The 241,601-nt window shown below is 32.4% G+C and overlaps 17 protein-coding genes, 1 long non-coding RNA gene and 3 pseudogenes across 31 annotated transcripts in view; 8 read left to right on the forward strand and 13 right to left on the reverse strand.

Annotated features, from left to right (window-relative positions):
• LOC100803182 (probable folate-biopterin transporter 7) overlaps nucleotides 1-2,188 on the forward strand; it is a 3,231-nt gene extending 1,043 nt beyond the window's left edge. Inside the window, exon 2 of the mRNA XM_003547295.5 lies at nucleotides 864-2,188. Within this exon, the coding sequence (XP_003547343.1) occupies nucleotides 864-1,915 (1,052 nt within the window). The 3' untranslated portion in view covers nucleotides 1,916-2,188. The remainder of the gene's footprint in view (nucleotides 1-863) is intronic.
• A 7,718-nt stretch (nucleotides 2,189-9,906) lies between these two features.
• Nucleotides 9,907-15,290, forward strand: LOC100780698 (telomere repeat-binding factor 1). Of its 3 annotated transcripts, none has more exons than XM_003546242.5 (7): nucleotides 9,907-10,081; nucleotides 10,754-10,929; nucleotides 11,081-11,298; nucleotides 11,597-11,681; nucleotides 13,203-13,286; nucleotides 14,344-14,694; nucleotides 14,953-15,290. In XM_003546242.5, the coding sequence occupies exons 2-7, from the start codon at nucleotides 10,780-10,782 to the stop codon at nucleotides 14,962-14,964; spliced, it is 900 nt and encodes a 299-aa protein (XP_003546290.1). In that variant the 5' UTR covers nucleotides 9,907-10,081; nucleotides 10,754-10,779; the 3' UTR covers nucleotides 14,965-15,290. The 3 variants fall into 3 exon arrangements, with proteins under 3 accessions (XP_003546290.1, XP_006597674.1, XP_006597673.3); XM_006597611.3 differs by having other exon boundaries at nucleotides 9,974-10,194; nucleotides 11,070-11,298; XM_006597610.4 differs by having other exon boundaries at nucleotides 9,974-10,194.
• Nucleotides 15,291-18,825: 3,535 nt separating this feature from the next.
• LOC100781238 (ent-kaurenoic acid oxidase 2) lies at nucleotides 18,826-25,688 on the reverse strand. The gene is made up of 8 exons (XM_003546243.5): nucleotides 25,288-25,688; nucleotides 21,864-22,341; nucleotides 20,671-20,934; nucleotides 20,410-20,499; nucleotides 20,245-20,323; nucleotides 19,820-19,926; nucleotides 19,593-19,711; nucleotides 18,826-19,228 (listed from the first exon to the last, which is right to left on the reverse strand). The coding sequence occupies exons 1-8, from the start codon at nucleotides 25,527-25,529 to the stop codon at nucleotides 19,123-19,125; spliced, it is 1,485 nt and encodes a 494-aa protein (XP_003546291.1). The 5' UTR covers nucleotides 25,530-25,688; the 3' UTR covers nucleotides 18,826-19,122.
• Nucleotides 25,689-51,098: 25,410 nt separating this feature from the next.
• On the forward strand, nucleotides 51,099-52,324 carry LOC100804247 (protein WHAT'S THIS FACTOR 9, mitochondrial-like; annotated as a pseudogene).
• A 3,477-nt stretch (nucleotides 52,325-55,801) lies between these two features.
• Nucleotides 55,802-58,951, reverse strand: LOC100781784 (annexin D8). The gene is made up of 6 exons (XM_003546244.3): nucleotides 58,879-58,951; nucleotides 57,874-58,019; nucleotides 56,983-57,201; nucleotides 56,271-56,483; nucleotides 56,095-56,184; nucleotides 55,802-56,002 (listed from the first exon to the last, which is right to left on the reverse strand). The coding sequence occupies exons 1-6, from the start codon at nucleotides 58,949-58,951 to the stop codon at nucleotides 55,802-55,804; spliced, it is 942 nt and encodes a 313-aa protein (XP_003546292.1).
• A 4,622-nt stretch (nucleotides 58,952-63,573) lies between these two features.
• On the reverse strand, nucleotides 63,574-69,350 carry LOC100782322 (C-factor). Its single transcript, XM_003546245.4, has 6 exons — nucleotides 69,102-69,350; nucleotides 68,326-68,478; nucleotides 67,719-67,812; nucleotides 67,260-67,342; nucleotides 64,818-64,971; nucleotides 63,574-64,247 (listed from the first exon to the last, which is right to left on the reverse strand). The coding sequence occupies exons 1-6, from the start codon at nucleotides 69,255-69,257 to the stop codon at nucleotides 64,012-64,014; spliced, it is 876 nt and encodes a 291-aa protein (XP_003546293.1). The 5' UTR covers nucleotides 69,258-69,350; the 3' UTR covers nucleotides 63,574-64,011.
• A 15,894-nt stretch (nucleotides 69,351-85,244) lies between these two features.
• On the reverse strand, nucleotides 85,245-89,679 carry LOC100804773 (probable WRKY transcription factor 35). Of its 4 annotated transcripts, none has more exons than XR_003264708.2 (4): nucleotides 88,491-89,675; nucleotides 87,587-87,727; nucleotides 86,178-86,933; nucleotides 85,245-86,023 (listed from the first exon to the last, which is right to left on the reverse strand). XR_003264708.2 is itself a non-coding variant. In XM_041010014.1 (4 exons), exons 1-4 carry the CDS (start codon nucleotides 89,270-89,272, stop codon nucleotides 85,904-85,906), a joined length of 1,614 nt encoding a protein of 537 aa, XP_040865948.1. In that variant the 5' UTR covers nucleotides 89,273-89,679; the 3' UTR covers nucleotides 85,245-85,903. The 4 variants fall into 4 exon arrangements, 2 of the variants coding, with proteins under 2 accessions (XP_040865948.1, XP_006597676.1); XM_041010014.1 differs by having other exon boundaries at nucleotides 85,245-86,018; nucleotides 86,358-86,933; nucleotides 88,491-89,679; XM_006597613.4 differs by having other exon boundaries at nucleotides 86,358-86,933; nucleotides 88,491-89,679.
• A 20,414-nt stretch (nucleotides 89,680-110,093) lies between these two features.
• Nucleotides 110,094-112,840, reverse strand: LOC100805308 (acetate/butyrate--CoA ligase AAE7, peroxisomal-like; annotated as a pseudogene).
• An 886-nt stretch (nucleotides 112,841-113,726) lies between these two features.
• On the reverse strand, nucleotides 113,727-123,504 carry LOC100782865 (p34cdc2 protein kinase). The gene is made up of 8 exons (NM_001353847.1): nucleotides 123,423-123,504; nucleotides 123,134-123,318; nucleotides 122,297-122,417; nucleotides 117,358-117,531; nucleotides 116,180-116,343; nucleotides 115,122-115,209; nucleotides 114,983-115,036; nucleotides 113,727-114,054 (listed from the first exon to the last, which is right to left on the reverse strand). Exons 1-8 carry the CDS (start codon nucleotides 123,429-123,431, stop codon nucleotides 113,965-113,967), a joined length of 885 nt encoding a protein of 294 aa, NP_001340776.1. The 5' UTR covers nucleotides 123,432-123,504; the 3' UTR covers nucleotides 113,727-113,964.
• Nucleotides 123,505-127,130: 3,626 nt separating this feature from the next.
• On the reverse strand, nucleotides 127,131-133,851 carry LOC100805847 (uncharacterized). Of its 6 annotated transcripts, XR_005888816.1 has the most exons (6): nucleotides 133,703-133,851; nucleotides 129,840-130,480; nucleotides 129,536-129,679; nucleotides 128,994-129,186; nucleotides 127,740-127,858; nucleotides 127,131-127,378 (listed from the first exon to the last, which is right to left on the reverse strand). XR_005888816.1 is itself a non-coding variant. In XM_026125880.2 (4 exons), the coding sequence occupies exons 2-4, from the start codon at nucleotides 130,308-130,310 to the stop codon at nucleotides 129,127-129,129; spliced, it is 675 nt and encodes a 224-aa protein (XP_025981665.1). In that variant the 5' UTR covers nucleotides 130,311-130,480; nucleotides 133,703-133,851; the 3' UTR covers nucleotides 127,131-129,126. The 6 variants fall into 6 exon arrangements, 1 of the variants encoding a protein (XP_025981665.1); XR_003264821.2 differs by lacking the exon at nucleotides 127,740-127,858; XR_005888815.1 differs by having other exon boundaries at nucleotides 127,131-127,837.
• An 8,574-nt stretch (nucleotides 133,852-142,425) lies between these two features.
• On the forward strand, nucleotides 142,426-158,570 carry LOC100783397 (UDP-arabinose 4-epimerase 1). The gene is made up of 11 exons (XM_014768065.2): nucleotides 142,426-142,771; nucleotides 143,691-143,830; nucleotides 144,130-144,254; nucleotides 145,224-145,337; nucleotides 145,425-145,532; nucleotides 145,650-145,741; nucleotides 156,527-156,668; nucleotides 156,794-156,888; nucleotides 157,305-157,434; nucleotides 157,909-158,053; nucleotides 158,144-158,570. Exons 2-11 carry the CDS (start codon nucleotides 143,770-143,772, stop codon nucleotides 158,377-158,379), a joined length of 1,248 nt encoding a protein of 415 aa, XP_014623551.1. The 5' UTR covers nucleotides 142,426-142,771; nucleotides 143,691-143,769; the 3' UTR covers nucleotides 158,380-158,570.
• A 3,738-nt stretch (nucleotides 158,571-162,308) lies between these two features.
• COPE1 (epsilon1-COP) lies at nucleotides 162,309-165,674 on the reverse strand. Of its 2 annotated transcripts, none has more exons than NM_001249986.1 (6): nucleotides 165,265-165,574; nucleotides 164,865-165,016; nucleotides 164,582-164,717; nucleotides 164,321-164,476; nucleotides 163,708-163,787; nucleotides 162,309-162,734 (listed from the first exon to the last, which is right to left on the reverse strand). In NM_001249986.1, exons 1-6 carry the CDS (start codon nucleotides 165,514-165,516, stop codon nucleotides 162,638-162,640), a joined length of 873 nt encoding a protein of 290 aa, NP_001236915.1. In that variant the 5' UTR covers nucleotides 165,517-165,574; the 3' UTR covers nucleotides 162,309-162,637. The 2 variants fall into 2 exon arrangements, with proteins under 2 accessions (NP_001236915.1, XP_006597069.1); XM_006597006.4 differs by having other exon boundaries at nucleotides 162,422-162,734; nucleotides 164,585-164,717; nucleotides 165,265-165,674.
• Nucleotides 165,675-169,247: 3,573 nt separating this feature from the next.
• Nucleotides 169,248-174,211, reverse strand: LOC100783936 (probable ribose-5-phosphate isomerase 4, chloroplastic). Its single transcript, XM_003546248.5, has 9 exons — nucleotides 173,896-174,211; nucleotides 173,250-173,377; nucleotides 172,961-173,030; nucleotides 172,529-172,633; nucleotides 172,349-172,444; nucleotides 172,214-172,270; nucleotides 170,347-170,464; nucleotides 170,186-170,252; nucleotides 169,248-169,516 (listed from the first exon to the last, which is right to left on the reverse strand). Exons 1-9 carry the CDS (start codon nucleotides 174,055-174,057, stop codon nucleotides 169,444-169,446), a joined length of 876 nt encoding a protein of 291 aa, XP_003546296.1. The 5' UTR covers nucleotides 174,058-174,211; the 3' UTR covers nucleotides 169,248-169,443.
• Nucleotides 174,212-177,175: 2,964 nt separating this feature from the next.
• Nucleotides 177,176-185,044, forward strand: LOC100806371 (DEAD-box ATP-dependent RNA helicase 40). The gene is made up of 8 exons (XM_006597616.4): nucleotides 177,176-177,373; nucleotides 177,616-178,939; nucleotides 180,100-180,321; nucleotides 180,704-180,772; nucleotides 181,308-181,577; nucleotides 181,678-182,028; nucleotides 183,034-183,311; nucleotides 183,507-185,044. Exons 2-8 carry the CDS (start codon nucleotides 177,641-177,643, stop codon nucleotides 184,621-184,623), a joined length of 3,606 nt encoding a protein of 1,201 aa, XP_006597679.1. The 5' UTR covers nucleotides 177,176-177,373; nucleotides 177,616-177,640; the 3' UTR covers nucleotides 184,624-185,044.
• Nucleotides 185,045-189,560: 4,516 nt separating this feature from the next.
• On the forward strand, nucleotides 189,561-194,160 carry LOC100784464 (YTH domain-containing protein ECT4). Its single transcript, XM_006597620.4, has 8 exons — nucleotides 189,561-189,801; nucleotides 190,525-190,588; nucleotides 190,732-190,876; nucleotides 190,955-191,028; nucleotides 191,102-191,566; nucleotides 191,991-192,401; nucleotides 192,542-192,754; nucleotides 193,388-194,160. The coding sequence occupies exons 2-8, from the start codon at nucleotides 190,541-190,543 to the stop codon at nucleotides 194,000-194,002; spliced, it is 1,971 nt and encodes a 656-aa protein (XP_006597683.1). The 5' UTR covers nucleotides 189,561-189,801; nucleotides 190,525-190,540; the 3' UTR covers nucleotides 194,003-194,160.
• Nucleotides 194,108-196,686, reverse strand: LOC102661607 (uncharacterized). Its single transcript, XR_418341.4, has 2 exons — nucleotides 195,312-196,686; nucleotides 194,108-195,131 (listed from the first exon to the last, which is right to left on the reverse strand). It is a non-coding gene; the product is annotated as an uncharacterized lncRNA (long non-coding RNA).
• A 6,590-nt stretch (nucleotides 196,687-203,276) lies between these two features.
• On the reverse strand, nucleotides 203,277-204,345 carry LOC102661700 (uncharacterized). The gene is made up of 2 exons (XM_041010015.1): nucleotides 203,833-204,345; nucleotides 203,277-203,744 (listed from the first exon to the last, which is right to left on the reverse strand). Exons 1-2 carry the CDS (start codon nucleotides 204,085-204,087, stop codon nucleotides 203,550-203,552), a joined length of 450 nt encoding a protein of 149 aa, XP_040865949.1. The 5' UTR covers nucleotides 204,088-204,345; the 3' UTR covers nucleotides 203,277-203,549.
• A 2,316-nt stretch (nucleotides 204,346-206,661) lies between these two features.
• Nucleotides 206,662-212,564, forward strand: LOC100784992 (boron transporter 1-like; annotated as a pseudogene). Its single transcript, XR_418342.3, has 12 exons — nucleotides 206,662-207,695; nucleotides 207,906-207,988; nucleotides 208,137-208,329; nucleotides 208,473-208,611; nucleotides 208,769-208,934; nucleotides 209,720-209,886; nucleotides 210,013-210,186; nucleotides 210,375-210,470; nucleotides 210,665-210,802; nucleotides 211,069-211,390; nucleotides 211,505-211,769; nucleotides 212,039-212,564. The product of XR_418342.3 is annotated as a boron transporter 1-like (transcript).
• A 1,442-nt stretch (nucleotides 212,565-214,006) lies between these two features.
• Nucleotides 214,007-215,881, reverse strand: LOC100786927 (uncharacterized). The gene is made up of 5 exons (XM_003546251.4): nucleotides 215,728-215,881; nucleotides 215,555-215,630; nucleotides 215,374-215,418; nucleotides 214,635-214,732; nucleotides 214,007-214,459 (listed from the first exon to the last, which is right to left on the reverse strand). Exons 2-5 carry the CDS (start codon nucleotides 215,606-215,608, stop codon nucleotides 214,357-214,359), a joined length of 300 nt encoding a protein of 99 aa, XP_003546299.1. The 5' UTR covers nucleotides 215,609-215,630; nucleotides 215,728-215,881; the 3' UTR covers nucleotides 214,007-214,356.
• A 1,859-nt stretch (nucleotides 215,882-217,740) lies between these two features.
• Nucleotides 217,741-223,096, reverse strand: LOC100785528 (polygalacturonase At1g48100). 2 transcript variants are annotated; one of them, XM_014768222.3, is made up of 7 exons: nucleotides 222,981-223,096; nucleotides 220,257-220,769; nucleotides 219,826-219,993; nucleotides 219,661-219,705; nucleotides 219,372-219,579; nucleotides 219,185-219,266; nucleotides 217,798-218,597 (listed from the first exon to the last, which is right to left on the reverse strand). In XM_014768222.3, exons 2-7 carry the CDS (start codon nucleotides 220,683-220,685, stop codon nucleotides 218,090-218,092), a joined length of 1,440 nt encoding a protein of 479 aa, XP_014623708.1. In that variant the 5' UTR covers nucleotides 220,686-220,769; nucleotides 222,981-223,096; the 3' UTR covers nucleotides 217,798-218,089. The 2 variants fall into 2 exon arrangements, with proteins under 2 accessions (XP_040865950.1, XP_014623708.1); XM_041010016.1 differs by lacking the exon at nucleotides 222,981-223,096 and having other exon boundaries at nucleotides 217,741-218,597; nucleotides 220,257-221,068.
• An 8,471-nt stretch (nucleotides 223,097-231,567) lies between these two features.
• On the forward strand, nucleotides 231,568-236,112 carry LOC100806905 (30S ribosomal protein S1). The gene is made up of 7 exons (NM_001361096.1): nucleotides 231,568-231,944; nucleotides 232,656-232,931; nucleotides 233,174-233,254; nucleotides 234,463-234,744; nucleotides 234,829-234,939; nucleotides 235,214-235,300; nucleotides 235,748-236,112. Exons 1-7 carry the CDS (start codon nucleotides 231,675-231,677, stop codon nucleotides 235,850-235,852), a joined length of 1,212 nt encoding a protein of 403 aa, NP_001348025.1. The 5' UTR covers nucleotides 231,568-231,674; the 3' UTR covers nucleotides 235,853-236,112.
• The last annotated feature ends 5,489 nt before the right edge of the window (nucleotides 236,113-241,601 follow it).

The following is a 241,601-nucleotide window of genomic DNA, read 5'->3' on the forward strand; positions in this document are numbered from 1 at the left end:
TCTTCATTCTGAATTTGTTTATTTGAAGGGTTGCTTGCTTTACTGCGACAACTGCTAACTGGAGTCCCATTGTCAGTTTATTCTGATTCATCTGTTGTACCTAAAAATATGTGGATTAGGATTGTGAACTTATCATTGTCATCTGAGACTTGAATCTACTGTTTGATTTTATTTCATTCAATTATTGCCTATACATAATTATATATCCTTATGAGTTATGATGCACTCCAGTTGGTACCTGTACATCATCCGTTTCATTTAACATAAAAGATTGAAGTAACTAAACCTACTCCTTCCATGTCTATTGGACTTTGGAACATAGTCATTTCTTCTTCTTTTTTTTTATCATCGGCATTTTTTTTTGGCAAGCAGACTCATTCTTGGAACTTGATAGTTTTTAATTATATTGAGCAGAAGTCATCAACTAAAACTTTAAAGAGAATCACATCTTTTATGAAATTTAAAACCATTCTAGTTGTTAGAGATATAATATAAAACCATTCAGCAGTTTTCATTTAATAACTTAAGCTTTTGGATAGTTGTTTTATGACATGGTATCAAAGCCTCTGTGACCAAGTGGTCAGAGTTCAATCCTTGTCTCTCCCCATTCTCTTCTGATAAAAATTTGAATTATAGCACAAGGTAGGTGAGCTTGTGCACAATACGGGCTTCAAGCCATAGGGCTCTTGTGTGAAGGGACATATTAGAGATATAATATAAAAACACTCATTGGCCTTCACCTATTAGGTTAAGCCTTTGGGATAATTGGTTTGTGATACCAATGTTCATAGTTTTATTGCATTTCTAATTTCGACGTTGATATAACTAATTCCTAAAATATTTCCTTGAATCTGTCTTTGCAGCTTTCTTGCAGGCACTGTCATGGCTGGTCATAGCAATCTCTCCATCAAACATGTCTATTTTCACTATCTCCATATACCTCCTTCTTAGTAACCTAGGTGCTTCTATAGCTGAGGTTGCAAATGATGCCATTGTTGCAGAGATGGCTAAACAGACTCCTTCCTCAACCAAGCACCCCCATCCATCCTCCTCAGGCAACCTCCAATCATTTGTTTGGATAGCTTCCTCTGCAGGAGGAGTCCTTGGAAACCTTCTTGGTGGCATTTTTATTGGCCGGTTCTCCCCACAATCCATGTTTTTATATTTTGGCCTTCTCCTTGCCCTCCAATTTTTTATAACCATCTCAGTTCGTGAGAGTTCTCTTGGGCTCCCAAAGAGTCCATCTGGTGGAATAAGGAAACAGCTTTCACAGCTATTGGTTGCTCTAAGAAAGCCTGAAATCTCATATTCAATATCATGGTTTACAGCATCTTACGCCATTATTCCTGCACTTACTGGGACCATGTTCTTTTACCAGACACAGTATTTGAAAATAGACTCATCAGTATTGGGTATCTCCAAGGTGTTTGGCCAGGCAACAATGCTCTTATGGGGCATCATATATAATCAATACTTCAAATCTGTCCCACCAAGGAAACTGATATCAGCCATTCAAGCAATGATGGCATTCTTAATGATTTCAGATTTCTTGTTCGTGCGAGGTTTTTATCGACAAATGGGTGTGCCGGACTCGCTCTATGTTGTGATTTTCTCAGGATTCTTGGAGGTTCTATTTTTCTTTAAGATTCTGCCATTCAGTGTCCTAATAGCACAGATGTGTCCACCAGGATGTGAAGGTTCTATAATGGCATTTCTTATGTCTTGTGTAGCCCTGGCATTAATTGTGAGTGGATACCTTGGTGTTGCACTTGCATCATGTATTAAGGTAACAGCAAGTGACTTTTCAGGACTTCCACTTGGACTTCTGATACAAGCTACATGCACTCTCTTGCCAACTTTTTGGTCATCATGCATACCTGATAAGGTAGAAACAAAAGCCAAGAGGAAAGACTAATTTATTAGCTTTTAGAGATATAATAAAATAATGTGATTCAAGGAAATAGAGGTATGATGCTCAAGTGATTGATTCTGTTAATTTCATTGCCTTCATGCATCAGCTGGCAGATACAAGCTATATCAGTTGGTTTTGTAGATTTTTTATACCAAATATTAATAAGTGATAGGGTGTAAAGGTATAGTGTGACCATGTGATGATCATGTTCGTTCAAGTAGTGCTTTTGTCTTAGATTGAATATCAATGTTATGTGGATAAGCTCTTCCCTTTTCATTTGTTATATTTTGGATGGATTTTGTATTTTGAATGTTTTTATTAGTTGATATAGAAGCAGCGAGCGTCATTCATAGATCATGCCAAACGGAATGAGCCATGTAAGCAGAGCCTTTTTCAAATATCTAATCCGATTTTGGTGAAATTCTAATCATGTTAAATGTGTAGTATTAGACTTTAAGGACACCACTTTCTTTGTGCTTGGCTACTTCTGCATCAAAATTAAAAGAACAAAAAATGTGCAATTGGGAAATATCATTATATACTCATTTTTGGTATACGAGGAATCGGTAATTAAAAGGACAAAAAATCTGTAATTCAGACCTCTACCTCAATCTCGCCTTCCCTCTAATCATTTGAAAAGTATTCTTTACTATGTACTAGGATTTTGTATACTTTACACTATTTTCCTCTATTCAGAATTTTGAATATTACTTGAGCTGACAGAATTCGAATTCATGGTGGAGTAATGCCAAAATCAGCCGTACACACTCTAATTTCTAGTTAATATTTCTCTCACATGTTATCTATGTTGATAATGAGCAGATACTTGTGTATATCACTATGCAAATTATTGCCTTTAGAATTTTCTTTCATATCATAGAACCACTTGCTGTGTACTAAGGGAGGATCTAGCTCATTAGGGTGCGTTACTACATGGACATACTAGTTGGTTGTACTAATAATGCCATCTCGTTGCTACTTATTACCAGCGCATTCCAGTATTAAAAAAAAGATAAAATTGTACTTTTGATCTCCCATTTTTGTTTCAATTTCGCATTTAGTCTCATGATAATTTAATTCACAAATTTGATCCTTCATTTTTATAAATTCCTACAATGTTGGTCAACGACGTCTCAATTGGACGTTGATCGTTATCCTCAAACACTATCACATGTCAACGTCTAATAGACACGTGAAATAATTTGCGATTTTTAACCTTAGTAGTAATTTTTTTTTTACTCTCGGAACTCCAGCTCTCTCTCTTTCTCGCTCTGGAACTTCCTCTCCTCCGCCAAAGCGTCGTCGTTTCCTCCCTCATTCTCTGCTTCTTCTTCCAACCATTGCTCTGTCTCGGAATCCGCTCTTTCCTGACTACCACAGACGACAGCGCATTCTTCCACTACATCGAGGCGTCGGAGTACCGAAACGGGGCAGGTTGCCCGTTTCGTCAACCTCCGCGGCTCCATCGTTGCAGTGCACTTCGTCCTCTGCCACTCCTCGTGCCCGGAAAACGTGTTCTTCCACTTCATCGTCGCCGAGTTCGACCCGGCAAGCCCACGGATCTTAACTCGACTCGTTTGCGACAACACATCCTCAGCTGCCAGATGAAGCAACAAGCAACCAACATGCACAAGATCTATTTTTTTTTTTGTTCAGATCTAAATATTTTTTTTTTCAAATTTGAGTTTCTCTGTTTCAAATCCGAGCTTTTCTCCCATGCACATTCTCATTTGAACTTCAATTGTTCATGGTTTTTGCAACCTTTGTGGCTATGTTTTGTGTTCATTGTTGTTCTTGTGTTCATAGCTGTTGGTGGGTATAAGGGTTAGGGGTCGCAAGCGGAATTGGTGAAGGTGGTTGTGATGCGTGCCGACGACGGTGGGTATGGGGTTAGAATGACTGTCCTGTTTTAGGGTTTCTTTGAGAGTAAAATCCTCAGCGTAACTGATGTTTTAGGGTTTTCATTTAGGGTTAGGTTAAATCCTCGACATAAACAAATTTTTGCCACATCACAGCAGGGTAAAAAAAATCAAGCCTTTCGAGGGAACCTATTAGACGTTGATACGTGACAGTCAACGTCTGAAGCTAACAGTCAACGTCTAATTGAGACGTCCCGGACCAACATTGCAGAGATTTATAAAAATAGGAATCAAATTTGTGAATTAAATTATAAGGGGGCCAAATGGGAAACTCGAACAAAAGGGTGCAATTTTGTCTAAAAAAATGGATTTGGTCGTGATAATAAATTGGTTTTTTTTAGTGGGAAATAAATACTAGTATTGATTATAGACAAACGCTAACAAGTATCATTAGGGCACGATTTAAATAAGTAAAAGGGAAAAAAATTTATGATACAAAAGAATATGCTCTCTTCTAATTTTTAAATGCACTCTCACATCATTTACAATAAAAACTTTTCTCTTTTAAATCCTTATACTTGTTATCAAGATCCCTATGCGTTTAAAGCAAGAGCTGAAACATTGCAAGCTATATCTGTCAAGGTCTAATTCATGGTCCAAATGACACATTTAGCAACATAATGTTAATTTAAGTAATCGTTTCAAATTTTCTTCTTTAAATCCTTTGAAATATGCGTTGGGTATATTCCAAAAGTTCAACTTCTCAAATGGAACAAAGTTCCACGTTACCTACGAGAAGATCCCTTTAAAATATGATTCAAATTTAGTGTTGATTAGGTTAATGCTAAATCTGATATAAACTACAATAATTATTATACATTTATTATATTTAAAACTATTGTCAACTAAGTTGAGTCTATATTGACTATAGATAAGATGGCCGAAAGATTATAAAGCATAAGTTTAGAGTTAAAAAGTTAGAAATTAATTGAAAATATTTGATAAAATTAACTGTTAAATTCTCAAATAATATAAAAGAGTATATTTAATATTTTTTACATTTAAATTTATTTTTAAAAACTTTTAATTTTAAAAAATAGGATAATAATTTTTAAATTTTTTATTATAAAAAAATGATAAAGATTTGGTGACTTTACTCATATTTTTTAAACTCAACTTTTTTTTTTATATAAAAAACGTAAAATTAAATGAAATAAAATTTATTATAATTATGTTGTTTAAAGTTATTTTTGACATTTAAATACTTAATTAATAATATTAGTTTAAAAAAAGTGTTTTTCTTTATAATTTTCTTAAACATTTATTTTTTAATTTATACAAAAATAACTTGGATATACAAGTCTCTCACTTGCATGACTATAAAATATGATACAAATTAGATTATTTATTTAAAACTAATCATATATATTTGAAATTCTATTTAAATTAGGTCATACAATTAAAAAAACAAAATAATTCAACAAATAATTATAAAATTGATAAGAGGAGTTTTTCAAACAATAAAAAAAAGATAAAAAGGTTTTTAAATTAAATAAAAGGATAAAACAAAATTTCAAATAAACTAATGTATAAAATTGAGAACAAAAAAAATTATTAGCTAGTAAGCCAACTTATTCTTCATATATCAAAATAAGTTACTTGAGGTAATTTATGAAAAATAAATTATTAAATTAAGCTATTAATATTATTTTAAGAAGAATTAAATTCATTTAACATTAAAAATAGAAAGATTTAATCAGTTGAAAAAATTAAGGAATCAAAACCACACATAATTCAAATTTTAAGAAGTTAAAAAATAATTAATCTTAATATTATTATAACTATTCATTCGATTCAATTTTAAATCACCATCCCTTTAAAATCTCCTAAAACTACCTCCTGCTTTAGTTTAAAAAAGAAACTACCAATAAATTTAAAAATATCTTGATAGATATCCAGATTTTAACTGTTCTGGATTTGTTTTGAGGGTGACATCGAATCAAAATAAAATTGAAAACAAAGAAACATTATATATACTCCAAAAATAGTGAATGAACCTTCACGGAAACATTAAAATGACATTTAAATGATTCATCAACAATCATGAAATTGGAATTATCAAAACAAGAACATCTTTCATATAAAAACAGGAAATATGAATCCTAAACTAAACTCTAATAGTATAAACAGACTAACACTATGGTTAGGTATCAAGAATCTTTTCTTTTAATAAAAGAAAGTCCATTCCAACAATAAGCAACAAAGAGTAAGTTAAATCTGATTCTTAAACCCTATTAGTAAAAGCAGAGACTAAAACCATATATTAATATTAGTAATCTATTCTTTCAATAAAAGAAGTTCCTTCCCGTGTTTCTTTAATGGTAAGAGTTCCTCCATGGATGCTTAACTTATGCCACAGACATTTTAATTGAGCTTTGTCACCTTCCAAAAGGCACTTAATTTGCTCAGGAGGGTTCAAACTCATCTTGTGTGCACGCTCCCAACGTTGTAATCTTGTCAATCCAAGGCAAGGTCCATACTTCATATTCATGTCAAACATCCGCAAAACATGTTCTTCTGAACTATAATCTTCTGTGGAGAAAAAATTGAAAAATAAACACTAATATAAAGTCAACAAATAATAATAATAATAATAGTAATCTTGTATTTGATTTTTCAAGGTTTCATTCCATGAGAGGATAATAAGATCAAATGAATGATTACAAATTAGAGCTATAGAGACCATTAATTACCGGGACATTTCTCAACAACTTTAGATTTCTTTCTTGATTTAGAAGACGACTTGTTAGTAGTACTTTTTCTCTGCCTGTAGAATCTCTTCATGTTTTCTCCCTCTTTCCCTCTTGAAAATTTTGAATTTTGGGAACCTTCTATCTATTTGTCTCTGGGATTAGGAAGGTAATACGATATATTTATGTGAATGCAGGAGCAACAACCCTTGGAAAAACAGTTATAAATATTTATTTGAAAATGGTTATAAATATTTGTATATATTTAAATTTTGAATTATTCTAAGATATAAATCATCTATTGTTTTCGAAATACTACTCGAAGCAATCTATTAGCTTCTAACTTTTTTTATATATATTTTATTCGTTTTTTATCCTTAAAATAATTATTAAATTTCCTTATTATCATTTTAAATATAAAAAAAATTATTTGTTATTTTTTCTCACTCATTCCTCCTACACATTTTTTATATTACACTATCTATTTTAATCATTATACTATTTATAATATTTAATTTATTATTTTAACATTATACTTCATAAAAATGACAATGATAAATATTAAATTTATTTTCTATTATTTTTTAATAATTTTATATTAAATGATTTAACTGTCAAAAAAAAATTAGATGATTTATTTTAATTATTACGTTAATTAATGTAATATAAGTATAATGTCTACTTTTTTTGAAGTATAATGGTTACTTAAGTGTATATTTTTTCACTATATTTTAAACTGGATTAAAATATTTTAAAATATAATATACGATTACTAATAGAATACATAATATGAAAAAATTGTAACAATTGAAGCTAAAAATGCAATGAAAATAATTTTTCTATAAATAATATTTTCAAGAGTTTAAAATTAATTAAAAATTAAAATTATATCACCTCCAAATATATTTTTATCCATAAAATAAAACTAAAATTTATATAAAATATCATATAAATATGATTATTTTTTGTTATTTTATATTTTTCAATTATTTTTTTAGATAGTTATTATTACTACTCCCTTTCTTTATATATATATATATATATATATATATATATATATATATATATATATATATATTATTTGTTTAAGGTTTTTTCACTCCAACCAAGGTAATCAATAATTTTTTATTTGTGATGAAATTGTAAAACTTTTTCATATAGTATCTTGTCAATTTTCTCCCCCCACTTTATCAATTTCTATCTTTGAAGTAAAGTATCAATTCTTTAATATTCGATTTTATACTTGTATGATGCATGAGTTTGATTAAATTATAAATTTTTTAAGTTCTAGTTAGTATTATTTGTATTTAGTATCATTTAAAATATGTATGTGAATAAATAAATTTATTATTTTTAAAAAATATTTAGTATCATATTAAATAAAATTATATTAAAATTAAGAAAAAATAAATTGTATTTTTAATTAAACATAATTTACGACGAATTGAACAACAACATGAAGTTGCTTCAAAATGAACAATCAATTGTTGTCCACAATGATTGTTGAGCAACAAAACTTATAAGATGCAATCATGGTTAGCGCATATTCAAATACTAGAGGATTATTTTTTCTTTATGGTTATGGAGGGATAGGTAAAACTTTTCTTTAGAGAGCTATTTTTGCAGCACTTATGTCTAAAGGGGAAATTGTTTTAACGGTTGCATCTAGCAAAATAACAACTTTGTTGATTCCAGGTAGAAGAACAACTAATTTTATATTTGATATTCCAATCAATGTTAATAAAGATTATGCTTGTGTCACAAAGCAAGTTAGTCCTTTGGTTGAGTTAATATCAATGACCAAACTCATAATTTGAGATGAAACTCCTAGGACTCATAATTGTTTTGAAGTTGTTGATAGAACTTTCAAGGATATATTAAGATTTTCTAATAGGAAAAAATCATATATTCCATTTAGAGTAAAAGTTGTAGTTTTGGGAGGAAATTGTAGACAAATACTTCCTATCATACTAAAGGGAACAAAACAATATGTTGTTCATGCAAGTATTAATTTTTTGTATCTTTGGTCTTTATGTAAAGGTCTGACCTTACTAAAAAATATGAGACTTCAATCTAGAATTTCAAGTGAAGATGTTACTCAGCTAAAACAATTTTCAAATTGGGTATTGAGTATTGAAAATGATACAATTGATGAAATTAATGATGAAAATACTACCATTAACATACCATTTGAGATATTTTCAACAACACATACCCATTAACACTATTTATGAGTTGAATGAATACATTATGTTATTGATTCCAGGTGAAGTCAAAACTTACTTAAGTTTGAATGCCCTATGTTCAATCAATGAAAATGTGAATAGACTCATGTTATACATTCTCTTGAGTTTTTTAATATAATTGTTGCATTTGGACTTTCCAACCATAAATTAAAGCTTAAAATTGATCTTCCCATGATGCTATTAAGAAATATAGACCAATCTTTTGATTTTTATAATGACACTAGCCTCATTGTCACGTAAACGGTAAATCATGTTTTGGAAGCAAAAGTCATTTCAACCTTGGAGAAGAGATTTTTATTCCAAGATTAATATTGATTTCACATGATCTTATAATTCCATTTCAGTTTTAGTATAAACAATTTTCTGTAATTGTTTCCTTAAATGACAATCAACAAAAGTCAAGGACAATGACTAAAAAAAGTTAAAATTTATCTTCCAATACCAATTTTTTCACATGGATAATTGTATGAAAATATATAAGATTACAACATGTGAAAGATAAAATATTCTTATATATAATAAATATGAAGATAATTCAAATACTACTTCAATATATATTACAATTTTATATTTATTTCTTATTTTGTGTAACTTTTAACATTAATTTATGGGTTTAAATTCACAGGAAAATATAATATGACATTAAAGCTTAAACATATTTCCTATCAAAAACATACTATAACGAGTTTTTCATTTTTGTTAAAATTTAAAATATACTTTATTTAATATTCTTGTATATAAAATAATATGTTATTGAATTATTATTATTATGTTTATTTTCTTTCATAAAGTGTTTCGAACATGTAAAGAATAATAAAATAATTACATATCTATTTCAACAATTCAAATACATTTATAACACTTTGTAACTACAATTATTACTTAGTTAACATTAATACATGTTATATTATTTTTCATGGTTTTACTTATTAGTTGGAATTATTTTTCCATTGTTTTACTTATTATATGTTAAAACAAACAATTGAATAAAAAAACTTGATTTTTTTAACGTCAAGAAACTATATTAATTAATACAAAATCATCTTACAATTACACAAATAAACTGTTTATTCTATGCATCGGGTCAAAAATTAGTTTTAATTAAGGCTCATAATTTATTTCTTAGTCTTAGTTAAGGCGATAATTTTATTTATTTATTTATTTATTTCTGTTCCTTTTCATGTATCTGTTGAATGCACATGCTGTTGGGTCTCTGGTCCGGTTAGGGCATTTGGCGCGGGATGCAAACAAATCTGGGACCTTAAATCACCAATCCAATCCCAATCAATTCATTTTCCTCCAATTCCAATTAAGGTTTCTTCCTCTTTTTCGTTCTCTCTCTCTCTTTTCTCACTATTTCCTCGCCGATATCTCACAAATTCCGCTCTTAGGGTTTCGTAGAACAAACCAAAATTCAATTGTTTTAGGTCCGATTTTGGTATCGGTATTTTCTATTTTATTTTGGATGAACAATTTTGATTAGGTTTTCTGTTGATGTTGAATTCCATAGTTTTGTTATTTGATTGGACAGTGGTTTGCATGTTTCTGTAGCTTCTGTTCCCTTAGTTCAAGTTAAGAATGGATTTGTGGGTTTTCTTTGCACGCTCCCGATCAGCTTCCTCCGTTGAATCTCTAGTTTTTGTGCTATGTGTGACCTTATAAACACATCCTTGAACTATCTGGTGTCTGGAATCAATGGATTAACAATGGAAGTAGTGAATTGAACAATTTTTAATAACATGAGTGGCGTGATTTGTACAGTTATTGGATTGTATGCTGTCATTAAAAATCAACTCAAGCCCAAAGTTGAAATTTTCTTAGATATTTTGATTATGAATCTTGAGTCAAGAATTTGTAAAATTCAATATTTAAAGGGATATAATTTAAAGTAATTGGAAGAGCTTCTAATGTGTTATGACTGCAAAATTTGTGATTGTGTATTTAGAGCTAAACTCAATGCTTATTTAATTTACTATTGCTCGCCAGCTGAGAGTGTTTTTGATCTACACGCGATGGGTGCTCCGAAGCAGAAATGGACTGCAGAAGAGGAACAAGCACTTAAAGCTGGAGTTGTCAAGCACGGTGTTGGTAAATGGCGCACCATACTGAAGGATCCAGAGTTTAGTGGTGTCTTATACCTGCGGTCAAATGTGGATCTCAAGGTCTGGTTATCTTGGTAGTTGCGTTTGTTGATGTTTTGTTTTGTGCAGGTTCATTATTTCATTTTCCTTACATTGTAATGAATTAGTGTTGGTCCATCTATATTACTATGCATAACTTGTTTGTGTGGTTCTGATATGAGGTGTTGGATAGGATAAATGGAGAAATCTGAGCGTGATGGCAAATGGATGGAGCTCTAGGGAAAAATCTAGGTTATCAGTCAGAAGGGTGCATCAGGTCCCGAGACAGGATGAGAACTCCATGGCTATCACTCCTGTTGTTCCAAGTGACGAAGAGATTGTTGATGTTAAGCCTCTTCAAGTTTCTAGAGATATTGTGCATATTCCTGGTCCAAAGAGGTCTAATTTAAGGTTGGACTCTTTGTTTTGTTTGATATGGTATTATATCAGCTACCTGGTTTGCTGAAAAAGTGATTCTTCAGTGGTGCTATTTGCAATTGTTTCCCAGCAAGGAATTCTTACTGGTTACCAAGTGTTAAGATCATTGATCTAATTGCTGGCATGTTTGCCGGATTTCTTTTTTTTTTCTTGCATGCATCCTAAAAAGCTTTCATTTCCTTGAAATTCTGTCTGTCTTTGTTGTTTTTTTGGTGTAATTGATTTATGTATATCTTGACAGTATATGTTTTTCCCTGTTTACTTTATACAGTTTGGATAAGCTTATAATGGAAGCAATCACTAGCTTGAAGGAGAATGGTGGTTCTAATAAGACAGCTATTGCAGCTTTTATAGAGGTATGAGGTGCTAAGCCTAAATTTTGTTTGTTCTGCTTTCCCCAGATAAATTGATAAAATAATAAAATAAAATTGTCCAATCTACATAAAATTTGCTTATGGAACCATAGAAGGCCTTTTAGTTTAGATTTGTAGGGATAAAATGTATGACTTTCTAAAAAGAAAAGCCCCTCAAGGTTAAAGTCAAAGAAAAGCATATAAGTGTTGAGAGATACATTAGTTGCCCTCCTATTGGTTTAAAAGTTCCAAGGTGGGGCGACCCACTGTTGTCAAGATCACGATGAAGATTGTAGGATTGCACAATCATATGATTTTCTCCCTTAATAGCATACTGAATTGGACATATGATCGGGAAAAAGTGAGATAGCAGCGAGATTGTGATCTTCCTTGTGTAATTGAGGGATTGCTGTGCCATTCTGATCTTGGAGATTGTTTCTCTGGGTCGGGTTTCACAACCCAGTTCATCTAGAGCTTAGAGACTTCAACCTGTTTAGAAACCCTAAAATCGTTTTTTCCATATCCCTCTGTCTTCTTCTGCCTCTCATTTGCACAACTCTCTTCTCCGGTTCAAATCCTATCTCTCAATCTCAGGCTCTAAGCTATATCATTGTTGCGCTTTGTCTACCTCATCTTCTTCATCTCCTCTTTTCTAGTTGGGCTGCTGGGATTCTGTTTTTCCTTCTGTGATGGTTGTAGTTCTTCCTTGGACATTTGTTGTGCTGGCTGTGCTGGGACATTTTTCTTCTTCCGCCTCTGTTCTTTCTCAGTTCATCTCTAGTTTTCTGAACAAAATATGTCCATGCACCTGATTGGAGATGCTTGTATGATTTGCTTTAGGGATTTAGGCTAGCTGATTATGATTGACTTATGAAAAGCTTATGTTTTGTCTTTTATGTGACTGATTATGAGTTATTTTGGACCTATCAATTGAGTTATAATTATAAATCTATGAATTTGAATTTTCAGTTTAAGTTTATCTTGTTATGATTTACAAGATATTTTCCTTATCTTTGTTTTTATTTTTAATCATGTGTATCTTTATGTATAACTTTGCGTCTTTTGGTAGGATTTTACAGTCTGTGTTACAATCTTTTGATTTATGATCTTTCACCCCCTCCTGATTCCTAGTCATATCTTGATTTATCCAACAATGAGGTGACCTATTTAAGCCCAATCAATAGAGGTGCAACTTCACTGCTTTCATGTAATGTCAAGATCACTATCTTGAATCTTGAGTGTACATTTGGTCTATTCTATGATCTTTCCTTGGCCGAATGATCTTGTCCCCCACCTCTAAACATGAATATACTTCATATGACAGTAATGATGCTTAAAAATGTGATGATGTTCTAACTTTCAAATAACCAAAACTTTTATGGTCAAGGAATGACATTGCATCTGCTTATTACTGGTGAAATTTCCATTTGGTAAAGTACTGCTCTGCTTCAGATTTCATATGTTATAAGTTATATTGTTTCTGCATTCAACATCAGTTGAATTTCATTGCTTTGAAATCTGTAGGACCAATATTGGGCACTGCCAGGCTTAAAAAGTATGTTGTCTGCAAAATTAAAGTTTTTGACAGCAAGTGGAAAACTGATCAAGGTATATTTCTACATGTTTAATTATGTCGCGTCTCATTGTGAGAAATGAAACTCCTAGGCAAACTCTACAGTTACTCATTATAAGACTATGACGAAGTGTGTGGGGTGCAAGTTGGGTTTTATGCCAGGACAAGAGGGTTAGGGGAGATGGCTGAAAGGAATAAGTAGAGATGTAGGTGAAACAATTGTAAGTAGTGATTTTTGACAACTAAAATGGTAAGAAACAACTCTCTAATCAACATTTTATTCAGGTTGTTCATTGTTGTTGTTGTTGCTGGTATTACTCAGGGTTTTAAATAACAGCCTATAGCAGGCTAAATGGCGGCCATAGCAGCGCTATTTGGTGATTCCAAAAAACCCCTTTGAATGTGACATTAGGGGTTTGGGGTGAGGTATTTTAGGGATTTCAATTTTAAAAAATGATATCTATGACTGTAACAGTAGTGAAAATGATAAAGAAGACTTGGATTTAGAAGGTAGTGATTGATAATTGATGATTCCTATCTATGGAACTTTGCATTTGACTTTTGTTGATATTTACTTGTTTAAGACATCTATGACTTTTTATTGTTAACTATGAATGTCATTATTTTTTTTATCATTTTTGAGATTTTTTTATGTAATTACTCTTGTAAATTATACAAAAAATTTCAAAATAGCGACTATCCACTATCTTACTATTGCCTTTTTGAGGGTGTCTGTTATGCTTTGGTATCTGGGATTTAAAACATTGTTATTACTCATGCTTTATGTTATTCACTGTTGCTTACGTAGAGATGTTGGTTACGGGTAACTAATTGGTAAGGATTATACAGCTAGGCATTGTTTAACTGCAAACTCATGCATAGACTTGCACAAAGTTTGTGTGTTTTGGTATGAACTATAAACAATTTTTTATGATATAATTTCTAGGAATCCATTGTCTTGATTTAATGTTTTTATACATTTGGTTTAATTTGAGCTTGACAAGTATTCTGGATGTTGTTCTCATTTTGTGGCAGTTATATTAAGTTGTTTCTATTAGAGATTTTGCTTTAGGGTTGACTTCAATATTTCAGGTAAATCGCAAGTATAGAATTGCACCTATAGCAGCATATTCTGACAGAAGAAGAAACTCATCCATGCTATATTTGAAAGGGAGGCAGAAAGCCTCTATGAAAATTGACAGGGATGAGACCAACATCCTTACTAGATCTCAGATAGATTTAGAGTTAGAAAAGATAAGGTCTATGACTCCACAAGAGGCAGCTGCATTTGCTGCCCGAGCAGTTGCTGAAGCAGAAGCCGCCATTGCAGAAGCAGAGGAGGCAGCAAAGGAGGCTGAGGCAGCAGAAGCTGATGCGGAGGCTGCACAAGCTTTTGCAGATGCTACAACGAAATCAGCGAAAGGGAGAAAATCCCCAAAGAGGGTAAAAATCTTCTTTTCCCCTCTTTTTCCATTCATGATACTATAATACATCCGTAGAAGACAATTTTTTTATTTTTTTATGCAACTTAGAAGTAAAATGACAAAACCAGAGGTTTATCTTTAAATATGCTAAGGAAATGTGAATTTTAAATGTGCTAAGTAAAATTTTGGAGACATTCCATTTGGCTGCTTATTGATTCCCTGTTATCTCTATCAAATAATGTAGTAATCTAACTTTTTGGCATTTTTAAATGTGTAGATCCATACTTAATGGAAGTTTGAAGAATTAGACATGAGGAGAGATGAACCATGGCATTGAGTAGGACAGCCAGCCAGCTAAATATCATTTGCTGGCATTGTCTATATATTTTGCATATAATATTGGAGGCTCTTGTGACTATGCTGGTTTCACCTTTATTAGGAGATTAATTCTATATTTTTGGATCTTGGAATATCCTTCTTGTAGATAGAACCATTGTTTGAATCTTTATTGTAATTTCTTTAGTGCTGTCGTTACCTTAGCACTCTGTCCATGTACTTTGTTTATAGAAAGTAGATGTTTAGATGAATGGGAATTCGTTCAAATTCCTTCTGAAACTTGCAGCTTTATCAGTGCATTTTCACGTGTTAGAGAGCGTTTTTAAGTGTTGGAAGTGTTACGTCGTGCGTTGGAACCCGGTGCTTTTTGATTTCTAGACTTATGTTGTATTTGTGCAGACTTCGTATGCATTTTTAGAAAGGTAAAATAAACTAAGTTTTTCCTATAGTTAAAATTAACTTGTGTATACAATTTTTTAGAGAAATTAAATGAGAGTATTTTTTACAAAAGTTGAAGTGTACAAGTAAATTTTAATTTTTGAGAGAAGTTTTATTTATTTATTTTTATTTTCTTTTCGTTAAATTGTATATGGAGACAAGTTTATCTATAAAGACTTTAAGCGGAAGAAAAACTTAAGGGTGTCTTTGATTGTGTTTTTGTTTTTAGTTTTTAAGAACTATTTTATAAAATAATTTCAAAAACGTTAGGAGGGACAAAATAGATGGATTGGATCAATAATAATTTGGATATTAATAGATTGGATTAAAATAATTCATTGATTCATTTTGATCCATTAAAAATTCATTTTAAATTTTTTATCCATTTGATAAAAATCTAATCCGATAGATCAATTAACATTTTTTTCATGGATAGATACATTCAAAAAAAGAACATTATAAAATTTAAATGTTTTTTGTAATACTTTTAAAATAATAAAAATTGTAATTGCCGTTAGACATGACTATCTTTGGTGAACCTCGGTCAAGATTAATTTTTGATTGACATCCATCTAGGTTATTTTTTATCTAATGTTAGTCAAAATATAGTTTCGATCAACATCCATCGATAGAAAAAAAATACTCATTGACTTCAATTGAACAAGCAATAAGAAAACAACAATTAGAAAAAAAAATAAACCAACGGTGAAAAGAAAGAGCACGTGGCTCACTTATTCAATTTTTTATCCCATATATAAATGTATAAGTTTATCTATGCTTTCATTTCATTGCTCTTAATATATATCTAATATATCTTCCTGTGCTTTTAATATCAACTAAACTAGTATAAAATAATATTAACTAAACTGTTTAAATGACTATAATTAAATATCAAAACTAATTTCATATATATATATATATATATATATATATATATATATATAAATATAAGAATGCTAATATTCGTCAACTATCCTAGTTGATGTGCATTAACATTCAATATTAAAAAATTTAGACTAAAAAATCATTGACTCTTTTTTTTGAATTAAATAATAAAATACAAAAACATCCTTAAATTAAATTTTAGAAAACAATTTTTTTTTTTTTGGATTTTTAGTCCAAATGCTAATGCGTGCATACACTCACAAAAAACATCCATCTCTTCACTTGCAATAAGGATACATTATTAATTTAATATCAATGTTTTAAAAACCATAAAAAGGATCATAAAAGTGCTCACGACTCACTTCTCTCTTCTCTTTTTCTTTCTTCTCTCATGTTGGTAATAATCATCGTTCATAATTCAAACTCTGAAAATTCAAGTCTTTTACAGGCTAACCCACTTTATCCATATGAAAATCCGAAGCAACTCAAAGTGAATAGCAACTACAGGTTGTCTTCGAACCAAACTATACCCCTTGTTTCTGCTTATTGTCGGTACAGTATTATCACCTTGTGTGTGTAGTGAAAGGTTTGTTCATGGCATAGTTGAACTTAAAAAGGAACAAATTAAGGAGTGCTCTTTTAGAAGGACATTGCAACTTAAGTAGGAAAGACATTCAATGGCTAAAATAACAAAAATAATTAATGCTAATTCCATATACATATAACTATGTATTAGTTAGTTTCATTGCATCATGATTGATGAATTCTATTGGTTTATCTGTTAGAATACCAAGCTCCATTACAATTGTTGCCTTGGCTATTATTATTCTTGTTCAAATGAAGAAACAAATATATATTCAGGCCTCCAAAACCAACCAAAAAATGCTTATTAATTAATCTAGTTCCTTTAGAAATACAACAATTTGACAAAGTGGCAACCAACAATTTTGCTTTAAACTCGAACCAGCACACCCGCAACCAATGAACGACCATCGACAAAACCACAATGCCCTCTGTGAACCACAAGCCACTGTTGTCTCCATGACAACACCGCACCATCTATCACCATCTTCCTTGAACACCACCAGAACCCATAGTACCATCTTCATGCACTTTTCCCCCATGATGTGGTGGTGGGTTAAAGAAGATAAAAGTAAGCTCGTAATTGTTTCTTGGAATCTGAAAAGGTGACAGAAATATGAGAGCATTTCTTCGTTTTTTTTATTGTTTAAAAAAATTGTATTAAATTACTAATATGTTCTTACAATAAATTAATTACTAGTGAAGAGATGATGGATTTTTTTTATTACAAAATTTATTGCATTGGTTGCTAATGCACTATTACTAATATTTATACACCAAGATGAGAAATAAAATTACACCGTGTAATTTTTATAATTTTTATAACTTAATATAAAATATGATTTTTATTAATCTAACTATTGAAATTATATCCATATATCATTAAAATTCATTGAGTTTAATATAACTATTGGAATTATATCTATATATTATTAAAATTCATTAAAATTCATTGAGTTTAATAATACTTCCTTTCTCTTCTCCATAGATTTACAACATCTTTGTTTTTTTGATGAAGGTAGCAAAGAAATATACTCACGTGTCCCTGCTTAATTTAAATGACACTTTTGTAGTTGCAAATCTCGACTTAGGTATGGCCATTTCAGTTCACCCTTTCTAGGCTTCAATCAAATCACTGCCTTAGGTTTTAATTCATTGAGTTTTGTTATGTATTCGGTTTTCAGTTTAGTGTATGTAAGGCTCTTGAGAAAATTAGCAATTATTATAGGTGTCTCCAATTAATCACAATGAGAAGTCTAGGAGAGGGAGATCAATTGCTTGATCAACACTTAAAAAGGCCCACTGACCTTTTAAATTTTGTTGTGAAGGTTTTAGGTTTATAGAGTGGAAATTTAGCATGCTTTTTTTTATTTTTTATGAGCAAATATTACTTTTCAGTTTGTTAGTAGAGAAGATTAAATATGTGATTTTTCTTCTTTTTTTTTTCTTCTCACTTAACCATCAAACTTATCTTATATCTTGGGCATGTTTGTTAGTCTTCTATGCACACGCATTACTCCTAAGGGTGCTCACTTTTAATTAGACATCATGTGATTTTAATTAGGAAATGGAATTTATTTTCATCCGAACTAACCAATTGCATTTAGCACTCACCAATTGACATTACAATTTGGAAGACAAAAATTATCACTATGATGTGGATGAAGGCCATCTAGTGGCATGACTTGTACTGATAATATGATATATTGATCACTTTCATTTACTTGGTTATTCTGAATTGGAACATCATTATTTCAAAATGTAATATTGATGTAGGTTCCGTCCAATCATACAATTATTTAATTTTAATTGGTTTAATACACAAAAACTGTGTGCGGTATATACAGCAATTATACTTAGCCCGATCTGTAGACGCACACATTAGTAAATTCTCCTGAAGCACAAGAAATAGAAACTAGATTCTTTCCTTTAAACAAATACCTAATGAAACAAAGTTATTTTTGTCCATTTTTCAGAACATATGGACCAGATGGAAGACTTACTAGCTAGTGCTTAAAGAGGGTGGTAGATGGAGCTTTCGAAATTATACTTATTTGTATGTGCTGTGAAAAACTTTTTTTTTTCCTTTTTTTGTCCATTTTGTTGAAGCTATGCCAACGTAGCTCAAAGTGGACCTGGAAGCATTTAGCTGAGGGAAAACATGGAGATGGATTTTCAAATTAAAAATAGCCATAGACATGTGCTCTTAGGTTGTTGTAGATGAACATTTCCTGACCCTTCCCAAGCAATTGTCCATGGGCCTTGTATGTGGTAAGTATCTCACAGGGCAATTAGGATTATGCTGTTCAAATCTGTGCAATCAAGAAATAGCATTGTTAATAAAATGCTTGTTAGAATCAATAAATTGCTACATATCTTTCTTTTTTCCTTTTGATACATGCATGATCAGCTACCTAATGTAACAGTTCGATTTAGCAAACTGTTACTGTTAGAACGTGCATGAAATGCAAAAAAAAAAAAAATAAGACATGCAAAAGATCATAAATGATATTACTAATCCTAGTAGGTACGTATTCCCTCTCTGTCCATTGGATTTTATACATCTCAAAACGAATTCAATATATTGAGATGTAGACTTAGGTCCAATCATAGAACTTATAAACTATGGATAAGTATAATTTATTCTGGAAAAGAAATTTAAGCAATGCTGCTCACCGGTAATTCAGAAGGAAATGGTGAAGAAAAACTGCTATTTCCATCTTGGCAAGATCGTTCCCCGGACACAATCTACTTCCTCCTCCAAAGGGAAGGAATTCTCCGGCCTTGTGTTCTTTCTATGAATCAACATCACCAAATTGAAAATTAAATGATAAAGAATATATGCAAGTGCAGAATACATGGACCCGATTCAAATTAGTTAAAAATGAATCTTGGCAACTTACATTCCATCTATAAGGGTTAAATTCCTTTGGATTAGGATATATTTCAGGATCAAGGTGAACTGATCTGAACCACACAAGCGCTTTCCAACCTTTTGGAATTGTGTATCCTGTATCACCCCATATGCAGTTAGTACTTTTGTAACATGAATGAAACATTACAGTTCATGCCACATCATGATATTCTCGTAACATTTATGTAGTGAACAAAAACCATACTAGTAAGTAGCCATCATTTGTACACTATCCAAAACTAAGTTCAAAAGAAAGAAGAGGATAGCTTTGTTTATTTCTTTTATCATATCTACCAAGCAAGGTCAAACTGATAGAATATTATGATATTTGCGATGCAATAATGTCTTAAAAAATCCTGGTATATAGAATATTCTGATATTGACTAGAAATAAATAGGCAGAACATGGACTAACCATTGATATTGACATCAGATTTTGCCTCCCGAAAGACCACTAGTGAGAATGTAATCACACGCAATGTTTCATCAATCACCTAAGGAATGTGGAAAATGGAAAAAAAGTATAAGCATAGTCGATCCAATATCAGTTGATATTAACTTCAGATCAACAGATGCATACCTTGTAAAGAAAATCCATCTCCCGGACTTCCTTAAGTGTTAACCCTTTCTGTGTTGGAGGCCTTCTCCTTATTATTTCTTCTTGTTCTGCCTATTCAAGGAGTAAACCATATTAGGAAGTACAAGTTAAATTTTGGTGTTACATTGTTACACAGGGTAGGACACGAAGACACTTTCCAAGATGAAGTGATTAAAATGCATGTTTATTGTCCCTTAGTAATTGCAAATTTAGATGGACTATGATAATTAAATAACTTGATACCTTAGCCTTTTGGAGATATTCTGGGTGCTTCTGCAGGAAAAAGGTTGCCCACATGGTAATATGTCCTGAAGACTCATGGCCCGCATTCAAGTACATCAACATAATGTCAATGATGTCCTCATCACTCAACTTTCTTCCATCATCATCTTCAACATCTATCAGAGCATCCATCATATCTTTGGCTTTTCCTGGCAGATATCCCTTCCTTAAGTTTCTTCTCTCATCCACAATAGATTGAAATATGGCCACTAGATTTTTCCTTGCCTGAAATGAAAGCATAAAGTGATAAGATGTTGTACCTAAATAACTACAAAATTTGCATAGGCTATATCCTGTTCCTTCATGTTGTAATCTTGAGTCTGACTGAAAGGGACTACTGATTCATTAGAAGAACATACACAATAATGTGACAATGTCATTAATGATATAGTTATCCTTGAATATGCTTGATTGAGGACCAAAATTAAAGAAAGAGAAAATTTGTTGTACTTCTAAGACTGAGCAAAAGACCTTGTCCGAAGACATGAAGTTCCATTTTCTTTATATATTTAAGCAAATTATCTTGACTCAGCTAGAGAATTTAGGCTTTACTCAGTTTCAAATTAGCTTTGTTAACATATGCTCTAATTTCAAATGGATTGTGAAGATATTGAAATATCTGCAGCACTTCAGCACCATGGCAAATAACCGTCCTATAACACCTAAGATCTCAGGTGAACTTGTACACCAACACATGCCTTTAGTAGATAGATAGAGATTGATTGCATTTACCTAAAATGGTTTCAACCTTGCATAAACTACAAAGCATGTGATCACAATCAAACAAGTAAAGGATAAGAATGTCAAAGCTTTTCCTCAAGTAATGACAGGTAACTTTAGTTTTTACCATTAACCACCTCATACTTTGAGGGTAATGCTGCAAGAAAAACACTACTCTTTCATTCAAATTAAAAGCAAATAAATGCTAATAAACATTTTACGGTTTTTTTCATACAAGTCCTTGTCATCAAGTTTTCAACTCAAACAACCACATATGGATGTTTTTACCAACATTACGTAGCTCCCCAAAAGAATATAATGCTGACCTAAAAAAAGGTATTTGCATGTCATTATTTGATTTGAAAACTTGATGATAAGGATATAAGGAACTTTATCTAAGTTTTGTCCTTCCACACACTTTACGCTAAAGTTACCTTGAATGCTTTGTGGTATGCAAATCCGGGAATATTAATACACATGGCTCTAACTCCATGATTAAGTGCTGTGTATTCCCTCTCCAAAGCCTCCATAACAGGTTCACTTTCTGAGCTAAGGAAAATATGCATGATGATTTTGAAAGTAAGCTTCCTGATCTCAGTTAAGAACTCAATTTGTCCCATGTTGGCCCATTTCTCCAATGAATTTTTCACATTTTCTTCAATATATGTCAAGTAGAGGGACAGTGATTCCATGCCATTGATTGAAGAGGATGTCAAACGCCTAAGGCGTTTATGTTCTTCATAAGACATTGAAATAAATGACCTCTTTCCAATGAGCTCTATAGTAGATTGAGGCCAACCAGTTGTGAATTTATCATCGTCTGTAAGCACCCTTTTGCATGTTTCAGGTGTTGTCACAATTACACTTGGATTTCCAAACATCAAGGTCTTGTACATTCCAGTTCTTCCATATCTTCATGATTTGTTGATTGAATCAAAAACGTTAGTATCATCAACTATATGATGCACAAATATGATATACGTATCAAATATTTCACATGTTTAGGATACATAAACATGATAGATATGTATATAAAGTTTATAAAATAATAAATATATGAAGTAATGCATGTACTGATATTTTTATGATAATTTTGTTCACTATAATAATAATTACTTTAAAATTTAAAATTGATGTTAACGATAATTTCTGATTAATTGAAAATGTATAAATTTTTAAAACTTTCAATATATGCATGTTAAACTCTAGAAATATAATTATAAGTCTACAAATCTAAACTAATGTACTTCTGGCATTACTAAGAGTAACATAGAAATTATAAACCATTGCGGACATAAATCATTATCGATGGCCTAAAAACAGAAATAGTATCAATTTTATTCTATTCCCTCCTAAAGGGGACAACTTTCATGTTTGATTCGTTAAAAGAATATGATTGTCTCACACCTATTGACAACAAAATATCATAAAAAAGTGATCCACACTTTATAATTAATCTTTATGTAGTTGGTGGTGTCTAACACTGAATACTACACGTCTACACCGCAGATACATTTGGAAGTATCCAAGAGCAAGTATGAAACACGTATCCAATATTAGTAAGCGAAGCAAATGCATATGTGTCTGTATTTCATAAATGACAAAAGTATCTGCATGAAACATGGCACGATCAATGGTGAAACTTTAACTTTTCGTTAAACTATATGCTAAACTGACAAAAATAGACACAAAATTAAATAATTTAAAATTTTATAACGACATTTGATGTGTTTGCCTAGCACCTATAATATATAATCATTCATGAAATACACAGCGTAATACAACCTATCTATGCTACGAATTAAATATTTTGTTAAACTTGCTAAATGACATCAAGTGTCTCCATCATCGTTTGTCCCTCCCTCGTATTCAGCAGCGTTTTAATTTGCTTTTTTTTTTAAAAAAAAAAACCATAAGGAACCAATGAAACTTCTTTGATCAATTTTCGTTCTTAACAAAATAAAAAAGAAAAAAAAAATCACAATTTGTGTTTGGATGACGCACTAGATTAAATTTTATCCTACACAATCATGGTCATACTAAAAACAAGATAGATGTAATTACTTGTTATTTTACCTTTACATAAAAAAGTAATTACTTATTTCTCACCATAAAATTAATCCAACACACAAATAAAAAACGAGAAGTATATTAGTAATATATTTAATTTGACAAAACACGCATGACCAAGACTAAAAGTCACGCTTGGATTTGAGAGAATGAGAATCAAATTTGAAACAGTTGGAATTAATATTAATGCCAATAGTTACTGTGATAACTATTTCTCTCCTCGGAACTTTCACTGATAACACTTCCACTTTATTCCTAGAAGATAAGCCAATAATACTAGGCGACAATACTTTGCCATATAATATAAGCAGCATTATCAATTTAGATATTCGATTTTATCTTAAATTCATGTTTAAGAAATTCCAAAAATGTACTATATAATACGTTATAGACCAGCTTAATTACGGAGGGCCCTCGCTGACAAGGACTGAACATCATGACGTACGTGTCCGGACATCAAAACTTATATATTGCACGTATTGTATGATAATTTTTTAACGTAAATTTCATTCTTACGTGATCAAATGTTCAAATTGTTTTTTATTTTGAAAAAGTTCTCATTTTTACATTGTAAATATTAACTTTATTTTGTTTGTTTTAAGGTTGACAAGTCACCCAAAGCATTCTTTTTTCTTTTTGCAAACTATCATGTCATTAGTAGTAATTTTGAAAATTTTATAAAAAATTCAAATAAAACTCTCAAACACTCATAGGTGTTTAAAATTTTATTTCTCAAAATTTTAAATTATGCGAATAAAAGCACTTAACATTAGCTGCTAGTTACATTAAGTCCCGCCCACACACACACAAAAAAAAAACTCAAAATTGCTTATCAGTATTATTACCAAAACTATTTTCTTTGACCTTAAAATAAAGTTTGAGCATATTTTTATCTTTTAAATAAAAATATATATTTTTAATTTAACAAACAATATAAACAGGGATGTAAAATTCTAACAATTAAATTAAACGGAAAAAAATCAAAGAACTATTTTTTTTCATATTAAAAATTCAAGCTAAAGTTTTTGAAAATGTAATTCTTTTTCTATAAAAAAAATAGTCAAATAATTGATTAACTAATTAATTAAATAACGGGTAGAAAGCGTAAACAACGAAAGTTGGAGTAGCACACTGTCCACAACAAATTGTGGCTTCTGCGCCACTGCCACATAGACTGTGTTGTGTTGTGTGAGAGAGAAACTGAAAGGGTGGTTAAGTAAGTACAGTGAAAATGACAAACAGGTGCAGCTCTTTCTCTGATTCTCTCTGAATTGTTTTGTTTTGTTACCATTTGGAAAAGGATCCATCATGCTTCAATTCCAAAAGCTAGAAAGGTAGCATTATAGTAATTTCACTTTGACAAAGGCTAACCAACTTTTTCTAACAAACTAGATATAAAGTAGAAAAAGCACATTATCTTGGACCACTAACAGTAGCAGCTTTGATCAAAGAGTGGAAAAAAATAGAAATTAATAGAAAAATAATGTGAGACCTATATTTTTATATTTTATTTTAATTTTAAATTTTCATCTGAATTCATTTCTTTTTATTTCTTTTAACTCCACCAAACTGACCCTGAGAGGTGGTGTCAATGGCCTGAGGTGAGGAGGATCATGGGAACTATTAGGCTAGATAGAAACTTTGGCCTTTGAGACTCTTCACAAGTTACAATTTAGAATAACAACAAGTTTATTGGGTTATGAAAAAGCTATATATGTTATTATAAAGAGGGTGTGATAACTGATGTATGATGATGATGACAATAATTAGTAGTAGTAATTAAATTACCTGGAGACAAAGGAGGAGATGAAGGAATCAGGGTCCTTGGACTTGAAAGCTCTGAGGAAGGACCACATGTTGCCAATGAAGGGCCATCCCATGTCACCTGGGGGCAAAGAGTACTGTTTCACACCCAATTTGGATTCATAGAGCCACCAATTTACATTCTTGAGCATAGATCTTAGGACTAAAAGAGCACCAGCAATGGCCACAAGGACCACCCACATACACATGGAATCCATCTCCATCATCACTTACTACTCAACTGGGGCAACTTCCTCACTCTCTTTCTGTGTATTTATAAGTGATCTTGGGGTTTGGTATGTGGAGAGAGAGAGATAGGAAAATAAACAAATAAAGGGAATTTTATGGCAGCAGTGAGTGGCTGAAATGAACTTGTGTAAAGTTATAGAACATAGACATAGAGGTGGCCGGCTTTCTTTTCCCATATTTTGTTCTGTTCTGTACCTAATGACAACAAATCAGTGTATACTGTGTATGTGGAATCATTCCACTAGCTAGCTCTGTTTTTAACAAAGTGATATTGATAAACATTTTTTTATTAATTTTTATTTATTGTGGACTTTAGTAATTAATAAATCTTTAACGTATCATGCAAGATATTAATATTTCTAAAAAATATTTACTAAATAAGTTCTGCTCTAAAAACCAAATGCTGATAAATAATTATATCTTCACCCGTTGTCTAACTTATCTCAAATAAATAAAGATGAATTAAACAACTTCGTAGAAAATTATTGGTGTAATTAATATATTGTACCAACTCTTAATTAAACCAATTATTTTCTATAAAATTGTTTAATCTTATTTTTACTTATCCTAAGTTAGATACTCCTTAGTTTTAAAATAAGTATTACATTTGAGAAAAAAATTATCCAAAAAAATTGTTTAATGGTATTTATCTTTTTAATGTAATATTAATTACTCTTTTTCACCAATATTCTTAATAAATATCACTTTAGTTTTTAAATATAATAATAATAATCTCTTTTATCTATTTATTAAGGTTGATTTTGTAAAACTACTATTTTATTTTATCTATTTATAAGTTTTTTTGGTCTATACAAAATAACGTAGGAAATGGAGGGAATAGTTTTTTTGTTGGAAGATACATAAAAAAAACCTAGAAAAATTACCATTTTTCTTAATTCTTTTTGTTGTGATTATTTGTGTGTCTCTTAGTGGTCCTCTAGCAAATGATGATTTGCTAACACCTTAATCTTGTAATACGCACTAAATATCTTTTATCCTTTTCTTGTCATATTAAGATTAATTTCATTAATCACTTTTTTTCTCTCTTTCTATTTTGAGTGTCTACACTACTTGGGGTGTCAATAAATTGCGAAAGATGCATTTGCATATTCATATATCTCAGTACCGTGGGAGTCTTCTGTGGCTATTTTGTACTCATTCACAATTTTTAATTGAATAAGTGTCTAGAATCCTATCAAGTTAACTTCCATGATTTGAAAGTTTAAAAGTTTAGCATTTAGAGGAAGAAAGGAAATATTTTCTGATCCTTCTCAGCGATCATGTGTTATTAGCTTTACGACTATAAGGAAACAGGAGCAAGAGTGGACATCATAAAAATCCTCAAAAATCCCCTTATTATTTTTATGCTCCTTTTGAGAAAAAAAACAGTGTATAAAGCTCAAAATGTTTGTGGAGTTGCACCATATAGTCCAATTAACTTTTCTATATATGCTGCTTATTATCTATATTCATCTTTGACGTGAGTTTAATTTGAAAATTTTGAATCAGTGTTGCTCGTGAAGATGATTCACTGTTTCATCTTCCTTCCCACATGGTTGGAACTAGGAAGAAATTTGTATGATGGTCCAAAAGACTCCGCACTATCAATTCACTAAAGTATAGTTTGAGGCTGTAAAGTTGCATTTTGATTGAGGCCTTTCCCAATTTCCTATTTTTGTTAGGATTTCGCTATAAAGTGGGCACTGGCCACTGGTTAATGCAATTTCATGAGGATATCTTCGTAGTCCTGTGTATTCAGAGGTATGTTACGCACATATTTTCTTATGAATATATTATTAGGACATATATATTTATTCAAGATGGATTATGATTTTTCATATTTCTATTAGTTGGGTCCCTCCTGCCAGAAAATAGGTCTTGGTCCAGACCTATGTTTGGGTTGGATTAGGCTATTGGCCCAAAATAAATTTGGAAGCAAAAATATATAATTGAAAGATTAATTTGATATCATGTGTCTTTTTTGGTGGCTATTCATCACAATAATAGAATATTTATATTTATATTGTCATCCAATCACTTATCTACAATAATAATAAGTTTGTTAACTTTGGTGATAACTAATTTAAAAGTCATATTAAACATGATTTGGTTAACCATATAAAAACGTTATACCCATTAAACTCATGTAAAAAATTACGAGATGCTATTTGTGCTACAAATTATATAACTAAGAGATAAAGACTCCCGTGGAGGGTAGATGAGTGTCATTTAGCTTCTGGAGATGATGTTTGGAGATATTGGTCAAATGTCACATGGTTTGGGTGAAATATCAAATTATGTCAGGTGCCCAAAGAGAACAATGTGTTAGTTGCATCACAAGGCTTTTGGGGGGTTCATTTCTAAATGTGTAACTATTGGGATTTAACGTATCTTTTGAAATTTGGTTCAGACTTGCTTTGTGCATACCTTGTAATTATTGGAGATGAAGACTTCACTCTTTTTCTTTCTTTTTTTCGCATTCCGCATTTTAGAATGAATTTTTCAAAATATAATAAAAAATACAAAAAACAATAGTGAAAATGTAAAAAATAACAGTCGGCTTTGTGACTTGTTTAAAGGCATATTTTATATTAAGATTTTGAAATAGACTGACCCATCTCTAGATAGGATACTAAGCTAATAAGCCAATCTGATAAAACTATATGTTAAACAAATTGCTAACTAATAAAATAATTGTCACTTATATATATATATATATATATATATATATATATATATATATATATATAAACCATGTGAAAATGGGTAGGTTGTACACATGTTGTCCTTGCGGGTGAGACTTTTGATCTTTTTCAAGCTATTCAATGGGGTGAAACTTTTGGTCTTTTCCAAGCTATTCAATGGGCTGTTGACTGGGACATGATTCATGTCATTTTGAGGTGGACTCTGTGTTTGGATGGAGCAATTTAATATGAGAATTTTTTTTTTAAGGAATTTAAAATGGTTCATGATAAAATAACTTGTTTGGATAGAGTATTTGAAAGGAGATTTAATTTTTGGTATTTTTATGAATCATTTTAATTGATTAAAAAAATAGATGGATTTCAAATTTTCTCAAAAAATATAGAATTTGAAATTCTTTTTTCGGAGATACCCACTCTAACTCATGTTCTTGCTCGCGATTCTTTCTCGCTCAACCCTTACAACTACGGGTGACCAAAGTTTTTACGGCTGATATCGACATAAGTTATTTTTCACTGATGTTGGCCGAGGTTTTTTCGGTCAGAATTTTTTTGTATGATGTCAACCAAAGCTATTTTTTTGTCGATATCGGCTAAGATTTTTTTTAGATGATGTTGATTAGGGTTATTTTCTGACTGACGTCAGTCATGGGAAATTTTTGCTAACGTCGGCCAATGATTTTTTTGGTCGTTGTCATCCAGTTTTTTTCAGTTGATGTTGACCAATGATTTTTTTGGCCAACATTGGCTAGATTTTTTCTATTGACATTAGTAATGACTAACTTTTGAGTAGACACCTGTTAGGATTTTTTAGTCGATGTCAGTTAGGTTTATTTAGCCAACATTAGCCAAAGCTATTTTTTAGCCAATATCGGCTAGAGTTATTTTTTAGCTGATGTTAGTTAAGGTGTTTTGGTTGATGTCAACTAGATTTTCTTAGCCGACATCGGTTAGGATTTTTTTGCTAACATTAACTAGGGTTTTCTGACTGACATTAGCCAGAGCTATTTCTTAATCACATTAACTAGATTTTTTTGTTGATGTTGGCTAGGGTTTTTTCTGCTAACACTAGCTAGATATTTTTGACCAACATCGGACATGACTATTTTTAGTCGACATCGACTAGGTTCTTATAGTCGACATCCACTAGAATTTTTTCAGTCGACATCGGTCAGAGCTATTTTTGAGCCAACATCAGCCAAAGCTATTTTATAGCCGATGATGGGTAGAGTTTTTTGTCCAACATTGATCAAGGCTATTTTTCAGCCGACATCAGGTAGGTTCTATTGGTCGACATTGACCAAACTATTTTTTAACCGATATTGGGTAGATTTTTTTTTCAACGCCTGCTAGGATTTTTTAGGATGACATTGACTAAAAATAGTCTTGGTCAATGTCGTTCGAAAAGACCCTAGCCGGTGTCGGCCAAACAAACCCTAACCGACGTTGGTAAAAAAATCTAGTCAACATCAGCTTAAAAATAGACTCAACCAACGTTAGTAAAAAAATAGCCCCAACTGACGTCAGCTGACAAATATTTCCGACATACTTTGACAAAAAATAAAAACCTATTTGAGGTCGACCGAAAAATAACCTTGGTTGATGTCGGTTCAAAAACATCACTGGTTGTTGTCAGACAAAACAATCATAGTTAAAATTATCAATATTTTGTATTTATAAATTATTAAAAATTGAAAATATTTTATAATTAATATTTCAAAATTAGATTGTGTTTATTTTCTATAAAGTTTAATATTAAAATTTCATCTATTTAAAATATAAAATTGAAATTTTGCATATGGAAGAAATTGAATTGCCTCATCCAAATAAAGAATTTAAAATGGAAGAAATTTAAATTGATTTATCCAAACATATCATTTGAAAAATGAAGGAAATTAAAATAAAAACAATTCAAATTCTAGGCATTTCAAATTTCTTGAAATTTTGAAATTACTGATCCAAACATAAGGTAAAAATCTTGTGAATAGGATTTTTGAGTTCTCTACTGATGTTTCAGAGGTAGGAACCATGACCATAGTTTCTTATTGTAAGAACCTTCTCTTATCTTTTTCAAACGTTTCTTGTAATTTGTCACAAGAGAGACTAATATGGTTGCTCACTCTTTTCCTAGAGTTGTCATATCTTTCGTCGGTCTTCATACACACCAGAATATACCACACTGTATTTTCTCTTATATTATGAATGAATGGAGTTAACTTTGTTGCTCTAAAATAAAATAAAAAAGTATAATTTGTTTATATGATATGAGCTTTTTTTTAAGATCTAATCCAAATGTCAGTGTAACTAATTTAAATGTCAATTTTACAGTAAGACTCTTACACGAGAAATCAATTTATTCTTCAACAAATTTATTTGTATGACTTTGTATATAGGTCAAACTGTTTAATATTTAATAAATATATGATTTTAATAAACATTATAAAAAATTCATATAATAATAATATATACTAATAAAAATTTATTATTTAATTTATTTAAATAGAGTGACTTATTAGGTCTAAAAGACTTTTTAAATAACCCAAATATGACATTTTAATCAAATAAGATTTTGTAAATAAGTAATATTTTGATTCGAAGTTGAATTTGAGAGATCTAATCCTACATGTCAATATCAAGTCCTTATCACTTGTCAACTAGAACTTGACATATTAACCCACTAACATTGACGTGGAGGATTGGATTTTCTGAATCCAACTTCAAGCATAACTTTTTATTTTACGAGGACAAAAAACATATTTAAAAGTAATGAATTTTAAACATTTCAATATTTATAATAACAAAAAACATATTTTATCTTTTTTTTATTCGAGCGTTAGGCACAATTTACAATTATACATCTCAATAACAAAAAATGTACAATTGTACATAACATTCCCTCTTATATATTCTATCCTTAAAAAACAATTTTGATCGATATTTTCACTTTATTTTTTAATTCCAAATATTTGTATAAGCAATAAAAATAACAAAAAAGGTAAAAAAAATCAAATCTTATTTAATATTTAAAAATAGAACACATAAAATAATATTTTATAGTAATTAGTGTAAATAAGAAATAGAATGTTTATATACTAAGGGTATGTTTAGCCCATTTTGTTTACTTATAAGTACTTTAAAATTTAAGCTAAAAATAAGAAATTAAAATAAAATGTATAATCTGTTTGTCTTTTTTTTTTCATTTTTATTAGCTTAAAAACTCATTTAAAATGAAAAGTTGTTTGATAAAAAATTAAATTTTTTAGTTTTATTTAAAACTACTTATCTCTTTCAATAAAAAATACACTTATAAAAATTAATTTAATTTTATAAAAAATAATTTGTTAAATTAAATTATACATTAAGAGGAATGCATTTTAAAAAATGTGACATATTACTTGGAAATATGTAGGGCTCTTTTGCTTTAAAAAAATTAAGGAATGGAGCTTTTTTTCAAGCTCCTTATTTTTTCTTTTCTTTGTTAAAAATAAGCTCTTTAACTTTTTTAAGAGCTTTTATGAAAAAGTGTTTGGGGTAGTTTCCCCCACTTAAAAGTAGCTTATAAACAAGAAAAAATCTAGGCTAAAAACACCACCTAAATATATAACTTAGCATAAATCCCATCTTTACTTTCCTTTCATTTTTTATATCTTTCTTCTATTTTGGTCATCGAAAATTAAAATTTAGTGCCCCCTTCCACTTTAATAATGGATGAGTTAAGTGAGTTGCAATTGGTGTGCAACTAATATAACTTATAAAATTATCTAAAATCATAAAAAGAATAAAAATAACTTATATGATTTTTTTCTATTTTATTTTTTTGAAAAGCACAATTGAATGGTATTATAACTTGAGTGTACCACTAGCACTTGTGGAAATAATCAAATAACGATACAATTGTCCACCTTATACAGTAAGCCTCATCTAGGATTCCCACACTACACTACACATGACTTTTCCCCTTCCCCTGAAATAATTATTTCCAGCAAGATTCAATCTATATATCTCATCCTATTTTATCAGAACCATCAAATCAAATCGCATTATTCGCATACTAATTTATGGTGCCATACATTTTATACCGCTCGAAATTCAATTTCTTTTGGTATTTTTCTATTATTTACCTTGACTCAATAATTCTTTTAGTATTTATAAAATGTTTTCTATGATTAAAGTATTTCTAACAGATATTTAATAAATACTTATTTTTTTTAATTTTTTTAATAGTTATAATTAGAAGCTTTAATTCTTTTATGGGATGCTTGATATCTTATAAGTTTCGATCATTTCAACTAGTTATGAGAATAATTTTCATTCTAAAACTCAGTTAGACTTAAAATTTATTAACTTTCTCCAACAATGTATTGAGTGGGAATTGAATTCAGGTTCTTTTCTACAAATTCAGGCTTGTCAATGGATATACTTGTTTCTCTCATTTGTTACACACTACCAAGGTTTTAAAATATGGTATGCAAACTTGTGATTTTAACTCCATCAAGATAATTTGAATGGTGGTCATAGCACTAAAAAGAATTATGATAAATCAATTATATTTGTCTATAATTTCTCACAATTAATATAAAAAATAGAATAAATTGCGATAATCATTTATCACAATTTAAAATCTTTGGAGCTACCAATCGAGTTAGCATGCTGATCTTCCAGACAAGTGTGTCCACCCTTAGCATTTCTTTATTATATATGGTTGTTACCTACACATATCTTACAGCTTCATTTCATGAAAGAAAACAAGTGTATAGAAGTATGGTGTAGACAAATTAAGAGCACGCAGCTATATATATATATATATATATATATATATATATATATATATATATATATATATATATATATATATCACCCGAAAATCTATTTTTATGTGTGGACAAGAAAAGGTAGGTGCTAAGTGCTAACACTTGGTCTCAGTAACTTGAGCCAATATTTTTTAGAGAATCGAAGGCATTATAGATATGAAGGCAGCGTCTGTATCTTCTGGCGTTGTGTTATTCCATCACACTGTTCTGGTGCATTGATGCTCGCAACATCATTGGGAGAAAAGGGACCCAGGAGGAGAGTGATCACATTATCTTGTTGTGTTCCCTAAAGTGGAAACAATGAAACAAGTTCCCAATAGTTCAAATCCAATTGCAAAATCTCATTCATTGTCAAGCGTCAATTTTGACGAAACAGAACGACCACATACAGATTACGATCTAATGGACCATATGTAGTGCCAAGAAACAAAAATTGGAACAATTAATCAAGCCATAAACATAAGGACATAAAACCTCTGTGTGGCTAGCTTTTAAGTCTCGTTATGTCTCTCTTCTTTGTATGCGAGTTAGAAACCGTAGTTGTGAGTTTGTTATAACAGGTTGTGAATTCAAACCTCTTCAAAAAAGGTTGTGAATTAAAATCGTAGTCGCATAGAAAGATTGTTTGTTATTAAAGCTTATATTGAGAGAGAGAGAGAGAGAGAGAGAGAGAGAGAGAGAGAGAGAGAGAGAGAGAGAGAGAGAGAGAGAGAGAGAGAGAGAGAGAGAGAGAGAGAGAGAGAGAGAGAGAGAGAGAGAGAGAGAGAGAGAGATTTATTTTGTTTAGTATTTGATTTAAAGAATGCAAAGGATTCATTACATGAAATACAAAAAAAAAAAAGCTTTTCCAATCCTTATCTATCTAGATCTGGATTTTTACCATTATTAACCAATGTATTGATCAATTTAAGGTATTTCTGGATAGAGAATCAAGAATTACTCTATCAAGGTTAACCTTGATATTATTTAAGAAGTTTACTTCTTTTGATTATGATTTTTCATACACAAAAATGAAAATGAAATCTTTAACTTCATATTTAACGGATAAGATTATCAATCAATTAGGATGACAATAGAAAAAGTTAAGAACATGTTTGATTCTTCATTTTCTCATCCTTCTAAAAGATGTGGAAATTTAAGTTTGAATTTAAAATATGCAACTTTAAAATTTTAATACTTATCAAATTTTATTGAATTCTAAAAAACCTACGAGAAATCTGTCATACCTTTTTTCATAATTTTAATTTACTAATATATTTTTATAGATATTATATATATTAATCTATTAATTATATTTTAATAAATAGTCTGGTTTAATTTGGACAAACCATTTTTCAAATCCGTCGAATTAAACGAAATCATTTTTCAGTTCAGTCCAATTAAACAAACTATTTTCAATTCAATTTGATGCAATCTTTTGTGCTCAATTGAAACATCAACATTCCTACCTAAAATATTATTATTACAAATGTCAAATAAATTAACATGAACCAAAAATAAGGATGAGTAACAATAGTTATTGTCTTTAAGACATTGTGTTTTTTGTCCGAATTGGGCAATATACAATCTTGTTGTCCCTAAGATAAAATATTTCTCCAAAATCTGAGTCCAAGCATTTTTTGTTTTGCACATAAAAAACCCAACAAATATGCTTAAAATTACTTACGATAAAAAAAAAAGGGAAAAACACTTTTTTAAACAAGAGAAAACACATTATTTTACGATTGTCAGCAGGTAATGAACAATTACTGTCAGTAATCGACTTGACAGTTCAAAATTTGGAGCTATTATTTCTCTTGTCATAATTTACTTCAAGAGTTACCGAATCTTAGGGTTTGCTTTGTATGGGTAGCAGATTCTCATTATGATCACCAATATTACAATAATCCACCTGATTGTATATCTCATCAGAATGATTTGGAAATAATGAGTATGTTGTTATATGTATAAAAAAAACTACTATTTCGTTGTTTTAGATTTTTTTCTTTTACATATTAGAATTCAAGAACCACTTTTTTATGTCATGAAAATCGTAATTTTTCACTTGAATGGGGTCCAAAACCATTAAACTAGATTAATTGGCTTAATGATTTACTTAAATGTGTTAAAAAAATAGTCGTATTAATTGGCTTCGATAAAAAAAAAAAGTTGTAGTCCTATTGACTCCTTGTTCTGTTTTTTATTTCTCAATGATAATTTTTTTTTTGCTTCGATCGAAATGGCCGGCTAAAAAAAGACAACATTCATTTTCTTAATTATTTTTCTAAAGTACATAAACTGTACTAAATTGTTCTTAGTAAATCATTCAACATGTTCCATTACACAGTATTCATGGTTCGTGAAGCTATAGGAACAAATTACTCATTTCTTCAAGCAACAATTTGTAAGAATTGGATCCATAACAGGATTAGAATGGAATAAAAAATAATGAAGCTTAGATAGAGAATTCTAAGAACTGGAAAGTGAGTCCATTAAAAAGGCATGACTGGTGCAAATAAAAGGACTTTCGTGCATGCTTCCAGTTACAATGATCATGGATTTAATTATATGAAATCATACTTTATAAGCACCTCATCAGAGTCCATGAAGTTTGAAGACAAATCATCAAAGAGGATGTTCGTGGAGTGTTACGCGAGATTGGGGAGGGGAGGGAAGAGAGTTTTTTGTTTTGTTTTAAATCAATTAATTACTATAATACTCTTAATTAATGAAACTGCTTAAAATAAAAGAAATAATTGGATTTTTTTTGTCTAATAATTTTTGGTGTTGGTTGTTATTATACTCATACTAAAAAAAGTATGAGTACATCATATAATATATATGTTCATATATATTTTATTATAATTTTAACACTTTTTAAATTAACAATATTTTATTCTTTAGAATGTACTATGTTACTATAGATAGAATAATTTTTCATTAAATATGACCTTTAAAAAAATCACAAAATTGATGTGAAATTATATAAATTAACTTTTTTATCAATAAAAATTAAAAATTATATTAAAAAATTTATAATATTTAAACATCTTACTCAATTAACTCAGTGAGTCGTTTTGTAATTAACTTTATTTCAAACTATATTTATAACTTTGTCGACCAAAATCTAAAACACACTAATGGGCGTTGGACTCTGCACGACCAACACATTTCTTTCAGAAATCTTAGGGTGAAACATTTTGACAGGACATTATTAGTCGGTGCTCGTTTTGTTTTTCAAATACCAAAATCAAATCTACACTTATAAAATAAAATATCTGCTGTTTTGGTTGTTTGTTCAAGTTCAACTCCGTATTCTATATCATATTTTCAGGATCAATGCACCTCATCGTTCCATCTGTCATTGTAATGATCGATTTTGTATATTAAAAAAGAATAAAAGATGGTATTACAAACTAATTGACAACAATATGGAAAAATCTCAAAAGCTAATATAATTCAATATTGATTGATTGGCTCATCAATTTGAGAAAATAATATATACGATTTTGAATGAGATGATGATTATGTCAAAGTTGTTCAATTTTAATGATCCTTGATCATTGATTATTCATACAATTGCAAAAAGTTGGCATACTTTATAATGTTGGTGGCCCTCGCAAGTCTCTTCAGTCACTTAAAATGTTTGACATTTGGAAAAGCAACACAGGATAGCCAATAAAAACTCTCACCATAAAGAATAATAGGAATTAGACAATAGTGTCGGCTCTTATTTTAAACAATCAAAATAGATATTTTCTGTTACACTGAGTGAAATTAATGGGGTCAAAATTGACTTAAGAGGCATCAATCTTCTCCACATGCGTGACTTGGAAAGTGACGTAAAAGAAATTGTAGAGGATTTGGTTGTTGTCTTGTTGAAGTATCTCAATAATATCATCTTGAGGCATATTTATAATTATATTATAAGTAGTGAATTAATTTGCCGACAATTATGCAATTAATTTGACAAGCTAATATGAAACACCCTCCCTCAAACTCGGGTGGAGGAATCTTTTTTCCTATGACGCGTTAGTGTCTAAGTACATCAACCGATTACATTCTAGCCTTGTCCTATGGAGTGTATGCAGTCAAAAGCTAGCTGCACTCCACTCACATATTGGACTCCGTACAGTGATTGAAACTTTGATGTTCACTTAACTTGACTACCTAAGTCCAACATCTTAATTCACCTGCCACACAAGTCAACCTCTCATATTCAGCTTCTATCATTCATCTCAAGACCATTTGTTTCTTCACAGTATCCAGATACATCTCCTATTCATTGGATCCGACCCCCAATTGGACATAATTTCAGAAGGCCAAATAGTTCATGAAGCTAATGTGCCACGCTGAGGCACCTCAAAATGTGCCTAATCTTCAATTCGAGTGACTATATGAATACCCATGGGGTGTTGCAGAAATTCACTGTTGATTGACTCATCTTATATTTAAACAATTTGGTGTTGCAAGTGGATTATGTCCTTAATTAAGTGCAAAACCTGAGTTAATGTTTATTTTATTAGATTAAAAACTACACTTAAAAACACGTCATCATTATAGACGAGAGAGAATGTGATAAGTGGAGGGGTAATTGTGGTGAATAAAGATGAGAATCTCCTTAGGCTATTTTTTTTTTTTTGGATAATCCCTTTTAGGGAGATCCTCTGAAAAATTTATGACACACACACAACACACACACATAATACCATGGACTACAAACAAAAGCCTAAAGGATAAGTTTGTGAACAACAATGATTTTGTTTTTTCAAACGAAGAAGACCTTGGACTTATTTAAGTCTATGTAATGTTTACCAGCCCATGACAAAAACTAAAAAATCCTTATGGACACTCACTCTTTCCCACCACCCTTTCTTCCTTCCTTCCTTTGTTTCTTCTTTCCCTTTTTTCATTCTTCCATTCCTTTCCTCTTTCCCTGTCATTTCCCTCACCTCACAAAGCTCTTTCTTGTGCACGGTATTTTTTTTTGTCAATACAACGAAATCACAATTCCATTTTATAATTTGTACAATGAAATTGTGATTTTATTTTTGAGTTTTTGGACAACTTGGCAGAACCACGATTCCATTGTGTTATAGAATTCGTCTCACAATGAAATCATGACTTTATTGTGTTATAAATTTGCGATTTTGTTGTTATGTTGTGTTGCAATTTCATTGCATAGTGTGCAATAAAATTATGTTTTTGTTGAACATTTTTTTTACCTCATTTGCACAACAAAATCATGATTATGGTGTGCAATAAACAACCTCAGATGCATAACACAAACACACTTTCTATTGCACTAGTGGGGTGCAAAAAAGATACACAACGAAAGTGTGATTCCATTATACATTGTACAACAAAAGTAATGAAAGTGTGATTCTATCATGCATTATACAATATAATCACACTTCCATTGCATAATATTTTTTGCGCTCTCACTAGTGCAGCAGAAGTGTGTTTCCGCTATACCAAATGAGGAAGGATATATTTAGAATTTTTGAATGTTGATGGGAGTCAATAGCAACGTTGGCATGACCAATAGAAACTCGTTTACTTTTATCTATGAAGGATTAAGGTTGATGCGTATGGACCAACGTTGCTACATGCACTTAGTAAAATTGTTGTTACACCCAACAATTGTGCAATTTTCCCATTTTATCCTTCAGTAAAAGGGATATAGATTAGCTAATCCGAATAAGACTTACAGATTAGTTAATCCGTATCCATTTTACAAAAGGACAAAACAGGAAAGTTATGTAATTGTTAGGTGTACCAATAATTTTACTGAGTACACGTAGCAACACCCGTATGGACCGCTCTACATGAAACAAATGCATTATTAAAACGTCCACCAAATTGGACAAGGACAACTTTAACTCCGGAGGGCTTTGCAATAGAACTGGAGGTCTTGCAAAGTCTCTAGCAAGAGCAATTGGGAGAAAAACCTTTCGGGTTCAAATTTGGTTTTGCAACTGCTGCACAGTACCATTTTTAAGTGCCTTCAAGGACATGCTGGAAAAATGGTTTTTGAAAAATTGAGTATAAATCATTTCTCTTTTGAAATAAGGTAATAAATATTGAGTACTGACATATGTTGCTGAAAAAAACACATTAATTGAGTTTGATTATGAAAAAAGAAATACAAAAAAATATATTGATCAAAACATATAATGAGTTGAGAAGAAAAAAAAACACAGTCTGTAGTCTATACTTGTTATAATTCTTAGAAAGGCTATTAATTTCTTTCAACTAAATTTCTAATCCCTTTCCTTTTTGTCTTGTATTTTTTTTACAAATTTTAGTATTAAGATACTTTATCAATGCGCCATGCAGATAATTCTCTTCAAGTCATAAAAACAGTAAATAAATCACATGCAAGAGCAAGGACCCTTGATATTATCGACTGCTTACAAATACAGGATTCATTCAATTTGCAAAAGGCAAAAATCGGATATATAACACAAAAATTATTATTGTTCGTTTAATTTTAAAAATAGTCAGAAAAAAGGTACAATTCAAAGAGAGATAAAGCATAAGACAAAAAAAAATTGTCTCAATAAATTAAGGATAATGCTTTTGTCTAATAAGCAACATTATTATAAGCTACAAAAAAAATTATTATAAAGGTGAAAATACTTCTCATTACTAGTCCCTCTCAAGTTAAAACTACAAACAACATAGGATTGTAAACCTCCATGTGTTAGTCAATTCTCGAGTTCAGATCAAACAAAAATCCTCCATCACTCCCATGTGTTCTTCTCTCGTTCACACCAAAAAGTTCCTCCATCACTCCATGTGTTCATCTCTAAGTTCGCATCATCTACGTTTTCGGTTAGACAAAAAAAATCCTCTTCATCTTTGTTACAATAACTTCAAATGATTTCTTCTTATTTTTTACACTTAATATCTTAACTTCTTTTTTTCTCTCACCTGCCCCCTCATTTTTCTTGTCTCTACTCTTCTTAAAAGGTTATCAACTTATCATGCTAGCTGCCATTCAAGTGATAATGATGTGCTTCTGGAAACTCTTGGATACTGCATTAAAATACAAAATAATAAATGATTTTCCTTACGTACTCATGCTATGAGAGAAATTCCAGCACGATTGTTAGTTTATTCTTATTCATAGTCGTCATTCTTGATTCTTACAAAGGTCGATTTTAACGTACAAAATCTCTTGTATAACTTTATCAACAATTGTTCAATTGAATTTACAAGTAGAAGATGAGCTAGCTACGCAATCCTGAATTCACCATCTTTCCTTTGGTTGGCTCAAAGATGAGTGAATGAATATTGTACCCCATCTGGCATGAATATCCCGGGATATCAACCTTACACTCAAGTATTTACGTCTAGTGGCAGATTTAGGACTTTGTGTCAGTGGAAGCAAACTATTTACAAAAATAAATTTAATAATAGTCATCAAATATATAAAGATAAAAAGACAAATAAAGATATAAGAAGATAAAAAAAAGGATAATAAGTTCAAACAAATAAAAATAAGAGATTTAAAATTAAAATTTTGAGATATATATTTATGATTTTATTAAAATATGAGGGGTGTATTTGCTTAGCTTTACATGAAAATGGATCACAGAATTCAAACATTAGGGAGTGTAGAATATAAAATTTTAAGACAAATATTTGTGATTTTATTAAAATGAGGAGGTGCATTTATCCATCCTCACAAAGACATAGGTCCACCACTATTTATGTCATTAGACTCAATGCTTGAGGGATTGTATATCGTCCAGGATAAATATTCTGGAACACCGATGTGAGAACATAAGACGACTTACATTGAAGCATTTATGCCATTAGGTTCTTCAAGGGTGGTTTTGTTCTTGCTCTGTCTCATGCTTATTTATTAAATTAAGCATAATAGGTCAATGAAATATCTGGGTAAAACATTCTAGGGTTGTTAGTATTGTTAACACTTTTTGAGCTTTGATCAATAAGTTCTGATCATACATTCAACTTGCCTGTTTTCTATCATACATTCAACTTGCTTTTACTTTGAAAATTGGGTGTATATACTTTACACACAACATTATTTATACATTGAAAATTGGGTGTTTTCTGATATAGTAGTTAAGAGTGTTAACGGCTTCAATTGTTTCAAGAAAACGTATAAGAGATGAAGAGGAGAAGAAAGAGATTTGACTTTTTTGTTGTCCCTTTTCCAGCTGTACCTGTGTTGTCCCTTCGAAAACTGTATTCATGAATTTTAAAATTAAATCACAACCCTCCAACTTGAGTTAATCTCATTCGTTGAATCTGTAACTTGCTTACTTATGGATTCTTTCACTTGCAGCACGCAAAATTATTTTTTGCAGCCAAGTTAGGATTTACTTATTAAAATAAGTAGAATTTTTTTTAAAACAAAAATATTTTTAGAAGCCAATTATGGACAGCACGTAGAAATATTTGTGCAAAAATAGTTTTTTAGTGTATTTGTGCAGCATCCAGCCTCGCAGCCCGACTTGGCTTCGCAGCCATGGACAAAAAAAGCTCCAATTTGACTTAATCTCAGCCGTTGAATCTATAACTTGCTTACTTATGGTTTCTTTCACTTGCAGCACGTAGAAATATTTTTGCAGCCAAGTTAGGATTTACTTATTAAAATAAGTAGATTTTTTTTAAATTGAAACATTTTTAGAAGCCAATTATGAACAACACACATAAATATTTGTGCAATGTATTTGTGCAGCACCCAGCCTCGCAGCCCGACTTGGCTTCACAACCATAGACAAAAAAAGGACCTGTACATCTCCAATATACTAACTTGCTTACTTATAACACACAAAAAAATGTTTTTCACCATGTACATCTCCAAAATACTTACTTGCATACTTCTAACATACAAAATGAGAAATGCATTGACTAAGGTAATATATGGTAAAGCTTCATTGACCATGACAAATTCGGATCTGGCTTCGACAAATTCTATCATTAGAGATTATTTGACTAAAGTCCAATGCTTCAAGTGATGGAATGGGACCTGGCTTCTCTGTTGTAGGACAACAGAGAAACCAATTTGGTGATGGAATGTTGTCTTCATCTTGAGCCTAAATTGAATAGAATAAAAGTGAGTAAAATTTAGAATTGATATTTAACTGTAGTAATCTAAAATTGATATACATACCACAAGCATTCTAGTAAAACTCATTTGACTTGGTTGAGGTGGAAAAGACACTAAATGAGTATATGCTTTCGGAAGAATAGAAGTTGGTTCTTGTAATGATAGTTGATTTAAATGAGCAAATCCTATCAACGAGTTTGAATTTGATGCTTCCAACAAGACTTGACTTTCTTGATATATCATAGTTTTTGAATTAACATACCACACTACAAACATACTATTAAATTTGATCAACAAAAGAAATAAAGAATAAAGAAATGCTTAAAATAAACATTAACAATTGATGGTTGCATGGATTTCACTTTTCTTCTTTTTCGCCTTAGATTATCAGTCCAACTTCTCAGAGGGTTATTTTTTTTATCCTTTTACCATCTCTCTTCTTAAATCCAATTCCTTTGGATGCCAAAGGCTCAATAGCATACCTTGTGGCTTCACATGTGGAATCATGAGGACCATGTGGTGATTGGTTTAATCGAATTTCAGCCACTTTCTTGCTAAGCTCTAACACCCCTTGATAAACTAAAGAACATGCTTCCGGATAGTCAGATGCCTCATCGGCCAATCTCATAAGCATTGCACATAATTGCTTATATCGATTTGAACTCTCCAACCTAGGATCAACATCAATTTACCTCCCACTATTATCATTGTATGTATCACATCTTGCTTGTCGTGTATACCACTTCAATATATATTTGTTTGGAAGAAGCTTGACATCCTTGCGGAATAATATTCTCAATAAGTGACAACACAATATTCCCCATTTTTCAAACTTCCTACAACTACAAGTGATTGTCAATTCTCCATTCTCAATTTGGGATTCATAACTAACTCTCCACTCTCCATTTTCATCCACCATTGTTATCACATATTCACCATTAGCTTCCATTTTTTTTTTGTAGATATTTGTGGCAGCTATTAGATCCCACTCCCTTTGAAACAAATTGAACATGGGAGGAGTGTACTCTTGAGAAAGTTTTCTAATCATAGGTGAACTTTGTATGATCATTCTTGGCAACTTCTGACGCATCTCATAATCTTGCTTTAACTCACTATACCGTTTTTCTTTGACAATCCTTTCAAATTGCTTGATGTTCAAATTAGGCCTTGTGCAACTCTTTATATCTGAATTAATGCTTTCACTTAGTTGTGTACTACGCATACCAAGCGTAAAAGCATACTTCATATAACACGCTGCCCATTTCTCTTTGATTTGGTAGGTGGAGTTCAACCACGTGTTTTCTTCTACATTGTATTTCAATAATAAGGTTCTCCATGAGGCTTCAACATTAGTTTCTTCCTCATTATCATACATACACTTCTTGAAATTAGATAAGAAATTTGGTCCATCTTTCATTAAATTGCCAAGATGTTTAATTCCATTTTTCATTATATGCCACGTGCACAAACCATGCTCTGTCTCTGATATAACCTCCCACAATGCTCTTGCCATGGCTTGGTCTTGATCAATGAAAATAGTTTGTGGTCTTTTTTTTATATGTGCCTGCAAAAATGTTTCAAGAAGCCATTTAAAGGAGTCAATTGTCTCATCATACAATAATGCAACCCCAAATATCACCCTTCCTCTGTAATGGTTAAAGCCCGAGAAAATTGCAAGGGGTCGATGATCTCCATTTGTATAATAAGTGGTATCCAAAGAAATCACATCACCAAAGCATTGATAGTCAAATAACATTCTTGCATCGGCTCAAAAGATATTTATTATTTGCTCTTCTGAATCAATTTGGTATGCATGGAAAAATGAGGGATTATCTATGAGTTGTTGTTGGAAATATTGTAGCAAACACCCAGCTTCACCATAAGTCATATGTCACTGCCTCTTAGAATTCAAATAATTCTTTGCATCTTGCCTGGTATACCCTAGATTCTCTCTACCTCCTACATATTTACTCATCAAATCAAATGAGGCTTTTTGTTGAATCCCTGCATCTTTTGCCACTTCAAGTTCATATGCTTGATTTTCAGTTATTCTTCGTTGACAAGCTAACATATGCACAATTTCTGGTGGATGGAGTGGGTGATTATGATCATCAAAAAATTCAATCACTTTATATTTCTCATTGAATTTTTTAACTTTCATACTTGCCATACACCCTGTTCTTGTCTCAGCTTTTGGATTGGTCGTTTTAGGATCTCTTTTATTAGATTGACGTACACCCTCCTTACAACAAACATATTTATAATGAGTAATGGAACCATCTTTCTTACTCTTGCTTGAATTCTTTTTTCTAACTCCAAAGCCTTTCATGTCTCCATAATCCGTCCAAAATAGTTATGCCTCTTCCAAACTATTGAATTCAAGACCAAGTTTGATAGTCAATTCCTTTGGATCCATCAATTAACTCCAATAAAAAAATAATTAAGTATCATATAATTAGGAAACATATATATAATCTATGGGAACCACTGTGATTGTGCTCTAGGAACTCCAAAGTCCTAACCCTGTTTAGATAAATTTTGAGTAAGCTTTATTACAAAAATTTACAAGCTGAAGAGATAACAAAAGAAATGACAAAAATTAATGTAAAACAATAATAAGCAAAAGAAAAATCCCAAATCAAAGACTAACAATTAACGTTATCCAATGTAAAACAATAATCCCAAAATCTACATTTCTAGAATTAGAATGACAGTGAAAAAACAAGGTTTTGGAAAGAACCTACAAAACCATTGTTTCAGAGAATTACCTTGTGTGGACAAAGATAAAAAGTTTTAGTAAGTTTTCCTTTGATTTCAATTGAATCCACTCTTGCATACACACTTCATTTAGCTTGTGGAAGAAGACGCTTGCTTTGATGCTTTGATTTAGGCGGAAAGCCAGATCCAGGCGGGAATAACTCATTTATCTGTGAAGAGAGAAGTCGAGCTGCGAGGCTGCGTGCAAGTTATAGATTCATCGACTAAAATGTAAAGAAAACATTAAGTCAAGTTGGAGGGTTGTGATTGAATTTTAAAATTCATGAACACAATTTTCGAAGGGACAACACAAGGGCAACTGAAAAAGAGACAGCAGAGAAATCAAATCCAGAAAAAAGAGGGGAAATAAACCTTTATTGGGAATTGGTAACTGTGACTGCTTAGAGACGGTCTAGGCGTCCCATTTAGGCTGGTGTCAACGTCTTGGTTTAATATTGAAGAAGTGTAGTGTTACCTACAATTGTGTTATTGTGTAGGTATGTAGGACATCTATATATAACGGTGTGTCAGTTAAAAACTTTAGTTTAGCTTTCAAAATTGTCTCTTATTTTGATTATATAATTGATATTCAAACTAGTTTTTGATTGTTTATCATGAAATTATAGTTACATGAAAGTTTATGAATAATGAATATTAGAAATGAGTTGGATTTCATGTTCACATATTTGAGCATTTTTCATTTTTTATTTTTAAAATGAAACTAATGATGGAAAAATATATTTTTTCTTTCTTGATGGAAAATATACCTTTTTTATGTAGTTCTAAGTTTTTATTTTTAATATATAATTGGAGAAGAATACATGCTAAAATTTGTAAGTGAAAAAAAATATTATTTTAGTATGGGTAAAAGATTTTATAAATGAAAATTTTAATTGTTTTATTCGAATAAAATTTTTAGAATTTCTTTTTATCATTTTATCAAAAAAGAAATTTTAGAAATTTAATTGTTTAATCCTAACACAAGATTTTGAAAATGAAAGAATTTAATTTTCTTACTCAAATAATAAAATTTAGAAATGAAAAAATTTAAATTAAAACAATTGAAATTCTTAAAATTCTAAAATCCCTCGTCCAAAAGCAATCAAAAAAATTTAGAAACACATTTGTCCATCCAAAAGCAATCCAAAAAAAAATTAAGTAACACATTTGTCCTTCTGTTAGTTTTAATCCAAATGGTGCTAAACCCACTTAACCAGCTAGTCAATTACGGCTCTTTTGCCATGGAACGATATATTGGTAATAGTGTCCCACCGCCCACGTTGGTGGAGATCACCCTGAATGATGCCGATGAACCGAATTTATTCGATGTGAACCTCGTCGACATTTATAACCTCTCCATGATTATGGAATCATAACCTCAAATTGCATCGCCATGGGAGGCGGAGGAGCCGCAATGGCGAGTGACGCAAGTTTAACGCTGTTCCAGTTAAAACTAACAAAAAGATGAAATTATTACTAAAAAATTCTTTAGATAATCATTTTTAAACTTTTAAAACAGAATAATTTAGTCCTCAACATATATTTTAGCCTTATTAGAAGAAGAAAAAAATTCTCCTAATGAACTAGAAATGAACTTTCCTCATCAATGGGAGTGAACTCAGATTCTCTACATCACTACAGCCTTTTGGGCAACATTCTCTACCGCATCGTCGCCGGGGAGTCCAATCACCGCATCCAGCGCTCCCAAAACAAAAAAACCTATCCCCCTCTCACGCTCCCCAACGCATCCGATTAAATTCATCTCCGGCGGCCTTCGGTCCGGCGGATGGTGGTGGAGCAGCGGCGTTGAACGGTCGAGGTTTCACGAATGTGAGTATCGAACTCAGAATCACGGTGGTTGTGCGCGACGGCTTCCATAGTGTTTTTTTTTTCGCTTTACAGAGAAGTTGGTTATAATTGTATTTCTGCTTACTCACATATTTTATTCGAATTTTGAATATTATAGTACCTTCTTTCTTTCCTATTAAAAAACAATCATTTTTTTTTGTTTATGGATATAAATGTTGTTTTTGTTTGGATCTTCATAAACCCAAAAACCATGCCCACCCCTCACTGTTGTCTATTTATTCTGGGAATGTTCTTTTCTTTCTTGTCTGTTTCATTTCTTATTTCCTCTGTTAAAGCAAAGCAAACCAATGTTGAAGAATAGGGAGTAGCGTGTGTGTGTCAATAGTTTCGTTTGCTAGCTCTGTTTTGAACTATGCCATCATGTCTGTCAATCTAGCTGCCTGTTGTTAAAACTTTATTTGATTATTGATTTAGAGGTTTGTTCTTTATTCACTCTGTGACTGAATCATTCCCTTAATCTTCTTCAGGTCAAACTCTCTTCCTAGTTAATGCTTGTTGGAAAAAACTAGAAGTCATAAGTACAAAACAGAAACATATAACACAGATTGGAGGTTTGTTGTGCCGTGAAAAATCACTGCCTTGAAAGTAAAATTCGACTAGACCTTGATGCAATCTAGTTTGCCGACTGCTCCCCAAGGTTAACACGAGCCTATGAACACGTGCACTCGTGGCCTTAGGCTATGGAAATCACAAAACAATTGCCCAGAATTTTAGAAGTAGATAATAAGAAAAGAATTGAAAATTATTTTCTGCCTGTGCCAGCCCCTGCAAGACTATGACAGACCTCTTTTTTAATAGCAAAACCACAAAAACGTCTTTTTCTTTTTCTGTCCATAAATCATAATTATTAGCTACACATTTAACAAATTGACCGTTAGAGAATTGCTAATAAAGTGGAGGTTATGCTATTTGATTTATAGCTAATCAAGAGCATTAAAAAAAGAAATATTTGTTAAAAGAATAACAATCAAAACTGTTTAAAATCAGTTAGGAAAATTGGGAATAAATTGTGGCTTCAGTTTGCCATTGTCCAACAATCCCCCACCAATGGTAAAGCTGGAGTTAAAAAAAAGAGCAATTTCTGGGCAAAAGAGAGAGTAACGTTTAAGTATCAATATCATAATGATTGAATTGATACATAGTGAAGTAAGGCAACAATTGTGTCTAGGTAGTGAATTACTCTTGAACTACCAAGTTTTCAAATGAGACCCTTACAACACATGTATTTCTCTAATATTTGTGATTTCCGCGATATTACAAACCAGTGCTTTTAATGGCCATGCGCACACCTTGGATACTAATGAGAGCTCTAGAAAGAAAGCCTAATTCTTTCATAGAAGGCGGCCCACCTTCACTCTCACGAAGTTGAATCCATCAAGTGCGTCTCAAAAGCACCACCAAAGAGGCTATGGATTCATTAAGAGCAAAAAATTCTCATCTTTCAAAATAACAAGCGGTGAGTCCATCAAGTCCAATTCATATGGACCACCTAATAATTAAGGCTATGCACTCATTAAGAACTAAAAGTTTAACCTATCCACAATGTATTACCACATGTCATGGAGATGAGAAATGTAATACAATAGAGTAATCATATGGTTTCGTTTGACCATTGATGGTATCCACCATACTTTCCTCAACACAAAGGTTTAAGCCCCATCCCCCTCGACGATTCAAGTATAACTTTCTTTGTTAGACCTTTAGTGAACGGATCTGCCAAGTTGTTCTCTGATCTAACAAACTGTAATGAGATCACACCATTTTTTAACAATTCTCTGACTGAACTGTGTCTAATGCGTATGTGTCTCCTTTTTCCATTATAAACACTGTTCTTAGCAATTCCAATAGCTGCTTCAGAGTCACAATGAAGAGAAACTGGTATAGACCGTTTCCCCCACAATGGCACATCTGCCAACAAGTTTCTCAACCATTCAGCTTCTTGACCTGCTAAATCAAGAGCAATAAATTCTGATACCATAGTTGAACGTGCTATACAAGTTTGCTTGGAAGACTTCCATGATATGGCACCTCCACCTAAAGTAAAAACATATCCACTAGTGGAACTTACTTCATCATTATCAGTAACCCAATTTGCATCACAAAATCCTTCTAACACAGCAGGAAATTTATAAAAATGCAAACACCAATCCATAGTACCTTTAAGATACCTGAGTAAGCGACGAAGTGCAGTCCAATGTTCATTACCTGGATTGTGAGTATATCTGCTTAGTCTACTCACAGCATATGCTATGTCGGGTCTAGTACAATTCATGAGAAACATAACACTCCCTATGATTTTAGCATATTCAGTTTGTGAAACACTAGAACCATTGTTTTTCTTAAGATGTATGCTAGGATCATAGGGAGTTCTCACAGGTAATTCATCATAACAATTAAATTTTTTTAAGTATCTTTTCAATATAATGTGACTGGCACAAGGAAAAACCATTATCACTTTTTCTCATTTTAACTCCAAGAATCACATCAGCTTCTCCTAGATCTTTCATATCAAAATGAGAAGATAAGAATAATTTGGTCTTTTCCACTACAGTCACATTAGTACCGAAAATTAACATGTCATCAACATATAAACATATTATCACACATTCTTGTCCAAACAATTTAGAGTAAACACAAGTGTCAGATGAATTCACAATATAACCATCACTTACCAAAGTTTGGTCAAATTTTTCATACCATTGTTTGGGAGCCTGTTTAAGGCCATATAATGATTTTCTCAACTTACACACTTTGTTCTCTTGACCTTGAATCACATAGCCCTCAGGTTGTTCCACATAAATTTCCTCTCTCAAGTCACCATTAAGAAAAGTTGTCTTTACATCCATTTGATGCACTATAAGTCCATGAATAGCAGCTAAAGCAACAAGAGAGCGAATTGTGGAAATTTTAATAACAGGAGAATATGTATCAAAATAGTCAATTTCTTTCTTTTGTGTGTAACCAACAACTACTAATCTAGCCTTAAATTTATCAATGGTTCCATCAGTTCTTAGTTTCTTTCTAAAAATCCATTTGCATCTAATTGGTTTACTTCCCTTAGGTAAGTCAACTAAATCCCAAGTATGATTAGACATGATAGAATCTAATTCACTATTAATTGCCTCTTTCCAAAAATTGGCATCAATGGAAGTTACAGTCTCATTATAAGTTTTAGGATCTTCCTCAATGAGAAAAGTAGATACAAAAACATCATTTATTTTATCGACATCATTGTTTTCAACCACGAAGGCAGTAACAAAATCTGGTCCAAAACTACTTTCTATTCTCTTCCTTTTACTTCTTCTAGGTTCATTAACTTGTTCATTTGTTACAGAGGAAGAAGTATGCAAATGTAAAGGCACTGAAGTAGTATTACAAGAAGAAATCAATTCATTAACATGTTTTGTTAAAGGAAATTCTTGTTCAAAAAATTTTGCATTTCTAGATTCACAAATAGAATTATCATTCAAACGCAAGAATCTATAAGCAGCACTATTTTGAGCATATCCAATAAACACACAATCAAAAGTTTTGGTACCTACATTAGTCCTCTTGAAATCTGGTAGAGCTACCTTAGCAAGACATCCCCATACTATTAAAAAATTTAAATAAGTCATAAGTACAAAACAGAAACATATAACACAGATTGGAGGTTTGTTGTGCCGTGAAAAATCACTGCCTTGAAAGCAAAATTCGGCTAGACCTTGATGCAATCTAGTTTGCCGACTGCTCCCCAAGGTTAACACAACGAGCCTATGAACACGTGCACTCGTGGCCTTAGGCTATGGAAATCACAAAACAATTGCCCAGAATTTTAGAAGTAGATAATAAGAAAAGAATTGAAAATTATTTTCTGCCTGTGCCAGCCCCTGCAAGACTATGACAGACCTCTTTTTTAATAGCAAAACCACAAAAACGTCTTTTTCTTTTCCTGTCCACAAATCATAATTATTAGCTACACATTTAACAAATTGACCGTTAGAGAATTGCTAATAAAGTGGAGGTTATGCTATTTGATTTATAACTAATCAAGAGCATTAAAAAAAAAAAGAAATATTTGTTAAAAGAATAACAATCAAAACTGTTTAAAATCAGTTAGGAAATTTGGGAATAAATTGTGGCTTCAGTTTGCCATTGTCCAACAATGCTAAGCTTTCTCAGGAACTAGTTGCCAATCACAAACCAAGTATTTTTATTAGCTTCACTGTTCATTTCACTGAAAACTGCTTCAATGTTCTTCAACTTTGAGGAATCTGCAGTCAAAACAATCAAACTCTCCTTTAAATACAAGGTCCAGCAGGATCTTCCTTTTTTGCAAATTCAGAGGTACAGTTATGTGAATGTGTATATGAAATGGAAAAAAGATTCATACTATGACTCAGTTGAGCACATCCACGACTCCGTTCAGCTCAAGCCTATCATTGCCCTCAAAAACTGCATTGCCTGGGATCCCAATGGGTCCATTCCTATCTTTGCAGTGTCAAAGAGGGGATAGAGATAGATGTGCACATGAAGGTTGCAATATTTATGAAGCAATATCCATTTTTGAGGAGTTTACGGGTCCCAAATACAATCTTCCTTGGTTTAGGTTGACACCGGAAGCTGCTGAGATTGACAGGGATGAGAAGAGAGTATATGAAGAATGCAGGGAGGACTTAAGGTCCAGGTTGAGGAAGATGATATTGATGACCAGAGAGCATGTTCTACCTTTAAAGATAATTCAGGGGATGCAGTGGTATTTGGGGTTGCTTAGTGATTTTCTGCAGCACCCAGAACAAAATCTTGATGAATCTTTCAGGTTTGTAGACATGGAAGATGGATTGAAGGGGTTGGCTCTTGACAGTGGAGAAAAGATTTATTCTTTAATGGAAAAAAATGCCACAAAAAGAGGTTTGTATTCTGGGGGTCCAATGGGAGCCGTTGAATTTCCATTTTTTCCATCAAAGGGTTTAAAGTTGAGGAGGAAGTTAAGAACTGGCTAAATGAATTTCAGAAGCTTCCATATATTTCACCTTATGATGATTTTCAAACTTGGATCCAAATGGTGACATAGCAGATAAAAGACTTGTGGGAGTTCTCCATGAGCTACTTTCCCTTTTTGTTGAGCATTCAGCCGAGAGGAAGAAGTTGTTTTGCCTCAAGAAGTATTTTGGGTTGCCACAGAAAGTGCATAGAGCATTTGAGCGGCATCCCCATATGTTTTATATATCTTTCAGGAACAAAACTCGTACAGTCATTCTAAAGGAAGCTTACAGCAATAAATCAGCTATAGAGAAGCATCCTCTGTTGAGGGTCAGGAAGAAGTACATCAAGTTGATGAAGAAATCGGAAGTGATTTTAAGGAACAGGAGGGTGAATAATCGATTTTCTAATTGTAATGCAAAATTGGATATAGATTCAAATGATCTAGGTGAAAAGGGACATGAGATGTCAAGTTGCTCTTTGGAACAGGTTGCGTGAAAATTTATAAAAGAAGACTTAAGGTAAACATGGTTTTTTTACTAACAGAGAAAGAGACAAGTAGCTGATAATAAGCATAAGTTGAAAATGGGCACATCTAGTGATATTAAAGCCTTGATGTATTTTTTTTCAATTTCATCTCTACACACGATTGTGATTAGCTTCAATAAAAATCTTGATTAACTCTTGAACTCTTTAGCCTTTCTTATTTTTAGGTGTTTTAAATGTTTTACATATGTGGTGTAGGCGTGTGGCTATGTATGCTGCTATACTCTATTTTGTGCTTGTACTTGTCAGCATAAGTCGATGACATCATATTTATTTTTTGGCAAGTCATAACATGTTTTCAAGCCTTTTCTAACTTGATTACTTTTGTCCTGCTATCATGTTGTAGATATGGTCTCTTTATTGCCCTTGGAATTATGTGATTCTGATATGCCTCATAGTTGAAGGTGATTGATTTTGTTGTGTGATATTCTTTATTTTAATCAATATGTCTTCTGTAGTTAATGTGTTAAACTTGTGTTTGATGATCTATCTTTGGTGAAGGTGAAGCTGTGATCAGTCATGGATAGTTGGCATACAGCTATTTAGGTTATTTTTTTCTCTTGTCATTGCTGGCTTTGTATGATTGATGAACATCTTACTGAGAGCTTGGACAGTGGGATAGTGGAATTGTTTGGAAAATATTATCAAAAAATGGCCAAAGTTTACTTCTTGGAATGGTGTATTCCTTGTATTTCAAGAAATGTGCAAATAGTATTTGTTGTTTTGATGATTACCCTTGTAGCAGACAAGGAGTACCTGTTGCATGTACAGTAGATTCTGGATATTGGGCATTAATGAATACTAAGAGCACACTACAGATGTATAGGGATGGCTCAAATATTGGTAAAAAAATAACAATTTTGATCGTTCTCTCTTGCAGCAAACTCAATCTTTTTCTTTTACTTTTTTTGCATTCCCTTAGAGCATCTTTAATACTGGATCTTGGTAATAGATCTTAAGTTGAAGATCTGATCTTTTCCATATCCAACAATAAAGCATCCCTCAAGATCTCCATGTTGGAGATACAGTTCTTGGGGAAGAACTCTAAAGATCCACACACTTAAAAAAAATTATTGCTCATTTGGTAACAGTAAAACGTGAGGAGGAAAATGAGAGAAAAAAATTTGGTAGCATAGACGGAGGAGATGAAGAACAACCAAAAAAAAAACAAACCAACAAAAGATCCATGAAAAAAAAACATCAGACTTCTATGCAATAGAGAGAACAATGAAACAAAAATTTTAAAACAAAATAATACATCACAAAGAAGGGGAAGGGGGGAAGGAGATGAAGAGGGTAGAGGAGGGGAAAGGGGGAAGAAGAAGAGAAGAAGAAAAAGTGGGAAAGATGAGGGGATGAGTGGGTTTTGAGGAGAGAAGAAGAATGGGGAAGATTTGGGTATGAGTTGGAGCTTAGGAAAGAAGAAGAAGATGGGGAAGATGAGGGGGTGGGTGTTGAGGAGAGAAGAAGATAAGTGGGAAAAATGAGGGGTGAGTGAGATGGGACGAGGATGATATGGCAAAAGAGAGAAGAAGAGACTCGACGAGGATAAAAAAAAAACATCATTTGTCAAATCATAGGTTTGCACTGTAAATGTTGACTACAAAATTTTACCATTAAGGAGTAAAATTTGTAGATTTGTTCAATTGTTACACAAGATGTTAGCTAACAACATTCTATAAATTGTTTTAGTACACACAAAATTTATATACACAATTTTCATTCTCATTCTTCATTTGTCAATTTCAATTCTCCAATCTGAATCTTAATTAAATTTTGTTTTTGTGAAATGGATCCAAATTATTTTAATTGACAAACTTATATAATTTTTTTGTAAAATTACCACATGCCTCCTTCAACTCAAAATTTACAAAATTGTTCTTTTTTTTCCTTCCTTTTTTACCACCACCACCTCCAAATTATTTTATGTCAAACACTCAAACACCTTTCACCATAAATTCTCAAGCATTTTCTTGAATCCCACCAAACAATCCTACCATGTTTTCAAATGATGAAGTTGGATCGTAATTTTCATAATTTTTTACCCAAATTGGATTAGAAGATATTGTCGTTGAGGAAATAGGAGGGTCTTCTACAAAAAAGAAGCCTCGACTCATCTTTATAATTGAAGAAGATATACATCTCATTAGTTCATGGCTTAACATCTCAACAAATCCAATTGTTAATGATGGCCAAGCAAAAGAAACGTTTTGGTTGAGAGTCTCAGAAAATTACAACAAACTTTGAGGTGAACTACACAAAAGAGCAGTGGATCAATTAAAATCCCAATGACAAAAAATTATTTTGAGCGTACAAAAGTTCAAAGGTCATTACAAGCAAGCAGTATCATTGAAGAAAAATGATTACATGGAAAACGATACCATGCTTCATGCATATGGCATTTGGGAGGAAAACAAAGGAAGCGATTTTATTTGGAATATGCTTGACGACTTTTTGGAAGATCAACTAAAGTGGTTAAACTAGTTTATTGAAAATTGTTCTAAAAGGACGAAGATTTCCACATCTGAGGCATATTCATCTTCATCTAATCCAAAAACATCGGTAAAAGATTATGAAGCTGACACACCGTCTCAAATTGTCTGTCCAATGGGGGAAAAGGAAGCCAAAATTAAGGAAGAACAATGGGAAATGAGTAGGACGCTTACCAGTCTTGTGGACTTGACTGGTGTGGAGGAAGCAATGAGGGAAAAAAATGTCATTGCATAAGTAAAACTAGTCATTGCATAAATAATCGTTATAAAACTAGTCATTGCATAAGTAATCATTATGAAACTAGTCATTGCATAAGTAGCCACTATAAAATTATTTGTTGCAAAATTTGCTATTTAATTGTTCAATTTTCATTCTTTCTTGTATGTTTTCTTTAAACAACGAGATTTTCCACTAAAAGAAAAAATGAGAAATTTTAAAATATCTTTAATTCTACGTGACACTGTAGGATCCACCAAAAATCGATCTAAAATTCCAATTTGAAATCTCCCACACTAAAGATACTTAGGTAATATAGTGTAGAAATAACTCCTTTATCTTTCCTTGATATCTTGCTTAGCTATCAAGAATAATATATATCCAAAAGACACATAAATTCTGTTGGTTTCTTACTTTTTTTTTTTTAAAATATTCTTAGGATTTTATACCTTAGGTTCTTTCAAGTTATTAGCATTGTTGCATTCTTATTTATTAATATTCCCATCTTTTGAGAAATAGAGGAATGTGACCTCAACATAGTGATGTTGACTGTCACCTTCACACAAGTATTGGAAGAAAATTTATTATAATGAGAGGCAGGAATAATAATAATAATAAATGAAAGAGGGACACACGCACACACATGTAAGTAATTTTGATGAAATGCCACAACCATGCTATATGTAGTAAGCTACGTTATTGTGGTATCAAAAGCCAGTTAAGTTTATTGGTTTTGATGATTGTATTTATTTCTCAAATATGTAGAGATAGTAAACCGAAACACATTTGTTTTTTTTTTTGCTTTACGAAACACAGATAAGTTAAACTCAATTGTTTCCTAACAACGCAAGAAGAAAATTCTTGTAATTTCCTGATGTCTTCTTAGCCACGGAACTATCAAGTGTGACACCATTTCTCTTGAAGTAAAGGTCATTGATTTCATTTAAATCCCTCTCTGCACGAGTGATGATTACACGGCTCAATTCATGTTCTTCAGCTATCAATTCATTCAAGGCGTAGCATAACACCTAATTCAATGTATACATGTTTAATAAAAGTTATTGAACATAAACTATAAAATAAAGAATGGTAGCCAACATAATTTGATGACTCAAGTTACCTTAGCCAAGTATCTACGAGGGTTCTTAATGCAACGAATGACAGTACGCAGTGCTGTCATGTATTCATCATTTGGATTTGTTGATAATCCCTACAATTAGCAAAGAACACCAATGTATCATTACTTCTATCTATTTACAAAGAAAAACAATTTAAATCTCAATTGAATATATCTACCTTGGTAATTGTCGTGCCATACACATTTCTAAAGGTACTGAAAGTTGCACATAGCTGCTTCTTACTTCTTGTGCATAAAATTCTTATGATTTCATCGTCGTTAAAGGCCTTGTTTTCGATCACTTGATGAAGAATGTTTGCTTCTAAATGAGCCAGATTCTCATCAAACTCGTCTCCATCATACCTATAGGTACTTATAACTGCAACCAACAACTGCATGAAAAATGATAAGTCTCTTGTTGAGTTATAAAATAGAAAGAGGTGAAATGTTATAGATGCATTCTTCTTTATTTTCGAGCAAGTTGTTCTGGTTTGTGCTTGTAGAAATTTTTACTTCTGTGCACCAATAGAACTAATGCATGCAAATGAAAGATTAGCAAATGCATACGTTTGTGCTAGTTTTCATCTTCAACATTAGAATCAACCAGAAAACAATTTACTCTCCCTAATTTTAATTAGTTTCACAAGTGGGTTCATGATTTTATCCAAGTAAACAACAAAGTTCACGTGATTGTCACTATGTTTCTATTTGTTTATTATTCTTTTTCCTTCCTAAACTGAAATATGTTTTTTCAGAAAATAAAGCATATGGTAGTTGAAGGAAGAATGGAGGAGGGAGACAAGGTCGTGGATTTGAATTTCTTCCACTAACAAAAACTAACCATTAACAATTTTTGATTAAAAAAAAAAAATAGCTTAGTAACCCACTTACTCTGCGAATATCACCGATTGTTTTGGATGCCACATCTTCTTCAAGGCAATGCTTGTATTGAAACTGGTATGAACGCTTTGCAGCAAGAAACTCTTCTGATGTTCTAGTGCAAACAATCTCAACAATTACTTTGTAATCTGGTGTTTCCTTCTTTAATGCTTCATTAATAAATGCAGCGTCTCTTTCAGCTGGATCCATCGTCCAATTGCAAATAGCTCTCTAATTTGAATAGTAGTTATTATATTTTTCAATAAGATAAATTAAGTTAATCATCAAATAGATATATCCAAAATATTTTAATGTTATATGATTTCAAATCTATTTCAATTAAATTGAACATTAACAAAATTATCACATGTCGTGGGTTAGTTTGGATGGAATATGATTGCCATAAAAAATAGCCCAATATTTATATTTACAGGAAAAAAAGTCCCTCGATTTGAATTCTATATAAAATTGAATATGTTTTAGTAATCAATTAAAAAATCATTAAAATTATATATAGTATTTTTTATTTATTATATTGATGAATATAGTCCATAAAATATCATCATTTAAATTTTAGGATGATCACACTAGTTTGTTCTGAATTTTTCTTCAGTGTCATCCATTAGCTAGCTAATATGAAGTTTGGAAATGGATTCTCTGCGGTTACTGTTGTGACTGCATGAGATCTCAGTCTTCCAAAATAAATTATATATTTTAAATAATTAACTAAAAAAAAAATTATATCCTTGGATTATGACTGCAGGGTCCTGTATTTGCTTTATGATTGTAGTGGAATCAAGGTCCGTGAAGTTTATTTCGATGAATATATTCATTCCGATCCAAGTGTGAGGAGAGAAAGAAAGTGCGGAAGTAATTTCATCTTGCACATATATACATATATACCTCAAAGCTTCCTGAAAGTTCAGATTTGAATTGTTGGATAAGATCTTCCTGATAAAGTTCTTCATAAGCCATCCTCACAAGTTTCCTTTGAGCTACATTTCGATGTGCTAGTATAGATATAAGAGCTGTCTCATCTGTCCCCAATCCTATATAAATCACATGCATATAAGTTTTTTCATTAAAAAGAACATGGTTAAAAATATAGTAAAATTAGTCTGTATATCCATGAGCATGATATGCAAGATCTTGATTTTATAAAGGAAATTTAGTCAATTTTATAAAAAAAGTAAGATACAATGGAAAAATTCTTATAATAGTAAACAAAAAAATATTTAAACAAGTCAAACTAAAATTACATATACTAAAATGACATGAAAATTTATTAATAGTTAGAAATATCAATATTATAAAACAAAATGTGGCATAAGAGTGATTTAATTTGTTTATCCTTTTCCACTTGTATGAATTTTGCAAAGGTGTCATGATTACTTAAAAAAAAACATTTAAAAATTATAGCACAATATTAAAATCTATTTTAAACATAAAATAACATTATACTAATATGACATATGGATGCATTAAAATTTATAGCCATACATAAATGACAAGATTAAAAGTTATCTAAAATCATATTATTACTTAAAAAATATATGATTTTAAAAAAAATCATGTGATGTGAGTTATAATAAAATTTAGGATTTATTATATTTTTAGTTCCTAATCTTTTTAGGATATTTAGTTTTAGTCACTGATTTTAATCCTTAGTTTAAGGGACTAAAAGCAAGTTAAGGAACATTTCTTAGTAAAAGAAAATTAAAGACTAAAAATAGAAATTTTTAAAAAATAGAGATAAAAAATAGTAAACCTAAAATTTAATATTTAATATTGATTTCTCTCATTCTTACACGCATATTTTATTTTATGGTGATGTATCAAGTGATATTTATATATATTGTGCAACATAAAAGATACTTAGCTAGAAACAATAAAATTGGAGCAAAATACCTTTGCACGCTTTCTTGATATTTTCAGCATCTTCAATCGAAGAAGAATGTTTTGCAGCAATTAGCGTAGCCATCTGGTCTTGTGTGCCAAGATTTGTTCAAAGGAGTTTATTCCAAAATTTTATTTTATAGAAGATAAATGTAAAGTAACGATTTCGTAAATTAATATAGCACTCATAACAATTAACGTATATGTTATTCTAAAGAGTCCTTGTCAATTAATAAAAGTAACTGAAACACTGTTATTGTAAAGAGGTTTTAAGACAATAAATAAAATAATAGACTTACATTAAATAGATCAATCAAAGGTAACATAAAAAAATTTTATAACTTCAAATTAAATTACAACAAACTTGATGATGAATTGTCCTCAAGTGGAAGGCAAATTTACTTTAGGGGTTAGTTTTACAAACTATTTATCAATGGGGTCTGTTTTCAAACTTTTAACAAGGGGTCTGTTCCTGCATGGATGTCGCCAGAAGAACTCGCAACATAACTGTTCCACCATTGTAGATGGCGAGAACGATGCTGGGCTGGAGGGTGCACGTTGGTGCCGTCACTGGAGATGGCGAGATGCATAATCCGTCAATGTAGTTGGTGGGAAGCGCTGAACGTTAAAAAAAGTAACAAGTCTCGCACTCGCAATTTAGATATTTGGGAAGATGAAGTTTGACCCCAATTTCCCACAGTTCTTCCTACTCCACCACTAAATTATAACGTATTTCCTTTTTTTATTTACATCATTATTATTGTTATTTTAGTGTATGGATGGTACAAAATAAATATTTTTTTATATAATTAAATATAAAAAATAAAATCAACATTGTGTATGAAATAAATGGACTGAAATAAAAACATTTATCTTATATATTTTCATGATTTTCGATAAACATTAATTACTGTTTTTATAAAATTACTTTATACTAATATCATATTAAAAAAATACCATGCACTAATAATATAAGCGAAACAACTATGTTCTCGCCATTCTGATTGCCGCAATTCTAGTGATTCAGTGTAAACATCATGCACTAAAAAAATATAAGCGAAAATATAATGCACTAAAATAATATCATGCACTAAAAAAATATAAGCGAAACAGCTATGTTCTCGCCATTCAGAATTGCGGCATTCAGAGATGCATGATCCGCCAACTGCATTGGCGAGAAGCGCTGAGCTGGTATCTTTCCACTATTGCAGGGATTTCTTTGTCCCTTTGTCCATTTTTTTTACCCATCGCCATGTTAGCTGTTTCGCATTAGTTGATCAGTGGAAAATAATTACTAGTGTGGTTGAATTAAAACAAAAAATGTAGATAACAAGTTAAGCAAAACATAAGAATCTAAATTAATTATCAACATTTCAAATTGTGGTCGTGGTTTCAGTTTGATATTGCAAGAAATTGTGGCAGCACCTGTCTCGTCAATGAGATAGGCTTGACCCTCCAGCTCAGCGCTTCTCGCCAACTGCATTGACGCATTAAATAAGTTATAGCATATGCAAATTGTAGTAAAGAAAAAGGATATGCAAATTCTTTAAATATATGATATTGAATTAATTTTTATATAAATACTTTTTAAAGGTATTTTGATATAAATACTTAATTAATTTATCATTCTGATTCTATAGTTATATTAGTCTTCAATTCGTTTTCTAATTTATTCAGTTGTGCTGATCAATTTATCAAATATATTCAATTTAGTTCTTATATTATGATTTTATTTAGATATTTTATTCAAAGTTAATTTGTCAAATAATTCTTCACGTGATGGGAAAAAAAATACTTAATTTGTTCCTTAAAATAGCTGTTTAATCCAATTTAATCCTTTGAAAAAAGAAAATTACAATATAGTCACTCGAAATTGGTTTTTATAACCGATCAAGTCAATCCAATGCAAATTACTTTTTATATTATTAGTGCATGATATTTTTTTTAATATGATATTAGTATAAATTAATTTTATAAAAACAGTAATTAATGTTTATCGAAAATCATGAAAATATATAAGATAAATGTTTTTATTTCAGTCCATTTATTTTATACATAATGTTGATTTTATTTTTTATATTTAGTTATATAAAAAAATATTTATTCTGTACCATCCATACACTAAAATAACAATAATAATAATGTAAAAAAAAAGGAAATACGTTATAATTTAGTGGTGGAGTAGGAGGAACTGTGGGATATTGGGGTCAAACTTCATCTTCCCAAATATCTAAATTGCGAGTGCGAGACTTGTTACTTTTCGTCAACTGTATTGGTGGATCATGCATCTCGCCATCTCCAGTGGCGACACCAACGTGGCGGCACCAACATTTGCAATGGCGGAACAACTATGTCGCCAGTTCTTCTGGCGGCATCCATGCAGGAACAGACCCCCCGTTAAAAGTTTGAAAAGAGACCCCATTGATAAATAATTTTTAAAACTAACCCCCTACAATAAATTTGTCTCACGTGCAACTTGAGTAACCAACAATCTAGGATGTTGCTTGATGGTTAGTTATATTGGTTTGCAGTTGTTGTTGGGCTTGGTAAGTTAATATGTGGTTGAATGGATTGTTGGTGGAATTTTGGTGCTTCAGGTTTAATTTGAAGAACTAGAAGATCACTACCATAGTTTTTGATGGCTGACTGGGTTGTCATAAAAACAAAGAAAGAGAATCCGCCAAGTGACTTTAATCACTGGAATGTACTGTTACTTTTGTGTCTATTTATAAGATAATCAATAAATATTTTTATATTTTATTATAAGACTTTATTTTATTTTTCTTATGCATTGATTATTTTTTATTAAAATTCTGAGTTATCTCTTTCTTTCTCTTATGAAAATTGGAGAAAATGAATATATTTTCAATAAAGTTAAAGATAAATTTCAAAAGATATTATAAAATTAATGTTAATAATTAAGTTAATTAACTTTTTTTAATAAATATAAATTAGTCAACTATATCTTATAATTAAAGACAAAAATAGTATGCTATTTATCATGTTCAAATCCATCTGCAGCATCGGCCTCTAGCTATAACCCGCAGCTCATACATGTAAAGAACCTATATTTACCTCTAAAACTAAATAACTTTTGTAAATTGTAATGAAAATTAGATTGATGTTACCTTCATAACTAAGATAATCAACTGCCTTGTATTTGTAAAACTAAAAACAACATGATAGCTCTTTAGCTCACAATTTTACATCATTAATTAGCCCCCATTTCACACCCTTCTTTATATGAGCAAGTTATTTTCTTCCCATTTTTTTACATAAATCTGCTAAAAATTTGTCTTCTTTTATCTTTCTATCTTTTACAAGAATAAAAACTTATACAGCTACCAGAAATTGTAGGATCTTGAAACTTATGACACGGTAGTGGATATTACAAGTCCATTATCCAAGAATGAAACATTTTTTCCTGGATGCTGTACTTCAGGTATTGAAAGAATGCCAGGCGCATAAATAAGAATGTGAATTATTTAAGAAACTAACAAGTTTGGAATTATTTGAATCCAACAGTGAACTGACGTAATCTTAAAAAGGAATATACACTAATCCTTAAGAAGGAATATACATGTATAAATGAGAAGTTGAGCAGTATATATAATCGAGAATATATAAACCTAAAATTTAAGATTTTAGGTTAAGGTATGTTATCAAATTTACTTATGTGATTATTTATGATCCATTAATTTAAATCTTTTCTGTGTTAACTCCCTCGTTTCACGGCAAGATGTAACAGGCTTAAATTAACATACCTTAGCTTTAGACGGCTATCTTAGTTTTCATGTAAACAACCTTAATCATATTTAAATACTAGTTTGAAATGATTAATTTTCTGTAAAATTTCCACTATGACATTAAGTGTTAATATCTATTATTAATCCATATATTAAATTATTATGTATGCTGATAACTCCTTAAGTGATATAACATAATAGCAAACAAATTAATTTCTTTTTGGCATTTGATATACTTGAAATGTAGAGTTAGTGGAGTTGGTCAGCCATCTTTTGTATATTATTTCTGCTCATTTTGAAACTCAAATGACAGAGCTTACATGCACGTACAGTACTTATATTATGCACTCTTGGTTCATGAACACATCAAACTCCACCAAACTCGTGGTTACTTGAATGTCCGTTGTTGATGAGGCTGAACAGACCAAGGTGTTGTCCAGAACCTGTGTCGTGAATGCCCATAAAAGGTGTGAAGATGAAAAACTAAATCATACGCCGAAAGAGTGTCTTCAAATGGTGCCATGGAAAAAAATGAAAGTGGAGAAAGGGTACAAGAGTTTGGTTTCAAAGATATAAGGTTGACCCAGAAAGGTTGGAGAAGAGTGAAGGGAGAAGGGACAGAAAACAGGTCGCAAGTTCGAATTCTCAACTGACATTTTTAACATAACAAAACTAACAAACTAATATTTGTCAATAAAAAAAAGAGTTTGGTTTCTTTTCTCTGTTGGCGATTTTTTTACTGTACAAGGCACATGACCCGACAAGAGAATCTTTGCTGGTGGGTGAGTGTTAGAATTCGAGAATGGATGGTGACATTGCCAAAGAGCAACACCTCAGAGGATAATTGGTTAAAACCATTTGAAGCCGTTGAAGACAAAATCAAATGAAAGACCAGCACAAGCATAAGCAATATTACTTTATGCCAACGATATCAAATGAATTTACTATGAAAAATCACAACTTGGTGAATGAACTAATTAATAATTAAAAGTATCAATAGTTATACATTGTAATTCTAATCCTAACTAGCCCAACCTAAGATATTTCCCAATGAAATAGCGTTAAGACAACAACACTACATGAGCCACAAAACAAACAAAACATGCTTCAAGGGGAACGCCCTATGGACAAGTAGAACGCATAATAGGCCACTAAATGATTGAGAGAAAAAGTGAAGAATTTTCTTTACTTTAGTGGTTGCAAATATAATACAAACTCTTTTCTTAAGTACCTGAGTACGAATTCCTATCCACGTCAGTACAGCAAACATTTTTTAGTATCTGTTTCTCCAATATTCCATAAACATCAATGAATCAAAGAATTTTATGAAAAACAATTTTTGTCTTGAGAGCAGCTGTGAAACTTATTATTGATATATTTCTTACCTGTTATGACAGGGTTACCAAGGAATTTCTTTTCCATCCCAGGCAAAGAACTTGCCATTGTCATGGATCTTGACATTGTTAATGATGCTTAGTAGCTTCTGAACTGAGAACTCTTTGGTGAAGAGCTTGTCTGGGGGAACATTTCTTTGAAATGGCTTAGAGAGATCTGTGTCAACTGTACCAGGATGCAGTAAAATGCATACAATTGGATCCTTCTTTCTTGCAAATTCCAGGGAGACAGTCTTTGATACTGTTAGAATTAAGGGGGGAAAACATCGGAACAAAAATTACCATTTCAGACAGTTTGTTGTACAACTTCAAAATCATTTGATTTATACTTCACCAATGCATAACATGCAAATATAAAATAAACCAAACTTGTAGGGTATCGAAAATCAATAGTAGATAAGTATGGTTTCATGCAAGCACCGTCAACTGACGAAATGCCTTAGTCATCTGGATTCTAAAGAGATTAATGTAGTTGGAAACGGTTTCCATTCCTAAGGAATTAATATCTGGATAGTAGAATAGACAAATTCATGTATAGTGATTTACTATTTTCCTAAGGAGTTACATTTCTTTTTTCATTGCTCTTAAGTGTAATTCATTATGAGATGTTTATAAATATTTATGTTGCTGAGTGCTTTTTTGCTCAAACATTCCACCAAAATCCAGTCTTTAACATGGTAATGTCGTGTGTAGTATCTAGTACACTAATACATGACTCATATTACATGTTCAGTAATACCATAATTAGACACTTATAGTTATCATATTGAATATCTTGTGACAAAGATAATAATAATAAAAAAAATCATACATTGATTAAGAGCAGCCTTTGAAGATCGATATGAGTGCCAGCCCCCAAGACGATTGTCCCCAATAGATGCAACCCTTGCACTCAAACTAGCCACCACTGCAGCACTTCTTCCAGTCCCGTGGCCGCCTCCTACTTTTAGAAGAGGCCACATGTGCTGATTTTAAAATTCACAGAATTAGATATAAAATAATGGCTCAAATTATTGGAAACATATTAATACATTAATTGAAGATAAAGGAACACTTACGAAACTAGACAGAAACAATGATGTCATAGTTGTAATTATTGCATAAAACTATTAAATTAAAGAAATAAGGTAAAATTTAAAGGAAAATTATTTCTTTGGGGGCATGGAAGGACCAATATCCCTTAAACAACTTCTCCTACTACGATAAAATATTGTGGGCAGTGGAATGGCAAAACTAATCACTTTTGCATGAAGTAAAAAACTGAGTGAATTACTCAAAATCAAATGGAGCTGATAAGGTGTCAGTAAGGAGTTTAATAGGATACTTTTCATGAATAGTTATAGAACCATTTTATGAAAGTAAGCAGGACAGAATGGAAATTTAAGAGGATTTGTGAAGTAGTTTCTTCTCATGTGTCAAACCTTCATGCTCCATATCTATTTATAGCAGTTAACTGAAAAGCTTGGTTGAATTTTTCAGCAACAATTCATCATGTGCATCTCTTGGAACAGGTGCCCTAGGGCATGCCATATGCATAGACACACAAATGGTATGCTATATAACTTGATATATAAGCTGATAACCATATGGTATATGATATGTTTTGTATCTGAGGAGGGCTGAAAATAAGGAAAACAAGCAGAGAAATAGAGAAAATGCAGAAAGATATGAGAGCAAATGCTCCCCCAAGTCAGAGAAGATTCTCTAGACTCCTATTTTCATTTCCAAATTCATCCATATCCCCCACAATCATTACCCCCTATCCTTATAACAGAATTCCCTCTCAGCAACTCTCTCTCTCCTCTAACTAACTAACTTATCCCTTCACAAAGAGTCTACTCCTAATTAGACCCATTTCCCCTCTTGGGCCTACAGACATAAACCTGAAAAGGTTTCTTCTCCTTGGGCGTTCCCATCAGTATAGGTCCATTTTATAAAATAATTCATTATAATAGTTTTTGACTGGTACAACAGCAGTTCTTTTTTTTAAAAAAAAATATATCATTCCAAATCCAACTAACCTATGACAATTTGAATTTTGTCAGAAGTAAAAAACTAACAATGCATTCAATGTCATGTTTCATCATACTCTATATTATGCCCTCACATCACATAGAACTGTGTACAAGATAATCCTCTTGGTATTCTCAGTCGGTCATTGAGATATTTAATACTGGTTTACGCGTTAATCAATGTAGTCGCACTCTCATGATCTTGGGATGTGAGTCCATAAGATGAAGGACTACAGCAGTTGAGATACAATTGATGGCAGACAAATGGCAAGGCACCTTTTGTTAGAGAGATTGGGATACAATTGAACCTGTGAATCATGTCTCTGAAATTATTGATGTGGAGAAAGTGGTAGTTATCCTGTCTTTGGATAATGACAAGGAGGGGTACTGCAAAAGGTAGGTGTTTTTATGGAATTGACAAGGTTTGGAGGATTATCCAGCTTTAGTAGAGCTGAAACAAATAGTATTCAGAAGTTGTCTTGTGTACCCATAGTCAATCTTGTTTATTAGATGCAAAGAGAAATCAAGGACAGATTACAGAGGAAATAAACAAATCGCACTGCTCTCATCATAGGAAATTGTAGAGTAATTTTAGAGAAGCATGTAGTGAGAGAATGGAAGGCAATCTTTAAAGCTCAAATGCATAATACTTAATATGCAAAAGGTAAGGAGTATATAGACAGGACTAAGAGCCAGAGCAATTTCATTCTTACCAACTGAAATCATTTACATCTATTTGCTATCCTTAACCAGCTCAATGTGCCAGATAAGTAGGAATAGCAGGACAGCCATTGTCTTTTCTCATTGACAACTGCATCAAATAACCATTCCTATTCTGTTGAAATGTATAATAGGTGGCATCGTCCATTATTATAAATTGACAAAAATAGGATGATGACTCATCAAATATCTAAATGAATATCTCAATTCAGAGTTCATGCAAACAAGCATGAGTTTTAGCTATCCTGAACTTATGTAAATAGGAACAATTTCTAAGCAAAGATATTCTTGTGGAGCCACTATAGGAAGCTAATGATTTGTTTTTAGAATTTACTAACAACAGCCACCAATTCACTAGAATGAACATATTAGCTATTTATTGTGTTCATTTCTGTCTCTTCCTGCAGCATCCTAAGGCCTCTATAACCCACTCATACATATAAAGAACCTATATTTACTTCTAAAACTATCATAAATAGATAAATAAAAAAGTGTTGAAATTAAAATTAGATTTATGTTACCTTGATAACTAAGATAGGACCCACTGCATTAACCTCATATGCAAGCATTAAAGATGATTTCTCCACTTTGTTCAATGTTGTTTCTGTATTGTATAGATAACTATATAATCAACTGCCTTGTATTTGTAAGAAACATAAGCTCAAAACAAGATAATCGCACTTTATTTCACAATTTTACATGAATAACCCCCATTTCATACTTCCTTCTTTACAGGAGCAAGTTCTTTTCTCCCATTTTTTCTTACATAAATATGCTAAAAACATGTGCTCTTTCATCTTGTATCCTTTAGTTTGTTTTTTTCTTTTTGAGGTGTGTGTGATCTGGGGTGGGGGTGGGGGGACACATGAATAAAAACTTATACTGCTATCAGAGATTGTAGGATCTTAAAACTTCCAGAAAGCTACAATAGGCAGTGGATATTATAAGTCCATTATTGAAGAATGAAACAAAACTTTTACCTGGATGTATTACTTCAGGTATTGAAAGAATCCCAGACGCATTAATGAGAAGGTTTAGACGGCCATATGTCTCTCTTATTGACAATGCAGATGCCTGAAATATTTTGAAATGCACAAATCTTAACAAACAAACAAGTTTGGAATTATTTAAATCTAACAGTGTACTGTCCTGATCCTTAAGAGGGAATATGGATTTCATAATTATGTTTTCAGATGTAAATAGGCTTAAAAGAAAATTGCACCAACCCATTCCCCCCTAAACTACAAATTGTCGTACAAGCCATCTAACATACCCTCCTTTTAACAATAGCTAACGGCTGATAAACAATTGAATTGCTTAACATCAGTAGCTCCTATATTGCAGCTGACAACAGGATTAAGGTGGATATGTGGAAAATATCATTTAGGTTTAAATAATGTTTGATAATATCTATCCTTACCCATATTGGCCTGCATAGAACCTACCATCTAACCTTGTAAAGAAGTTTACAGATACTAGGGAGAAATGAAGAACAAGAAGAGCTATGAAGCCTCCTCTTGGTGCCTAAATGGATGCTTCGATTGGAGCAAATGAAAAGGAAAACAATTATGGGAAAAGAAGAATAACCTCGATTGAATTCTCAACAGTCAAATCCAACGGCAAAATTCTAAGGCGGTCTGCAAATTTATCTTTCAGATGGATAAGCCCAGTTGATGCACTAGGATTACGGCATGTAGCAATAACATGCTCTTTATCATCGTTCTCTAAAAGCTGTTTTACCTGTAGATGGAAGAAACTGAAAGCAGTGTTAAAACTGTGTCAGCAAAATTATTAGATTAATATCACAACCAAGATTCTTGAGAATTAAAGGATAACCCATCAGATTGCTTTAAGAGATTAAAATGAAAAAGGGTGTCCATGCATCATATATTTGTCAAAAGAACAAATTGCATAGTTTTATTAATAAACAACGATAGAACTAGAACAGCCTGCACAGCACTACTGAAGAATATGGAAAAGGCTTGTTATCATTCTTGAATCATCAACTTGTAATGGATTCATTGATTTTTAGCCCCTAAGAAAATTTGTCAATTAGAAATTAATTTTTGTTCTGCTTTAGAAATATTTTATAAACTGACTGCAATTATTTGTAATGCTACAGTACCTCCGCACAGACAATATGAAAAAGTAAACACAACATACTAAAAATAAGAGTGAATTAGTGTTACGGTGTTACTCCCATTGCACAATTATAGTAATTAACAGTTTAATACTTTTGAATCTAAAATTTTTAAGACGAAAACACATAAAAAAGGCATCTTCAGACACTAACATGAAATTTTGACAATGTGGGCAGTGCCCAGATAAGCAATGATGGTGTGCAAGTAAGAAAAGAATCTCACAAATTCGAGGCCAATTCCTCTGGAAGCTCCTTGAACCATAGAAACCCCTTCTCCTTGAAAGGAACAAGAAGAAAAGGCCCTTCGGGTGAGTGATAAAATCCGCGGTGAATGAGATGCCATCATCAAAGAGTGTTGTTGGGTTGGCGGCAATAGCATTGTAACATCAAAAAATAGAGTCAAGCTCTTATCTTGCGTACTAGTCAGTAGTGTTGATGGGCACAACACCTTGAAGCGTGGCTTCCTAACAACCAAGTAAAGAACCCAACCAACGTTGTTATTTTTTAATAAACCAACGTTGTTATTAGTAAAATTTTGTAGATGACAAGTTATGATACAACGTATTAAAGATTAATCGGAAAAAAAAGTTATGATACAATATTAAGTAAAAAACAGTGTTGTGAAAATATTTAAAGTTTCTTTTTTTAACAGCGTGAAAATCTTTTTTTATGTACATATCATAATAGCATTTGAATTTATTTTTAATTGCACTTTAAATCACAATTTTAAAAATTGACTAAGACTTCTTTATAAAAAAAAATAAAAATTGACTCAGACTAATAACCAATGAATGAAACTCAACATCTTATATAACACTAAGAATGATAAAATAAAAGGATTGATCTGAAATAGATCTTTGATTCAAGTGTGAAAAATATTGAGTTAAATCAATTCATATTTTATATAAGTATTTTTTTTAAGTCTAGCTAGGTCTATTGGATGGGTTCACATATTGGGCCATTTTATTTTTTTGTCTAAATTTATACAAATTCAAAATAAAAAATATTGGGCCAATCAAAATAGATTTGATTGATTTTAGAACTATATTTTTTTTAGTCTAATCTAATTCAATGAATTCATTAGGTCAGTCAAAATAAACTCAATTCTATTTAGATTAATATTTTTTCAACCCAGTTCAGATGTATACATTTACCAACTTTACACAACACAAACAAGATTCAATGTTATATATACACATAAAAAATGAAGATACATTGATAAAGTATTGGTAGTGAAAAATTATAAAAGAAGAAAAAATAGTATTTAAAATAGGGTGATTATGTTATAATGAAGACTAGTATTTATATCTATGCAAAGTATAGGATATTTATGAATTTTTTACAATTTACTTTTTTAAGTAATTGAATAATAAAATGAGTAAAAAAAAATAAAAATAACAATAAGTTACCTCAAAATGATAAAGTTTTCATTATTAAATTTTGTATGGAAAAGATAAAAATAAACATAAGTATATTATTATTTGATTTTTTTTCTATATAATTAAATCTAAATTAGTTAATTTAAATTATAAAAAGTAGAGTTTGATTTTTTAAGTATAATAGTGAAAAAGTTAATAGATAAGTCACCCTTATTGTCACTACATGAGTTTTTTCACTTCATAACCAAACCTAAAGAAAAACAAGAAGAAAAGATGTAGTTATTTGTTACCATGTCGGTACAGTGTATCCATCAATTCTGTCGATGATTAATCTTCGTCGGAGAACCTGATTAATCATTTTAGTATGATTTTTCCCTCCCAACTACATTTTTTTCATGCACAAGGTTCGAATCTAAGATCTTCCTTAAGGGGATCGAGTTCGATACCATCTAAACCAACGATTTGCTGGAAAAGACTCAGTTATTTTGGTCTCCAATGATATGGATGCCATGTGGACAATGGTCCCACCAAATCGGGATTACCTTAAGCAACATTAGTAGGGCCAAGGGTTGTAGTGAAAAATATTTGAGCAATTGGGGTGTGATTTTATGCACCCTTCGTTGAGTGGAACAAGAAGCAAAAAATAAAAGATAACATGGTAAAAAGCAGTTTTGGTAAGTGGATGATTGTCTAACGCCCTTTTAGGAGAAACAAGGTAAATATTGTGAAAAATAAGAAAGAAGATTTCGATGAGGGTTCTAATAAATGAAATACAGTAAAGCACTCTATTGCTAGTAACAAATATGAGATCTTATATGTTGATAAGGAATAAAATATTGCACCAAATTCTTATAAGGAGATATTGGAAACGAATAAGATTGGTGGGAGTTATGCTAGTGGGGATGCCTTAAATAAGGGAGATCATAGCAAAAATATTGTTGCTAAAAAGAGTGTTGATGGCATGCATGCTAATAATGTGAAGGCCATTAACAAATTTGTGGCCAATAACAAATATGTGCCTTACCAAAAATACGTGGGACCATCTCAAATCCCGTTAGAATTTATGAAGGAAAATACACAAAAGATATTGCAAGTGAAGGTTCATAACTCGTAGGGGGGTAAGAACCCAAAGGGTGTGAAGATAAGGGACTATGGAGTTAAAGGAAAGTCTAATTTCAAGAAGACTGTCAACTCTAAGATTAAATACAAAGAACAAGTAGGAGCACAAATTCTCCAGCAGGTGATGAAGAAAGATACTGATGAAGCCAAGAAGGATGGCAGAACTTATGATGAGAGTTTATGACTTATAAAGATGGCCTCTTATGCTTCAATGAGTGAAGTTCGTGAGCTTCCCATTATTAATGTGCATCATGATGAGAAGGCGATATAGCCTTTGTTCTAAGCAAAAGGTTAGAAACAGGAGACTCATTGGTGACTGATGGAGATATGGACTATACGAATGAGACAATTATAGGGACTGCAATGGTCCTGGTGGAAAATGGTGGTGTTTCGCCAATTAATCATATAGTTTCCTCATGAATGTTACAAGTTGGAATTATCGTGGAATGACTAGTAAAGGGTTTAACACGCTTATGAAGGATACAATGAAGCAAAATAATTCTTCCTTTTTGATTCTCTTGGAAACTCAAACTAGTGGTGAGAAAGGAAGAAGCATAATTAGAAGAATTGGTCTTAAAGGTTGTTGTGTGGAGGAAGCTAGTGGACATTGGGGTGGAATCTGGTGCTTATGGGACACAAATAATTGGAGTGTGACTGTTAAAAGGAGCTAACCTCAATTCATTCATATGGAAGTGAGATGGCACAATCGGAGATCATGGTTCCTTAAGGCAATATATGGTGCTAGGCAATAAACCTTGTGGGATGATCTCACTAAGATTGGTACCACTGTAGTTGGAGAATGGGCCATTGTTGGTGACTTCAACAACACTTTGTCTACCAGGGAGAGTGCGGAAGGTGCTTCAAAAGGGGGGCATAGAGATATGGAAGTTTTTTTAGACTTTGTCCATGAATGTAGTCTTATTGATATAGGATTTTAAGGAGATTCTCTTACTTGGCGAAATAGAAGAAATGGGGTGAGACTTGACCATTGCTTAATTAATATGGAGTGGAGGTTGAGGTTCAAAGAGGCTACTTTGATCCACCAAATTTAGCTTAAATCTAACCATAGGCCATTTTGCTTGCGTCATGAGACTTCATCTAAAAGGAATCAACACAGACAACTGTTAGGTTCAAAACGGCTTAGGTTATGCATGCTAAATTTGTTAACTTTGTGAGAGGCCACTGGATGAAAGAAAATGGGGCAGATTCGTAAAGTGATGCTATCACTGAACTAAGGATGTCAAACATTGGGACCAAGAGGTGTTTGGTTGCATATGGAGGAGAAAAACTAGTTTGAAACGTGAACTGGCAAGGGTGGATTCCACAAGTAGTGGCATGTTTGATTTGTAGGCAGCTTCAGAATATAAGAAGACTTGGATAGAATATGAACAAGTCTTGGCTGAAGAAGAACTTCATTGGTTTCAAAAGTCTAAAGCTAAATGGTTGTATATGGGGGACCACAATACCAAGTATTTTCATGGTATCACAACGATCAGACGGAAGCGGAATAAACATGATATGTTGAAAGATGAGAATGGTAATTGGATCTTCGATACTCGAGCCGTTGAAAGTCTTGTCACCAATTTTTATAAGGACTTGTACTTGGACAATGGTATTGTTATTCCATATGTTCTTAATAATGCCTTCCCTCCTTTAGAAGAGAATTGGATCAATAAGCTTAGTAGAATGCCTACAAATGAGGAAATCCATCAAACTATCAAGTTTATGGGGAGCCTCAAAGCACCAAAACTGGATGGGTTTCATGTTTTGTTCTTCGAACATCATTGGAGTGTAGTGGGGAGAGATGTCTACAATTTCACTAGAGCTTTTTTTTAGGATCCAACAAAAATTGCTGAAGTGAACCAAACTTTTTTAACTCTGATTCTGAAGAAATGTGAGGTCAATTTTATTAAAGATTTCAGACCTCTTAGCTTTTGTAATGTTATTTATGAAGCTATGACTCGTCTTATCTCTCAACGCTTGAGACCAATGATGGGGAAATTAGTGGGTCATTTCCAATCTAGCCTTACCCCAATTGTCAAAGTGGGGATAATATTGTGCTTGCTTAAGAGGTTTTTCATATTCCATGAGGAAAAAAGAAGGGAAAACTGGGTAGATGACGATTAAAATAGATTTAGAGAAGGCATATGATATATTAAAATGGGAATTTACCAGGGATACTTTGGTAGATATTGGTCTACCTAATCATATGATGAATTTTATTTGGAGCTACTTTTCTACTACTTCAATGAATGTTTTTGGAATGGAGAAGAAGTTTTGGAGGAATTTTCCCTATGGAGAGGCATCCGATAAGGCGATCCCCTAACTTCTACCTCTTTGATTTGTGTATTTCTATAGCTACAGATCAAGGTATTTGGCGCCCTATTCGATTGAGCAGAAATGGTCCCCCTATTACTCATTTAGCCTTTGTGGATGATGTAATTCTTTCTGTGAAGGCTTCGCTTGACCAAGTTCGTTTAGTCAAGAATATTTTAAATTTATTTTGCAGGAGCACGGGACAAAAAATTAGTTTGGATAAGTCTCGGATGTTATTTTCAAATAATGTTGGAAGGCAAATGAAACAACATCTGAATGAGGAGATAAAGATACCGTGGAGTGAGAACTTAGGCAAGTATCTTGGAGTTCAAATATTTCATAATAGACCCTCCCGTAATACTTTTTAATTTATAATTGATAGAGTGCATCAGAGATTGAATGCTTTGAAGGCGAAGTCATTATCTTTTGCATGAAGAGTTACTCTCACTAAGTCGGTCCTACAAGCCTTACTAACTTATGTGATACAAATCAATCTTCTTCCTAAATCCATTTTGATGATGTTGATAAAGCATGCAGGAATTTTATTTGGGGACATAGCTCCACGGACAAAAAGATGCATTCAGTTTCTTGGGATAAGATTTGTAATCCTAAAAAGCATGGAGGACTAGGACTGAGGAAAATGAGAGATGTTAATCAAGCCTTTATGATGAGAGTAAACTGGAGATTTTGTGCTCAAGATCTTCCAGTTTAGGCTCTTTTCATTCGTAGCAAGTATCGTTGTGGCTCTAATCCTCTTTCTGTGATTAATAAGTTAAGACAATGCAGTAATTTTTGGTGGGGTCTATATTCTTTTTGGGATACTTACTGTCAAAACATTATTTAGAGGGTGGGGGATGGAAAGTCAATAAAATTCTGGAATGATTAGTGGTTACCAGGCTGTGGAAGATTGGCAAATTTATCTGCTAGTATTACCCTTAAGTTTGAATTGCAAAAATCTGTAGTGGATTATATTAGTAGAGATGAGAGGAGGCAGATTGATTTAAATAAAGATTATCTTCCACTTACTATGCTACAAATGGTTACTATGCTACAAATGGTTACTAACATGACCATAAGGCTAGATATGAATCAAGATGAAATTATAGCTTGGAGGAAGTCGAGCGATGGAGTTTTCAATATGAAATTTGTTTATGAGGAGAATGGAGCTATGCATACTCCGAATTCTGATTTGTTTTAGAGGATTAGCAAATGGAAGGTTCGTGAGAGACTGAAGGGTTTTTTTATGGAAGCTTAGCCGTGAATATATCCTTTAACATCTCTTTTTTTTAAAAAATAAATTAAAAAGTATTTTTATTTAAAAATAAATAGAATTTAAAAAAATGACGAGATTTTTATAATTAAATAAATAAGGAGAAATAACTTTATTAATTAAAATAATTATTTAAAAAAATAAAAAATATTTTATTTATTTATTTGATAGGAAATAAAATAGAATTATTGTTTATAAAATAATAAAAATAAAAAAAAATAGAGTAAATAATAGGCTAAGAATATCATAATTATAAATAGAGACATATTAAGTCAGCTTTCAGACTTTCTACGTTCTCTCTTTCTCTCAAATTCGTTTTCTTTTTTCCTCCTAAAATTCTTTCTTTTTTCAGCATACATTTAAATTTGTCTCAGTAAAACGATGATCCCGAATTTGTTAACCGTTGGATCACCGTGAAATTTGGAAACTAGGTTCGAAATTCATTTCTGCAGATCTCCACCGTTGGGATTTGTAAATTAACATCTGAGGTGAAAAAATTTCCCTCGCACTGAGCTTTCTCTTTTTTCCGTATACACCCAAACCAGTAAAAAAATGATCCCGGACTCCTTAACCATTGAATTGTCATGAAATTTGATAAGAAGATTTGAAACTCATTTTCTAACATACTCACCGTTGGAATTTGGGAAACAATGTCTGTGGTGAGAGAAATGTCCTTCACATTGTAGCTTTCTTTTTCCCGCATGCACTCAGACTTGTTCCAATAAAACTAAGATAATGGACTCTTTAACTATTGGATCGTCGTCAAATTTAAACACCAAGTTCACAATTCACGTTCTCACACTTTCACCGTTGGGATTTGCAAAGGAATATCAATAGAGAGGGAAATGTCCCTCGCATGGAGATAGTAAAATGAAGGCTTCAATCCCTTCTCTTTCGCTCTAACGCTTGGAAACCCTAATAGAGCAACCAGAGGAAGAGCTTGAAGAATCTTAAACAACTGCTAGAGATGTCTCTATCACTACCAGAATACACACGTGAGCCCGCTTAGAGATAAGGGATGAGTTTATCACAATTGGGGTTAGAATATGTGTAGGGGTCCTTAAAGGAACAAATTGGGATTTATTTTGAGATGTTTATTATATTGCAATTCTTCCTATATGATTATTTGAAATTGTTTGATGGGTTTTACTCCCCATGTTGTGAGAAACATTTTTGTATAATTTGTTTATCTTTTGGATAAGATTAGCGTGATAAATAGTTATATTAGGATCATGAAATTATGATTAAAATTATGTATAAGTGATAAATTGAATATGTGATGAATTGTAGGATAACATGTTGCTTTTAGATTATAATATTATTATTGAGATTGAGTATAAATGCAAAGTTGAACATGTGTTAATTTGTGAGATACACGTAAACATGTGATGGTGGATTATGACATTATGAGATGTTAAATTATGGACATGAGATTTGGTTGTGAATAAGTGTGTAGTTAACACTTGATGTGTCAATACTTGTGTTGTGAGGTCTGAATTATACAATAACCCGACTAATGTTTACCTTGAGAAAAATGATTATGAGCAGTGTTAAAGGGAAAGTGTAGGATTCCTAGTTAGGAACCTAAAGTTTTAAATTATAACGCAATGTGTTAAACATGTTTGAAACACGAGCGTGAGGTCGTGAGTATTGTATAATTCATGAACAGTGTCTGCATGCAAAAATTATTTTAGGGGTAGGACCTGAATCAGGAAGATGAGACCTTAATGGATTCTTCAAAATCTAGGCATTGGGGATAAAGCCACCCGGTTTGAGTGCTCCTTTAAGCCTATGTTAATTCCATATGATTGGAATATTCCCGCAAAACAGAGTGACCCTTACTAGTCACCTTATGATTATACTTAGTGAGAGTGACCTGACGTACCCATTGTGTAGTGTGTCTTGTTATGTACTCTTAAGCGCCCCAATGTGGTTTTTTACTGACATGGTACCACATTGCATATAAGCTTGAGTCTTAGTATAATTGTTGCATAACGCTTGTTAATTGTTTATTATGAAATTGATGAGTGTTATTACGTCTTGACCCGAATGTGTGATTCATGTATAATGTGATTGGTGATTGAAAAATGAATTTTAAATGATAAAGTGGTGAAGTGACGTGGATTGTATTAAGTTGAGTTATGTTATGAATACTTTCATAATTTATTTTGATTACATCTTTGTTTATTTGTATTTTTTTTAGAAATGTGATAACTCACTCCCTGTATGTTATTTGTGTTTAGATCATGTGATGATCTTGAACCTTGTGTTCGTGGGAGCATATAACTAGGTGGATGACTTTAAAGAACCTCATGTTAGAGGGTGCTAGAACACAATACTCTGATAGGATGTGGCATTGAGGCATATGTTTCTATATTAATTACATGAAGTCTTGGATGACCTTGTTTTGAGTCAAAATGATTTTATTATTTATTTGGACACATTCTATTATAATGTTAGAAAAGTGAACATGCGCCTTTTACCCTTTTGAAATGTTTTTATTTAAATGTGTTTTAAAAAAAATTTAATTGATTCCGTATTCTTATTCCTTTTATTATTAGTACATATATGTGTAGGGTAGAGGGTGTCACAACAAATTTTAGAAGAATGCAATTTGAAATGAGTCATTCGAATTTGTGTCCTAGCTGTGTTGAGTTGGAGGAAACTTTATTTCGTTTATTTAGAGATTGCTCGGATTCTAAACTGGTTTGGCAATTTTTCATTAGAATTGATGCAAGGGGGAATTCTATTCAACTACAGATTGGCTTTCGTGGTTGAGTAATAATCTTCTTATTGATAGGGATACATATGGAGTTAGCTAGAATCTTTTATTTGGAATCATGCTTAATACTCTTTGGTGGAAGATGAATACGTTTATATTCCAAGGGGAGAAGTGGACTACAAAAGTGGTGATTAAGAAGGCTTGTAAGTGGCTCATTCTTATAAAGACGGCTTGTTGAGGTTTGAATCATTTGCCAAATCTGGACATATGAGTTCAAATAGGTTGAATATCATATGGGAGTTTCCTGCTGTTGATGAAGTGGTGCTTAACTGTGATGGTTAAGTTATTGATAATGGTAGAATGTTGGCTTATGGAGGAGCTATTCGTGACCACACAAGTTTTTTCATTTGTAAATTCATTTCGAATTTGAAAGGAAGCTCAATTTTAGTAGCAAAGTTGAAGGCTATATTGTTAAGGCTGCAATTGACTAGGTCAAGACGGTTCAGGAAAATAAGAGTGGATTCTAATTCTCAACTTGCAATGCAGTTGCTTTCAAGAGGAGTTTGCATGACACACTTGTGCTATAATATTGTTCAATGATATTCATGCTCACGATGGCAATAGTACTTGGGAGCATGTTCTCCGTGAAGCAAATCAAGTTGCAGGTAAGTCAGCTAAACATGCTTTGACAATGACCAATAAATTTCATGTTTATAATTTTGTTCCTGATTTTGTACGGTAAACTTAGAGCTGATTTAGCTCAGGTTTCTTTCCCTATAGGCTTTTAGTCTCAATAAGATGTCACAAGGACACACACTTAGGGTAGTAAATATTTATTAGGGATATCTATGAGAGTTTAATTTATATTTTTAAGTTATAATCTAGAGGTTAATATTCAAATTAAAATATTTTATTTTTATTACTGTAATAAATATGCACTTAAAATGAAAAAAATACTATAGGATAATAAATACTTAGTATTTATTATGGATATATATATATATATATATATATATATGAGGATTGGATATCCTTTTTAAATGATAATTCAGAGGTTATATTTTCAAATTGCAATCTTTTAAAATATGTTATATAAATTCTTCATAGAAATGTTAAAAAAAATTGACTCCTAAAAATAAATTCTTTTTTTTTTCACCGTGCGCATATAAATAAACTCAACAAGGGAAACAAATTATATATTTGCTCAAATCTATATCTATCAAGATATATATTACGATTATTACATACAATTTGAAATAAATTAAAAAAAAATAATTATTAAGGATAGTCAACATTTATTATAGGTATGTATAACGGTTGAATTTCTGTTTTTAGTATTAATTCAAAAATTAAGTATTTTACTTTTGGTAGAGTGAGATAAATAAACAAAAACGAACTTAAAAAAACAAAATAAAGGACTCAAAAATGCAATTCTCATGGCATCAGCCAAAACCCAAAATCAAGTCCTTCGACTCTGTTGGAGGCTGCTCCAACTCAGCACATGTTATGTTACTACAAATTAAATTTGGTCTCATCTTTGCTAAGAAATCTCAGTGCAAAAAGTTCCTTCTCGAAAGAATGCTTCAGCTCAACCTTCCAGTTCCAGGCTTAAAATGTTTAGTTTATTTCATTTATATTACTGAGAATAATTATATACGAAAAAACCATTTTTTTTTAATTAAGAGTATACAAAGACATTACATGATGATACTTAGCAAAATTTTTACCCAAACTGGGTGGTAAATAATGTGAACATAAAATATATAGATATATTGATATATATGGTGATTCAAAAGGTCAATAAAAAGCATGATTACTATGATTATAGTATATTAATTAAAAGTTGTTAAACATTTTAAATTAGCTAAATCTTACACGTGATTTGCCCTCGTCAATACAACGTCAAATCCGCCCAATAAACAGGAGTACTCAAAACAAATAAAGTGGATTTGACATTAACATCGAAAGAACTTTGAATCATCGTATGAATGTCATTACTGCTCGAGCAAACGGCTTACATGACACCGATCATAGTTTTTATCATGATGTGATTGATGTTATTTAGATTAATCGTTGTCCTCACCTCTTTTTCATTTATATATAAGGCATCCTTTATAGTAAAAATAAACAACTAATTAATTCCGCAACTGTGACCTGCTTGTCTCAATTTCATAAGCATCTCATTTTGAGATGGATAAAGGAGGAAAGAGAAAGATATAAAGAAAAAATTTATAATAAAATGAGAAAATAATATATATATATATATATATATATATATATATATATGATAAGTGATATAATAAAAAGGTCAAATAAAAATAAAATAAAAAAGTAAATATATATTTATAACAATCCATGCCAATAATTACTTGTAACTAATCTTTTCATAATAAGTTTGAAACTGAGTTAGTGTTTTTGTTTTAATATTTAAAATTAAAGTCTATATATACTACTTTGAATCATGTTAGTGAACTTCAAACTTAAGATTCCTCATACCAATAAATTAATTGAATATACTGATTTAATTTATAGCAAACTACTGATAAACTAATATATATATATATATATATATATATATATATATATATATATATATATATATATATATATAATGTTTTTATTAATTCATTGAATATATATGATTAAAATAACTTGCATATAATTAAGCAGAATTTTTTCTGCAGAATAATATATATATCATTTTTGAACTCTTCTTTTTTAAATATTTATCAAGGAAAATGTCAGGTTGAGAAAGATTTCACCTTAAGCCAATGATGCAAATCAACACAATTATGATTCATATTCGAGGATACTATTTTTCTGTTTCTCATGAATATATTTGACCAATATATTCAAACTATGTGATGTTTCATGCGCAAATCATACTAGGGTTGATATCTATAGACGAAAGAAGTTAACTCATTCATCAAAAGACTAAAGGGTATTATTACCAAACATTTCAAAAAAAAAAAAGAGCACAGAATCATTAAGCTTTATGTGGGTTATCGATTGATGACTCCCGTTTCCTTCTTCAAAATCATGAACTACAGTTACTCCCACAAGCTAAGTTGCATCCTTATTCCTTCAAATCCATAATGAATGACTCTTACCCGTCAATCAACTAGAAGAGGAAAAGCCCGTGTGTGCAATTAAAAGCATTAAATAGACTGTTGTTTTTCTCTACCTATTGAAGTGACTTCATTTGTAAGGGGGGGTAAGAATGGATTTCACTAAAGTTTATGGATTTGACAAGACTAAAGCCAATAACTTAGCTTGAGCAAAATAAAAGTTGTCTCCATTATGAAGAAGATATGTGGCTTGAAGGTGTTGAGGCCAAAATGTCACATTTTAGAGAAGAGAAACCTCCACTATATAGGTCGACACATATCTTTTGCTAATTATAACATGCATGACATTAACATGCACATGACCTGTTTATTCAAGTATTTGTACGTATATATATTGCATGAACAGTCTTTTTTTAAATATCAAATCATGTAAAAGTTTCAATTTCAATGAATAAGCTCACGTTTGGTATAAAAATGTATTTTGTGTGAATACAATCAAATGGACGAATGGTAGATAAAATGCTTTTAACCTGCACAATGAACTTAATTTGATGTTGGCTTGGTAATTAGTTACAGCTTGCAGGATAAACATCATATATGTTATATAACTTGTATGTAATTTCAGGTCAGTACTAAGTAATTTGAAGGTTTGAGTTCGTTGGAATAGCTATTGGATACACGTGTTTTATTTTTTAAGAATAAATTATATTATAGTCTGCTAGGTGAGAGAGAATATGTGAGCTTAAAATTGTTTACCGATAACATATTGTTGTAATATAACTTAGGTACCATTGGTTCCAAGTAATGATTATATAAAAATCTCTTTTTGGTTGTTAAAAAAAATGAACTTAATTTGAAAAACTCTCATCTAAAATTCATTATTGTAAATGATTTTGGAAATCCGTTTGTGTTCCTTTTGTATATAATACATATCTCTTTGCTTATTTTAAAAAAACGATGATCAATCAACGGCCGATACTGCTATTCTTTTGAACAGAAATATCACAATGAATACCATAAAATTTCTCCCGTATATATCGTTAAAGCTAAGCGCGCACACACAATATATGAACAAGAAAATTATATATAAGAAATTGAACAGGAAAATGTCAAACTACATTGTGTCAATACGCTCCTCGCTATCATATTTAATTTATTACCCTTAAAACTGAAGTTCGTTGCAATAATTGAAAGGAATATCTGATCACTAATATTAATGTCCGAGAGAGGGATTTAAATTAGACCCCACCTCCTAAAACCCGTGGTATATCATGAGGCCCATGGACTTATCAATGACCTCATCAATTACAGAAATTTTTCTTCAACTACAAAATGAATATCCCCATCGGACTCTCCCATAAATAAAAAAGAAAGGATATATAAACTTATGAAAATAAAAATCTAACAATATCCATTTAAATCCCTAAACAATAAAAAAAAGAGTGATTAGATGGACCAAAATCATATTAGTTATATCCCCATATCTATAAAGATCATGGCTTAACTAACTTTATTGTCTTGAAATCTATACCAAGATAAAATCATGATTTTACCTTGTTATACATAAAAATCATTTTATTTTCTAACTTTACTTATCTCAATAAAGGATACAACTTTTCATATTTAGCCAAGATAGTACTTTTCCTATTTTAATATGACATATCAATGTATATAAAGGGACACACACGTTAAAGGGACACACGCCATGGATTTCTATTGCAATAAAATGCCTTTGTGGGAATTTCTATTGCAACAAAGCTTCGAGCATTTAGGCTCCCATGGATTTCCCAAATGAGTAAGCTTGCTAAGGATCTTGAGATTTAAATGGTGACCACAACATGCCCAGTTACAAAGCTAGTGTGGTACAAGGGAGCAACTCCCAAAAATATGTAGATATATGTTTGTTTGGGTCTTTGACTATTGGTGTCCAACTAGTTGGGTCAACGCTAACTTGATGAAGTCCAATGTATACTTTCATTATCTCAAAGAATGTATGCAAGCATGAGTTACAAGATTTATTCTTAGAGATGATAGATGGATACATTTTAATTTGAAATGGAAGTCTTTATGTGAAATTCAAAGATGAATCACAATTTCCATCATGGATCATTGTTCATGTATAATTCAAAGATAGACTATGATTCATTATTCTCTTCACATGATCACATACTCGATAAAACCATAACCAAAACACACTTGTGGTTATAAAAGATAATCATTCTTCAAAATAGTGTAATAATATGTTGGGTTATTGTAATTACTAAACTTTTTAGAAATTTAATTTTTAGTTTAAACATAAGTTTGATTGATCAAGATTTTTTAACTTTTTTATATTAAGGTTTTTTGGTAACTAAACTTTTATTTGATCAATTAAGGTTTCTAAATTTTTTAAAATTTTAGTTTTTAATCCGTAAATAAAAGTTAGAATCTATTATTTTTATTTATTTGATAAGATTTTAGAAACTAAAAATTGATTTTTTTTTAAGTTTAGGAACTAAAAATCAAATTTAAAAAATAAGAAATAAATTAAAAACTTAGTTAATCCTGTTATGTTAACAGTAATATTATCAAACACCTTATTAACATGTGTTATTTCTCTATTTCTGTTATATTATATCATTTATTATATTTATATTTTTCTCTATTTCTCTTTCTAAGTTTCAATTAAGACTTTGGTTTAAATTCCCCTCAAAATATTATCTAACATCCCACCTTATGTATACTTTGGATAAAGAATCATACCATATTTTGATATCTGAAAAGATTACGACTTAAACCCCTTACTTTTATTATCCTAAAATCCTTGAAAGATATGAATCATGATTTAACCCTCATAAGAATAAAATCTTCCTACTTTAGTCACTTTTTTTTTATATGATCGGCAACTTTCTCTATTTATATGAGATATTATTTCCCTATTTTATCATGGCATATTACTATATAAAGGACACAATATATCCTTATACACTTGCGTGTGAAATCCCTTTGCTAATTTAAGCATTGGCGTGTTTTTGTAGGTATTGTTCACCATTCACAACCACTGAGAAACAACGACAAGATAGGAACAAGAGCATAAAATAGTCTGAGATCTAACACAACACAATTCCAACAAGATCATAAATGGATCACTTGTTGAGGAGCCACTTTCCTCTATAAACAGATTTTCAGCCACTTGTATATATGCATTTCTACGAACTATACATATTACACTTCCTAAAGCAAATATTAAGTATCAAAGTGCCCTTGGACAGGACCTTACTCTCACTCCACCACAACACTTAGAGTCCCCACTAACACCAATTGTCGCGAAATGATTGCGTAGAAAAATATGTAAAGCACTGAAAGAATATTATCCATTCGTCATTCTTAATTAATTAACACTACAAAGCTCCATGTCCTGCACAATACATACTAAATTTCAACACTTCTACGTTATTTATATACTCTTTTAAAATATATGCCTTGCTTAATCATGCTCGTAGAAAAGAGTTTATCGTGAGTAATAAAATTTACTTTGATAATCTCCAGATTTTGACAGAATTTAATTTTTGATTGTTGGTTAGGAAATGATTAATTCTTGATTTTATTTAATAGCCAAATAAATTTTTAATGTACTAAAAATGAATTTATGCCTAACTATGGACCAATAAAATTTGACTAATAAGGTTTATCATATAATTAAAGAACTAATAATTAATGCATACATATATATACACTAATATGTTTGCAATACTAAAAAAATATTCTTTTACCACACACAGTTTCCAAAAACTATCTTAATAAATAACGCAGCGACAATTTTATAAATAATAAAATATATACGACGATGGTTTTATAAAAATCATCTTAAAAAATAATTGTTCAAAGACAATTTTATTAAAATTGTATTTAAAATTAGTGTTATTATCGCATTAGCTTTAAAGATAATTCAAAATTGTCGTTGAATTTATTTTTTTTAGTAGTGTTGATTTTTTATTATTATTTTCAGGTAAATTAAACTATCCACTACTATGCTATTATGAATACTCATTTGCTAAAAGTTCTTAATTAGAAAGCACTGCACAAACTTCAGCTGAAGAAACTAGCATTGCAATTATTTAGCTCAAAAGGGTAAACACACACAAAAAGGCTCAAAGAACAGGTACAATTTACCCATATTAATTTGTAAAGTGTAGGACTTTTAGATAAGTTTTGGATTTTGGTGTAGATACTTAGATAGTGTATGGTCAAGGAAAATTGAACTCTTCCACTTTGAATATATTCACAAAATATACATGCACACAAAATCATAAAATTACGGAAGATATATGTATCATTGTAGGCTTTTTACCTAGTTTACGAATATATTATTTATATACTACGTACCTAATCTCTAACATCATATATCCTCGGTCAAGTTGTCAATGAGCCAAGGCTTTTTAGGTCTATATATATATATATATATATATATATATATATATATATATATTTATTGCGTTTTCCAAACTTATTCTTATATTTAAACGGATCGAGGATTCTACATTTAATTATGAATATACAAGCACAATAGGCAAGCATGCACATGGGAAATGATTAAATGCCAACCTCGTTTTGCTGGATTTTATTATCTAAACAGAAAACTTCCGATGCTAACAGATAAGACCCAGAATATATAAATGACCATTTTTTTAATGATAATAAAACAATAGAATCAAAATGTAATTAATAACTAGTGTAAGAAACATATAATAAAGTAATCTCATCTCATTCAAAACAATGAACATGAGTTGGTGGATAATAAAAAACAGAAAGCCGAGGAACCAAAGCATGCATTTTCCCCTCTCACGTCACACATCCTAGAAATGACTGATATGAAAAGTCAAGCTCTATATTATAGTATGATAATAATATAATATATAACTTAACTATAACCCTATATATATTCTTTTGTCTTCTTTCATATATTTCACCTCAGCAAGAAAATCTCTGATCTCTCTCTTTTATTTTTTCACTTTGTGTAGAAAACCCCACATGAGCTTTTAAATAATTTTTCCCACTTGAAAAGATGAAAGGGCTAGTCCCATCCCATTATCATCATTAATCTACTCACTGAGCTTTCGAGTCATGTCTATAGTGAATGTACTTGTTTTAACTGTTGTAACCTTCTGTTCCTCAGCTTTCTGTCCCATCCACCAATATTCCAAAAGGAATGTGGGACTCGTTGAGTTTGCTTCCAATCAACCAGCACTCTTTTTTTTTTTTCACTCTACTAATTTTATCTCCTTGACTGTTCTGGTAAATAACAAGAAAAAAAAAAAAAAAAAGGTAAGGCAGCAGTTGTAGTAGTAAGCAGAAAAAGTGGAAATCTCAATCTCTCTCTCCCACACCCTCCCCCACATGACAGATTTTTCAAACCAAATAATAAGAAAAAAGAGCATAACATGACCTTGAATGATATTTGCACCACCAAATAAAACTTAAAAGCATGATCATCGTAATATTAAGGTCTTTTGTGAGGGAGGTGCTGCATGCCTTTTTTTTTTCTAGGTCTTGTTATAACCTTCTCTTATTATTAGGTTCTTCAAATGAACTACTTGTGTTGGTGTTGGTGTTGTTGTCTCCTGACCAGTCAAAGAGATGAAATGGATCTAAGGACTTGGATTCCCTTTGATCATCAGCACCACCAAAACCCTGTGTGAACAAAAGGTCAAGTGGGTCAGCTTCTATTTCTCCCAACTCAGCAAAGAAGTCCTCAGATTGTTGGTTATTAGTACTCTGATCCATCAAACTAGGCTTATAAGGGAGTCCATCACTAAACTCTCCCTCATCCATCTCAATCTGATGCCTCTCTATGTCTTCCATATTCTCTTCCTTCACACTGTTTGATGAGTTCCCAGCCATAACTGGGGACACATTTCCCTCACTATTGTTATTATTGTTGCTCTCTTCTTCATCCTTTGTTCTTGTAGCTGTGCCCTTTTGGGGGTTTGAGCCTTCTGAATTCTTTGAATTGGAAGCAGCATTGTTGTTGTTCTTGGATGGCTGTGATCTTGTTGAACCAGCCAGAGCATTTCTTTGAGTTGGCCATGGATGGTTGTGCTCTGATGTGTATGTGATAACCAACATGTTTGGATCATTCCTGCTCCTCTCAACTTGCTTCCTCGCAGAGCAACCCTTAGAGCTGCTGCATCTGTAGTAACCCCTGATAGAAGCCACGACAAATAAGAAACACTATAACAACACCCAAATGGAAATAAGAAAGAAATATTCCAACCCTTATAACAACATAGGGTTAATACAAAAACTAATTTCTTAACCATATCTCTTATTCGTTTGTGACAACTCATTCAACTATTGACCTAAAAGATAACTGCATGAAAATCCTTAGATTTTTCAGAGTACCATAACTACTCTCTTGATAAATTCGGTTCAACTTATTTAAGAGAAACATTTGCTTCTTTTTTTTTGCCAGTTTTTTCAGAGAACTTAAAGAAAACGACGAATCTCTAACCAGACATTTGCTTGTTAGTACAGTGATTCTTTTCTAATAAAAAAAGATGGGTAAAGAGTGTTTTCTGAATAGGAAAGTTTTTAGCCTAGTTGGTTTTAAACCTCAAAGTGTGACCGGTCCATATTCAATGGTCAAGAGATTCAAGAAGTTAACAATATATATATATAGTAAGCTACAAGAAATTGAGTTTAGAGCCAGAAGAGAAGTTGTGATATATATATTTGGTGTAGCTATTATGCCCACAGTTATAGTATTATATATTCCTAAAATATATCTTATCTTAAAACGAATAATATATCAATCATATATACCTAAGGCTAAGGCTAAACTAACAAGAGGCTAACCTGGGATAAGGTGAACCTTTAATGGGTTTCTGACCATATTTTCTCCAAGCCCACAAATCAGACGGAACTACCTCTCCAGTCTGTCTGCTGTTTGTAGCTGCTGGTGCAGGAATACAAACAACCTTTTTAGCCTGGTTCTTCCTGCAGCAATTACACACACAAAAAAAAAAACTATATATTATATCAATTACTTAATTACTTATTCACTCTTAAACTCTGACCAAACAACGTGCGATATAAGGAAAGATATTAATAAGAATATTACAAAGAGAGAGATATAGAATATTCGAGAATAAGTATGAGATCAAGCAATTTAATTTGGTTTTTTGCAGTGAGTGAAGGAATACGGTTCTGTGATGATGAGATGATAATGAATGAGGATAGAAGGAATAGGAATTTTCAGGTGGTTTAAGATAAGTTGGGTGAAAGCTCAGTGTGTGACTGTTATTGTGTGTGTGACACGCCGAGCTAACTCTAAGTACTCTACTTTTTTCAGGTGGATTAAAGCCTACGAAAAGCCTCATTGAATAAACCATGTTTAGTCCTCATAACAATATGAAACTACTATTTCTCAATTCTCATATTCAGCAGCTACCTAGCTTAACTGGGCCAGTCAACGGAAACCGATTTGGAAAAGCACAAGAAAAGGAACACAAGTACCTAACTCATGCCAAACCCTACTTTCTCTCTACAGTGTCAACTTCACCATAGTCACCACCACTTTCATAAAATTTCACCCCCTCCACCCCCTTCAGAAAAAAAAAATGAAAAGTATATATGTGATTAATAATTTATGATTCTCTCGTGAAATTAATGTACCCACAAGCATGAATTAAATTTGATTCTCTGTGCACTTGTGCAGATATTAATTAAGTAAAGTATATAATATGTTATCATTTCTGACCTTCTTTTAAGACCCGGATTCCGTGGAGATGAGATCTGCATTCCTGTGGTGTCCACAAGGCACTCCTTGGAGGTGTTTGCATTCAGCATAATGTTGGGTGAAACCACAGCAGGAGGCTTAATTGGCCTTGGAGAAGGTGCCATGGCTGTGGTGGTGGAATCATAGGGTGAGACTGGTAACTTTGCATTGGGAGAGATCTGAATCATGTTTGAGAATATGTTTTTACAAGGCCTTCTCATGCTATTGTTGTCATGTTCCACAAGCATCTTGTGTGCAGCAGCAAAAACAGTAGTGGTAGTAGTATTAGTATTAGTAGTAGAACTAGTAGCAGTATTAGAATTAGTATTGACTGCAGCACCAAAAGTTGCAGCTGCTTCTAATTCCAAGCCACCAGTGAAGTAGGCAGAAGCTGAAGAAGGCATGTCAAGCACCTGAAGGAAGGGATCTCTCATGATTGAGAAAGGATCACCAAAGTTTGTGGCTCCTCTCATAGGGTCTTGAATTAGCACCGAAGAAGAAGAAGAAGAAGAAGAAGAGAAAGTGATGGGATCAGAAGAAGAAGAAGAAGAGAAGTGTTGGTGGTGCCAGTGATCATTATGAGAGAGGGTGGTGTGAGAGGAATGATGATGAAGATGATGAGATGTAGTAGGTAATTGATCAGATGATGAAGTGCCTGTGCCTGTGCCTGTGCTACCATATGCTCCACCACTGGCTCGGAGTATGTCAGTTAAGTCACCTTGGTAATTGTCCATGATTATTGGCCCAAAGATGCTGCTGCACATGCTTTTTCTTTTCCTAGTTATTAGTGGAAGAACAAGAACAAGAACAAGAGCTTGAGCTTGTTGATGTTATGCAAGGAAGAAGGGCGTGTGTGTGTGACATGTTTTGAAACTAGCATAGATGATGGATGTTGGAGCTTGAGACAACAATATAATTAGAGAAAGATATGATGAGAGACATGCAAATGTTGCGGGAATTTTATTTGTTTGGTGCTAGCTAGAGATAATTAAGAAGGGGGTGTGAGAAGAAAGGCTTTCTCCTGGATTTGGCTGTTAAGAAGCAAGAAAAAGCAAATTAAGGAACAGGTTTTTGGGGGGTTGAAACTGATTGTTCCTCTTCAATAACAAACAAAACAAAAGAGAATGGGTTTATAGAGAGAGACGGAGACGCTGACTTTTCACACAAAACAGCTCCATTCTGTACACGCAACATTAGGAGAGAGAAGGAATTTTAAATCACACAAAATAGTTGGACTAATAAAATAACACAACTGTAGAGCTGGGAGATTTATCAAATACCATCTAAGGGTCAATTTGATGCCACTGTTTTCTTAATTATTTATTATTATTCTCCCTTTTATAATAGTTATAATAATGTTCTCATTTCTATAAATTAACGCATAAAATTATTTTAGTTTCAAATTTCAAGTAATTTAGATTTTAAGTATAAAATAAATTATATTAAAAGAATAATATTTATTTATAATGTGGATTTTATGATCTCAAATAAAGATTAGTTATTATTTTTTACTATAAATATTTCATATTAATATTATGATTAAAAAACATCAAATATAAATATCTAATATCTAATTACTTTTAAATACTCATTGACAACATATTTTGTACTTATATTATCTTGCTTTACCATCTACATTTCCTATAAAAGATATTTGTAGTGTGACTAAACTTTTTTTTCTTTTTGTCAAATACATCATTTTGCAACTTATCTCTAAAATTAGCTAGAGTAAAAATAAAGTATAATTTTATATAAAAAATAAGAAATTTTAGTTTTATATACATCACTCTAAAGAGAATTTTGCATGATTATTAGAATTAGTCTCACAATTTTATCTATGAAAAGTCAGAAGAAGAGAAACAAATATAGATAAAAGATGGTAATAATAAAAGTATGAACACTTGTTTGTATTCTCCATTCCCTCGCTTGGTAGTATTGTTATCTTCTTAGCATCAAAATGAAATATATAAATAAATAAATCAAAGATACAAATATAAAGATACAATGGTGTTTTAATTTCAAAGAAAACAAAACAATTAACAAGAAACAAAAGAGGCGGCAAGTAGCCGCATTTCGCGGAGAAACGTTTCGAGCCATTCAATCTTACTCTCTCCCGTTTCTTTCCGTAAGGAAAGAATGTTTTAACGTGGCACCTATCTATATGTCTGCTATGCTGTGCCTACGGTGTTCCTTCACAACAATGAGACACCATTACATTACCCCATGTTGCTTCTTTGGTGTCTCTTTTCAAGTAATTTTTGTATTGTCCCTTCAAAATTATGTCGCATAACAATTGTGTTAATATTTAACCATGAATATACTCCATACAAATCATGAAAACGATATCATTTCGAAAGAGCAACACAAGAACAGTTTGAAAAGGAACAGCAAAAAAGTCAAGTCGTACATTACCCACACCACATTTCATGCCCTTCAAAAAAAACTTCCTTACTTTCAAAACTCATCTTCAATAGCATCATATCACATCAATTAACAATTTCTAACTCATTTGATTGACTAAAAATGTATAAATTATTATAAATCTCTTGTTATTATTTTTTATTCCTATAAATAAATAAAAATATTACAATAATTAATTTTTTTATCATTTTAGATTATGTCTAATTTCATCTTACAAAATTAGTTAACATAAAGTTTTTGGTTCACTTACATACTAAATAATTAGGATCTCCAACACATTGTCTCACACTAAGAAGTAAACATCTCCAAGATGAATTTTATAAGATTAAACATCTACATGTGATCCGATAATGACTCAATAGTAAGTGATCCAATAAATCTGACAATAATCATTGGGATAGATTTTGATATATACTATCTCATAATTTTGAGATGTGTATAACTTAATCCTACAAAATTAATTAATTTGTTTTTTTTCAAAAGCACCAGTTAATTTGTTTTTAGGTCTATGCATTGCATTTCAGAGAATGCTTGTTCCATAATTCTTCAATGAACAATACAAAACAAATATAATTAATATGATTGAATGGCTGGAATTGGATGTTTAAATTTGTGAATAAATTATTACTACTAAAATTTATTGATTTAACATCGTAGGGTTAACATCGGTTTTCGATAAAATTGATGTTAACAAATATACGGTGGCATTGTCGTAAATAACACGACTTTATTAACATCGGTTTTTATAAAACCGATGTTAGCAATCTCATGTTAACATCGATTTTACCAAAAATCGATGTTAACATTAGTTGATTAGCATCGGTTTCTAAAAATCCAATGTTAAGTGGAGGTAAAAATCGATGTTAACATGAGATTGTTAACACTGGTTTTTTTATTAAAAAAAACCAATGTTGTATTTTTACTTAAATTAAAAACCCTAAATCCTGTTTTTCTCCATGCGCTCATCGAAAACCCTTTTCTCTCCTCATGACTTTCTCTCCCCCGTGCTCGTTACCTCACAACCACCATTGATTGTCACCGTCATGTTCGCCATTGTCGTCATTGTTCGTGGCACAACGCAACCCTAAGAAATTTACATCTAAGGCAATGATAAGAGATGATAATGGTTAGATAGAATTTTCAATATTGTATCTTCACTGCTATTAATATTTCTAGTGGGTTTGTGAGTTCGTTGTTTCATAGGTTTTAGAGGCACTCTTGGCTCCTGGTTCGTGGGTTCCTGAACATAAAACTTGTTCGTAGGGAGGGTAATGTTGTGATTAGGCGGCACCTGGAGGGTCTTCCATTGGACACTTTTGATTCTGTAAGTTTTCAATCTTTTTCTCTTCAAATTATAACCATTTTTGTTCATTGGTTATTTTTTTTAATTCTTTGTATTGGGCAAAGCTTCCCACGTAGATTGCAATAATAAGAAATAGCAATGCTAATAAGATGAATGCCACAGGGATTGCTAGTAATAGGAATATAAATATACTGACTACAAAAAAGGGTGAAAGCTAAAGCACAACGAGATGCCTTCAGAATCCAAAATGGAAAAATTAAGAAGTTCAATAATTCTAGAAAGTGTCTCTTGTAAAAGATGACAGGTTTTGCATCCAAGTTGACTCATTTCCTTTTGAGTACTGTATATCATATTCCTTCAATAGTCTTTCACTCAATCTGAACTCCCCCAAGCCCAAGGTGTCCACTCCATGAGTCAAGTAATTTATTGATCTTTCCCAGAGATACCTATAACAATTCAAACAATGCAAGATTGTAACTCCCAGAGATACCTATAGTAATTAAAAGAAGAGCAGGAACTAGTGGCCTACTAATTTCCTAACTTTCCCAAAGATAGCAACACCTAGTTGTAATTTTAAACTATTATCACCAAATGAGCCTTTTTATTCAACCTTCATTTAATCTACTCGTCTTCATCTACCTAAGTGTTAGGCAGTGACTCCAGTAACAAGGGAAATAGTTTTTTCGAGTAATTATGAGTGCTTTGAATGAACTCTGACATTTGTCTTTGGATTCTATACATTAGTTGTCCTCGAACGGACAAATTACAAGAAGATCCACCTCAACATTTTCCAATTTCACGAGCTACATTTCACATGTTTTGCTGTTATACACAGCCTGATTCTTGAGACCCAATTCACCTTTATCCCATGATTTCCCTCTATATGTCTAGCTATGTCATCTGTGAATTACATTCTTAATTATCATTGAAGCCTCAAAAATGCCATTTTCAAGCCAAACAAAACATTGGTGACAAATATAGACACGATAATGAATGATGGTATGGTAAAATTAATGCTGAGAAGGCAACTGTGTGACATAATTATACTTGGGGTTATTACAAGACAAACTGGAAATAGATGATTCGAGGAAAATAATGAAATAAAATAGAGTAAATATACAATTGTGATTACATGAACCACCTGTGTAAAACATATGAAGAGATATACAATTAAGATTTCACTACATGTGTATACAATTAAGAGTTTGGGTATTACGTCATGCACTGGATGTCAACTATAATCTTAAGAAGTTTCAAGAATAATTGGATAATTGTTTAATTCAAACGTATTTCATTTTGTTATAATTGGTATTATATATTATTAACTTAAGTTTTATTATATCATGTAGTATTTCAATGATGCTAGACCATTGGAACCAGAGAGATTGATGGCGCTTCGCATCCAGTGGGCAAGCTACTATTTGAAAGTTAAAAATGAAACAATTAGTGTTTAAGTAATTTTGGAATTGTAGTTTAGTTAATTTACATTTTTACAATTCATGTTATATGCACATTAAATATTCTTTTAATTCATAGTAAATATTCAATTTTTATGGAATTTCTGCTTAAAAATGTTTGAAAATATACTGAAAATTATCTGTTGTGATTCTGCTTTTAAATTTACAGGTTAATTTAGGGTAATTAAAAAATAGACTGCACATTAAAAAAATCCAAAAAACAAAATTGATTTTTAGTAAAAACAAATGTTGATGTTGTATGTATATATTAAAATTGGTTTTTGTAAAAACCGATATTGTATGTATAAGTTAACATCAATTTTAGTAAAGATCAACATTGATTTGAAAATATTTGACTTTTTTTATATAATTCTTATGATATAATATCGGTCTAAAAAAAATTGATATTGTCTTTTTTATGTTAACATCGATTTTGAAAAATCGACGTTAATGATATTATTTTTAACATTAATTAATAATCTATGTTAAAAGTTTTTATTAACCGATCTTAAAATCTTATTTTTTAGTAGTGTATTATATATGGAATTTTCCTGAACAGGATCGAACCTATTAATTTTGTAACTTATCCCCTATTTTGTATCTCGGTACACAATTCTCGGAAACACAATCATCAGTGCTTGAGCGAAGCAATTGATCTAAATCATTCAAGAACGAACCAGTATGTTTTTATTAGAAGGTTTTATGAACCCATATGCTCCTGTTTAATTCGGTATACCAAATTTAGTTAAAGAGGATCACATACCGTTGGACTATAGTTTGAATATTTGTCACCACAAAAAAAAAAATCTCCGGCAATAATTAATTAATAGTATGTATGTGCTATATATATCTAATAAAAGAAGATATTAAACGAATATATTTGGACAAAAAAATGTTATACTTTCGTTTATGAAGATGTGTGGCCCTATATCAGAAAGGATTGGATGTTTCAAAATACGTGTCTTACGTTAGGTATAAAGTCTATGAACTTTGAAAGGACGTGTGAAAAATGTCATTTTTTATAATAAAAAATTATCATAATATTAATTGTATTATGCATCCATTATTATGCATGACAACTGTAGCACATAAAATCTACTTAGTTGTCCAATCATATTCCATTAAAAATATTTTAATTATAGCTATAGTGACATTCTCTAATCTCTTTTATATATTACTTTCACATTTTTATATCATGGTCAATAATTTACTATTCATTATGCTCATTTTGTAATAATGAGTAGTAAATTATTTTTATTTAACCAATTGAATTAGATATTTGATAAAATATTTTATTTAATTATAAATATAATTATTTTAAAAATCACATTTAAGATAATTTTTAATTAGTTGATAATATAAAAAAACATTCAGAATGATAATATATAAAAATTAACTCATTTTAATTTTCTTTTCTTATGATTCAACTATTATTGATTAAATATGGAAAGTAATGTTGAAATATTTGAATCCAAATAGACAAACCATTTCTTTGTCTTCTTGCAATTAAATATTTGAATCCTATAAACATTTCAATTTTAGCACTATATATATCAAATGTCTATTCCTGATTCTCCCCCTTCACAAATTAGATTGGTAAAATATACATATGTGTCACTTTCAAAAACATGCATATCATAGCTGCATTATTCAAATACAGATTCATCGAAGACAGCATTATCATTGATAATACATAATCCAAGTGCTACGAAACTTAGATACATACGCAAGGTGAGGGATGCTAATGTTCAATTACTATCAAATCCATGTTTAGTAAAGTCTGCTTTCTGGCTTTTGAACATTTTTGCAATTGCAGTCACTATCGTTTTCTTTCTCTCTGGTGTGTCTCTCTCTATCAATTTCATAGAATAGAATTTAATTTTTAAGGGTAGGAAATTCATTTTTAACCGAACCTCATTATTGAATAATGTAATTTTAAGTTTTAACCATGGTAATTGTTTAGGTATATGTGAATGCATCACCTCACACAACACTGTCTCTTTTTATTTAATTAAAAAAACAAAAATATTTTACTGGAGAAGTTTTATTTGAGTTAAGAACATCCATTATAAAACATATCAACAAAAAATTTCTTAGTACTTCAAACATGAAACGTTTTGTTTAAAAACAATGGAGTATATACCACCTTAGCCATATGCTTATGTTAACACAGTACTGTCCCTTGAGAACTCACTCCTACAAATGAAAAATCTTTTGAAATTCAATAAAAATAAAATGATAAAATAACTTTAACATTATAGGGATACTTAAATATAATAATTCATCCCAGTACTTATGAAATCTGCTACGATGGAAAACACCGGTATAATGAATAGAAACTTTGAATTTTAATACTATTTTTTAAAAGAATTTTTTTAAGTAAAAAAATAAATTATAAATAATTTCTTCAGAGAATAATGATATAAGCAAAAAACCAATTATAAAAATTATAAAGTGTTTAGAAACTATCTTTACCTGTTTTGTTAAGTAATCACTTGCAATAAAGAAGAGAAAAATTAAAATGCAACTGTTTACTGGTTTTAATGTAATTGTTTAATATATATATATATATATGAAGTATGCTTCATGAATAAAAAAATCAAGTAAACTAAAATATATTTTTGATGCCTGATAAAATAAAATAAAATAAAAATATAAGCAAATTAATTTATGTTTTTAATTACTGAATTTTTTATTTTTATTTATCGTCTCTTAATTTCTTTTTCGTCGTTACTTTTAGTCTTTTAAGAGACTAAATAAAGTAAGGATAAAAAAATTAAAAACTAAAAGTAAAAAAAAATTAAAAGACTAAAAATAATATAAAATTTAAGAACTAAAAATTAAAATTCTAAACAATTTAAAGACTAAAAAAATAATAAATCCAAATTTTATTTTTACTCCTTGTTATATTAGTCTCATATAACACTTGTTCATACATAAAAATGGACTTGCATAATCATTTATTAAGATTAAAAGATCATTATTTGTAAGATTAAAACTTCTAATTTCTATTTGAGAACATGAATTCTTACATGGTGCAATATTGACTTCCATCAAGTCAAAAAGTTATCACAACTCTTCCCCGTGCCAATTGGTTTTTTGGCCAAATAAAAAACCTTTTTTTCCAAGAACTTGAGATTTCACATTTAAGAATTTTGGGATATATTGTATATGTTCCAATTGCTCCAACACAACACACTAAAATGTGAACTCAAATAATATTGAAAATAAATGTTGGACACGAATCTTCACCTATAATAATATATCTTGAACCATTAATAGAAAATTTATTTATCGCTTACTTTGTCGATTTTTTTTTTATGAATAAATTTTCAAACATTAAAAGGAGAGACTAAACAACAGGCCCATTAAAAAAAAAAAACAGGAAAAGAATATTGTTTTGGGATGAATTATTATTATCTCATCTTAATACTCGTGTTACACAATGTGACTTACATATTTCAAAAATATTTCTTCATAGATTTTAGGAAGTTAATTACAAATGTGTTGATTGACCAAAAAAAAAATTAAATCATTAACTTAATTGTATATTTTATCACTTAGTTATTATTTCATGAAGTTTACTACTCAATTTTTTTCCATGCACTTTATCATTATATTTTAATGTTTTGTACATTTTACCACTCAAGATTTTTTCTCATTTTATTATCATATTTTTTTAATTTTTCACGCATTTTACAATTATGTTGATGACAAAACCATGTCGTTTAACAAAAATTAGCAACTAAACGACATCATTTTTTAGGAACAAGTTAGAACTTTGCTACACATTTAAGGAATCAGTAAACTACACTAAAATTCAAAAGTGTGATGATAAAATATAAAAAAAAAAAAAAAAACTTAGGTAGTAAATTTTATAAAATAATGATAGTTGAATCGTATAATGTACAATTAAATCCAAATTATATGTATTAGTTTTTAATACTCTAGAAAAAATTGACATCCTTGTTGTTGCACAATCTAATATTGCAATAAAGACTTAAACATGAAGTGTGCCAAAACTCATTGGTTCCAAAGATTAAAAAAAAAAATCCTCAAACAAGAAAATAAGCTAAAATTTCTTAAACACATTTTGTATACGCTCCTTAATTTGTATTATTTAAAATTTCTTAAAAACTACAAAATAGAAATATGCAATCTATATATTTTTCATAAAACTAAAAATCATAATTAATTATACATGACTCATAAGATTTATTTAAAACATAATAATATTTTCTCACTAGAGTGAAATAGAAATATGAAATTCTAAAAATTAGGAAATATATAATATGTGTGCGAGATTTTTTTTTTATATCAATGAGTTTTATAAATACTCCTTCACATGCAAATTGTTAAATTCCTTACCACTAGCCAATCTTAGTTTTGCTTTTCTAACAATTTTTCTATTTTTCTTGAAAGGCAAAATCATGTATCCTATATATTATAATATTTTCTTTTGTCATATAAAATTTTACTTTATCATCGGCTAAGCAACAACCTCGTGCTCAATGCTAATCAGGTCAACTAATTGGGTTGCATCAACCAAATGTTAAAATTGAACCAAAAAAAAGTGTCATTATCAGTGATGTTCTCCCTTTTCTCCCAAATCACCACACCAAACCACAATCCAAATCTACCAAACCCCAAAACGCCATCGCACCCCAAATCTGAAATCGCACAAAGCCACCACACAACAAAACACCTTGAGTTGCCAACACATAGAGCTACCACCACTGCAAAAAGAAACCATCAAGAGACAGGAAAGAAGAAGATAGAATTAGGTAGAAGAGGGAGAAAAGAAAACCATCAACAAGTGAAAGAAAAGAAAAGAAAGGAGGTTCAATTCGCAGAGTGACTAGGAAAGGAAACAACTGATTGTTGATAAATCAAGGAAACTATTTTAAGTTTTAAACAATCGTCGGAAACAATAAAAATAAGGGAGGTGGGCATGCTTAGATAAAAAAAAAATTATAAACTATCAATTAGTGTATGTTAGGCCAATGCTAATAATTCTTATTTTTCTAAATATTTGCAGCGTTAGCCATGGCCTATACAATTAAAAAAGAATATATATATTAAAAAAATTAATAAATAGCATTTTAGTTTAAAAGAATATGTTAGGCCAATGCTTTTATTTTCAGGTTTCGGGCCGAATATTACTAACTCAATCAATCAACAAGAGATAACATTGAAGAACAATTTTTACCAAGGTCAAATTAAAATTAAGAGTATTCACAGAGATAATATATACTTCATGCTTACAAATGCAAAACGTATATAAATTATGTAGCCATGTAGATGCGGAGTCATGCTGATCCCAGTGAGTGATCATTGCCATTCAATTAAGAATACTTTTACATGTCATCAATAAATTATATCAAAGAATATTGAAGTATATTATCTACAAGCAAAGTTTGTTGCCCATAAAGACAATGAAATGAGGGGGGGTGCATGGGTGGAAATCAAGACCATCAATCAGTAAATTCTTTTGAGCTTGAGAACATTCAGGTCCACTTACTTCATTCAAAGTCAAAATGAGCTGACTTTTCCATGCCACATAGTATATTGATTTGAATTTTCTCTTGGTCGAGAGTAGTTCAATCTTTGGAAATAAACTATTTAAGAAGCTAATGGGAATCAGGGTCTCTTTTCATTATCTTCTGAGGTCACAACATGAAAGCTTGTATAAGAAATATTAGAATTAATAGCCAATTCTAGAGGGTGCTTAAGGATGGCTTTTTGTGGATAATCAAACTTCTAAAAGTGATTATGATGAGATTGTAGGATGCAATTAACTAGGAACTAATATAGTATGTCGGAATGATAAAGGACAAAGATTATAAAATTGAGAAAAGCCAGCATAATCTAAGTTTTATAAATATAAACTAGGCTTAATATTATCCTTAAAGAGTCATATTAACGTCGACCCTGCCGTTTGTTTGGTTCCAAAAGTTAAGTCCTAGTTGTGTGTAGTCTTGTGAATACGTTCAAAGATGATGCTCAAAGAATCATTTTGTTGATAAAATGATACAAGCATGATAAGACACTTTTGAAGGCTCTGATTTTTTTTTACTTTTAGACAAAGTGGTTTCGAAACGTTTCATCCCCTTGTCACGTTTTGATTTATTTTTTTTCTCCCTTGTGTGTAAGCTTTTTTATATCTAGCCATGATGTGGGCATGTTGTGGGGACAAAGAGGTGGCCTTAATTTTGTTTATAATTTGAAGGATTCAAGTTTTCAATGGACCAATGATCGTGGAGAGAATCACCGACCCCTTATGTTTGATGAGACATTTTAAGAATCTACTACATATATATAGGTAAGACAACTATTACCCCTATATTTCTCTCTCTTCTCAAGTTGTCACTCTGAATTTTGATTTTCATATCATATGCTCCAAAAGAGCCACTATTACGCCAACTACATCTCATACTGTTCATTACCCATACTCTTTTTCTTAACAAGTTGATTAGGCTTCAAATCAAGGTGTAATCGAGGTCCGCGTAATAATCATGAGTGGAGACAACATTTGTAAAAGTTGTACTATAAACACTATATTTGAGGTTTTGATATGAGATTATTAAAATACTCAAAGTCGATCTTACCCTTAAAATTTATCATTCTCGCCCGAGCACAAGTCATTTGAGAAATAACACAAGTATTATTGTGCCAATGTCTATAATTTGGCAATTGACAAAATTTTCCCATCACAATATACATATAATTACTCGTGAATTTAATTGGAAAAAAGTTTTGTACATAAGATAATTAACTATGCTGAGAATTGAGATAACTTATCACTTATTGTGCATTTTGAACAATTCCACTCGCCTGATTTTGTTTTATATCTTTATTCTAATATTAAGATGCATCATATAATTATGAATTGGCTTTTTTCAAACGGCCATATTGCAAAGGCCAAAAGAAATTGGCAAGTTGCAACAATGTGGCCAAAAGGTGTAGGATTGTGATTTTTTCTACACACTATCTATGTTATTTCCATTTTCTTATCTATCTGAGTTAGGGCAAACTTTATTACCACCTCTTCTCCAGCATTGTTGTTTGAACTAGTTTTGGGACTGTTATGGAAGTAAATGTTCTTATTGCAGGACGCTAGGCAGAGTCTCGGAGGTAACCCAAACTTGAAATAGTTTATAAACATAATACAATATATACTCACTACTACATCCATATGTGATATTTAGTAATATTTTTTTGTTCCTAACACTTAATAAAAATATTGTTAAAAGTATTTGACAACATTTAAAAATATATCATCAAATTATAAATAAATATTATTAATATGTTTTTGTGATATTTTATAGTGTATAGCTCATGTTGCTAAAACCTAAAAGTGTCACAAAAAGGCTTTAACAACATAGATTATACACAATATCTAATAAAATATTGTAAAACATATTAATAATATTTATTCATAATTTAACGATATTTTTTTATATTACCAAAGATTTTTAGTAAAAAAATTTTAAGTATTTGGAAAAAAGATATTATTAAAGGTCATAGTAGTGACTCAAGATATATCTTCTCTGGTATAAATTTCTTTATAGTTTTCTTTGTAAGTTTATATGATTATAGTATAATGTAAAAGGGCTATGTCTTTTGATATTTTTCACCTCAGTTTGAAATTTATGATTATGAATTTTAGTTTAACAGTATGAAGGATTTAGAAAACAGCAGTAAGACAATATAATGGGTGGAAATGTTTTCATTTTCACTTAATTCTTACTTGACAAACATGACAGATTGATGAATTTTAACTCCCGCGTTTTTTTTTATTTCTCACATATATATAATCTTTATATGAGACAAATTTATTTAAAATATAATTCGACACTAAAATTTTAATAATTGATTTACAAATTAATTAAATATTCAATTAAAAAATGGAGAATAAAAAAATCTTATTGTTATAACCAATATTTTTAAAATCGAACCGGTCATTAAATTAATTAAGACATTGGTTAGAGATTGATGGTTTGAATTGGTATTAATAAAATAATAATAATGATAATTAAATCATACATAAAATTTAAAGAAACATAATGTTATAATTTTAAATATTATATAAAAACAAAAAAATAAAAACATTATTTACTAATAACACTTTTTAATGTATTCTTTTGAATACTGTTTTTTATTAACTAAAATTTATTAAAAATCATAATTTTATAGTTTTATTTCTTATTTAATGAACTTCACTCATAATTTTATAATTTTTAATAAATTTTAACATAGAGGGTGTATTAAAAGAGTATTTCTTTTTTTTTTTTACAAACTAAAAAAATGTGTTAGAGAATATATTGTTAGATTATTTTCACTTTCTTAAAAAAATCAAAATAGTGTCATATTAAAATTTTCATATCCACTTTGAAATAATTTTTTACCCTTTTTTCTCAAAGTCAATTATGTGATTTGTTTGAAGCGCGTACTTAATTCACCAGTTTTTTTGGCCAGACCAACCGTTCCATTTGATCATTTTCAAAACTATGATTATAATTGAACAAATAGTTAGTCACCCAAAAAAGAAGAACAAATAGATAGGAGTGATATCGTAATTTGATTTGGATAGTTTTTTAGAAGAAAAAAAAATCCAACCAATCCAATAATTGACCGTTTAGATTGAATCAATTATTCATTTTCTTTTTGTTTAAAGATAATATGTGTTAAATAAATGGTTAATCAAGATATTTAAGGTAATTTTAAATTTTTTTTACTGTTGAAAAATTTATTTGATTGTTTAGTAAAAAATTATTTTAGTAGCTTCTTATTAATTTCTAATGATTTTTTTAGATGCTACTTGAAGTTTTTTTTAAACGCTAACTTTTGATTTAAATTTTTTTATATTTTTTTTCATTTTTATATTTAATATATTTATTTAGTTTTTTTATTATCTTTTTTAAATAAATCATGATTTTATTATTTTTATCATTTTATATTTTTTAATTATTTTAACAACTAATTTTATCAAACACTTATTATTTAATAAATTAGCTTTTCAACTTCTCAGTAGCTTGTTAAATAAATGTTGTGTAAAACTAATTGTTCAAGTAATTGAAAAGTATAAAATGATTATAAAAAATTATAAGTTACTTAAAAATAATAAAAAAAATTAGATAGATATAATAAGAAATAAAAAAATATAAAAAATTAAAAATTATTAAAAAAATTATCAAACGATCAAACAAATTTTAGCTAATAAAAAAGTTAAAAACCCACTAAAATATATTACCAAAGATAATCAATAACAAAATATTCATAATAATAAGCATCTCATCATAAACTATCTGTACCCAAAAAATATCTCATCATAAATCACAATATAATCCAAAACGAACTCAACGACATATATGCAGCAAATCCTTAATTACCTTTTTTAATATACTTAGACTTCCCTTGTATTATTGGTTTTCCATCTATTATTTATCAAAATTTATTCCCCAGTATAAAACATAAAGTTATATAATAATAAAGAACGAGAGATAAAAAAAAGTATAAAATTCAACTAATTAAATGAATTGTTAAAATAATAAAAGTATAAAAATAAGATGCATTCATGTAATAATTTTATAAATATTTAATTATGTAAATTTAAAATATGTGATAATTTTTAAAAAAAAAACTATATACGTATAATTTTAATTTTAATGAAACTGTATCGTTTTTATTGATTGTATATACTTAATTGGATTTGTTATTCTTCTCTCACATGTATATCCTCCTTAAGAAAAAGAGACCAAAGACAAAAAGGAGAATGCGAGCATCTCTCTCTTCCTTTTTCTTGCAAAAGATGGGAGTAAAAATGAAATATAAAAACTCAAGTGTAAAAGTAACATCTTAATATACTAATTTTCATTCTCTGGCTATACATATCTCTTCAACCTATAGTATGCAATACTGTATATCCGTACACCAATTAATTAAAATCTTAATCCATATATCATATTCATTATTAAGCAATGATTTTCAACATGATTCAAAATATTTTTGTTGAAGGTGGCCAACTCCTTCAATTCAAAGAAGTGATTTAATAGGATTCTTAAAACTAGGGATCAATGAATAATATTATAATAAGATCGAGGTGCATCCCACAAAACCTGAGCAAGCATAAGTAGTGGTATCTTGTAAAATCAAAATTATTATGGATTGAGTTCAGACAAACACGTTCCTGCATGACAGGCCAATCACACACATCCCACAAAAGAACAAAATTAAACTGGGATTCTTTCATCAATACTCTAACAAGCCTTTTGTCACCCTACCATGTGAAGCAGGCCTCTAATTTAATCATACATCAGAATTATATATTATATCATGCGTTATTAATTGTACAAATAATAATTAATGATAGTAGTATATAGTATTAAACAATGACTCATATGGCTCTTAAAATGCCAACCCTTCACACTCGCTTATCACTGCCACTTCCCTCATTATTAAACTAATCAAATACTATATATATGTTTAACACCCAAATGCACTAAAATAATGTTTTTGGCCCTGCCTGTGACAACGGTGTTCCTGGGCACGCGGGAACACTTGCAATTGCAAAGGCTTATGACGCGTCGAGACGTCACTTCTTCATATCCATCATGGCTCTTCTAATGGACGGCTTTGATCATGCATGCCACCTGTTTGGGGTTTTGAAGAAGTGACTTACACATTCTAATAATCAACCACTTAATCAAAGTCAAAGTAGCTAGGACTCCACTACTTCAAAATTTTGAATCTCTTCTGTTTTCTAGGCCCTAGCTAATAATAATCCTTTCTAGATTTTAGTTTTCAGTTTGCTTGCTAGATTAACATATATATAAGGCCCTTTTTAAGAGAATTTATATAAGTTAGATTTTGAAAACTTATCATAAGTAAGATAGATTTTAATATTATAAAAAAATTATGATTATTTACTAATAAAATTCTCATATCACCATGGAGATTTGAATTCATGTTGTTGTTATAGGGTTTGAGTTTAATCCTTACCTATTGGACCAATTATTTTTCTTTTTTTGGTATGTATAGAATTTGTTGTCTTCATCCTAATTTGCACTTTAGAATTAGTCAGCTCCATTTTTAATTAATTAAGAAGAAACAAACCAATAGGAAAAAGACAAACTGACTTTATATCTGATAGGGTGGGGTTCTTGCACCCGACCACCAACCACAGTGCCTACTTATTAGGCTTAGCTGTTAGAATTTTATGAAGGCTATGAACCATCAACACACACACGTACATTAATTCTCTAACATTAAATCCCCCAAAAAATAATTGTACATACATGTGTATGTAATATATGAATAATGTTCTTGGTCACGATATATATAATCATACTGATAATTATCGCAACCACATTTGGCTTCCTGATCTATCATAACTTTTATTTTCCTATTAATAGCATTTTAATATTTCTTGCAATAATTATAATTATCTTTACTTCACCCGCAATTTAACAGCGCTTGAAAGACTTAAGGTAAAGGTAAAGCAAGCAATTGACGATGGACCCTTTTCTACTGGGAAATGTGGGGAGGTTAAGTTTATGAAGGTGATGAGGATCTTACTATCTTAGTTCATATAATGCATATAGGAGATGCACATCGGGAGTTGCAAAATAAGATCCCTTCCATGTGAGAAATCTTTATTTTTATTTTAATATAATCTTTTGCTCCAACTTGATAACACATTAACTGAAAAACAGGATTAAGCCCTAGGATCCTGGGCCACGTGGCCCCTTTTCCATGTGCTATAAATGACTTCACTTCCAAGGGGCAGGGCTAGTTCAATCCATTGGCCTTTATTTTGGGGAGTCATTTAGAGATCCCATGCCACAGACTTTAAGTGCATTTCAAGTTCAAGAAAAGCCACATTTAGTCTTTGTTCACATCTCTTGATGCCTTTTGTCTTTTATATTGTCACGCACTAGTAAAAGAATTTAGACCTAATTAATAATTAATAATATTAACTGTTGAATTTGGGTACCCTTGTTGTTCGTGTCTGAGTCTGACTAGCTGGACTTTAGTTGAGTTTTGTAAGACAAGTTCAATATGGAAGATTACGAGTCTATTAGCCGGACGAAGCACATTATAGCAACTGGGTTCTACGCTAGATAGAAACTAATTTAATCTAGTAACTGGATAATGAACATAAAGATAGTCAATATATTAATATGGTCATCTTATCTAAAGAAATTAATTAGAACATAATCCATCTTATTAAGGAAAATTCTAAATAGTACAGGACAAAAGTAGACAAAAGAATTATACTACAAACTTTAACTTTTTATCTTTTTTTCATTTTTAAATTTTTTATTCAATCAATCAAATGAAATTGACCATCCTATTTTGCATTGAATTCGTACATAAACATTCGTACTGGCTATATAAATATAAATATATATATATATATATATATATAGCAAGTATGCTTAATTATTAAATACTTTTAAATAGTTAAAAACAAGAGGCTGGTAAGTGATTTTCATACTTTTATAGTTATTTCTCTAATGAGTACCCTTAACATTTGTCATAGTAATATACTTCTTCTATTTCTTATATATCTTTTTTCTCATATTTTTTTATTTTTAACATTTCACATGTATCGTAGTTTTTTATCTTCCTTGACAAACAGACAAAGTGAGTAATTAAGAAAATAATAATTAATACTAGCTAACAATTTAAAAATAAATAAACAAATGAATGAATTCTTCTTTCAAAATATAACAAATAGGAAGGAACATTACAAAAGGGTGGCAGTTGAGTTTGAATTAACCTACTAGAATGCCACAACCCCAATGCCTGTACTGTTGAACTTGTTAGTACAGTTGTCTTGGTGCAAGATAATAAATAAAGCTAGCACACTTGGGTGCCATTTGTCAGTAAGAGATCAACAATCATTTAGGAAAAATGTAAAAACAAATTTCAAATTGACATTGATAACTGGTTGATCTTATAATTGAACCGTACTTAATCCGTTTTGTTTATACTAAAGGTTTCCTCTTCTGATCTACGCCGAGTATTAAAGTTCTTTCAATAACAAATGAATATGCCCATAAGACCATAACCGATTTTATTTCGTATTTCTTAATTGGGTTCATAATAATTTGAAACAATTTGCAAATCGAGTATTTATGCTGTGTAGTTGCATTTAATTGTACATGTGCTTCAACCTTCAAGTGACGGAATGCATCTTGTGTGTAATTAAAATATAAGGAACAACTAGTATATTTGAAAATTCACCAAAACAAAAAACTGATATATTTGAAAGTGAGGGATTAAAAAAAAAACAATTGTCTATATAAATTATAAAGTGGGTGTCTGTCTGCAAGTGTTAGGTGGGTTCAATTTAAAACGGACTGAACTATTATGGGCTCAAACCGTTTGCCATCAGGATCAGATGAGGATATTTTCTTCATGCACCCAACATTTTCTCCAATACACCCTGCAATAAGAGAAAAAACCAAAAATACCCTTACATAAAATGGATTGGAATCCATATGAGACTTACGGATTGATAATCCATAAGCCCCATACCATAATCCATAAAATCCGTATGGTCCATATTATATTAAAAATATATTTTACAAAATAATTTAAAATTATTAACTCATGCAGGTCTTGAACCTATGACTTTTGCATTATTAGCACAACACTCTATCCAACTGAGCTAATAGGTCAATTATATTAAAAAATAATTGACGTCGATATATATACCACTAAAATTTCTAATATATATTTAGTATACATGTAAGTTTACATAATAAATTTTGTAACAATTAATTTTGATATAATAATATTTTTTTTACATATATAAATTTTAAATATAAGTTTACATATAGATTTAATAAAAATTTATATATGTTAAAAAATAAATTATTAGATCAAAATTAATTGTTATAAAATTTATTATGTAAACTTATATGTGTATTAAATATACATTAAAAAATTTAGTGTTATATATATCGACATTAATTATTTTTTAACATAATTGATTTATTAACTCAAGTGGTTAGATTGTCATATTAATAATGTAAAAGTCATGAGAACCCTCAAATGAGATAGATCTTGTTTAACGGACTATTCTTTTCTTTATGGGACAAAAGAAAAGAGTGATTTTTTTTGTAAGAAATCATAGGTAAAAATTAAATACTTAAATATGTTTTTAGTCATTAAAATATTTTTTATTGGCAAATATTTATTTATTAGTGAGATATTTGAACCCACAATCTTCATCCTTCACCACCAAGACAACCTTATAACCCCTAGTCCTTGAAATATTTGATAGGGATTAAAAGAAAATGGTCTACATATTATAAGAACTAAAACTAATAATAGATATATTAGAATGACTAAGGTACAATATGTAATTTATTCTAAAAAAAATAAAAATAGGTATCATTCAAAATTAATATTCAAATTACTTTTATGTAAAACCTATAGTTTAAGAGCCATTGATGACTTTCTTTTTTGAATCTAAGGTACTTCTAACTCAGAAGTCAGACTAGTCCTTTAATCTAATGAAATTTATTTAAGGTGTTGAATTTTTCTAATAGTTTTCATCCAAAGTCATTAATACACTAAATTCTCATACCTCTCAAAATATGTAGTGGGGTTTGAGTCAAATGATTCAAAATGGTTATTTTTTGCTATTGAAAGTAGGGAGTTGTGTAGCTACCATATATTGTTGATAATCATGAGTTACTTGAAGTATAAATGGTGAAAAGATGATTTCCTATTAGTTAAAGTTTAGTTGTTGAAAATCATTCGATTTGCTTAGAAGAGTTAATCAAAATTTTGCTCAATACTTAAGTTTATTTAGAAGTGTTTGGAGGTTGTCAAGCAGGTAAGCAGTATAGGTTGCCTTTCTTAGTTCAACTACATGGAGAATAAATGAATGAAAAGTTTCAATTGATTTACTCAAACGTATGTGCACCTATGAAGACTATGTACACATTGGTTTTTTAGCTAGCATTAATTCTAAAGCTTCTAAACCTAAAAGCAATAACATGTTCTTCCTCACTTAATAGTAACAACTAACAAGTATTTCATTCTTCTATTTTATTTTATTTTTTAGAAACGATGTTACAATGATAATTTGGGTTTACTCAAAAAGAATCCATTTTTTTTTCTTAAAGATGTTTAAAGCCTTTGATAAAGCTCGTTGTGATTACTTACATTTTTATTAAAAGAAAAACTCAACTATTTATAGGGAGAAGTACACATCTTTGCCAACTTCAATATATTTTGTGATGATTTTGTAGTTGAGAACCATAATATGCTCCTCACCATAATGAAATGACAAAGAAAGAGCATATAAATTCTTAAAATAGCATGTATGATGTTAGGGTCACGTAGTTTAAAGGCCCGATTTAAGCAACAGGAAATGGGTGGTACAAATCAATTGTGAACTAAGATTTGGCAAGAATATACTACAAAGGATAGGAAGGGAAAACAATAAGGGTGACTTGTCACAGTTAACTATGGGAAAGAGGTCATGTGTATAACTCCTTTACAGGAAGGAAGAGACTGCTAATGTGACTTAGTTTTGTATCTTGCAGCTGCAAAATGGGCCTAGGTGCAACTTCATTATCATCTACACTTTTAGTAAGTATCGTCCAAGTTCTTGACTGTGAGGTTGTGGAAAAGATAGAGCTTTTCTTTTGTACAAATAATTATTACTCTATGGATCATTAGTAATTAATTTTTATTGACTTGCTGATAATCAGGTAGTCTTTCTTTAATCTGTTGTCCATCTAATTTGATATTGTTGGTTTTTAATGAATAAAGGCAATGTAAAAAAAAACAAAGAGAATAATATGTAAATATTCTGGAGAGAAACAAATCGGAAGAGTTACTTTATTCAGCTACCAACACAATATATTTATAATGCTTGCAGCAAAAACAGAAAAACTAAGTAAGATAAAACAAAAATATTTTCTCTTAAAGTTTAAGAACTACTTTCCTAGAATTTAATAACCACTACTTTGACTAGGAAATTTTATTCAACAACTGAATTAATGAAATAATAAACTATAAGGACGTCACGTGCAGCACATAAAGCAGTTTTCTCAACAGATATTATCTAAGACAATTCCTAATGCATGCTCCAAAGGTAGCTCTTGTTTAACAAGGTCCATCATAAGCAGAGCCTGATAATAAAATGTTACTACCAAGTATCTTAATCAAATAAATGGAAGATTTATATTGAAAACCACAGAAAAAGTGCATTATTATACTATCTTACAAAAACTTGCTTTTTGATTCTTTAAGCCACTGGTTAGTAGTAGTATTCTCCAAGCTTTTATTACAGTTAAAGATAAACAGCATTAAGAGCAATCCTAGGCACACATCACAGAGCACAACCATCAGCATAATGTGACAGCACTGGCATAGTTACAACTTGCTCTTCCTAACAGGCCCCATCTCCTTTTTTATTCCTCAGCAACTGCTTCTGTGTCTTCCCAGTAGCAGTCTTTGGCAATTTGGAACCCAATAAGCAGGCATCTTGGACCTACAGAACTTAATTATGTCCTCAGCCAAACTTTGCTGATTAGTAGCACCATCCACTCCTGGCTTCAGTGTCACAAACGCACAAGGTGACTCACCCCACTTCTCATCAGGCCTTGCCACTGCTGATGTTTTCGCCACCGGAGATGATTATGTCCTTCGACCTGTCTTTGATTTCTACGAATCCGTCTGGATGCTTCACAGCCAGATCCCCGGAATGGAACCAGCCATTTGCAAAGGCCTCTTCATTCGCTTTGCGGTTCTTTAAGTACCCTTTCATCACTGCATTGCCCCGCATCACAATCTCGCCAACAGTGGTGCCATCAGCAGGAACTGCTTGCATTGTTTCTGTGTTCATAACTTCTAGGCCTTCCAATGCAATGTACCGAACCCCTTGCTCTTCTACAGGAAGTGATTCCCACTCTGGCTTCCAGGCACATATGGTGGAGGGGTCATAATAATTGCGGCGATTACAGATGGAGGAGGAGCTGCACCAGCAGTATTCTAAGTAACAGTTAAAGAAAACAACTCTTGAAAATAAGTATATGACATTATAACATGTATTAGTTAAAAAGAGAGTAGCCTATTCAACCAGATTTGCTTCAAGCGGCACAGAGGATTGTTCATTGAAATATAATAAAATTGAGAAAAAAGACTATTTACTAACATTGTTATTCAATCACCGGTCACCATATTTGGTAAGGTTGTTGACTTTTACAAAATAACTATATTAAAAGTCATATCAGTGCATGATCGTTAAATTCAAAAAAAATTATGTTCAAACTTTCAAAATACAATGTTATTATCACTAGTCAGCCAGCCAAAAAATAGTCATCAAGCCATTATTGATTTAGAACAACTCTGGATTCCTGTTAAAATAATTATTGAAGTTCAATATGAACTAATTTACTTTTTCAACCATGTCACTGTTATGAAGAGACTCACAATAATGTGGTCAATGAAGCCATCAATAAGGCATCAAACTTCAAGCTAGAGTTGGAAAAGATCATTAAGGCATGTAACAGCATATCACTCAACAAAATTAGTCTCAATCACTCCAACAATTGCTGAACACAAAGTACAAACAAAACCTATTAATTTGCCTGCCGAAGACAAATATTTGTCCCACAAAGAGCAGCAAGTGTCCAAGGATAGCACCAGCCATTGCAGTGAAACATGGAAAGAGTCCACAGATACACAGCACCTTCACTCATTCCCCAATGAAGAGCACCACTCAGAGACATGAGATACGCTCCTCGGTGGTGTAACACCACACCCTTAGGACTAGAAGTGGTACCTGATGTGTAACCCAAAGCAATGCTCTGCCACTCGTCCTGAGGAGGCTTCCACTTGAATTCAGGGTCCCCACTTTCAAGAAATTTCTCGTACTCAACGGCTCCTTTGGCCAAAGCATGTATGAGATTCTTGGGGTGGCAGTTTTCAGCACCTATGACAACTACAATTGGAGGATTAAAGCTTCTGCTCTTCTCAGACCAGATTTCCAAGGACTCCTCCGCCACGGGAAAGAACTCTTGATCCACGATCACTGCCACGGCGGATGAATGAACAAGAAGGAAAGCTATTGCTGACGCGTTTAGACGGACGTTAATGGTGTTCAACACAGCTCCTGCCATTGGAATTCCAAAATGAGCTTCATGAAAGTGCTGGAATGTTGGGTGCAATAACCGCCACCTATGGCAGCAGGCAGCATCACATTAGAAAAATACTATGACATCAACAACAAATGATGTTAATTAATTTTCTATGAGCCCAAATGGAGTATAATTAAGTATTATTAATTCTTTCTTGAAACGATACATGTCAAGTAGAGATTGATTGACATGTGGTTTCTGGTAGGTACGTGCATGAATTAGAATGCAAATTTATTCAGTAGTATTTACATGTATCCATGATAAGTGAACAAGCTAAATCTTATGCATCCAATTAATTGAATGATAGCCTAAGATTATAAAAAGACAAATTAGAACACCAACGATAACATGCATGTTAAAATGATTCATGAAAACGCATAAACAATTAATTTTGAGGGTATAAGAGAATCAATTACGTACAGTATGGCCGAGACCAATGGAACGGTTAGAAAGTGCAGAAGCGAATCGACGGCAACGTTGATAAGTCTGGTGCCACGTGTAGTGCCGTGATCCGTGCACCACGGAAGTTCTGGTGGGGTGGACGAGAGCTGCTCTTTCCAAGAACCATAGCGGGGTCAAGGCAGTGTGGTTGGCGTCGTTCTTGGGCAGATCGTCTATGTCGCGGCCCACACCCATTTCTTGCACCTCTCTCTCGCTCGAAGTAGAACAAAACTGAATGAATGAGAATGAGGAGTGTGGGGTGGTACGAGGTTGCTGTGTGAATATTCTGCAATATCTAACCCAGTGGTTGATCATTACAACATATAATATAATGTATGCCGGAGGGTGGAGAGGATCTATGCTATGGAGTTTGTTTATATATAAGAGAAATAGCACACAACATTGGGTCATTGACGCTGACGGCTCTTAAATAAATATTACTATTATGTTATGGTGTCAATTGATAATTCCATTTTTGCTTTGCTTCTTTCGATTTAGACCTTTGATGATTCAGTTACTGTGTCATGCGACGGTGAGATTTATTGCGTAAGACTTGTGAGTGAGTGAGTTTGTGTGCTTTCCTCATAGTTTTCACCTCCAATGTGCAAACTTTCGTCTTTGCGTTCTCTTGTGCTTTGCTGCTTCCACTGGCGGAGGTTTTCAATTTCACTTTGAAAACCGGTCAGAATTCAGAACAGACAACTTACTGTTACCAATAATGTGTCCTATAGTATACTTTCTTTAAATTTGCTTTTCTAACATCGTTAACATGCATGATGCATTGCTCATTCTTTCTATTTCAATACCTTCCTTGGTTCGACCTACACACTACAAGGGGTTGAGTGGAGAGCTCTTCTAAATATATGTCAAAGTATTGTTTGAAAAATAATGTGAATTTTTTTAAAACACTCTGTTCATTTAATTTAATTTATAATTGTACTTATTTAAAAGAAAAGTTGCATTAAAGTGTGTTCACGTCAACAAAATATCCTTTATATTATTTGTTATAAAATGAAATCCCGTATTGGTCTTAATATTAAAAAAAACAATTACATTTAGTAATACCTTCAAAATAAATGTTACAAAAAATATCAAAAAAGATATTACTAATATTATTTCATTTCAATTTATATACTATATCAAAATATTGATATTTAAAAGTGAAATTTGGAAAACTTGATGCTTGAAACTATTTGACACAGCTTTTCCTTGTTCAATTTTTAGCTACTGTCTAATACGCTAAGCAGGACCACAAGAAATATTATTTTAATTACTTTGACGGGCGCAAATAATTCCATTGTACCGGTAAACAATCAACTGAAAAAGTATTTTTTTAAAAAATTAAAAAGTAATTTCTTCGCATCTAGAAATATTGCACTTACGAAATTCAGCATGAACCATGCAGCACCATCACGCATGTCAAGTAAACTGAAAATTTACCTGGAGTATTGTATTGAGACCTTGACAAATGAAAAAGTAATATGCAATATAATCACACTCAAGTTGAATCTGAAACATTCTGTAAGGACCAAAAAATGGAAATATGGCTCACACTCCCAAGTCACTAAGAAAATAGAAAAAGACAGCACGCATTTCTCGCAGAGTCAAAACCCATAAATTCTGCACAATATTACTATAAACACGTTTGCCATCAAGATATGGAATCAGGGAACAAATTTAATGTCTTTGAAGTATTCATGCTCCACAGCGCTCCTGGCGGTGATTCTTTTGCTGGGATCCAAGCAAAGCATACTCTGGAATACAATAGACATTAATAAATCACCATATACAATAAAGCACCACAGAAAATCAATAGTAGAAGTACCCTAGGAATCAAAAAGGATGTTAGTATCTTAAACGAAGAAAACTACTAAAAATGCAAGAATGGATTGTTATAGAGGATTGAGAAGAAAATATTAGTGGACAAACGTCATGAAATCTTTCATTTCATTATATGATAAATCAAATACAGGAATGCATTTGTTATCTAATAATGCCACACTCACACCATACAGCAGATACCTAAACCAGCCTTGGACCCAGACATGTTCAAAAGGAAAACAAGAGATTCAAGAGTCATTTACTTTCATCTCCCTTAAAGATTAACCAGAAAAACAAAGAATAATTGCTCTCCTTCCTCCTCTGCTTTAAAATCAAAATTTAATGCTGTTAAAAATTACTTAAGGGAATGCTGGGAAACTGAGTGTCAAAGGGTTTCAACAGTTGTGTTTTGTATGCAAATGTAAATTATAAAATTTAAATAAAGAAATCCAGTTGATAACAAAAAATAAAAAATCAAATGGCTGAAACTGTCAAGCATTGCACCAGTTATTGCTATGTATAAGGCACAACATTAATTATGGTTCTACCAATTAGTAATAGGATTTTCCCAATAGAACTATCTAGCTTTGAAACACCTTACAAATTAAGTGCTTTCTTTTACACAAATTGTTTTATCTTATCCCATTTATAAAGACCCAATTAATTTTTTTATGGAAACATTGGACGCAAGTACTTGAAAATGGGAGTGTAATAGGTAATCTAGTGGAGAATTGAACCTCTTGACAACATCACCACACCCCAGCCTTGGACTGAGAATGGTGGCAGTTGAACTAGACACTTATTTGCACAATTTTTAATAATGGCAATGAAAAAGAATACTATATCGCATCTTGCACTTACAGAAAGAAGATTAAGACCAGCTGCATCAAGATTTGGAACCACATTTGCCAAGTCCTGCAAAGTATGAGATAAGGTTAAATTCCTACTGAATGAAGAACACAACAATTAATACAGGTCTAAGACAAACAGCCATAATTACCTTGGATGGCCATTTGGGAAATGTTGATTTAAAATCAGGCAATGAAGTTACACCAGGCCATGTGTCTTCATTTGGGGTACCCAAGATTCTTCATATAAGAAACAATATGCATATATTAGTGTATATATATTTAACAGGTTTTGATATGATCATTAGAAATTTTAAATTCAAAGAATACTAAAAATTAGGAAAGGTTTCTCTTTATCTCCATTAACTTAGCAAAGAAGAATTTGAAAAAAGTGAGATTATACAAATTTAATAAAATTGCCAATTTTCCATAATTTCAAATGCAATATAATCATAGGCACTTCAATCAAGGAAAAGATGCTTATAAGTAGCTTCTTTTACAAATTTTTGACAATTTTCTTTCCTGAAAAAAGTCCTATAAGATGATAGGAGAAGATGCTTATAAATAGCTTCTTTTCCATAATTTAATTTTTGACAATTTTCTTTCCTGAAAAACTATCTATCACCCAGACCTAGTCAAAGGCCTCAAAGGTATCCAACAAGAAGGTGGCATAAATATGAGGACCATACATACCCTTGAGGCCATCAGTAACTAAATATCCAAAAGAAACATGTCATGCTTCTTTTTTTTTGTTGTTGTTAACTTATACTAGTTAATAGATTGTTCAATTTTGGGAGAGGGGAGAGCTTTAAGATTCAGAGAAACAAAAGAGAAGGGGAATCACACAAACAGAGAAGCAGAACTATGAGACCAAGCAGGCAATTAGTTCAATAATTCAATAACAATCAAAACTGAAAACTAAATTTTCAAAGGGCAGTGGTCACACTGTCACCAACACATCAAAATCATTTAAATTACACATATAAACAAGAATATTATTTTTGAGTTTGTGTGTGCGTAAGCTTAAGTTGCTTAACCCCCCTTCCCCCAAAATAAATGTAACAAACAGGATTTAGATTCTTCAATCAAGTCTCATATAAATACTTAAAAATGACATTTAAAAGTCTAGAGACATATTCATAGATGATAGATTTTATTAAGATTTACCAAGAAATGCAAAATTTATGGAAATCAGGAAATAGATATTTACCTGAATATTTTAAATAATTCATCAATCTCAGAGTCCCCAGGGAATAGAGGTCGTCGGTTTACCATCTCTGCAAATATACATCCCACTGACCAAACATCAACTGGCGTAGAATAATGACGAGATCCAAGCAATATTTCTGGAGCTCTGTACCATAATGTCACCACCTACAAACAATCACCAATTATTATAAACACAGAAATGGGAATAAATATTAAATTACGTTAAAAATCATCAACCAGCCTACCACAATACCTTTCCACAAAATTTTATATGTACACCTATTTTCTGCTATTAAATATTTTATTTGTTTTAATTAGAAAAAAATGCAAATTTCTTGAAAGTTTAGAGGAAGGGTCAGGGCATGACACGAGACTTCAGAACTTATTGTAGCACATACAGATGACCTAGCAATGAAGGATCATTAACAGGAATTGAACTCGAAACCTTTCAGATGATGCAGTTTGATCCTACTCATTGAGCAAACCCTCAATGGATGATTATATAGTGTGGCTGGTATATGCAAAGTGTAAACGAAATATCAGAGAGCAATCTTACTAACATTCTTGATTACTTATTATAGTGGAACTCATTAACAATGCTTCATGTATTAAAATAAAATTAACCAAAACAATCTCTAAATACCAATTTGGTGGATTGCTTGAAAGTGGCCACTGAGCACTGACCAATGATGTTTCAGGATTGCACGGACGAAAGGGACAAATGACCTTTCAGTATTCTTGAGGACAGGCAATTTTTCAATGTTAATTTGCAAAACGGGGAAAACCCAATTTAACAGTTTAACTAGATACTCATCCCATGGTTAAATTCAGGTAAGCTCTCAAAAGAACTATTTAAATTAACAAATGCATTACAGGAAAGATTAACAATAACAAAGCCTTATTCCCACTATATTGGGTCAACTACATGGACTCTTGACCACCATTGTGCTCAATATGGCATTACATATAGCGGACACACAAACAAGAACCCCCCACCCGGTTAGTCAAGTAGCTTTAGCATTACAGTGAAGTAAGATTTTCAACTACGTTTAGAGTTCCAAAAGATGCAACTTTAGAACACAGCATAAGGGCATGTCATATTCTCATGGAAAAGCTCATTCATTTCAATTTTATTATATGCATGGATGACTAGAAGCACATATAAGGTAGGACACAAACCTCATGTGTAAATGTCCTGACAGGAATGCCAAATGCCCTAGCCAATCCAAAATCTGCAAGCTTTAGTGAATTAGTACGGCGATCTATCAACAAATTCTGTGGTTTCAAGTCTCGATGAAGAACTCTATGTGAATGACAGTAAGCAATGCCACAGAGAATTTGATAAAGGAACATCTGCAGAAAGGATCATTAAGGAATTCAAATTTTAAATCCAAACTAACTGGTATTTTCACCAAAATTAGCATCTCCCTTATATAACCCTTGACAAAATAGATTTTACATTAATGATGAATGTTAAAGTGGAATATTGAAACATAATCTTACCTGCATAAAACGAGATGGGAAGGGAATGTAATGGGAACATCACACATAGCATCATAAGTTCTTAACTAATCACATTCAGATAGTACATTAATGAGGGAGCCAATCACACAGACAATAAGAAAGGAAACCAAAACCAATGAAATACATGACAGCTGCATCTCAGTACAGCGTCTTGATTTCCATTAAGGGTGTTCACGGATATGGGTCACCCGCGAACCCGCTGATCCAAACAGTTTGGGTTAGATCATTTATGTATTTGGATCAAAAATAAACCGATCAAAATCGTTCATGTACGGATTGGGTCACAATTTAAATCAGTTGACCCATTGAACTAATCCGTAAACCCGTAATTAAAACAAATTTTATTATTTATATATAAACTAAAAAAATAATTTGACAATCAAGGAAGGTGTGGTAATGCATTATTTCCTTTAGTTCTTTTAATAAAACAGTAACAATTTAATAAATTGAGGAATAAATCCACTTCATCACCGCAAGAAGCCAAGAACATGTTGTGATAAATATTTTTTTATATAATTAAAATTTATGATAAATAACTTATATTGTGATATAAGATTAATTTTAACAATTGATAATTTTATTTTAAAAAATATTAAAATTAAACTTAAAAAATGAAAAGGATAGAAAGAGATAATAAAAATCCATAAAAAAAAACATTAGTTGAAGATTTTTTTAAAATAAAAATACTTTCATTAAAAAAATAACTAATAAAATTGGTCCAATTATTATCCTATTTTTTCTTTATATATAACAAGAACTAATTTTAAAAGAGTTTCTCGTGTTAGGATAAAATCAAAAACTCTTTTTTTCTTATATAGGGCTAAAATTTGAATTTAACCTAATTTTTAAATAGTTATAAAAATCATCGATAGAAAGGAGAATCCACTGTTGTGTTGTGCCGTGACACTTTATTTCTCAGTCAGCAGGTAACAATCCACTCACTTCACAACAAACCATGTTTCATGCTTCTTCACATTCACTACTCTCGAATTTTCTTCACCAACTATCATATTTAACAACTCTTTATATATTACTTATTTTTTGGTTTAGTTGTGCACGTCACTTATTTTTGTAAATATCATTAAAATTCTATGGGGTATCAAGGTAACTATTAGGGTTAGATTATTAAGATTCATATTTGTTTATCTGTTAGATGCCCAGATAAAATTTAGTTATTTTTTCTAATTTACACAGTGGCAGCCTCCTGATTTTAGATTCCAAATCACTAGCTGTTAGCATGATTTCCTCTAGAATTGATTTATCTGGATCGTGTGTTGTTTTATTTATTTTGAGCTTGATTCTTAGAATGATTTCCTCGCATTAGCTGTTAGCATGAGATTTTGGGAATTAAATAAAAAAGCTGAAATCAATTTGAAATTCAACAAAAAAAGGTGTAAACTGTGTAATGTTTTAGTGTGGATAGATTCTTTAGAATTTGCAAATGAGACAATGGGAAAAGAAGAGTGGTACAGGGAATGTTAATGATTCATCTCCAATTCCACCAATTAGCATTCCCTCTCCATGTCATACTCAAAGTCCATCACATCAAGGAACAGAAGCTCCTTAGCTCCTTCACCAACAGAACATGGAACTCCACCACAACAAGGACAAGGACAACAACATGAATCTGCACAAGAGGTAAGAAAAAAAAAAACTGCTAGACCCCCTTCTAATGTTTGCAACATTTTATTAAGAAGGAAGATGGTAGGGCTTATTGTAAGTACTGTAATGCATTATATGCAGCAGTTAGTTCTATCTATGGAACATCTAACTTGAGAAGACATGTGTTCCAACAAACCCACACAGGTTGATAAAAAGCAAAAGACAATTTTTTTTTGGAAGTGAGACTGACCCTAATAAAGTTAGTATGAAACCTGTTGATTTTAATCAAGAGGAGACTCTAATAGCACTTGTAAAGATGATAATTATTGATGAACTTGCCTTTAAATTTGTTGAAAACGAAGGGTTTAGGAAGTTCATGGAAGATGCTCAACCTAAATTTATTATTACTAGATATTGCATGCATGTGTTTAATGATGAAAATGAGAAGTTGATGCATGTCTTGTTTGCAAATAAACAAATGTTTTCACTTACTACGGATATTTGGACGTCAATCCAAAATATGAATTACATGTGCGTGACAGCTCGTTACATTGATGAAGGGTGGGAGTTGAATAAAAAAATATTAAAATTTTGTTTGATTTCTGACCACAAAGGTGAAACCATAGGGATAACCCTAAAGAATTGTTTAAAAGAATGGGGGATTTCAAAAGTTTATTGTGTAACAGTGGATAATGCAGGTTCCAATAACTTAACTATTTCATATTTAACTAGAGCATTGAGTGTTTGGAATGGGCATACTTTATTAAATGGAGAGTTCATGCATATGTGATGTTCTACTCATATTTTGAATTTAATTGTTAGTGATGGATTGAAAAAAATTGACCTATCCATTAGAAAAATAAGAGTTGCATGTAAGTTTGTGAAGTCTTCTCCGAGTAGATTTGCAAGTTTTAAGAGGTGTGCTGAAGAAGTAAGTGTATCCACTAAGGTCATGCTAATACTTGATGTACAAACTAGGTGGAACTCTATTTATTTGATGTTAGATGTTGCTAAAAAATATAAGCATGCATTTTATCGCTATGAGTATGTTAAGGCTGCATATGTGTTAAATCTCATATCTAGTGAAGGGAAAGGATATCCCAAAGAGATTGATTGGCAACGTGCTTGTGTTTTTATTAGCTTTTTGAAGACTTTCTATGATGCAACTCTTTCTTTTTCAGGGCCATTGCATGTTGTTGCTAACACTTTCTTTAAGAAGTTAGTTAATATTCAAAAATCACTAAATAAGTGGAGGCATAGTGATGACTTAGTGATACAAAGGATGACAGCAAATATACAGTTAAAGTTTAACAAATATTGGGAAAGTGGGGGAATTAATTACCTTTTGCTTGTTTATATTTTTCTTGATTCTCGTTATAAATGTAAGTACATTCAATTTTGATTTAATCGTATGAATGGTGTTGAGAAGAACATGGACATGATGAAAAAATTGAAAGACCTCATTCACAAACTGATTCGGCAATATGTACTAGAACATCCCATTTCTCATTCTAGTAGCAATTCAGCCAATTCTAGTACATTGGCTTCAAACATGGCCTCACAACATAATGATGACAAAGGTGATAAGAGTGGTGAATGGGATGATGAATTTAGAATGAAAATGAAGAAAAAACAAGGTGAGGTGAAAAAAAATGAGTTAGATATGTATTTGGAGGAATGTTGAAGATGACCACGTTGAATTTGACATTTTGAATTGGTAGAAATTGAAAGCATCCAAACATCATATTATTTCCTGTATGGCTAGAGATATATTGGTTATTCATGTATCTACTGTATCATTTGAGTCTGCATTTAGTACAGGGGGGTAAAATTCTAGATTCATTTCGTAGTTCCTTGAGTCCTACTACTATTGAAGCTCTCATTTGAGTTCAAAATTGGCTTAGATCTATTAAGCAAAATGTTAATGACTTGGAAGTTGAGATAAATGAAGCGGAAAAGATTGAATCATGTGTGTAATCTCTTATTTCAATTTTTATATTTGTATAAAATATCAATTAATTTTTGTCCTAACAGGATTGTACTTAAATTTTTAGAGTTGTTTGGTTTAGCTTTAAATATTGCGAGTATTGGGACTCTAAGTGTTGAGACTACTGGTGTTGGAACTTCTTAAAGTATTACTTTCATATACATTGTTATTTGTTTTACCTTTTTTTCATATTTATTTAATTTACCATGTTTATAATATCAATGGATCATATTTTGTTCATTTGTTTCAGCAAATCTGGTTGCAACAAATCTAGTTGCAAGAAATTAGTTTGTAGAAAATAATTGTGTTTTAGATTATTATAGTAAATCTCATTGAAAAATATTTTGTTTTAATTTGTATTAGCCTATTTTAGAATATTATTTTGATGGTGTTAATAAATCAATTTTACTACTTTCAGACATTTGATAATATTGTGTTAATCGTATTGGATATTTGAAAAAATCATGATATAAGATAGTAGTTCTAAGAAAAAAAAAAGACCAAATTTAAATAGGTAATGCGCTAGCCCGAACTGAACCAAATCGTTCATGAATGGTTTGGGTTGAAAAAATTGTGAAAACCAAACCAAACCGATCAAAGTTGATTGGGTTGAGTCCTAAATTTGATCAAAACCGGTCCAAACCGGCCCGCAAACACTCCTAATTTCCATGTTGATAGCTAGCAAAGACTGGAGAGCTACAACCATAATTCTAAAGGCAAAACTTATTAATCAACTGATCACTCATTTTCTGAAACTTTGAAGGACAACATCACACCAAATCATGTAATAAAAAATAATCTACAAAACTCTTTCAATCATCACAAAACTCACCAGACAGGCGCAATCACTCTCATACTGTCTTCATTTGATTTGTAGAAAGACATGACAAAGGATAAGAACCCATATATTTGCTTGGCAGATTAAGTTTCTTATTCACTCCCATAACTATAACTCAAGTTACAAATATGTATAATCCGAGGAAAAGAAAACCACAGGTCACTCACCTTTACTTGCCGTGGATCTTTCACAAACTCTGGAGATGAATCCATATGTTTCTTTAGATCCAAGTCCAGATACTCAAAAACCAGATACAATCGCTTCTCACTGTGTACTACATCCTGCAACCTGTCATCCACACAACCACCAAGCATAACTCAATAATGAATTGACTAAAAGGCAGAATAAGAGGAAGAACAGCACACAGCAAATTAACATTTTCATGGCCAATAAGTCAGGGGCTCAGGGCATATATAGATTTTAATGTCTATACATTACATTGTCAACCAATCAGAAATCATCGTTTGGTATGACTTAGTTATTGCAAAAGTCAACAAGCTTATCATACATGACAATTTGTGTTTGCATGATAGTGTAAAAACCCTATATACAATCAATGCATGCAGTATTTGCTCTCTAATATAAATCTATACAAACATTGATAGAATTCAGTAAGACAAAAAGCATGACTCAAAAATGAAAGTGTTGGCATAACTGTGTGCACATCCTACAGCCACAGCCACCTCACCTACATGAACAATTCACAGCCGTACAATCTATCAAATACAACAACCAGTTCACCAAACATAAACAACAACTGATTGGAATTAAAGTATCAAAATCAGGTTATCAATTGTTCGACACATCCAAACCCTATGAACAACAACAACAACACGAAGCCACCTCCATTCATACATCATATAATAGCTAAAAATTCCAAGGTTAAGCAGAAACACAAATTCACGACAAATAGAGTGCGGCGACAACATTATTAACCCTCCAATTTCATCATCGACAACAACACATTGCATTCCAATGAAAGGAGAAGGAATTAGATGATATACCTAACAATGTTCCTATGCTGCATCTCTTTGAGGAGAGAAATCTCGCGAATGGCGGTGCTGGGAACGCCTTCGTCCTCCTGCTCGAGGCGAATCTTCTTGAGAGCGATGGTCTCATTGGTGACGCGGTCGCGAGCCTTGTAAACGACGCCGTATGTTCCCTCGCCTATCTTCTCCACCTTCTCGTACTGCAAAAAAAAACAAAAAAATCGAAAACCAATTTTCACGAAAAGTGAGTTTTTGAGAGGAAACTGAAAATCGAAGAGAGATGATGCATTGCGGTGCTACGAACCTGTTCCATGGAAGAAGATCTGAGAAGAAACAAGGCTGGAGCGGTTTTGCAGTCACTATCTCTCACTCCACTCTTGTCACTTGCTCTCTCTCTTCTCTTAAGTCTATTTGTTTCCTTTCCTCCCCTGCCCTTTTCCCTCTTTATTTTTTTTGTTGGGTTAATGATTTTTTTTTTATTATTTAGATTTATTTATAAATTACTATGAAAATGACAAGTGACAACTAGGTCAACAATGACACACTCCTCATCCCATTGGTGTTTTTTCTTCTTAAATATATTTTATTATTGTATTTTAGTATTATTTTTTTAAAAATATTTCACCTAAATTTCTATAAATTATATTTGTTTTGTTTTTGTCAATTTTTATTACAAAAATGATAATGTGACAAACAAATTGATGATATCATCATGTTATGTCATCACTTGATGATATCATAATGTCAGGTCAATATAAATATCATATTATCATTAATTTATAAAGATAAAAATTAAAATAAATATAGTTTATAGGAACTAAAATTAAAAAAAATGACATATTTTTAGGATGAAAAATTATTTAAGTTTTTTAATACATATTAAAATAAGATAAACTTTTTGATGCCTTTGTCACCCCCTTTCAAGCAATTGTAGCAGCAACTATAATACAGTAAAAGTAACAATGGTGGTGGTAGTGACAACAACACTAAAAATAATGGTGACAGTCACAATAACAATTGTGGTAAAAGCAAAATAGTAGTGATAACGATGACACGATCGCAGTAGCAACAACAATAATAATAACAATAGTGGTAGTCGTAACAATGTAATCATGATGGTGATCGCAATGGTAGTGTAATAATGATAATGACAACAATAACAATAGTGATAAATAATTTTTCATAGTAGGAATTTACAAAATCTCAACATTGTCTAGTGTATCACATTATCAAATATACGAATTTTAATATTTAATTTGATGCTTATTTTAATATTTAAGACTTTATTTCAAGATTTTATTCGAGACTCGGTTTTTTCTGCAAATATGACATTTTTTTGTTTTAGTTTATATAATTATATTTTTTTATATGTGGGAATCGAAAATAATGTAAGCGATTTATAATAAATCATGCACCATGATCAACTAATTAAGTTAAACTCTCTTAACATATATTTAAGCTTTTTTCTTATATTATTGATATGAAGTATCCATTAATCTATTCTTTGTATCATGTATTTTTTTATTCAAAAACTCAAATTCAAAACTTTGTTTAAAGAATTTAAATCCAATTTTTGACTTAGAAATCTCAGGAAATGTTGGTGTCTTTTACTCTAAGATGTCTTAGATAAAATTCATCTTTAAATAAGAAAACCTTTGATGAATTTATTGGTTGGAGATTTTCTAATATATATAAAATTAAATAAATTTTATTGGCATAATATATTATTATTGTTCATTAGGTTTGTTTTACTTATATTTCTCAAATTAGGCCTTTTGGTTTTTCAGTTATTGTGTAAAACTAGAGAAAAAACAGTCCCAGCTAATTTTTTAATAAAAATTAATTATCAATAAATATTTTACACAAATATCATGATAAATTAAAAAATATTTTTTTAAAACATTTTTTAGGTCTAAAGACTTTTCATACCTTAAATACATCATATCCTCTCCCTAAATTTTTTATGTACCAAAAAACTCAATCAAGTATGTCTTTATAAAGATTTGAAGCTTGAGATTTGGCATTAAAGAAAATTAACTTGCGTAATGAAATCAATGTAAAGGTGTATCATTAGAATTAATCAAATAAATTTAATCATGGTAGCTGTAAATGTTACATCTTAATGCGAAAATCAAAATAATAAAAACAAAAACAAATAATCATCAGTTATATTATTGTAAAATATAGTTTTGACACATAAGAAAATGTCATATAGTAATAACGTATTCATTATTTTTTTATCAATTTTCACCAAACTTTATTTATTTAATTTATAAAAATAAATAATTATATTAATTATAGTAAAGGTAAATTACACTATTCTTCTATGAGAAATAAGAATATTACACTAACCTTTCCTCTTATATAAAAAATTACACTCACCTCCTTTGACCGATTCCAATATATGACATTTTACTTTTGTTTTATCTTTAAAATTTCCATTAAAGTTATGTTGGCTTCCCTTAAAAAAATTATTACTAAAACATTTTTTACATTATCATCTCCTCACATATGCAAATATGCACTCAAACATTTTTTAAACACATATATTTTAAAATATGTACAATCGAATTAAATATTTAAATTGATTTTTGTGAACTATATTTTTAAATAATAATAATTTTTTAACTATCATAAATATATATGTCCTATTTTTTTACCTTTAATCATTATTTTAAACACACACACATACATAATAATACATGTACAAGTGAATTCAATATTTAAAATAATTTTTATGAACTATATTTTTTTTAAAAATGTTATGATGACGATCTTGCAGCATCAAACAGTTTGTTGAGGTCACCCATCAAGACAATGAAGAAAGCTGTTAAGGAATGCGTGAGAGAGCTTTAACTGAGAGTTGATGGGAGAGAGTTATTCTGCAAGAGCATTGGACGGGTACAAAAAGTAAGTGGCACAGTCATGGTGGGAGGCACTGAGAGTTCAAACCTATGATTCAAAGTGAGGCACTAAAAGGAACACTAGCATTCAGAATTAGGAAACTATAAATTATAGGGATACGGTGATCTTTTAATAAAACATTAAATTAAAAACCAAAATAAAATATAAATATTTATATAAGTTCTTCAGGGTTGAATTATAAAAAATAAAAAATCAAATTTGATTGCCCATCGACTGTTTGTTTTGAATATTTGTTTTTTTAATTTACAAAATGGATTTATTTGTTAGTCATAAAATTTTTATTGGTTATATATAAGGGTGAGGTAACGGCTTTGCCCACCTAAGAATTTCTCCTTTTTATTGGTTAGTTTTTTGTGCGCCAAAAACGAAAACATCAAATTCAAACCAAATTTTCAATTTATACGAATACTTTTCATTGCATTATCTGATTTTATTTTATTTGATTTCTATCAAATTCAATTTCTTAGGACCAATCTTAATTTTGTCAACATTATTCTCAATATTGTATTAAATTTATCGTTGACCCAGGAAAAAAAGATTAAATATTTTTAATTTATTAATTTGATTTTAAACATTTAATTCATACAAATATTTTTTGAATTTATTTTTATTTCTTACTAAATTTCTAGTGACATGTGCACACCGTGTCTAAGACTTTATTCAAATGCAAACACTTAAATATTGTGAAAAATCAAATTAATAAATTAAAAATATTTAATCTTTTTTTCCTGGGTCAACGATAAAAAAAGATAATATACATAATTTTTTTAAATGATCATATAACTACTAATTTTAATTTTAACTAACCATATGATTATATGAAAAAGATTTACATAAAATGAAAAAATATTCTCATAATATATATCCCCAATAGATGTGCACATGCAAACTAATAATAATCATTAATTCATAAAACAATTACCACTCTGAAAAATAAAACTAATTATGAAAATATTAAAATTTTAACCATTAATTTCCTAATCATCAATTATCATCCCACAGTTTATCACCTTTGAAAGTCTAATTAAAATGATAATTTCTTTATTAGAAAGTATACGAGAGATGTAACAATTGCTAGCAACAACGCTACAAAAACTATCATTCATACCATTACAAGAGTAATAGCAGTTTTTTTTAATGAAAACTCAAATAAAAAAAATAAAAAATGCAAGCAGGCCGGATGGCTTGTCCACATTACAATGGATATCGTATACCTCAAAACCAACCATGTCTAAGCTTGAAAGGCATAGTAAGTTACTTGTAATGCTGAGACACTTCCCAAACCAGCTTATCCATGAAATGACATTTCTTGTCAAATCCCCAACCTGGGTTGCTCTGCATCATATTTCATACCAAACATAAATAATGTGCAGAATATTCCTTCCACATAGTTTTCTAACCAGCATTTCTCATATTTTATTGAAATAAAAAGGCAATTATAACACAGAAGAATCCAATTGAAATGCTATATATTGTTTATGCAAACATCACAACCACAAGAATATAATTTGAAGTTTGTTTGGCATTACATGTTAACAGAATGAATTATATATCATCTACTACAATAAAGCATCAAAAAACAAAGCAACAGCTTCTTTAACCATCCGAATTACATTATAGTTCACGTTTCACGACATAATTGAAGATATAACCAGCTAAGCTGTAACCATAACCAACCATTAAAAAATTCATTTACCGCCATTAAATCCGACCATTAAGTTAAATTCTAGTACTTTCTTCTGCTGAACTTTTTTTGTGTGGTTGAGACTTTTCAAGTTAGTAAACTGTTGATTTCTACAAAAGAAATGACTGCAGCTGTGACACACCAAAGAAAACTAAGCAACACCAATATCATAAAAATAATAAACACTTGTGACATCAAAGTACCAACATACCATTTTATGTATGATGCACAATGAAAGTAAAAATAACAAAACTAGATGAAATTTTAGAACACTGGTCTCCCTACAAAGAATTAGCCCAAGGAATTCTCAAATAATTCATAGAACAAGCTCCAAACTTTTCAGTAATAATCAATCTCTTATGCAAAGAAAATTGATAGCAGAGTTATATGCTTGTGATCTCATATGAAGAATCTGCTGTCAAAAGTGGACAAGACATATTTATCCAACTTCATGAAAGGATAAAAGAGACAAAGGAGGATTATAAATCAATCTCAGTATAAGGAAATTCATGAAAGTCTCAGGAAAACAGATATCCTCAACACATCAAGATTTGGACATTAAAAATACACTCCTATCCTGATTTAGATTAGTGCAATCCCAGCCACATTTGTGACTACGTCCAAAATCAATTGATTGCCAAAACAGTGCAAACTTTATATAATCTTGAAATAGCAAGTCTTCGAACCACTTCTTTAATGTGCAAAGCCACAAATTCACGTTAATAACAGGAACTAATGTTTGGGAGCCTCCTGGATTTCTAGTCATACAGTAAATAATTATCTCATTCTACCAAAGTCAACTCTAATAGCTAACAATCTTCATTATTTTTTTGCAATATTTTTTAATAGATTTAAACAAATATTAATTATGTTTTTGGCTGAGAATTGATTTTCCTATCTATGCCTTATCAATAACAACCGCTCAGCCGGCACAACATCAAAAACATATTTTATGTCTCAATACATTTGGGATTTATTTTATCAACTAGTCAACTAGATTTGGGATTCCTAGAAAGAACAGCAAATATTTTTTGGATTTCTATTGAATATGCAACTCTTGAGAAATAGATCCTTTACTAATATCATCAAATTATGAGAAAACTATACCGAGGAAGGGGGTTCATTTAACACTGAACTGCATGAGCAAGCAATAGAACATCATTGGCAGAGATACTTATAATAAGATTATCAACATAAGAGGGAAACAACTGCCCAAGTAAAAGACATTTTATGCCCAACACAATATCAATATTTACAGTTCCAAACCTGAAGAGAAATAACAGAACGATTAGTAAATTGTTTTACTGAAGATGGTGCACTTTCAGGAAGAATTTTAGCAACTCTGTCTAATTCTTCTTGTTGCTTCTTTGCAGTTACCCTATCTGGTCCACTGTAGTGATCAACAATCTTTTTCAACAATGGAACTCGCACCATTCACCATTGTCTCTTCCATTATTTTCTAGTAGGTTATAAAGTTAAAAAAATATTAGAGAAAGCATATCCCAACACAAGGACACATTGATAAAGTAGAGAACAACATGAAAACAAAAGCCTTTACCCACTAGGACCCATAAAATAGACAACAATTTCAAAACAAATATAGTGAGTAATACAACACTTGCCTAAATGTACTTGTTACACAGGTTTGATACAACAAAGATATTGGCAATCAATCCATAAGATTATTGGCAAAGATAGTGATGAAGAAAAGGAAACATTAGTAACGAAACTCATGCCCAAAAACCTTTGCAATTTAATGTTAGGGTAACAATACTAAGTCATGGATAAGCTTAGCAACAAAAATATACCTCCCACTCTTCCTGACTTTGAATCCCCTCATATGACATCAAGAATGGTTTTGCCTTCTCAAGTGCATCCCGTAGTGGAATTGGTTCCTTCTCATCAATATCTGGATTATCAAACTCCACCAAATATTCTGGCTCAAATTCAATCTGCAGTAATCAATAGAGACAGCAAAACTACGAATTAAACATTAAAATGGATGCTACACAGAAAATAGAAGTTTGGCTTAAAAAATTTCCCCAAGAGAAATGTTGTCTTTAGATATTCAAAATTGGAAATAAATAAAGATCTCTGCAGCTAACTACTTACTGCATAATTGATGTCTAGTGCATCCAAAAACTCATCCTCCAATGCCAATGGTAAAATTCTACTAGTCATCTCCTCAAATCCTTCAGTCAACTGATTCATTATCTCAGGCCCAATCTTTCTGGCTAATTTTTCACCATCTGCATCTTCTCCTTTATATAGCCCTGTAGCAAAATCATCTGTATCCATAACCTTTTCATCCACATCCTTCTCTCTGACCTTCCCCTTCCCCTTCTCTGAACCTCTTCCTCTGCCCCTGCCTCGATCAAACCCACCTCTCCCTCTATTTTCTCTTTCTCTTCCAGTATCACTTCCATCATCCTTACCATTAAAAAGTACTATGGCCATGACCAGAACCAAGAGGAATGGGTGGCTCTGTTGTGTCAGATTTGGACTCACTGGAATTAGGCTTAACTGGAGCTCTTTCATTGATATTGAACAGCCCTGAACCAGGGAGAGAGCCTCCACGACCATGACCACGTCCGCCACCACCAAAACCAGAAGATATAGAGAATGGAACTAGCATTTTTCTAGTGGCATTGGAAAAATCGGGGTTTGGGATCTTTCTTCCAATGGTTCCTCTCATTGACAGGGTGAAACAAATGATTTATTGGAAAGGTCAAAGAGGTTTCAGCAAAATGAACCTGTTAGAAAAGAAATATACATTACAAAGTTTATATGAACTGTTGGAATGACCAATAAAATACATTAAACAATTACATAAAAAATTATATTTCAGAACTCACCTGCATTGCATATTTATTTTTCTTGTGTTATTTATATACACTGATTTTAAGTTAACAACTAGTGGATCAGTTCATGATTAAATAACTTTATTCAGCTCATTGCTAATTTAAAACAAAATCAATAGTAATTTTTTATCTGGCTATCCCATCTATATTATCAATGATAATAACTAAGCATAATTTTTTTCCATAGGTTTCCAATGTTAAACATAAATCACAACCATATTCTACTTTAATTTTTATATGCATTCCACTAAAGAGGGTGTGTGTAGGGGGGAGAAAATGTACCCGGCATCCAGCCCCAATATCATACACAAATCTTATTATTCACTCTCTTTTTTGGGGGAGACAAGAGGGCTGAGCCCCAACAAGAAAAGAAAAATTCAGAAGTTACAGTTGTAATAAAGAATACACCAGATAAATCACTAAACAAAAGCATGCTCCATTGGATAGGTGAACTCGGAATATGAAGACAAAATGACAACAAATACACATAGGTAACCAAGAAATCAGCCATTTTATATGCATGAGAAAGCCAAATGTCCCAAAGTAAGGGTGGGCATGCTTTGGTTTTTTCAAAAATCCAAACCAGACCATAAAACCGGTTGGGATTAAAAATTAAACCATTTTTTTTTATGAAAAACAGTTTTTAGCACAAACTGGTTTAAAACCAGTTTCTAAACCAGCTTTAGGTTCAAAACTGTTTTGATTTTGAAGCGGCTTTTGAACCACAAATCAATTCTGAAACTGGTTTCAAAACTGATTTTAAATCCCAAACCCGTTTTTTCTCATAAAACATGTTTAAAAAATGTTTTTATAGATTTTTTAAGAAAAAGATATAACTGCCTCAATAAAATTTTACAGATTCTTACATAATTTTCCAGAAATTGTGAGTTCACTGTAAGATCAAAACATGGATATGTACCCAAAAATAGTCAGACATAGATATATATATAGATGCTGCTTAAGCATAATCACCATACACCAATTAATTGACTGCATGAATATTTAGGCTTTTCAGTTAATTTTAAACCAGTTGATTGAATATATAGCCTTCTGATATAAAGGATATATGTTGAACGGAGCCTGCTGCTCACTGCTTGGAGAATATACAAGTAGAGAACATGCAGAGGAGATCACTAGCAAGAAATTAAGAAACAGTGAGGGAGAATTCTTGCAGGACAAGGTAATAGTATCTCCATATGAAGCAATGAACATCAGAGAAATTGGAGCACTTAGTATCCTTCAAATTCTCCACAGGTTTCCTCAAGACGGGGAAGACATATTTTAAGAAGCCAGAGACAATATATTACAGTCTTTTCAACCATTAAACAAATGCAAGTAACTTTTATACTAACAGATTTTCTTTTCCATTTTTTCTCTTTAGTCAGTATCCAAATGCATAATGAATGACACCAAAGCTAGAAACTCTTCTTTTAAATCAACCCTATGAGAAGAATCTATAGTGGCATTGCAGCCACAAATACTAGAAATGTCTCATTAAACAAACACAAATACAGTGAGAAGAATAAAATAAAGTTAACCTCTAAGCAAAGCCAAGGAAGAACAAATCAATAACAAGCACTAAAAGAATGGGATAAATTTGGATAAGTGACTACCATTTATAAGTTCCATTTATGAATATGCATAAGCTGCTAAGGCATTTTAGAATTCCTATGAAGCATTTTAATCTTTTTCCATTACTTGCCCTTATTAATTATTTTAAGTATTTGTGCTTTTTATTGATAGGGGTGCATAATACTCTTGGACATTAATATTTTCCAATTAGTGACTGAATTAGATGCAATATCTATCTCTGTTGTTCCCCTGATATTTTAACTTCCTTACCAAATTATCACAAAATAAGGATGACTTGACAAGAAGCTAAGATCATGAGCCCCAGGTCCAAGCTTTTTTCTTTTCTAAAATATGATTTCCTATCCTATCCCATAAAAAATATGTTGAGATTATTTTTATTTATAATTTACCTCAATTTGATTTTACTCTACTTAAAATTTAAAAGTTTGATCTTTTGTTTATAATTTCATTCAGTTTAAGTTTCGGTCCCTCTGCCACCAGCAATTTTACACATATGTACTGTAGAACAGATAAACACCAAAACTAATGTTTAATGGACCCAAATCTAAATGGAAAAAAACTATAAATATCCAAAGCTGAACTTCTAAATTAAAGAGCCAAAAATACAGATCAAGGTAAACCATAGAAAAAAAAATATATTTAATCCAAAGGCAAAACATAATAAATTAATAATGAAACACAAGGAATGCGCTTAGAATATGTGAATCAGCAGAGAACCATGAGTACTAAAAAACTTCGTACCCCATTGCCCAGAGGCTCTTCGCTATGCGAAGGTATGGGGGAGGGATATTGTACGCAGTCTTACCCTTGCATATGCAAAGAGGCTGTTTCCGGATTCGAACCCATGACCAACAAGTCACCTAAAGGTCAAATTTTACGACTGACTAATAACTACAGGGACGTGAACATAAAATCAAAGCAACAGAAATCTGATATTCTAGTTCTGTTTATAGCTTCGGACAATTAAAATTGTATTTATCAGCCATAATATAAATTAGTTGCATACAGAAGTTATCACCCATCAGCCATGTATGATTGTTAAAGTTGAGGTTTTCTGCATGTTAGAAATCTCTATTCAAGTTCAATAATAATATAAAAAAAAAAAAACATCTATTGAATTGAACTTCCAATACAATAGAAGATTATAGAAATGTTCGGTTCAGAGAAAATAAAATAAGAATAGAAGATTATAGAAATCAAAGGGGTCCAATGAATTATTGTGATATGAGTTATAACTAAAAGGAAAACGCATTAGGAAATTGAAAAGGAAAAAAATAATTAAAAGAAATCCGAATATCAAAACCAGCAATTGGGTATAATTACCAAAGGCAAAACATACATGCAGGCATTTTATCAAACAGTATACCTACAAATGAAAATCTTCGCATAGTGAACGAAGCAGAGTTAGTGATTTAACTGAATGAATAAGAGACGGTGCAGTCAATGATATGAAAAGATAACTGAGAATGTTACTGATTTTGAAAGAAAAAGCAAAAAAAGAGGGAAAACCGTGAAACGTACCAAAGAGAAAAGCTCACGACGGTGCCTCCGGTGAGAATATACGTACACGAAGCAAGCAAACGGTTCACACCATCTTTACATAACACGAGTTCCCAATTTCCACATCAGAGATCACACAGGCTCCAAAATACTCTCAGAAATGAAAAGAGAAGAAGAAACTAAGGTTGTGTTTTTGGTCCAGCCAAAAAAAAGGCCACAACTGAAAGCCCAAAATCAGTGCTTAGCAAAGCCCAAAATAAAGTTAGGTTTATTTACTATTTTTTTTAAGTTCAATTTAGTAATCTTATTTTTTAAATATTCAATTTCATCCTTTAATTTATTTATTATGTTCAATCTAATCATTTTATTTTTAAAAGATTCACTTAGATTTTAAATTTTTAAAATAACGTCAATTAGGTCCCATTTTTTAACGTGAGCTTCGAACATTTTGAAAAAAAGTGGAATAAAATAAAATTGAATTATTTTAGAAAATAAAAGACATTGAAAATTTAAAAAGCAAAGAGAATAAATTCAACCTAACAAAAAAATTAAGGATTAAATTAAATCTTTTTAAAAATTAAAAATTCAATTAAACTTCAATAATAAATTAGATGACCAAAATACTAATTAAACCTAAACCTATAAGTTATACTAAAACGAAAAAGAGAGAGATATTAGGTTTAAGACTTATAATTAAAATGTATAACTTGTTTTTGGTTGATCAATAAATATATAACTTAATCCAACCAATATTCAATATACTAATTTAAGTCTTGTAACTTGTTTTCGGTTCTTCAGCTTTGCCCTCTAGATTTACAGAACTTGGTTGGTGCTGATCCAAAAGGGACTGTTTTTACTAGAGATTCTTACGGGTTATTTGGTTTAAAAAATGGTGAAGGAAATGGTTGGATTTCTGTTTTCATGTGTAATAAAAATATTTTTTCAAACAAATCAAAAATTGAAAACAATAAAATCTCTCAATTGAGATCAAGAACCTCATTTTAGTAAAATAAAAACACAATGACAAGAAATATAATTTTAAGCAAATCTAAAAATAGTTTTTTTTTAAAACGCATTTTCAATATTTTTATTTATTGAAAACAGAAAATAAGAAGTCAAATCAAACATATTTTCATAATTTTAATTTTTTTTAAATAAAAATAGTTTTCAAAAAATAAAAACAAAAAATAAAAATACAAATCATGTCCTTAGCTTTTGGGTTCTGTAGTTTTTGTATTCTTTTCCCTCTAATAAAAAAAACTCTACGTGCAGAGATGTTCAACTTGGTTATGGGCTTTGATTTTGTTCTACCCATTTATTATTTGCCTTCCGCCTTTTTTTCGGCTACATATTTGCCTTTGGACTTTGAAATGCTATAATCTTTTGACCATATATAAATGTTTTATTTGGGGGATTTTTTATTTTATGTCTTAAGATTCAAATTAGAAAATTTGAACGATATTTTACTTTATTTTGATATTAATGCCGCAATATTTGTTGGTAAAATGATATATTTATCCATTAGGTATCAATGTTAAGTGATATTGGGTTGTTGTACAAAATTATAAAAATGTCGAATATTACCAGGTATTTTTTTTTTTACTCTTTTATGACATTAGTATAGTACTATTTGAGTATTTCTCAAAGTTCTTATAATCAGTAGTGTCATAGAGATATGGATTAAGAAATTAAAAAAAAATATATTTATTATATAAATTATAGGAAAGCATAAAAAAAATCATAAATAACATAATTTTTTGTTTTTCGATAAAAAATATTTTTACTTTAAATTTTTTAATTAATAACTTTAGATACTGGTTAAATTTTTTTTCTCCTAATACTCAATGGCAGCAGCATCATTGAAACGGATCCTAAAGTGTATTGCTTAGCTTAATCCTTATTTCCACCAATATCAGGCATCGAATGAATGCATGTCTAAGTCTAACAATCATGAAGACAAGGGGAGATTGCACCAAAGCCTAGGTTGGAACACCAATACCTTCGTCTCTCCATTGAATGGTTGTTGAATTTTGCTGCTTTTGATTTGATTTTTCTCTTTGTAATCCTAACTAACTAATAGTCCAATTCCTATATTCAATCTTCAATCTCTTTGAACCTAATCCTGTATTCAGTCCTTTTATAACGTGATTATTAATATGGAAGTATTTTTGTCTATTGTTAATGCATTTATGATTAACTATCACCAAACGCAATATTTGAAAAGACCAATTTATTCATTTGAATTCAATCAACCACCGAAAGACGTGCTGCCATAATTAAGATGTTTATTTGACTCATTGTTTGTCAAAACAAAAAAATAGAACCTACTAATGTTTGAGTTTAACATTCCATTCCCTATATAATATACAGTCAATAAAAAATTGGGTTTCATTCCATTTTTTAATTGGGTTAAATTGTTTTAATTCTGAGGTTAAAAAAAAATCAAAGTGATCAAAATTAATCGGGTGAAGTTAATTCACTTTTAATTTTTTTTAATTAATTTCAACTTCATCAAAATTGTGTTGCTTTGGGTCATTAAGTCAGACAAAGAGAATTATTATACCAACAAGAGTTGGGTATGACAGAAGGAGCTAATCCCTTATAATGTGACAAACTATATCACTGTTCGAATTTTAAAAAATATGTTCATGTTTAATGTTTAGTTGTTTCCTAGATATATGATTGTCTAGGAAGAAAAACACGTGTGAAAACAAAATTATTGTATTTTAAAGTTTTTATTGTCAAATGTTATTTATTATATGAATTTTAAACATAGTATTACTAAAAACGGACATTTTTATTGTCCAACAACTTTTTTTGGATTGACAACAACTTTAGACTATAATTAAATCAATTATAAGTAAACCTATGTATAAGGGCAAGCTCGTCCATTTGAGTCCACATTCGGATCTCCCGCAAAATAAAAAGGACTTCATTTAAGGCAGCCTATATTTGCACTGCATAACCCACGAGCTGAAAGGGTCGGTCTGTCAAAACTTGGTGTGAGGGACTAAAATATAAGCAAATTTTAGCTAACTTCACCATATTCAATAATGCCATCCCTAAGATATCCTTAATTAAATTAGAGTTTTGTTTTCATTGGCTTAATTTTTTGCCCTATTTAATTAAATGTAAAGGATACTTTTGGGGAAACAATTAAACAAGAATACTAAAATTAAATGATGTTAACTTATTTTTCTTAATTAATGTGAATCATTTTGTATATTTTAGCCTGAATTCCAGAGGGGTCCTAGATAAGGAAGTTAAAATAATTATAAAATGGACAAAATAAATGGAATATTTAATAGTGAAGTCTCAAATATGAAAATTTAAAAGTTTTTTAAAAAATATAAAAAAAAGTTTATTAGGATAATCAAGTTGATTTAAATTAAAACTCTGGTTGACAATAAAGATATGATAGGATGATATATGATATAAGAGCATGATTAGACACATGATAAAAGAAGAGTAAGTTAAACCTTAGTCCTATCCAATGCTCAATACATATCGTGATAAGAACTAGATAATGATAAGTGATACTGACAATAATAATAAAAATGATAGTGGTGGTGAAAATGATGGTGGTTGTGGTGATAGTTGTATTAATGGTGATAACGAGATGGTGATGATAGTGATAGTGGTAACAATGATAATGGTGACAATAACAACGATGGGAGTGATGACAACAACAACAATGATGATTGTTGTGGTGATGATGATGATGAAGATAAGACAATGACGATGGTAGGAATGGTACCAGTATTGTGGTGACCATGATTGTGTTTGTTACGATGTTAATGACAACAATGATGACAATGACAATGGTGATGATGGTTGTAGTGATGACAGTGACAATAATAATAGCGATAATAATGTTAATAGGGTTGGAAGTGACTAGAGAGGGAGAAAGAACAACTATCTTAGCTTATTTTATAACTCACTTCCTCTCAAGATAAGAAATGCATCAAGAGAACATTATAAGCAAATTATATCTTATTTATACACCAAACAATTGATTACAAGATAAGATAACTATTTTATCCTCACCATATCTTGTCCTCACCATGAAATGATCCCAAAAGTAAATAATTCATGTATTGATAAAGGGAAGACTTTTTACACTATATTTAAAAAAAAACATCATGATAATTTTATTGATTTTTATAATAATTATTTTAAAAATTATAATTATAATAATAATTTATAATTATATGATAATATAATTTTTTACAACTATTACGACATAATAAAATTAAACTCTTAAATTAGTTTAAAAAAACAAACTCTTAAATTAAAGAACCAAATTGGTTGCAATAGATTTAACTTGAGTTTGAAATAAAATGAATCAAAACACCACGAGATTTCCAACACATAATGTCCCAAAAGTCATGTAATGAAATTTGAATACCGAAAAGAGGTATCCTTGCTCCAAGTAACTTGCGAGAGGAGAGAAGAGAGGGGGAAAATTCTTTATAATTTACAAAATAAAACTAATTATTCACTAAAATTACCCAGCCTGTAAATTTGATCAAGTCAAAAAATGACTTTCTTAGTCCAAATGTTTTACTGTATCTTGTTAATATGTTCTCTCTAAATTTTCATGTTATTTTATTCACCTATTTTCTCTTCTTATAAGAGTTTATAGAAAAAAATACCCAAATAAATGAAAATTGCAGTGTTGAAAGGAATAAAATTAGTTTCTTCTAGTTTTGTTGTTATACTGCTGGCGAGAATAATGGGAGTGTGCCTGTGTGGGGCTAATTCTTACCCTTTATTTTTTTCCCTTCATTTCTTTTATCTCATTCTCTTGTCTCCTTCTCTCTTGTAAGTAAGTTGTGAGAATCATCAGGAGACGCCTTTTGTATTAAAAAAGGGAAAAATACAGTAAAAGTAATTTTGAAGAAATTAATATAAAAATAAAGTTCACGTGCTTTTCAATGATAAATGGAGATTAGGAACCAAACGTTCCAAACCAAACATTTGATAACAATTTTTTTGTTTGACTTTCTTTTAACACACAGTGGATCATGGTTATTTAAGAAGGTGGTAGAATAAAAGTGGAAGCTTGAAGCATGTGGAGAAATAGTTTGCCAAGTAAAAAAAGATATATGTGGAAGTTTAGAAAATAGGGAGAGCAGCCATATAGGCACAAAATATTACCATCCCAATTTTTAAAATCTGAATGAATTAACAAAACGAGTAAATGACAAGTTGAGTTGTTTCAGCTTTTTTATATTATAATTATAATTATTGTTTTTTAGTTGGATAAATTAAAAAACTCCGAAAATTTAAGTACCACGTGTTACGTATATACATTTAAAAATCATTTCACAAAAATTATGTGAATATTTATTTTAAATTCATAAAAGTCACTATGCAACCATAACCAATATGTTTTACTTGATAACTGATAATTAGCTTTTTAGATATTAATTTTCCTTTTTCCTTGTTTTCTCTTTGGTAAAATTCGATAGTTTCCGCACATACATAAGAATAAGATGCAAACATTCACTTCTGATTATTTATAACAAAAAAATGGGCAACATGGTCAACTTGTGTAATTAACCAATTCAGGTGACGAGAGATGATGTATAACTTGGTTTAGATACTTCATGAAAGATAAAATCGAGAACATCTATAAATAGTAAAATAGTATTTTTTAAATAACTTTTTTATATACAAAGACACATAACAACAATTATATTTATTATATATTTTTTTTAATTGCAAATAGCAAAACATGCTGCAACATCACTTACTATGAACATTACCATTACTATTACAAGCAGAATCAACGCTTGTGTTCCTATATATATATATATATATTATAAATTTGTCTTATTATACACTAATATGTATTAAATTATACACTTTCTTAAACTTTTTTTCTTCATTACATGACTAAAATACTAAAAAAAATTAAGTTTTTTTGAAAGACTTGATTGCAATGAAAGACTTCTTTATCATGCGTGCATATCTATTAATTTAGTTTAATTAGCTATGATTTTAAGTTTATCTACACATAATAATTTTTACTTTTTTTATCCATACTTATAAATATTTTTACTTTAACACAAACATCAAGAGAGTTAAATTACATTTTAAAAAAGTAGATAATTTGAAAATAATAAAATTCAGGAGATAAAATATCATTTATCTTTTTCTTAATGAAAATATAACTCGGATGTTCCTTTACTGCTTGCAAAAATTACTCATTTGAAGGATATTACGGTTGCTCTTGTTTTTCAGGTTTTTATAGATATTGTTATTGATTGATTAAACAACTCAAAAAACCTGAAAAAGGGGGGAAGGTGGATAAAAGAGAGTACATGGGATCATGGATTACTTAATAGAAAAAATAAAACCTTTTGTGTTTACATTATTTTTATTTTATTTTATCCTTTAACTAATTACATAGATTTGTTTATGAGGATAATTTTGGAAGGATAAAATAGTAAAAAAAAAAAAAGGACCAGAGGCAGATACTTGGAGAGGTATTTCCTTTATATAATGATATAAATTATTTAATGACATACGAATTGATATTATGTGCTTATAATTTTTTTTATTTTTTAAGACTAAAAATAAATAATAACAATGATAATAATAAAAATAAAGAATATGTAATATTGATTATGAATAAATTAATAAGGTGTTGTTTTTTATAATAACGTACCAAATAAAGAAAATTTATCATTAATTATTTTTATGCTTATTTTAAAATTAAATCACGAACTAAATTTATATTATAATTTAATATTCCTAAAATTTATTTTAAAATATTTAAAAAGAATAAATAATATTATAATAAATATAAAATAATAATAATAAATATTATTTTCTTAAACTTTGACTTACATATATCTCCACAATAATTAAAAATCCTATAATTTGGTAAGGTGTAGATAGGCTTGAAAGAAAGACAGGTACATACTTACGTCTTAAAAAGAGATGTTGACAAAAGATTATTTTGTCAGCAAACATGTATCTCTTTTTCTTAATGAGAAAAATGATTATTTTAGTAAATTTATTGATTTTAAAATAATTCAAATAATAATTCATAATTAAATAATAATATAAAACTGTTTTATATTATAAGTGTTTATTAAATTCCTTTTTTAATTAATTTCAAAATCACGCAAAGTGTTTAATTATACCTCACAAATAATGTCAAAATCAAAGGAGATTCTTTTGGGAAAATGTTATAAAATGTAGAATCAAAACTAATATTTTGATAAAAAGGCATAATACTTTACCGAAAGGTGACAAGTCCTCTAAAAAAAAGTTGACAAGTACTCTATCAATCCACATACATGCATTTATTTGATGCATTAATGTTTACAAATTTGTGCCTAATTTGTTACCCAGTCTCATTTAATTTTTCTTACAACAAGAACTTTTCTAATTTTTTTCACATGCCTACTTTAAGGTCATCCATTGAGCATTATCAATGGAGTGAATCCGAACGCAAATATAAAACCATTGAAATATTTGAAATAAAATCATAATTAATATGATTTTTTTATCGTTTAACAGTATGAAAAAAATATAAAATTACAGTATATGAGTTCAATTCAACTAAAAATCCTAAATCTTTACTTGACTTTCAATATTTTTTGAAAATACACTACTTTTAGTATAAGAACTGTTTAACTTTCAAAAAATTAGGCATCATAGTTTTTCATGTTTGACATAAGAGAATAAACATATTTTTTGGACATAGAAACTTCTAAAAATGTTTTATGAATTTGTCAATATTAATTTTATTTGGCTTAAATAAAATAGTCTATACCATTTTTCTTCTTCTTCTAATTGACTAGAACGAAACACATTTTATGAAAATGTTTTTATTTTCATAAAGGAAATTAAAAATTTCATGTGTCAATTAATTGTTCCGATGATAATTGACTAAAAAATATTATATAAAAGTCAAATAATAGTTAACCATATTTTTCTAATGAGTTTTGTTCTACTATTATAAAAAGTTTTTGACGGTCAATAAATCTGAAATTATTTTTTATAATTTTTAAGATAATAATTATATTAAAAGTTAATAAATTTATCATTATCATTACCTTAAAAAAACATAATAGTGCCAGATTGTGATTCATCATTTGATTGCATAAAAACTCTTTGTATGGGTAATTAATGAATTATTTATTTTCTTCTAACTTTTTTTAATGATATTCTCTATTCCTGATATGAAAGTTCTAAAAAAAAATATAATTGAAACTCTTATACTTAAGGAGCGACAAGGATTGAAGTTTTAACAAACTTATTATACAATTCATAATTTAATTTTGAAATCTTGTTTTTTACTCTATTTAATTTAGTTTAACAATTTATAAGGAGTATTGAAACTAAATTCTCATCTTATTATCATCAAAAAGAGAATTTATTTCACAAAATCATCTTACATTCTTAAAAATCATCCGGCAGATTATTGATTTTTTAATAGTGCGTCAAAAGTTCACTCACCATTATTGAAAAGGAAAATATTTAATAAAAAAAGAAAAATGCTAATTAGTGTGATAGGCTTATTTTTTAAGAAACTTAAAATATCAATTTTTTTATTGAAAAATATAAAATTATATTTCCTTTAAATTTTTTACATTCTCCTATATGGTTTTTACATTAATTTTTTTTCTTTTAATTTTTTCAGCAATCTCCTTGAAAAGAAAACCAGAGAAACAAGAAAAGAAAAAAATAAAAAATAAAGTCTACGACGTTGTTCCCTTGCGGTCTGAATGCCCTGTGTAACGCTTTGACAACATGGATGCAGAGAAGGCGCGGCCTATTAGAAATACTATAGAACCCATTCTTCTCTGTCTCTCTCTCTCAAATTCTCACTCTCACAATTTCAACGCCACACCAAAAATTCCACTGCACTTCCACCATCCTCATTTGTACTTTTCTTCTCATTCTCTTTCCACTCCCCTGCATTCTACACAAATTCCGTTACTACTTTTCTCTCTTTTTTTTCAGATTTCCCACTTTTCTTATTCTCAGAAAACCGTTAAATTTACACTCTTTTTCACCGTCCGAGGCCTTACGCGCTTCTGGGCAACCGCATACGGCTAAGCCTTGAAGGTGGTGCTTCTTTTTTTTTTGGTTTTTCTTTCCCTTTTAAAAGAAACGGTTTTGTTGCTTATTGCTACTACTATTTGTCTTGGGCTATTTACGCCCTTTGATTCGGTTTTGACAAATCTATTGGTTTTCAGTATTTGGGTTGGTCCCTGATCTTCTTGGTTGGTTGGTTGGTTATTAGTTTGTGATTCTGCAAGTGTAAAAAACACAAGGGTTTTTGTCTGTTTTTTGAATTTGAATGGTTGCTCAGTTGATAAGTTTTCTTGGGCTGACGAGGCTTCTTATGCTTGCCTGTTGTTGTGTGTTGGATCTTGATGTTGAAATTTTGAAGCTTTTTTTTGGGGTCCTAGGTTGTGTTCTGAATTTCTTGGTGGTTATTTTTGAAAGTGGTTTTGTGGTTTTTTTCCCTCGTGCTTTCTTGCCCTGACCCACTCTGACAGATAATTTATGTGCATGTCGTTTGCTATGTTGTTCTTGGGGTGAAACATTGCCGTGACTGCGAGCAATCTTTAGCCTTTTTTTGTTTGCTTTCTATCCTTACAAGGATTTTCTTTCTTCTGTAGTTCTCTGGATCTTTCATTTCTGAATACTTTCTCTCTCACCAGCTTTGTTAGTTTTGAATTTATTGGTGAATTGGCGGGATTGTGTTTTGTTGCTTTAGTTTTGTGGTATTTAGTATCTAAACTTTTTGAATCCTTTCTTTGCCCTTTTTCATTGTGGTCTTTATGTTTTTGTTTTTAACCTTTCTAACTTTTACATACAAAAAGCAGCAAAAATTCTTGTTTACCCCCTTTCTACAGATATTTCTCTTTGTTTGATTTTTGTTGTGTGCTGGTTTTTTAGTTTGAACTTCTTCAGGATTGTTTTGATGTTTTCCTTCCAGAGAAAAAAAAAAACTTACATGGTCTGGTTTTCACTGCAGCATATCACCGAAATCCTTCCGGGAGTGGGGCTTGATATGATCATTTGTATTGGGGAGTAAGACCTTGTTACTTTTGCAAATGCTAAATTTTAATAGGACCAGAAGTCAGCCCAGGTCTACAAGATCTATGTCTTTGGGAGGTAAGATTGTATAATTGAGAAGATATGGTTGTATGACGAATTCTCAGTTTATATTGGATGAAGCTTAGGTTCATAAAACATTAATCAATTTCAAAATATGAATTGAAAAGCATTGCCTTTTCTATCCTTAAGTATATGATAGGTTGCACACTAGTATTTTGCATAAGGTGTTTGTAAATTCATTATTTGCCAAAGTTCTGTAATCTATTTCATGTTGGTTGGTTGTTTACTTATAATTCATCATTATTTCTCATTATGATTAGATTGATGTTTTAAGATTTTTTTCTTCTGACTTTTAGGCATGGATTATGTGGATCCAAAAAGGAAGGGCAATTTTGTTGGAAAAGTTTTTCTTGCTGCAGCATTAACGGCATTATGCATTATCATGATCAAGAGATCTCCATCTTTGAATCCCCCAAGTCCGGTAATCCTATATTCCCTGACCCCATTAAATACTCAAATGATTATCATAGTCAATCATGTATATATGTATATGTTATACTTTCTACTATATGTGGTGTTCGTGTTTTATTTAATATATATCTTCATAAATATTGGAATGACTGAATGAGACTTGAAGGATGTTGCTATAAATCTGATAGACATGTAAGTTTAATTTCTTATTTATGAATTGTTCTTTTTAACTGGTTGGTGTGAGAGAAATGAGTTGTCAAATTTTATTTGATTGTTTAGAATGATAGAAGAGACATATATTGTGCCATTTATAGGTTTACTGCATATTGATGCCTTTTGTGTTCACGGAATTTGATTGAAACTCAATGTGATAACTGTATGGATTGTTTTGGGGGCCAATACTGGGGTGCAAGAGATGGGACTTCTAGAGTCATACTGTCATAGTAATCTGTACTTCCAGTTGAGTTTGATAAAACTTGCTAAATATATATAAGTTTCTATTTTTCTACTTGCATATGGTTAATATGTAAATGTTGATAAAGCTTTATGGATGATTCTAATTTCCAATAATTGTTGTCTGATATATTTGTTTGTTGTCTTTTTATGGTTTTTGACATATATAAAACTTCTGTATAGTTTATTTGGCCGCTTATTATTCTACTACTGAAAGATAGCTTGAAATGGTAGATGAATCGTTGATAGAGATTATGAGCTATTTTTACTGTTTATCAAATTAAAGAATAATGAATCTTGCGTGTGCTTGGTTTGGTGTTTGCACTTTGCAAGTGATGTCAGATGGATATAAGAAAGAAAGAAATTAGAATAAAAAAATGAGGATTTATAAGGGAAATTTTGTTGAACAAATGTTATTTTCTGTAATTTTCTACCTTTTCTTGTTATTGTTTGTATATGTAAATTGACTGTTATTTTTACCCTTTTGTTCTATTTGTTGATTATTTTTTTTGGGTGCTTTTTTCAGTTTTCCATCCGTGAACCAGGTGTCACTCATGTTTTAGTGACAGGAGGTGCAGGCTATATTGGTTCACATGCTACCCTACGACTTCTGAGGGAAAATTATCGTGTCACCATAGTGGTATGCCTCTTCATAATATTGAAAACTGCTCTGATAAATTTGAATGCACTTACTTTCTGTCTGCTAAACCTTTTTTCTTCTTTGCAGGATAACCTGTCACGAGGAAATTTGGGTGCTGTTAGGGTTCTTCAAGAGTTATTTCCAGAACCTGGAAGGCTTCAATTTATATATGCTGACTTGGGAGATAAAGAATCTGTATCCTTATAAACTTTCCTTATTACAAGAAATAATTTGGTAATGAATTTAAACTTTTTGTTGAAGCATGATGTTAGAGAATGCCCAAGAAAAGTTGTCTACTTGACTGGTTATTAGGTAAATAAAATATTTTTGGAGAATAAATTTGATGCTGTGATGCACTTTGCTGCTGTTGCATATGTGGGAGAGAGCACACTGGACCCTCTTAAGTAAGTACTCATACCTTTTATTCAGGGACATTAATTCCAGTGCTACAAGTGAGAACTGGGAAGCAGCTTTTGTGTGTGGTTTCTAATTTCTTCCACCCATGTACATTGAACAAGAAATTGGCTTCTTAGATACAAATTGATATTTTCCATTTTATACCCACTCTGTTGCTAGGTTTTTTAGATAAAGTCATGTGCTGGGACTTGTAGATTATATTTTGCTTTTTTCTGATATCATATTGGGTAATAGTATTATTTTCTATTGAATTTGTGAAAGTTATGAGATAATGGATAAGAACTACAAAGTAGTTGATATAGTGTGTGAATTGTGAAATGACTACCAGAATAATGACAAAAATTGGACCACTTCTAGGAAAAACCTCCTTGAAAATTATCTCATGAAGAGTATCAGAATTCAGAAGTTGCTTTGAAAATCATAGATTCATAATACTGTTTCAACTTTCAACCAATTTCAGGTGTTTAAGAGTGTGCGCATGATAGCAACTTTAAGAAAATATATTATGTTATTGATATTTGTCATAATTAAATGTGATTTTGTTGAGAGTCAGATCTAATTGTTGGTATAGAATAGTAAGTGATGTTTAGATTACTGTTGTCAGTGTATAGTTGTGTATCTGATAGTGGCCCCATTATCAAGCAGGTCTATGTCAGAGGAAATAAAATTGGGTCAGGGGAGGGATGGGACAGTTAGTAACTAACTGACTGACTGAATAGGCTGTGAATAGTAGTTACAGGGTGTTGTATAAATAAGCAATTGTAAAATGTAAACAATGGAAGGGGTGGGAAAGCAATGGGAATGTGGAGAGGTGCTGAGGTACTCTCGAATTAACCTCAGAAAGTGTATTTGACTGTTTGGTATAGTGACTAGATGAAGGTAAATTAATAGAAGTCTTTTGGTTTCTTGAGTATTCATCACTTTTCTTTCTCTTTTGCCAGTTGGTTCTATCGGTATCTTCCTGTAATAACTCTCTTAGTTGAGGTTGATGCCTACTGACTAGATGTATTCAATTAGCTTTGTAGTTGTTTACAATATTAATAGTTCTCTTGGCCATGGAAGTTAGTTTACATAAGGTATTGATAGATGGGGAAAGGTGTATGTTAGTTGTTAGTTAGTTAGGATAGCTAGGATAACTAACTGTTAGTTAGTTAAGAAATTATAAATAGTCTATTAAAGGGGTATTAGAGGGAATGAGGGATTAGGAAGTGGAGGGTGGTGAGACCTCGAAACTCATCTGTATTCTGTCTTGAGTGTTGGAGGCACCATAATAATAATAATACACATTCTCTTCCTTTGTTTTTGGTCTAGTTCTATCAACTGGTATCAGAGCTCCAATCTTGGAGCGTAGAATCGTTAATGGTGACAAAGTCGAATGCGAGAATGGAGATGCACATAAAAGCCATGGAGAAAGTGATAGAAGAGAATCGCAAAGCAGTGGAATCATGGTTGAGTTCGATTGAAGGGATGATACAAAGGTTGGCGGCAGCATGGGAGAAAAAAATCTCCTACTACGAACGTTCACACAGTTGACGCAAGCGGAGGAGATGAGGGCACTGCGGCGCATGACAGCAATCGGTGAAGGAATTTGGAAATGCCCATATTCGATGGTGAGGATCTTATGAGATGGTTGACAAAGATCGAAAGATATTTCCGATTACTCGCTGTAAGGGAAGAGAACAAGCTGGAGGCTATAATGGTAGCGATGGATGGGGAAGCTCTGGGTTGGTTCCAATGGTGGGAATCTTGGAATCCAATTCATTCTTGGGATGGATTCAAGATTGCTGTCACCCAAAGGTTTCAAGCTTCTAGCCTGGGAAATCCTGTTCAAGCGTTGCTGGCACTGGAACAGCAAGACAATGCAAGGATTCATAGGCCAATTTGAGAAGTGTGTTGGAATGGTGAAGGGGTTGGAGGAGCCATTTCTGGTGGAAGTGTTCCTCAAGGGGTTAAAGGAAGAGATTAACACTTAGGTAAGGCTTCATGAACCAAAGAACTTAGTGGAAGGTATGGTTAAGGCTCGAAGAGTGGAGGATAAGAACAAAGTTTTAGGGAAGTTACCCATGAGTAATGGTAAAGGGAGTAATTTTCAGAAAAACGTTCATTTGGGACAGAATTGGGTATGGGACTGGCAGCTAGCAAACAATAAGATAGCTGATCCTACTAATGTTGATAAGGATCCATTGGATGGCAAGGTAGAAGAACCTTCCATAATTTGTCACCCATGGAAGTAAATGAGAAGATGAGGAAAGGAGAATGTTTCACTTGTGAAGAAAAAGTATAATCCTGCTCATGTGTGTGTGAATAAACAATTCTGATTGATGGCAAGGTAGAAGAACCTTCCATAATTTGTCACCTGCGGAAGTAAATGAGAAGATGAGGAAAGGAGAATGTTTTGTTAGTGCCTGTGTCAATTGCACTATCACCCAGAACACCAAGCTTGACCTTGAAGATAGAAGAAAAGAGATGCTGAACGAGAGAGAGTTATTTTATTCAAAAGGAGAAAATTACGCACACTTTTGCGCACACACACTTATGTGGCCCTTTATATCTCACAGTTCTACATTACAGGTTAACAGAAAATAACAGAATGTTAACCAATTAACTCTTAACTACCACTAAACAAGTTCTGAATTGATTCCAAGCTTCAACACTCTCCCTCAATTCAGATCCTTCAAGCTATTGACCAGCTTACCACAAATTTGCTTGAACCTTGAAACTGGAACTGACTTAGTCATTAGGTCTGCTAGTTGCTCTTCCGCTTTACAGTACTCCACAACTACATTGTCCTTCGAAACTTGCTCTCTGATATAATGGAACCTCAGTTCAATATGCTTGCTTCTGCCATGTAAGGTTGAATGCTTGGCCAGATTAATGGCAGACTTGTTGTCAATCATCAAGCACACAAATTTCCTCTCCCTCAGCTTCAGTTCTTCTAGTAATCATCCAAACTGCCTGACAAGCACCAAGTGATGCTGCCACATACTCAGCTTCACAAGTGGATAAGGCTACCACTTCTTGTTTTCTAGAGCTCCAAGCCACTGGTGCACCATAGTACATAAACAAATGTCCACCAGTGCTCTTCTTCTACTCTGGATCTCTCTTCCAATCTGAGTCAGTGTAACCAAGCAAATCTGATTTTTCTGATCCTCCTTCGAAAGGAAATAACGCCCCACTATCAATTGTTCCCTTCACAAACCTCAACACTCTTTTGGCAGCTTGCATGTGTGACATTTTTGGTTCCCTCATAAACCTACTGATTAGGCTCACTGCAAAACAAATATCAGGTTTGCTATTGGACAAGTATCTCAAGGATCCAATTAGCTTCCTGAATTCTGTTGCATCAACCAGCTCTTCTTCTGGGTCCTTTTCCAGCTTGAGTCCAGCTTCAGCTGGTGTTGAAACAGAATTACAATTCATCATGCCAAACCTTTTGAGGATCTCTTGTGCATACCTGCTTTGGTGCATAAACACTCCCTTCTGAACTTGATTAAACTCTAATCCAAGGAAGTGTGATAACTTCCCTAGATCTGTCATTTCAAACTCAGCCATCATGAACTGTTTGAACCTTTGAATTTCCTCTTCACTGCTGCCTGTCACAAGCAAGCTGTACCTGGTTGCTGTATACTGTCAATTCCAGTAACCACTCTATTATTGCTCATCATTCTCAGCCTTTTAAATTCAAGTGACCATACCTCCTGTGCCAAAGCCAGCTTTTGGATTCTTCAGTAGCTGAAAGACACTCCTGATCCTGTTGGCTCTGGATTTCAATCTTGAAGGTCCTGATGATCATCCTTGATGATCATCCTGCCCCTCTGATCATAGATCTTCATGTGCTGGTCCTCAAGCATTGTTTTGTATCCCTTCTCAAGCATCTATTCCAAACTTAACAGATTGTTGTGCATATTAGGTACATATAGAACTTCACTTATGACAAACCTCTTTCCATCCTTTCTGTGAATCAGTACCCTTCCAAGCCCCTCTGCTTTGACAGTGCTATTGTTTGCAAACCTCACATTCTTCTTTACAGACTCATCTAGATCAACCAGCCAATCCTTCCTCCCAGTCATGTAGTTTGAACACCCTGTATCCAGGTACCATTCACTGTTGGTGGCCTTATCTGAGTCATTTGTCACCATCAAGAGGATTAGATCCTCTTCTGACTCACTTTCTTGAGCCAACTGCGCTTGATCATCTCTTCCCTTCAGTTGCTTCCGAGCCTTGCACTGAGTTGCAAAATGGCCCCACTCCCTGCAATATTGCACTTGCTTTCTTTTGGTGTTACCATTCTTACCATTGTGAGGCAAGCCCGTCTGCCTGGATTGTGACCCACCATCATCACGGTTAGCTTCATCAGCACTTGAGTCATCAGTGCTATCATCTCTTGCTCTTTTCGATTTGTGGCTTTTCTGTTTGATCTTCACTTTACCACTGTCTGGCCCAGGCTTGTATTTTCTCCCACTTTGGGTGAACAAGGCCTGTTCAAATGGCCTATCTGTTTCCCTTTCTTTAATTCTTTGTTCATGTGCCTCAAGAGAACATTGAAGCTCATCCAACTTAATCTTTGTGAAGTCCTTAGATTCTTCTATCGCAGCAACCACATAATCGAATCTTGAACTCAAGGTCCTTAAAACCTTTTCTACAAGATCTTGATCCTTTAGATTTGCACCACAAGCCATCATTTTGTTCGACAGCCCCTGCACCTGATTAAGATATTCTGCTACACCTTCTTTCTCCTTCATCTGCAATAGCTCGAATTGTCTCTTCAATGTTTGCATCTTGACCCTCTTCAATCTTTCTGACCCAACATACACCTTTACAAGGATATCCCAGGCTTGCTTGGCTGATGTAGCCGAAGCAATCTTGGCAAAATTTTGAGGGTACACACACTAGTGGATGAGGAAAAGAGCCTTACAATCAAGCTTCTTGGATTCTCTGAACATTCTTTTTTGTGCTTCGCCTGCATCTTTTTCAAGCTCTGAAGTCCCGCCATAACGATGTCAAGAACATCCTGCATCCCGAAGATGACCTTCATTTGAATGCACCATGCATCATAGTTCTCCCCGTCAACAACCGGTAGGTGCGCCGAAGTCCCATTCCCATTCATCATTGCAATGCCGAGACCTGCATTGGAACCACGCAAGACCCTCCCAGGATTGTTAACAAACAAAGCTCTTGATACCACTGTTAGTGCCTGTGTCAATTGCACTATCACCCAGAACACCAAGCTTGACCTTGAAGATAGAAGAAAAGAGATGCTGAACGAGAGAGAGCTATTTTATTCAAAAGGAGAAAATTACGCACACTTTTGCACACACACACTTATGTGGCCCTTTATATCTCACAGTTCTATCTATTACAGCTTAACAGAAAATAACAGAATGTTAACCAACTAACTCCTAACTACCACTAAATAAGGTCTGAACTGGCTCCAAGCTTCAACATGTTTCACCTGTGAAGAAAAGTATAATCCTACTCATGTGTGTATGAATAAACAGTTCAGATTGATGATTATGGAAGAAGAGGATGAAGGAGACCCTTGCTTATGAAATGCAGGCTGTTTTCCTCAACTTGACCTTGAGGACAAGGCCCATCTTGAAGGGGGGAGGGGGGGGGGGGTATTGATAGATGGGGAAAGGTGTATGTTAACTGTCAGTTAGTTAGGATAACTAGGATGACTAACTGTTAGTTAGTTAAGAAACTATAAATAGTCTATAAGAGGGGTATTAAGTGGAATGAGGGATTAGGAAGTGGAGGGTGGTGAGCCCTCGAAACTCATTCGTATTCTGTATTGGGTGTTGGAGACACCATAATAATAATAATACACTTTCTCTTCCTCTGTTGTTGGTCCATTTCTATCGGGTATTCATTGAACATATTGCCCCTTGGATAGACGGTTGAATTCTTGAATAGACTGACAAGTTTTGTGTGGTTCTCGTGTTGCATCCTGATGTTTCACGTATATTTGCAATTGTTGGAGCTATTGATAGCGGGAACTCACACAATGGAACAAGTTATGGAGAGAAAGAGAGAAGATTTAGGTTTTGCACAAAAGATCCACACACATGCACACTATGCCTCTGTTATTCACACCTTTCTATTTTATAGTTAGATATAACTAACTTTTATGACAGAAAAGTAACTACTAACAATTACAATTAAATTGTTTAAATTGGTTCACAACATTCCCCCTCAATTTAAACACTCTACTACACTTAGTTCTTTCCTCAACAACTTAAATCTATCAACCTTAATTGTCTTAGTCAAAACGTCAATAGTTTGTAAATCTGTTGGACAATGCACCACTTCAATTAGTCCTGAATTCACCTTCTCTCTCAAAAAATGAAACTTTGCCTCGATGTGAGACTGAGTTTTTGGCCAAGTTGATGGCAGACTTGTTGTCTATTAGGAGTTTCAAAGGTTTCTTCACTTCAACTTTGATTTCTTTTAGTAGTGAGTTGAGTCAAATAGCTTGGCATGCAACAAATGCTCCAACTATATATTCTGCTTCACAAGAGGATAATGCTACCACTGGCTGTTTTTTGGAGCACCAAGAGATTGGTGCACCAGAAAACTTAAAGATATAACCAATAGTATTCCTTCTATCAATTCTGTCTCCACACCAGTCAGAGTCTGAATGGCCAATCAGCTCTCCCTCTTCCTGTTTTGCTTCATTAGGGAACAATACTCCAAAGTTTTGAGTTTCCTTCAAGTACCTTAGTACTCTCTTAACAGCTATCATATGAACTTGCTTAGGTTCATGCATAAAGCTACTGATCAAACCAACTGCATAGCATATCAGGCCTGCTATTGCAAAGATATCAAAAGGAGCCAACCAGTTGTATGAACAGTGTTGAATCCACTGCTTCACCTTCATAATTGCTCTCCCATTTGGGGTTGGTCTCTGCAGGTGTAGCAGCTGAATTGCACTTTGCCATATTAAACCATTTCAATACATCAATAATGTACTTCCTCTGCTGCATCATGATCCCTTCTTCTGTAGTTATGAATTCTATCCCTAGGAAGTAGGTCAATTTCCCTAGGTCTGTCATCTCAAATTCAAATTTCATCAACACTTGAAACCTTTCAATCTCAGTTGAGTCACTCCCAGTCACTAGTAGATCATCAACATAGAGACATTTTCTTGACTTCACATAGACTCCATATTCAACAGAGCATTTAACATACTCATGCTCAGTCAAAAATGAGCCAATCCTCTTATTCTAGCATCTGGGTGCTTGCTTTAAGCCGTACAAAATCTTATTCAACTTGTAGACATACTTCTCTTTCCCTTTCTGCTCAAAACCAGGGGGTTGTGTTACAAATACTTCTTCACCAAGTGGGCCATTTAGAAATGCTGACTTCACATCAAGATGGTAAAGGCACCAATTACTTATGCTAGCTAAGGAAATTACCAGCCTTATTGTTTCAATCCTTGCAACTGGGACAAATACCTCTTTGTAGTCCACTCCAGACTTCTGCAGAAAACCTTTAGCCACCAATCTTGCTTTATGCTTTGCTATTGACCCGTTAGAGTTCAACTTCAACTCGAATACCCATTTCACAGCAATGGGTTTCTTATTGGGAGGTAGCTCAGTCTACTCCCATGTTTTGTTCTTCTCAATAGCTTTCAGTTCTTCCAGCATAGCATTCTTCCAAGTCAGCTCCTTTACTGGTTCAGTGAAATTAATTGGCTCAATGTCAGTTAGCAATGCAAAGTGTATCCAGTCACCATCATCAGTAATTGCATTATCTGGGAGCATTTCAAAGTTTTGGAACCTTGAAGGGATTTGCCTCTGCCTTTGTGGTTCCTGAACAGGCGTTGGCCCACTATCTGCACCCTCAAAGTCTGCATCAGTCTCATGAACATAATCTTGCTTACTATTTTTATTCTCATCAGAGACAGGAATTAAGTTGCTAACTCTACTTTTCTGTTGTTCCCAATTCCAGGATTCATTTTCACAGACTAATACATCTCTGCTGACCTCAATTCTTTTCTTTGAAGGGTTGTAAAGTCTGTAAGCACCAATGCCATGATAACCAACTAGAATCATGGACTCACTTTTGTCCTGCAGTTTCTTCCATCTAGCATCTGTTATATGTTTGTAGCACAAGGAACCAAAAATTCTCAAGTGACTCAACTGGTTTTCTTCCTGTCCAATATTCTTCAGGTACCTTTTGTAGAAGTCTCTTGGTAGGGCACCTATTCAGCAAGTAGGTTGTAGCCATTGCTTCACCCCAAAAGGATTTTGGCAAACCCTTCTGTTTAAGCATACTTTTGCACATGTTCAATACTGTTCTATTTCTCCTCTCTGCAAGACCATTGTGTTGAGGAATGTAGGGTGCTGTTACTTCATGTTGAATGCCAAGTTTTGTACAATGAGCTTCAAATTCTCTTGAGGTATACTCTCCTCCACCATCAGTCCTCAAGATCTTGATTTGCTTGCCACTATGCCTCTCAGCCATTGCTTGGAATTTCTCCAGAGTTGCAAAGACCTCACTTTTTTGCTTGATCAAATACAACTACATCCTCCTGCTGAACTCATCCACAAAAGTCACAAAATACAGATTGCCACCCAAGGAAGCACTTCCTTTGGACCACATACATCAGAATGAATCACATGTAACAAGTCAGTAGATCTCATAGGCAAATAAGAATTAAAGCTTAGTCTGGATTGTTTGCCTATCATGCATGATTCACACACCCTTTCGTACAACAATCCTTGGCAGTCCTATCACCATTTCTTTAGACCCTAATTGATTAAGGCTTCTAAAGTTCAAGTGACCAAACCTGAGATGCCATAGCCAGCTCTCCTTGTTCTCCTCAGTTGCAGTTAGACACTTCACCTCAGCAGGTTGAATTGTAGTTTGAAAGGTTCTGTTCTTAGACAGTGGAGACTTGAGCACCAATCTCTGATGTTGATCATAAAACTCAAGATAATCATGCTTCACGATGACTGAGAATCCCTTCTCTATCAGTTGGTCAACACTCATCAAGTTGCATTTCATTCTTGGTACAATCAGTACATTCTCTATCAATGCAGTTTTCCCATCCTTTCTCCTTATCACAATATTTCCCATACCTTCTACTGTTAGAGCTCTGCTATCTGCAAGTTTAATTTGAGTTTTCTTACTTGCATAAAGATCAGTTGACCAGTCTTTATGGCCTGTCATGTGATTTGAACATGTAGTATCTAAGTACCAAGCCTCAGAATGAAGATCTCCACCACTGGTAGTCACCATTAGTAGTACTGGATCAGAGTCAGAATCTCCATCTTGAGCCATGTTGTCTTCTTCTTCACTGTTTCTGACCTGTTTCCCTTTCCTGTGCTAGCACTCATCCGCATATTGACCCCACTTCTCACAATTGTAACATTGAACCTTCCTTTTATCGAATCCCTTCTTTCCATCTTTGCTGTTGGAGAATCTTGCAGTACCTTTTTGAGAGGTTTCTACTCCATCTTCACTCTTGAATTTCTCTTGGTTCGAATTCCAATTGCCCTTCTGGAATTTTTCCTTTCCTTTCTTCCATTTCTTTTTGTCACTGCTACCTTTCTTGGAGGTTTGGGCCCACAGAGCTTGTTCTATAGGTTTCACACTTCCTCTTTCGATCAACCTCAGTTCTTGGGTTTCTGATGAACCTTGCAATTGTTCAATTTTAATGCTTTCATCTTTGGACTCTTAGATATCAACTACAATGAGGTCAAAGCTTGGAATCAGGGTCCTCATGATCTGCTCTACGATCATTTGGTCTGAGATCTTCTCACCATAACTCTTCATCTGATTGGCAAGATTCAATACTCTAGTGAAGTAATATGCAATTCTTACACTGGCTTCCATTTGCAGTAGTTTTTATTGTCTTCTCAGATATTGAAGTCTCACCTTTCTCACCTTATCTCCACCTGTGTAACACTTTGCTAGGATGCCCCATGCCTCTTTTACTGAAGATGATGCTTGAATCTTCTCAAAGATGTTGGGATCTACACACTGATGGATCAAGAACAGTGCTTTCCCTCCCTTCTGATTGCTTCTTTGTGCTCTGCTCTCTGTGATTCAGTGGAACATGCACCTGGTTCTTTAATTTCAGTTTCAACAATTTCAAGCACATCTTAAAATCTGAACAAGATTCTCATCTGCACTACCCATTGATCCCAATTCTTGCCATCTTGAATTGGAAGGTTTCTCGGAACACCATTGTTGCCTATCATTGTTGCTCCTTGCTGTGATCTTTACTTTTCTTTCACAGCTCCACGAATTTGCACTTGAACCTAGGCTCAGGAACTCACACAATGGAACAAGTTATGGAGGGGAAGAGAGAAGATTTAGGCTTCTGCACAAAAGATGCACACTATGTCTCTGATATTCACACCTTTCTATTTTATAATAACTACTAAAGTTAGTTCGATATAACTAACTTTTATAACAGAAAAGTAACTACTAGTAATTACAATTAAATTGTTTAAATTGGTTCACAACAGCAATAGTATGACTATGCAAAACTATCTGAATTCTCCAATAAAATTAAATCATCTCAAGGCCTTTTACTGTATTAATTGTCCTTGCAAGAAAATTATGCATACCAATGCATGTAAATATAGAAAACCAGTCTTCTTGCTTTTAACTTCATAAACTTACTTGGCCCCTAATAAAATTCCCGAATACCTGGGGTGGGGGGGATGCTTGATTATTTTTTAGATTTATATGAAATGGTTTGGTGTTAAAATCCGTCTATTTCAGTTCTACTTTTTGTTTTTTAACATATTTTTTGTCAGGTATTATCACAATATTACGTCGAATACCTTGTTGGTATTGGAGTCTATGGCTAAATATGGTGTGAAGACATTAATATATTCTAGTACATGTGCAACGTATGGGGAACCTGAAAAGATGCCTATTATAGAAATAACAGAACAGGTGGGAAATCTAAGTGTGGTTAAATTATGGAGTTTGGTTACGAACTCTTTATTTTCCATTGGATCTTGCTATGGCTTCAATATACAGTGGAATGTAGTATTAATATTGATGTTCTTCAATTCCAGAAACCAATTAATCCATACGGAAAAGCCAAGAAGATGGCAGAAGATATCATCTTTGATTTTTCCAAAAATTCTAAGATGGCAGTAATGATTCTGAGGTTTGTATTTTACATTTACATTTCGGATTTCCCCTTATTTTAAAACAGATATCCTTCTGTCTGCCATTTTAATATATACACGCAATTTTCTTTCCCTTCTCTCTTTGATGTGTCACTGTCTTTGTGTTTATCCCTCGATAAAGATTTGAAGGAGACCCTTGATATGCTTCTTCATATGACTAAAAACTTCATTGCCATTTGGCATATACTAAAAGGAAAAGAAAATGTCAGTATTTTTGGATTTTTTAGCATAAAAAAACTTGAGAGGATTTAACGTTTTTGGACTGTTAGTATATTGTTTGAGGTCTGACAACGGATGAAAGATGGTGTAGCCAATAAATGGAACTTGATTTATAATTATAACTATTCAAAATTAGCTATTATTGTAATTATTATTTTCTCTGGAAAACATGTAGATACTTCAATGTGATTGGATCAGACCCAGAGGGCAGACTAGGTGAGGCTCCAAGACCTGAACTTCGAGAACATGGTCGAATTTCTGGTGCCTGCTTTGATGCAGCTCGTGGTATTACAACTGGCTTAAAGGTATGTTAAGTTTATCATTTTTACTCGGGGGCAGAAGTGGAATTCTTTACATAAGTCAGAGATTCCACAAAATCCATCCTGTTAGGAAACTAGACAAGGAAATAGCATTTGATGCACTGCCAAGAGAACATAGGGAGGAAGCCTGATCATATTTTCCAAAGTTATCAAACTTGTGATAATCTTGCTATTCCCATGCACACTGAAAATCCTGAGAGTTTTGTTTGAATACCACATGACTTATTTATAATTTTATATTATTTCTATGCCTTGGCTGAATACCACAAGATTTTTTTTTTATCATAAAAATGTCTTTTAAAATCCCAATCTAATACACGTTGTTTACTTTTGTAGAACTGTACTATAATTTATTTCACTTGAAAGCTAGCCAAGTGATTTTGTTGTTTTGAAAACTAATGTGCCTCATTGTATAACTATAATGAGCATGTGCTGATTGTATTTGTTTCCACCATGCAGGTTAGAGGAACTGACTACAAGACACCCGATGGAACATGCATACGAGACTACATTGATGTAACTGATTTGGTTGATGCTCATGTGAAGGCTCTTGAAAAGGCACAACCTGGTAAAGTAGGGATCTACAATGTTGGCACTGGAAAGGGTAGGTGTTATTACAACACTTCGAATATGCTTTAATAATGCAAATCCACATATTTTCTCATGGGGGGTTTCATTATTTAATATTTATCAGGTAGATCAGTGAAGGAGTTTGTGAATGCTTGTAAAAAGGCCACAGGGGTGGACATCAAAGTAGACTACCTTCCACGTCGACCCGGTGATTATGCCGAGGTGTATAGTGACCCTTCTAAGATCAACCGGGAACTGAATTGGACTGCACAATACACTGACCTTGAGAAGAGTTTGCAGGTTGCATGGAAATGGCAAAAATCTCATCGTAATGGTTATGGCATTTTATCTGCAATCTGAGTTTCTAGCCATTCAGCAAAGCAGTTGGCCTTCAACTGCTCTCTTACATGGGGCTCAGGATTTTTTTCCTTTTTCTTTTTGGTCCTTAGGGAGTTTGGTAGTTGATTCGTTATACTTACATGTGTATTCAACATACAATGAGTCAATAATAATAAAATGCCAAGCCTGTGGTTGGTATAGCTTTTCTTCTACCTTTTGGTTCTTCTTGCCAATGCAGCATTCTCCTCACTAGAGCAAATAAAATGCAATCATGTATACAAGGAGGGTAATTGATTGCAATAATCAGATTTTCAAAAGTTAATTTGTTGTTATATTTAGTCATTCAAAAAAGTTCATTAATTTCTTTTTTGTAATAAAGGTTAATAATGAACATAGGTAAAATAAACTTCCAATTCAATCTTCTGTAAGATTAGGGAGTCCTTATTGAAACCTTTTAAAAAATGGTTCTTTGAAAATTAAAGCATTGGGCATGTTTGTTTAATTTTTTTATTCTTTAAAAAGCAATTTTTTAATAAAGTAGTTCTTTTATGTATTTGTCTATTTTTTTAATTAAAAATCAGTTTTTTAAAAGTAACTTTTTTAGAAATATTTTTTTTTAAGTTTATAAACAAAATGGTCATATTATCTTGTTTGCTCAATGAACCTGAATTAACCGGAAATCTAATATAGTGTTGGGATACTTTTGATCTTGAAAAAAAAAGATGTTATCATGTTAAATCCTTTAATTTTTTTCCCCATTATTTTGTTACATGGACTAATATACAAACTGAAAGCTAAAAAAAAAAAAACTGAAAGCTACCCTAGTCTGATTTTGCAACCTACAGGATGCACGTGAAGGCTGCAACCCAAAACCAAAATTATTTTTGGGAATTTCTTTACACACCCAGCATTTATCTTGTACACCCAGCACTTTTTCGGTTTTTCCAAAATTACTCTTGCTAATAAACGGATTCTTAATCCGTAAGAGTAAACTTACGGATTTGTAATCTATAAGCTTATAGATTCGTAATCCATAAGAGGCTTACTTGTAATGTGTTTTTATTTAAATTTTATGTTTTTGGTCTTATTACAATTAATTTTGATCTAATAATGTATTTTTTTTACATTAATAAATTTTAAATAAAAATCATAGGTTTCATAAAAATTTATATATGTAAAAAAATTAATTATTAGATCAAAATTAATTGTCACAAAATTGATTATGTAAATTTACATTGCATTAAATATACATTTGAAATTTTAATGTTATATATAATGATATTAATTATTTTATAACATAATTGACCTATTAGTTTAGTTGATTTGAGTGGTGTTAATAATATGAAAGTCATAAGTTTGAATGTTGCATGGGCCATGAATTTTAAATTAATTTGTAAAATATTTTTTTATTTTTTTTTTAAAAATCGTATATGAACATACGGATTGCCAAATCTGTATATGACTTAAAAGTAAGCTTCTTACGGATTATGAATCCATAAGCTTACTCTTATTGATTATGAATCTATGAGTCTCTTACGAATTACGAATCCATTTATTAACAGGGGTAATTTTGAAAAAAATGAAAAAGTGTTGGGTGTATAAGAAAAATGCTGGTGCACTAAGAAATTCCCATTATTTTATATAGCTCTTTGTCTCGTTTTGTTGGAACAACTTCAGCCCAGGAATTCATTTTACCGACATTATTTGCATGTTTGATTTTATTTCTTTTGTTCTGATTTTTTTTTTTTTTTTGTCACAAAAGAAAGGAACCTCGTTGGCTTTACATCAATTTGGTTGAGCAAGAGATTCGGTCAAAATTTTGACGTGTCCAATATCATCGTGGAATTGTCAGTCATTTCTATACTTTTTAAAAGCGTTCTGATTGGTATTTGTCTTATATACAATAAAATACTTTACTAAATACTAAGCAAATAAATATATCCAAAACTTGAAAAATACCTAGAAACATAATTTTGAAGAAAAGTTCATTTTCAAAATAATACCGAAGATAGACAAATAAACTTTGGATTAATTAAGTAATAAAATTGAAATGAACGTTATCAAGTACTAATAATGTAACACACGAATCCACCGTGTCATTCAGCAAACCATTTAGTTCTACTAAGCTGGTGTACTATGTACACGTTACAGGCAGTACAAAAAAAATGTACACTTTAAAGGAATATATAAATTATACTTAATTAAAAAAACCTTTAAAGAAAATGCATAAAATCATAAACTTTTTTTGTGTGATAAAAACGGCTTGATACTGCATGTGAATGTTACAACGATCTGAACTAAGTTGACACATCGGAACCATCAACCAAAAGCAGCACAACTAGAGTATTATTAATAAAAAGGAAGCAGAATAACAAAAGAGCATGGAGGACAAAGCCAAACCCATCAGAGAATCAAAAGCAAAACAAAACGACCTAGACCTCTAATTAGGTAAAGTTTGCCTATCATTTTTTATAACAAATAAAAAAAGAAGCTTCATATGTGGAATCAAATCCCACCTATTCACAGAAGTACTGTGAGTGTGAGTGACTAAAATATTTGCACATGTATTCCCTTCACGAAAAATGTGTCCAACGAGGAAGCTAATGCCTTTGGTAAGCTTGATACAACTCTTCCACTTGTTTCTGATACGCCAAGGGGCCATCAATGCATATTTAAAAGCTTGAACCACCAAAACCGAACCACACTCTAGCCACAACTTTCTCCAACCCTTTAAGTGAGCAATCTCAATAGGCAAGATGGCTGCCATTAGTTCAGCAAAGAAAGCAATTTGACCACCAAGGAAATTAGCATTGTGATCTGAAATTTCTTTCCACTCCCAGAATCACATATGGACCAATAGACGTAAGTGATGGTAGCCACTCTCTAACGTCATTTAGTTGCTTGGAGCAAGGAGAGAAAAGTGAACAAAGGGTACTATCATGATTTTAAATATCGGTCTGCAACCGCAATTGCGCCCACAACATCAAGGTATTTCGACTCACCGCAACAATATCTGTGGTCACATTTTTCCGCAATGTAAAGGTTTTCTGACTCACTGCATCCACAATTGCAACCGCAATTTAAAACCATTGGTACTATGAATTGAGAACCTGTCAAAAGAAGTTTGTAACTTTCCCTCAATCCATTCCCAAATTCTGGCAGCAAACGAACACTGCAGAAATAAATGGTCTGCAGATTCGGAAGCTCTATGACACAGCTCTCATCTTGAGAGACTGCAACAACCCCTTTTAGCAAGATTATTCAAAATAGCACGCCACAGGACGAGATTTTGCCGGGGGATAGCAGGGCTGCCATATCATTTTCGCCCACGGCAAGCCGCTGTTGATTATGAAGGAGAAGGCTTCTTTAAAGCTGGAAGATCCAGAAGTCGTGCCATGCCAAACTAGAAGGTACTCAGCCTCAGAAAACTGTGGATGCTAATCTGATTGATTTCCGCAGCTAAAGCAGGGGCCCTTTGAATGAACCATTAAGGCAGATTCCATGAATGATTTACAATAAAATCCGCAGCTGGAGCTTTCAAAGAGAGACCAATGCCGTAGGGAAGGTTCAAAGAGGTCACAATAGATTGGGAAATCCTATTATGTTGCCAAAAGTAAATGTTTTTTCCATCACCCAACATCCATGAAGAGTTCTGATAGATGGTATTCAAAAAAGTGTTTCATGCCGGCCCATAAGGATGAATTTACATAGCCACGAATAACAAAGCTATCTTTGAATAAAATTATAACCATTGATTGTGAAGAGAAAGATTTCATATTCTAATTTATATATATTTTACTTTATTTATCAGTATTGCAGTCTTCTTAATTCGTTTTTCGAGTCGGTTATTATTCCGCATTAATTATCAAAATAGGCCAATGCCATGCTGCAAATGCTAGATACTCCAGGTATTCTATTCTATTTTTAATTGAAAAATACAAATGCGAGAATGTAAAATTATGGATAAAATTGAATAGAGTTTTCCCTATCCATCCACACAATCGTAATCTTGTTTACTTAATACCTATTGGTATTTCTCCCTTTTCTAGTAAAATAGACGATGTAAATGAACATGTTTAAAAATTAATGTCAGATGTAGCTTTTACAACATCAAGACTCAAGTAAACCAAAAACATAACAAATTTGAATACTATGACACATTACCCAGTTGATTATGTTCTAAGATACGCAACCAATACAATAGCCACGATAAGGTGTAAAAATTGCACGGGAAGACCTCACACCATTCAACTCTTGAAAGAAATTCAATCATCGACACTCATGAGGAAAATGATTGTAGCGCTCTATCAAAACTTTCTTCAGCTGATGATACCCGTTTGACCAATACATGCTCTGGGTGAGAAAGTTTCAGCTGGCTGCAAAGCAATAATACAAGTCATTCATTTGTCAAAAGTCCCCTCTGATAATTCGAGTGAAGATTATATTCGACACAGTGAATACTTACCCAGATCAACAGAAGGCAATGAAAATATAATGGGGAATTCAACCAATCAATAAGAAATAAAAAGCTTTATAAAACCCAAGTCCCTCATTAAAATTATGTAGGAGATTAGCAGTAAGAGTTAAAGAATGCATCCCTTTGACAGATTGTGCAGATTGTTCCCAGCATGGCTTGAGAGCAAACATGGTTTGGTTCAATATTATTTAACCCTTTAAACTGAACAAATGTGTATATACATATATTTCCAACATGATACACATTTTCTATAAATCATATTACAGTTCTGGGCTTGTCTCTCATATTTATATAATTGATGTTAACTTTACTAATTACTATCATTATTAAATGATATGTTTAGAATGTCACAACCAACAAATTCAGCATTGATAAGGTTTGACACTCCAAAGAAACATGGAGGGGAAACAAGCCAAACTGAGAACCATGGTGTGGTTTGGATTCCAATATATGTGATCCATGAAATATTGTTTGGTTCAATATTGAATTCATATAAATTCTAGTACTATATACTCCATGGCTTTAAACAACAGGGACTGAAGGCATGCTTTGAAAACATTTAAAACAAATTGCTCCATATGTGCTGATCTTGGAGCTTCCATTTACCAAATACTATCATTTAACACTTAGAGCTAGACATGCTTTTTAACAAGTGATATAAAAACACTAGTTAGGAAGACCTGACTCATCACAAGTTCATAGAACTGATTCAGAATTCAACAACACTTTCTCAAGGCAACTAAAGATTCAGCCAGCCCATGCAGGACACTACATCCATGTTAAGATATTTACATTTGACATACAATGAAAAATATTATACTTGATGATTGGAGCATAAAACGGTTTTGGCAGAACATGTCCTGAGTGTTTACCTGAATGATTTGTTAGATGGTTTGCCGAGATGAAGACAGCATACAACTAGATTGGCTAGAGTTTCTGGATCCCTGGCATCCTGTATAAACCACAGAAACATTTTCACCACACACAATTTTCCTAAACAGCAAATCACCCCATCAAATGCCATTTTAGTACAACAGCTTAAAGGTTTAAAACCAAGAGCTAGCACAAAGTAAACGAGGAAAAGATTTCATTTCAGGACACGTTGAATTTAAAAAGAAAAATTATAAACATAAATTCACTTTCTACCCTATTTTCTTCATATCTCCATCTTTTCTATAATATCACTTATCGCATCTGTCACTTTTTTTTTCTCTCATCCTTTTCTTTTTTCTTTCTATCTCTCTCTTCCTTCACCTACATACACCCCAAGATGGTGTGTATGTATGTTTATCATATCTCTTTTAAATGTTCTAACAAAAACACCGGAAGATGAATAGTTGCAAAATGGAAAGACAACTGAGATCATTTTGAACTTAATCAAATCACTCAGCAATTTCAAATCTTGGACAAATGTAAACATGATGCAATATCAATTGTATTGTCAAATCCATAGAAGTGAATGATATATACACATGCAAAACATGCCTTGTTAAGAGCTTCAACCAAAAGGGTCTCAGCTTCGTCGAAGTTGCCCATGTGCATGCAGCAAACAGCCTTGCCATTCAAGAGCAAGCTGGTGGACTGATACCTCTCCGACAAATCCTGGAAGATCAGATACGCCTCCTGGATCTTCGACCCACCCTGATCCACCACCATCATCCAATCAATCAATCAAACACACACCAAAATTCTTCATCACTTTTTCTAGTTTCTAAGTATAACAATTATTAATTAATTACTGAATACCACAGCCAAATTGAGCCAAGCATTGGCGAGTTGAGTGAGAGTGTGATCCTCATCAATCTGCTGCATGATCCGCAGCTGCCTCTCTGCGTAATCCGACCTATGCATCTTAATAAAGATCTGAATATTCAACGCGTGCCTGTAAACAAACAAAACACAACACAAACAATTACAATAACGAAACTAAAACAATTTTAAAAAAAATAGAAAAAAAAGAACAAAAAGGGGGAATAATAATAAAAATTATACAGTTCCATGGTAGGGGGAATAATAATAAAAATTATACAGTTCCATGGTTCCACCGGCGTTGGTGTGTTTGAGGGCTTCATTGAAATCATTCTCGTGGAGGAAGACGAGACCGGCGACGAGCCTCAGCGTGGCGTTGTTTCCAATAGCGGGATCGGCGAGCCACTCCTTGAGACTCGCGATGGCGGAATCCTGCGAGATTTTAGGGTGAGACGAGAAATTGAGGAGAAAATGAAGGATATTTTTTTTTTAAATTGAGGGAAGGTTTTAAATATCGGTAGCGTTGCGGTTTCATCGCGTTCATTGATATCGGGGCAAATCGCGGACAAATACGGTCCCAATTGCGGTGGCGGACAGTTAAAAAACCTTGATGATGTTGCGGCACAAATCACGGTGGCGGAGCGTTTTATTAAAACCTTTTGAGGGCAATTTTACGATACCTTGGTGTCGGGAGAGGAGAAATAGAGGGCGAGGAGTTTGACGGCTTGGAGTGGTGTGGGAGCATCGTCGTGGATCTCGGAGATGACGAACTGGAGCTGGCCGAGGGCGATGTAGCAGCGGTGGACGAGGGTGTCGCGCTCGAGGGTATCTTCTTGGGAGAGGTTGGCAACGTCGCTGCTGTTGATGGCGGCTTGGTAAGCGCCGAGGTAGAAGTTGTTGCGGAGGTTGAAGAGGTGGTCCGGTGTAGCCATTATCGTTTCTGATTTTGATTCAGATCTCAACAACAATTCACAAACACACGCAGATTCAGATACAGAAAGTGAGAGAGAGAGAGAGAGAGAGAGAGAGAGGCAGTCTTATTGTTTGGCGTTGTAATTATTCTGGGCTGCTACTGGGCTTCTTTGCCGTTGATCTAATGCTCTTGCCATTTACACCTCAGTTTTCTAAGTACATCCCTGCACACCCCTTTCTACCTCTCAATTACCCATTATGCTATTTTTTAAAAAGAAATACACTCATTTTACTTTCCAAAAATGTATATCTAGAATTACATATACTTATTTTAAAAATGTATCTCTGGAGCTATGATTCATATTTCTAAAGATATACTTCTAGAATAGACATATATTTTTTCATAAAATATCACCTTAGAATTAAGATGATTGATGAGAAATAAAAAAAAGATAAAAGATTATCTTATATCCATTTTTGTTAGTCTTATTTTCATCTTATCATTAGTGTTCTTTAAATCCAATCTAAAATCTTATCTTTATCTTATCTTTATTATTCTTTAAACCCTAATTTTAAAATATCTTCATCGTATATTCATTATATAATATCATGTTTTCACCATTATTATACAACATTTTTCGTATTCCTTCCTATGGCAATGCATTTTAGGGTATATTCATCACTAACTTCATATATTATACACCTTAGTTACAAAGCAAAGCTTTTGGTGATAGTTTCTTTCCTTTAAGTGTATTCATCTAAGTCTACATCAACGTCAATGATCTAGTGTCAATGATTATATGAATCATAGTTCTAGAGATATATTTCTGGAATAGATATATGTAACTTTGGAAATAAATTTTTGGAAATCAAAAGGGGTGTACTTCTTTAAGAGAAAGGGTATAATGGGTAATTAAGAGGTAGAAAAGGGGTATGAGGTGAACTTAGAAAAACATAGTGTAAATAGCAAGAGCCTCGATTTAAGAGACAGCCTTGCAATGCTTCTGGGCTATTATTGGCCTTGGGCTCAAACTTAATCCCTAAGCCAATCTGGAAGTTGCTATTCTCACTCCTTAGTTCTATTTTCACCCCCTAGTTTTTCAAAAGCCTATCCACCCTGACATCATTTCTTCTCACCTCCACTTCCCTTCCACTTCTCTACCCGCTAACTTTTGTTGTCTTCTTCTCCCTCCATTTTTTCTTCACACCCCACCTCCTACATTTCCCTCCCCTTAATTTAATTATTTGTTAATTTATGTTTTTTAGTTTTAAATATTTGTTAATTTTTTTTTATTAATATGGATTTTTAGTTAATGTTTACTAAAAACAAATGGTTTTTTTGTTAATTTAAATTTTAAATTTTATTTTGGAAAAAAAAAAATAATAGGGGTGGGAATTTTTTCATAGAAGGAAAGCTTTTTTGGAATTTTTTTTGGAATAAGTCAAGGACTTATCACACATTCCTCTCAAAATAGACATATTGTATACTGAAATCAGACATATGAATCAAAATTTATGCCTAGTCAAAGAAATCAACAAAAACACGATTTTGTTGTATATTTATACAACAAAATTGGGTTTCCATTGCATATATTTGGGGTGGAAAAAGTAGAAGGGAACACATGATTTCATTATATACTTTTACAACATAATTGTGTTTCCATTGCATATATTTGGGGTGGAAAAAATACAACAGAAAGACAATTTTATTGTATACTTTTAAAATAGAATCGTGGTTCTGCTACATGTGTTTTTTCACCCCAAACATATACAACAAAAATATGATTCTGTTGTACACTCATGGAAAGTAGTGAAAAACTTTAAATATGATTAAGTCTTGGATCTAGGATTAGTCTCATAGTTGACTCAAAGGATGTAGGGAAACCTCAAGTCTCGCGGGGAGCCAATGGTCCTAATTTATTTTCATTCTTATGTGACTTTTACTTTTATATAAGCATGCTTGTAACTTGTAAGTTTTTTTTTCTCCAGAAAGTGATAGAGCCAGGAGACACCCCAAACTAACGAGTAGGCCACCAATGGCATGCTAAGGTTGTCAACAAAGGCCAACTCGGAGAATTACTACATAGGCTCGAATTATAAGTAATTTCATCCAATTGCAACTACTCAACTTGACCTTAGGTTCTATGGGATTTCTCTAAGGAGGGTTGTCCACCAAGTGAAAAAAGTCGAGTCAAAGGGAATTTTAACACACAAATATGAAAAAGGTGAAATTTCATATCGAATCTTTAAACACTCATGTCAACCTACATTCACAACTTTGGATGCCTTAATTCAAAGTTTCTACATGTTCTAACACATTCTCACATGTATATTTACTTATTTGGGTTAAAAATAATTTGTTTTTATAAAGAGAAATGTTTGTTTCTAATTCTTAAAAAATTGTTTTCTTTTAGTCCCTTATTTATGAAAATGTAAGGTATGGTCCTTATTGCTAACTCATTTAACTGAAGTAAAAAAGATGACTACATTTAACATATTTTTCATAAATAAAAAATTAAAGACATGTTTTTTCAAAAAACTAACATTTTTCTCATTTGCAAAAACTAAAAACATATATTTAACCTACTTAGGGTTAGATTCTATGTTAGGCACAATAATGCTTTAAGTAAAATTCTTTTTAGATATTGCAAAAGTTTGGATTAGCTGAACAATGGATTAGCTCGTGTTTGCATGCAGTTCATGTCATGTATTTTCTCCTGCAGACATCTTAGAAGTTAGAACCGATCGATTCAAGCATTTATTATGTGAAATTGCTTTATACCTAAATTTGGACTTGCATACATTTTTTCTTTAGAGGTAGTAGAATTTAAGTGTTTAATGCAAAATTAATTAAAATTGTACTAGGTTTAGAACATTAAAAGAGTTTTTATACACTCACACACGAGACATATGCATGCATAGATAGAAAGTCCTTTTTATGAGAGTCAGAATAAATATTAATGATTAAGATTACAACACACAAGTTATATATGAACTTTTTAAAATGATTATATAACTTTAAAAACCTTTTAATCTTAATAATTCATCTATAGTTATACATTACTAATATGTTCCTCCCACTCTGATAAAAATAGCTTCCAGAAGTTCTTTTACTAATTAATTGATATCAGTATCACACGATGGGCGTATGAATCTGCATACGGTACTTTCATTTGAACTCATGTAAATAAAACAACCGACACTTGGATGAAGCAGTGTGTAGTCAAGGAAAAAATTAAAGTTTAGAGGATAAAATAAAGTGATTCAATACTCATTTATCATGGATAATTTTCGGCAAATACAAATTTAAAGAAAATTGACCTAGTTCAAAACAGAGAAAGCTTGTAAAAATACTTACATTTGCCTCATTTCAAAGAAATAAATAAAGATTTGAACTTGCAACCTATTCCTACTCCACTTGACCAATCCCTTTGTACAAGTCTGTAAACACATATATGCATGATAATTTTCAAAATCTAAAATGCATCACGTAATCATATAAGGTTATTGTTATCTATTCACTTCATTTTGCAAAAATTCAACCGGATAACACCCTTATGTTCAAGGATCTTAAAGTGGTTTTTTTCATAGAACAGACTGTAACCTATGTAAATGTAAATCTACATGATTTGATAAAATGCAATGTGATTAAGGTAAACAAACCAGCCCCCAGTCCCATCCAGTATTCATGGTGATGATAGAACCATATGGGAATTGAAAGAAGAGAAAAAAAGACAAATGAAGTTTCATGTATACAAACATTATAAAAACACATAGCCCTAAGCTTCCTTTGCTAGCGTTGATACAGTCACAATTACTCATTTCTTTGGAAAGGGAGGATGAAAACGCACAGGCAGGCAAAAAGCATAATGGAGAGAAAAATAAGAGGGAAAAAAAAAAAACTAAATACACATTCATGTGCAAAGCAGAGCTATAAGCTCTGAAGCCTAACCCACTATATCTGCAGTTAATTTGTCCAAAATGTTCAGCCCAGTCTGAGAAGCAATTACAACTGTGCATCTGCATTACATAATAATAGAAATAAATAAGTTGAATAGTCGATATTTACAAGCAAACCACTTTTTGAGATTCTTTTTGTCTAGAAAGAATATTAACAAAACCAAGGCAATAACTTGGTGAAACTGTGATGTTTTAAAGTGAGCGAGATGTTGACCATGGTTGCATTTGAATTTTACTCCTTGGACTAATAAAATTGGTGCACCTATAGACAAACAATAACTCTAAAACGAAAAGATATTAAAAATTTATACTCTTTGCATCTCTTTTGGTCAGTTAGAGGACATAATTGCTGAGTTCTTAACATTATTTGAAGCATATGTCAAGCATTAGTTTTTATTTGAATACTGGCAAGACTGAGAAAGATAAATGAAATTGTCAGAGTGAATCATTTGATGTTTAATGTGGTATACCTTCTGATGAGAGTTTCTTAACCAATTTTGAGGAACATAGTAAAATAGGGCATTAGATAAAAAATTGTGGAAGAGAAATATTGCCTGAATCCCAAAATCAGATCAGGTTTAACAGAAAATCATTCTCCCAATCATTTCAAGTACAAAGCTGTATCAGATATTTTGATGGAATGGCCATCTTATCTTTAGTTCAGTTCAATCAGAGTGACTGTCAACTACTTATTTAAAAGAGTATAAAAGTTAAAGAGAGAAAACTAACGGGATTTTAGAAACAACACCATGGTCCACAACACCATCAACTTTATCAAGGCTTTTTGCTACTTCAGCTGCAAGTAATACTAAGTCAGTGGAATGGACCAGCACATATACTGAGGTTTATCACTTGAAAGTTGAAACAGGCATCACACTTGCAGAACTTACCGAGGTTTTCTATTGGAGATGTAAAGATAACATCAAGAATATTATGTCCTTCTTTGGTGACTACTGGGAAGTCACCTCCTAGTGGACCTGCTTGCCCTATAGATGGTCTTCTCCAGACCTTCATTTACAAAGAGCCATGATAAATATAATCACAAAATGTAAATAATTTCTTGATAAAATAATTAAGAGAAGAGAATGAAGAGAAATATGAGGAGCATAAGAAAACCTCCTTGACCAAATAAAAATAAAATACAGGAAACATATGAAGAGTACACGGCTCAAAAGAGCTTTACAATCCCTTTATAAGCCCACAATATAAACCAACCCAGATTAACCATGTGTTGGCACTCTAAAAGAAGTCAAGAAAACAACTCTGCCCTTAAAAGATGGGAAGGAAGAAACTCCTAACCAAAAACTCTGGCATTATGTTCCACTTTTGTAATTCAGCAACCTTGTTATGTCATTGCTTCACCTTTCTGGATAACAGGATATGGTTTTTAGAACCTTCTTGTTCTTATTCTAGTACATCTTTTTTTTTTTCTTTTCCAGTTTCTGATTCAAAATCCCACTGTTCAAAACCTTTTGATATCTAAGTCCTGGAAAGTTTAGTTTCTCAAAAGGGTAAAGGCTTTTGTTTGGACTATGACACTTTTTAGAATTAATATAAATTATCTGTTACAGAATTGTAGGATTGACAAGGCTATTCCTGTTGATGTCTGTATCATTTGTTTTCTTCAGAGACAAATAATCTTCCTTTAGCATTGTGATTGTTCAGTTCCATTAGCAACTTTGTAATTGGGTTTCTTTTAACAATTTTTAGAATAATGAATATGTTTGACTCCTTTCATCCATTTCTGTCTATTCACTGGCCAGGGCCCCAAAAAAGGGTTTTGCATGTGGCTAATTGCTATGGGGTACTGCTGTGAATTTATAGTTGCTTTTGGGGATAAACAGCGATTTTCTTGTCTAGAGAAACATTATAATGAAGAAAAAAAATGATTGCTTACTAAACAAAGGGAGTATTTATTGATCAAGTGAACCAAATAGGGAGGTCCCAATAACTGCATCATTGTATTAACTTACTCCTTTGATCCTCTTGAAAGCAGGGTAATAAATCTTAAATCTTGCTTTAATTTTGATCCACTGCTTATTGAAAACTTTATTACACTATCATCCTATGATGTGTTGCCATTTCACCAAAAGAGTATGACCTCTCATGTAATTGTAGTCATAATCAAACTCTTTTGATGTGCCAACAAATGATTGGATGGTAGTGTACAAAACTTCTGCACAGAATAATAGATCATAACTAAGATGGGATGTCATACAGGAAAAGATAGGATCAATAAGGAATGAATATATAAGAGAGAATGTTAGTGGCGCCTATTGAGGAAAAAATGGTAAATATGGTTAGGACAGGAGAGAGAAAGACTATAGAAGCCCATTGAAAAAGGTAGAGGTACAGTGGCAGACCAAGAAAGACTCTTATGTGAAACCATTGAAAAAAGATCTAGAATTAAATAGCCTCTCCAATGAATTGGTTAAGGTAAGAACACAATGGCATGTTTGATGCATGGAGCCAACCCCACTTAGTGGCAAAAGCTTTGAATTGTTGTTGTTGTTGTTGTGGAACATTACAAAATCCTAAATCATTTAATAGAAAAGCCTCTACCGAGTTACATACAGTATCTATACACATCAGTTATCAACAAAGAAAACTGTATCAAAATATCATGATCTTTAAAACAAATAAGGAGATCTTTATGTCATAGTCACTTTTTGGGTTGGTAAGCAAGCAACCAGATAAAACATTCTTTATTATATTCATGTGTAAAAACTCAGCAAAAGAGTAAATGTAGAGTGAAACCTCAGCATCACCCAGAAACATATCATCAATCTCTTCAGCAATTGTCATCCAGTTGAGCTGCAACAAAAATTGAGTATTAAAGACAGATATACACAAGAAAGAATCAATAAACTAATATTTTGCATAGCTGCTTACAGACTGAATTAAAACTGGAATAGAACCTTCCAGACCTCCTTTGTACTGGTTTTCTTCGATAATGAACACACATTTATTGGCAGAATTTATTATAGACTGCAAACAAAAGAAAAAGGGGGGAAATTAATTATTAATACAAGATAATTGATCGTCACAGAGAAAAACGGTATAGAAACTCACCTTTTCCTGGATTATGGATTCCCCACCTTGCAATTTCCGGCGCCCAATGATAGCAACAAGTGTTCCTTCTTCTATAACATCAGCATCATCAAATGCAAAATCAATCTACAACAGAGTAATTGCTAATGAATCTACACTAAGATTTATTTCAGCTTTATAAAAAATAAAACCAAAGATGCACAAAACATCAAGACAGTCCAGCATTACTTTTTTTCCTTTTCATTTAATTTCATTGTATCAAAAGATTTCTTCAAAGTTATGCATATAAGATAGAGTTTTTTTTTAAAATATTTTTTGGAAAATTTTCACCAGGGATTGCAAACAAGGCTTCCTATTCTTCTAAAAAATCTGGCAAGCATCCAAGAGCCCTCTAAAACAAGAAACACTCAGCATTAAAAGCAAAATGTAGAAGCTGACTATTTTTGTTCATACTTGAGAACTTCCTTGGTAGGTATCCAATGGAATCCCAGCCTTTGCTGCCTCACTTGCACTTGAAACAGACCTGCATAAACCAATGCATCGATGTCAAGTGGTTTGGTGGAATTTACATCTTGACCAATACTTGCATTTAATAGAAAATTTTCTATATATCAAGGAAGTAGTCAAAATTCAGAAAAAGATAGTTTAACTTCAACTTTAACATAGCATCATTTTTTAAAATTAAAAATAACATAGCACTTTAGCTAAAAGGGAAGAAGAAATGTAAGGAGGAAGAGCTCACATGGGAATCCCTACTATATCCTTCAAATTACCAGTGCGAAGCTGGCTACCCAAATGCTGAATGGCCATACCAGAAGCATGACCAGACCCCAATCCTACAACCATGCCACTTTTCACGTATGTATCCACCTACCAAACAACAAAACATGTTTACAAAATTCAGTCATCTCTCCCAATAACACGGACAATTATCAAACATAAAAAATGGGGTATTTGAATCTTAACAAATACACAATTTTTGACAAATATATACACTGTAAAAAAAACAAAGAAAAATTCTTGACATAGGCATAATCGCTATTGAATTGAAGTGAACTTTTTTCCCCCTTACATGCATGCAAAAACCAAAAGAAGGAAAATTTGAAAGAAACTTAAAGAGCACACAGTGCAAACAATGGGAATCACCAATCATTAAGTACGTTTCACCATTTTATCAACTGATTCACACAAAGTAACCAAAAGGGGTGTTGGAAATATTATCAAAACACAATTTTGACAAATATTTCAAAAATCTACAAAAGAGAGCATTATTAAAGTTGTTAAATTGGCATGAAAAACCAGATATTGATCACAATAAGACAAGTGCAATAAAGTAAACAAATTTTGAAAATTGCAGAGAATGGTATCCATGAATTCATAGTTAATACAGTGTGTTGCGCTGCTCGGAGGAGAGCAGAGCTGTCATCGAGACAGGAGCGAGTCACCATCCTCAGAAAATTGGGTCTGCATCTTCTTCTGCATACTAGAGGTGTGTGTGAATGCAGAAGAAGCCTTGTAGAAAATGATGATGATGAAGCTACTGAAGCCATTGCTCTTCAATTCCCACTCTCTGCAATTTCATCAAAGTCTTTGCTAGTGATAATGGATAAGGAACTATGGCCACTCTCCTGATAACAGCAAAGCAATTTCACACGATTTTTTTTTTCCAATTCTTTTTATTTGGCAATTTCATCAAAATAAAATATGATGAGTATGTTTGGCAATTTTTTGTTTTTATCAATTGGAATCCAAATCAGATACTACCACTTAAGCAATTGAACAAATCCTTGTTGATTTCAATTTATCTTGTCAATTTGTAACTTTTTTCATGCATTGTTTAAAGTAGTGTTTTAACTTATATTATTATTATTAATAATTCCTCAATATTTTTTATTTATTCTTTTTAATATTATATAATATTATATTTTTTCTTCTAATAAATTTCTTCTTTAATAATGTAATTTTGTATAGATATATTTTAATTAGTATTCATAATACCCAATACCCATACTTTACACGAAATAATTAAAAAGTAAAATGTTAAAACATATTATATATAAATACTAGAGCATGGACCCGTGAATTTTGTTACTTTCTTATATTACTTAAAAAAAATTCTAAAAACCAACTCAAAATTTTAAACCAAGAAACTTATTCATTAATAAAAATAATAGAAGTTAATTTGACTAGACTATTTTTTAAAACTTACATTTCACGCGCTATCTTGAAGTAAAAAAGTTTTTATAAACAAATCAAATTACTTCACAGAACAAGATGTATTTAGAAATATCAGAGGAGTCTAAATCAAAAAAGTATTAAAAAGAAAATAAAAAATCATTATTCAAATTTTATCTTTATAGTATATGTTTGGATGAAGGTTAATAAAATTAATTTTGAATAAAATTTATGTTTGTAAAATTGATTTTGATTAAAATTAATTTAAAAGTCTTTATATTTGTGTTTGAATGTTTTTATTATAAAATTAAATTAAAAATAAAATTCAATATAAAAGTTTGATTTCAACGCCGTCCATAATTAATTCTAAAACAAAAATTAATTCTAATTTTTTTCTCGAACTTATAAATACATCCAAAATCCTTCCTTTTTATTCATGAAGCTATTGCGAACAAAAGTTTATATTATATCAATCTAGTCAAGCTACAACCAAACCTTTCCTCGTAGATAAGATCGGTCGCATGTATCAAGCCACATGGTAATATTAAACAAAAGATACACAATCTATTAATCTCTAAATCATTTAAAAATTTTCTCCTTTTTCCTTTTTCTCTGTCTGCCTCTGCCTCTCTAATAATAACATGTACTCAAAGTCAAAATCATGTAAAGACAGAACAGGAGTAAAAACAGTCATTGCTTGAGTACTTCTTTTCAGATGTTGGTAATTTGTATGTCATAATTCGAGTTTAGGCCAAGCCTATCAGAGTTTCAGCAGCATTCATTGCATTGGGAAGATCTTGTTTGTTTGCAAAAACAAAGCACTACAGCATCTCTTAGCACATCCTGTCAGTGGAAACAAAAATCCAATTATACATATATACACACACGTACCTCATTCAGCATCGTGTGCTACTCATCTTTAGTCTCACCAGCCACGATTGTGATCATTGCTGTCTATCACAAGAATAAGCCCTTGTGTGTTTTGAAAGTAGTGTCTCCACAATGGTCAAATCTGAAACCAACCCCATGCTACTGAATTATTCCATATTACATCAAGAAGCACTTCTTGTATCTTGTTCACGACTAAGGCTTTCGATAAATTTTGTAGGAGAGGAAAATAACAAGGTAAGATAAATTAAACTTCTCTTATAAGTTAAAATTAGTTTAGGCAAGTTCTTTCATCTAACTTTTGCATAAGTTAATTTTAACTTTGAGAGAAAATTAATTCATTTTTTATCTTATTTTTTCTTATAAGTTTTTTTTTTGTTTGAGAAGTTTATCTAAACCCACGAAGCAATTGCTAAATTTAAAAGATGGGGTAGTAACTAGTAAGGTACTTTATGATATGAAAGTAGCAAATCATAATTTAATGTAATCTAGCAATCACTTTTACAAAAATATATAACTCTGGCGTTTAATGTCAGAGTGCCATGATCTTGCAAGAAACCTTGCCCTTGTAAAAAAAAAACATAAACGGGGCATCTTTGCAGCTCAAGCATAACACTTTTTGTTTCATACTTTTATGTTTTATACAATCTTTCATGTCACTTTTCTAATTGGAGGGTTGGTTTCTTGTGTAGGAATTGGACTACTTATACATCCTTATACAGTATTCTAAATTATAGAGCTTCTATTATTCTACAGCACCACTTTTATGGTTATGGCTATAAGATAAAATGGGAAGTGTTGGACAAACTTTTTATCAGTGAACTCAACAAGTTGTAGTTTTTATATGGGGTTATCTCCACAAGGCAAGTAGTTAGAATTCAGAAGAATGTTAAATTTCAAAAGCACTCAAAAATCAAATGAAAGAGAAATTATCAACAATTTTACATGAGGTTGTCTCTTTCAATTTATCTTTTAATCTTTATTTCTAAATTAAATTTTAACATTTATTAAATAAATTATCAACCATTAAACAACCTTTTATCACAATGTAAATTATTTGTCACAAATCTAATATATAATATATTTAAAAATATCTTTTATTATAAATTTTTATTTTTGAACATTAGTGCAACATATATATCAAATTTTCTAATAATTAATTTATATAAAAAAAATCTGATTGAACACATAATAGAGTCTCATAAATTAATTATATTTTTTTAATCCACAAGTACTTCAATTATAATATATTATAATTTATAATTTATATATGTAAAAATATTTATTTATTTTAAGTTTTTAGTGATATAAAATAAATATCTATGTTTCATTGCACGCACAAAAATACCAGTTAAATAAAAAAAAAAAGATACCATAGTTTTGTATTAATTATGTCTTTGGATGGGGTAAAAGTGAAAATCGTTAATTTTCACTGACCGGTTCGCAAAATCTACCGGCAAAGGTTGGTGAGTAGTTGGAAAACGGAGCTTCAGAGAACGATCAGGAGCGTCCAAATAATATTAAGCGGACCCACAAGGACATGCGACGATCACAGCCGTCCCTTAGCCGTGATTTCCCAATCAGCTTAAATTCCACTCCTCCATCTACATCTTCATTCTCTTCAACCCTAACCCATTTGCATTCAACAAAACCAAAGCTGCCTCTGCTTATTCCTTTTCTTGTTTACACAATTTTTTCTTTCTCAGATACACACAGCACCACCACCACCACCACCACCACCACCACCATGCCCTCTCATTACTAACAACACACCCTCATAGATTCTCACCCACATAACCTAAGGTATGCTTCGCTTTACACTATTCTCGTAAAATAATTCTAGTCTCATTGTTTTATAGGGTTCATGGAGTGTGTTTTATTTCATCCTTTTAACTTTCTTTAAGGAATTCATGATTGTGGATTGTGTTCGTCGTGTATTGAACCGTCAGATTCTGATTGTGTTAGATTAAAATTCAATCTTGCTAGGTCTGTAGGATTTAAATGTTGTGTTTGTGTTGGATTCTGAACAATGTTTTTGATTGTAGAGATATATAGATATAGGAATTCGTTATGGCGACAGCGGAGGCAGCTTCTGCTGGGCTTGGTCCCAGATATGCACCTGATGATCCTACCCTTCCACAACCGTGGAAGGGGTTGATTGATGGCAGCACTGGTCTTTTATACTATTGGAATCCTGAAACCAATGTTACGCAATACGAAAAACCGACACCACCAGTGCCTTCAGGCCCTGCGCCGAGCTTGGCACCTATACCAGGGGCTCATACAGTGCAGCCTGGTGGAAAGGTGCAGCAGCATGGGCAGCAGATGCAGCAGGTGCAATCCTCGCAACAGCAGATGGGTCACCTTACCCAACAGCATGGCCAATCTATGCCACCGCAGCAGCAGAGTCCCCATATGGCACAGGTCACTCAGCAGCAGTCCTCTCACGGTGCTCAGGCAGCACAGCAACAGAACCAACATGGGCAGAAAATGATGCAGCAGCCTCAAGGGCAGCAAATGATGCAGCAGCCCCAAGGGCAGCAAATGATGCAGCAGCCCCAAGGGCAGCAAATGATGCAGCAGCCCCAAGGGCAGCAAATGATGCAGCCTCAAGGACATCAAGCCAGGCAGCAAATGATGCAGCCTCAAGGACAGCAAATGCATCGTCAGATGCCGCCACAGGCGATCCATTCCCAGCATTTTGTGCAAGGAATGCCTCAGGATCATGGTTCACACATTGTACAACCACAAACACATCAATTCACTCCCCAAAACATGCATTATATGTCGTATCAGCAAAATGCAATTACATCCAGGCAACCAAACTCCCAGCACAGTCAGCCAAACATGGTATCACCTGGGCAACCTAACTCCCAGCAGGTTCAGCATAACATGCACGGTCAGCCCTTTGAAAACCAACAAACAACATATCCAAAGGTAGAGGAAGTGGATTCTAAAAATGGAAGCCAGGTTGGACATTCGCCATCCCAGTATCCACAAAGGAGTGCCTTGCCCGTTCAGAACAACCAGAACATTCCTGCCGAAGTTGGTTCTGGTCAAGTACCTAATGTAGGTGTCAATGCTGGCCAACCACAACAATTCAGGGCCTTATCTAACAGTATGCAACAATCGCCCTCTGGATCTGATTTATATTACCAACATGGTCCTAACTTTCATAGCCAGATGAGCCCAGGAATGATGCATGGTCATCCATCCAATGTCCTTCCTTCTGGCCAAAAGATGGGTCCCGAGGATAGCTTACGTGTTAGAGCAGGGAATGAATATTACTATAATTCTAACAAAGATATGGCAACAATGGGTCGTCAGCAGCCAGATATAACTCCAATACCCATTCCAAGAAATCAGCAGGTACTTTTTTTCTTTCTAGTATGATGTTTAACCATTGTTTCACTTTTCAAACTTTAACTAATTATTGTATTATTTGTGTTGGTATTTGATTGCTAGAAGGATGTTTTAAAGTTGTTTCAATGCTAATAAAATGTCATTGACTGTTTAAAATACTGATTTAACATATGGAAATCTCCTTCAGGTCCTCACTACCTTCTATAAAAAAAAATTTTAGTGCAATTGCTGCAATTAGTGGTTAGCTGAAATACATCTTCCCCTCAGAATACAAAAAAGTAGGAATAGAATAGCTTGGGGAAGTGGAAAGAAAAAATCTATTCATTTTAAATGACTTTTATACCCTTTAATGTAATGGTCGGTGGATAAGTTGATGGGTATACTATACGTGTCATTGAGCGCAAGGAACTTATGGTTTTCAATGGTGAACTTCTTAATAATATGCCATATTACTGCAAAATAATGCCTTTGCATTGATAATGTAAAACAGTTTTATACTGTCATCCAATCATAAATCACCGTTTGAATTACTTTAAGATAATTATTTTAAAAGTCAATAGACTTATCATACATGGTGGGTTGTGATTTGATGATTGTGTAAAACTTATTACACTGTCAGTCCACTTGAAATGTTTGAGTATGAAACTATGCACACAAAAAGGATCCTCAGCCTTAGTTTGCTGATATATATATATATATATATATATATATATATATATATATATATATATATATATATATATGAGAATTTACAGATAGTACAAAAAATAGTTCATGATGATGGCTACAGCCTAGCCTATGGTGACAGATTGCAGGACAGCTTCTAAGAGCTTCCACAAGCTTCTACAACAAGCTAGAAATATAAAACATTATTAAACAACAACTTTAACAAGTCCATAACCCCTTTTCTCTTTTTCTAATGTTGATACATTTTTTTGCATCTTACCTCAACGTTTTAAACCTCCTAGTGCTTTTAAGGTGCCTTTCATCTTTGACTACTTCAACACTACTTTGTGTTGATAATGCATGTTTCAAAGCTTCACCTGTCTTCATCCCTTCTTTTATCCTTTAATTTTAAGTTGATTATTCATTATATCCTCCCTCCCAATATTGGTTGTTCTTTATCCTAATTTAATATTTTATGATTATGTAAAACATTATTGCAGGATATGAGGATTGGCAACACTCCTTTTCAAAATGTAATGCCAAGTGGAAATGGAAGTGGTATTGCTGGGAATGCTGTGCCTAGCATGTTTGTTCCTCCAATAGGAGGACCTTCACCTCTCTCTACTAACCCTTTAATGAGGCCTCCTTATATGGGATCTTCAGATGCTACTGATCTCTCACCAGCTGAAATTTACTGTCAGCAACATGAAGTTACAGCAACGGTCGGTACTTTTATTGGAAGTGGTGTATGAAATTTAGTTCAGTATCTTAGTACAGATAGCATACAGACCAAGCTTTTACAAGACCCTAGACATATTTGATTTTATGTTTTAGTTGTATCATATGTTGCAAACAATTAAGATGCTTCAAAATCAAAACTGAAAACAAAGCCTATCTTTGTTCATATGTATGTATGTATGTATGACATGATCTGCTTTCGACTGTTTGAGCTTCTCAAGGTATATTGTGAGTTGTCAGATGAACTGCCTGGTTGTGGTTCTATTGTTTTTATTTCCTTGTAGAGTGTCCGACTTTATTTTAAATTTATATTTCTTGTATATCTTTATATTTTCTTTACATCAATATTTATGTCTTACTGGACAGGGTGACAACATTCCACCTCCTTTCATGACATTTGATGCTACTGGGTTCCCTCCAGAGATATTGAGAGAGGTAAGTTTATTGTTCTCCTGTTATGTGGAATTGTATGCATTGGTGCTTCCTAGGAAAGAAATGGTTTTACTCCTTTTCCCCATTTTTTTAATTTAAAATTTACTTTTAAACTTATCTATTTTCGCTTGTCGCAGGTGCGATATCTGCTCCAGAGCAGGAGCATATGTCGTACGCTGCACTGCTAATCTGCATTTGGCACAATTACACGTGCAACTATTATCCTGATTTTTGGAGCCTGCAAAAGGGATGGTTGGAGCCTTTCTTGGGCATCTTCTATAAGGGTGGATGGCCCTCCATTCTTCAAATTTCTGTGTGACCCGGGATTTGTTGCTTATTGGCTCCGCCTCTTATGTCTTTTTTGCCTTTTTTAATTGCCTCAAGTTGCTTCAGTAAGCAACCATAACCTATGGGTCCTTTAGTTTTTTTGTTTGCTAAATTATCACAGTTGAATGCAATTTTGTGTTTTCTGAATCAAAAGGCATTGGATTTGTGCACCATTCATTGGTCTGATTGCTGCCATATACTCTCGTTTCAGATATATTCTGCTGGCTTCTCAAGTCCAACACCAATACAGGCTCAAACATGGCCTGTTGCACTACAAGGTAGAGACATAGTCGCAATTGCCAAAACAGGCTCTGGAAAAACATTAGGCTACTTAATGCCTGCCTTCATTCTTCTTAGACAGCGATGTAACAATTCTCTGAATGGCCCCACTGTCTTGGTTTTGGCTCCAACACGTGAACTTGCGACACAGATCCAAGATGAGGTCGTCAAATTTGGTCGATCATCACGAGTCTCTTGCACGGTTTGTCCCAAGTGTTATCTCTTCCTTTTTGTTGAGTTTTAGTCTATTAGTGTTTGCCTTAATCCTTTGGTGCATCTGTTGATTTCTTTTCCCTTTGCAGTGCTTGTATGGTGGAGCACCTAAAGCCCTTCAACTAAAAGAGTTGGACCGGGGAGCAGACATTGTTGTTGCCACACCCGGTCGGCTCAACGATATACTTGAAATGAAGAAAATTGACTTTGGGCAAGTTTCGCTCCTTGTGCTTGATGAGGCTGACCGAATGCTTGACATGGGTTTTGAGCCTCAAATTCGTAAGATTGTGAATGAGATTCCACCACGCAGACAAACTCTCATGTACACAGCAACCTGGCCAAAAGAAGTAAGAAAGATTGCTAGCGATCTTCTTGTTAATCCTGTCCAGGTTAACATTGGAAGTGTAGACGAGCTTGCTGCAAATAAAGCTATCACACAGGTATTTAATTAGTGGCCATTCATTTAATCAAAATAGATAGTACTTCTACTTTTATCTTGTTTTGTCAATACTTTGCAAGCTCAGAGTTACTAATTTGATCCATTTTGTGTTCATTTTTTATGACTTGCAAATGTTAGCTTCTTCCTTGTATTTATTTATGTATTATATTCTATATCCAAATTTCCATTTCAGGAGTACTCGTCAAAGTTAAAAAAAAAATTCCAAATACTGAAATCTTGGTTAATACAGGCTCTTTTGTACTGATACAGTGATACTATTTAGCTTTACAATTCAACTTGATCTAAAAGCATCTTCTCTTTGGTCATTGCAATCTCTTGACCTCAATATGGCTATGTGTATCTTCCCTGTTCTGCATCTTCTCTTTGGTTACTTTCCTAAAAAGACTGAGCCCTGGTACAACGGTAAGATTGTTGTGTTTGTGACCTTGTGGTCATGGGTCAAATAGGCTACACACGTCTGACCTCTTACCCAGACCCGACTACTGTTGGAACCTTATGCACCGAGATATGTAAGATGAAATATGCATTTTACCTGTTTTTGGAGGAGGGGGAAATGTTGTCACATTTAGTGCACTTTGCAAGCATGTGATACTTTATAGAAAGGATATTGCAAGCATTATATTTCATTACAGAAAAAAATGCATAATTGCTTACAGAAGTTAAAATACAGCCTGCTAATGTGAATTGCTTTTTTTTTTTCTTAATTGTCGTTTTCTAGGATATGTTTGTTGTGGCTTATTGCATTATCTATTGAGCTTAGGTCTGGTTGTATTCATGGAGCTTGTATCCTGACTTTCATTTGCAATCAATTAAATAATCCATCTTTACTTCTCTCTTTGACTGAATTAACTAATCCATCTTTATTTTTCTCTTTGACTGAATTTACTGTAATATGTTCCAAATGAAGAACAATATTTTTGTTTTAAGTTTCTTGGTGACTTATATTCTTTTTTCCCTTGCATATATGTAATTTGTAAACTGGCAGTATGTTGAAGTTGTTCCACAAATGGAGAAACAGAGGCGTTTGGAGCAAATCCTCAGATCCCAAGAACGGGGTTCTAAGGTCATAATATTTTGTTCCACAAAGAGGTTATGTGACCAGCTTGCTCGTAGTATTGGCCGGACTTTTGGGGCTGCTGCAATTCATGGTGACAAGTCTCAAGGTGAGAGAGACTGGGTTTTAAGTCAGTTCCGGACTGGGAAGTCACCAATTCTGGTTGCTACTGATGTTGCAGCTCGTGGGCTTGATATTAAGGATATAAGGTTAGCCTGTTTGTGTTTGGAGTGCTTATACTCAAGCATATAAGTGAATAGGTCATATTATGAAATCTTTTATATGACTTTTGCATGTGCTAGATAATGATGTTCCTTTTATTTAGTACGTTGTGACCTTAGCTTTGTTTGGGAGTTGTGTGATGATGCATTGTAGTTGAATTTTGTGAATTTTCCATGATACAGGGTGGTAATAAATTATGATTTCCCCACTGGAATTGAGGACTATGTGCACCGTATAGGAAGAACTGGAAGGGCAGGTGCTACTGGAGTGTCATATACCTTTTTTTCTGAGCAGGACTGGAAACATGCAGGTGATTTAATCAAAGTTTTGGAGGGTGCTAATCAGCACGTGCTTCCAGAGTTAAGGCAGATGGCTTTGCGTGGGCCATCGAACTTTGGAAAGGATCGGGGTGGGGTGAGCCGGTTTGACTCTGGTGGTGGTGGTGGGCGTTGGGATACTGGTGGTCGTGGTGGCATGAGGGATGGTGGCTTTGGCGGTCGTGGAGGTGGCATGAGGGATGGTGGTTTTGGTGGACGTGGCGGTGGGTTTGGGGGACGTGGTGGTGGCATGAGGGATGGCAGTTTTGGTGGACGTGGCGGTGGCTTTGGTGGTCGTGGTGGCATAAGGGATGGAGGTAGCGGGCAAGGTGGGAGAGGTGATTTCTTTCCTGGTAGGGGCAACAGGGGTAGAGGATCTGGTGGCCCTCGTGGTGGGCATGTTGGTTGGGGTAGGGGTGAACGTGGTATGGATGACCGGTACAACATGGATGGGCGTGGACAAGGTCGTGGACGTGGAAGGTTTGACAATAGAAGAGATGTTTCATATAAAGGTAGAGGCAGAAGTTATAGTCGTAGCCCTGAAAGAGTCAGAACATGGGATTATAGCAGAAGTAGCAGCAGAAGTCGTAGCAGAAGTAGAAGCAGGAGTTGGAGCAGGGGCCGTAGTCGAAGCCGCAGCTGGTCTCGTGGTCGTAGTCGTAGCTATAGCCGTAGTATTAGTCCACGTCGTAACCGCAGTCGTAGCCGTGGTCGTAGTTACAGTCGTAGCCACAGCCGCAGCCCCAGTTATGATAGGCGTAATAGGTCAGATCAACAACTTCCTGATCAAAAGGATCTCAGGGCACAGGAAGTAGGAACTTCAGATCCAAGAATGCTTCCCGTGTCTTCTGGTTCTGGCTCACAAGGGAATTCCTTTTTGGGAACTGAACAAGTAGAGCAGCAACCTGTTGTTAGTAGCACTGATGCAGGTAATCCAGAAGCTGTAGCAGACCTTAGTCATCAATCAGCTTCTGATATTTAGAGCCCTGATTCGATTCTTTTCTTAAAAGGCATTCTAACCTTTTGTCTTCTGAGTGGACTGGTGGTCATGTTAACCTTTTTCCACTTTTGTTTAAGATTGGCTTTACATGGCGATTACCTTATGGCAAGAGGTTCATTCGGGGGGTAGTGGTGTAAGAAATTTGAGTGAACATTCTAATATGATATGCTTCAGCATTATTGAGTGAGAGTTGTTCAATGGGTAACACAGGTGGTTAATTTTGATCATTTTGTGAATTGTGATGGCTCATCAAGCTTATTTGCCAAGGGAACATGCAAATGTTTGGTTGGTTGAATTGGAGGGCATTATTTAATATTTTATATGTCGTATTAGTTTTGGAATTGGGATAAACAATTGTAGCGGAATCAATTATTGTTTTGTACTAGGCTAGAGTTCAAAGTCACCTGTCTCGGGGGTTATTATTGTTTAATTTTTTGCCTTTCCCTTTTCTTTTCTGCTTTTTGCTAACGAGTGTAGGCATTTGTAAAAGAATAAAAAAAAATGAACTATTAAATATAAAAGGATATTAAAATTGAAAACTTGATTTAGCAAATCTGATGTGTTAAAATGTATCTTTTAGTAGTTGGGAGTATTTCCAACACGACTTGATATTTAATTGTGTTTAAAATCGGCAAAGCAGTCGTATATTAATATAAGGTACAAGAGGTACCAAGAGAGTGAACATAAGTGAGAGCCATAAGCATAGAGACTGGTTACCAATTCTTCCCACACAACAACCATGCGTGAATAAGGGTAACCAGAACCAAAGAAAATATGACCTGATTAAAAACCCACCCCACTGCCCTCCCCTTAATGCAAAATTTGCCTTTATCTGTCACACACTAGCCAACATAAACTTCACACATTTGGTACACATGATTTTAACATGATACACACCCCATCTCCAGATCACGAGGCTTCCTGTCTAGCTACTTCACGAGGGATCCAATAAGCAACCTCCACTACAAGCAATCACCTCAACATCTACCCCACGTGCTCAACAAACAGATTTTGCAGTTCACACCCGATGTACACTACCCCCCAGCGTCAGAAGTTGTCTTTGTTTCCTCAGGTCTCATATCCGAGCACCATGCCTCTCCCAAGAACTTATAAGGCAAGCTGCTATGTTGCTATTTCATTGAACAAACGAGAAAGTGAAGCCATGACCAAGCCAAAAACTTAATATCTTGGACCATAGCAGAGCATACTGCAGAATCAAGATTGAAGATGACATCATTCCTCTTCTTCCAAACACTAAAATTAACTGCACTCCAAATTACCTTCCAAATGGATCTCTCCCCCTTAGATCTTCCAAACTCTTGAGTGTAACCAAAAATTATTTTGTATTGAATTAGGGAGAACAGTAGCAAAATCCGGTGAGACCCACCTGTAGATCTTCCAAGCTTTCTAATTCATAAAATAGTTTCTTATTTTATTCAGTTTTTGAAAAAAAAATACATTTGGTTAATACTTAATTCCATTCGTAGGGCTCTCTTTCGGTCCCTTGCAAAGAAAAAAAAATGTTGGAACAAAGTTTATGTTTCATTTTATGTGTGTACATGAAGAGTGCAAGCCTATACTAGTATGAGCAAGATGAGATTACCTATTTTACATTCTCTCAACCTCTTTTACCTAGGAAATAGTATTAGAGGCGTGTTGATAAACACACATGATTGGAGTGGTGGGAAAGATATTTATGGGCAAAGCCAAAGCAAGGCATATAGTCCCTTTTTGCAACAAGTGCTTCCGAGAATCACCTTAATGTTGAGGAAAAAGCATCCACTTTCTCTTTCTCTTTGCTTCCTTGTGCACCTTCGTCGTGAGCACTGGATTCATTCTCATTAAAGTTCCCAATTCTCCTCATTCGTTTTCTAAAGTTACCAACTCATTTTTGGTTTCCGCCATGATGGGATTTTCAAAGTGTGTGTGTGGTAGCCTCTGCACCATAATAAGCATCCACTAACCAAATCACCAAGCGACGTGTCAAAATATTGATGTTCTATTAAAGTACTTCTTTAGCATGCTTCTTTAATTTTGGACACACAATTTGCATACACGTGCTACTTTATATATATCCGCCTAGATGGTTAAAGCTATTCTCGTTTTATTTTACACACATTTTTAGTTTTGCCACACTACTCAGGTGTTGACACATGCATGCACTCGTAATGTGCAAGAAGCTTTATATCTCTCTCGTAACTTACCGACTTTCTCCAGTTAAAAATGCCTCACTACTATATCCTGCAAATTCTATCAAAGTACTTGAATGATCAAAGATGCCGTAGTTAAGGGTAGTTTTTGGTATATTACTTGCAAGTGGAATTAATAAGTATATATATATAACAAGTGTCACTATTGAATATTATCACAAAAATAATAATAAAGATTTGGATCTTTATTTTGATAGAATTGAGGGAGGATCCGTCATTTTTTAATTCAAAACATCAAACCATATATGTTGATGTTGATTCAAACTAAGTAACATTCATGATGTTGATTCAAACTATGTAGCATTCATCCTTCACTGAAAAAATATAGTAAGCATTAAGCAATATTGAGAGTTAAGAAAAACTACGTACTAATATGTTCAAAACATCAAAACTTTATAAATAAGTTTAATGTCTGAAACATAAAAACTTTGATGTCCTAGTAAAAGAAGAAAAGAAACAAAGTTTAATGCAAGACTTTTTCTTGCCCGTCTCATTACCAATTACGTGATCGATTTTTTTATTTTTTTTTAATTCAGTGTCCAAAAAAATCAACAAAAATCATGTGAGAAACATCATAATTAGAATCATTTCCATGACTTGCAATTTGCAAATTTAGTCTCCATTTTTTCTGTTTGATTTTATGAGAATTTTGGTAAAGAGCAAACAAGATGTTTTGGACCTTTTGGTGTACAACAAATATATGACCAATGATCTTTATTGTCACGATGATAGTACATATAAAATAAATATTACATGTTTACACCATTTTGTTATTATGTCCACCTTAATTATATATTTTTTCAACATTTCTCCACTTTTGTTGGAAAAAAAGTGTTTTTGTGATTACCCTACAAGCATGATTTCTGCATCATTTATGACCAGGTCACAATTACGTACGTTTACGAACTTAACATTATTCGTAAATATTATGGTCATATGTTATTGCATTCACTTTAGGAAATAAAATAATCTCAGTTAGACGATAAAATGATATTCATGATTTTTCATTATAAGCTTATGGTTTTGTTTCAATACAAGGAGACAATAAATTAGTTTAGAATATTATTTTTGAAACCTATATTATTACAATTATATGGACATATTAGACACATGACAAGTATAATTTGTTTTTTTTTTACCTCTCTAATATATCCTCATTTGTTACCATTTCTCCACACAGTTTAAGTTGAGAATTAATTTTCAATATTGCAAAGTTATACTTATGATTTGAAAATCTTGTAAACACAAATGAATCCGATTTTTTTTTTTTTTTAAAGGGAAAGCAAATGAATCTGATTATGTATGTATGTGTTTTTTTCTTTCTCTGCGTAATCATATATCTCTTTTAAACACTTCAAAACAAGATTTAGAATTTTCATTGTAAGATATTCAATCTTCAACGCTTCTTTAAGGAGGTGACATTTTTTTTATTACTTTAGGCTTATTTTTATTAGATATTTGGTTCATTTCTTTAATAGTACCACCAAGACCATTTGCATTTAAATGAATACTAGCATCTAAGATTCAAAATAAATAATTCTTTCCAACGACATCAATTAAGAGCATAAATTTGAGTTCAACAAAATTTGACATTCCGTATTATCATAAGATAATACAAGTTATACAACATCCACAAAGAATAAAGGTGTATCATTTAAATGACAGCTAACATCAAACAAAGATGTCTGTAAAAAAAAACATCAAGCAAAGATGAAGAATTTTTTTTTTCTTCTGTGTGTGTGATAAGCAACAAAGAAAATCCCACATGCTTGGACAGGAAAAGAGGAAAAAAACTTCATAAATATGTAAATGCTTCACAACATGAGTCATGCTAATATTAATTATGTTATAAGAAAAATTCAAATAAAAGAAAAAGTATAGAGTAGAAAGAAAGGTGTATAGAAAAAAGATAGAGAAGAGGTGTGTTTAATTTCTTTCTTTCTTTTTATATGTGTTTAACTTCTTTTAACATAATAAATATTTATACATATAATAAGTAGAAGTAGAAGACAATTAGAGAAAACTTAGAAAGTCATATTATATACATTTTTATAATATTTTCTTAGAAACACATTCTTATTCTTATTGTTAAAAGAAACTAATCATATTATATCCTTACCAGCAGGAGAAGTCAATTCAAATTTAACAAAAGGATGAATATTTATAAAATAATAATTTTTTTTGACATAATTTATAACAAAAAATAATTTTTTTTTTTGTAACTAGAGGTTTCTATCCTAATTTTTTATTCTCTGAATTTGTAAGATGCTTGCTGATTTTGGACTTTGAAAGTATACACATGTATGACCCCTTGATTTATTAATTTTAAAAAATGTGCATGCCAATTACCAACAATACCAATAGGATCCCAATTAAACCGATAGAGAAAGCGAGGTAATCATACACCCGTTTTCGGCTACATGGGGGTGGTGAGGCGATGCTATTCTCACATGCCATTTTCGTTCCTACTACGACCGCTCCAACCATCATCTCGAATTCCATTGTCGGTGGAGAAACCCAAGGCCCGCATTGGACAGTGACGACAGTGAGGGTAACGCTATCAGAATGCGTGCGCATCAAGCAGCCAAAACGACGGCGTTGGCATTTACGAAGTGGCGTTTTGGTTGTATCCGAAGCGGCAGAGGGGCGTTTAGGTAAATTCGGGAAGCGAAAAGCAATGAGAAATAGCGAAACGCTTCGTATCTCTTCACTACTACTACTACTACTACACTTGGTTTCTGGTAGTAGTGTTTTTTGTTACGCACACACCAAAACGGCTCTCTCGCAGCCCAAAAGCTTCGCCGTTTCGGTTCGCGCTTTAGGGTTTCGCGAAATGTCGTACGAATCCGCTACTTCTTCTTCTTCGCTGTTCGCTCTCTCCAATTCCAATTCCCCTCCGCGCTCTTCACTAACCATGCATTGATATTCGTCTTCCTCTTCTCCTCTTCGGGTAATTTCATCTCTCTCTCTCTCTCTCTCTCTCTCTCTCTCTCTCGGTTAGTTCTCTGGTTGTTGTTATCGAATATTGTGTCAATTGTTAAGTCGAGAATGCTTGTTGCTTTCGTGTTTTTTTGTGGGAGCTGAGTTTCTCGTTTCAGTGTAGGTTTTTCGGCGCTTGAATTTTCCTTTCTTTTTTTCGTTGTGAATTAATGAAATTGGTGTGTTAATTGGTAAGACACTGACTGTATTTTGATTTTGGAGGTCTTGTTGTGCTAGCTGTAGAAATGACTGAAGTTTAATTGTGTGTTAGTACATAGCTCCGTTTAGGGAAAAAAATTAGGGATGTGTGTTTAGAATTCGAACTGGTTAGTATCAGATACGTGACACCGCTAGCGTATGATGAAATTTATTTGATATGATTGATATAGTGATGTTTGAGCACAAAAAAGATCAGAGGGAGTAATGAAATCCTTTTGTTGTTGTTGTTGCTCTTTCTGCAGTATTTGTGGTTTAATTCAGTCCTCTTGGCATGTTTCTGTTTGTGGCTCATTTGTATTGTTAGGCTTCACAGTATCAATCCTCAGGTTAAGAAGCTGTTTGCAAGTGGTTTCTATATACTATTGTTTAGGTTATCTCTTGTTAGTTGAGGGACACCTTGGTTATAGTTTCTAGTGTTTTTATATCTTGTAATAATTTGTAAATTATGTGTGCTTATGTTTCGTTTACGTGACAGTGGTGGCAGTTCTGGTATGGAAGTGTATGATGTTTCTGAAACTAGAAACCATGATGCAGACATGGTAAATTTGTATAAAATTTTGTAATTTCTGTTCTTTGAGCTCTTGATGTTTTGGGATTCCATTAATGATTTGAATCATTTGTGTGTATCATCATCACTGAGGTAGCATTATAGTCAATAATTTATCTAACATTTTGACTTTAGATTGAAGGTGCTGATTTAAATTCACACTTCACGAGCCCAAATATTGAACGAACTGAGGTCATGATTAACGAAGGAGCCCCTGAGTTTTTTGTTGACCAGAACTTGTATTACCCTGCTGCCACCAATTATGGGTATTACTGCTCAGGTAAATTTAAAAGCACCATATTGTTACGTTTATTTTGACAGTGCATAATATTGATAATCTGTTATTCTCTGTGTTTAGGATTTGGAACACCCGGGGAACAGGAGGACCAGCATAGGATTTTTGGTGTAGATGGTCCCAATATTCAGTTCACGGTAAGTTTAACCTCTGTTTCACTCTATCCTAAGTTGGGTCATGGCTGATTTTTATGTTTCTGTTTTTTTTCAGGGTGCACAAAATGAAAGTTTTCCGTATGTATATTATAGCTATGGATATGCACAGTCTCCATACAATCCATACAATCCTTACATTCCTGGTGCTATGATTGGAGCTGATGGCTCATTTGGAGGAGGACAACATTATTATACCCTCCCCAATTATCAAAGTCCAGTTTCTGCACCTGGTTATATTCCCCTTGTTCAACCTGACAATTTTTCTGATAGTTCTGCGGATTCCTTTTTTGGAGCCAGTGCTTCTGTCAGTAAACCTGATGGAAGAGGTTTGAAACCTAAGTTCAATTCAGCTTCTGGTAACTTTTCTAGGAACTCTTCAATTTTTTTATCGAATCAGACAAGTTCCTTGGCCAGGGCATCAGAAAGGCCGAGAGCTAATGATGGGAGGAAGCAAGGTTTGACACATGCAAGTGTTTCTGGGAGTAGTTTTCTCAATTTAGCTTCACCAGCTGTTCATCAGGTATTAGTTTTACCCTTGTTTAGTTTACATTTGGACTGTTGTCCTGTGCATTCCTGCAGATTGTTAAACGAGTATCAACATTTCTGAGTGAAATTAGTTGCTACTACTATACTTGGTTAAAGTTTTCCTTGACCAAAATGTTTTTTTTCTTTCACAAGTACACCTGTGGAGGCAATGACTAGATGACTATTAGTTTGTGGCCTTTCAGAAGATCTTCATATAAATAAAACCTAGATGAATTTTTGTTCATAATGTCTGGTGGTTTGAAGATACTTTTCTGTTTTTGTAGGATAGAAAATCTGGTTGTTGTTCTTTTCAACTTATAGTTATAATTTCTATTGGGAATGTTATGTCCCATCATCAATTGAAAATAGTTTCTTCAAATATTGAATTTTCTGATTTTTGATCTAATGCTAATGGACAGTCTGCAGTTGCTAAACTTAGGCCGAAGCTTCACATTGGCAAAGCAGTGCCAAATGGTGGAAATGGGAGCTCTGATGTATTGGGTGAGCAAAATCGAGGCCCTAGAGTTGGTAGATCAAAACATCAGCTGTCTGTGAAAGCCTATACAACCATGGCAGGAGATGGTAATGAACAGGGAAACATTGTCATTTATCCTGATCAATATAATATGGAGGACTTTCCCCTTGGCTATGAAAATGCCAAGTTTTTTGTTATAAAATCATATAGTGAGGATGATGTGCACAAAAGCATTAAATATAATGTGTGGTCGTCAACACCTCATGGAAACAAGAAGTTGGAGAATGCTTATGAGGATGCAAAGAAAATAGCAGCTGAAAAGTCTGAAGTGTGCCCTATTTTCCTATTGTTTTCTGTGAGTGTTCATTATCTTGATACGATCAATGTGTTTTGATCCTGGTTCCTTATAATTTGTATATTATTTCTATTCTTTATTATCTATATGCAAGCTAATCACGCTGACTTTTCTTTTACCATGTTGCTTTTTAAATGCAGGTTAATGCAAGTGGACAGTTCTGTGGGGTTGCAGAGATGGTTGGTACAGTTGACTTTAGCAAGAATATGGACTTTTGGCAGCAAGATAAATGGAGTGGAAGCTTTCCTGTGAAGTGGCACATTATAAAAGATGTACCAAATCCAAATTTTAGGCACATTATACTGGAGAACAATGAAAATAAGCCAGTAACTAATAGCAGAGACGCACAAGAGGTATATATTATTTCTGCTCAGAATTTTTTTAATAAGTTTTGAAATGGTATGTTCTTCTGTTAACATTTTACATTAGTGTAAGTTATTACATGAGTAGAGTTGCACTGAGCCTGTTCTGTGTAAAACAGATTGCTGCAATTTGTCTGATGTACTGTTCTGTTATATCAATTATAGAGTAATCAGATAATTGTTGGTCTACACTCATGATTCATGAATGCCTGGATAACTGAAGTGTTGGTGATGGAGTTAAGTTTTTATTTGAGTGAAATTTCTTGACAAATTGAAAGCAAAAGTAAAAAATTATGGCATTGCATTCATTTTCGATTGGTAGATTTGATTTAACTCTCTCACTACAGAAAGTTAATATTATTTAATAATTAATATTAGGATGCGGTGGTTGTTTGAATGGATGAAGTGTAGTGTGCATGATTTCTGACATGAATTTATTCAATTGAACTTGGTGAATTGTTGTACATCACATTTTATATCTTTGTTTTAATGCTGGATTAAACTATTATTGTACTGTTATGGTTTTGTTTTGAATTCAATAAATGTAGTTTGCTATCCTTTTATGTCTATTTTATTGCTTAAACTTGTTACATTGATTATTTAATGTCCCTTGCTTATTTGCAGATAATGTATTTGAAAGGTTTGGAAATGCTGAAAATATTCAAAAATCATACATTGAAGACATCTTTGCTTGATGACTTTATGTACTATGAAAACCGTCAAAAGATCATGCAGGATGAGAAAGCCAAGTTTCTAGTCAAGAGTTTTGATAGTCCAATATTTGTACCAGTATTAGAAGCTCCCCAAAAGTTGAATTTTTTTGTTGATGTACCAACAGACAATTATGAGAAGAATTTGAAGCCCAAGGATGATTCTGATGGCTTGAAACATATTTCATTTTCAAGTCCTGAGCAGATTGTTGGTAATTCTGATGTCACTGGCATCAAGCATGCGCATGATGAAAAAGATGAGAAAATTGCTGTTGATAAAGAACATATTTCTTCTATCTTAAAGATTGGTTCAGTCACTATTGCCCCCAAACAAGTTGAGGCTAAGCAATCCGTCAGCAATGGTAATAAAGAACCAGTTGATGTTCTTACAGTAGGCTCAATGCAGGTCAAAGTTAATGGGTTTCCTTCGTCTTCTGGTTTCTTGAAGGTTGGCAGTACCCCATTTGATGCAAGAGCATTACAACCGGGAAAAGGAGATGCTGCCGTTAAAAGTGGATCACAACGTTAAATTTTGCTTTGCTTTGCATTTGAGGCACATCTGATTTTAGTCTTCTTTTGGTAGATGGATTAATTGTTTGCCCAATTGTATTAAACTGTTGGGAAGTTGAGCTTCTTTTTGATCTTTTTGTTTTCATTTACTAATGATGCTTTGGTACAAGGCTGTTATATCGTGGGTGTTTGAGCAGTGTTGACATCTAAAGCTTCTATTGGATAGTTTAACCCTTATTTTTTTTTGTTGCTTTTCGCCTGTTGTTGGTCAACATGAAAGGGGTGAGTCTGTTCATCCAATTTATGTCGAGAAATTTGTTTTAACTTCTTGCCACATTCGTTGAGTGAGTCATTGTTATATTAACAAGATCGCATTTCTATTCTGTTGGTTTGAATGTATTTCATTCTGATTTGGTTTAGGACGGGAAAATGTAAGAAATGATTAAACGAGCCTTTTAAGATTACAGTATACCTGTATTTGGTTTATTTAAGCTCAATCTGTTATGCCATCTAATCTATGGTGGAATCTGTTAAGTGTAGTTGGAAATGCTGCATTTTTTTTTGGTGAAAAGTAAAGTTACATTCTTTGTCGGACAAATTGTCGTTTCATTGGATGATTTGTTGTTTATTTTTATCAAGTTTTCTTGAATTAATTGAAAAGTTGCACGCCCCTATTTGTTGCTGGGTAAAGTGTAATACTGATGGGACTTCTAAAGGCTCTCCCGGCTCAGCTGGCTGCAGCGGGATCTATAGGGACAGCATAGCTGCAACCTTGGGATGTTTCTTAACAAATCTCTTAATCTAAACTTTGTTGTAGCAAAACTATGCACTCTTCATAGCTCTACAAATACAATAGAAACTCTTCCTCACAAAGATTATTGAGTAACATGTATCAGATGTGGACACAGGCAGGGTCACTCATGGCCTCAACCATGTTCATATATGACATGTTCATGCGCTTGTTCCCCCCCCTCCTCTTCAAGCCCGTGTTCGAAGGTACACCAACAAATTCACCAGCTTTGTGTACCCTTACATCAGAATCACGTTCCACGAATTCACCGGTGAACGCCTCATGAAAAGTGAGGCTTACAATGCCATCCAAACCTACCTTAGTTAACACTCTTCCCAAAAGGCGTCAAAGCTGAAAGCTGAAGCAATAAAGGGGAAAAACACACGCACCCCGTTGATGCTTAGCATGAACGATAACAAAAAAATCATAGAAGAGTTCCAAGGAGTGAAGGTGTGGTGGGTTCATACAAAACCACCCCTAAAACACAGTCCTTTCCTTGGAACTCTTCTTCGGATGAAAAAAGGTACTACAAACTTACCTTTCAAAAGCGCTATAGAAGCCTCATAACCGAGTCTTACCTCAAACATGTGTTGGAAGACCAAGGCCATTGAGATGAAGAATAGACAACTGAAGCTTTACACCAACAGCAAGACAAGGTGGAGCCATGTGGATAAACGCTACATAAACGCGATTAAATACGTGCTACATAAACGCTGGGTGAAAAAACCTTGATATATTTGAAGCGCTTAACATATTGCTTTATAACATTTTATACATTTCGTACTATAAAGCTGTTCTTTAATTTTGAAAAAAAAGTCTACATGTACAAAATGTCATCATTTGAAAAAGGAATTGGTTTGGTTTGGGTAGCATTCCATTCAAAACATTTATAATAACAAGCCTACTTTTGTTTCTTTTCCGCAAAATCCCAAATTAAACCTATCGTGTCATGTTTAGTTGGTCTCAACAAATTGATTAATTTGATATTAAGATCACTTTGTGGAAGTGGCTCTTGTATAAGAGGAAAGAACAATTAGTGATCTTCTTCTCTTCATGGATTATTAATCCTTTGCTCTGCTTTTCCTTACATAGATAGGATATATTACTAGATCCTTTTTGTGATTGTCATCATATATCATTCTGGTTAGTGGATAGGCTTTTTGAATGTAATATTGCAGCTTGTATACAGACTTGCTAACTTCGTGTGTGTGTCTATATATATATATATATATATATATTATACCTTTGCCTTTAAAAAAATAAGGGTACAATAATACTGTTAGGTCCGGTTAGCTAAAGGGAAAATTTTAAAAATTCGAAGCCAAGGCCTAATTAAGGTTCTGAGAAGCCGAGTGTCACAGTGAGTCCACAAAATTGAGACTGGCTTCAATTGGAATTTGGAATATCAAAGGCAATCATCAAATATGCAATTATCAAAGGAAGGATCTGCCAATTAGTCAATGTCCATATTGTTGGCATTGCCAAAATAATGTGCTTCCTGACTTCCTCTAAAAGAATAAAACTACTTTCACGTGATTTGTGATGAGTTGAAGTAAAGCGTGAGAATTAAGACTTTTGCTAGACAAAATAATTAGTGACTGAAAGTGATGTCACCAATATTACTCTCTATGCTTAGTGTGTACAAGTTTACAAGGAAGAGGGGGTAGTCTTGTGATTAATTTGTGAGCCTCCATATAGAAGACATTTATGCAAAATATATGATTTTGCGTGTCTTGTGAGATAATTGAACCGTTGGGAAAGAATTGAGATGACTAAATATCTATTTGTCTGGATAGGATTTATTTAGCTTATTTTTTTTGTGATAAGTTCCAATATGTAATCTGGAATTTTTTATTTTTTTTTATAGTTTTAGCATGCAAATTGACAAATATGTAAAAACAACGAAAAATACAAATTCGAATTTGATGCTCTTTATTCTTCTCTCACTAATTTTGATGAACCAAATCATACATTGGGAGGTGTTCCAAACTCGTGAATATTAAATAAGAGAACTGTGCTTTCCATATTGAGTTATCATAGTACATGCTAGATACAACATGCGCTATTATTTCTGGAAATAAAAGAAAATGATGTTTTCCAATACGTAATAATAATATTAAGAGAGGATGAAAACGTGATAAGGCAATTAGGTCGATCTAGGCTAGAAGGCAAGGATATCATTATCAATTGGTAAGTGATAAACAATAATAGGGGGGGCTAGCTGGTGTACCATCTTGATTTTTGATTGAAAGTCCCAGACATTGACTCATTCTATGAGTTAAGTTTAGCTAATGCTCCATAATAATACGGGTTAGGCATTAACTTAAATATCAACATCTTCATGTATTTGGTTCTGTCTAGCTATCCATTCCTAATACCTCTTGATAAAATTAGAATGTCCAAAATGTCAAAAAAGAATTGATTCCATGAGCTTTAGAGGATGAATAATAATTTAGTGAACTTAATACCATGTTTCGAACAAAATCTTTAACTGGAAGTTCATGGGTTCTTCTACTTATGTAGGCTTTACTTGATTAGTGATCATATTTGTATTTAAACTTTTAAGAAACTGTTTCTTTTAAGCATGCACCGATTTTGCGGAATAAATTAATTAATTACGTATAACATTGAATATGGAATAACAATAATATCTTATTCATTCTTGACAGTTTTTTTTTCCTTCTAAATGGCATTCTTCTAATAAATATTGCATCATCAGTTTTATTCTATAAATATAAAATATAACAATTCTTCATAACTTTAAAATCAGAATATTGATGTTTGTTGTGCTTACACCTCACCACGAAGGTAAGAGGAGATTGTAATTTTTTGGTAAGAATTTAATTAAAATATATTCATAGTATAATTTTTTTTACATTATCATTAATATATGGATTGATATGTGTTCATGTTGGAAGGACATCAGAGGAAGGATGGAATAACCCGTGGCTCAATGGCTCCGTTCTATTCTCCTGGAGTTCTATTCTAACCATGAACATGTGAAGCATGGAACTCACTTTCTATTTATACAAAATGTCTCTCTCATCAACTCTTTACACATGCCCTCATAACATATTGACCCTCAAAGAGCATGGAACGTCCAACAAATACTGGATGTAAAGTTAAAAATGATTAACAGATTTACCAAATTATCAACAAAGATTTGTCTAGTTAATTAATAAAGATCAAACTCATATTTCATAAGAATGTGTGTTTGAATCTCATTATGGATGCTGAGACCTTATTGGTAGGTAATATATAAATACCTTTGGAAATCTATTTTGAGTATTGAGATATTTCCTAATCTTGATAAACTCATAAGATCCAACTCACCAAAATCTTAGGAAATCAAATTTATGATTTTTTTTTAAAAGAACAAATTTGAGAAATGATGATAATAGTGGACCAAAAGATCAATTAAATCTTTTTTTTTTTAAAAAAAAAGTAAAGTATAAAATATTTAAATGAAATGAAATCTATACTTGTATACCTATACCTAATCGTATAATCATGATGTTTTGATTGTTTTCCTATTCATTTTGCAAGGTGACACCATTTCCATTTTGCATTCATAGAACTAGGTGCAAAACGAGTGTTACATGCATAAAAATATTAAATTAATCCATAACATCAAGTTATACACAAAAGAAAAATCCAAAACATCAAGGCCAAATTCTAAACGACAAGAATTTGTTCTCTAGATCCGATGAGATACGCAGTCATATGTACATTGAATTATCAAATGTAGGCAATGTTTCTAAAACGCACGAAGGATACCTCTTCTAACATCTATTTGAATAGTTGTTCGTTATTTTGTGGTAAACTAATCTCTTTCATATCGTTATATATAATTTCTTGTAAGCACATCTTTTTTTTCGACACACCTTGTAAGCTCCTCTAAATCTAAGGTGATATATAATATCTAATTCATTTGGGACTTGTTAATTTATGTGGTTTCTTCTTTTTATCTAGTAATACAAAGGTAGAATTCACGTAATGTTATTCATATTTTTATAATTCTTTTAATAATTGAGAGAGATAATTAATAACAAAACACAGAAAAAAGATAAGAAAAAAAAGAGAAAAATATCAAGTAGAATAAATGATGTAACAAAAAGATAAAAGTATTATAAAAATAGAATATTTTTTTTATTGAAAAATGTATGAGAAGTATAGGTTAAAATTCTGTATTGTTAATATTTTGATATTATTGTATAATGTTTTTAGTTTCATCATTTATACGTAAAATATTTAGAGCGCTGTTAAATGATGTGAAATAATTTATTACGAATAAATGGCGAACCCAAGTATTTAAAATTCATTAGTTGATTGAAAATTTAAAATAAAAATGGAAAGTAGTTTGCAAAAACCACGCTAAACTAATAGTGTAACAAATTTAGTCGAATTTCCACTCAGTCTAACTTTTTTCAAAAAATTTAGCGCGGCATGCGATACTGGATATAATTTATTTTATATTTTATTTATTTTTTACTTTTTTATGAATTTAATGAAAATAGTGTAAAGATTCATTTTTAATAAAATTATTCAATTTATAATTTTTAAAGTGATTAATAATCAATTAGTATAATTGATAAACATACAAAAAAAAAAATACTCTTTTTATATAGATTGTGCCTGAGTGTGAAATGTTTCCTTCTTTCAAAGCTAACTTGTTATAAACTGGCAATGAGAATCACAGAAAATAAAATCTCTAACGCTTTATTTGTTACGAGTGACAACTATTCATTAATTTTTGCCCATAAATAATCTATGCAAAAGACTTCTAGCCAGTTTTTCATTTGAATTATATATTTTTTATTCATAAAACTCAAATATAAAATATTATTTAAAAAATCAAAGTCCAATTTCATTTATACTAACATAATGTGTCAAACACTCTTTTTAATATACTATTCTCTATTATTATTTAAAATTTATTAAAAATTATAAAATTTTGTACTCTAACTTTTTTTTCTTCATTAATATCCTCCTTTTTGACAAAGTTATAGTGAATTATATGTCTTTAATGTTAACAAAAGTTTTTCAATTTATAAGAAAAAAATTATATTACTTAATTAAGTGATGTGAAGATTAGTTGGAAAAATAATAGTATAGAACAATTTAATAATTTCTTTTTTTGAGATAATTTTATTTAAAACATTTTCAATCAACTAAATGTAAATATTTCTTTCAAAACATATTTGAATCTTAATTCATCATATTATAAGAAACTCATACTTATAAGTAGCAAGTAGTCATCAATAGTTATATAAAAATTGTTCAGCCATCATCATGTGTTGGCAGAATAATATTTTCAATTTTCTTTATTCAATCATCAATAGTTATATAAAAACTGTCCAGTGATTATCATGTGCGGGCTGAATAATTTTTCAATTTTCTTTATTCACTCAATTACTCTTTTTTTATTCTTCTTTAAAAACCGTGCATTATACGGGAACCATTGATAATTTGCAATAAATTTTAATGAATAATACAAAAAAAAGTATATATATAAAGTGAAAATACAAAACATGGCAGTCTCTCCTAATCATGTAATTTGAAATGCAACATCTAATCATACCATACTGTAATTTTCACCAACTCTCTCTCCCTTCATTTTCAGCACTGTCATAATCATCCATTGCATTTCCAGCCATCAAATATCCTTTCCCTTCGAACGCCCACTATATTTCAGCTGTTTTCTTAGGACAAATTGTCCTAATAGGACTGATTTTACAAACAAATTATCAGGATGGGTCTATTTTAAAAGTATTTCCATGATGGTGCTATTTTTTACATAGGATGAAGACAACCCATCAACAGCAATGGCGAGTCCTCCACGGATGGTCCACATGGTAGTGGACTCGCTAGCACCAATGACAATTTCGTGCCAGCTGGTCACGCTAGCTTGACTGGCGAGTTGGCCAGGCCAGTGTCGCCAGATGCAGTGACGACATAGCCATACACTGGTGCAGCGGTTCAGAGACGCAGAGACTAAGGCTTCAGGCTAGGCTATATAGCTGTGCATTACGTCAAAATCATTGGCGATAGAGTTGGATTACGCCAAAGTCATTGGCGACATAGGTTCAGCTTAAATAGCAGCTTCTTCCTCCTATGGTTTCGTGTGCATTTTTTAAATTTTTTGAACTTCCAAATTTGTCTTCTACATCAGTTTTAAGTTCCTGAGCCTTCAAGCCTTCAAAGTTCTCAATCAAAACAAGTGTTCGCCATCAAATTTATTTTTTTAAGTAATTATTTTGAGTTCGGAATAAAGTTTGAATTTGAATTTTGTATTATTTTTTTAATTAAATTAGCTTCGTGTTGATGCTTTTTTCGTATGTGTTTTAATTTTCTGAGGCTTCAACTTGAAGTCTGTTTAAAATAAAAAAAAATTGTGACATCATATTTATTTGAAGTAAGTATTTGGAGTCCAAAAAAAAATTTAAATATGAAGTTTGTAGTATTTTTTTTATAATTAGATTAGGTTGGTATTGATATTTTGTTAGTGTTAAAAATTTATGAACCTTGAAGTTAAACTTCAACTATATTTAAAATCCAAAAATTTTGGGGCATCATATTTATTTCAAATAACTATTTTGAGTCCGGAAAAAATTTTTAATATGAAGTTTGTAGTATTTTTTTAATTAAATTAGGTTGGTGTTGATGCATTGTTCTTGTGTGTTAAAAATTTCTGAGCGTTCAACTTTAACCGTGTTTAAAATAAAAGAATTTTGTGACATGATATTTATTTGAAGTAACTATTTTGAGTTCGGAAAAAAATTTTAATATGAAGTTTGTAGTATTTTTTTAATTAGATTAGCTCGGCGTTGATGTTTTTTTCGTGTGCCTTTATAATAATAACTTCATTGATGCTTTGTAATGTAATTAAAATGTCTACTTTGAAAGCGTTCTTTGATGTTTTGTTCGTGGCTTTTTAAATTTCTACTTTTAAGATTCTGTCATCATATTTATTTTAATGTATTCGTGATATTTTTTTATTGTTAAGATTAATTATTTATAATAGTAACTTGGCTTATGGTTTATTCAGCCTTTAAAATTACTACGTTGAAATCGTTTAAGTTTTTTGAGTTTTCTGTCATGATATTTATTTGAAGTTAATAAATTTTTTTAGAATAAAGTTTTAATGTGAAGTTCCAGGAAAGAGGTTTTTTGTGATTAAATTTATTTATTTTGAAATCATTTATTATGATTAATTATTTGAAATATTATTTTTGTAGGTACATCATGAATTCGGTTATAACAGTGTTGTATTTCAATGGAAGGGTATATGAAGAGAATGATGGTATAATCTTTGAAGGCAGTAAAAAAACGATTCAGATTAAACGTGAAATTAGTTTCAATGCTTTGAAAAAAAAATTGGAGATAAGGTAAAGTTAGAAAATAATTAAATTATTTATGCTATCAGTTGTAGATTTTTAGTTTCAGGAAAATATGTTGCTTTGCAAATTTGTGATGATGAAGATGTTGAAACCATGATCGAAAGTTTTCAACAACAAGATCAAATGTCAGTTCTGGAATTGTACATAGAAAAGGATGTGGCGGGTGCTTCTATGTTTCATTCTATAAATTCTCTTACATCATGTGGAAATAATTTATCTAATAATGAGCCAGAACCGCCAAGAAATGTAAGCAACTTACATGGTGATGAAGATGATGAAGATGATGATGATGATGATGATTATCTTGTTTCTAACTCATACGTTGAAGAGTTTTTAGAGGAAGATGATAGTGTTGACGGTATATCTGATATAGATGATGAATTCACCAACATGATTCAACCAGTAAGAATTGTTCACCCAGCAAAAGGTATAATTTATTAAATAAAAAGATAGGTGAATACATTTATCTTTTTATGACAATTGTATTTAATGGTAAATAAGTACGATTGTGATCTTGACGTGAAATATTGTTTTTAACGGTTAGGTGTAGAACCAATTCAAAATCCTTTTTGGAATGATGCTTTGCATTATAACAATATCAACTGGAGTCATCCTGATGAGGATGACATTTGCGATTTGGAGCTGCCATCGAGTTTTAATGTGGGGCAAGAATTATATGTTGGCATGGATTTTGATAGTAAAGATGCGGTAAAAAATGCACTGAAACAATATGTTATGAAGTTGCATCAAAGTTTCAAAGTTGTTGAAAGCAAATCAAACAAGTATGTCGTTTGTTGCTTGAATAAAAGCGCGGAGTGTCCTTGCCCTTTTTATATGAGAGCAATTTTATCTACAAAAACTGATTCCTGAAAAGTCACACAATGGGGTGGACCACACACATGTCTAAATATGACTATGACACAAGATCACGAGAAGCTTGATTCAGATTTAATTATCATTTGTGTAATAAGTACATTTTTTATGTTCATATTATGGTACTTTTGCGTTAATTATTATTTAAATTTTGCTATTTTATTAACAGGCATGATCAGAAAAGATCCATCAATAAAAGTTTCTTTGATTCAAGAGGGGATAAACAATGAATTTGCCTATAAGGTGTCGTACAAAGAAGCTTGGATGGCGAAACAAAAAGCCATTGCACTTGAATATGACAATTGGGAAGAGTCTTATGCGAAACTTTCGTCGTGGCTAACGCACATTCAAAATCATTCTCCCGGATCCTATTTTCAAATACTACATGACGATTTTGTTGTTAGGAATACGGTTAGTCGCGAACACCGTCAGTTTCATAGAGTGTTTTGGACTTTTGGTCAATGTAAAGAGAGTTTCAAGTATTGTAAGCCAATCATATAGGCTCAAGTGATTCTCTCTTGCTCTTGTGGTGGAAATTGATGTTCTTTTGGTGGACCATGTGACACAGGCTCAGTGATTCTCTCTTGCTCTTCCAATAAAATCGTTATTTTCTCCACATAAGGCACGAGATCATCAACTGTCCATGTATTCCTCCCTTGAGGAGACACCATGTATTGTAATGTCTCTGTCACTTCAACCTGCAATTATTAGGGTCAACAAATTAATGATCATGATTTAAAAAAAAAAGCAAATTTGAAGTTAAATATTTAAAAAACAAAAACATACCAATGTAGCTGTGTTTGCATTTTTTGGGTCAACAAACATCTTTGTTTTTCGCCTATACCAGACCATGTAGTCGGAGTTAAAGTTCAATAGGCCCTCTTGTTGAGGATAACCATCAACCCTACACTCAGCTCGATTGTTCCATTGACTGATCATTGGGGCGAACAGTTGTCCCCAATTTTCATCTTGTTTGCTTTTTAGCGTTATGCCATGAATATTTAGGGGTTGTGAAGGACACCCGGGAATAGGTTGTTGCATTTCAAATTGTCTCAAAACTTTATCGGGTTGGTGCCACTCAACAACTTAGAAACAAATGAGTGGCACCACACCGCGCACCATGCTACACTTCCAATCACACAAATTGGAGGCAACGCTGACATAACAGTTGTTGTATAAGGCTCCCACAAAAACTACAAATAACAACCTAGTTGTTAATTTTCACTGAAACATGATATATTATTTATTATTTAACCACCAATACATTATGATGTTCTTACCTCATGTCGTTTCATGATATCCAATTTGCGACGAAAAATTATTAGATCATCATTGCCAATATGTTGATTTCCACGTCGCAACCACCTAAAAAAAATATGAAATCATCATTGCCGACACATTACATTATTAATTATTTTCAAATGAAATTAAATTTTCTAAACAACTAACCTATGTCCGAGTGATTTATTTTCTATTACAGGAGAAGTTCTCTTTGGAGCCAAAGTCGTGCATCGTTCCCATGCCCACATTTGGATTAAGATGCATTTACCTCCGATTGATTTAGTTTTGTAGTCGGTGGCACTGCACATCTCTCTATATAAAAAAGCAAGCATGGCAGGTCCCCATGCATACGTGCTGTTCAAAGTCACGTAAAAATTGCAAGTACCATAGGGAAATTTTGCTAATGCCTTTGTCAACAAATAGGACACCTCCTATGAATCTAAGGATCCATGCACGGGTAAACCTTTCTAGTTGTTGTACGTTACCGTCATGGTTATTCAATTGCGAAAAATGGTGAGTCAGCCAACTTAATTTAACCACACTACCTTGAATTTCACCTTCCTGTGGTCTGACTCCTAACAATTCTTCACATGAATCAGCCCAATCAAGATTTGTTGGACCAATTAATGGTGCCCCATCCACATGGAGACCTAATAAAATTGAGACATCTTGAAGAGTAATCGTACACTCCCCGCATCTCATGTGAAATGTATGTGTTTCGGGCCTCCATCTTTCTATCAAGGCACTAATTAATGCCGCATTTATTTTTAGGTATCCTATTTTCATTATCCAGTAAAAGCTAGATTGTCGAAGTAGATGAATAATTTCCTCTGGTATTTCTTCCCGTCCTGGATAAGTGGGGACAACTCGTCTGATATGCAATTTCCTATCTTCTTCCCCATTCCAAATATGTTCTGAAACATGCTTAGGTTGCATCCATAATACATCAGCACCATCAATTGGACCCGACTTAATTTGTATATTTGATGAATATGACGAGGAAGATTCCATTGATACTACAAAATAAAATTGAATACAATAAATTCACAACAAAATTTATACATTAAAAAAATTAAGTACACTTACAAAAAAATTAATTAAATATATATACCAAATAATTAAAATTTGAATAAATAACAGAATACATATATTTGAATAAAATAAAAAATTATATGATATAAATAATAAAATTTAAATTTATTCTCCAAATACATTAAAATACATGCAAAACTTAAATATATTTTAAAATACTCTACAAATAACAAAATTTAAAATACATAGATAAATTTAAATAAATGACCAAAAATATTTTTCAATTAGCAAAATTTAAATTAAATAACATATACTATACAAATTAATTAAAATAAATCTAAAAATTACTATGAAAACAAAAATTTAAACAATAATAATGTATACTATACAAATAAATTAATAACCTATCATATATTTGAATAATAACTTAAAATTACTAAACTAACTAATATTAACATATTAACTAAAATTAACATAACCTATATATAACACAAATAATACCATACAAATATAAAAAACCTAAACCAAATAATAATAATATACAAACTAAAATTAACGTAACATATATATAAGATAAATAATAACATATAAATTTAAAAAACCTTATTTATATATAAATTTTAAAAATTTATATATAACTCTTATTTAACAATTTATATATAAATTTTACTCTTATTTAATTGTTTAAAATTCTAGTGTGTTAAGATTTCCATCTTTTTCCCCACAAATCCCGTTTTTTTATTTTTTAAATCAAAATTTCATTTTTCTTCTAAAATCTCAATTACCTGTACTCTCAAAATAATATTTTTAAGCTGTTCTTTAAATTTATTCTTCTCACTCTAAGCTATTTATATTTTTATTTATTTAAGCTAATTACATATTTCTCTGTAAAAAACCTAAACAAAATAATATTACAAAATCAACTAAAACTAACCTAACCTATGTATAATGCAAATAATAACATATCAACTAAAATAATATATATATATATATATATAAAACACAAATAATATTAATATTTTAAGTCACTACAGGTAAAATTTTAAGCTCAGCTAATTAGCATATATATATAAAACTAATAATATCATACTAATTTAAAAAATCTAAACAAAATAATATTAACAAATTATATAAAACTAACTTAACATAAATAATAACATATATCTTAAAAATTTAACCTAAATAATATTAACCTATCAATTAAAATTAATTTAATATATATTTAAAAATATGAGTTAAAAAATACTTACCACAAGAGGAACTACACACAAGTAAGAGGAAGCACAAGGAGGAGGAAAGCTTTTCACTAACAGAAGCCAAACAGACACTCACAATATTAGGTGGTACGTGAAGGAGAGCGTGACTGATGATCCATTTCAATGGCTTTTTATAGGGAAAACGAAATTTTTTTTAAAAGCTTATCGCCATTGCAATTGGCGAGACCTGTTGCAATTTGCTCTGAAAAGCCGCTGCTCCCGCTGCTGCTATGCTGTTCTGCTGCTCTGCTACGCTGCTGCTCTGCAAGGCTGACCCTGGCCTGGCCAACTCGTGACCAGCTGGCACGAAATCGCCATTGGTGCTGGCGAGTCCACTGCCACGTGGACCATCCATGGAGGACTCGCCATTGCTGCTGGCGGGTTGCCTTCATCCTGGAAATACTTTTAGAACAGACCCATCCTGGTAATTTGTTTGTAAAACCAGCCTTATTAGGGCAATTTGCCGTTTTCTTAGCTTTTCCTTTTCCAGGCATATTCCTATTCCCCTTTCCTTTCCTCATTACAATGCTTGCTCTTTTGCTATGACTAACGACCTTACTTTCTCCAGTTTTGACCCACATTGTCGTTTTTGTACTTTTCATTCACTACTATGTGTTTGAAGCTTTGCCTATTTATTGTAACTTGTGAGTTTGTGTTATATATTTCTTTTTGCCAGAATAGATGAAGCAACATTGCATTGTTGTGTTGTGTTGTGTTGCCTCTGGGGTACCATTGATGGGGTTTGTTTGCATAAATCTTAATGATGTGTAATTGCTTGCTGATTTTACCATAGGTGTGTGGCCATTGTTCTTCATTCCTCTGTTGTTCATAGAAAATGCACTGGTAACAGCCAATATTGAGTGATGTACTGATGTACAGTGCTGTTTCTGTAAATCTAATTGCTGTTAAAGCATGAAAAAAAATATATATCCTGGTAAAGTTTTGATTTTTGGTCATAACTTCTGGTTAAGAAACAATGGAAGAGACATTTGTTCCGTTTTGTGAAATTAAAAATGATCTTCAAGGGAGATTGATGTGTTACAAGCAAGACTGGATTGGTGGTCTCACGGCAGGCTTCAGGTACACCTTTCTTATGCTAGGAAAGATTTAACTTATTTTCTTAGGATAGTGGATTTTTATAGAATCTAATATGCTTGAATGAAGACAGAAAGGTTTTGGTTTAATTCAGTAAGTATTCCTTTAAATTACTGCACTTGTAAGCTGTTCCTGGTAACTTCATACTTCTCTTGTTTGGAATGTTAACTTGGTGCTTGAACTGCTGTTTCTCAGGATGTTAGCCCCTACCACGTATATTTTCTTTGCATAAGCAATTCCTGTTATTTCATTTGGAGAACAGTTGGAAAGAGACACGGGTACTTTACATGTTACTCATATCCCATACTTGGGTTTTATCCATGTATGGAATCTTTTTTTTTATGATAAGATAGGTAATTAGATAAATGAAGAGATAGCGATATAGTTCACCTCAAATTTGATTTACTGTGTTCCAAAAATTTCCAGATGGAGTACTCACTGCAGTGCAAACATTAGCATCTACTGCACTGTTTGGAATTATACACTCTATTATAGGAGGCCAGCCTTTGCTGATTCTTGGAGTAGCAGAACCAACTGTAATTATGTATACATTCATGTTTAACTTTGCTACAAGTAGACCAGAATTGGGTTCGAAACTCTTTCTAGCATTGACTGGATGGTATAGCCTCCTCACTTTCATATTTGAAGTGTGTCATCATTTTATCATTTTATGTTCTTAGCTATAATTTTATGAAGAGTTGCTGTGTGTATGATGCCTTATAAAAGAAACTTATCTTCCTCATGTATTTGATGTATGATCAGGGTATGCATGTGGACTGCCATCTTGTTGTTCCTACTGGCTATCTTAGGAGCTTGTTCCATCATCAACAGGTTCACTCGCCTAGCAGGGGAACTGTTTGGCCTTCTTATTGCAATGCTTTTCATGCAAGAGGCTATTAGAGTAAGAGACGTCTTTCTGTTTTCTTTGACAATACTATTTACTCATGAATTTTTCTAGTGCAAATTATTATGTGGTTCTAGCATGAAGTAATGAAAATATAAAATAATTTGATATAACATTGGAGGAAGATCAATTCAACTGATAATGGGTTTAACAGGGACTCATTCATGAGTTTCACATACCTGAGAGGGCAAACCTAACATCACCTGAGTTTCAATCTTCGTGGAGATTTGGAAATGGCATGTTTTCTTTGGTTCTGTACTTTGGCCTCCTGCATACAGCATTGAGAAGCCGAAAAGCAAGGTCTCGGTGATATGTATCAGGTAAGACTTTTGAAATTTTATAGAGATTCAAAATCATATATGCATTTGCATCATCAACATGATGTGACTTAACAAAATTTAAAATTTTCTTTCCCTTATGGTCATTTGCGGATTGTTGACAAAAGTTACAGAAATATTATATTCTTTCATTGAGATATGGATTCTTTGTTGCAAGAAGTATTTAACAGAAGTCAATAAGTTAATAAGTAGAAGTTTACATGGCACCAAATTTGGTCTGTAGAGTGAGGTGCTTGAATTTATGTATTTGATTTAATCCCTTCCCCATCCCTTTTGCTTCCCCTTTTAAGACCTCCTATGTGACAAAAATAAAATAAATTAACAGAAATTTGGCCTTAAAAGAGTAGTAGAATTAACATTTCATTATGATAGGGTTGCTTTCGATGTTACTTAGTTGACTTGCTGATCTGTAAATTAAATATTGCCAGAAAAGTATTACAAAATTTCTCTTTAAAGCTTAGAACCTTCTAAGATATGAACTTCTGTCTTAGTGAAAATTTTGTTGCTACTCCTAAAGTTAATTTTGTAAGATGATTTCTCTTAAATGCACGAAGAAAGAAAGGCTTGAACCCATAATACTTGAGCTTCTTGAATTTCTATAGATCTATCAAATTTACATCGAAATGGAAGTGGGTTAAATCTGATCAACAACAGACTAAGGATTTACTTTTTACTTAAAAATACCTGAAAAATTCTTTCAACTCATCTTTTGACCCTTTCCCATTATGTTTCAGTATCGTTCTTAGATTATTTTCCCCTTATCACAGGATGTTTACGAGGCTTCATAGCAGATTATGGTGTCCCATTGATGGTTTTGTTGTGGACTGCCATTTCTTATATTTCAGCTGGAAGTATTCCAAAAGGAATCCCTAGGCGTCTCTTCAGTCCAAATCCATGGTCATCTGGTGCATTTGAAAACTGGACTGTCATAAAGGCATGAGTTGTTAATATGTCCTAATTATTTTATATTAGGAAATATGATGATTAAATTTCTCTTTAATTTCTTATGTTCTCAGTTCTTCCATGGAAATTTTGATGACATATTCAAAATTATCAACAGGACATGCTGAATGTGCCAGTTCTCTATATTATTGGAGCCTTTATTCCAGCAACAATGATTGCTGTGCTTTATTATTTTGACCATAGTGTGGCATCTCAGCTTGCTCAGCAGAAAGAGTTCAACTTAAGAAAGCCCCCTTCCTTCCATTATGATTTGCTTCTATTGGGATTTATGGTACATGATACTCGTTGCTCTTTTTTATCCTTTGCTTATATAAAATTGCTTTGGTGCTTTGCCTTTTTTCTAATGCTCTTTGTTTTCCTTTCGAATTTGAGATGACATTGTATATGGCCTCCTGATTTGTTTGTGAACTGAATGTGGTCCTTGGTTGTGACACATTTGATATGTTATATTAATGACAGGTTATAATATGTGGTCTAATTGGAATTCCTCCGTCAAATGGTGTCATTCCACAATCTCCAGTGCATACCAAAAGTTTAGCTACATTGAAGCACCAGGTAGACATTAATTACGAATGCAGATTTCCTGTTCTCTCATTTTATAGAACTTTACTGTGACAAATGTTGCCAATACACTTTCATTACTACAAATTTAGGGGGACCTAGAACTTGGAAGTAGAAAGTGGAAACAGAATATATAATAATTACTTGTGTGCTGCTGCTATCTTCATAGTTACTTTTGGGTGATTCAGTTACTTAGAAACCGGCTTGTTGCAACAGCACGAAGTTCTATGAAAAAGCTAGAAAGCTTGGGACAAGTATATGGAAGTATGCAAGATTCTTACTGGCAGATGCAAACCCCTCTAGTTCACCAGGAACCTTCCGCGAAGGTATGTGGAGATTGTGGTCTTTTTATCACTCTCCCTTTTCCCTTTCACCTATATGACATGATCACTGATAACAGTTATCTGGCATATAATTCCGAAGTTCTGCTTTATGTTTTGAAAGTCCCCTATTCTAAAACTGATGCAAAGAGAATCTTCCATCATTCATTGTTTTAATGGTTTAACTGAACATTTTTCTATATTTTCTCTAGTTCAAACAAGTAGTGGCATATCATGTTATCATCAACCCTTGCCTAAACTCTTTTTGACAGGGACTTAAAGAGTTGAAAGAGTCAACTATTCATTTGGCGTCAAGCATGGGGAGTATAAATGCCCCAGTTGATGAGTCAGTATTTGACATTGTGAAGGAAATTGATGACTTATTGCCTGTTGAGGTCAAAGAAGAACGTGTGAGCAACCTGCTCCAATCTTTCTGATGGTAGGAGGATGTGTAGCAGCAATGCCTTTCCTGAAAATTATTCCAACTTCTGTACTTTGGGGCTATTTTGCTTTGATGGCCATTGAAAACTTACCTGGCAACCAGTTTCGGGAATGGATTTTATTAATTTTCATTGCTCCAAGTCGAAGATACAAGTATGAATATGATCTCAAACATTTCTTTTCTATTTTGTCTCCAGATAAGTTAGAGTTACATTCACTGACTCGCTGCTGCTTTTTTTTTAATTTTTATTTTCATTAATATTATAGAGTCTTGGAGGAGTGCCATGCAACTTATGTGGAAACCGTACCATTCAAGACAATTGCAGTATTCACAGCCTTCCAGACTGCTTACTTGCTTGTTTGTTTCGGTATCACTTGGGTGCCAATAGCTGGGGTTCTATTCCCATTGATGATCATGCTTCTGGTTCCTGTAAGGCAATACATTCTGCCCAAGTTTTTCAAAGGAGCACACCTTCAAGATTTAGATGCTGCAGAATATGAAGTACCTGCTTTACCATTCAACTTAGTGGCTGTAAGTATTCAATACTAGAGCCAAGCTCACTTTTTTGATTTAGCTATATGCTAGGTTTTTTTTTTCTCATGGTAAAAAAAAGAAGGAATGAATTCAAACTATTTCTACCTTTACATTACGGAATTTCATTACACAAATGACATTGGTATCATTAGTTGCAAGTAGTTCTTTAATCATTTAGATTTCATATGAACACTCCATGTTCATAACTACTTGAGGTCAAAGCATGACTTAGGCTCCTTTTTTCCATGTTTGCTCTTTATGTGCAGGAAAGGGACTTGAGCAGGACAGCTTCCTTTGCAGATTATGGAGAGGTTTTAGATGGAATAGTTACTAGAAGCTGGGGCGAGGTTAAACGTGTTTGCAGTCCAAAGGTGATGAAATCCACTCCAAACATATCCCAAGAGTTAACAAGTGCAAGGTTCCCAGATAAAATATACAGCCCTCGGATGAGCCATCTCAGAGGAAACCAAAGCCCTCGAGGTGTTGGCAGAGGACCATTTAGCCCTGCAGAAGTTAGGCCATCCAATTTGAGGAAAGGTGGTTGAACAATGAACACTGATGCATCCTTTTGTTAGTAATTATGCCTATAATACAAGGATTGCCAGCAAAGGTGGCATGCCCCCCACTCATTTTAACCTGATTCTTGACAAAGGCAATTGCTACAATATAAATATTCTAGTGCAGGAATTTGTAACAAGAGTGGTTAATGTCTATGATTAAAAAAGGAAAAAAGTTGTTAAAATGGTTTATGTCTATGATTTGTTAGTTAATGCAATTATGGAGTCATTCAAATGCCGCCACCTTATCAGCTGTTTATCGGATACAAGGTCTCGGTAAATCTGTCACTGTTCAAATCAGAATAAACCACTAAAAGTAATCATTCATTTAAAATAATTATAAGGGGACAGCCTGAAAAAGACATTTTGCGGACGTTGAGTAAGTTGTTATTAACGAGCAAAAGCAATTATTCTAACCACAAACTAGATCATTATCAACCTAACAAATGATCTATTAGAGAGTTAATCACTTATGCTATCGATATAGAAGCTTTGGGATTTACAGTAATTTATCTACTATTGACATGTGAACTTTTGAGTTTTTTAAAAATTAATTATTCATTTGGTTCATATAAATTTAAAAAGCTTTTTCTTTTAGTCTCTGTTTAAAAATTTCTTTTCAATTTTTACACGTATCATTTTTAATTTCTTTTAGTTCATGCACATATCATTTTAATTCATATGACAAGGACTAAAAAAAATTAACAACTATATGTATAGAAACTAAAAAGGAATGGTGTTAATTATAAAGGTTAAAAGAAAAAAGCTTTTATAACCCTAAGGACTAAACAAGTAATTAAATTTTTTCTAGATATACTAGATCTCAATAATGTCTCGTTTATATCCTCTCTATATTTCTTTCCCCATCTCCAACTTTGTTTTATGATGTGCCCTTCACTTTGAAGGGGAATTGTGCATGAGGCATCTTATTATTCCTAGCATTCGCCATATAATTATTGGTTCATGGCAGAAAAAATTCTCTACATAAAACTAAAACTTTCGCGAGACACAACTCTTGACGCTGTTTTTGACTAATGGATTTAGAAAGTCGCACAAAATGTTCAAGGAAAGTAACTCTTAAGCTTCCATTCCTCGGTATGCAAGACGAGTCATTGAATAATACAAACCTTATTCCATCTTAGATTCATTAGACTAGAAAAGGAATCAACCGAATGGTTTTCTCCCGTCACTTTCGAAGAATTGCTAAAAAATAATGTCAAGATGTTGAACCGAGACAACTGAGATAACAACTGGTTAATCACGTTTATTGTAACTAGTATGACTCATTGACCATCTGTCACTAACCCTTCAACTCCAACATCTTGGCTTGGTTTGACTGTAAAAGGCTTTCCTCTTCTTTTTTTTTTTTTCAAAAGGAAAAATCATTCAGAAATGCTTAAATACTCTTCATGGAGAATATAAAACTCACATAAATGTGAAAAAAGTACAAAAAGGCAAGAATTCTTTTTTACCAACCTTTAAAAATTAAAACAATCCAGCTTTCAGAAACTCACAAATGACAATCCCTTGAAGTCAGAGACTGTAGAAATGTATTATGTGTGGAAAATTGGAACCTAATAATAATGCAGTCTCTTGGCTTAGATTTCGACTTTGACATCTTTGTCGTGTATCATACACAGGGCCTTCTCAATGTAAACAAAAACTAAAATTGAAAAATAAAAAAAGCCATACAGATCAGTGTTATTTCTTCAAAGGCTTATTAGTTCTACCCTGGTACAAATGTAAAAAAAAAATCATCCAAGAGGAGGCAGGGTTCTGGATTCATAAGCTGCCAAATCTTGAATTGATAGAGACACTGAATCATTTGGTACAAAGTAGAAAGTAGTTTTAAGAAACTTGAGAGCACTATTGATATGAAAAATAGCACCAGCTTAAAAGCCACCGTCCTATTTCTCACAATTGTTTTAAATAACATTTTAACATAACCAATAACCATCATAAAACCTTGGAAGGCTTTTTTTTTACATACGTGATCTGCCAAACCTTGCATTGATGGACAAATTGAATCATTTGGGATAAAGCAAATTAGGTTGTTTGCTCTTGCTAAATTTAGAACCTGTCATTTGCTCTGACTCATACAATATGTGATTGATAAGCCCCCTTGCAGCACTGCAAAAACAGAAACCAAACTACGATTAAGTAATTAAACATAAATTACACACAGTTAGCACGTAGACAAAAGAAAAATATTGCAGCTGATGAAGGGCAAAGGAAGCAAAGAAAAGGGAAAACAATAGGAATAAACATGTGCAAAATAAATGCAATATACCGGAGCCAAGCTTACCCATCCTTTAACTTCTGAATCTTCTCGGGATCTGTCTCATGCATGTGTTTCTTAAACTGTTGTCTCACCATATCAACAAGAAGCTCCGTGTTATGTTTCTGCAACAGCAAGCAGGCATACAGCACAATAAGTTTCACACATCTTAGTCTCATCACATATGTAGACTAAAAATATTTAGGCCTTGTTTAGATAAACTTCTCTATAAATACTTATAAAAGAAGAAGAAAAAAATATATTCAAACTATAAGTTAGAAACAACGTATACACCTCAGCCATGGAAGAGTTCGACGAAAGAACTTCTACAAAAGTTGGAATGCACAAGTTAATTTTAACTTACGAGAGAATTTTAATTCATTCTACATTCTTATTTTTTCTCCTAACTAAGTGTTGAAGGAAAAAATTATCCAAACAGGACACAACAAATACAGTGCTTCAGCAAAAAGGGTGCATTACTAGCATAGAAGCACAAGGACAGCAACCTCAATGCAGAAGCACACCATGACGATGGATGAAGAGAGCTTCACAACTCACAAGCATAAAAAGAAAAGATGAAGTAAAATAATGCTGAGTACTCAGAGGACCAAAATTTGCCAAACCTGTTAAATCTCAAAATCTAAACTTTAGAAAACATACATCACAAACAAATTCACCATGGTGGGGGTTCCCATATATATTGTATTTAAAATTATGTTGACTACAAGTGAATCTGATTGAAAGGAAAATATAGAGAATGGCGTACCCGATGACCAATATACTTAGCTCTTCGCAGGCATTCACGGTAAAGCTACAAAACAAAAAGCCATAAAAGTAAAAAAGAGATTTTTTAAAAAAAGGAAACAAATTGAAAGAGAAACAGAGGAGTAGAAGGGGGGTTTGATTGAATTGGAGAAGAAAGGAGGTTTGGTGAGTGAGAGACTGACCCTAATGGCATTGTTGGCGAGCTCAGGAGGAAGTGCAGTTTGAAGGGACGGCATGTTCAAAACGACGGGATAGAGTCTGCGAAACAAAAAAACACAGAAGCAATTCATCGAACAGTTAGGAGGCACAAAAGCGAACGTGACTTAGTGAACAAATTGGGATGGTGGGCACTTGCCTGACACTGATTATGAGGATCAACTAGTTCTGAGTCCACCGCGGTGTCTCTACGACTACGAGCAAAGCAAAGGAGCAGAGAGACTCTTCTGCGTTTGCGATCCGTGCGAAACGACTCGGCGTTTTTACGATACTACAAATACAGACAAAACAGAACAAGACTGCTTTCCTATTCCAATTAGGAGTGATTAGCAAAAAAGCCCAAACCAAAATGGGTGTTGCTACTGACACTACCCACATGGGTACCTTTTAGCTATATTCCGAAATTACCCCTTGAACGAAAAAACACAATAGAATCGTGTTTCTATTATCTATATTGGGGTACAAAAACAAATAACAATGGAAACATAATTTGTGGTACAAGAATGTAATGAAATCTGTATTTTTGTTGCAAACATGAGGGTACAAAAAAATAAGCAATGAAAATATGATTGCCATGCACAATATATAACGACAGAAATATAATTCTACTGCATACAGAATCATACTTTTGTTGATGACTAACATCAACGATTTTGACCACCATCCCAAACACGGGGGAAGGGGTGCACGGATCTAGGTGTAGACGTCAACATTAGTGGATCAACGAGGGGGTGAGGAGGACAAGGATGGGGTTGCATCGTGGTGGTGGAGGATGGGGTGGGGTCGCATGTGGCCAATTCCTAGCACACACCCCCCCATTGGATTGGTCGGGTTGTGGGTGGTTCAAGCGGATTTTTGGGTGCATTATCAAAATCTTCACTTTTTTCTCAATTTTTTCAAAGTCTATAGACTATTGTGTTTGAATTAGCTTTACAGTGAAAAATAATTAATTAATTTTTTATAATGAAGACAAAATAACAAATAGTTATTTCTATTTTTTTTATTGTATTATCATAATTTTATAGGGTAGAATTGATTCTTATTTGTTAACACAACTAAAATTTGTCAATAATAAAAAAAAAAACTATTAAGTGGGTCATGATTCTAGAATATTTAACATTGTGCAGTACATGATTATAGGTTGCCCGGATTCCATAGCCTCTAAGCACTGCCACTTCTTCCACCCTTTCTTTTAGCCTTGTTCTTTGTATTTCCAACTTCATTGACTAAAATACTATTTGCTTTCTTATTACCAACTTATTCAATCCATAACACTAATTTGTTTGTTACTGCATTATTTGGTTATTAGTTGTTACATTTATCTTCTACTCAACAAAGAGGGCAATGGGCCATGTGAATGTAGTTAACTTATAATTTTGTACAGTGCTATATGCAAGCCAAATCATTGTCAGTAATTTGACACAATTAAGGCTTCTACTCAATGACTGCTTTGCTCCTGAATAAGACATGGATTGTTTTTCTTTCTTTGTTGTTGCTGCCTGAAGTCTCTAATGTGATGTTCCAGCGGGTAGTTAGTTTTGGGGTTTTGGCCCCTTTGTTTAACTAAAATAAAATTCAGTGATTCCTTATATGGAGGCGTACGTGTCTCTATGTGACACAATTAATTAGAGGTGTTTATTTGTTTATTCCAACCATTGAGTTCTAAAATTGAACTAAACTATTTGAATAGATCCGGTTTAGTTTATATATTTTTGGATTCAAACCAAATCCATCTAATGAAATTCAAATATTTGAAGTCTACTGACATGTTACTCAAACCAATTAATCTAAATTATTTCCCTTTTTTTTTATAATAATCCAAATCATACTCTTGACTAAAGAGATGGTTATTAGAATCGATTAACTTGAACTTATATTATAAATCTATTTTATTTTTGTTTATAATATCATTTATCAAACAATCTCACTAGTTTATTTTTTTAAGTTAGTTTATTAGGTTTTCAAAAATATGGAAAATCCAACTAATTTTTTTATTGGTTTAAATTTTTCTCTCCTAAATCCAAGCTAAATTTATTTGTAATAACCTCCGCTGTGAACTTCATATCTTAAATTTAAACTCATTTGATGTAAAACCTAATTTGATATTTAAACTATCCGCATATGATATATTTTTTAATCCGTAGGAATCGAATATAATATTAAAAAGGAATCGAATATAATATTAAAAAATTTATAACAGCGCATTCTTGTTGAACCAACTTACTTAGATTCCCAACCTGTCATATATATATATATATATATACCCAATCAAGCTATTAATACAATCTAGGTCCCAAAAAAGAGATTGAATTCTATATCTCGTAACTCATCACACACTAGGGGAAACCCCAAATAGGGACGAATCCTAAGTAAAAAAAACATAAATAAGACCACAATCACAACCCACAACAATGGCCCTCTCTGCTCTACGAGTGTACTATATGATATATGATAATGATAATATACCTCCAATATGAGCAACAACAAATTAATGTGGCATGTTAACTCCTACAATCATATGCTGAGAGCTCCACAACTGTATCAGGTTCACCTTCTCTTAAGCAATCAAGTGGGGGAATAGTCATGGTCTCTTGAGTTCCATAAGCATTCCAGCAAAAAGGGTCATCTAGTAGCTCCCCTTCGTATGGCAAAAGCTCAATCTCAGAGAGTGTTATGTTAGTGCAAGCCACAGTGTCACTGCATGCAAAGTGTATAGGAGGTGTTCTCACATCATAAGTACCCTTTATGTTCCTATACGTCACATCGTTTACATGCACAGCTGAAGTTTGGTTGAGACACTCCTTGGACATGCAATAGTATTGGTCAATGATGATGCAGTTCCTCACATTCTCCATTTGGATGTTCTCAAATCTTAGGCCTGTCACTGAGCCCGTTCCACCTTGCCATGTCTTGATCCTGAGGCCATTGTCTGATTCCTTTATGATGGTGTTGCGAACCGTTAAGTTTGAGACACATGCCTGGGAGTTGTGCACTCCAAGGCTTCCAATGCTGTGGAAATGAAATGACCATAGTAAGCATTTGGTGAAAAATGCTGAATTTAGCATTGTATGAAATTGGTACTGTCCAAATAGGCTTTGGTATGTCTAATTAAAGAAAAGGAATAAAATGTTCTGCTATGGAATCATGAGGGGACATAAATGAAGAAACTGTTGCCATATTAATGTTGGACAGTTTGAACTTTGAACTGTTCCAACTGTGAAAGTAATATAGTTATATAGATCACTAAAAGAAGAAAAATATATAAATAACTCCTGTGATCCTGCCTTTTAGGAGGGATCATTTAAAGGTGAAAGTTTTAATTTTTGTTGTTGAAGATTAGTTGGAATCTTGGGGTACAACTTGGAGGGTTACTACACTCATGCCATTGGTGGAAGTCACTTTTCATTAATTTTGCTTTTAGAAATGGTTCTAGAATCAGTAATCACAACCGAGATAATACATCATACTGTCACTAATATCAAGCGTCAATTGGGTTTATTTATTTATTTTATTTGTACATTAATCATCTTTAATGAGTAGTTAATACAAATAATTAACAACTCAATTTAACTTCAAATTAAGATTATGTAACATACCTAATACCATGGGTAGGAGCACAAGTAACACCCTCTATGTCCACATCGGAGCACCCGGGTCCAATTGAAATGCAATCATCACCTGTTCAAAATTTACATTATTCTAAACTACTTTTCTGACATTTATAAAAACAGAACCAAACTACTATATAAAAAAAGTGAGACATTGTTCTTTAGTTTTTTTTACCATTGCTTATCATGGAGTTATATATCCCAACACCTCTTGTATTTCCTAGGTGGATTCCATCAGTATTGGGACTGAGTTTAGGCGAAGAAATTGACAACTTATCGATGAGTACTCCTTGGCAACCATCGAATTTGACGTGGAACATGGGACTGTTCTGAATTTTCACCCCACTCAGCACCAAATTGGAGCTCATGAAGAACCGTATCATCTATAATTGAAAAGAAACAATTCTAAGACAGTTCATGGGGGTGAAAAAAAATGTATAAAGAGTTCTGAGTAGTTCACTCACTGTAGGGCTATCACATGGTCCTGATACAGTTTTTCCATCGGGACCCTGAAATGCCATTTTATACATTAGCATTTAGTTTTAGTTCATTCAAAATTAAATCAAAACAACAATAACGGAATGGTGAAAATGTTATTATTAGATATGCTTGGTGAAATGATTAATTACCCTGTGAGGTTTGCAAGGAAGATCCCACCACTGTTCTCCATTGCCTTCTATGGTTCCTTTCCCAGTAAGAGTCATTTGATCAAGTCGATAGAACACAAGCCATTGACTGTGGCTATCTTCCTTAGGCCAACATTCTGGTCCATCTGGTGCCATTAGAGTACCATCCACCTATTTACATTACAACCTTTTTAGTGAGCTACATTAGTAATATAGAAACAGAACACCAATCAATCATACAATTGAACCTGACACCACATCCAACTCAAAATCTTAAGGCATTATGTATGCAAGTCATTGCTACTTATATCATGTCACTCAATATGTTCATCTTTATTCATTGTGGAACTTTTTACTCACATTTGCAATCCAACATATATGTTATAAAAAGAAAAATGATGTGAAGAACTAGAAAATTGAACAAGCATTCTTACTTGAAATACTAGTCCTGGCTTGCATGGACCTGTAAAGATAGTTGAAGTAATTTTGAAGCAGTAATCTTCTGGAACAAGAACAACCCCTGACTCCACTGCACAAGCTTCTTTCCATGCTGCCACGAATGCATCGGTGTCATCAGCTGAACCATCTCCAACTGCACCAAAGGACCTGACATCGAAAATGCAGCCTGAAGGGGAGTCCCCAGGAGGATCATTGGGATAAGGGTCAGAGGGAACACTTGGGGAATTAGAAGGGGGTGAAGGAGGGTCCTCTGGTGGTGTAGGGGACTCAGCAGGTGGATTAGGAGCTGGGGAATTTTTCTTCTGCCCCTTGTGATAGTGGTATCTTCCTTCCACATTATCCAAATTATGGATGAAAAGCATCATGGTGATCCATAAGATTAAAGACCAGTGAATGAGACTCATTGTTAGTCTCAAGTCTCTGAGTTTTTGACAATAAATTAACAATGTCTTCCACCAATGTGAAAGGTGAAACCTCAAATGTGATATCTGTGGATGAAAAATACAAAAAGTCCAGCTTCAGAAATGTTATATTGATAAAGATAAATGGAGGAGGTTAAACTAACTTGTAGAGGGTTGGAAGCAGATTGGCCTTGTAACAACTATCCTGAAGCAAAGGTTGTTATTTATACTCAAAACATTGAAGATATAGTTCATGAATATAAATTCTAAAGCATGAGGTGGACACGCGTTAAGCCATGGTTGATTCACTGTCTCAAGGAAACAGTTGGACAATTTTTAGAGGCCTTGGAGATCAATGTTCTGTAGTAACCCTGCCACGGTGTCTTTGTTCTCCAACCTCATTTATATGATCAGCTAAGCTTCTTATTTTATTTGTATCTGTTCGGTGTTGTGGTCCGTGACATGATACCTTCACTCTCTTCTTGCTTCTTGGACCTAGTTTACCACCACTAGTTTCTCTTTTGTATTTTATGAATTTGTTTTTAGGAACTGCAGTCTGGACAATTTTCAAAAAGTACATATGTTCAGCTCCTTTGAGGCTCAAGTTCTCTAGAAAATCGTGCTAGCACTAACCACAGTCCACACTTCTATTACTTTTTCTTCCTTTGTTTTTTTATTCCATTTCTGTTTATCAGCATTTCCTCTAATTAAGCTCTCACAAATAGAAATGAGTTACTAGTAATAGTCAAAGTTTATGGCATTTTGAGTTTTGTTTTGTCAACTGGTTACTTGCCCTAACAATGCATGTAAGTCAAACTTGTCTTTTAGTATTGTGATTTTATTTATAGAAAATGCTACAAGCCTATTACTGACAGCAATTAGAGCTCAGGTTAAAACACAAGATTAACAAGTTCTTTTCTAGTAATAAACTAGACCAAATATATTTGACCCTTTAAGAAAAAGAGTATTTTAGTATAATCTGTACACATGTTAAATTAGAATAAAAAAGAAATAGAAGCCAATGTGATATACTCTTTCAAGAAAATGATCAAAATAATTGTGAGAATGAAAATTGGTTTTTTAGCACATTTTGTCCGGTTATATGACATCTTTCTTTTGTAGTCACGATATGGATTGGTTTTAAATTAAAACAACATTCCCCCATCTTTCATGAAGTGGCCAAACCGACACATAAATAACACTATTGAGATATTCCATGGGAATTATAGCTATAAGTTAATTAGAACAAGATCTGTAAATAACAGAGTAGCAGATAGTAAATAAGAATAAAGCTAAGCATCGTACGTGGGAATCGTGAACATATGAAGCCACATTGGAAGCCACAAAAAACAATTGAACTTACATAATGAATCACAACCACCATTCTAGTTTGAGTTAAACAAAATTTATCTTTCCATGTTATGAATAAGAAACTTTCTCTTGCTTGCTAGATTAATCAACTAATAACTCTCTGATAAAGATGTTTTATTTTGTCATCCTTGGTGCATTCTACTTACTTCTAATTAAGGCAATTCAGGTATCATAGACTAATCAATGTACTGCTACACCCATTTATATTGCTCATTACCAAATTATTTGCTTGTTCGATTCTGATCACCAGCTAAAAAATGCACACGTAGACCACAGTGTGTGTGAGAAAGTTCCTTTGTTGACATTTATAATTGTAGAGGAATGGACAGGATGAGAGAGATTTTTATAATTAAACTTCTTTTGTTTGATTTAAAATTTTGAAAAGAAAGGGAGGGAAATAGAACTAAATTATCCATAACTTAAATGATTTTATTTTGTCCATTATTCTAAGGATATAATAATTTTATTTAGCTCCAATAAAAACTAAATAAGATGTTTATCACTCCTTTTCTTTCCCATCCTTCAAATCACAAATTACAATCAATAGTTCAATTAAAAAAATGTAGAAGAAAAAAATAACTACTAGAAGTGTAAAGATGGGGGAATGTGGTTTTAATTTAAAACCAATCCATATCGTGACTCTTTGTTGTTGTTTAGCTCATTGTGGCCATGAATTAGCAAGCAGCACACATTTGGTACGCGACAACATAATTAAGGCATTCACGGGTGGAATCAAACCCATATGATTTAATGCAAAAAGAAAAAAGAAAACATACATAATTAATTATACAGACACAGAAAGAGATAAAAAGTTAGGACACAGAAAATGACCCTCATAATAAAAACCAAGATATATCCCCCTATATCCATATCTCATACGTGACCACTTAACATTGAAAAATCAACTAGCTAGACTTTGTGATTCACCTGATGAAGAATGGTGCAATTTTTTTTCTTCTCTTTATCTCTGAGCTTTAATAACCATCCAATTAGGCAGTGAAGTTACATAACATGAAGTTGTAACTAAGCAAATAAGATTGCTTGTAAAATATTTGTATGGGTGGGGTTTTATATATAGGAAGAAAGTAGCAATGTGTAAAGAAATGCTGTGCATGCATTCACGTTTGTCTTAACCTGTCACGTGTGTACAATCACAGGGTGAGAGTTCAAAAACAAATCAACCATCGCAATTTCAACACAGCAACAAGTTTGTGACTAGAGAGATTCTGGGGGTGCACTTTTTTATGGTGCTCTGAGTTGACAGCATAGTTTGTGGCTCTCTTTCATGCCACGTGGCAAAGGGTTTAACACACGCGCCTCACTCGCAAACTTAGTGGTTCATGGCTTCAAAACGTGGATCCAATGCTAGCATGATTGATAGGGCACGAGAGAGAGAGTGTTTAAATGTTTTTATTTATTTACAAATGTTAGTGGTTAAAATATTAATTTTGTTAGCAGGAAAATTCAACCTGCTATATTTCTTCTCTTTTCTTTTTTCCTGGGAGAGTGTTAAATGCATTTATGCATCATATCACAGTTCCAACACAATGTTATGATCACATGCAGATTCTGCAGAAATTCAAGAAAGAGTGTGTGCGTGTGTTCTTTTTTCTTTGCTCTCACTTTGTTTGAGGACACATATGAGGAGGAGAAAGGAAGAGGGGACACGTGTTAGGTGGGAATTCACGGGGTGGAGTTTGTAGTTTGTGTCACGGGCGAATGGAAAAGGGGTTAATTAAAAAGTTAATTAATGAGATTAATTGTTTGTTCATATATATGGCTTTGTTTTTTAGGCTAACTGCAATTTTGAGACAGTGATGTGGACAGCATATATAAGAAGATCAGGAATAAAACACTGCATTCTGGTGTCTGATTCTGTGACCTGTTAAGTGTAAACCCATTAGTTTAATGTTAATCTTCTTTGCATTTGCTTTCATATCAGAGTTTTAATTAATTAAACACAAGCACCAAGAGGCTGAGATGGACCAGCTAGAGGAAATGCTGTTGGAGGGTTAGGTTTTCCAAGTTCACAGGGATTTTTGGCTACTCTATGCAACAAATCCAAGCACATGAAGGATATCTATTTTCTTTAATGAGTTTTGTCAACATCTGTGTTTAAAACAATTAAAAAATATATAAATATTTAAATGTAAAGAATTTAAAAGTAGTTAAAATAAATAATAAATATTGATTTTATTCTTCTCATGGTAAGGCATGTTTTGGCAAAAAAAAATATTATGGGGTTGATCTATGATTCAACAGCTCTTGAATTTGCTTAGGTTATTACAACGATCTTATAATATTGTATATGTTGACTATTGAACGAAAGCTAGCTCCAACTCACTTCCATCTCCTCGTGTTTATAAATATATGTATACTTCTTTCATTTTTTAATTTGATGTAAAAGGGGTTATTATTCACTATGGTTTTCAAAAATGGTAACCTGTTTTTTATTTTATTTTTTAAAATTAAGTGATATTTTTACAAATTAAATTTTTAAAATGATAACTTTATAACTAGGTAGTTCTTTCTTTAGTTGGTGTTAGTGAGATACAACAAAAATAATGTATTAAGTGTTTATGTGTGATGTTATTTGTTAACTTTTAGGGCCTAAAATTACTAAATGGCAATGTTTTTTAAGAACTAAAAGATAATGTTTGTAATTTGTAACACATTAGAGGAAAATTTTTAGATTAACTTTTCTCATGCACTAAGTTACAAAATTGTTATTCAGAAAAAGACTTCAGACTTTTAGACTATAGTTTTATTGTTGAATTGTCCGTATTTGGTAATCAAATTGTTATTCAGAAAAAGACTTCAGACATTTAGACTATAGTCTTTATGTAGAAGCTTCTTTCTTTGCTCTCTGGACAACATTTTGACCCTCTTATAATTTTCGATCCTCATACTTAAACTAGGTATATTATTTGCTTCTACCAGTGCAAAAATCAAATCATATTGAAAATTTCGGCTAGAGTTGGGCATGATGACTTCAGGTCGAGAGAAAACGTGTTGTTGTTATTTTCATCAATTTTTATTATTTTGATATTTCTCTAATCTCTAGTTAGGAAAACCCATATTCTTGTTTATCTGTGAAGTAACATTGTCTTGATTTTGATAACGAATTTGTAGAAGTTCTTGTGATGGCCTACTTTGACATGTCAAGTTTTCCTTATATGTATATGTTTTAACTATGTTTGCAGGGTGGTCTTGGTGGAGGGCCTAGTTTTGGTCGTGGTTCAGGTGGTTATGATGCACCAATTAATCCAAACATTCCTTCTTAAATATAATGTTATGTGCTCTAGTTTTTGCAATTTTGGCTGTCATTCGAGTTAATAGTAGTTGTTCCCCTCTCCCAATAGTTGTTCGATATGTCAGACAATTTACTTATTTGATTATTTATGCAATGAAGATTTTGATTGAGTGTCTGTTATAATAGGTTGACAATATTGTTTCTGTTGGATGATTGATGGTTTAGAAAGTGAAAATTGGTTGGGAAAAACCTTAATTTTTATTTCAAAAAGTAACTTATGTCTGATGGTTTATAAATTGTTGCGAATTTTTAAGATAGTAAATTTAACACGTGACAATATTCCCAGGGCGATTATTTAATAACAAAAAAAAACCAAAATCAAAAATCCTAAAAAAAGCAAAAGAAAAACTATCTAAGACGGTTCTTTAATGACTGTCTTAGAATGATCGAGAAACTAAGGTGGTCATAAGAATAACCGTCGTAGAAAACTAAGTTCAAAAAAGTTATTCTAAGACGGTTATTCAAAATAACCGACTTTGAATCTCAAACATTTTACAACGGTTATTTAATAACCGTCTTAGATTTTTCATGTTGTGGACTCCATTTTAAGACAGGTGAGTTGAAAACCGTCTTAAAAAGTAATAGTTACTAAGACGGTCAACTCTCACAACCGCCTTTGTAAGATGAATATTTTAAGACGGTTATTCAATAACCGTCTTAGAAAAGACAATTATCTACGACGGTTCACCAATCGATGTAAAAAGTTTAGTATCAATTTACGACGCTACATTCTAAGACAATTCAAAACCGTCTTAAAAGGTCTTCTAGAATCGACTTAGAAGACACAATTTGTAGTAGTGTGTGTAAAAATAATATATAAAGTAAAGGAATTGGACGTAAATTTTCAATAATAACTACTAATATCATGAACTATATGCATGTCAATGTAATTAGCCCCAAATTAAAATCACCAACAAATTACATTAGAATCAGTTTCACTTTTTAGCCAGGTTGCATCATGTAAATGTATTTTTCTTTTTTAATCTTTGGGCCATGGGTTTGTCTGTTTAATTGTGGGCTACGCAGGGGTATTGCTAGGTGCACCTAGAAATATTGCTTGTGCATTCAGCAATTTAAGTGAAGTGACAAAAATGTTCTTCACTTAAATATTAAAAATCCTTCCTGTTTCATGTGTCCGTATGCCACTGCACTTTGCCTTCTTCCTTTGTCTTCTTTGTTTTGTGTCGTGCCACCACCGTTTGTTGCTTCCATGGTCGCCTTTGAGACCGTCTCCACCACTGTTTGTGCCATTTATGTCGTCAAGGTAAACTTTTACTTCATTTTAATGACTGTTGTGGTTGTTTGGAATCCGTATAACGCATACGAATTTAGTTATATAAATTAACTAATCCGTATGAGTTATACAAACTATGTAATCCATATAACTCATACAGATTGGTTAATCCGTATGAGTTATACGGATTACGTAATCCGTATGACTCATACGAATTAACCAATCTGTAAGTTATATAAAACTTACTGATTAATTAATCCATAAATTTTATATAACTTACGGATTCTTTAATCCATATTTTATGCAAAAAAAAACAAAGAACACTGACGTACCTTCGAAGTACCTCTGTTAACAATCAAGCCAACCACCACCACAATCATCACTGACGTACCTTCGTAAAACTTTCACCTTAATCGAAGTGGCACAATGCACCTCTCTCGACAATGAAAAACCAGAAGAAACCAAGAAAACAAACGAACAAATGTGCTACCATAAAAAAATTAAACTTAAAAGGAAGAAGAAAACACTCAAGGGCATTTTTGGATTTTATTTTGCTGGGTGCACAAGCAATATGCCTAGTGCACTTAGCAACACTAGCTACGAGGGAAAAGGAAACCCATTTAAATTTGTAGGCTAATGCCAAGCAAGCCTAAATAAGTGAAACAATTGAATAATGTTCTGTTTAGCATCCTATATGCTCTGTAAATGTCGCTGGCAAATGTGCTAATCTAATATATACAAATGGAAAATAATGTTAACTAGATTGCTTTGCAACGACACTAATAAATAATGATTGGAGTTTATTTCACCACTCATGATTGATTACATTAATAAATCCACGTCTAGATTATTTAGTTCATTTTTTAATGAAACATTTAGAAGAAAACTCTTTCATTAATGATACATCTTAATAAAAAAATGAATAGAGGTAAAGTCTAAAAACAAAATGTGTTAAACATGTTTAAAAGGTGCCAAACCCTGCCGAGGCTGAAGCGTGCCACCAAACATGCCAAAAGAACTGGGTTGATGAAATGCTTCTTTGAGGCTTGCTTCGTACACAAAACAACACCACAGTTCCCATGAAAGAAATTTTATACTGATCCATCCGTTCCCACTTCTTGAAAACAAAGCTAAGAATCCAACTAGAATTTAGGTAATCGCGAGTGACGTCTTATTTTTTTTTTTGTTTATTATTGTTATTGTTTTGTGGTGTGATTGTGATCCATATATTCCATAACATGACTTGTGTTGGATATATTTTGACAATATTGTTTGGTTATTTTATTTTTGCCTAATATATTTTTTATTCGAGACAATCTTATTCAAATTAAATATGATCATTATGAATGATAATTTTTTTTTCAAATATTTAATTTAATTACATATCCAAAACTTAAATCCAAGACCACTTGTTAAACTCAAATAACCACATTCTTAATGGTTTCTTTGCATTTTTTTTGTGATAAAGTCATACCACTTATTGATGGTTATCCTGTGGGGAAAGAAAAATCTACTTCGTTTTTACTTTTATTAGCTATTAAATTAAATAGTATTTGATAAATGCTTGGGAAAAAAGTTAACTTAATATACATGCTGCTTGGCGTATTGTATTTGGCTTTAAAGTTTAAACTATCGAATGGGGGATAACGTGTTGTAATCATCACCAATATCAGCTCTCGATACTTGATCATAGTGGCAACGATACTTGATCATAGTGTCCCTATAGGGACAGTCACTAAGCCAAGTGTCTAGTAAGCAATTACTAGGAGCGCACTTTGATATATTAATCAGGTAGAATAATATAATAATATTGAAATGGAAAGCATAACACATGGGTGGGTGCTGAATTGGTTGTGAAAAATGTGCCATGTGTGTGATAAATATACATAATAGTTTAATAATCAAATGAAAAGATATGATTATCAAAAAAAATTTATTGTTCCTTTTCTTTTTAAATGTTCAATTAAATTAAAAACATCTTTTTAGGAATTGAGAGAATTTTGTTTGATCTTAAATATTCTTGATTTGATATATTAATTTATTTTTATTTCTTTGATTTTGATTTCTTAAAATGATTTTTAATTAAGTTGAATCAAAATTTGGTGTACGAATGTGTAATGAGAGTTGAGATATTGTGATTCTTTAGGTTAGAAATATTCATTGAATTATCACTATCTCTTTAAGATTAAGAATATTCTTGTTTTTTTTTAATTATTTTTTATTGGAATATCTTCCTTTAAATACATATCTATTTGAAACACATACTTAAACACTAAATGGGAATCCCTCTTCTAATAAGGATATATATTGTGGTTCTTCACATTATGAGAAATTAATCCTTTTTATTATATTTAACTTGTCTTGGTTTTAATCTTCTTATTTTTTCCCTTAATTTTAATTCACGTCCAAGATTAGGAAAATAAATTAAGAATAAAGATGTATTTACCAAAGAAAATGATATTTAAATAAATTAATAAATCTAATCATCGAAACAAATTTACATTAATCTCATTTAAGGATTTCTAGCTAAATTAAATGAAATTTAATTTTAACATCCGTTAACATTGATATTTTTCGATTGTTGAAAAATGCTCTTCAACAAAGTAGTGAGAAATAATCTTTTAATAGACTATTTTAACTAAGTGTTAAAATATAATCTTTTGACTAATTGCGATGAGAGAAGAAATGAAAATTTGGAAAACATTGTAAAAACCACAACAATGGAGATTGAAGACACAAATTATCAATGATAGAGATAGAAGACCAAAACCATTGAAGGTGAAGATTTAGGAGAAGTTACTAATCGTTATGGGTAGTTAGGAATCTTTGTCTATAAATATTAGTTTACATCATGTAATCACTACTAGAAAATAGATTTTTAACATTGATTGTTTTTTACTTTCAACGTCAATTTTGACGGATGTTGAAAATGACTTCTCATCTTGAAATTTCCTTTTTTTCTTTCTTTTTTTCAATATTTTGATAATAAACATTGGTTTCTCACCTTAACCATTAAGAAGACCAACTTATGTTCATCTCACAATATCAAAGGATTTTGTTATGGACATTTAACTAGAAATAACTTGTGGTTGATAGAGATAAGTTGAAATCATTTGAACAATAATGCGTTCATCTCGACTTAAAATTAAATTTGAAAATACATAATGAAGCAACAGCACTATTTAATAAGATAAAAGTATAAATACAAGAAATGTTTTATTCATACAACAATTTATGCAACATAATTTTTTGTTGACCACCATAAAAATATTAGTTTTTTGTGTCTCTCTTTCATAATATTTATTACATCTCATATTACTCTGTCTTTTCTCTCTTAATTGTAAGATTTGTTATATAAATACCATTAAGAAATTTGCACTAATAATACATGGGATTCATTAAAAAAGCAGGTTTCCTTTGCCTGCTTACAGTGTGTTCGATTTTTTTTTTTATGCACATTCTAAAGCACGTTCGATATTCCAATTCTTGGGATGTAAGATCATTGAAGTGATGAAAATTTGTTTGAAGCATTTGAGTTAAAAAAAAAAAAAAAAAAAACTACACCCTTACAATATCAGAGGACTAAATGCCTCTAGAGAATAAGATATGGGTCGAATCAACCCTCAAAACACTTAGAATACAATCAAGAACATACTAAAAAATAAGATAATCACTAACAAGACTCAAGGCTTCTTTGCATACATGATTCCAAGAAACATTTGTTATAGACCCATACACAACATGAATCTCTTCCACCAAGTTATAGCAATGTTGTTGTCGACTGCTATTTCCGTCCAAGAGCTGGATTGCATTCTTAGAATATGAATCAATTCGAATGAAGGAATAACCTCTTGAGTGAGCTAATTTGATCTCAAACAGAATTGCCAATAATTCTGCATGAAGCAATGAACGTTGTCCTATGTTGGCCTTAAAACCACCAATAAACATACCAGTGTGGTCACGGAGGATCCCTTCACAAGCAGTTCGAGTATCAAGCTGAGCAACAACTACATCACAATTTACAACAATATGGTGCTTCAACAATCAAGATGGCAATTCAACTTGCCATTTTAAATTAATGTTCTTCAGCTGTTATGTCCTCCCTTATAAGTACATGTTTTCCTTCTTACCACTTACTGACACACTACAAGGATTTTAGCCCAATCAAATTTGTGATAACACACAAATATAAGAGTCGAATTATGTTTGTAACTTTTGTGGGTCTAGATCAAAGTGACTAAGTACATCTAGCTAAAAAAAAGAATAAGTTTGGTTTTTTTGGCATAATACTCAACAATCTTAAGACACTTGACATAATAATTTATGTCACATCATCGGATTTTGAGGGTTTTTTTCACTGTTTTGGGGTGTATGTCTATCTTTTTTATTTTTTTCGATATAAAAGGTTAATTACCTTTTCCACACTCTTGTTTTACCTAAAGTCCTAAGTTCTAAGTTAATTACCTATCATTAAAAAAATTACCTTTGAATAAGGCATAAAAAATTACAGTAATGTAATAGACTAATAATAATATGAGAAAAAATAGTAAACATTCATGATAAAATAATTTTATATTATTATTCAATAATAAATTAATATTATAAGTTTATTAACTTTTATAATAAATACTTTTAAAGTCATAACAACAAAATAATAATGAATTATAATTAAAAAATAACATAAAATTATAAATACATCAACATTAAACTCTAATAATATTAACTCTCACTTCACGTGTCCCTCTAACATTACTCACCATTTTAATATTAACATATTTAATAAACATGCTAAACATTTCTCATTCCTGTATAATTTTTTATATCACCCACAGCCCCAATTAATTTCAAAGAAGTTGAAGTTAAGTTTTAAATTACTTTTTGTCCACAACTTTTGTTTCTTCTAGGACACAAGTATCTTTTATTAGAGAACATTTTCTTCTGAGTCGGAATTAACTTTGGCGTCATAAATAAAACAAGACCTTAATTTTCATTTCATTTCGATAATTTCACACCTTATCTATCTAATACTATACTATACAAAAAGTTCTCAGTGACAGAGTAGAGTAACGGAGGCATGCCGATGACGATGGCGATGACGGCGTCGCAGTTGCGGTGGGGGTGGAGACCGACGCCGAAGCAGCAGCAACGACGCCGTATGGTTCCGGTGGTGTGTTCCATCGCTATAAAGAACGCTCAGAACAAAGAGAGAGCGAAACTGAAGAAGCTCTTCGAAGAAGCGTACGAGAGGTGCCGCACTGCTCCCACCGAAGGCGTTTCCTTCACTATCCAACAATTCACCGACGCTCTCGACAAGTACGACTTCGACGCCGAAATGGGCACCAAGGCACGTTCCTCTTCCCTTCACTCTCCAACTTTTCAATTCAACTTGTGTACTACGCATTATTAGAGTCTTTTGTGTTTACCTAGTTTACTATACTGCGTGGCAATTGTTAATTGATTGTGTATGGAGAATAATTCTATCCTCTGCTGGGGGTAATTCTGTTCGAGCTGAATAGGATAGTATGGGTGGTAAGACTCTCTTTCCAAATATTTAACACAGATGCATGTCCACGACTTAAATTTGGATTTTAAACTGTGGTTCCAGTTGTGTTTTCGTCGTAATCCTTAATATTGCGAAATTATGGACCAATGCAATTCATGTGTGTGACCAATTGTTGTTTTGTCGTAATTCGTGATATTGTAGAAAAATTGTGGATAAATACTGCTGATGTGGAGCAAGTGGGGGAGACCCTAAAAAACTTATTGTGTTTGAGGACCGTATTTTGGAACCTTGAGAGGGGGCTTGTAGTTGTAGCCTATACTATATGCAGGTCATGTTTGGATGAACTAAAATGAATCGTGTTTCTCTCGTAAGCTAAAATTAACTCATGTACTTTAGCTTTTGTAGAATTTAAACGAGAGAGGTTCTATAAAAGTTAAGCGCATAAGTGTTTATGAAGAAGTCTATCCAAATAGGGCACTTGTACATTTTAGTTTAGCCTTGTGTTTTGGGGTTTTGGAATGGATTGGTGATGGTTGCTGGTTGTGTTTTCAGGTTAAGGGCACTGTTTTTGCCACAGATAACAGCGGAGCTTATGTTGACATTACTGCTAAGTCCACGGCCTACTTGCCTCTGCATGAGGCTTGCATCCACAGAATTAAGAATGTGGAAGAAGCAGGCATAATTCCTGGCATGAGAGAGGAATTTATGATCATTGATGAGAATCAAGCGGATGATACCTTGATCTTGAGTTTGAGGTCTATCCAATATGACATTGCATGGGAACGCTGCCGACAACTTAAGGCTGAAGATGCTGTTGTCAAGGGTAAGGTGGGTTTTGCGAACTCAGAAACTTAATTCAGTTGAGATTTGGTATTTTTGTGTTGATTTCAAAACCTATTTGTTATGGCATCAATTTGTGGTCATCTGTCAAGTAAAGATTACAAGTAAAGCATAAGAAGAAATTATTTTATTACCTTTGAGAGTTGGTTTATTTGATCCTGAATTACATTAACTGGTTCATCTACCTATCCATCTCTCTCTCCCCTGACTTATGCTTGTATGGCTGGCAGGTTATTAATGCAAACAAAGGAGGTCTGGTGGCTCAAGTGGAAGGCCTTAAGGGGTTTGTTCCATTTTCACAGATATCATCGGTTAGCTCTTTTGACATTTATGGACTAACTTGCATCCGATTCAAACTTGCCATGTGGCAAGAGCTCAACTTATTGTCATTAAGAAAAGTATAAGGGCTTTTAGTGGGAACAAGAATCAGATAAGGGTGACCTAATTGTGGGTTTTACCCAAGAATGTAAATCTCAAAGCATATATGCATTAGGAGTATAAACAAAGTTGAGCTGTGCTGATCACTTGAATCTCAAGCCCGACTTGCATAAAAATATGGTGCTCAAGCTTGGCTCAAAATTAAAACTTAGGCTTGGCTTGTTGGAAAAATATGAAGCTTTCGTTTGGCTTATTTCAGTGTTGTTAAATAGCGACCATGGCACCGCCATGGCGGAATGGCTTGGTGGATATTTTCATCACCCGCCACAGGCAATTTGTGAAGGGAGGCTCACCATGACAGCGCCATAAGGCGCAATGGTGTGTGTATATGGCAGAATTTTGGCCTTCCGCCATGTTTTGCCATCCTTCATTGATAACACTGTGTAACTCATTTATAACTTTTTTTATTTATCAAATATATTTTTAATGTTTTTTTAAGTTTACTAATTTAGTATGTAAAAGACATTTTCATCTTAGTAGAAGAAATAGAAGTAAGACGATAAAGAGAATATTTGAACATAAGAATTATGTAATGATAATTTTTTAAGACTAGATTACAATATATATCTCTTTTCTTTATAAAATTAACATTTTTTTTATCATTATATATAACATATATGAGCTATTCTCGAGCTTTGACGTCAAGCCTATAAAGCTTGACATGGCTCATTTATATAACCAAGACTAAAGTCAAAAGCCTGAACTTGTTTGCTTATTAAAATTAATGAGCTTGATCAAGCATTTAATGAATGGAATTTGAATAATTTGCAAATAACTCAACTCATTTATACTCCTACATGAAATATACCATGCAACGATATGGAGAATGGCAACACAAGACTTTGACAAGTATTAATGCCACAAACTCATAAATGTCAATCTTCCACAGTCATCAATAATGAAATTGGATCATGCAATTTTACTAACAGTACTTAACTACTTATATGCCTCAATAAGTTCATGTAGATGATTCTGGGTAAATATAAAGTTTCTTTTCATGTTCATTCTTCTGTCCCATTTTAAAAGCTACTATTTCAGCTGCCAACTCAAACTGTTTCCCTTTTGCCTCTTTTCTTCTTAGAAATCAGCTGGAGAAGAACTTCTTGAGCAGGTGATTCCTTTTAAGTTTGTGGAGGTGGATGAGGAACAGTCTAGACTTGTTCTCAGTCACCGCAAAGCTGTGGCTGAGAGCCAAGGACAGCTAGGAATTGGATCAGTAGTCACTGGCTCTGTTCAAAGCATAAAACCATATGGTGCCTTCATTGACATTGGTGGAATCAGTGGCCTCCTTCATGTCAGTCAGATCAGTCATGACCGTATAACTGATATTGAAACTGTTCTTCAACCTGGTGATGTTCTGAAGGTAAACTTATGCTAAGCTATGCCAGTATTTGCTTGGAATCACAGATGTCATGTGGACATAAAATCTTGTTTATTATTTGGTTAGGTGATGATCTTAAGTCATGACCGAGAGAGAGGACGAGTAAGTCTTTCCACAAAGAAGTTGGAACCCACGCCTGGTGACATGATTCGCAATCCAAAGCTTGTCTTTGAGAAGGTATAATACAAAGAAAGGATATCAAGCCTTTTGCCTACTACTTATGTAAATTACGATTGCATCCTAGAAGTAGCTTCATTTATCATGGTTTATTTCCTGTTTTCCACTACCTGGTTCTTTTGCTCTCTAGATTGATATCCTAGAAGAAAGACAAAATAGTTTGTTCCTTCTGACTCTATGTTTTTAATCATCTACTTCAACCCTTTTCATTAGCATTATCATTATCATTTTTGAAAGAGAATGCACACTTATAATTCTTAATCTGTTGTTAAAGGCGGAGGAGATGGCTCAGACATTCAGACAGAGAATTGCTCAAGCAGAAGCTATGGCTCGTGCTGATATGCTTAGATTCCAGCCAGAGGTATTTATTTGTTGATTATTTGTTCAAAATTTCAACTCAATAAAAATGAAGAAGCAACATAGGATTAAAGGTGACTAAAATACAAATGGCATTAAAAAAAGTCACTTCTTGCTGCTGCTGACAAAATGCATTACAGATTCTGAAATAACAAGATTTAAATGATTTTGATGGACCTTTTTTAGTGGATGACATACAAAGATTTATATGCATTTCAGTTCTGATGATCTTAGTTGGGATACAAGTAGTTTTAATAATTTGCACTCCTGACTAACTGACTCATTTTGCTGACTTAAGATTTATAAATATATTCTTGCTTCCAACTATTGACAGTTTCATCTTTGGGTTGGATATATTTCTTTGATCACCTTATAGCATTCATGCATGCCAAGAGAGATATATTATTTGTTCATTTGATGAACCTATTTTACCCCTATCCTTTGTTTTCAGAGTGGATTAACTCTCAGTGGTGAAGGAATCTTAGGACCACTAGCTTCAGACTTGCCTCCAGAGGGAGTGGATCTGAGTGAGGTACCCCCAGCTGAAGATTCATGATTGAGAATTGAGAATTGAGAACTGAGCCCTCTTTTACTTCCCTCCCCTTTTTATTTATTTTTTCTTTCTTTTTACACCTTGCTCCAAATATTGTTGTAGAAAGATGAACTAATGTAACGGTTCTTTTTAGCAAACTCAGTTTTGTAGTAAAGGCAATTGTAGAACACATCATTTTCTGTCGAAATTTTATTGTGAGAGGTTGTCCCTGTTATCTTTAGTCAAATTGACAATAGTGGAACCAGTTCAAAACCAGATTTACATATTATGTCTCTGATAACTTTGTCATTTGTTGAAACTGCTAGCAACCTAATCTGCATATTGCCACCTTCATTCTGAAGTTATCATGCAAGCTAGCAGCTGCAAGGTGAAAACTTTAAGAACCACTGAAATAATGATATGTTGAAAAGATAGACAAAAGGCAGCCACGTTTATATGGCAAAAGTAGAAACTCGTGATTCGTTATTATTCTTTTACATTTCATGCCAGTGGAGCGCAATAACTTGATAAAATGAGGGCACATACTGAATAGACAAACGTATCACTCGTGTGCATGGAATTGTTGAGGGAACATACATTAGTTGATACATATTAGGCTTAATTTTACATTATAGTAAATTTTAGTTTGAATAGTCTCTAATTCTATTAGAGTGTGTTTGGATGAGACAATTTAAAATTCTAAAGAATTTTAAATTCTGAGAATTTTAAATGTTCAAATTTAAATTCTTTTATTTTTAAAATTTTGTGTTTGGCAGAGAGAATGAAGAAAGAATGTGGTAGTGTGAAAGCGCTACCTTGCGAGAATGTAGCAGTGCTAGTGAAACGACCTCATCTCCTTCGCGGAGCTTCACCTCGTGAAAGCGTCGCCGCTGGGAGACTGTGCCACCGTGATCAGCGGAGATTGAGCGGCGTCGGGACCCAAAGGCTCCTGGTACGGTGGCGGAGGCAGATGGTTCAGACTCGGAGGCAAGCCGAGGTCGCGCTGGACGTCGATCTCGAAGGCCAAGCCGCACTGGCATTGCACATCGTCGCCGTCGTCGAAGTAGTTCGGTCCAACTATGGTCAACGCTTCGCCGAAACCACAGTTTCCGCCATTGACACGAAGGTTCCATTGTCGGAATAATCAGCGGTGCAGTTCAGGTAGGTCGTCTTGTTGTATGTTTGAATCACCGTTTGGTTCGAGTTCGTATTGAAAACTAAGAATCAGAAGAAGAAAAAAAGCAGAAAATCGAATTAGATTTTCACGCTTGCTTCATGAAACTCGATCGGAGCACGCTGTCGAGCTTGTCGGCGGAGATCTTGTCGTCGTCGAAGCGGTTGAAGACTGTCTCGAGTTTGTTCATGTCTTCGAAGTACGAAAAGAACTTACTTTTGAGAATTTGAAATTCACTCTCTTGAAGATAGAATTTGAAATTCTATTATTTCAATTAACTAAAATTCCTTTTAAAATTCTAAAATTTTGAATTCCTTTTATTAAAATATCTAAACAGTTACTTTTAATAAAAAAGAATTTAATTCCCTATAAAAAATACATTACCTAGTTAAATTACCCTATCCAAACACACTTTTAGAGTATATGTAAATAAATGTGAAAACAGTTTGCAAGTTTTGCTATCAGCACCTCACTAGTATTAGGCTATTAGTCTACTAAAAAAAATTTTCTCCTATTCTGTTGTTATTCTGTTTTGTACTTGGGTTGAAGGTCTAGAAGCCTATAAATACTCCTTTGTAACTAACTTTGTAACCAACTTTTAGATTCAATAATATAAGTTCCCTTTCTCTATATTTTTCTCTTTTTTTTTTGTTCACTAAGTCTAAAATGGTATCTAGAGCCAATTTTGCACAGAAGTTCTTCTCTTTGAATTTTCTAGATCCTTTTTCAACATCCATGGCTTTTGCTTCTCAGAGTTTCGTCTCGCACTCGTTTTCGACCTCCATCGTTGAGAAGCTCGATGATTCCAACTATCTACATTGGTGACAACATGTCAAACCACTAATCAAATCGCACAAACTGCAGCGCTTTGTCGTTAATCCAATTGTTTTGTCTCGATATCTCATGGAAGATGATCAAATTGCAAATCACGTGAATTCGAAGTACAAAACTTGGGAAGTTCAGAACCAAGCACTCCTTGTTTGGCTCCAATCCAGTCTTTCAAAATCTATTCTCTCACGTGTTCTTGGCTCGAATCACTCCTACAGGTTTGGGAGAAGATTCACGAGCATTTCAATCTTCACACCTAATCGTGTGCATGCCAGCTGTGAACTGCGATGTGCACAGTTTCGCTTAAAGGTAAATTGATGGATGAATATCTTTGTAAGATCAAAGGCTTTGTAAGATCAAATGCCAGCTGTGAACTGCGATGTGCACGATGTTGGCCGCAGTGGTTCCGGGAGGGGTTGCGGTTGCGGCCGATTTGCCAACTTTCAGTGCCAAATCTATCTCAAATATGGACATACTACTAATGTTTGTCATTTTTGGTCTGACATGAACTTTCAACCACATGAGTCACTTACTTTCTTTGATCCAACCACACTTCAACCAATTCCTTATTCGTCTAGTTCGACTAGATCTTCAAACACTTGGATTAATCCTAATTCCAAGATTGTTGCTCAACCATCCAATCAACCCAGTGTTATGCTTACAAACTTGTCCTCTCATGGCAATGGTCAAGCTAGTTCAACCCGGATTCCAGATTCTAGAGCTAGCTTCCATGTAACTGGAGAATCACAGCATATCAAACAATTTTCACACTTTGATGGACCTGACCAAATCTTCATAGGAAATGGTGAAGGTTCAAGTATCCCTAGTGTTGGTTCCTCCATTTTTGTGTCTCCTAATGACTCTCACATAACTTTCAAACTTCACAAGTTATTACATGTTCCTTCAAGTTTGAAAAATTTGTTAAGTATAAGTCAGTTTGCTAAAGATAACTTTGTTTTCTTTGAATTTCATCCTCACTTATGTCTTGTGAAATCTCAAGCGACCAATAAGGTCTTTCTTTAGGGTGTTTTTGGTATTGATGGTCTCTATTCCTTTCATAACATCAAGCTTCAAGATAACTCTCCTCAGTTGTTGTTAACCTTCACTTCTACTTCAGTCACAACTCCTATTGTTAATAAACATTCTAGTGTAGCTTCTAGTTTTTTTATTTCTCCTCCTAGCACAATTAGTCTTTGGCATGCTAGGTTAGGCCATCCTAATAGTCGTGTAATGAAGCTAGTCTTCAACCAGTGTAATATTTCCTCATCTAGTAAAAAAATTTAGACTTTTATGCTTCCTGTTGTGTGGGAAAGTCTCACAAGCTACCATCTCATTCTTCTACTTCTATTTACTCTCCCTTCTGTGGGGACCATCTCATTTAACTTCTTATTCTGGTTTCAAGTATTATGTATCCTTTATTGATGCCTTTTCCAGATTCACTTGGATGTTTCCTATTAAAACTAAAGGTGAAACTACTTTTGTTTTTCAAGCTTTTAAATCCATGGTTGAATTGCAACTTAATACTAAAATTAAAAGTGTTTAGTCTAATTTCGGGGGAAGAGGTGAATACAAACCCTTTTCTGCTCTCCTAACCTCATATGGTATTTATCACAGACTAATTTGTCCCCACATTTATCATCAAAATGGTGTGATTGAAAGAAAACACATGCATATAGTTGATATAGGTCTTACCTTGTTACATCATGCATCTTTACCTTTACAGTTTTGGGGCTATGCTTTTACTAATGTTGTTTATCTAATTAATAGACTTCCTACTACTTCCCTCAACTTTGCTATTCCCTTTGTCATTCTTTTCAACAAGGATCCTGATTTTCAATTCCTTAAAACTTTTGGTTGTGCATGTTTTTCCTTGTTGAGACCTTATCATACTCACAAACTTAATTTTTGTGAGTGTTTGTTTTTTGGGTACTCCTCATCTCATAAAGGTTACAAATGATTGTCTTCAACTGGCAAGATTTATATTTCCAAAGATGTTTTGGTCAATGAGCTGAGGTTTCCTTATTCTGATCTATTTCCCTCTTCTTGTAGCTCAGTACAAAACCTTGATTCCTATTTCAATCTTGATCCTAACCTGTCTCCTTCATATGTAGCTCTTACACCCTGACTTTCTTTATTGTCTTCCTTTAACTCACCCTCTGCTCCCTCTATTCCTCCTGGTTTTTCTTTTGTCTCTAGTTAATCCTCATCTAAGTCTACTTCTGTCCATCCTCAATCATCAAATGCAAGGTCTTACAGTGAGTCTTTACCAGGACCAACTTCAATTCATGTTAATACTCATCCTATGCAAACTAGGTCCAAGTCTGGAATTCATAATCCTAGAATGCATCCTTCATTGTTCCTTGCTCATTCTGAACCCAAGACTGTTAAACAGGCCATGGAAAATCCAGATTGGTTTACAGCTATGCAAGAAGAGTGTGATGCTTTACTGAAAAATAGAACTTGGGACTTAGTTCCCCTACCTCCTAATAGACAAGCTATTGGGTACAAATGGATTTTCAGAGTAAAAGAAAATGTTGATGGTTCTACCAACAAGTTCAAAGCCAAGCTGGCTGCTAAGGGTTTTCATCAAATTCATGATTTTGACTTTCATGAGACATTTTCTCCTATGGTCGAAGCACATTCTATTTCCTCTCCCATTATTTCTAACTGTAAACTGTCCAAACATGGTGCTAATTTGTTTCATGACCTAACTCTCTACAGATCAATAGTGGGTGCTCTACAGTATGCTACTCTCACTAGACCTAAAATCAATTTTGTTGTTAATAAAGTTTGTCAATTTATGGCGAGTCCTATGGACTCTCAGTGGGAAGTGGTTAAAAGGATCTTAAGATATCTCAAGGGTGCATTGTCTCATGGTTTACTTCTTTAGTCTGATACTATTGTGAAACCTTTGGCTTTTTATGCATTTTGTGATGTTGATTGGGCATCTGATGTGGATGATAGGCGTTCCACCTCAAGGGTTGTCACCTTTCTTGGTCCAATCTTGATATCTTGGTGGTCTCGCAAGCATAAAGTCATAGCCAGGTTTAGTACTGAAGTAGACTATTGTAGCTTGGCTCAAACTTCTACTGAATTGACTTGGATTCAGGCTCTTCTAACATAATTATGAATTTCCTTCACTCCTGTTCTTTATTATGATAACCAAATTGTTGTATCCATTGTTCATAATCTAGTGTTCCACAGTCGCACGAAACATATGGAAATAGATGTCTTCTTTATTAGAGAAAACATTCTGACTAAGCAGCTTTCAGCCTTGCATATCCCAACTTTAGATCAATGGGCTGATGTACTGGTCAAGCCTCTTTCTTTAGCAAGATTAGAAGTTCTCAAGAGCAAACTTAATGTGCAGAGTTTTTCCCTCCTAGTATTAGGCTATTAGTCTACTAACAAAATTTCCCTCTTATTTTTTGTCTTTTTTTGTTCTAAGTCTAAATTTTTTAATCTTTTATTAAGTTTTTTTGTCAATTAAGTTTCTATATTTTATAATTAAGTAAATATGTTCCTTCATATTTACTATATATTTGAAGTATAAAATAATTCTAAAATTTTCAAAGTGTGAAATTTAGAAGAAAAAAATGATAAAATTTAAAGGATTTAATAGAATGTTGTTAGAATTTAAAGAGAAAATTTAACACGATTTTATTTTGGGTAAAATTTGATATTTTTGTTAATTTAAATAGAAGAATGTCATTTAATATGTGAAGATTTAGAGTAGAAAACAACAATTCGAAGTTTTATGTAGACGAAAAT

This window comes from Glycine max, chromosome 15 (genome assembly GCF_000004515.6).
Source record: "Glycine max cultivar Williams 82 chromosome 15, Glycine_max_v4.0, whole genome shotgun sequence".
Taxonomy (NCBI): domain Eukaryota; kingdom Viridiplantae; phylum Streptophyta; class Magnoliopsida; order Fabales; family Fabaceae; genus Glycine; species Glycine max.

Bases quoted from the DNA above. Each gene is read 5' to 3' on its own strand.
- LOC102661700 (XM_041010015.1), bottom strand. From the start codon at position 204,087: ATGCAACAACCTATTCCCGGGTGTCCTTCACAACCCCTAAATATTCAT. The intron at 203,745-203,832 runs GTATGTTTTTGT...TAATAATTGCAG, and splicing joins ATGCAAACACAGCTACATTG to GTTGAAGTGACAGAGACATT.
- LOC100784464 (XM_006597620.4), top strand. From the start codon at position 190,541: ATGGAAGTGTATGATGTTTCTGAAACTAGAAACCATGATGCAGACATG. The intron at 190,589-190,731 runs GTAAATTTGTAT...TTTTGACTTTAG, and splicing joins GAAACCATGATGCAGACATG to ATTGAAGGTGCTGATTTAAA. The intron at 191,567-191,990 runs GTATTAGTTTTA...GCTAATGGACAG, and splicing joins CTTCACCAGCTGTTCATCAG to TCTGCAGTTGCTAAACTTAG.
- LOC100785528 (XM_041010016.1), bottom strand. From the start codon at position 220,685: ATGAGTCTCATTCACTGGTCTTTAATCTTATGGATCACCATGATGCTT. The intron at 219,706-219,825 runs GTAATTAATCAT...ATGGCATTTCAG, and splicing joins TTCCTTGCAAACCTCACAGG to GGTCCCGATGGAAAAACTGT. The intron at 218,598-219,184 runs GTATGTTACATA...TCATTTCCACAG, and splicing joins GCTCCTACCCATGGTATTAG to CATTGGAAGCCTTGGAGTGC.
- LOC100782865 (NM_001353847.1), bottom strand. The intron at 117,532-122,296 runs GTGAGTGACCTG...TCCTTTCTGCAG, and splicing joins AAGATCCACGGCAAGTAAAG to ATGTTCCTTTATCAAATTCT. The intron at 115,037-115,121 runs GTAATTATGGCT...CATACTTTGCAG, and splicing joins TTCCCAAATGGCCATCCAAG to GACTTGGCAAATGTGGTTCC.
- LOC100806905 (NM_001361096.1), top strand. From the start codon at position 231,675: ATGCCGATGACGATGGCGATGACGGCGTCGCAGTTGCGGTGGGGGTGG. The intron at 232,932-233,173 runs GTGGGTTTTGCG...TATGGCTGGCAG, and splicing joins ATGCTGTTGTCAAGGGTAAG to GTTATTAATGCAAACAAAGG. The intron at 235,301-235,747 runs GTATTTATTTGT...CTTTGTTTTCAG, and splicing joins TGCTTAGATTCCAGCCAGAG to AGTGGATTAACTCTCAGTGG.
- LOC100806371 (XM_006597616.4), top strand. From the start codon at position 177,641: ATGGCGACAGCGGAGGCAGCTTCTGCTGGGCTTGGTCCCAGATATGCA. The intron at 180,322-180,703 runs GTCGGTACTTTT...CTTACTGGACAG, and splicing joins AACATGAAGTTACAGCAACG to GGTGACAACATTCCACCTCC. The intron at 180,773-181,307 runs GTAAGTTTATTG...CTCTCGTTTCAG, and splicing joins CTCCAGAGATATTGAGAGAG to ATATATTCTGCTGGCTTCTC.
- LOC100781238 (XM_003546243.5), bottom strand. From the start codon at position 25,529: ATGATGGAGATGGATTCCATGTGTATGTGGGTGGTCCTTGTGGCCATT. The intron at 19,927-20,244 runs GTTAGTCCATGT...GGGGTGATACAG, and splicing joins ATCTGATGTCAATATCAATG to GATACACAATTCCAAAAGGT. The intron at 19,229-19,592 runs GTGAGCAGCATT...TTGATTGCACAG, and splicing joins CATTTCCTTCTGAATTACCG to ATTTGAACAGCATAATCCTA.
- LOC100781784 (XM_003546244.3), bottom strand. From the start codon at position 58,951: ATGGCTACGCTAATTGCTGCAAAACATTCTTCTTCGATTGAAGATGCT. The intron at 58,020-58,878 runs GTATTTTGCTCC...TGATTTATATAG, and splicing joins TATCAAGAAAGCGTGCAAAG to GATTGGGGACAGATGAGACA. The intron at 56,484-56,982 runs GTAAGTGGGTTA...TTTTTCATGCAG, and splicing joins CAATCGGTGATATTCGCAGA to TTGTTGGTTGCAGTTATAAG.
- LOC100780698 (XM_003546242.5), top strand. From the start codon at position 10,780: ATGGGTGCTCCGAAGCAGAAATGGACTGCAGAAGAGGAACAAGCACTT. The intron at 10,930-11,080 runs GTCTGGTTATCT...GGTGTTGGATAG, and splicing joins GGTCAAATGTGGATCTCAAG to GATAAATGGAGAAATCTGAG. The intron at 11,682-13,202 runs GTATGAGGTGCT...TGAAATCTGTAG, and splicing joins CTATTGCAGCTTTTATAGAG to GACCAATATTGGGCACTGCC.
- LOC100782322 (XM_003546245.4), bottom strand. From the start codon at position 69,257: ATGCTATTGCCGCCAACCCAACAACACTCTTTGATGATGGCATCTCAT. The intron at 67,343-67,718 runs GTAAAAGTTTTG...TATACAATACAG, and splicing joins ACCTGAAGTAATACATCCAG to AAACAACATTGAACAAAGTG. The intron at 64,248-64,817 runs GTATGATTTTTT...TAATTCTAACAG, and splicing joins AAAGGCTGCTCTTAATCAAT to TATCAAAGACTGTCTCCCTG.
- LOC100805847 (XM_026125880.2), bottom strand. From the start codon at position 130,310: ATGGTCGTGGAGGCTCTCTCCCTGGTTCAGGGCTGTTCAATATCAATG. The intron at 129,680-129,839 runs GTAAGTAGTTAG...TGATTACTGCAG, and splicing joins CACTAGACATCAATTATGCA to ATTGAATTTGAGCCAGAATA. The intron at 129,187-129,535 runs GTATATTTTTGT...ATAACCTACTAG, and splicing joins AAAGTCAGGAAGAGTGGGAG to AAAATAATGGAAGAGACAAT.
- LOC100783936 (XM_003546248.5), bottom strand. From the start codon at position 174,057: ATGGCTTCAGTAGCTTCATCATCATCATTTTCTACAAGGCTTCTTCTG. The intron at 172,634-172,960 runs GTATGAACAAAA...ACTCTGTTGTAG, and splicing joins CCTACCAAGGAAGTTCTCAA to ATTGATTTTGCATTTGATGA. The intron at 172,445-172,528 runs GTGAGTTTCTAT...TTTTGTTTGCAG, and splicing joins AATCCATAATCCAGGAAAAG to TCTATAATAAATTCTGCCAA.
- LOC100783397 (XM_014768065.2), top strand. From the start codon at position 143,770: ATGCTAAATTTTAATAGGACCAGAAGTCAGCCCAGGTCTACAAGATCT. The intron at 144,255-145,223 runs GTAATCCTATAT...TGCTTTTTTCAG, and splicing joins CTTTGAATCCCCCAAGTCCG to TTTTCCATCCGTGAACCAGG. The intron at 158,054-158,143 runs GTAGGTGTTATT...AATATTTATCAG, and splicing joins CAATGTTGGCACTGGAAAGG to GTAGATCAGTGAAGGAGTTT.
- COPE1 (NM_001249986.1), bottom strand. From the start codon at position 165,516: ATGGCTACACCGGACCACCTCTTCAACCTCCGCAACAACTTCTACCTC. The intron at 164,477-164,581 runs GTATTCAGTAAT...GTGGTGGATCAG, and splicing joins CTTGGCTCAATTTGGCTGTG to GGTGGGTCGAAGATCCAGGA. The intron at 162,735-163,707 runs GTAAACACTCAG...ATTGCTTTGCAG, and splicing joins CCATCTAACAAATCATTCAG to CCAGCTGAAACTTTCTCACC.
- LOC100786927 (XM_003546251.4), bottom strand. From the start codon at position 215,608: ATGCCGTCCCTTCAAACTGCACTTCCTCCTGAGCTCGCCAACAATGCC. The intron at 214,733-215,373 runs GTACGCCATTCT...TTGCTGTTGCAG, and splicing joins CTAAGTATATTGGTCATCGG to AAACATAACACGGAGCTTCT. The intron at 214,460-214,634 runs GTAAGCTTGGCT...CTGTTTTTGCAG, and splicing joins ATTCAGAAGTTAAAGGATGG to TGCTGCAAGGGGGCTTATCA.
- LOC100804773 (XM_041010014.1), bottom strand. From the start codon at position 89,272: ATGTGCAGCAGCATCTTTGGGCCAATAATCATGGACAATTACCAAGGT. The intron at 86,934-87,586 runs GTTAGCCTCTTG...GGCTTCTATCAG, and splicing joins AAAGGTTCACCTTATCCCAG to GGGTTACTACAGATGCAGCA. The intron at 86,019-86,357 runs GTCAGGAGACAA...TTACCAGAACAG, and splicing joins CCATTTCATCTCTTTGACTG to TCAAGGAGATAAAATTAGTA.